Consider the following 288,358-nt stretch of genomic DNA (forward strand, 5'->3'; position numbering starts at 1 on the left):
AATTTTACTGTGAAATGGCGCTCCTTCTCTTCTGAGCCCCGCCGTACGCCCAAACAATTGATTTCCACCACATATGAGGTATCGTCGTACTCAGGAGAAATTGCACAATACATTTTATGGTGCATTTTTTCCTGATACCCTTGTGATAAAAAAAGCTACCTGGTTGAAGCAACAGTTTTGTGGTAAAAAAAAAATTTTTTCTTTTCACGGCTCAACGTTATAAACTTCTGTGAAGCCCCCAGGGGTTCAAAGTGCACATAAAACATCTAGAAAAAATATTTGAGGGCTCTAGTTTCCAAAATGGGGTAACTTATGGGGGAGCTCCATTGTTTAGGCACCTCGGGGAGTCTTCAAACCCGACATGGCGTCCGCTAATGAGTGCAGCTAATTTTGCACTCAAAAATTCAAATGGCGCTCCTTGCCTTCCGAGTCCTGCCGTGTGCCCAAACATTTGATTTCCACCACATATGGGGTATCTGCGTACTCAGGAGAAAATGCACAATACATTTTATGGTGCATTTTTTCCTGATACCCTTGTGATAAAAAAAGCTACCTGGTTGAAGCAACAGTTTTGTGGTAAAAAAAAATTTTTTTCTTTTCACGGCTCAACGTTATAAATTTCTGTGAAGCCACCAGGGGTTCAAAGTGCACATCAAACATCTAGAAAAAATATTTGAGGGCTCTAGTTTCCAAAATGGGGTCACTTATGGGGGAGCTCCATTGTTTAGGCACCTCGGGGAGTCTTCAAACCCGACATGGCGTCCGCTAATGAGTGCAGCTAATTTTGCACTCAAAAATTCAAATGGCGCTCCTTGCCTTCCGAGTCCTGCTGTGTGCCCAAACATTTGATTTCCACCACATATGGGGTATCTGCGTACTCAGGAGAAAATGCACGATACATTTTATGATGCATTTTTCCTGATACCCTTGTGAAAATACTAATTTTTATGGCTAAAGTAACATTTTTGTGTTAAAAAAGTAAAATTTTCATTTTTTTGTCTACATTGCTTTGGTTGCTGTGAAGCTCCTAAAGGGTTAATAAACTTCTTGGATGTGGTTTTGAGCAGAGTGAGGGGTGCAGATTTTAGAATTGGGTCACTTTTGGGTATTTTCTGTCGCCTAGGTTTCTCAAATCACTCCAAATGTGATGTGGTACCTAAAAAATTTTTTTTTGTAAATTTTGTTGGAAAAATGAGAAATTGGTGATGAACTTTGAACCCTTCTAACTTCCTAACGGAATTTTTTTTTTTTTCAAAAATTGCGCTGGTGTAAAGTAGACATGTGGGAAATGTTATTTAGTAACTTTTTTGTGTGACATATCTCTCAGATTTATGGGCATAAAATTTCAAATTTTGAAAATTGCAAAATTTTCAAAATTTTCGCCAAATTTCCGAAATTTTCACAAATAAACGCAAAACATATCGGCCTAAATTTACCACTGACATGAAGTACAATATGTCACGAAAAAACAATCTCAGAATCGCCAGGATCCGTTGAAGTGTTCCAGAGTTATAACCTGTCAAAGTGACACTGGTCAAAATTGCAAAAAATGGCCGGGTCTTTAAGGTGAAAACAGGCTGGGGGCTGAAGGGGTTAAAAAAAAAAAAAAAAAAAATTGTCAGCATCAGTTATCATCTGATAACAAGAGACTCCATCGGTTATCTGACACCCTATTCACTTCCTATGAGGTTGGACATATCTATGACCATCCCCCTCTAAACCTAAATACATCTAGAGGACTTCTAGTTTATCATGACCATCTTTCTTGTGTGTAGCTATAAACATGTGGCTAACCAGGGTGATGTAAGGAAGAGCCACCGTTGAACGGGGAGACCAGAATAGCATTAACGTCATCTCCGCTGATAGGCAGGACTTCTGATCGAAGAAAGCAGAGAAAGGAAGAAAAATGGATGAACATTGGTATATACTGATAATCTGTAATATTGTAAATCAGATACCCTTTATATATTTCACTTGGGTGTATATGTTTTATATTAACTATTAAAGGTTACATCTTATGTTTGGAGTATAAGGCCTAAGACACACAGCATGAAAATCGGACCGAGTAGAATGCGATAAAACATCGCATTCCACTCAGACCAATATTAGCCTATGTGTCAGCACCCACGAGCGATTATTTTCTCAGCCCTAATCGGACCGAGAAAACAATTGCAGCATGCTGCAGGTGCAACGCGATCCTGTTTTCTCTATCACCCATTCAAGTCTATGGGGCGAGAGAAAAAAAAAAAAAAAAAAAAAAAATCGCACTGCACTCGCAGTACACCGGTGTACCGTGAGTGCAGGGCGAGAATGGCAATAGCCGTCAACAGAGGAAAGAGGGAGATAAATCCCTCCCGCCCCTCCTCAGTGCCGGCCCGCCCCCCGCAGCTGAGGTCCGATCGCATGATAGGACCTCAGTCGCAAGGACACTCGCATAACACTCGGCTCTGCTCTCAGCATGAGCCGAGTGTCATGCGAGGATGGCAGTAGTCTGCCGTGTGGTCCCGGCCTAACGCTTAGGTATCCATGGTATTGCTTTTTCATTTTAAGAGGGCAAACATGGAAAATGAGAAGGGGTTGTCCAAGTAATGGACAAGCCCTTTAACATTTCATTCCCATTATTACTCAGCACATTAATCTCTATATAGAAATGTTCTTCCCCTTCATCTTCAGAATTACAAAGTGGCATTAAAAGCACTCAAGATAATGACCTATCAGTGGGTATACAGTCAGAGCCCCGGGGACTGTATCATGTATCACCATCCATGCTTTAGTCAAACGCAACAATAACTGAAATGAGCATCTGATTAAAAAAAAAAAAAAGTGACTCATGGGTTTTGTATTAATGAAGGATAATCATATAGTAAATTAAAACTTTATTTTTATAAGCAGGTTTTTGAATCAAGTCCTTCTCACAACAATGCTATACATGTATGTATGTGTACATATATCACAGCTGGGATGTCTGGTATGGCTCTTGTAGACAACACACGTCAGGAGTAATTACAATCATCCAGTGTAACATGTAAGACACTTGGGTCTGCCGCGGGCTCCTCTTCCATGACAATTTGTGCATGCTACACTTTGGTGCAGGGGATTAAATTAACCCTGAGGATTTTTCATTCATTGGGAATGGGATTTAGTCGCTGCTGGAGGAAGATGAAGATGAATATCCCTGGAGAAAAGACAGAAAGCAAAGTGTCAGCATTAGGCTACGTGACAGCCGCATTGAAAAACGGGCTAGTAGCACCAGCTAATTGTGAATGGGACAGGTTGCCGGAGCTGCCTTTACTTTGTCCATAACCCAGAACATAATCACGGATCCTGCTCTTTTACTTGATCCTTGTGCACCCGATCTTAAGATATGCTCATCTGAATAAGCTCTAATACAGAGGATAAAACAATATTTCTTAACTTTACACCATCTGTGGGTGTTTGGACTTATATTTCTACAAGGGGGGGAGGGGGGGGGCACACCCAGTCTCTTGACATTCCCTGCAGTTGGACCCCTTAATATTCTATACTGTACACAAATAAGACACATTTATAGAAACATGGTGGCTGAACGGCTGTAGTTGTGTTATTTACTCTGGGGTCATCTTCCTTTGTGCCCACCAAGGTTTCCCTCAGATGCCAAATTTTGCTTCCTATGAAAATGACTAGTATGTGTGTAATGGCTGCCATCTCCTTTTGACATTTTTGAAAAATTGTAAAATGTTATTTATTACCAATGACCTGGCTTCACTGAAATTTCATTCATTCAGTGCTTTTACACCTTATATTCCATAAATAGACAGAGACGCTGATTCCAGTGATATATCACAGTTTACTAGGCGCAGCAGTTTTGATATACTCATAGTTTTCTCTGCTGCAGATCTGGCAGAGCTAGGAATGCTGAGCTGTGTATAACCCACCCACACCACTTACTAGCAGCTTTCTGTGTACACTGTATATTGACATAAAGCTGCTAATCAGTGGTGGGGGCTGGGTTGGACCAGGAGGCACCTAGTCCTCTAGTAACAATTCCTGTTTATAACACACTGATTTTATTGAAATAGCAAAGCCCAGTAAGTGACATCACTGAAATTAGGGTCTCTGCCCCTACATCATGCTGCTCTCATATTTACATAGCAAAAACCTGCTAACAAGATTCCCTTTAAAAGCAATTTCTGACTACCACACAAACCACAGGAGCCAACATTACTTGAAGAAATATATCTATGAAAGTTGGTCATTTTTGAGGACATATTCTTTTAAAATCCATGTTACATTCTATGAGGATTTCACACTATTTAGTAGGCGGTTAGGCAAGTACCACTTTAAGCTGGGGGCTATTGTCAAAGTAATGAAGAGTAACTATTGGGAGACTATATGAGTAACAAAGACCTGTGATGATACGTCCTCATCTTAGTGCTTATCGCACTTGTTGCTTCAAACATGTAATATGTCTAATTCTCAATACCGGTATGGTGTAAGCTTCTAGATGTGCCATCACTGGCTACCAACTCCTCGAGTCGGCCAGTTGTGCTAGATTGGGCTAAAGGCTGCTTTACACCAGACAATCTATCATGCGATAGATCGTCGGGGTCACGGTTTTTGTGACGCACATCTGGCATCGCTGGCGATGCCGGCCTGTGTGACACCTCCTAGCGACGCAGTATCGCTCACAAATCGTGAGTCGTGTACTGCTCGCTAGGTTCCATAATATCGTTTAATTTAGTTGTTCATTGTTTCCGTGGTAGCACACGCCGCTCCGTGTGACACCCCGGGAACGATGAACAGCAGCTCACCTGCCTCCCGCGGCTCTCGCCGGGTATGTGAAGGAAGGAAGTGGGCGGGATGTTTACGTCCCGCTCATCTCCGCCCCTCCGATTCCATTGGCCGGCGGCCGTGTGACGTCACTGTGACGCCGAACGTCCCTCCCACTCCAGGAAGTGGACGTTCGCCGCCCACAGCGAGGTCGCACGAGAGGTAAGTATGTGTGACGGGGGTTACAGACTTTGTGCGCCACGGGCAGCGATTTGCCCGTGACGCAAAAAGGACGGGGGCGGGTACGATCGATTGTGAAATTGCACAATCGGTCGTACCGTGTAAAGCCCCTTTTAGAGTCGGATCAGAAAACATTGCATGACTCGACTCTGGACGGTGACCTGATGCACCAAGTCCACATCTTTGCACTAGTTTTATCTGAAAAAGGCTTGAAAAGTAAATCAGCCGGTGCCTAACCAAGTCTGGAAACCCAGCCCAAGAAGAAATATATGCATGACAATTATATGTATCCAATACTCACCCTCCCATGCTTGTGTGCCTTCTTCATCTTTTTTCTCATCTTTTTATCCATACGATACCCAAGCATGCCTGGTAGGAAAGGTCCAGGAGGTGGGTAACCAGGTTGCCCAGGATTACATGGGTGTCCTATAGGATTTCCAGGCAGAGCAGGAGGATACGCAGGCTGACCTGGGGGGTATACTGGTTGTCCTGATGGATAATCAGGCTGCAGGTAAATTAAACACTTACTGACAAGTTTTCCCATAGATTACGGAGGAACGTTTGGACCTAGCGGGGTGAGGGGGACATTTTGTGATCTGCTACAGCAACAGACCCTTAACAAGAACATAGCGTCAGGTTTTATAGTAAATACCATAGAACAGACAACCACCAGTGTGAACAAAGCCTAAAACAAGTAGAATTTGTTATTCACCACAGGACTACACCACAACCCAAATAAAATGTAGTATACAGAACAGTGCAAAATATATCCGATACTCACCCTCCCGTGCCCATGCTTGTGTGCTTTGTGTGCCTTCTTCAACTTCTTTCTCATCTTTTTATCCATGGGATAACCAGGCATCATGGGGTTCACTGGATACCCAGGCACACCTGGTGGGTAAGGTCCAGTATGTGGAGGGGGGTAACCAGGTTGCCCAGGATAAGCTGGGTGTCCTGCAGGATATCCGGGCCCACCAGGAGGGTACGCGGGCTGACCTGGGGGATAGACCGGTTGTCCTGGTGGATAACCAGGCTGTAGGGGTGGAACTGGAGGGTGTATTGGATTAGTGTTTGGTGGATATGCTGGATTTGGTGGGTAAGCAGGCTGCCCTGTTTAGGAATTAAAAAAAACAAACAAATAAATAAATTAGACAAAAATGTTTTGCAAATACATGATAGCCTAGATGGGTATTAACCTCTTGCTATAGAGTACGTGGCTGAATCTGTTAGTGCTGCCATCACTCAGCTCCTTTAAAAAGAGCAAAAATCAGGGTTACATGTTCCTAAGTCAGTTGTAATTGATTCATTAAGCTTCCCATTTAGATGTATTGGTCACAGAGCAATTATAGGAGAATGTTCCCTTGAAAAAAAGAGGTCTTTTCCACTCAAGAAAGCAGCAACACACCTCTAATATCACAAAGACACGAGAGACATCTGCCCTACATATCGCTTTTTTGTCCCTTTTCGTTGAATGCAGTTTTCTCCTGACTAGTTAAACTATCTCATCCAGAGGCTCATGCCAATACAGACACACAAAGAACTTCATGGAGGAAGGTTGAACTAGATGATGGACCTAGGTCTTTCTTCAACCTATGTAACAGGTGTTATCTCTGGGACCCGGATATGGGGACTGGGGGGGGCGGAGATCCTGCTTTGTACTGCTGACGGGGCAAAGAACACACGTATAGAAAATTGAGTGTCTGGCTTGGCTTCTTATCCCAAGTCATCTGGCAAGTCTTGTTAAAGGGTCGATATTGATTTTTAGGATTGATTTTCCGAATTGGTGGCATTAGAGTTGAAGTCTGAAGAGGTTATTTGCATATTAGATCCTGCATGCACAATCATTTTATGGGGCTGTCACTTGGGCAAAGTATCATAGGGCTTCTAGAAAAAAAGGGGGGAAAAAAAAAAAAAAGGACAGGTGGTAGCTGGGTATTGATTATTTTTAATTAATATGAAAGAGAAAAAAAAAAGTATATTTTGACAATTACTACAATGATTGCTACAGTGTAGATACCCAAATCTCACTGAACCTGCAAAACATGGGAGCTTTTATACTGTAGAGACATCCAGGGGTGTAACGACCGTGGTCACATAGGTTGCCACTGTGACCAGACCCGGGGGTGCAGGTTGCCCGCCTGCCCCTGACTCAGATTGATGTGTGTCCAAGAGCATGCATCCAACTGAAATACAATCGCAGTACAGAGACCTGTCGGGTCCCTGCACTTTGATGTGCCGGCCGCCAATGCATATTCATTGCTACCCACGCACACAGTCCTGGGCCTGGGGAACAGTGAATATGCTGACAGCTGCTGGTGCTGTAAGTGGCCGCGCATGACACTGACAATGTGCTGAGCCACTTACACGCTAGTTAGTTGCCGGTATGCCAGCGTCGCAGGAGCACGCCATGGGAGCGCAGGGTGAGTACAATTGTTTATTTATTTTTTTTTTTTTACTATGTGGCATGGTGGGGAGCTATATAAAAGGATGGGCGGGCTATATACCAGGATGAGGGTGCTATATACCCTGATGAGGAGGCTATATATCATAATGGTGGCTATATACCAGAATGAGAGGCTATATAGCATTGTGGGGGCTATATACCAGGATGTAGGGGGCTATATACCAGGATGAAGGGGGCTATATAGAATGATGGGGGTGCTACATAACAGGATGAGGGTACTATATAGCATGAAGAGAGCTATATACCAAGATGAGGGTGCTATATACTGTAGCATGATGGGGGCTATATAGGATGATGGGGGTGCTATAGAGCATGATGGGGGCTATATGCCAGGATGAGGGGACTATATAGCATGATGGGCACTATATTCAAGTTTGAGGGGGCTATATAGCATAATGGGGGCTATATACCAGGATGGAGGGGGCTATATACCAGGATGGAGGACACATTTATAGGGAAGTGGCCCAGGATGAGGGAGATTAGTACAGGATGGAGGACATTACTACAAAAGGGGGGGAAGGGGGGGGGCAGTTTGTATGTCTTTATAGGACTTAGGGTGCTTTCACATCAGCGATATTTCGCCTCTCTGCCGGATCTGTCACAACTCCAGTACAGTACAATACAATACTGTTCAATGGCATCCCAGCAAGCTCCGGTCACATGACAGCATGTGACCGGAGCTTGCCGCGATGCTATTGAACTGTACTGCACTATACTGGAGTGTGACGGATCCGGCAGAGCGGCGAAATACCACTGATGTGAAAGCACCCTTAGAATGCTACAATGGCCCATACATCTGACGAACATATGGGGGGGCCCAGGCTCAAACTTTGCACCGGGCCCCATCAGACTCTAGTTACGCCACTGGAGACACTTACACCATCATTGATTTTTAATTTCTGAAAAGACCTTTCCTTTTAAGTGGGTTTTCAGTTAATACATTTTAATCCTAGTGGCCTTCTCTACAAAAAGAATAACAACATTTTCTATATTCATGGATCAAAGCTCCATCGCTGCCCAGGTCTTTGTTGACCAGTTACAGTGGCGACGTCATGATTACTGCGCATGTGACTGATAGAGGTAGAGGGAGCTGATGGAGTGAAAACATGTATTAATGTTAAATCACTTTGTCATGGCTCATCCTTAGGCTATGGTCAGACAACAGTATTAAAAAATAAATAAATAATAAAATTAAAAAAAAATAATGAGTAAATAATAATAATTGATCCAATTTTCATCCAGTAAAAGTGCGGTGATTTTTCTTGTCATCCATATGTAATCCATTTTTTACAGTTGCAGTTATTAATCATTTACAGGACCATTTACAGTTTCCCGGTTACATAATTGTAATGTATTCGTAAAAATCAGATGATCTACTGTGGCATCCAATTTTTTTCTCGCACCCGCAGACGGGAATGGCTGAGTCTCATCCAATTTCAGAGTAGCGTGCTGCGATTGTTTCACAAACAGATTGTCAGTGAAAAAAAAACAAAAATAGTCATCTGCACTGCCTCATTGAATAACATGGGGCAGTTGGGTATCCGATATTAAAAACAACAACAAACAACAGGCACTTGGGTAAGCCATCAATATAATTGGTTCATGTCTTGATCAGGGTAATATAACAGTTATATTGATGGCTTACCCCAAAGATAGGCCATGACAACCCCTTAAAAGGTGTTTCCACATATAACTTTTTGACCACATCAGCTTGCTCTACCATAAAAAAATAATTAAAAAAAAAAAAAATATATATAAATCAGCTATAATCCTCAACCTCTGTTCCAGCGCCAATTTTCAACTCTTACAGCATTAACCTCAAAAATACCGCACACGAGACTGCTGCAGCAAATGACTGGCTTCAGTGCTGAGGCCAATGTTGATGGCTGCAGTGTTGATGTAGTCATTGTAGCCGGTCAACAAAGACCAAGGGCAGCGGTAGAGATCCAGCGCTGAGTAGGGGTCCAAGAGTATAGCAGATTTTATTCATTTTATGTAAAGAAAGCCAACAGGTTTACGAAAAATAAATTCATGCGAAAACACTTTTAAAAAGGGGTGGTGAAGACCTATCATTAAAAGGGGTATTCCAATCGCCAAGATCCTATCCCAATATGTAGTACGCATAATAATAAAAATATTAGCAAATACCTCCAATTAGAAATGTAGTATAGTTCTCCTGATTCGCAATGTCACTTACCTTATGTGCAGGGCATTGCAGGACCTTATCTGGCCATTGTTATGACCACTCATATTGAAAGTTAGATAGCTGCTCATGGTCGTAACTATGGTTACCTAAGCTACTGCAATGCCTTGCATATGAGGTAAGCGACATGGCTAGCATGGAGAACTATGCTACATTTTTAATTGGAGTTATTTACTACTAATAATATTATTACACCTACTAGGCATGTGGATAGGATGTTGGAGACGGGAATACCCCTTTTTTGAGGAGATCAATAGATTGCTATATTGTGGAAAGTCAAAACACAAAGCAATCAGCTGAAAGGGTAGTGGCTCTTCAGAAAGTGCGGCATCCACTTTACCAGGCACAGCTTTGTATTATTGGTAGTGACTGTGGCAGGTATTCCAGATCAATTCCATTCAATCAATGGGACCGAACTGAAGTACTAGGGACAACCACTACCAAAAGTAAAGAGCTGTGCCTGACAAGGATGCAGTGCTGGGTGGAACGGTACAGCCCGTTCAGCAATCGGATCAGCATAGGTGATGCAAATCCAACAACCAGTTACAGGCTATTCATTTTCAATCCCGGACAACCCCAAAGTATTAAATTAGTGAATGTTATTCAACCTCCACTTGCCTAAACAAGAGTTCACAGTGCTATAAACGCTGTCCTAGGAAAGTTTCTAGTTTCTAAAGTTGCTGTTAGCATCGTTTATGGAGACAAGCCGACGGGAAATTAGATTATATGGGCCAGAAGGGAGAGACGTTTCCCCTGGATTGTTTTGTGCACACAATAAAGTGATGCTATAAAAGTTAGGCTAAGTTCACATTTCCGTTGATTTGTATCAGTCACATGCGTCGCTTGACGCATGTGACTGATGCGCTGTTCAACGCTGTACAACGGATGACAAAGAACAGAATTCTTTGTCGGATTCCGTTGTGTGCGGGGGGCGGAGTTCGGGGGCAGAGCCGAGCGGGGGGCGGGGCCAGGCGCTGAGGATGTCAGTGGAAGTGCTGCGGTCTGCATGGCTGGGGACAGGTGAGTGTATGTGTGAGTGAGTGAGTGTGTGTATGTGCATGTATGTATGTATGTATGTATGTATGTGTGTGCACATGCAAAGTGCGGGAGGGGGCGGAGCCGAGCGGGGGGCGGGGCCAGGCGCTGAGGATGTCAGTGGAAGTGCTGCGGTCTGCATGGCTGGGGACAGGTGAGTGTATGTGTGAGTGAGTGAGTGTATGTGCATGTATGTATGTATGTATGTATGTATGTGTGTGCACATGCAAAGTGCGGGAGGGGGCGGAGCCGAGCGGGGGGCGGGGCAAGGCGCTGAGGATGTCAGTAGAAGTGCTGCGGTCTGCATGGCTGGGGACAGGTGAGTGTATGTGTGAGTGAGTGAGTGTGTGTATGTGCATGTATGTATGTATGTATGTATGTATGTGTGTGCACATGCAAAGTGCGGGAGGGGGCGGAGCCGAGCGGGGGGCGGGGCCAGGCGCTGAGGATGTCAGTAGAAGTGCTGCGGTCTGCATGGCTGGGGACAGGTGAGTGTATGTGTGAGTGAGTGTGTGTATGTGCATGTATGTATGTATGTATGTATGTATGTGTGTGTGTGTGCACATGCAAAGTGCGGGAGGGGGCGGAGCCGAGCAGGGGGCGGGGCCAGACGAGGGTGTCAGTGCTTGTCTGCATGGCTGAGGACAGGTGTGTGTGTGTGTGTGTACATACATGTGCGGAGTGCGGGAGGGGGCGGGGCTGAGCGGGGAAGTGTCGGCCTCCCTGCACACGTAACCAGCCTAAATATCGGGTAACAGCAAAGCACCCGATGTTTACCTTGGTTACCCGATATTTACCTTGGTTACGGGCCTACCGCTGGCTCCTTGCACCGTAACCAGGGTAAATATCGGGTAACCAACCAAAGCTGGTGACGTGTGCAGGGAGCCAGAGAGCATGCGCAGCGAAATCCGACGGATCTCGCTGCTCAAAAAACGTTACATGCTGCGTTCCCCCCGCCCGGCGGTCAGTCGTTCCACGACTGATCAGTTGGGCGGAGGGTGCAACGCAGCATCATCAGTCACAATCCGCTGCTCATACAAGTCTATGGGAGCAGCGGAATCCGCTAAACGGATTCCGCTGTTTACAAGAGCAGCGGATTGTGACTGATAGATTTTAGCGGAAATGTGAACTTAGCCTTATGGGGGAAGATCATGTATTATATTATACATCTAATCAAGAAAACCAAACAAACCTGTAACCAAAAGATCTGTGATATTACACATAGAAATAGAGAGGACAGGCTACGTACCCGGAGAGTTAGGATTCCACATGGTTTTTCTTTCAGATGATTCTTACTAGACAAAGCCAAAAAAATATAAAACTTGCAAATTAGATTATTACAGTAGAAGTAATATTTATTTCTAGCATTAAGTTGTATCTATCACTGCAAGTATGCATCAGGTTACAACAGCCATGATTAGGGTGTCATCAGGATATCCTAGGTCTCAACAATTAATGCAAAAGCTTTATAAAAAAAAAAAAAAAAAAAAAGGATCAAGGTCTTTAAGATGATAATAAATAAAGTCTGAATATGTACAAATTACTGAGATAGGAGACGGCCAGGGTCTAAAGGGAAGGGGGGCCCGAACAACTGGCGAAATGTCTTAGGCTGCTTTCACACCTCCGGTATTAGCAGAGCCGGCCAATCCAGCTCTAAAACCTATGCAACGGATGCGGCGACAGAACCGCATCCTTTGCATAAGTTTTTTACATGAGGCCCGTCCGTTTTTTACCGCTTGCGGTAGGCTACTGAGCATGCGCAGTGGAAAAAAACGCATGCGGCGACTGGATGCGGTGTTTGCCCCAGGACGCCGCATGTGGCGTCCATCATAGGCATGCATTGCAAATCGCGCCACATCGACCGAATGCGGCGAGATGCGTTTTTTTTTTGCCGGACAAAAAAGCGTGCCAGGCAACGTTCCATCCGGTCGCCGCATCGGCTAAATCTGCAGCATGCGACAAAAAACAGACGGAACGCAAGCCCATACGGCACAATACGGCACTAATGTAAGTCTATGCAAAAAACCCGCAACCGGAGGCAAAAAAAACGGTTGCGGTTTTTCTGCAAAGCGCCGGATTGTGCCGCACAGGAAAAACCGGATCTGTGAAAGCAGCCTTACCGGTATCCATCATAAATCCAGTGGCAACAGCAACACTAAGAGGAGAGGGATGGGGCCGTACTGGAATCATCTGCACTCTACCAAAAATGCTGGAAGGGGCCTTGTTCCGCCCCTCTAGTGTTGATGCTGCCACTGACTCTATGATGCAGGTAACAGCACTGTAGGGAGGGAGTCACGCACACTGAGCCTGCTATGTGCCCATGGGACATTGTACCTCCGGATATATCCGCAGGTACGTCCGCAGGTTTCCCGCAGAAGCTCCCCGGAATCCGCAGCTATCCATAGCTTCGGGATTCCAGCGAAATATCTGCAGAAAACCTGTGGACATTCATGCAACTTACCTGCGGAAGCCCCGGCCTCTATCTCCATAGTGGAGGCCAGGAATTCCGCAGATATTTCCACAGGAATAATTGACATGCAGTTACGTGCAGTTGCGGGACGTCCGCAGCAGCACATATCCGCAGCATAGACACAGCACTCCCCACGCCCCATAAAATGGGGAGTGTCTGTACTTGCTAAAACCTGCGGCTTTATCTAGAAAATCCAGATAAATCCGCAGGTTTTCCGCGGCAAAATCCGCGGGTACAATGTCCCGTGGGCACAGTACAGGGGGAGGAAGGAGGGTGTTCTGTCCCCGAGAGACGCTTTCACGCTCCTCATCTGGATCCGCAGAACAGGAGTCTGAGTGACACAGCACACTTCCTCCTCCCCTACAGGCCGTGCAGGAGGAGCAGAGGTAATCATGAGGCAGGAGGAGAGAACTGGGCTTTGTCTCCTCACGGCCTCTGTCAGGAGCCCCTTATACAGTAAGACACTGCACACAATGGGGTCTCATCCCTTGTCAGCCAATCACAGACTGGAGCTAATGAGCACATCTATAAGAGGCTGACGGGGGATGTAGAAGAAGTGTTCTCTTTGCCTTGGAGTCACATCTTGGGGCAGGAAACTGCAGAAAAGGACCAGAGACAAGTCTCATTGCAAGAGTCAGTCATGTCCGCCAATTACAGACGTGATAGCCTCGGTGTACATAGCAAAGGAGCGGCTGCCTGCTAATGACCTGTACTAGCCATCATGTGCCTGGTAACATGTTACATGCCACTATCAATCTCTGGCTTGCACGACGGCGTGTCATTCCACTTCCCATCAGCATGCATGTGAAGTTATCATGGGGCACCGATGGGGTGCCATGACAGTCGGGGTCTGCTGATGACACCGGCTTAATAAGATTGTGACTAATGAGATCCTATGATGATGGGAGGAGCTATATAAAGAGGGAGGAGCTTAAGAAAGAGCTCTTCCCCCCCATCATCATAGAATCTCATCAGCACCAACTGCCATCTCCTATCTCAGTAATGGGAAAGTCTTCACCTCAGAATTTTGATAATGACTGATCAATCCTGGCAGATTTATGCACTAAAAATTAAAATGACGGTTACGCTTTAGGCTGCATTTCTATTCAAACATTATTGTGAACAACCATTCATAGGAACGCTCATTTCATGATAACCTTGTGGTGTAAACAGGCTGCCGATCACCCAATGAATGAGGAAAAAAGCTCATTATTCTGGAAAAGGGATTGTTTTTTTGTTGCTCAAAAGATCATCGTTTGTGGCAGAACATCGTCCTGTATTATCAAGACATGCACGGCCAGGACCAATGGCAGCCTATGTGCACTGAGATGTATTACATTGTTTAGTGTGGTCTGCCTGTGTAAACAGGATATTAAACAGCTGTCCATTGGTAAGTATTTACCACTTAGTTGTTTAGTGCCAAAAAACACCTTCACTTATATAACAGATCTATGTACATTTAGCCAGTGATAGAATTTGGTTTTATAGCTTCAGATTCATCAACATCGGCATTAGTTCCTTCTTGATGAGGGGCGGGCTGGAGTCAGACGTTCCCGATTCATGAAGAAGTGAACACCTCTTTATTAATCAGAGCGTCTGGCGAGTGGCGTGCGCTTCCCTGCGCTCTGCCACAAATCTCACTCTAGTCAGGTACTGGAGTGAGATATCTGGCACAGGGGGGGGTTGGGGGGGGGGACACCACAGCACATCAATTACTGGCCGTAGCTGGTATATAGCATAAGATGCCTGTGCGGTCAGGTGGGGTATACGGGATGTCATCACTGCGGCCACATGAACACAGGACCGGACAGACACCATACAGCAGTGCGGGGGGAGTAAATCAGCAAGTCCAGCTTTCTTTGGAAATTTTATTATTACATTCTATGTGCACATTTTTTTTCCTACATCTTGGAAATCCCCTTTAAATTGGAACAGCGATGACCACATGGGAACAAAAAATGTATCTGTCACTACCACAGAAGAAAAGTAGCTAGAAATGTATCACTTCTCAAGGATGTCTGACTGGACACATTTATGATACAGAGGCAGGATTGTGGACGTGGGATGTTCTCTGTGCAAAGTACAGAGACAGATCATCAAATATGTAAGAAGAAAAAAAAGGGCTGGACAGACAGACAGACAGACAGACAGACAGACAGACAGACAGACAGACAGACAGACAGACAGACAGACAGACAGACAGACAGACAGACAGACAGACAGACAGACAGACAGAGTCTTATCGAGCTCCTCTATAGTGAATGTCTAGTTTCGACTCTTTGAGCAAAACTCTTGTCTTGCAGCGCTGGAGGTCAGGGTTCAAATCCAATCAAAGGTCTATATGGGGTTTGTATCTCCCTGTGTCTGGGTTTCCTCCCACAATCCAAATACATAAGAGCACTTCACAAGCTGCGATATCGCTAGCGAGCGTACCCGCCCGCGTCGGTTGTGCGTCACGGGCAAATCGCTGCCCGTGGCCACAACATCACTTACACCCGTCACACGGACTTACCTTCCCTGCGACGTCGCTCTGGCCGGTGATCCGCCTCCTTTCTAAGGGGGCGGTTCGTGCGGCGTCACAGCGACGTCACACGGTAGCCGTCCAATAGAAGCGGAGGGGCGGAGATGAGCGGGCGGAACATGCCGCCCACCCACTTCCTTCCCTATTGCCAGTGGACGCAGGTAAGGAGATGTTCGTCGTTCCTGCGGTGTCACACATAGCGATGTGTGATGCCGCAGGAACGACAAACAACCAGCGGCATGCACCACCAACGATATTATGAAAAGGAGCGACGTGTCAACGATTTTTGACGTTTTTCCGATCGTTGATCGTCGCTCCTTGGTGTCACACGCTGCGATGTCGCTAACTGTGCCAGATGTGCATCACTAACACCGTGACCCCGACGATATATCGTTAGCGATGTCGCAGGGTGTAAAGCCCCCTTTACATGGGGGAATTGGATTGTGAAAGAGGCTGATGTGAATGGTGACAGTCTCTGTACATCTCCATGGAATGTAATGGCGATTATAAGGAGCCAGAAATAAATCAAGTCTATAATATCAAGAGTTTTCTAATGTGTGTTATTTCCTCACAGCCTTTAGGCTATGTTCACACACTGCATCTTTTACTCCGTTTTTGATGTCACAAAGATGCACCTAAATGCATGTATTTCTTTCTCCCAGCAAAGTCTATGAGATTTCTATTTTGCTGTCTACACAGTGCATCTTTTTTTGGCTGCGTTTTTGAAGACGCAGCCAAGGTGCAACATGTCAGTTCTTTTTGCGTCTTGTCCCTGCGTTTCAGAGGACTTGCAGATCAATCCCCTGCTGACTCTGAGTTGGTGGGGGATTGATCCCTGATACCTGGCTAGATGCCAGTTCCCATAAAAATGAATGGGAACCAGAATCTCGCGCAAAGCGATAGGAGCAAGCGCTTCATACTTACCGAATCATTGTCACGGCTGTCACACTGCTCCCGCGGCCAGTCATTTACTTCCCGGGCCGCTCATTACCTTCATTCAATATGCACTGCTTCCCCCGCTCACCGGTTGCTGTTATAGATTGCAGTCAGAGGAGCCCCCACCTTGAGTGACAGTATGTCTGACTGCAACCAATCACTGACGCCGGTGGGCGGGTCTATAATTGCACAGTAAAATAAATTTAAAAAAAAAAAAATTGCGTAGGATCCCCCATATTTTGATGCCAGCACAGATAAAGCCCAACAGCTAGGAGCTGGTATTCTCAGGTTGGGGACACCCATGTTTATTGGGCACCGCCCAGCCTAAAAATATGTGTCAGCAGCTGCCCGGAATTGTCGCATCCATTAGATGCAACAGTCCTGGCACTTTACCCGACTCTTCCCGCATTGCCCTGGTGCTTTGGCAAATCGGGATAATAAGGAGTTAATAGCAGCCCACAGCTGTCACTTAGTTCTAGATTAGTAATGGCAGGCATCTATCCGAGACACCCCCCATCACTAATATATAAGTAAAATGAAATAAACACAAACACAGAAATAATGCTTTATTTGGAATAAAACACAAAAAAGAACCCTCTTTCACCACTTTATTAACATCAACACAACCCTCTAGGTCCGACGTAATCCACTCGAGGTTCCAATACGCTTCCAGCACTGCTACACTGCACTGCTCTGAAGCTCACATCGAGCGCCATAGAACAGGACTGCCCGCTGTGAAGTTTAGGCCACAACTGAAGTGAGCCGTACACTCAGCAGTGACATCACTCAGGTTAGCTGTGGCCACAGCATGGCCACAGCCTCCACTTGTGACAGCAAATCACCTGAGTGATGTCCCGCTGATCGCACAGCTCACTTCAATTGCAGCCTGATTTGCGGTCACAGGTGGAGAACTCCAGCTGTTGCCACGGGTAACCTGAGTGATGTCACCGCTTATCGCAAGGCTCACTTCAGTTGCTGTGTGGAGCTCATAGCGGGCAGTCTTGTTGTATGGCGCTCACTGTGAGCTTCAGATATGTAGCAGTACAGGAAGCATCATGGGACCTCATGTGGATTACGTTGGATCTGGAGGGGTGTTTTGGGGAGGTTAATAAAGTGGTGAAAAAGGGTGCTTTTTTGTTTTTTATTTCAAATAAAGGATTTTTTTGGGTGTTTGTGTTTATTTACCATCACTTACAGATTAGTGATGGGGAGGGATCTTATAGACGCCTGCCATCACTAAGCTAGAGCTTAGTAGCAGCTGTGGGCTGTTATTAACCCCTTATTACCTCGATTGCCACTGCACCAGGAAGAGCCAGGCCCAGTGCCAGAATTGGCGCATCATATGGATGCGCCACTTCTGGGGCGGCTGTGGGCTGCTATTGTTAGGCTGGAAAGGGCCAAATAACGATGGCCCTTCCCACCCTAATAATATCAGGCCCAGTTGTCTGCTGCACCTTTACTGGTTTCAGAAAAATGGGGGGGACCCCACGTCATTTTTTTAAATAAATCAAAATAATTAAAAAAAAAAAAAAAAAGTGTGGGATCCCCTCTATTTTTCATAACTAGCCAAGGGACAGCAGATAGCTGAGGGTTGCAGCCTGCAGCTGCTGCTGTTCCTGTGCTGGATATAAAATAATGGAGGGTACTCCACATCATTTTTTAAGCAAAAAAAAATAAAAAAAAACACTTGGCCAAGCTAGCTATCCCTCTATCAAGCTATTCTGTTATTTTTTTCTATTCTTTCTTATCTATTCTATATGTTTTATCTATTATCTATCTTTTCTAGCAATTATCCTATCGTTGTTTCTCCTTTAAAAAACGCATTAAAAAAGGGGCAAAAACGTCATGTGTTTTTTTGGGCCACAAACTGCATTTTCTGAGACCACAGGAAAAAGATGCAGTCATGCACTCAAAAAAAAAGATGCAATGTGTGAATATAGAGAATCTCCGCTTGCTGTAAGCAAATGGTAACATTCTAGCCTACGGCCAGAGAGTGAAAATCTGTCCTGGATGTGTGATCACCACAAAAGGCATACATTGAGATCAGAGCTTTCAAGGATAGATGATAACTAATGATGGGTGAAAGCGCTCCCACTGCTCTTTACTCGAATGAGCATTCGAATTTGAAAATGCTTGAAATTCCCACTGACTTCCAATACTCGGTACTCGAGTCATGTCGGACTCAATGAGTCACGTCAACTCTATGCTCACTCGAGTAACGAGCAGTGTGAGCACGTTCGCTTGTCACTAATGATTACTTATAGGTCAGTGGGGGGTGGGTGGGACACAATTGGGACCCGCGCTGATCGGCAGATTGAGAAATTTTTATCCTCATTACAAAATGACATGGCAGGTTGGACGCCCAACAGCTCCGCCATTCATTCCCCTTTGGGCTGCCAGAAAAAGGCAAGTGCAGCGCTCGGTATCCACATAGGGAATAAACAGAGCAGCAGTTGAATATGTGCACTGCTGCACCTTTCTTCCAGGGATAAAATTATACCATTCTGCGCAAAACTGTGAGGGTCACAGATGTCGGACCTCCTCCAAACATCAAGTTATCACTAGTGACAATTGAGCACTACCATGCTTGGGTGCTCAAAACGAGCAATCAGACGTTTGTATGGTCTCTACTTGAGTATCAAGCGTAATGGAAGTCAAAGGGGAACTCAAGCATTTTTTCAGAAGATCTTCTGGAGAAATGCTTGAGTTTCCCATTGATTTCTATTACACTCAGCACTCGAATAGAGCTCATCCAAGCATCCGATTGCTTGTTTTGAGCATTCAAGCATGGTAGTGCTTGCTCATCACGAGAGATGAGCGGTTCTTTGGAGCTTCGATGGCAACAAACGAGCCTAGCCTCCACAGGCTCGATCCGGACTCAAACCCAGGAGCAAGTCACTGATTGGCAGTTTGTGACTTCGCCCACATACAGCCAGCCAGGCAGCAGCAGATCACTTCCAGGGGAGGATGGGCAAAGTTTTTTGGAGTTGCAGACTACATGTAATCGAGCTGTTACCCCCAGTGTTACATAGTTTCTTAGGTTGAAAAAAGACCTAGGTCCATCTAGTTCAACCTTCCTTCACCAATTCTACATTTTGTCCCTTAAGCGGGCTTTACACACTGCGACATCGCTAGCCGATGCTAGCGATGTCGAGCGCGATAGCACCCGCCCCCATCGTATGGCCGATATGTGGTGATCGCTGCCGTAGCGAACATTATCGCTACGGCAGCGTCACACGCACATACCTGCTCTGCGACATCGCTATGACCGGCGAACCTCCTCCTTTCTAAGGGGGCGGTTCATTCAGCGTCACAGCGACGTCACTAAGCGGCCGCCCAATCAAAGCGGAGGGGCGGAGATGAGCGGGACGAACCTCCCACCCACCTTCTTCCTTCCTCTTTTCCGGTGGACGCAGGTAAGGAGAGGTTCCTCGTTCCTGCGGTGTCACACATAGCGATGTTTGCTGCCGCAGGAGTGACGAACTACATCGCTACTGCAGCAGCAACGATAATTGGGAATAGGGCGGCATGTCACTGATTAGCGAATTTGAACGTTTTTGCGACGATTCAAAATAGCTAATAGGTGTCACACACAACGACATCGCTAACGCGGCCGGATGTGCGTCACAAATTCCGTGACCCCAACAACATCACTTTAGCGATCTCGTAGCGTGTAAAGCCACCTTAAGTCACTTATAACTAACAATGTTGTGTGTAGTGAGGAAATCATCCAGCCCTTTATAAAAAGCTGTTATAGTATCTGCCTTTACTACCTCTTGTGGTCGGTATTCCACAGTCTGACTGCTCTAACTGTAAAGAACCCTTTCCTATTTAGCTGCCGAAATCGCTTTTGAACATTGCGTGCGCACAGGGTTCAGCACCAAGCGTACCTGAGCACAGCGATGCTTGCACGAGTTTTGTTCACACGTACAACATCCGATCCCCAAACCTTCATTTTTTTAATTTGTTTTTTTTTTGTTCAAAAACCGAACCTCAGGTTCACTCATCTCCAGTTATCACCTATCCTCACTTGACCCCTTTAAGGATTTGTCCAGGATTAATAAAAGGGGTCTTCTCTCTTTGAATTAACAGCACCCCTATTGACTACTGCTGTGTCAGATATTGTAGCTTATCCAAGCTAATACAGTTAAACCCAGATGGCACTGGGACCAACAAAAAAAAACACAACTTTTTTTTTTTAACCCTGGACAGCCCGGGTCCCTTGTTTGAGGATCCCATAAGTTGTGGCATTACGCAGGTGAGGATGGCGTGGGACCTGCATTACCTAAACTGCCCTCTGACTGACTGAACATATTTTGCATAATGCATTAAAATCAGCAATAAAAATAACCTGCACCTGCTTTTAGAGGACAGGAAGAGGACAAGGGCGCACCGCTGGCAATGACAGACTGTGGTCAGGGTTCTATCTATTATTATAGTATAATACATCAGTCTCCAGACACGGTCATGTGATGTAAAGGGACACACAGTGAGCATACATACAGTATATGCACAGCTGTCCGATATGCACCTGGTAACCAAACAGGCACTACTTCTGTATATCAACCCCCGACCCACAAACAAGCTATGAAATGAGATGGGTATTCTACTGTCATCCCCAAACCATATGATAGGTTGTGGCTGTGACTATGAGCTGCCACTCTATTCAATCTCTATGGGACCGTTAGTAGAGCACAGCCAAATGTATCCATAGGGCCCCGATCGCATTTGCATACAGCGTGGGAGCTATTCACAATATGTTTGGGGGGAAAACGGCATAATATAGCACTTTTTAGAATGCAGAATAGGTCCTAAGGAAGGTGGTGGTATTAGATCATACACTAAAAAACTGGTGACAGGTTCCCTTTAAATCTAAATCCCCTGTTCCTGGTATTATACTGACTCTGACATCTTCACCTTTTTTCAGCATCGCTCCAATCCCATTATGCCAACTTGTGCCTGTGATTTCTGACTGTCCAGAAGTTAGAAGTTATGTCATAAGCTTTCAATACAAGTCTGTTAGTGCCAGAACGAGGCTCTCATAGACTTATGTTGAATTGTGGCCTCCGCAGCGCCCCATGAAACAGTAGAGCAGCCAGCAGGTGACAAACTGCAAAAGACCGACCGGACGGGACGTGATAACAGATGAAGGCGGCAGAGGGCGAGAATAAGACAGGGGCAGGGGTCGGGACATAAGATTTAAAGCACCACTCCAGCAGAGATAGAAGAAAGAAAAAAAATGCTCTAGTGACACTTTAAGCAAATCTGAACCTCAGCAGATCCGCTCTTCACTAGTGCTGACATATTGTTAGATGAAGCTGATGGTGCAGATACTGCCATTATGTTGAAAGTATCAACAGCAGAAGGAGGATGGTTGTGATTAATATCTGCTCCCTGCTACAACTGCCCAGATCAGAAAAACATCAGATCTAGGCAGATCCTAATGTGATCACCATTGTCAACGACATCACTGAGATCAGTGTCACGATGCGGATAGCACGAGACCCAAATAAAGGGTTGATATAAACTTTTAGGGCCTACTAGAGGCATATAGTATGAACAATCACAACAGACTTGTATACACAGATAAGGACCTTTATAGGATAAAACAAGAAAAAGAAAAAAAAGTTAAAAAAGGAACCTGACAGCAGGATCCACACCTAATTACAAGGATTACAGACCCCATTATGTGATACAATTCTACGGTATATTATGATACATATTTTGTTACATATTCAAATATGCAGACTAAAATCAGACAGGCGGGCACTACCCGCTGACCAGTCCGGGCCCAGACTGCAGGCGGGCACTACACGCCGACCAGTCGTGGCCCAGACTGCAGGCGGGCACTACACGCCGACCAGTCGTGGCCCAGACTGCAGGCGGGCACTACACGCCGACCAGTCCGGGCCCAGACTGCAGGCGGGCACTACACGCTGACCAGTCTGGGCCCAGACTGCCGATGCATGCCCACTGCGGTGACAGATCCCACAGACGTCCTTACAGTTTCCTCCTGGAACTTTCCAGGGATCTCAGTCTGGTCCACGACAGGTCAGCGTGTAGTGCCCGCCTGCAGTCTGGTCCACGACAGGTCAGCGTGTAGTGCCCGCCTGCAGTCTGGTCCACGACAGGTCAGCGTGTAGTGCCCGCCTGCAGTCTGGTCCACGACTGGTCAGCGTGTAGTGCCCGCCTGCAGTCTGGTCCACGACTGGTCAGCGTGTAGTGCCCGCCTGCAGTCTGGGCCACGACAGGTCAGCGTGTAGTGCCCGCCTGCAGTCTGGGCCACGACAGGTCAGCGTGTAGTGCCCGCCTGCAGTCTGGGCCACGACAGGTCAGCGTGTAGTGCCCGCCTGCAGTCTGGGCCACGACAGGTCAGCGTGTAGTGCCCGCCTGCAGTCTGGGCCACGACTGGTCAGCGTGTAGTGCCCGCCTGCAGTCTGGGCCACGACTGGTCAGCGTGTAGTGCCCGCCTGCAGTCTGGGCCACGACTGGTCAGCGTGTAGTGGCCCGCCTGCAGTCTGGGCCACGACAGGTCAGCGTGTAGTGCCCGCCTGCAGTCTGGGCCACGACTGGTCAGCGTGTAGTGCCCGCCTGCAGTCTGGTCCACGACAGGTCAGCGTGTAGTGCCCGCCTGCAGTCTGGGCCACGACTGGTCAGCGTGTAGTGTCCGCCTGCAGTCTGGGCCACGACTGGTCAGCGTGTAGTGCCCGCCTGTCTGACTAGTCTGCACATTTGAATATACATCAAAAAAGGTTTCATAAATTGTATCATTATATACAGTAAACTTGTCCTATACAATAGGTTTGTCTATAATCAACTTTTAAAGACAAATGCAGCCGTGTAATTAGATTAAAAGGTGTTGATACTTTAAAGAGACCCTTTCAGGTAATATATGCAGCCCCAGCCCCGGACAACATAAGGCTATGTTCACACTGGGCATCTTTTGCTGCATTTTTGAGGTCACAAAGATGAATGCATTTCCTTCTTCCAGCAAAGTCTATGAGATTTCTATGTTGCTGTCCACACTGGGCATCTTTTGTTGGCTGCATCTTGGCTGCGTTTTTGAAGATGCAGCATGTCAATTCTTTTTGCATTTTTACTGCGTGTTTGAGCCCTTCCAGTCAACAAATTTGACTTAAAAAAACGCATTGGGCAAAATGCGGTAAAAAATGCGGTAACACGCTGCAAAAACGCGTTTTTGCTGCATTTTTTTTAGTTACAAAACATGCCCTGTGTGAACTTAGCCTAAATCAGAGACCGGCTCCATCATTACAGAGATCTGCGTTTCACTACTAAATACTGCAGTCATTCAGAGAACACACTTTGGACAGGACACTGAGCCAACTAGTCATGGTGGCTACCCCAGGGACGTCTCCCCGCCTGTCTGCTGCCCCCACACGCTCTCCTTATACACATATTGGCCCTGACCCATCAGAATTCTTGTGTAAAACCGTTTGAAGAGTTACAAAACTTTTGCTCCTTTGTCTTTCTTATGCCAGTCCCTGCCAGATCTGGATTCTTATTAAAGAGGGTAGAAATTCATAGAAGGGTAGGCTTAGTCGAGCGTGACCAGGGAATTTAACATCATTTTTTTGCACAAAAATGGCGTCAATACTACATAAATGTAAGGCAGTCCTTGACTTGGTGGCCCATGACTGCAATAAGGAGCCAAATTCATTAAAGTGAACCTGTCAGGAGGTGCAATATGCCCCCAGAATCACGAGCAGTTCTGGGTGCATATTGCTAATCCCTGCTTAACCGTCCCTGTATACACTAGCATCAATAAACAGATTTTTAGAAAAAAATATTTCTAAAGATGTTTTATCGTATGCTAATGAGGCCAGGGACTAGTCACAAGGGCGTTACTTCCCCCGACTAGTCCGTCCTCTTAGCATGTTAGTGTATGCTCACAGGGGTGTACTAACATGCTATTCAATGCAGCATCACCAGCTGTGACGCGTGTATCTGAGTCTGCGTGAACGCTGAGCTGAATGCCGGGCACTTCCGGTCATGCGCAGTATGAAGCCGGGTGTACGCGTTCCGGCTTCAGACAGTTCTAGTGCACATGACACATGGTTACCTCAGGGAGATCAACATCCAACACCGCGGAGACACCATCATGTGTTTCTCAACGCAGTGACACTAGAACAAGGCCCTCTGGGAAAATATGCAAAACAAGAATGCCGCGGAGACACCATCACATGTTTTGCAACGCTGGCAGGAAGCTAGCCAGGTCTTTCACCGGGAAGGAACAACCACAGGAAGGGCAGTCTCCAGTCAAGGAAACCGCCTATGTCAAACATGGTATCCATCCACAGACAGCTGTTTCGGGGTATTTGCCCCTCATCAGTGTGGAGTAGGAAACTGGCTAGTGGGAGCAATGCCCATAGAAGACTACATAGGTAAAGATGGTTAACCTAGGGGAGATCAACATCCAACACCGCGGAGACACCATCACGTGTTTCTCAACGCAGTGACACTAGAAGGTTCCATTTAAGAGGCACACAGTGTTTTTTCCCCTTTACTTTTTATGGAAAAGAACAGTAGGGTGGACCCCCGAAAAATCATCTCCACCTATGGGCCCTAGGCACCGCAGTCAGATACTGCTGTGGCAGTCATCAGTACCACTACTGAAGCAATTTAAGGCCTCCATATACAGTAGATAAAAGTCAATGTGATTGGCCTACCAGCTATTGCGTTTGAGGGTCTCTCAGACCGACAGATGATGTCTGGGGAGAGAAGGATCCTATCAATGGATCATTTTGTTCAGTAAAGAGATGAGCGGCTCCCAGAATCTCCCAGAGAACACAGGAGCCATTGGCTGAGCGTACCTTTGTGTATGGGGGAGTCCAGGAACATAGCTGTTTAGAGTTTAGTCCTTTGACCACCTCACAGGACGGTTTGTTCTTTAATCTCGTACAAGATGGCATCACAAAATATTACAAAGTGATATGATGTCCTGGGGGTCCAGTCTTCACAGATTCTTGTGGAAACCTTGCAGATCATGTGTACCTAAGGCCTCTGCCACACTCACGTGAAATTCACGCACGTGCCGAGAGACACGTATTTTCCCTGCGTGTTGCGTGCAGGTAAGTACGTGTCTCTGGTACGTGCGTGACACATGTGTTCTACGTGTGCTATCCGCGATAGCACACGTAGAACCGGTAATTATTATACTCACCTGGTCCTTCCTGATGTCCGCGCTGCTGTCCGTGGTGCTGATCCTCGGTCTCCAGCCCTCCCGTCTCCCCGCTGCTGCTGCTGCCAGGCAGTGAAGTGAATATTCTATGAGATTAATGAGCGGCGGTCGGCAGCAAGAGGCAGCAGCGGCAGAGACAGGAGGGCTGGAGAAGGTGAGTTAATGTTTTGTTTTTTTTTCAATGACATGTGTGTTTTCTCCGGCGCGTGTCACACGGGACCGCATCCACACTACACCCGTGTGGTGCGGGTGCGGGCCGTGTGACACCTGTGCTGCCGGTGAAAAAACGGACATGTCAGCGCTTTCAAAAACGCACACACGTACAAACGCACACGGACACACGTTCCGTGTGGTTTTACGTGTGTGTGCCTGCTACAATAGGGTAGCATTGGTTAAAGTGTCTCCGTACCGCCGGTACGTGTAAAAAATGACAAACACGTGCCGGAGGCACGGATGTGTGGCGCAGGCCTAAGGCTGCTTTCACACTACGTTTTTTTAACATCCGTCATGAACATTTTTTTTAAAGCAAAAACGGATCCAGTGGAAACGCGTTTTCATTTCAATGCATTTGCAATGGACTCGCGTCAACATGCGTTCACCTGCGTTTGCGTGCGTTATAGTGAGGATCCAGCGACTTGCAGGTTTTTTTAACATTTTTCAAAAACGCTACCTGTAGCGTTTTTGAGCTGCGTCCAAATACTGCAAATTGCTGGATCCTGACTAAACTGCACGCAAACGCATGTGAATGCTGGCATGCTGATAGGATCCTGCTTGCTCTACTGAGCATGCACAGAAACCAGCCTTGCGTGATCAGTCTCCCTCTCTCTCCACCTCCCTCCCCCTCTCTCTCCACTCTCCCCCGCCTGAGAGCGGAGGACGCTCGTAACCAAGGTAAACATCGGGTAACCGCAGTCTTAGTTACCTGATGTTTACCTTGGTTACGTGTGCAGGGAGCAGGCAGCCGGCTCCTAGCAGCTGCAGACGCTTGTAAACAATGTAAATATTGGGTATCCAAGCAAGTTACCTGATGTTTACCTTGGTTACGAGCCTCCACAGCTGTTAGATGTCGGCTCCCAGTCTTTCACGTTCAGTTCCCCTCACTCCTGATCCCATGACTCCAATGCCCGCCCATAAACTTAAAGTGACAGGATCCTGCAAAATAACATGCGTTTGCAGGATCCCCTTTTGCAGCAAAAAAAACGTTCATGATGCATGTTAAAAAAACGTAGTGTGAAAGCATCCTAAGCTGCTCCCTAAGTATCGGCCGTATGGTCAGCAGAAGTGTAGGGTGGCGTTCCTAACAATGCCGGTAGAAGACTAATTATACTATGTACATAGTACATTAACCCGAGCCTCGGTAGCCCAAGATACGACTATGAGTCACTTTGTAATGTGTAACCTTAAACCTTCGGAAGGAAAGATCTTACAACTGTTGTAGGAGATTAGGAAAAAAGATCTGCATTTTCTTATATCCAGCAAAACTCGTCTATGGGCTGTCCTGGTATTACAGCTCAGTCACATTCCTGTGAATTCACCCACAAGCAAAAGTGGGATATCTGGGAAGAAAGACCCGCCTTATAATGTCATCCAAAGTCGAAGACTTAGACAAAAATAAAAGGGGGCAATTATGTAGGTCCCTGCACCACAATTGTGGTATTAAAGGGGTGGTTCATCCATATTTTTTATTGTCTAGTGCGATATTATATTGAGAAACAATGTGTCTCTCAAATACCTTGTGTTGGCAATAGTGCCTGTGAGAGGCGCTATTGCAGACCGCTGTTCCCCGTCCAGTGACGTCACCGTTAAGTGCCGCACACGTCACATCCGTGCAGCCGGCTGCATTCTTCCAGACTCACTGAGCGGTGTTTCACCGCTGTCACAGCCCATCTGCTCCCCCCTCCCTCACAGCAGAGCGCTGCAAGCAAAAGACGCGACGCTCTGTGCTTTGAGGGAGGGGGGAGCAGATGGGCTGTGACAGCGGTGAAACACCGCTCACAGCTCAGTGAGCCTGGAAGACTGCAGCCGACTGCAAGGATGCGACGTGTGCGGCACTTGACGGAGACGTCACTGGAGCGGTAACAGCGGTCTGCAATAGCGCCTCTCACAGGCACTACTGCCAACACAAGGTATTTGAGAGAAACATTGTTTCTCAATATAATATCGAGCTAGACAAAAAAAAAAAAAAAAGAGTGAACCACCCTGTTAACAGTCATAACCAAAGCCAACAAAAAAAATGGGTGAACCACCCTGTTAACAGTCATAACCAAAGCCAACAAAAAAAATGGGTGAACCACCCTGTTAACAGTCATAACCAAAGCCAAATTAGGGCAAAACTTGCAACTTTTTACCCTGTTTTTGAGACCCTCACCACTTTTCTTTTTTTTATCAGGATAGGAGGAGACAGAACAGCTGCCAATCTGATGGATTTACTACTTATGCCATAAACTGATGTCAATTATACAGTTATCCATTCACTTCTATGGGAGAGGGTTGGCAATTTCTGTGTCTCCAATACGAATGGGAGACATTCAAATGTGGGCTCTGGAGTCCTGCTCTAGATATCTCCATTGGGAATGTTCAGAAGAAATCTTCTAAAATGGTGAAACTCTTTATACTTTTACGATCCCAGGTCAGGAGCCAGTCTACTGGGACCACCAGTGATTCCAAGCTTGGCTGATCACACACCTCCAATGATCACACATATGGCGTATAGCTTCTGTGTTGTCACTTCCTCTAATTAGTAGAATATTCAAGCCCTTCCGATCCAATTTTTATATTGTCCATGGTCTATCAGTGGTGAACCCTAGGCCAATTCCATGCTCGTGTCATACAGGAGTAAACTAAGCCTTGGCCTAATGTCCACAATTGATGGCATAATCGGGATATATGATCCTAATAGTAGGAGCCACTAGACGTAAGGTCAGGCTGGGATTTGCACTGACTATTACAGAAGGGGGGTGTAGCTACATACATTTATGACATAACTGAATACCATATGAATAACTCTTTCAAGGGGTCCTACCAATGAGACCCCACTGATCACTAAAACTAAGAACTGTTACATTACTAAATCATAGATCACACCACCATTACTCTCAATGAGACCAGTCTATGCATCTCCAGTGAGGAGCAATAGGACTGGGGTGCTCAGATGAGCAGTCGCTTCATTTTAGCAATTGTAACCCTGTTAAAGGGAACCAAGTCTGACCCTTTAAACCTCTGCCACCACTTGTGACCTGTACAGAGCTCTCTACAGCTCCATCCATTAGTTGGTGTTAGCACTCTGTACCTTATAGCGAAGTCCTGCCCCAAACACAGGTGGAGGTGTCCGCTGCTGGTCGTATCCAAACTGTTTAAATGTCCTGGTCGATCTTTGCCAAGTCTTGCCCTGGTCTGTTAATCTAGGGGCCAGAAGAGGCCCCAGTGCAAGAACAGTATATGGGCCCTTTGCACTCTAATAGTTTGTTTATGGCAGAAGCTCTTTGCTTCTTTGGCAGTAGATGTGGCCCCCCTTACCTTTTGGGCCCCTGTGTATCTGCACTAACTGTATGTGTGGTGATTGGTGCTGATGAGGATGACTACATCATCAATTGTAGGCGTGTGGAAACCAGCGTCTGCACAGCCCCTGTGTGAGCGTGGCAATAACCTCTGCTCTGTGCTGGTTCTGATTGGCTGTAACTGCGCTCAGGATCTGCGCATGCACAGGCCACAGGATGGATCACTGTAGATGCACCAGACTGTAATGCTATGACCTGAACACTTAGAAAGGACACACCTGGGTGAGGGGGGGTCACAAAACACCCGGGGGTGGGACACACACCACACCCAGGAGGGGGAGGGTGACACGACGCACCCAGGAGGAGGAGGAGGAGGGGGGGAGGGGGACACGACGCACCCAGGAGGAGCAGGAGGGGGGGGGACACGACGCACCCAGGAGGAGGAGGAGGGGACACGACGCACCCATGAGGAGGAGGAGGGGAGTGGGGGGTGACACGACGTACCCAGGAGGAGAAGGAGGAGGGGTGACACGACGCACCCAGGAGGAGAAGGAGGAGGGGTGACACGACGCACCCAGGAGGAGGAGGAACACGACGCACCCAGGAGGAGGAGGAGGGGTGACACGACGCACCCAGGAGGAGGAGGAGGGGAGTGGGGGTGACACGACGCACCCAAGAGGAGGATGAGGGGAGTGGGGGTGACACGACGCACCCAGGAGGAGAAGGAGGAGGGGTGACACGACGCACCCAGGAGGAGGAGGAGGAGGGGTGACACGACGCACCCAGGAGGAGGAGGAGGAGGGGTGACACGACGCACCCAGGAGGAGGAGGAGGAGGGGTGACACGACTCACCCAGGAGGAGGAGGGGGTGACACGACTCACCCAGGAGGAGGAGGGGGTGACACGACTCACCCAGGAGGAGGAGGGGGTGACACGACTCACCCAGGAGGAGGAGGGGGTGACACGACTCACCCAGGAGGAGGAGGGGGTGACACGACGCACCCAGGAGGAGGAGGGGGTGACACGACGCACCCAGGAGGAGGAGGGGGTGACACGACGCACCCAGGAGGAGGAGGGGGTGACACGACGCACCCAGGAGGAGGAGGGGGTGACACGACGCACCCAGGAGGAGGAGGGGGTGACACGACGCACCCAAGAGGAGGATGAGGGGAGTGGGGGTGACACGACGCACCCAGGAGGAGGAGGAGGGGAGTGGGGGTGACACGACGCACCCAGGAGGAGAAGGAGGAGGGGTGACACGACGCACCCAGGAGGAGGGGTGACACGACGCACCCAGGAGGAGGAGGGGGTGACACGACGCACCCAGGAGGAGGGGGTGACACGACGCACCCAGGAGGAGGAGGAGGGGAGTGGGGGTGACACGACGCACCCAAGAGGAGGATGAGGGGAGTGGGGGTGACACGACGCACCCAAGAGGAGGATGAGGGGAGTGGGGGTGACACGACGCACCCAGGAGGAGAAGGAGGAGGGGTGACACGACGCACCCAGGAGGAGAAGGAGGAGGGGTGACACGACGCACCCAGGAGGAGGAGGAGGAGGGGTGACACGACGCACCCAGGAGGAGGAGGAGGAGGGGTGAACCGACGCACCCAGGAGGAGGAGGAGGAGGGGTGACACGACGCACCCAGGAGGAGGAGGAGGAGGGGTGACACGACGCACCCAGGAGGAGGGGTGACACGACGCACCCAGGAAGAGGAGGAGGAGGGGTGACACGACGCACCCAGGAGGAGGAGGAGTGACACGACGCACCCAGGAGGAGGAGGGGGTGACACGACGCACCCAGGAGGAGGAGGGGGTGACACGACGCACCCAGGAGGAGGAGGGGGTGACACGACGCACCCAGGAGGAGGAGGGGGTGACACGACGCACCCAGGAGGAGGAGGGGGTGACACGACGCACCCAGGAGGAGGAGGGGGGTGACACGACGCACCCAGGAGGAGGAGGGGGTGACACGACGCACCCAGGAGGAGGAAGGGAGGAGGGGTGACACGACGCACCCAGGAGGAGGAAGGGAGGAGGGGTGACACGACGCACCCAGGAGGAGGAAGGGAGGAGGGGTGACACGACGCACCCAGGAGGAGGAAGGGAGGAGGGGTGACACGACGCACCCAGGAGGAGGAGGAGGGGGGGTGACACAACGCACCAAGGAGGGGGAGGGGGGGGGGGGACACTTCGCCCCTCTCTGATATAAGCGTGGGGGGGTGGGGGCGGAAAGTCCTGCTGATGAGACATTTTAAAGAGAAGCAATAATTTACAAAGCACAGATTTATCCACCATTACTAATGCATCTTTATCTGGAAGAAAAGAACACCGTCCTGACTATTGTGTCCTGCAGCATCATGTGAGGGGAGCAGATAATGCAGAGTACCAGGCTGTACTCCGCAGTATGGCCCAGCCGACACCGCGATGCGCAAACGGGAGCGGAGTACCGGGCATCTATACGTGCTGCGGTATACAGCAGTCATGTGACCCGCAGTATATACAGGGCACGGGCAGCGCAGGGATACGCACCTGTCAGGAGCCTTCTCTCACTTGTCCCTTATTTCCTCTTCTTCCGGGAGACTTTGGACTATTTTTTATTTACCGACACGCCCACTCGGCAGCTCTTTTCTCTGATTGGGTGATTGTCTCGTCACTCCCTGTGAAGCCCCGCCCTAACAGTTGTTTCCGCCCAGCCGTGCCCGGGACGCGCCCTGGTTATCAGTACCGCAGTGTGAGGAGCATTAACCCCTTCCTTTCCCAGGAGCGCGTTATATTTGTCACCCGGGAGTGTTTCCGTGACTCATGTGACCGGGCTGTGGGCTTCTGACACAGCGGAAACGACGCCTCATTTTACCGACTGTGTAATTTCACTTGTAAATAGGTTTGTTTTTTTAATGGAGTTTTTACCTATTTTTCCACTTTGGTCAGAGTCCATGTTATGTATTTTGGTGCAGATTTATCCCTGAAGATTGGCTAAAATTAAGATACCCCAAATAATGGCTCTTGATGGGCTGCCGCCTGTGATTAGCTGCAGAGGTCACATATCTACAGTCTATGTTCTCTTCGGAGGCTGAGCATGCTCATTCTTAAAGGGGTTGTCCACTACTCGGACAACTCATTCCCCCAGGCGGGGAGAGAGCAGTACACGTGTGACGTCACAACCTCACATGAGCGACGGCACCGCTGGAGCGGGAGGGTAGTGTGGGCTTTATTACTTTAATGGGGGCAAACATGGAGAATGAGAAGTGGACAACCCCTTTAAATAATAGACAAAAGAGCCCCAAGCCTCCGCCACAAACCCACGGATGTGCCAGCGTCTTACAGACAGGCGTCTCTCCAGATTCAGCGGGTGCACCAGTGTCTTACAGACAGGCGTCTCTCCAGATTCAGCGGATGCACCAGTGTCTTACAGACAGGCGTCTCTCCAGATTCAGAGGTTGCGCCAGCGTCTTACAGACAGGCGTCTCTCCAGATTCAGCGTGTGCTCCAGCGTTTTACAGACAGATGTCTCTCCAGATTCAGCGGATGCACCAGCGTCTTACAGACAGGCGTCTCTCCAGATTCAGCGGGTGCGCCAGCGTCTTACAGACAGGCATCTCTCTAGATTTACCGGGTGCGCCAGCGTTTTACAGACAGGCATCTCTCCAGATTCAGCGGGTGCTCCAGCGTCTTACAGACAGGCGTCTCTCCAGATTCAGTGGGTGCTCTAGCGTCTTACAGACAGGCGTCTCTCCAGATTCAGCGGATGCACCAGCGTCTTACAGACAGGCGTCTCTCCATATTCAGCGGTTGCGCCAGCGTCTTACAGACAGGCGTCTCTTCAGATTCAGCGGATGCACCAGCGTCTTACAGACAGGCGTCTCTCCAGATTCAGTGGGTGCTCCAGCGTCTTACAGACAGGTGTCTCTCCAGATTCAGCGGATGCACCAGCGTCTTACAGACAGGCGTCTCTCCAGATTCAGCGGTTGCGCCAGCGTCTTACAGACAGGCGTCTCTTCAGATTCAGCGGATGCACCAGCGTCTTACAGACAGGCGTCTCTCCAGATTCAGTGGGTGCTCCAGCGTCTTACAGACAGGCGTCTCTCCAGATTCAGTGGTTGCGCCAGCGTCTTACAGACAGGCGTCTCTCCAGATTCAGCGGATGCACCAGCGTCTTACAGACAGGCGTCTCTCCAGATTCAGTGGGTGCTCCAGCGTCTTACAGACAGGCGTCTCTCCAGATTCAGTGGTTGCGCCAGCGTCTTACAGACAGGCGTCTCTCCAGATTCAGCGGTTGCGCCAGCGTCTTACAGACAGGCGTCTCTCCAGATTCAGTGGGTGCTCCAGCGTCTTACAGACAGGCGTCTTTCCAGATTCAGCGGATGCGCCAGCGTCTTACAGACAGGCGTCTCTCCAGATTCAGCGGATGCGCCAGCGTCTTACAGACAGGCGTCTCTCCAGATTCAGCGGGTGCTCCAGCGTCTTACAGACAGGCATCTCTCCAGATTCAGCGGGTGCGCCAGCGTCTTACAGACAGGCGTCTCTCCAGATTCAGCGGGTACGCCAGCGTCTTACAGACAGGCATCTCTCCAGATTCAGCGGGTGCGACAGCGTCTTACAGACAGGCGTCTCTCTAGATGTACCGGGTGCGCCAGCGTCTTACAGACAGGCATCTCCAGATTCAGCGGATGCGCCAGCGCCTTACAGACAGGCGTCTCTCCAGATTCAGCGGATGCTCCAGCGTCTTACAGACAGGCATCTCTCCAGATTCAGCGGGTGCTCCAGCGCCTTACAGACAGGCGTCTCTCCAGATTCAGCGGGTGCTCCAGCGTCTTACAGACAGGCGTCTCTCCAGATTCAGTGGGTGCTCCAGCGTCTTACAGACAGGCGTCTCTCCAGATTCAGCGGGTGCTCCAGCGTCTTACAGACAGGCGTCTCTCCAGATTCAGCGGGTGCTCCGGCGTCTTACAGACAGGCGTCTCTCCAAATTCAGCGGGTGCTCCAGCGTCTTACAGACAGGCGTCTCTCCAGATTCAGCGGGTGCGCCAGCGTCTTACAGACAGGCGTCTCTCCAGATTCAGCGGGTACGCCAGCGTCTTACAGACAGGCATCTCTCCAGATTCAGCGGGTGCGACAGCGTCTTACAGACAGGCGTCTCTCTAGATGTACCGGGTGCGCCAGCGTCTTACAGACAGGCATCTCCAGATTCAGCGGATGCGCCAGCGCCTTACAGACAGGCGTCTCTCCAGATTCAGCGGCTGCTCCAGCGTCTTACAGACAGGCGTCTCTCCAGATTCAGCGGATGCGCCAGCGTCTTACAGACAGGTGTCTCTCCAGATTCAGTGGGTGCTCCAGCGTTTTATAGACAGGCATCTCTCCAAATTCAGCAGGTGCGCCAGCGTCTTACAGACAGACGTCTCTCTAGATTCAGTGAGTGCGCCAGCGTTTTACAGACAGGCATCTCTCCAGATTCAGCGGATGCTCCAGCGTCTTACAGACAGGCGTCTCTCCAGATTCAGCGGATGCTCCAGCGTCTTACAGACAGGCATCTCTCCAGATTCAGCGGGTGCTCCAGCGCCTTACAGACAGGCGTCTCTCCAGATTCAGCGGGTGCTCCAGCGTCTTACAGACAGGCGTCTCTCCAGATTCAGCGGGTGCTCCAGCGTCTTACAGACAGGCGTCTCTCAAGATTCAGCGGGTGCTCCAGCGTCTTACAGACAGGCGTCTCTCCAGATTCAGTGGATGCTCCAGCGTCTTACAGACAGGCGTCTCTCCAGATTCAGCGGGTGCTCCAGCGTCTTACAGACAGGCGTCTCAAGATTCAGCGGGTGCTCCGGCGTCTTACAGACAGGCGTCTCTCCAGATTCAGCGGGTGCTCCGGCGTCTTACAGACAGGCGTCTCTCCAGATTCAGTGGGTGCTCCAGCGTCTTACAGACAGGCGTCTCTCCAGATTCAGCGGGTGCTCCGCCGTCTTACAGACAGGCGTCTCTCCAGATTCAGCGGGTGCTCCAGCGTCTTACAGACAGGCGTCTCTCCAGATTCAGCGGGTGCTCCGGCGTCTTACAGACAGGCGTCTCTCCAGATTCAGCGGGTGCTCCAGCGTCTTACAGACAGGCGTCTCTCCAGATTCAGTGGGTGCTCCAGCGTTTTATAGACAGGCATCTCTCCAAATTCAGCAGGTGCGCCAGCGTCTTACAGACAGACGTCTCTCTAGATTCAGTGAGTGCGCCAGCGTCTTACAGACAGGCGTCTCTCCAGATTCAGCGGATGCTCCAGCGTCTTACAGACAGGCATCTCTTCAGATTCAGCGGGTGCTCCAGCGCCTTACAGACAGGCGTCTCTCCAGATTCAGCGGGTGCTCCAGCGTCTTACAGACAGGCGTCTCTCCAGATTCAGTGGGTGCTCCAGCGTCTTACAGACAGGCGTCTCTCCAGATTCAGCGGGTGCTCCGGCGTCTTACAGACAGGCGTCTCTCCAGATTCAGCGGGTGCTCCAGCGTCTTACAGACAGGCGTCTCTCCAGATTCAGCGGGTGCTCCGGCGTCTTACAGACAGGCGTCTCTCCAGATTCAGCGGGTGCTCCAGCGTCTTACAGACAGGCGTCTCTCCAGATTCAGCGGGTGCGCCAGCGTCTTACAGACAGGCGTCTCTCCAGATTCAGCGGGTACGCCAGCGTCTTACAGACAGGCATCTCTCCAGATTCAGCGGGTGCGACAGCGTCTTACAGACAGGCGTCTCTCTAGATGTACCGGGTGAGCCAGCGTCTTACAGACAGGCATCTCCAGATTCAGCGGATGCGCCAGCGCCTTACAGACAGGCGTCTCTCCAGATTCAGCGGATGCTCCAGCGTCTTACAGACAGGCGTCTCTCCAGATTCAGCGGGTGCGCCAGCGTCTTACAGACAGGCGTCTCTCCAGATTCAGCGGGTACGCCAGCGTCTTACAGACAGGCATCTCTCCAGATTCAGCGGGTGCGACAGCGTCTTACAGACAGGCGTCTCTCTAGATGTACCGGGTGCGCCAGCGTCTTACAGACAGGCATCTCCAGATTCAGCGGATGCGCCAGCGCCTTACAGACAGGCGTCTCTCCAGATTCAGCGGCTGCTCCAGCGTCTTACAGACAGGCATCTCTCCAGATTCAGCGGATGTGCCAGCGTCTTACAGACAGGTGTCTCTCCAGATTCAGTGGGTGCTCCAGCGTTTTATAGACAGGCATCTCTCCAAATTCAGCAGGTGCACCAGCGTCTTACAGACAGACGTCTCTCCAGATTCAGCGGATGCTCCAGCGTCTTACAGACAGGCATCTCTCCAGATTCAGCGGGTGCTCCAGCGCCTTACAGACAGGCGTCTCTCCAGATTCAGCGGGTGCTCCAGCGTCTTACAGACAGGCGTCTCTCCAGATTCAGCGGGTGCTCCAGCGTCTTACAGACAGGCGTCTCTCAAGATTCAGCGGGTGCTCCAGCGTCTTACAGACAGGCGTCTCTCCAGATTCTGCGGGTGCTCCGGCGTCTTACAGACAGGCGTCTCTCCAGATTCAGTGGATGCTCCAGCGTCTTACAGACAGGCGTCTCTCCAGATTCAGCGGGTGCTCCAGCGTCTTACAGACAGGCGTCTCTCCAGATTCAGCGGGTGCTCCGGCGTCTTACAGACAGGCGTCTCTCCGTATTATGGATATGCTTATTTACTTTACATGACAATACTTGAAAAAAATAAATATCCTTCCTGCATGTTGGAAAAGAAATAACTCATATTCACCTTTCTGATCCTCCGGTAGAGAGCGATTGTAAATCTCCTGTCCCAGTTATGTGACCGCTGCAGACAATTATTGACAGAATAGGACATTCAGCAACTGATGGGCTCCAGGGAGCAGTAAGGTCTATTCACACTGCGCAGTGTGTGTTAAACGTCTGCCGACTAGCAACATGTGTGACTGTCAGCCGTCATTAATAACCCAACACAGGCTGCCCGCATTTCAGATGAACGATGTGAGACTAATAATTTCGTACACCCAGGCTGCACTTGTTCTCAGCAGAGCCAGTACTGGTTACACAGGACGATGTGCTGTCTGAACAATCATCTTCCAAAGGACATCTGCCACTGAGTTCAATTTGAAAGCAGTGTGATGTAGGGGCAGAGACCCTGACTCCAGCGTTGTGTCACTTACTGGGCTGCGTGTTTTAGTTTTGATGAAAGTTTTATTATCAGGAGATTATCACTGTAGAACTAGTAAACGTTCAGCCATGTAGTCTTCATATTCGTAAAGGGAACCTGTCACCAGTAGAGATTAGTGGACCAGTGGACGTTCGGTACAGCCGGACTTTAGATAAAATTCAATTTTGGTCCTGGACTTTACCTGAACACTGAACGCCGGGTTCACTCATCTCTAGGCACCAGATTTGTCCTATATAAACTGTAGCCACCACCAGTAAGCCCTTATACACTGCACTCTAGAATACTGTATATAAGTACCTAAGCCAATCTGTATAACATAGAAAAGGCCTTTTATTGTTCTCACCTGCGGGGCGGTCCAGTGCAATGGGAATCGCTGGTCTCGGTCCATTACCTCCTCTTTGCTTGCAATAGCCGTCCTTGCTTTGTGCAGATGACGCATCCTAAACCACCCACACAGTGTCCTCCATTACGCTTCGGCACAAGCGCACTTTTCTTTGTTCTGATGGCAGAGCACAGTATTGTAGTGTGCGGGCGATCTCTGATCTCTCCCCGTATCTGCGCATTACACTACTTTGCTCTGTCCTCAGCAAGGCAGAGAGAAGTGGACAGGAGGGCAATGGAGGACACTGTGTGGATGACATAGGACACATCATCCACACAGCTGGGAAGGAGGAGGCGCCGGATCAAGACCAGACCATCGGACCAGATCGCCTCGCAGGTGAATATAACAAAGCGGTGTTTTTTATGTTATACAGATCGGCTTAGGCACTTATATACAGTATTCCAGAATGCTGTATATAAGGGCTCAGTGATGGTGTCAGCAGTTTATATGGGTCAAATTTGGTGACAGGTTCCTTTTAAACTCTGTATAACTTCACCCCAATACTGAACGGCATCTTTCTGCCTATGCATAGTGTACACAGAGAGCTGTCAATCAGTGGTGTCGGCGGAGTTACACAGAGCTCGGCATTCAGAGAACTGCTAGATCTGCAGCAGATAAAACAGGGTTTTTATTAAAACTGCCACAAACAGCCCAGTAAGTGACACATCCCTGGAATCAGGGTGTCTGCCCCTACATCATGGTGCTCTCAAATAGGGGACAAAACCTGGTGACAGATTCTTTTTAAACCAGCTAAAAAAAACACCCAAGTAAGTGTGTTGCTCGTTTGTCAGGTGATTGACAGTATGTTTTATTGGGATAATTCTACAGTGTAAATCAGGGGTCTCAAACTCGGCTGGATGTTTGGGCCGCACAGAGGGAAAAAATAATTTGGGGGGGGGGCGTATTCTTTGCAGGACAAAGTGACATTTTTATTGGCATCATATATATATTTTTTACACACCTTGGGATCACTGATTTTGAACATTTTTCACTTGTTTATTAAAACAAATGTGCACATTCTTTGTTTAAATATAAAAAAAATAATTTTGATGGTAAAAAAAAAAGTCATGCCTTATTTTGAGTGGGGTTTTTTTTTACATTTTATCCCTTTCTTGTAACTAATAGTGTTACAATTATCACTATATAGAAATTTTGGCCAACATCTTTTAGTAATGTTCCCCATCTTGTTGTAATGTGCCCATCCTTGTCCCCTGTCACAAACCACCGGGGGGGTCACTCAGAAATCCCCCGCGCTGGCTACCAGTACGTCACAATCGGGGGGTAACAAGTGGGGGTCACCCCTCCTTTATACCTCCCGACCGACAGACAGAGCACGTGACGCGCTCTCTAGCGCCCCTCTTATAGTCAGGCCAATTATGGAATTGCCCGACCATAAGCAAGGAGGCCGCTATACTACTTATGCCGATTATTGAAGGGTCCCCGGTGAGAGTAAGGTATATATTCCCCCGACCTCCGCGGGCGGAATATATAAAATCTCCCCGAATCTCACTGGCCTCCCCACAATAATCCTTGGCACAATTCGCTGCCACCAACCGATTTACGGTAACTATTAGCCGAACACACAGACGTGGGATTCAAGATCGAGATAACAGAACAGCCCAAGATTAATTATATAATTTAATCAGCCTAAAGCACACTAGAAACTACAATATATACAATAGGGAATCTACAGAATATACATATGTCAGAGTACAGTTACAATCAAAGCATGGGTTACAAACAGGCATACACAGTTCCAGCAGTTACCTTGTTGCGTCTGGCCACAGGGGGGCGCTGTAGACCAGGTTTCTAGGATCCTTCCCACAGATGTTTCCTACACGTGCCCCCAGCGAAAGAACACTGGAAAATGGCCGAAGTAGGGTTATCAACCTGGCCAAATCCAGGTCCCCTCCTACCTTTGTGACCTCACAGGGAGCACTGCTCCACCCCTGGCTTGAGTTATGGACAATATCCCAACATGGAATATGGGCCATAACGTTGCCTGGGAGCGTCGTAGGCGGACGCCAATGCTCTCATTGTGACAGTTATGAATTTAGCTACAGAACGAGGGGACTCATGACCTGTCTGCCAGTTCCCCATTGGCTGATATCACGCCTGGGGCATTTCCCAATGTCCTGCTCCCATTAAAAGGGTGTGCCGGCATCGTCCGCATGCGGAGACACCATTTTTATGGTTGCCATATTTATCGGAAATATGGCTTGCGAGATATGAACCATTTTTTACTGGAGTCGTTCTGTCTGCTAGTTCCATAGCCTTGCTAATGAGATACAACTCTTGTTACAGGGTGACGGCAGGGGGTCATCCTGTGTCCATTGTTCCCACACCACCTCATTTCCATATCACAGGACATGGCCATGGAGGTGTAAGTGGAACACTGAGAACAAGAAGGGAGGGGGCACTGCCAGGGAGTGATGAGGGATTATGACTGGAGTCATAATTCATCTTCATATCCCGGGATTTGCCTCACACCTCCCCCCTTTTGAGGGCGCTAGGGGGCAGCACACTCCGGTGTTCCCCCGTGCGCCCGTCCGCGACCTCTCCTTGTCGGGACAGCCCGTCTGCGTTACCGTGGTCACGGCCCCTTTTGTGGCGAATGGTGAAGTTGTATTGCTGGAGCGCAAGGCTCCATCGCAACAATCGCCCATTCGTCCCAGAGACGGTGTGCAACCAGCTGAGGGGATTGTGGTCCGTCTCCACGATGAAGTGGCGCCCGTATAGATAGGGTTGCAGACGCTGCAGGGCACTCCTTCTCCATCGTGGAATAGGCAACTTCCCTTGGTAACAGCTTCCTGCTCAGGTACAAGACTGGGTGCTCTTGGCTCGCAGAGTCCACCTGGCTGAGCACCGCACCGAGGCCGAAGTCACTGGCGTCGGTCTGTACTACAAACGGCCGCGTGAAGTCGGCTGCCTGTAGCACGGGCGGGCTGGACAGGGCGTCCTTTAGGGCCCGGAAGGCTGTCTCGCAGTCCATTGTCCAATCGACTGCAGAGGGCAGCTTCTTCTTGGTGAGGTCCGTCAAGGGCTTTGCCAGGCTACTATAGCATGGAACAAACCTCCTATAGTACCCAGCGGTCCCCAAGAAGGACATCACCTGCTTCTTGGTCCTGGGGGTGGGCCAGGATGCGATGGCCTCCACTTTCTCAGGCTCGGGCTTCAGTGTTCTCCCGCCTACCCGGTGACCGAGGTACTGGACCTCGCTCATGGCCAGCTGACACTTTCCCGGCTTGATGGTCAAACCTGCCCGGTGGATCCGCCTGAGCACCTGTGCTAGATGCTCTAGGTGGTCCTCCCAGGTGGGACTGAAGACGGCAATGTCATCTAGGTACGCGGCCGCGTACCCTTCAAGTCCCTTGAGCAGGGTGTTGACCATCCGCTGGAAAGTGGCAGGGGCCTTCCTCATCCCGAATGGCATCACCGTGGACTCGTATAGTCCAAATGGGGTAATAAAGGCAGAGCGTTCCCTGGCCTTGCGAGTCAGGGGGATCTGCCAATATCCCCGGCTCAGATCCATGATGGTCAGGTACTGAGCCCCGGCCAACTGATCGAGCAGGTCATCGATGCGTGGCATTGGGTACGCATCGGCGACCGTGACAGCATTGAGCCCCCTGTAGTCCACGCAGAACCGAGTGGTTCGGTCCTTCTTAGGGACGAGGACTACAGGCGAGGCCCAAGCGCTGTTGGATGCCTGGATCACCCCCAGCTTCAGCATCTCGTCAATCTCCTGGCGCATGTGTTGCTGCACCTCCAGGGAGACCCGATATGCTGAACGCCGGATCGGGGGATGATCCCCAGTGTCCACGTGATGGACAGCCAAGTCAGTCCTTCCGGGCTGGTTGGTAAACAACCCCCGGAAGGGGAGGAGGGTGGCCCACAGCTGGGACCGTTGGTCTTCCAAGAGCTGGTGGCCAACCTCCACATCCTCAATGGATCCGCCTGCCCTAACCTGGGCTAGCATATCCAAGAGGGTTTCCGCTTCTCCCTCCTCGGGCAGGTTGCACACGGGGAGCGCACATGCCTCCCGCTCATGATGTGCCTTCATCATGTTCACATGGAAGGGCTTCCGCCTTCCACGGGCAGGGTCCAGGGTGACCAGGTACGTCACAGGGTTGAGCTGCTGGTACACGAGGTATGGGCCTTCCCAGGCTGCCTGAAGCTTGTCCTGTGGTACGGGGACCAGTACCCACACCTTTTGACCCACTTGGTAGGTCCTCTCACAAGCGTTCTGGTCGTACCAACGCTTCTGATCGGCCTGGGCTTGAGCCATATTGTCGTGTACCAGTTGCGTCAAGGCCTGCATTTTGTCCCGGAAGCGCATGACATACTCGATAACCGACACTCCAGGGGTGGCCAAATCCCCTTCCCAAGCCTCTTTCACCAGAGCCAGGGGGCCCCGCACACGTCGCCCGTACAGGAGCTCAAACGGTGAGAATCCTGTTGAGGCCTGTGGAACCTCCCGGTAAGCAAATAACAGGTGTGGGAGATACCGCTCCCAGTCACGCCCATGGGAGTCGACCAACATCTTAAGCATCTGCTTTAAGGTGCCATTGAACCGCTCGCACAGGCCATTAGTCTGTGGATGGTACGGGCTGGCCACCAGATGTCGCACCTGGACTTGCTTACAGAGGGCCTCCATCAGCTGGGACATGAATTGGGTCCCCCGGTCAGTGAGCATTTCCTGGGGAAAACCCACTCGGGAGAAAATCTCCAGCAATGCGGTGGCCACCTTGTCAGCCCGAATGGACGACAAGGCCACTGCTTCTGGGTACCGGGTGGCATAGTCCACTACCGTCAGTAGGAAGCGTTTCCCGGAGCTGCTGGGGATGGCCAGCGGGCCGACCAGATCCACAGCCACCCTCCTGAAAGGCTCATCGATGATTGGCAGAGATACTAGTGGGGCTTTGGGGCGTGGCCCCGCCTTCCCCACTCTCTGACAGGTTTCACACGAACGGCAGTAGGCAGCCACATCGGCCCCCATTTTTGGCCAGTAGAAATGCTGGTTTAACCTGGCCTTGGTCTTAGCGATCCCTAGGTGTCCGGCCATCGGAATCTCATGTGCGATCCGCAACAACTCCGTCAGGAACGGATAGGGTACCACCAACTGTCGGTCCCTGGGCCACGCCTCCGGTGAACCCTGCTGGACCGTGGCCCGGTACAGCCGTCCTTGGTCCCAGACCACTCGCTCCGGGTCCGAGTCCGAGGGAGGCTGTGCCGCCTGCTCCTTAAGAGCTTTCAGGCTGTCGTCAGCTTCTAACGCTGCCTGAAACCCCTGACTAGATGTGGCCAGAATCGACGAGACTGTCACATCTTCAGTCAGTACCCCGGGACCTGTGTCCTGGCCTCCACCTGACTCGGCTGCCGCTTGGTCAGAAGGGGAAGAGCTATCGGACCTCCGGGAGGCCCCTTGGCTTCCAGCACTCCCACTGCGGGTGACAGCGGCCACAGCCGCTGCGACCGTGGGTCGTGCCTGCTCCTCCTCCGTTCCTGACCAAGTCGCCAGTTCAGGCAGACCTACCTGGCTTCCTGACACCCCGGTTGTGGGGGAACCCTGCACCGAGATCTTACCTGGGAGCACTTCCGCTCCGGGACCGGCCCCAATCTCACCTGCCTGTTCCCCCCCTGCAGCAACAGAACCCCGCTGTGAAATCTCTGGGGACCCCACATTTGCTGTGGTAGCCCCCACCCCACACACTGGTCCTCCCCCTGCAGCACCCTGCTCTCTGCTTATCCCTGCAGAGGGCAACAGATCCCAGCTCACAGGCTGGTTACTTGTAGAGGCATTGTCACACCTTTCTCTGACCCCCTCCCCTGTCACAGCTGCAGCTGTGTGTGTGTCTATGGTGTCTATGCAAGCAGAAATATCAGAGTTCACTCCCTCCTCCCTTACATCATTCATAGATAACACATTAACATTGTCCGGAGGCATGTCAGTACTGGCTGAAGGTTCAGCCCTTGGTTGGGGCCCAAACTGGGAGGTTATCTGCCCCAAATCTGTCCCAAGTAGCACGTTTGCGGGGATCCGATCAGTTACCCCCACCTCCCTCACCCCTCGCCCTGCGCCCCAGTCCACATAAATGTCAGCAACAGGCAGCGCCGGGTCAATGCCTCCAATCCCGGAGACAGCGAGGGTTTTTCCAGGGATCAAGTCTTGGGGGGACACCATCTCAGGCCGCACCAGAGTCACCTCCGAGGCGCTGTCTCGCAGTCCTATGGTCACAGACCGGCCGACGGTGACAGGTTGGAAGCTGTCCAGGGACCTACCACCACCCCCACCCACACAATACACCTTGGGCGGCCCTTGGGACGGGGACGGAGCCGGGGCCTTGGGACGCTGAGGGCACATGGCCTTGAAGTGTCCAGGTAGGTTGCACTGGTGGCACCGTCTTGGTTCCGCCACGGGCCTGGAGAGGGGAGTTGAGGGGGACACCCCCTGCAGTCTAGGGGCAGGTGGGGCAGTCGCCGAATTCATCTTACCCCCTCTCCAGGTGCTGCTGGTGGCCGCTCTCCTGGCCTCAGGGGCCCGGTTGTTGGTGTAGTCATCGGCAAGGGCAGCTGTAGCCGTGGACCCCTTTGGCTTCTGGTCTCGGATGAACTGGCGGAGATCCTCAGGGCAGTTCCACAAGAGTTGCTCCGTGATGAACAAGTCCAGGATCTCCGGTCCGGTGGAAAGCTGCAGGCCTTGGGTCCAGTGGTCGGCAGCTCGGGCAAGTGCCCGCCGGTGGTCAGCCCAGGAGTCCTTTGGTCCCTTCTGTAGGCTCCGGAACTTCTTGCGGTAGGACTCTGGAGTGAGGTTGTACTGTTGGATCAGGGCCCGCTTGATGGTGTCGTAGCCCTGATCTGCCTCAGCAGGCAAGTCACCAAGGATATCCAGGGCCTTACCCCTTAAACGGGGGGTCAGGTATTTGGCCCACTGGTCCTTGTCCAGATGGTGCTGCAAGCAAGTCCGTTCAAAAGCAGTCAAGAAAGAGTCCAAGTCTCCATCCTTCTCCAGCACTGGGAAGTCCTCAACACGGACCTTTGGAAGTTTGGTGTCTCGAAGGTCACATGTGGCTGATGAGGGCCGGAGCTGAGCTATCTGCAGCTGGTAGTCACGCTCTGCCTGGCGCTCTTCACGCGCTGCCTGCCGCTCCGCAGCCTCAGCCTCACGCGCTGCTTGCCGCTCTGCCCTGCGCTCTGCCAGGAGTCCCTTGTAGCCCTCCTGGTCTCCAGCCTGGAGAAGGGCCATAGCCATTTGAAGAAGGCTATCCGAGCCTCCCAGGCTCGGTGGAATGGCACGTGGTGATCTGCGGCCCGCTGCGGAGCCTGGTGATTCACTGTCCCTTGCAGAGCGGAGGGCTGGCATCTGGCTCGTTGAGGACCCTTGGGTGAGCTGCTCCTCATCTTGTCCATAATTGCCAGCTTGTGCGCTGTCCTCTGCAGAACGGTTTTCTGGCGTCGAGCTCCTGGAGGACTCGTGGGCAACCTCCTCATTACTGTCCACAGCACCGTCCTCCCTCTCTTCGGCTCCTGCCTTAGCATTGGCCAGTTGCATAGCTCTGCTCCTGGTGCCATCAGCCATTCTTGCAGACTTTTGGTCACTGACACAGAACTGACACCTGATGCCTCCACACACCTTACAGTATCTGCACTCTGACACTCTAGTGTTGAGCTAGTCTGAAGACCCCAGCAGCCACAGCTGCTGCAGGCAGTCTTTAGTGTCTGGGAGTATGGGTCTCACACTCACACACACTATTATCTCGATCCCACCGCTATGCCACCAATATGTCACAAACCACCGGGGGGGTCACTCAGAAATCCCCCGCGCTGGCTACCAGTACGTCACAATCGGGGGGTAACAAGTGGGGGTCACCCCTCCTTTATACCTCCCGACCGACAGACAGAGCACGTGACGCGCTCTCTAGCGCCCCTCTTATAGTCAGGCCAATTATGGAATTGCCCGACCATAAGCAAGGAGGCCGCTATACTACTTATGCCGATTATTGAAGGGTCCCCGGTGAGAGTAAGGTATATATTCCCCCGACCTCCGCGGGCGGAATATATAAAATCTCCCCGAATCTCACTGGCCTCCCCACAATAATCCTTGGCACAATTCGCTGCCACCAACCGATTTACGGTAACTATTAGCCGAACACACAGACGTGGGATTCAAGATCGAGATAACAGAACAGCCCAAGATTAATTATATAATTTAATCAGCCTAAAGCACACTAGAAACTACAATATATACAATAGGGAATCTACAGAATATACATATGTCAGAGTACAGTTACAATCAAAGCATGGGTTACAAACAGGCATACACAGTTCCAGCAGTTACCTTGTTGCGTCTGGCCACAGGGGGGCGCTGTAGACCAGGTTTCTAGGATCCTTCCCACAGATGTTTCCTACACGTGCCCCCAGCGAAAGAACACTGGAAAATGGCCGAAGTAGGGTTATCAACCTGGCCAAATCCAGGTCCCCTCCTACCTTCGTGACCTCACAGGGAGCACTGCTCCACCCCTGGCTTGAGTTATGGACAATATCCCAACATGGAATATGGGCCATAACTTTGCCTGGGAGCGTCGTAGGCGGACGCCAATGCTCTCATTGTGACAGTTATGAATTTAGCTACAGAACGAGGGGACTCATGACCTGTCTGCCAGTTCCCCATTGGCTGATATCACGCCTGGGGCATTTCCCAATGTCCTGCTCCCATTAAAAGGGTGTGCCGGCATCGTCCGCATGCGGAGACACCATTTTTATGGTTGCCATATTTATCGGAAATATGGCTTGCGAGATATGAACCATTTTTTACTGGAGTCGTTCTGTCTGCTAGTTCCATAGCCTTGCTAATGAGATACAACTCTTGTTACAGGGTGACGGCAGGGGGTCATCCTGTGTCCATTGTTCCCACACCACCTCATTTCCATATCACAGGACATGGCCATGGAGGTGTAAGTGGAACACTGAGAACAAGAAGGGAGGGGGCACTGCCAGGGAGTGATGAGGGATTATGACTGGAGTCATAATTCATCTTCATATCCCGGGATTTGCCTCACATCCCCATTCTACAATAATGTGCTCATCCTTGTCCCCATCCTATAGTAATGTGCCCCATCCTTGTCCCCATCTTGTAGTAATGTATCATCCTTGTCCCCATCTTATTGTAATGTGCACATCCTGTAGTAATGTGTCCAGCCTTGTCCCCATCTTATACAGTTAGGTCCAGAAATATTTGGACAGTGACACAATTTTCGCGAGTTGGGCTCTGCATGCCACCACATTGGATTTGAAATGAAACCTCAACAACAGAATTCAAGTGCAGATTGTAACATTTAATTTGAAGGTTTGAACAAAAATATCTGATAGAAATTGTAGGAATTGTACACATTTCTTTACAAACACTCCACATTTTAGAAGGTCAAAAGTAATTGGACAAATAAACCAAACCCAAACAAAATATTTTTATTTTCAATATTTTGTTGTGAATCCTTTGGAGGCAATCACTGCCTTAAGTCTGGAACACATGGACATCACCAAACGCTGGGTTTCCTCCTTCTTAATGCTTTGCCAGGCCTTTACAGCCGCAGCCTTCAGGTCTTGCTTGTTTGTGGGTCTTTCCGTCTTAAGTCTGGATTTGAGCAAGTGAAATGCATGCTCAATTGGGTTAAGATCTGGTGATTGACTTGGCCATTGCAGAATGTTCCACTTTTTTGCACTCATGAACTCCTGGGTAGCTTTGGCTGTATGCTTGGGGTCATTGTCCATCTGTAAAATGAAGCGCCGTCCGATCAACTTTGCGGCATTTGGCTGAATCTGGGCTGAAAGTATATCCCGGTACACTTCAGAATTCATCCGGCTACTCTTGTCTGCTGTTATGTCATCAATAAACACAAGTGACCCAGTGCCATTGAAAGCCATGCATGCCCATGCCATCACGTTGCCTCCACCATGTTTTACAGAGGATGTGGTGTGCCTTGGATCATGTGCCGTTCCCTTTCTTCTCCAAACTTTTTTCTTCCCATCATTCTGGTACAGGTTGATCTTTGTCTCATCTGTCCATAGAATACTTTTCCAGAACTGAGCTGGCTTCATGAGGTGTTTTTCAGCAAATTTAACTCTGGCCTGTCTATTTTTGGAATTGATGAATGGTTTGCATCTAGATGTGAACCCTTTGTATTTACTTTCATGGAGTCTTCTCTTTACTGTTGACTTAGAGACAGATACACCTACTTCACTGAGAGTGTTCTGGACTTCAGTTGATGTTGTGAACGGGTTCTTCTTCACCAAAGAAAGTATGCGGCGATCATCCACCACTGTTGTCATCCGTGGACGCCCAGGCCTTTTTGAGTTCCCAAGCTCACCAGTCAATTCCTTTTTTCTCAGAATGTACCCCACTGTTGATTTTGCTACTCCAAGCATGTCTGCTATCTCTCTGATGGATTTTTTCTTTTTTTTCAGCCCAGGATGTTCTCCTTCACCTCAATTGAGAGTTCCTTAGACCGCATGTTGTCTGGTCACAGCAACAGCTTCCAAATGCAAAACCACACACCTGTAATCAACCCCAGACCTTTTAACTACTTCATTGATTACAGGTTAACAAGGTAGACGCCTTCAGAGTTAATTGCAGCCCTTAGAGTTCCTTGTCCAATTACTTTTGGTCCCTTGAAAAAGAGGAGGCTATGCATTACAGAGCTATGATTCCTAAACCCTTTCTCCGATTTGGATGTGAAAACTCTCATATTGCAGCTGGGAGTGTGCACTTTCAGCCCATATTATATATATAATTGTATTTCTGAACATGTTTTTGTAAACAGCTAAAATAACAAAACTTGTGTCACTGTCCAAATATTTCTGGACCTAACTGTAGTAATGTTTTCCCATCCTTTTTCCCCTTGTAGTGATCTCCCTATCCTGTAGTACTGTCCCCATCATATAGTTGTCCTATTCTGTAGTAATGTGCCCATCCTACAGTAATGTTCCCATCCTACTGTAATGGCCACATCCTATATAGTAATGTCCCCATGATATTGTAATGTCTCTATCCTATAATAATATCCCCAGCCTTACCCCCATCCTATAGCAAAGTTTCCCATCCTTGTCCCCTTGTAGTACTGTTCCCATCATATAGTATTGTGCTTATCCTTGTAATGTTCCCAGCCTTTAGTAATGTCCCCATCCTGTAGTAATGGGGGGGGGCAGTGGCTATAACTCACCGACCGCTCCCCTCACCTTCCACAGACTCCGGAGTGAAGCTGAGGGGAGTGGTCTCCGGCCCCAGATCCACAGTGATTGGAGAGATCGGTCACAAGGCCGATCTCTCCAATCAGAGCTGGGGGCGGGTGAAACTGAGGTCACCCAGCTCCAGCCAATGATCGGCTGCTATAGCGCTATCGCCGCTCAGCCAATCACAGCCTCTGTAGGTCCGGGGAGGAGACACCACCCCTGATGAGGTCAGGCAGAGGTCCCCTCCTCCCCGAATCATAGGCGGGCTTTGCACGTTGCGACATCGCAAGCCGATGCTGCGATGTCGCACGCGATAGTCCCCGCCCCCGTCGCAGGTACGATATCGTGGAATAGCTGGCATAGCTAAAATTATCGCTACGCCAGCTTCACATGCACTCACCTGCCCTGCGACCATCGCTCTGGCCGGCGACCCGCCTCCTTCCTAAGGGGGCGGGTCATGCGGCATCATAGCAACGTCACACGGCAGGCGGCCAATAGCGGCGGAGGGGCGGAGATGAGCAGGATGTAAACATCCCGCCGACCTCCGTCCTTCCGCATAGCCGCCGGCGGCAGGCAAGGCAATGTTCCTCGCTCCTGCGGCTTCATACACAGTAATGTGTGCTGCCGCAGGAACGAGGAACAACATCGTACCTGTCGCGGCACCGGCATTATGGAAATGTCGGTGAATGCAACGATGATACGATAACGACGTTTTTGCGCTCGGTCATCGAATCATCTAGCATTTACACAGTACGATGTCGAAAGTGACGCTGGATGTGCGTCACTTTCGATTTGACCCCACCGACATCGCACGTGCGATGTCGCAACGTGCAAAGCCGCCCTAAGGTATTTGCAGCGATCACAGCCACCGGGGCTGCAATTTCGTCTTGACGTACTGGGTACGTCATGTGTCCTTAAGTACCAGGGAGCCATAACGTACCCAGTACGTCATAGGTCGCTATGTGCTGTCCTTCACATACACACACACAAAAAAAAAACATTCTTCTCACCTGTCCCGCGTTCGCTCGGCTGCCTCACCTCTGCTTCTTGCTGTCTGCAGACCGTGCCCCCGGTGACTATCGCTGCCGGTGCAGGGGCAGTAACCACTGTCAGCGATTTATGTTATGGACTCTGAGCGCAGCGCCGGCCGCGATAGTGAACAGGGGCACGGGCCTGCGGGCCGCGTGTTTGAGACCTCTGGTGTAAATGGACCTTTAGAAGAGGAGCCGTGGGCTTTCTCTTATTTTACAGTACACACTGCAGCAGTTTCGGGGTCGTTATGTTGCAGCTTTGTCCTGTAGTTATTGTCAGATATGAACATGGCCTCCTTCTGAGTCACATATCTCTTGGTTTATTTTTACCCATTGCAGGAAGACAAGAAGAATAAATTGTTCCAATAGTGAAATAGCAAAGGAAAACGCAATAGTCGCCACTATAGCACCCCATAGCCCGAGGCTACAGGTAAAGTACAACTTGTGCTGAAATACTCTGGCCGCGTGATACCGGTATATGTGCCAGCCTAGTCATGTAGTTTTGCTTAAAAAAAAAAAATACGGCGTCTGTACCATCCAACTAATGTATATTAGGCTAGTTTCACACTTGCGTTTTTTCCCTTGAGTCGCAATCCGCCATTTTGGAAAACAGCGGAATCCGTTAACGGATTCCGCTGTTTCCCATAGACTTGTATGGATGACGGATTGCGACAGATAGACCTGCGTTGCTTCCGCTGGCCGACGCTGCATTGCTTCCGCTGGGCGGAAGGAACGCAGCATGTAATGTTAATCGCTTGCGTTCAGATGACGCCGAGCGGCGGATTCCGTTACATCCATCAATAGTTATAATGGGTCCCTATGGTGGCGGATTCCGTTGCAAAGTGCTTTACAACGGAATCCGCCGCTGGATTCCACTAATTTCTAATGAGCATGCCCAGAATGAAAAAAAATGAAAAAAAACCCACAAAAACAGAGCCGACACGTTCCGTTAGATGGACACCTAACGGACGCCAAACAAATGCAACGGATGCTACGGGTCTGTTATTTCACAGGAATCAGCTAACGGATTCCTGTGAAATAACTGACCCGTTGCATCCGTTGACAACACAAAAATAACGGATGCATCAAAACGACGCAGCAATGGACCCAGCGGATTCAACCCAACGCAAGTGTGAAACTAGCCTTAGGAGGGCTTTGCACGTTGCGACATCGCAAGCCGATGCTGCGATGTCGCACGCGATAGTCCCCGCCCCCGTCGCAGGTACAATATCTTGTGAAAGCTGGCGTAGTGAAAATTATCGCTACGCCGGCTTCACATGCACTCACCTGCCCTGCGACCGTCGCTCCGGCCGGCGACCCGCCTCCTTATTGAGGGGGCGGGTCGTGCGGCGTCACTGCGACGTCACACAGCAGGCGGCCAATAGGAGCGGAGGGGCGGAGATGAGCAGGATGTAAACATCCCATCCACCTCCTTCCTTCCGCATAACCTACGGAAGCCGCGGTGACGCAGGTAGGAGATGTTCCTCGCTCCTGCGACTTCACACACAGCGATGTGTGCTGCCGCAGGAGCGAGGAACAACATCGGACCATCGCGTCAGCGTAATTATGGATTACGCCGACGCTGCACCGATGATACGATTACGACGCTTTTGCGCTCGTTAATCGTATCATCGAACCTTTACACACTACGACGTCGCATGCGATGCCGGAAGTACGTCATTTTCAATTTGACCCCACCGACATCGCACCTGCGATGTCGTAGTGTGCATAGCCCGCCTTAGGCGTATCTCCATGCTGTTCTCCTGATGTCTGCCATCACAGTCTTCGGGACACTCTAAGGGGCACTTTGCACACTACGACATCGCAAGCCGATGCTGTGATGCCTCGCGCGATAGTCCCCACCCGCGTCGCAACTGCGATATCCTTGTGATAGCTGCCGTAGCGAACATTATTGCTACGGCAGCTTCACATGGACTCACCTGTCCTGCGACCGTCGCTCTGGCCGGCGACCCGCCTCCTTATTAAGGGGGCGGGTCGTATGGCGTCACTGCGACGTCACACGGCAGGCGGCCAATAGGAGCGGAGGGGCGGAGATGACCGGGATGTAAACATCCCGCCCACTCCTTCCTTCCGCATATCCTACGGAAGCAGCAGTGACGCCGGTAGGAGATGTTCCTCGCTCCTGCGGCTTCACACTAAGCGCTTTGCTTAGTAACCCGATGTGTACCCTAGCTCCGTATACAGGGAACCAGTGCTAAGCGGTGTACGCTGGTAACCAGGGTAAATATCGGGTAACCAAGCAAAGCGCTTTGCTTAGTTACCCGATATTTACCCTGGTTACCAAGCACAGCATCTTTACACGAGTCGCTGCTGGCTGGTTGCTGGTGAGATCTGCCTGATTGACAGCTCACCAGCGACCCTGTTGCGACGCACCAGCTATCCTGACCAGGTCGTATCGTGGTTGGAATCGCTGGTACGTCATGTAGTAAGATGGTACCCTAACTGCAGAGACAATGTTGTAAGGAAGGGAGAGCTCAATATTCTACTGAGTATTGCAATTTTTACACCTTGTACAAATACTGTAATCAGTAAAAGTGTAGATATGTAGTGATATGAATGGGGCAGCAGTGAACAAGAATCTTCACTATCTCTGGAGAAACACAAGATTCACCGCTTTCCTTCCCACCACTCCTTGTTCTTCTTGTTGCACATCATTCCATTTCTCCCACTGTCACCTTTCCTTTTTGCTGCTGACATTAGTCTTGGCTCTTTCGCAGTAATGCCAGAGCCAGCATACTTGATCACCAGTCATGCGATCACCATGATTAATCTTTTTCAATGTTGATCAGAGTGCTAATGAATAAATAGGGTTGTATTTGTTACTTGCCCGCCCTCCCCATCATTAGGGTTACCCATTCTGATTATTTTAAATGGACAGCCTGGGGGCTAACAAAGCTTATCAGGGCTGTTCAGCGATCCTGTATGTTAGTTATGCTCTATATGCACAAGCAGTGATGTAATGTCTTATACATTTACAATTTGGAATCCTATCTGTGAAAAAAAAGATTATTTTGATGTAAAATTCTTGTTGGATTAAAAATAATGCAACATAATTAGTAGTTTATGCTAAAAATATTGAAGCAAAAGAAAAAAAATGAACAATAGATTTTATTATTACATTTTTATTAAATAAAAATTAAATGGAATCAGTCAAAAAGGAGAAAACACCTTTAAACTTCTGTAATAAGTGAATAGGTAACAAGGAATCTATCACCAGGTTTTCGCTATGTAATCTGGCAGCATCATGATGTAGGGACAGAGAACTTGATTCCAGCAATGTATTACTTAGTTTACTGGGTGCAGTAGTTATGATGGAATCACAGTTTTCTCTGTTGCAGATGTAGCAGAGCTTAGCATGTTGTAACCCCTCCCACACCATAGCGCTCTGTGTACAATGTATACTGACCGGAAGCTGCTAATCAGTGGTGGGAGCGAGGTTGGACCAGAAGGCACCAGATTGCTTGACCTCCTATAGTGATAATCTCCGGGTGATAAAACCATGATTGTCTTGAAACAGCAAAACACAGCCATGTAAATCACACATCACTGTAATCTGGCTGTCTACCCCTTTATCATAGTCCTCTCAGATTACATAGCAAAAATCTGCTGACATATTCCCTTTAAAAGACACATCCTGAAAATGAAATTTTTGTGCTCTGTATATAAATGGAGAAAATTTTTGGCAATCTGCATCTTTGAAGCTCTTCAGTAATTTAGGGTTGTTTTCCATGGCATTCTCTTAAAAAAAATAATCAAAAGCATACACATGTTTGGTATCTGCATATTCCTAACAATCCTTTCAATTAATGTATCTGATCAATTACAGTAAACAGCATTTAAAAAAAACAACACAAAAAAATCATAATATATTTTCATACATTTTGTCATAATATAAAAAAAGTACTACATATAAAACACAAACTTATATGCACCTTAAAATTGGCTAAAATAAAGTCTCCCGCTCCTTCCACAAAATAACAAGGACTCAAATAGCACAGCAGTAAAAGTAAAAATAAACAATTATAGTTACTGAAAAATTGGGGGCCCAAAAAATTGTGTTCCTTAAAAAAAAAAAAATTCTAATTCGTCAAAATTACTCTTTGGCACTATCAGAAGAGTATGTGCTGTGGTCCCAATATATAGGCTAAGGCTATGTGTCCACGGGAGAATGTAGCTGCGGATTTTTCTGCATCAAAATCCGTAGCTTTCCCGCAAAATCCGCACTTTTTCAAAGGTGCGGATTTGCCGCGGATTTGATGCGGATTTTTTTTTTTCTTTTCCCAATTTTAAAATCTGGATGAAAATCCGCAACAATAATTGACATGTTGCAGATTTTTCCGGATCAAAATCCGCACGAAATCCGCTGCGGAAAAATCCGCAGCGTGGGCACAGCATTTCCAAAATGCCATAGAAATGCCTGGGAAGTGCCTGAGCTGCAGATTTTCGGGAAATCCGCGGCTTTTCCGCAAGAAATCCGCGGCAAAATCCGCGCATTTTCCGCAGCGTGGGCACATAGCCTAAAGTTGTCTGAACCCACCTATATCAGCGGGATCAAGTCTAATGAGTATGGAGGAGCCTCCCGACTCTCTACCTGTGGAATTTCAATGGCCGATCCTTTTGTTCATGACAAAAAGAGAAGTTCTTGGCTGAGTATTTCTCTGTATGGGGGCGTCTGAGATAGCACTCAGCTAGACAATCCTTTGGTCAACAGCTATCAAAAGCGTAAAAAAAAATTAAGCCTAAAGTACCAAAATAACCTATAAAGAGGTGCCACACACCACATACTACACACTAAACAAGCAAAAAAGGTGATGAATGCACTCAATAAGAAGAATGCACCACAGAGAAAAGTAATTTTTGTCAACCATATGCAGTACACACCAAAAGTTTGGACACACCTTCTCATTCAAAGAGTTTTCTTTATTTTCATGACTCTGAAAATTGTAGATTCACATTGAAGGCATCAAAACTATGAATTAAGGCTATGTCCACACTTTGCGTCGAGGTAGTTGCAGTTCTAAACGCATCCTCTGGCAGAAATGTTTTTTGCCAAAGTTGGTTTTGATCATAAAAACGAGATAAATACACATGCGTTTTTACCACGTTTTAGCCACGTTTTTAGCACAATTTTCATGCTTTTTCATTGCTTAAACTCAGATGTGTTTTGAACATAAAGACACTGCTAAATAAAGTTTATACATACAAACAATTTGAAAAAAGGAAAAAAAAAGAAACAAATATAATTATTTATATCAAAACGAAAATATTTATATTTAATATAATTATAGCGGTTTTATACTATTTATGGCTAAAATAACATTAAATTAATATTTTTCATTAATTTAATTGTCGGACTATGTGTGTGTGTAAAGGGACATATCATTCCATTATTTTGATGTCATTAACGCATGTTTTCTGCAGCTAAAAAGCAGGTAAAACGCTGGAATTTTGAAGTTTCTTGCTTTTTGCTACTTCTCATTGACTTCAATGTTAGCAAAATGCAGCCCAAATGGCAAAAACAATTGACATGCTGTTTCTTTGAACGCTGAGCTTTTGCCCAAAATTTTGCAAATTAAACGCAGAGTTTTGAACAGCAAAGTGCGCACAAGAAATTTCCATTTCTCATAGACTTTGCTTGGAAATCAAAACGCATGCATTTTGGCATTAAAAAGGTGCAGTTGAAAACGCTGCTGAAAAGTATGTAAAAACGCATCGTAGACACATAGCCTTACACATGTGGAATGAAATGCTTAACAAAAAAGTGTAAAACAACTGAAAATATGTTGGAAAACCATTTCCGGTGACTACCTCTTGAAGCTCATCAAGAGAATGCCAAGAGTGTGCAAAGCAGTAATCACAGCAAAAGGTGGCTACTTTGAAGAACCTAGAATATAAGATATATTTTCAGTTGTTTCACACTTTTTTGTTAAGTATTTCATTCCACATGTGTTAATTCATAGTTTTTTATTTTGGCTCTCCATTACCGAGATTAGGGATCAAAATATTTGGCTCCTAAACAGATTTTTTTTCTTTTAAATGGGTTGTCCACTACTTTGACATTGACATTGAGGGCCTATCCTTAGGCTGGCTTTGCACACTACGACATCGCAGGTGCGATGTCGGTGGGGTCAAATTAAAAATGACGCACTTCCGGCATCGCATGCGACATCGTAGTGTGTAAAGGCTCGATGATACGATTAACGAGCGCAAAAGCGTCGTAATCGTATCATCGGTGCAGCGGCGGCGTAATCCATGATTACGCTGACGCGACAGTCCGATGTTGTTCCTCGCTCCTGCGGCAGCACACATCGCTGTGTGTGAAGCCGCAGGAGCGAGGAACATCTCCTACCGGCGTCACTGCGGCTTCAGTAGGATATGCGGAAGGAAGGAGGTGGGCGGGATGTTTACGTCCCGCTCATCTCCGCCCCTCCGCTCCTATTGGCCACCTGCCATGTGACGTCGCAGTGACGCCGCACGACCCGCCCCCTTAATAAGGAGGCGGGTCGCTGGCCAGAGCGACGGTCGCAGGACAGGTGAGTCCATGTGAAGCTGGCGTAGCGATAATGTTCGCTACGGCAGCTATCACAAGAATATCTCAGTTGCGACGGGGGCGGGCACTATCGCGCTCGGCATCGCAGCATCGGCCTGCGATGTCGCAGCGTGCAAAGTGCCCCTTAGAATAGGTCATCAATGTGTGATCAACCAGGGTCTTACACTCCGCACCTCCACCAATCAGCTGCTCTTGGTCCCGGTGGCAGCAGCATGCAGCCGGAAATGCTCAGCTCCAGCGCTGTTCCATTTTCTGATAGTGACCGTGGTCGGGTACTGCACATCCGCCTCCCATTCTTATGACTTGGAGGCGGATATGCAGTACTCGGCTGCAGCCACTATCAGAAGGCAGAGCAGCTCTGGAACTGAGCATTTCCGGCTGCATGCTGCCGCCGCCGGAACCGAGAGCAGTTGATCGGTGGAGGTGCGGCGTGTAGGACCCCGGTGGATCAGACAATGATGGCCTATCCTAAGGATAGGCCATCAATGTCAAAGTAGTGGACAACTCTTTTAAGTCAAATCTAAGTGAGCGTTACCAGTGAGATTTCTGAGCTAACCAATCACAAGCAGGGAGCAGCACACTGGCCTAGAACAGGCTCAATGTAGGACATTGACAAACAGTCCGCTCTCCTCACTGCAGAGTGATGATATGTGCTGGAGCACAGCAGACCTGAGTGTGATTTACAGACAGCTGCTCTGGGGTTAATCTGGAAATTATCAGTGTTTTAAACCTGCCCGGTGCTCGCAATTAGAACACTGCTGCTGGGAGGAAATGTACTTTATTCCTCCCAGCAGCATTCGGCTTCCAGTCATAGAGGTGGAGCTCAGTCACTGCTCAGTGTATAGTGAGTGGCGGCTATAACCACATCTCCTGCACTGACTGACAACCAACAAGACATTAAACTCGGCTATCAGTCAATGAGGAGAGCGCGGTCCATCCGCTGATCACTATTTACTGGGCGGTTACTGAACCCGTGCTGGCACCACCCCTATGACTGGAAGCCAAAAACAGCCAAGAGGTACAAAGTTAATTTCCTCCCGGCAGCAGACACCAGGCACGCGGATACGTTCATAACACTATTAACCCCATACATGCAGGTTAATCTTGCATCCTCCCATTTGTTAGACTTCTTTGGGAGGGACAAGCCCTGCGTTCTGGAGTTCCATTCTTATAACCCTTATATCACACTCTCATATCTATTTGGGATCAAGTAATCCATAAGTATAATATCTCTTCTATACTTAGCCATATGTCTCTGCTCATACAAGATATGCAGGACGCCTATACTTTTATATTCCTGGGATCAGTTGAAAATCCAATCTCCCAGATGATACGTTACCTCAGCACTAGGTTTTCAGCCTATTGAGAACCTAATATCGCCTGGTCGCTCTGGCCGGGCCACATGGAAACTAATGCGATCCTCGGATGACACTCGGCTCATGCTGGCCTCACAGCAGGAGCCGAGTGTCATGCGAGTGTCACTGTGACTGAGGTCCGATCATGCGATTGGACCTCAGCTGCAAGGGACGGGACGGCACTGAGGAGGAGAGCGCCGGTGCTGAGGAGGGGGGGACGGCACGGAGGAGGAGAGGGAGGGATTTATCTCCCTCTCTCCTCCGAAGCTGGCTATTGTCATTCTCGCACTGCACTAGCGGTACACCGGTGTACTGTGAGTGCAGTGCGATCTTTCTCTCGCCCCATAGACTTGAATGGGTGCGAGAGAAAGAGTCTCACATTACAATTGCAGCATGCTGTGATTGTTTTCTCGGTCCGATGGGGGCTGAGAAAATAATCGCGAATGGGTGCTGGGACATAGGTTAATATTGGCCCAAGTAGAATGCAATGTTTTATCGCACTCCACTCAGTCCGATTTTCATGCCATGTGGCTTAGGCCTTATAGTCAGACATGGATGGTGTCAGGTCGCATATCTTGTCTCTTCCATTCAATCCCATGTCAAGAGGTTTGGCTGAGACTTAACAAAGTTTGAAAAACTTTGTATCAAAGAGGAAGTTCCTTCCCATTGTGTTTCTCTGATGTGTGGGTTGTTGAGAGAGGTAGAAAGCTTAAATACTCTGACTCCATTAAGATGAGTGGGATAAGATATATATTCAAGATCTCCATATCTCATCATATCCCAGAGAAAAACTATAAGATCTTGTCTCAAAGTGGTATAGGACCCCAGAGTGCATTCATCACATGTTTCTTGATACCAATGATAAGTGTTGGAGATGTGACTCAGCGGTGGGTAATATGACTCATATTTGGTGAGTCTGTCCAGGTATTAATAAATCTTGGGCTCAGTTTTTCCTCTTTAACACTAGAAGTCCCAGAGAGGGGTCATTTAACATTTCTACCATTGGAACCATATGGAGCTCAAAATTTCTGGGACTTCTAGTGTTAATAAACTCTTTTGTAGAACACTAAGGGAATCTCCAGAAGCAGCGTTACTTTCGGTACTTCCAATGTCAATTTTGTCCATCAAGAAAGGACTCTTCTGAATATTTTTTACAGCAAAGCGACAAGTAATCCCTAGACACTGACGTTCATCTCTACCCCCTCTAAGCTAGAGTGGATTAAATCTGTGGACTTGTTACTACGGATGGAAGATCTCATAATTTCAGATGATTGACTCCGTTTATGAATATATGAGGGTTTGATTACCCTGGCTTTCCTCTAGAAGCTCTCCTGACTTATCCATGCTAAATCTAGTAATGATATAAGCCTTTGTGCTCTCCTTCTCCTACTGTTACCTAATGTGTTTTCCTATTTTATATGCTCTTCACGACCTCCTGATCCCTTTTGCTTTTTGTTCTGTCTCTGCATTTCCATTTAATATATTTTATCATAATGTAATTTTTCTCATATTTTCTAGATGATTTTAAAAGGTATTTGTTAATTATTGAATAATTAAATTAAAACTTATTGAATGTTAATTTAATAAAATATTTTTCTAAGTAGTACAGTAGTCCACGTCTTATGTTTTTGTTGGAGGAATTTATAAAACCTCCTTTTGCGCTTGTTTCGTGTGTAATGTAAAAACAATTGGTGACAATATACGGTACTGGAAAAAATAAAGGCCATACACTTTTTGGCCGACGTCCATTTCTCCTTACTCCTTTATCATCTATCAGGGGAGAGTCGGGGAGCCTGTATACACATTAGACTTTAAGGCCATGTGTCCACTCTGCGGAAAATGCGCGGATTTTGCCACGGATTTCTCGCGAAAAAGCCGCGGATTTTCCGAAAATCTGCAGCAGCGGCACTTCCAAGCCATTTCAATGGCATTTTGGAAATGCTGTGTCCATGCTGCGAATTTTTCCGCAGCGGATTTGCCGCGGATTTTGATCCGGAAAAATCTGCAGCATGTCAATTATTGTTGCGGATTTTGATCCGGATTTTAGCTATAGAATGGGGAAAAAAAAAATAAAAAATCCGCATCAAAATCCGCGGCAATTCCGCTGTAAATCCGCGGCAAAAAAAAGTGCGGATTTGCCGCGAAAGTCGCGGATTTTCATGCAGAAAAATCCGCAGCAACATTCTACCATGGACACATAGCCTTAGGCGGGCTTTGCACGCTGCGACATCGGTAACAATGTGTTACCGATGCTGCAGCGATAGTCCCGCCCCCGTCGCACGTGCAATATCTAGTGAAAGCTGCCGTAGCGATTATTATCGCTACGGCAGTTTCACACGCACATACCTGCCGTGCAACGTCCCTCTGGCCGGCGACCCGCCTCCTTCCTAAGGGGGCGGGTCGTGCGGCGTCACAGCGACGTCACACGGCAGGCGGCCAATTGAAGTGGAGTGGCGGAGATGAGCACGATGTAAACATCCCGCCCACCTCCGTCCTTCTCATTGCAGCCGGCGGCAGGTAAGGTGAAGTTCCTCGCTCCTGCGGCTTCACACACAGCGATGTGCGCTGCCGCAGGAGCGAGGAACAACATCGTACCTGTCGCTGCACCGGCATTATGGAAATGTCGGAGGCTGCAGCGATGATACGATAACGACGCTTTTGCGCTTGTTCATCGTATCATCTAGGATTTACACACTACGACATCGCAAGTGACGCCGGATGTGCGTCACTTTCGATTTGACCCCACCGACATCGCACCTGCGATGTCGTAGTGTGCAAAGCCGCCCTTAGGCTTTTCATAGCAATATTGGCAGGTTCAGCTGACTTTAGCCAATGTATATAGGGAACTTTTTTGCATAATTACCATACTGATTTCTTGATGTTCCTTTTATAACCTCCGTTCTGTTCCCCCCCAATGTCCCTGTTTACCCAATGTAATGTCACACAAACACATAAATGGGGGAACAGTAAAGAAATACTGTAGTATGGAATTGGTCAAGTATGCAGGTTATAACCCCTCTGCATTACACCTATTCATTCTAGATAATGTGTGATCAGAAAATGACTTATTGATTTTATGTTAAACATTATTTTTTATTTTACAATTTTTAACAATTTTTTTTTTGTCCATGACACTATCTATATCAAGAAAATATCTGAAATCTTGTCATTTTCACAGAGGCCATTGAGCCTGTTATTACTGATCTCAGTAGTCATCTTATTATCGTCACAGACAGGATTACAATAAAAGATAACACAAATGGATAGCACAGGATTCACCATTTACAGTAGTTAATGATAACAGCTCACCTTCTCTGCACAGTGATCTCTGCACAAATCACAGGGCATGCCTAGAAAACCCTCCCATAGAAGTCAATGAACATTTCCTGTTTATTGTTTCCTACGGTCCATATGGCTTCTGTAAGACCTGCAGATTTTTCTGTGGATTTTACATAAAACTACGATATGTGCTCATTCACCATTACTGGTAGTTTATCAGCAGTGTAAACAATGGAGGTGACAAAATAGCAGTCAATGCAAAAAAAATACGTCGTTTGTGGGTTTCAATTAGGCTCCGTGCCCACGATCGGTGTTTGCAGCATTTTGGATGTAGCGTATTTTCGCTGTGTCCAAAACACTGCCTTGTACAATACAAGCACAGTTGATGGGATTTATAGAAATCCTGTGCCCACTGTCCTTGTTTTTCCCGCAGCAAAAACTGACCTGCGGTGCGGCTTTCCGAGCTGCAGCATGTCAATTGTTTGCGGCGGATACGCGAGAGTTTTCCGTAGGCAGAACACAGCAAGAGACAATAACTGCCCGAGCCCGGATCGTGGGCACAAGCCGCTGCGATCTCCTGCATTCTCCTGCAGAGGAGACTCTCGGCCCCGCAGGTCAGGACCCGCTGCATCCAGGACGCAGCAGGTCCTGATCATGGGTACGAACCCTTACAGTTATGCACACCATGATAAGAATATTCTGAGTAACATAGGAAGCTGGGTGAGTACTTATTCATTTACACATAAAAAAATGAGAGTGTAACAGTTGATCAGGTAAACCATGTCCCAACAAAGGAACCAAATTGTACAATTTAGCAATTTTTTCTTGATCTTGAAATGCCAAGATTTAGACATTCCCCTGCTTTAAATGCCATTCCCTGGCACCAAGCTCATGGGTGCAGAGAGAAGGTTACGCAGTCTCTGCTCAGCGCATTGTGCGGTCAGACGAGCCTCAGAGTCGGGGTCCCAGCAATCTTCTAGTGTCTCCCACAATGTCTCGAAGAGCTGAATAAAATGGACAATATGCTGTAGTCAGATGTGGGGCTCCATGGATTTTTTACAGACTTTGCAGCATTTACAATACATTATGACAAATACTGTATTATGTTTCTTTTGGTAACAGAACTGTTTCTAAAAGTTACGACATTATAGAAATATCAAAAATTTTGATGGGGGGGAATAGGAGTCTCAACCGATTTCTGAAACTAAGACGCTGAAGCGCTGAACTGAGCTGCTGTCCTCCGAGACCCAGGATGGATTTAATACAAAGTCTATGGATTGGAGCCGTACACGGCTGAGTGATTTTGTCTTAGTTCTAGTGTACTCTGGGGATCTCAACACCTAGACATCAATCAATGAAAACCTATAACTTGTTTCTATGACATAGAGCGGAAAAAAGAAGTTTTCTTCTTTGGTTAAATATCTATCAATATAATTAAACATACAACGTTTCGACCCCATAATGGGTCTTTGTCAAGCATAAGCAAAAGCTTAACAAAGCCCGATTATGGGGGTTAAAATTTTGCTGTGTATTTCTCTGATGGATTTTTTTTAATAAGGAAGAAACCTCTTTTATGGTATCTTATATTACATTCCTGTTTGGATTTTTACATGAACTTATGGCTGATGGATATGTTGCCTATTTGATGTTGCAGTCCCCCTAAATGCTGTTATAGCAAGTAGAGATGAGCGAACCCATGGAAGTTCCGTTTGGTAACTGTAGTTGAACCGTGCCGCCACTGCTATGACCTTGGCCCAAACCCCAATGGAAGTCACTGATTGGCAGTTTGAGTCTATGCCCACATGTAGCCAGCTATAGGCAGATCACTTTCGCGGGTGGGCGGGAGTTATCTATTTTTTGGGGGGTTGCATACTACATCTGATCACGCTGTTGTTACCCCCAGTGAGAGCTGTTCAAATACTGCAAGCGGCTCATACTGGGCTGAGCACCGAGCGTACCCGAGCACAGCGATGCTCGCACGAGTGGTCAGTACACAAAGCATCCGAACTCCGAACTCGGCCCAAAAACCAAACATTGGGTTCACTCATCTCTAATGGCAAGCAGATAATACATAGACTAATGTGTGAGTGATGGTCTACTTTTCTTTTACATTTTTTCTTGTCTTTTTGACAGGTCAAAAGTTTTCTGAAATTGTAGATACACTTTACTTTCCTCTATGTTATAATGGCACATAAGATTAATAAATATACAGTACATAGATGAACAGTAATGTCTACAAATAAAAAAATAACTTCAGTATGAAACATTTTTCTATTTTGCAGTATTCTTCTTCTCAACATTGTGAACAATAGATTTTTTTCATGCGAGTTGCCATGGCCACATCCAGTGCCATAGAAGAGGTATATATAGTATGTACATATGTGTGTGTTTTGTAATTGTGTTTCTTCAGCAGTAATTTTACCTGTAGATTCTTTCTCCAGTTTCTCGGTATTGGTCGTTGCTTGTTCTCTACCACCAAAGATTGTAACTCGTTTAAGGTGGGGTTTGGTCCCAACTCATCCGAAAAGGCCACACGAAATTCAGGACACTGGTGATCTAATAATAATAATAATCTTTATTTCTATAGCACCAACATATTCAGCAGCACTTTACAATTCAGAGGTTCATATACAAGCAATAGTTATAGAAAATACAATAATTAAAGCGACGAAGACCCCCCTGCTCGTGAGAGTTTACAATCTACAATAAGGTGGGGGTGATGACAGAGTACAGGTGTTTATTTACAATGACAGTCCAGCCATCTCAAAGAAAGAAATGGGGGGTAGATAAAGGCTGCATGAGCCAGTCAGCCAATCTTTGAGTTGCTTTTGGGTGCGGTGGAACTTGACAGAGAGTTATGTTGTGAGAAGTCGTGGAGAGGGGCTATTTGGACTTAAGTCGATTAGGGCGTGTGATAGGCCAGCCTAAAAAGATGTGTTTTTAGGGAGCGATTGAAGCTGAGTAAGTTGTGGTTTGTCCTAGTTTCTTTGGGTAGAGCATTCCAGAGGATTGGTGCAGCTTGGGAGAAGTCTTGGATCCTGGAATGGGAGGTTCGGATTCATGTGGATGTTAGTTGAAAGTCGTTTGCAGAGCGTAGAGAACGGGTAGGGTGATAGACAGAGAGGAGGGTGGAGATGTAGGGGGTGCCGCACTGTAGAGAGCTTTCTGGGTGAGAACAAGCAATTTGAATTGGATCCTGTGATATATGGGCAGCCAGTGCAAGGACTGACGCAGAGAGTCAATTATCCCCTGTAGGTGCAGTGCAAAAAAGAATCTCTGCGTCCGTAACATAACTAACTCAAGACAGATTGGAGAAAGATCTTTAGAGTTTATTAAGGGCACTCATATATGTGGGTGATACCAAAGGGGTGATTCCAGGGGCAGATTAACAACAGACAGGCTCCTAGGCAGTTTAGAAGGCGAGGGATACCCCCCCAGCACCCCAGCCTAATGTATCATGTGACATGTCACACCATCCTTTTGAATAGATCATGTGATAGGTGTACATCTGCAGACATAAAATGAGAAAGACAGCGGCTTGTGTAATTTTTTTCCCTTATGTATGGCACTATAAACAACATGGCAATATGCATAATAGAGCAGGAATGGGAAATTAATTTTCCCGTGGGGCCACATGAGAGGCCATGACTGTTGGTAAGGGATGAACCAAAGGGCTAAAATTAATTCTGTTCAATATTAATATTAACGTGTTAATTATAATTACTATTTTATAATAATATTAATTGTATCACTTAATATTGCATAGAATTAAAGGGATATTCCAATCTCCAATATCCTATCCAAATATGTAGTAGATATGATATGTACCGTAATAATAAATAACTCCAATTAGAAATGTAGTATAGTTCTTCTGATTCACTGTCGCTTACCTCATGTTCAGGGCATTACAGAACCTTATATATCCATGGTTATAACCACTAGCAACTTACTGGCTGTGACTATATGCGTGGTCGTAACTATGGATACCTAAGGTCCTGCAATTCCTTGAACATGAAGTAATGACATAGTGAATGAGAAGAGCTATACTACTATGCTACTTATTATTATAATTACACCTACTACATATTAGGATAGGCTCTTGGAGATGGGAATACCCCTTTAGGTCTGCTGACAACCCCCTATATACAGTATGAGCCCCCATATAGACTCCTATTTACTATATGAGCCCCCCACATAGCTTCCTGTATACAAAATGAGCCCCATATAGCCCCTATATACAGCATGAGCCCCATATAGCCCCTTATATTCAGAATGAGCCACCACATAGCCTCCCTATATACAGTATGAGCACTCACATATTTCCCTATTAGACTTGAGCGGATTGCTAATAATCCGGGTTTGGCGGATCAGTGACGGGTTGATAAGGAAGTCCGAGATCCGATCCAGAATCCGGGCCAATATGTGTCGAGAGAGAGAGAGAGAGAGAGAGACTGTGTGCCAACGTGTGTGCATTGACACATACTTGGTGTTGATCAGGTCCATAGAAGTCATCTGTCTGTATAGTTCTAGCTTGTCTCATGTTTGTTAAAGGGGTTGTTCAGCACCTCACTCTCATGGTGTCTGAAAATTCCTGCTACATTGGGGATGGTTGGACGTCCAATAGGTTTACACCTTTCCTATTGATTAAAATAGGATATGTGCACAATGCACAGTGTGTGCACAGTGTTCACGCTCCCTCCCAAGTGTCTAATGGTCACCGTGCCTCAATGCAGATGTTAGAGGGACTAGACAATCCCTTTAATGCTGAAATCACACATGCAGTATTTGCTCCCATTTTTACAGCCAGAAATGTACAAATGTTAGCCCTATGGCCAGTGCAGAAATAATACTTATATAAATTTAGTTTTAGTGAGTTAAATATAATGACTGCCAGTTACCTGCATACAAATCATTACAGCGGCTGAATATTTCCCACATCAAGAGGCCAAGTGAATATACATCAGCCTGGGTCAAGGCTTTTTTCCAGGACTTAAGGTTCAGGGAGCCATCCAACATCTCTGGGGACATGTAGCGTAGTGTTCCTGTCTGTTGATGAAAGAAATGCAGCGGTATTGTACTGTTACCAAATTTACCACTCAAAGATCAAAATATTGCCGACATGTGTCTCACTATACATGTTATAGAGTAGTACCATTAATATACTGAATGTCAACCAAACCTGCTAAATTTGGTGGCACTAGTCAACCATCAAATGTGTATGGGGGTGTTCTGATGTCCCCGTATAGCAAATATTGGTGGGTCATGTATGGGCTATTGAATTTTTACATTTCCGATCCTTTTGTTCTCAGGAGATATAAGTAGCTTCTAAAAGGAGACTGGCAGGCGTTTATACCCTTTCCCCATTTAGAAGCATGCATGCTCGGCAAGTTAAACATGCTTATGTATGGGGAAGGTGGAGGAATCGGAAGATATAGCTGCCAGAACTATGGCACCTCATATCTTCACTGCACTGTACCCCTAGGTCACAGAGGTAGAGTGAGCTTTTGGTGGGTTCTCCCTTTATCAGACCTGCTGAGTCTCTTTGGGGTGAGTGGAGTCACTGCTGTGTCTGAGATCCTCAGACTGGATACAGTGGACTTTGAACCAATCACAACAGTATTTGAATAGAGAAAAGACTTGAAGATATCCCATGTCTGGTGCTGTCATTCCATAAAGAAATTGTGGAGTCACTAATATTACAATCAATTTACTTTTATTAAATAAACAAATACTATTTAATAAAAAATTGATATAATATTAATGAGATCAGAAGATATTCTGATCTGATGACTGTAGTAGATAGGAAGAAGGAACTACATACCAAAGGTCACTTAAAGATGCTTTAAATAGGATTTATTATGCGTATCTTATATCCACTGATCACGCCACAGTGGCACAGAAATAAGTGGCACAACGTTTTCGGTATAACATCCTTCATCAGGCATTTAAGCAAGAGTAAAGGTGGCTTTACACGCAACAACATCGCTAACGAGATGTTGTTGGGGTCACGGAAATTGTGACGCACATCCGGCCTCGTTAGCGATGTCGTTGCGTGTGAAACGTACGAGCGACCACTAACGATCAAAATTACTCACCTAATCGTTGATCGTTGACACGTCGTTCATTTCCCAAATGTCGTTGCTGGTGCAGGACGCAGGTTGTTGGTCGTTCCTGAGGCAGCACACATCGCTACGTGTGACACCCCAGGAACGACGAACAACACCGTACCTGCGTCCTCCGGCAACGAGGTGGGCGTGACTTTCATGCGCCTGCTCTCCGCCCCTCCGCTTCTATTGGACGCCTGCCGTGTGACGCCGCTGTGCCACCCTACAAACCGCCCCCTTAGAAAAGAGGCTGTTCGCCGGCTACAGCGACGTCGCTAGGAAGGTAAGTCCGTGTGATGGGGCCTAGCGATATTGTGCGCCACGGGCAGTGATTTGCCCGTGATGCACAAACGACAGGGGCGGGTACAATCGGCAGCAACATCGCTAGCGATATCGCTGCGTGTAAAATGGCCTTAACTGCCCATAAGTTAGAGAAATCCAGGGTACAGAGTAAACTTCTCCAAAAAGCAAACCAGGACACAATCTTATATCCCATTTTTGGTGCATGCCAATTATTTCAGCTTATACTGTGTGGTCAGTGGATTTGTGAGACTTATTATAAATCCTATTTAAAGCATCTCTATGTGCCATTTAGTGTGCAGTTCCAATCACATCTGCCACAGTCTTATAGGAGATCAGTGCTTCGCTTCAAAGGAACTTGCACCCTTTACAATTAATACTATTTCCTAAGGGGGTGCCGCCTATCCTATTAATGATCTTCTGATCTGGTGAAGGGGTTTTTCCGCTGTCAACTTTTAATTGAAGACCAGTTTTGCATTCTTTAATTTCCATTTTATTTTATTTATTTTTATTTATTATATACAGTATATTCCTTAACCATACATTAAAAAGGTGATTTGAAAACAAATTTGAATTTCATCCTAAATGTTAGATTCTGTTTAAAGGGATTCTGTCAGCAGGTTTCTGAAATATAATCTGAAGACAGCATGCTGCAAGAGTTACAACAAAGAATTCAGCCCTGCGTGTCTTATCTCACTGTCTGCATTTGTTTACCTTAATGTTAATTTAAGCTCTTACTTTTATCATTAGTGGGTCTCAGCAGCTTGTGAGTTGAAGTTCGACTCCGCCCCTTCTGTGATAAGCAGCTTTTGCCTATGTAAAGTGAAAACCTGGTCTGGGTGGGAGCAGCTCTCCCAGCTCTGTTACATGAAAAATCTAAAATCTTTCACTATGTCAGAACACAAAATGGATGAGGAAAACGGGTTTGATGCTGCGCTAAAAACCACAACTCTAGGAGGTTTGATGAAATCCTTTTCTTTATTTGCACGGGTCAACGCGTTTCGAAGGCATAGCCGCCCTCTTCATCAGGACAAAACAAAGCAAAAAAGAACAGCATAACCCTTTTTGGATGAACATATAGATATATTATATATTTTTATGTGTTCACTGTACACTTTTCACATATTTTTTATAAATTCATTTAAATTTATAAAAAAAATTGTTTAAAAGAACAGAGAGTCCTCAGTGGTTGATACCTTTTAATGGCTAACTGAAAATTTATATAAATTCATATCCTTGCAGTTCTATATACGTGTATGTTTATTTGCAGATGTACATATATGTGTATATATATATTTTCACAATTTGTTTTAGGATCATTTTTTATTAATCCAATATTATCATAGTTACATAGTTAGTTACTTAGGTTGAAAAAAGACCTAGGTCCATCTAGTTCAACCTTCCTCCACCAGGTCAATTTTGCTTATACTTTTCCAGCACCTTTGAAACCAAAACTGGTTACACCCTCTTCTCCCCTCTCCCCTTTTTTTCTCTCTTTTTTTCTTTTCTTCATTTCACAGCTACACCTCCTTTTTTTTCTCCGCTCTGAGAACTCCACGTGGCGATTAGTCACTGGTCTTCTGACATCATTCCTGCCGGCCTGGCTACCTCTCTTGTTCAATACTATATATCTCACTGTGTGCAGCAACATGTGTTATGCTGTTCTTTTTTGCTTTGTTTTGTCCTGATGAAGAGGGCGGCTATGCCTTCGAAACGCGTTGACCCGTGCAAATAAAGAAAAGGATTTCATCAAACCTCCTGGAGTTGTGGTTTTTAGCGCAGCATCAAACCCGTTTTCCTCATCCATTTTGTGATCTACTTTCTTATCGGGGCTGCGGCTGACCACTATATGCACTTTCTGCTTAAATGCTCGCAGAGGAGTTGTGCCTGTCACAACTGAAACAGGTGAGTACCTGCCTCCTCACATTTGTCCTCTTGTCTACCAGATAAGACCCTATTTTGCGCTTTTTTCCTCCACAGTTTTTTCCTACTATGTCAGAACGGCTGCAGCCAATAATCTAAGTGCTACATTATTTAACTTGGGGCCTCTTTGCCTACATCATGCTGCTCTCAGTAGCAAAAACCTGCTGACAGATTCCCTTTAACTTATACTGTAATAACATTTCTAAAACAGTTTAGTTAAAAATTCCTTACTGTTGCTGTCTACTCCAGCTTCCTGTTTTTTTTTTCCTTAACATCCGTTTCGATGACATTTTGTTTGAGAATGAATTCCCAGTGCATGCCGGGACACTCAAATGGGACGTCTCTTTCGAGGGTTGGGCAGCTCTCTACTCTCCCTACGATCTGTCCTTTTCAATACAAACCAACAGTGTACTCTTTTGCCAGCTTGTCACTTCTCATTAGACCTGGCAAGGAAGTGTACTATTATTGCACTTTCAAAGGAATATAGCGTTGTGAGTAGTGAGCCTATATTGAACAGACATCAAGATTAACTATTGCACCCTCAGTAGAGCAAGAACTGGCCCAGTCCCTGAAACAGGTGACACTTTATTTTAGTGTGTGGAGAGCAGCTGTGGCAGTTACCGCAGCCCTGGCCCCCTGATGACTTCTCACTTTGGATGAAATTGAAATTTGGTTTCAGACCACCCCTTTAACTGAAATATTGGATCCCAGAAATTTCTTTACAGGGTGAGAGTGCTTTCACAAGACATATCTTCAAGTTTTTTCTTTATTTAAATACTTTTAAAATACGGTATATGGCCAGTTTTTCTTTGGATTAAGAAGCTATAAAAGCATTGGGCACATATATATAGACTATAAAAGTAATATATGCACATTTTCATGCAAGGGAAGGGAAAATATTCTTGCACATCACATTCTAAGTGTTCTTCACACAGATCAGTAACACATATAACACTTTAATTTACACAGCCCTAATACTACTTTCTAGCTCAGCTGTAAACAGAAAATTAATGAATCATTTCAGAGAAATGGTAGGAGATAAACAACAGTCTATTAAAATGATGTGGGGTTGTTAAATACAGGGAGGTGATGTGAAGGCTAAAAAACCATGGGCTACTGATTAACCCCCCACTCACTTCCAAAGAGTTCTTTATCAACCAGAGTTAAAATTCTTCTTTTTCTACATGTGTTCTCCGCTACGAACCCATATCTATCCTTTCAATAGCCTTTTAGGGATATCCCGCCCTTCATTGACATACAGTATTGAAACACTGTTTGAAATTGAATTTCGTGTGCTGCCATACATGCTATTATTGAGTCACCCTTAAAGCTAAAGCTAGAGATTCTGATAATAATTAATAAATAATTAAAAGTGTACCAGATTTTCAATATTTTCAATACAGGAGTTTGTAGATAAAGCTTAACAGGTCTTCTATTTTCGGTCAATATGAGAAATCAGAATGTCAAGGAAGCAGCTGAGGTATCACGCAGATATACCACCAATTTGTCCCAACAGCACTATTAGGCTGTTTATTGGGGAACTCAGCTCATTGGATGTATTGTATATATGCGATCGATTCCAGCTCGTGGAATATATACAGTATATACCTTGATACAGTCACTGCTAAGCCCTACAATAACCTGAGAAAGATTATTAGATGCCAACGCCAATCGCGTATCAGGCCAACTGGACATGTGTTACAAATAGCATAAGACTTCCGGGTTGCTCTTTATAGAGCAAGAGGAACAAAGCTATTAAATTTTATATATTATATTTAAAAATATGCAAAATGTGTTACAAAGGGGAACAAAACTATTCAATATAGACAATTGCATAAAATAAAAAGGAAAAACAAAAGAAATTACTAAATCTGTGTCACAACATCAGTGCTTAGAGGAAGGAAGTTATCCTAATAGAAAATATGGATCAGTCCAACACCGGAGTGCACCCTCCAACATCAAACAATGATCATAATTTGGCATTTTCTTTTATTAACACTAGTTACACTCACATACCTCCCCTCTGGTGACTCATAACAGGGCAGGTCATGGGATTTGGCGTCAATATCCAGAAAATTATGAGATCCCCAACTTCCAGTATATCTTTGCCCCTGGAGGACCCAGGCGGAAGATATGGTCATGTTTCTTATCATGATTTCATCCTTCTATAGATCTGAAATATGGTATGGCTAGCATCATCCAGTTGCCTGATATGAATTTGAAGTTCATAGGCATGTCTGACAGTCATGAAAAAAATGCATGTTGTTCCTCTGGGAATCCCGAATTTAAAAATGTCTGATCACCACAATCCCCAATATTCATAATTTTCCACCGGTGCTCAAGTGTCTAAAAAAAATTTTGGAACTAAACATGGTGATTACTGTGCAACGCTACTTCTCTGCCCTTAAATATACAAAATCAATTCCTCATGTCTATCTCCCAACAGATGTCTAGCTTCAATGGACATGCCCTATCTCTCTTTACTTCCTCAGTAATAATTATTTTTTTATCCCTACCTATATTTAATCACATATGTTCATTGCGAGAAGGGAGGGATTTGTCTTCTTTAGAGAGACAGAGATGTCTTATGGATTTTACAATTTCTTTATGACACAGACGTTCTGCATAATGTTCAAAATGAAAGTCACTTTGCCCTGGTCCTCAAGCCCTCTCCAGTGTATCCAAAATGGCTACATATCTACAAATCTCATTTTTCCCTTTGCACAGTTCATTCATATCCAATATTGGCAGTAATCCCTCACATGTAGAAGGTTTTGTGATACTACTATTTGGTGTATCCCACACATACCATGTTTAATGTTACCGGGTCCCGTGGATTCTTTTTCATTTGGCAGTTCTCCAGAACCACAGATAAACCGAAGTCTGTTATCACACAAGAAGAATCTGCAGTCACTAAGATATTGTCACTGCTCAAATCTCGGTGAGCGATTGCAGGTTTGCATACATCTGTCAGTAGAAAGAACATGTATAATTGAGTGTATAGACATTTTTATCACCTCATTAAACAATGGTAACAGCATACAGTACATAACAGCTAAATCAATAGAATAGGTGCCATATTGAAATTTGTAAGGGTTTTTTTGTCAAAGATTGGGACTAAATAGTTTTACAGCTTCTGAAGAACAGTCATCAAAACACTTAAAGCAGATAATTTACCAAAATGTTCATGTTGAAATGGACACACAATGTAATAGTGGATGAACAGGGGAATAAAAAGTTGTCTTTTTTTTCTTTTTATTTTATCATCTCACTGTTGCAGAGATATTAGCAATAAAAGTATCTGGCACCTAATTAGTTAAGTCCAATGAATGTGAGGGTCATTCACTTATTCTCCCTGTATGATTCTGACCAATCATAAGCAGTCTGCAACATAGTAGAGAAAGAAGACCACACCCCACAACAGCTTAGAGCAGATTTCTCAGCATGTGAGATGTAATGATACAGCTTTGGCACTACGGTCCAGTGTTTTCACTGCAGTAATCATGCATATCGGCTTCTGTGATAATCCTTAGTGTTAAACAGGTGGTGCTCATTGTAATAAACAGTCCATATGCATAAAAATCTGAAAAAAGGAGTGGCACTCACCTTATTACAAAAAAAGAAACAAAAAAACCCAAAACAAATACACTTTATTTCATAGTCTTTAAAAATGGGTCAGCGGTCGGATGCAAGCCTCACAAGGACGACGTCTCGCTACTGTACTATACTACTATACTGTACTATTTCTGCATTATGCCAATTTTCTACTTTGTTTATCTAAAAAAAACTATTGTATAAAAATGTGGACTAATGGAGAACAATACATTGGTTATTAAAGGGTTAATTCAAAGTTAAGAGTTGAACAAAATCCTTGCCATACAAAAATGGACTTAGGCTGGTTTCACACTACGTTTATTTAACATCCGTACTTAACGTTATTTTAGCGGAAATACGGATCCTGCTTTTACAGCAAATAATGTATGCAAACGCATCTGTTATTTTGCAGGATCCTGCACTGGATGTTTAGGGGCGGGCATTGGAGTCATGTGATCGGGAGTGAGGGGAACTAGACTGGGAGCCGGCTTCTGACAGCTGCAGACGCTGGTAACCAAGGTAAACATCGGCCTTGGATACCCGATATTTATCTTGGTTACGAGTGTCTGCAGCTGCTAGGAGCAGGGCTGCCTGCACACGTAACCAACGTAAACATCGGGTAACTAAGAGAAGTGGTTACGCGATATTTACCTTGGTTACGAGTGTCCGCAGCTCTCAGGTGGGAGAGAGAGGAAGGGGAGGAAGGGGGAAAGACAGGAGAGGGAGGAGAGAGAGGGTGAGGGAGGGAGGAGGAGAGAGAGACAGATCACGCGAGACTGGTTCTGGGCATGCTCAGTACTTTCTGGGCATGCTCAGTACAAAAGCAGGATCCTGCCTATCAGCACGCCAGCGTTCACATGCGTTTGCGTGCTGTTTAGTCAGGATCCGGTGACTTGCAGTATTTGGACGCAGCTCAAAAACGCTACAAGTAGCGTTTTTGAAACATGTTAAAAAACTGCAAGTCACCGGATCCGCACTATAACGCACGCAAACGCAGGTGAACGGATGTTAACGCGAGTCCATTGCAAATGCATTGAAATGAAAACGCATTTGCACTGGATCCGCTTTTCCGCTAAAAAAACGTTATGGACGGATGTTAAATAAACGTAGTGTGAAACCAGCCTTATCGTACATTTACTGTGGAATTTATATCCACAGCTTGCTCTGCATTTTCACAGTTAGACACGTGATAAAGCCTGGCCTTGGAGGAAAGTAATGTATCTTTAGCTCCAAGCATTATTTTTATTGTCTCGAAAAGTAACATGAGGCAATAAGAAGGGTGAAAATAATAAAGCAGAATACAATTCTGCAGTTCTGCTAAATGAGCCAAACATGAAATATTTTACTAAAGATCAACTGTACTTTCTGTAGATATATGTTGTTATCCTTTGGGATTTTTTTTACTCAAGATGCATTCAGGACTTATTTTTTCCATCCACCTTGTCCCCCTCACTTTTTGCAGCACATCCGTGCATGTGTCCTGATTTTTTTTTTATGCCACGGGGGGTCTAGTTTCCAAAATAGGGTCACGTGGGGGAGCTCCACTGTTTCTATCTGCTGTGTGCCCAAACAGTGGTTTTCTGCCACATATGAGGTATCGGCGTACTCAGGACAAATTGCCCAACAAATTTTGCGGTCTATGTTATCCTATTACCCCTGTAAATATTGAGCCTAAAATAACATTATTGTGGAAAAAAGTACTTTTTTGTTTTTATGGCTCAATGTATGAAGCACGTGAGGGTTCAAATTGCTCATTACCCATCTAGATTTATGCCACGGGGGGTCTAGTTTCCAAAATAGGGTCACGTGGGGGAGCTCCACTGTTTCTATCTGCTGTGTGCCCAAACAGTGGTTTTCTGCCACATATGAGGTATCGGCGTACTCAGGACAAATTGCCCAACAAATTTTGCGGTCTATGTTATCCTATTACCCCTGTAAATATTGAGCCTAAAATAACATTATTGTGGAAAAAAGTACTTTTTTGTTTTTATGGCTCAATGTATGAAGCACGTGAGGGTTCAAATTACTCATTACCCATCTAGATTTATGCCATGGGGGTCTAGTTTCCAAAATGGGGTCACATGTGGGGGAGCTCCACTGTTTCGGCACATCAGTGGCTCTCCAAACGCAACATGGTGCTGCTAACGATTCCAGCTAATTTTCTGTTCAAAAAGTCAAATGACGCTCCTTCCCTTCCGAGTCTTGCCGTGCACCCAAACAGTGGTTTTTCCGACACATATGAGGTATCTGCATGCTCAGAAGAAATTGCCAAACAAACTTTGAGGTCCATTTAATGCTGCTACCTTTGTGAAAATGCAATATTTGAGGCTAAATTAACATTTTTGTTACAAAAGGTAAAATGTTAATTTTTTCCTTCCACATTGCTTTAGTTCCTGTGAAGCACCTGAAGGGTTAATAACTTTCTTGAATGTGGTGTTGAGTAGCCTGAGGGGTGCCGTTTTTGGAATGGTGTCACTTTTGGGTGTTTTGTGTCATGTAGACCTCACAAAATCACTTCAAATGTGATGTGGTCCCTAAAAAAAGTGGCTTTGTAAATTGTGTTGTAAAAATGAGAAATTGCTCATAAACTTTGAACCCCTATAACTTCCTTATATTTTTTTTTCCCCAAAATTGTGCTGATGTAAAATAAACATGTTGGAAATATTATTTATTAATTATTTTGTGTCGTATGTCTCGCTGGTTTAAGAGCATAAAAATTCAAACTTTGAAAATTGCGTAATTTTCAACATTTTCACCAAATTTCCAATTTTTTCACAAATAAACACAAAAAATATTGTCCTAAATTTACCACTAACATGATGCCCAATATGTCACGAAAAAATCAGCCTGAATCAGTGGGATCCGTTGAAGCGTTCCAGAGTTATAACCTCATAAAGTGCCACTGGTCAAAATTGCAAAAAATGGCCCGGTCATGAAGATGAAAACAGGCTGGAGGCTGAAGGGGTTAAATATATACACTGACAAGTAAAAGGGAAACAATTAGAGATGAGCGAACCCTTGGAAGTTCGGTTCACCGGGTTCAGCTGGACATTAGATACAGTTCGGTTTGGGTCCCAGAATTGACCTGAACCCCAATGGAAGTTACTGATAGGGCAGTTCGGGTCTACGCTCACATGAAGCCAGCCATAAACAGATCACTTCCGGGGAGGGTGGGGTACATTTTTCCAATTTTTTATTTCGTGCACACTACATTCGATCATGCTGTTGTTACCCACACTGTGAGCCGTTCAAACACTGCAAGCGGCTCGCACTGGGCTAAGCAATGAGCGAGTGTACATGAGCAGAATCGATGCTTGCACAAGTGGTCAGCATATGTTAGGCACCTGAACTCCGAACCCAAACTATGTTGTTTTTTTGTAACGCCTGTGTTTGGTACGGACACTGAACACCGAACCTCGGGTTTGCTCATCTCTAGTAACAATGTTTGAATTTTTAATATTTATCATATGATTATTTATGCAGACTCCTGTCATGTCACTGCATGGTTACTGTTTTGCGCCTACAAATCTAAATTTAAATTTATATTATTTTGTTAGCATTTTGTAAACATGCATGGGCATGTTCCCGATCAGATTCAAGCATGTCTCGACCGAATTCTGATCCCAGGTTTCTTCTACACGGTCCAAATGTTGGTGCATGCTGGTCAACACACTTGGGTATGTATATAGCTTTGTCTTCACCTCCACCCACAAGTGTTCGATTGGGTTGTGGTTTGGGAACTGTGGGGGCCAATCCATGACCTCTACTTCATTGTCATTAGCCATTTTTTTTGCCAATCTCAATTTGGGTCGTTGTCCTGCTGGAACACTATGCCGCCCTTTTCATACTGATAGTACTTGAGTGTACAAAGTAACTCGTCTTGTAGGATACTCACATACAGCTCAGCATTGAGATCACCATCGATTCTGATCAAGCATCAAATGCCTTTGGCATAGAAACAACCGCAGGCTTCCTCCACCGAACTTGACAATTTCTTCAATCTCTTGATCTGTAAGCTCCTTTTTTCCTTGGTTCTTCAATACTCATTTGCACCCATCAGAGCGTAGTCTATTGACTTTTGTCTCTTATCCCCAATTCACCTGTTTCCAATCTTCTACTGTACACTTTTTACTCTGCTTATGATTCGGTGTCCCTGCACTGTCCTGCTCCTCTTCCCCGGCAGGGACTCCAGCACACTCATCCTCCTAGCCACTTAGCTCCATTCCCGGTCCCTGCCGCCGACTCCTGGGGCCTGCACCACACAGGCCTCCTAGGAGCACTCTTAGGGGTACTTTGCACACTACGACATCGCAGCTGCGATCTCGGTGGGGTCAAATTGAAAATGATGCACATCCGGCGTCGTTGTCGACATCGGAGTATGTAAATCGTTTTTGCTACGATTAACGAGCGCAAAAGCATCGAAATTTTATGATCGGTGTAGTGTCGGTCATTTCCATAATGTCGCGGCAGCGACAGGTACGATGTTCCTTGTTTCTGCGGCAGCACACATCGCTGTTTGTGAAGCCGCAGGAGCGAGGAACATCTCCTACCTGCGTCCCGCGGCTCATGCCGGCTATGCGGAGGGAAGAAGGTGGGCGGGATGTTTACGTCCCGCTCATCTCCGCCCCTCCGCTTCTATTGGCCGCCTACCGTGTGACGTCGCTGTAATGCCGCACGACCCGCCCCCTTAGGAAGGAGGCGGTTCGCCGGTCAGAGCGACGTCGCAGGGCAGGTAAGTGCATGTGAAGCTGCCGTAGTGATAATTTTCGCTACAACAGCTATCACAAGATATCGTATGGCCGACGGGGGCGGGGACTATCGCGCTCGGCATCGCTACAATCGGCTTGCGATGTCGTAGTGTGCAAAGTACCCCTTAGAGTGCGCACATCTTTTCTTAAAGGTTGAACGCGCCCTAACCTAGCTCTAGGATGAAAGGCACCAGGTATTTCAGGAGCCCTCCCTGGACTTAATTTCGAATTTTTCCAATTGTCATGGCCTCACATGATGCATGGCAATTTTCTAGGTCAAGAGACTGTAATCGCTGAGCTGGATGATGCTGTTTCTCTTTTCTTGGGAAATCTTCTTCATGACTGCTCCTCGATTTAAACTAGTCACCTTCCACTTGGGAACCATCCTCATGACACAGTGAGCCATTAGAGAATGTGAGAACAGGTTGTAATTTTTAATATACAATATAAAAAAATGTAAACACCAGCAGCAAAACAGTAACTATGCAGTGACATGAGAAGAATCTGCATAACTAATCATATGCTATAGTTGGAAGTCAAATTTATGTATGAGATAGCCAAGATGATTGTCTATAAAATTAAGGTAGGAAATCATTCTGCTGTGAATGTTATATTTTATGTTGTTAAAAAATTCAATAAAACATTTTGGAAACAAAAATGATGGTAGGCTCCCTCAAACATGTAGTGGATGGTGAGATATGGAGCCTAAAAGTCAAAAGTTGAAAACATTATTACCCTTTTGCTCCTCAGTGTACATACACTACAGTTCAAAAGTTTGGGGTCACCCCGAAAATTTTGTCTTTTCCATGAAAAATCATACTTTTATTTATAAAATGTGTTGCATAATAAATACAAAAAATATAGTCCAGACATTGACGAGGTTAGAAATAATGATTTTTACTTGAAATAAAAATGTTCTCCTTCAAACTTTGCTTTCGTTAAAGAATGCTCCTTTGCAACAATTACAGCTTTGCAGACCTTTGGCATTCTAGCTGTTAATTTGGTGAGAATCTGAAGATATTTCACCCCATGCTTCCCCCTCCCACAAGTTGGATTGGCTTGATGGGCATTTTTTGCATACCATACGGTCAAGCTGCTCCTACAACAGCTCAATAGGGTTGAGATCCGGTGACTGGACTGGCCACTCCATTACAGATAAAATACCAGCTGCCTGCTTCTTCCCTAAATAGTTCATGCATAATTTGGAGGTGTGCTTTGGGTCATTGTCCTGTTGTAGGATGAAATTGGCTCCAATCAAGCGCTGTCCACAGGGTATGGCATGGTGTTGCAAAATGGAGTGATAGCCTTCCTTATTCAAAATCCTTTTTACCTTGTACAGATCTATAAATCTCCCACTTTACCAGAACCAAAGCAACCCCAGACCATCACATTTCTTCCACCATGCTAGACAGATGGCGTCAGGCACTCTTCCAGCATCTTTTCAGTTGTTCTGCGTTTCACAAATGTTCTACCGTGTGATCGAAACACCTCAAACTTTGATTCGCCCGTCCATAACACTGTTTTCCAATCTTCCTCTGTCCAATGTCTGTGTTCTTTTGCCCATATTAATCTTTTCCTTTCATTAGCCACTCTCAGATATGGCTTTTTCTTTGTCACTGTGCCCTGAAGGCCACATCCCAGAGTCGCCTCTTCACTGTAGACGTTGACACTGGCGTTTTGCAGGTACTATTTAATGAAACTGCCAGTTGAGGACTTATGAGGCGTCGATTTCTCGAACTAGAGACTCTAATGCACTTGTCTTGTTGCTCAGTTGTGCAGCGGGGCCTCCCACTTCTCTTTCTACTCTGGTTAGGGCCTGTTTGTGGTCTCCTCTGAAGGGAGTAGTACACACCGTTGTAGGAAATCTTCAGTTTCTTGGAAATTTATTGCATGAAATATCCTTCATTTCGAAGAACAAGAATAGACTTTCGAGTTTCACATGAAAGTTCTCTTTTTCTGGCCATTTTGAGAGTTTAATGGAACCAACAAATGTAATGCTCTAGATTCTCAACTAGCTCAAAGGAAGGTCAGTTTTATAGCTTCTCTAATCAGCAAAACTGTTTTCAGCTGTGCTAACAAGCTTGCACAAGGGTTTTGAAGGGATTTCTAAACATCCATTAGCCTTCTAACACAGTTAGCAAACACAATGTACCATTAGAACACTGGAATGGTGGTTGTTGGAAGTTGAGCCTCTATACACTATGTAGATATTGCATTAAAAACTAGACGTTTGAAGCTAGAATAGTCATTTACCACATTTACAATGTATAGAGGTATTTCTGTTTAATTTAATGTTAGCTTCATTGAAAAAAAAATGTGCTTTCCTTTCAAAAATAAGGAAATATCTAAGAATCCTAAACTTTTGAACTGTAGTGTAAACTAGTGAGCGAATGGTTAGGTCACTTTTTTATGCAGTTTTACGGCTTTCAAAGCCTTAAACAGTTAAAAGAAATGCAAAAAAAGTGAACATCTGCACAGCAAATAATTTTGACATTGCAGTGCATATGTTAATTCTTTTCAGCATTTGTTAAGTGGGATTTTATGTGATTTTATGTGAAAATACACTATGTGGACATACCCTTTTAGTGCTTTGGATAAACTTATGCAGTGTCACAAATAGGTATTTTGAACATTTCATTGTATTATTGGAACATATACAGCTATCCTGGAAAGTTTGTAAAGCCTGTTGATTTTTTTTTTTTATAAAATTTCCTTACACTTTAAACTACAAGTGTGTTTCAGGCATAAAAAAATCATTACTCAAACCCAGTAATGCAAAAAATGTTTAATATAGTTTTTTTTACTGCATATTGCAATGTGAGCTAATAAAATACTAACCTCCATTCCACAAGTCACTATGGAGGAAAGCCAAACCTCTGGCTAAGGAAATGGCCATGCGACAAGCTGTGTCCCAGTCAATCGTTTGGTCAGTCAAGTAGCTCCTCAAAGAGCCCTGATGGTAAAACAGAGAGACTGCAAATGTTAAAATTAATATTATATATAAAAAATTGTTTAAAAGAAGTGAAGTCCTCAGTGGTTGATACCTTTTAATGGCTAACTGAAAAGATGGTAATAATTGCAAGCTTTTGAGACTACTCAGGTCTCTTCATCAGACATGGTATAACACAAAATCTGAAAAGTCACATATTTATACACAACAGGACATAGAATAGTGCAGTAAAAAAAACAACAAAACACTGCACTATTCTATGTCCTGTTGTGTATAAATATGTGACTCTTCAGATTTTGTGTTATACCATGCCTGATGAAGAGACCTGAGTAGTCCGAAAGCTTGCTATTATTACCATCTTTTCAGTTAGCCATTAAAAGGTATCAACCACTGAGGACTCTCAGTTCTTTTAAACATTTTTTTATCTCTACTGGCTAACACGGTACAAGGATATATTTTACCTGTATTATATATAATATACACACACACACATATATAATATACATGTACACAAACACACGTATTAGTACTGAGCAAGTGTTTTAGTCAGGAGTGGAGAAAAGCTGCAAACTATAAATGCTTTAAAAAAAAGGAAGTGTTTATTTTAAGTTACGGAATGAAGAATGAATGAAAAAAAGAGAAATCTAAATCAAATGAATATTTGGTGTGACTGTTCTTTGTCTTCAAAACAGCATCACAGAATCAATTTTCTATATACACTTGCACACAGTTTTTGAAGGAACTTGAGAGGGAAGTTGTTCCAAACATCTTGGAGAACTAACCACAGGAAATATGTGGATGTAAACTTGTGCCAAGTCTCACCATGTGATCCCAAACAGTCTTGAGGAATATACAGACAGATTCCTATCCTTTATCCAGGACCATCAGGGAAGCATCTGATTGGCTTAAAATTTCTTCTGCAGCAGTCCAAACGTATAGCTAATGTGATTAAGAACCGTCTTAAGCTCAAAACCTAAATGCCCCTTTACACACTGAGACTTTCTAGCAATCCCAACCTGGCCGGGATCGCTACAAAGTCTCTGGTGAGTCGCTGGTAAGCTGTCAAACAGGCAGACCTGGCCAACGACGCAGCAGCGATACGGACCTGCAGAACGACCTAGCAGGTCATTGGGGACGTGTCAAAGCAGCTATTTGAAAGGGAAGTCGCTAACGAAGTCGTTGTAACGGTGTCAAACACACAGATGCATGCTGCGCAGCGGGAAACAAAAGACCAAAAAATGGTCCTGAAAGATTTGTAGCGATCAGCGACCTCACAGCAGGGGCCAGGTCGCTGATGCGTGTCACACACTGCAATGTCGCTGGGGAGGTCGCTATTACGTCACAAATCCGGTGACGTTACAGTGATGTCGTTAGCGATGTTGCAGTGTGTAAAGGGGCCTTTAAGAAGGAGTTCTAAAAATTATGATATGGTCCCACAGAGACTTTATCTCAACATCATCGAGTCTTTCTGGGATGACATAGAGACAGAAAGATTTGATCAAGCTTACATACACAGAAGAGCTGTGGTTCCCCAAGATGTTTAGATCAACCTCCATGGAGAGTTCCTCAAAAACCTGTGAGAATTTATGTTGTTTGTTCATTCATTTTCCATTTTATGTCATAAATAAAACTAGCACTTCTATTTTTAAAACCATTCTTGGTTTGCAGCATTTTCCCACACCCGTCTATACCTTTTTTACAATACACACATACTATATATATATATATATATATATATATATATATATATATATATATATATATAATTTTCAATATATAACTATATAAATTATGGACATCTTATTGGATGTCAACATGCATTTCCCAAATCATCTAAGACAAAGTAAGATATTTGTATAAGCCATAGTACTCCAGGGTGCACTCTAATATTCTCCTAGTGTTCTTTACCGTTTATAGCAGATTACGGTTGCAAAGATGCACTGTTTTTTTCTGTTAAAATATTTGCTGTTTTATAGTTTTATATATATATATATATATATATATATATATAGCAGAAGTAAGAAGTCCCGGTGCACCGCCTACTCCACGTGTTGCCGTATATTCCGCAATTCAAACCCCGATAAACCATGGAAGGGATCCTGGTGCAGACTCAGAGTGCAAGCCACAAATAATCCAAAGGAGAAAGAGAGTCGCCTCCTTTGGATTATATATATATATATATTTTTTTTTTTTTAAAATGGGATACCCAATTTAAGGACTATTTCAAAGATCTGATATTTCATATCCACTTCGCTTGCTCTGTAAAATCTGAGTGCGTTATATTCAGATTTTGCTCCTGGTGTGGATCTCACCCCCTATATATCGCAGGAGTAAAATCAATAGTGAAAATTTACTGAATGAGCATGGTGTTGAAAATTTGCAGTAAATTAACTTAGACATCAGTTTTTCACATACGAGTTCTATCCAAGTTTTTCATGGATATAAGTCGTACCTTTTATAGTTTATAGGATTATTCACATTCCCTCATTTTTTTTGCAGACTCAGTGGTCCCCACTGAACCTTTAGGCCCTGTGCGCACTTACCGTTTTTTTCCCGCGGATTTCCTGCGGTTTTGCTGCATGTTTCGCTGCAGAAAATGTTCATAACATCTCTGCAGTGATTCACCAGCAAAACCTATGGAAAAAAAAATGCTGTGCGCACTATGCGGAATTTGACAGCTGCATGTTTTGCTGCGGGATTCCCGCAGCAAAAACAATTGCATGTCACTTCTTTTCCGCACGTCGCTGCAGGATTTCACTCCATTGACTGCAATGTAATCGTGAAATCCCGCAGGGAATAATGCAGGCAGCAAATTCTGTGCGGTACATTGCGTTTTCCTGCGTTATCCCCTCCGGTATTTCGCAGTTTACCTGCGGTAATGTACATCGCTGCCTGCGGTTTGCAGGGAAGTGATGTCTTTATGACAGGAAGAGGAAGCGGAGCAGAGAGTAAACACACACACATCACACAGACACAGACATCACAGACATAGAACACAGACATAGACATATAGAATACACATAGAAAGCAAACGGAAATATAGAAAAAAAACCACGTGGGCTCCGCTGTATTTTTACCTTCCAGCCAAGGTAAGCACACAGCGGCGGCCCGGTATTCTCAGGCTGGGGAGGGTGAGGGGCAGGGTTAATGTCCCCCGCCTCCCTCCCACCTCCCGCAGCCGAGAATATCAGCCAAAACTGCCCCGGGACTGTCGCATCCATTATGCGGCAGTACCGGAGTGTCCCCAGCTCTTCTAGATGCCGTGATGCGGTGGTCGATCCAGGTGATAAGGAGTTAATGGCAGCGGATCGCCGCCACTAAGTCCAGGCTTGATCATGGCAGCGTCTATGAGAAAGCTGACATGATCAACCCGTAAGTAAAGTGAAAAAACACACACACCGAAAAATCCTTTATTTTAAATAAAACACAAAAAAGCTCCTGGTTCACCCGTTTATTAACCCCCCAGAAACACACCGCTCCGGCGTAATCCACGTCCTGCGATGCTTGCATCTAGCCGCGACTGACACAGCGCTGAATGCAGCCTCGCAACGAGACAGCAGAGGTAACCAAAGGGCATTTCCCACGGCCGGTAATTTGAACTCACTGCGGACCGTGAGAAATGCAGCGTGTGTTCACAGGGACTCTATCTCTCTATCCCTCTATCTAGCCATCTCTGTATCTACTCTTCTATCTATCTATTTATCTATCTGCTATCTAAGCAATTTTTTTTTTATTTTTTTTTCAATGTGCTTTATTGCATTGAATGCATTAAAGCACATGTACCAACCCGCACGCGGCAAGACCGCGGCAATACCGCAAACAATACCGCGGTAAAGCCGCGGCAAACCGCATACGGTTTTTGGGTGCGGTTTGCCGCGTTTTTTTACCGCGTGTGTGGTAATCTTTCAGTGCTTGCGGAATTTTCTTGAGAAAATTCAATTTTCCAGTGCGCACATAGCCTAACACTTGTCCAACATGCTGCAAAATCAACTCTATGGGTCAAAAAAAAAAAATCAGGTAGCACTCATATGCCATCCATCTGCTATCCGTTTTTCACTGACTGTTTGAGAAACCGACATCCTAGTGGCCTTAAAGCACGTGTCTTATGCGTGACTCTAATATTATTATTATTAATATTTATAGAGCACCATTGATTCCATGGTGCTGTACATGAGAAGGGGGTTACATACAGGATACATATACAAGTTACAATAGACAGACTGGTAGAGAGGGAAGAGGACCCTGCCCTTGCGGGCTTACATTCTATAGGATTTTGGGGAGGAGACAGTAGGTGGGGTGTTGGTCGGGCGGCAGTTCCGGCACGGTGGTGAGGCTTTACTAAAGCTGGTGTCACACATAACGACGACGACAACGACGTCGCTGCTACGTCACCATTTTCTGTGACGTTGCAGCGACGTCCCGTCGCTGTCGCTGTGTGTGACATCCAGCAACGACCTGGCCCCTGCTGTGAGGTCGCCGGTCGTTGCTGAATGTCCAGCTTCATTTTTTGGTCGTCACTCTCCCGCTGTGACACACACATCGCTGTGTGTGACAGCGAGAGAGCGACGAAATGAAGCGATCAGGAGCCGGCACTGGCAGCTGCGGTAAGCTGTAACCAGCGTAAACATCGGGTAACCAAGGGAAGACCTTTCCCTAGTTACCCGATGTTTACGCTGGTTACCAGCCTCCGCTCTTGCTGCCAGCGCCGGCTCCTGCACTGTGACATGTGGCTGCAGTATGCATCGGGTAATTAACCCGATGTGTACTGTAGCAAGGAGAGCAAGGAGCCAGCGCTAAGCAGTGCGCGCGGCTCCCTGCTCTCTGCACTGACATGTAGCTGCAGCACACATCGGGTTAATTAACCCGATGTGTGCTGCAGGAGAGCAAGGAGCCAGCGCTAAGCGCGGCTCCCTGCTCTCTGAACTGTGACATGTAGCTGCAGCACACATCGGGTTAATTAACCCGATGTGTGCTGCAGGAGAGCAAGGAGCCAGCGCTAAGCGCGGCTCCCTGCTCTCTGAACATGTAGCACAGCGACCTTATGATCGCTGCTTCTGCTGTGTTTGACAGCTAAGCAGCGATCATAACAGCGACTTACAAGGTCGCTGTTACGTCACCGAAAATGGTGACGTAACAGCGACGTCGTTGTCGCTGTCGTTTAGTGTGACACCAGCTTAAGACTTGAACACTTACTTGAGGATAATGTTGAAAGACTAGAAGCCGATGATGCTCTAATAACCCTTCATTACCAGACCCAGCTGCTAGGAGGCAAACAATGTTCTCATGCTGTAGAGGGGTCAGAAGGTTCAGTATTCTCCATTCTTGGCTGTAAAGCTTCTTCTTTGGTGGTGGGAAACATTTTATGATAACACCCTTACCATACAGATTACCAAGCCACAGATTTGCGGCCAAACTATCTTCTCGAAGCACCTGGAACATAGATAGCAGTATTTAAAATTGATATCAGCATTAATAAAATATATTTATCTGATTTTAGGATCTTTTGATACTATTGCCTAATAAGTATACAGTATAGAAATATGAGCTCATATTGTTGGACCCAATAAAGAGGCTTTAAGGCATTTTTTCAAAGCATACATTGATGAACTCTCAATATCAGATTGGTGATGGTCCAATACCACCGACAAGCTCATCTGCATAGTAGCCATCATGAATGGCTACTAAACAGTGTACAGAGATTATATGCTCCAGCAAATTGGGTTTTTTTTGTAAGATGATTGAGTTGCAGAACATTACCCCATGTAAACAGGGGATTCGCTGCCAATAACATCATACTGTAAGGTACAGCACTATCATATTAAAAATTGTTGTTTCCCACCACTTGTAAACACGGTTGGTAAATGAGCATCAAAAAACCTGTATATCAGGGGTCCTCACCCTGTGGCTCAAGAGGCATATATGGCTCGTGGGTCTTTAATGTGTGGTTTGCGACTGTCTGCCTAGCTTTGTGCATAAGTATCAGGTCTATCAAACAGCTATGAAGAGCAGGTCTCGATATGGTGACTTTTGCGAGTAGCCCCACATAGAAGGGCAGATCTGAACGGGAATTAGGTAGGAACCCCTGGATCTTGATTGCTGCCTGATTTTTGTGTAAAACCTTTGGCTGTCAATATACCAGTAATGGGGGCTCTGGGTGTCACTACTGTGAGGAGGGCTGGAGCTGGATGTGGCTTGTGACCCTCTGTCAGAGCTGAATGTGGCTTTCAAGGTTAGAACCGTTGGGGATCACCGCTGTATATAGATCAGCGTTTATTAATGGTTCATTGATGGTCCAAAATTTGCATGTTTAAATGCATCATTACTCTGCTCTATGCTGAGCACTGTGTTGGGGTGTCCATTTCCAGAGTGGAGGTAAGATAGAGTACCCCGGGCGGTATCGTGGCTCAGTGGTTAGCACTGCAGCCTTGCAGCGCTGGGGTCCTGGGTTCAAATCCCACCAAGGACACCATCTGCAAGGAGTTTGTATGTTCTCCCCGGGTTTGCGTGGGTTTCCTCCGGGTTCTCCGGTTTCCTCCCACACTTCAAAGACATATAGATAGGGACTTTAGATTGTGAGCACCAATGGGGACAGTGTTCCTGATATATGTAAAGCACTGCGGAATATGTTAGCGCTATATAAAAATAAAGATTTGATTTTTTGGGTTTTTTTGAGTACCAAGTGGCTGCATCTGCTCCTTACAGTGAATGGCAACATTAGTGGTTTTGTCTGATTCCCATTTTTGCGGTCTCAGGGGAAAAATTTTCTCCTTGCGGAGACTGACAAACCAATCTGGCTGTCAGTGATGAGGAGTTTAAGGGGCACTTTGCACACTACGACATCGCAGGTGCGATGTCGGTGGGGTTCAATTTGAAAGTGACGCACATCCGGCGTCGCAGGCGATATCATAGTGTGTAAAGCATTTTTGATACGATTAACGAGCGCAAAATCGTCGTAATCGTATCATCGGTGTAGCGTCGATCATTTCCATAATTTGGAAATGACTGATGTTACGATGTTGTTCCTCGTTCCAGCAGCAGCAGCACACATCGCTGTGTGTGAAGATTCAGGAGCGAGGAACATCTCCTACCTGCGTCCTGCGGCTCACGCCAGCTATGCGGAAGGAAGGAGGTGGACGGGATGTTTACGTCCCGCTCATCTCCGCCCCTCTGCTTCTATTGGCCGCCTGCCGTGTGACGTCGCTATGACGCCGCACGACCCGCCCCCTTAATAAGGAGGCGGGTCGCCGACCAGAGCGACGTCGCAGGGCAGGTGAGTGCATGTGAAGCTGGCGTAGCGATAATGTTCGCTACGCCAGCTATCACCATGATATCGCAGCTGCGACGGGGGCGGGGACTATCGCGCTCGGCATCACAAGCATTGGCTTGCGATGTCGAAGTGTGCAAAGTGCCCCTAAGGGTATGTGCACACGGGAGCTCGCACCTGCGGATATATCCGCAGGTACGTCCGCAGGTTTCCCGCAGCAGATCCTCAGAATCCGCAGCTATTAATTGCTGTAACTTTACTTGCCTGTATTTAAAAAAATATACTTCGAATCTGACAACTAAAGGTATGTATAGACTCAGCATGATAGCGCCAGTATAGCACTGGCTTTAAGGCCATGGAAAATTGATCTGTTAAATAACCATCTGTTTTTTTCTTTCATTTGACAAGGATCCATTTTTTGCTTACTGGATCCGCGTCAAATGGAAGAAAACATATGGCTATTTAAAGGGAATCTGTCAGTAGGTTTTTGCTATGTAATCTGAGGGCAGCATGAGATAGGGTTTAAGACACAGAATTCAACATAGCCTACGTTGGGTCAGATTGAGTAAATCAAGGGCATGAAAGTGCAGTTTAAAATGTATACATGGACTCCCAACTATTTTTCTAGGATGGAAAAAAAAGAGACCATGTATGCACTTTTTAATAAATCCCTGATGTTTCACAATGATAACAACTTGCTTAATTGTGCCTGAATCGGAGGCTATGTGCCATACTGGACTAAGCGAGTGTCACTGCCATGTCAACAAACAGCAAACCTGCAGTAGCGCGAGTCCCTCCACTGGCCGTGTTGGAGGGCAGCTACTCTCTTGTAGAAGTATCTCCTGGTCTTCCAGCAAGCTCTCCCCTCTGTCCAGGAGACAGTGATGTGTTTTCCTCACTACAGAGAAGAAATTAATTACAATAAATGAAGAAAAAAATAATTTCTCAATATACTGACATTGTGTCTATCGATACTTTTCGCAACAAAAGATTATTAATTCTTCTTACCTATGATGAAACCCAAAATGCTCAATAGCAAAAAGATGGTTACGATAGCCACCAGTACAGCCACATGGTTCCCTGAAAACCACACATGGTTCATTAGTATAAAATTACACTTATGCATTAGAAGTTCCTTACAGGTAAAAATCAGTAAGTAGCAGCTTTCAGTATTGGGTTGTGGTTACAGCCGCCGCTCACTGTATATTGAGCTGTGACTGAAGCTGCTCCGGCCATGCCTTTATGAATAAAGGCCTGAGGCTGCCGTGGTGAATAAAGTTAATTTCTTCCCGATAGCCGAGCTTTGAATGTGGAGGCTTCACATCTTAGAACGCTATTAACCTGCAGATTAACTCTTCATTTGCAAGTTAATAGCATTTAAGGACCTGACAAGTTCCCTTTAAAGTAAGGAAAGCCCACAATAGTTACGAAAATAACTTGAAACTGTCAAAAGTAAATTTAAAATGTACTGAATATATATTATATATATTTAAATAGACTAATGAAAATGTCTTGGACAATTATGAGGTTATTCTTTTTGGCAAATTCCACTCTCACTTTTTTATCATTTGCTTTCAACAGTGGTTTCTTCTCTGTCGTCTTCCACAAAGTCCAGTGATGAATAGTGTGATCTGACACTGATGTACCTTGACCTTGGAGTTCGCCTTTAATCTCTTTGGGAGTTGTTCTGGACTCTTTAGTTACCATTCATATTATCTGTCTTTTCAGTTTGTTATCAGTTTTCCTCTTGCAGCCACGGTCAGAGAGGTTGGCTACAGTCCCATAGACCTTAAACTGCTGAATAGTATGTGCAACCGTCGTAACATGTCAAGCTGCTTGGAGATGGACTTATAGCCTGTACCTTTAATATATCTGTATTTCATTTTCTTTCTAATCTCCTGAAACTATTCTCTCCATAGCTTTATTTGGTCCATGTTCAGTTTAGTAGACACCAAGATACCAAACAGCACAGTGACTACTTTTCACCTTTCAAATATGCAGAATGACCAATTACAGGTTTCTACAGTAGATACCTGTGATGCCGATAACAGAACACACCTTAGTTTAGCATGTCCCTAAGGTCAAATTATTTTCAATATTTTTTGTCCAGGTAATTTTCATTATGTTTTTTTTCTGTTGAACACAATTTAAAAGCAATGTCTGATTTCATATTTTGACATTCAGTAAATTTAAATAGAAAATTATGTTTGTTTTTTTTTCAAGTTACTTCAATGATTGTTGCAGATTTTTCTTAGTTTAATAGTAGGGTATAAATCATTTTGTTCACATCTATCTATCCATCTATCTATCTATCTATCTAATCTATTCCATCCATGGCAATTTTCGTTTTTTGCGTTTTCGTTTTTTACTCCCCTTCTTCCAAGAGCCAGAACGTTTTTATTTTTCTGGCAATGAGGGCTTGTGTTTTGTGGGACGAGTTGTACTTTTGAATTTTTACCTTACAGTATACTGGACAACATAAAACAATCCAAGTGCAGTGAAATTGAAAAGAAATGCAATTCAACGATTGCTTTTCTTTTTTTAATTTACCATTATTTTATTTTCAATGGAGCAAAAGGGGAGTGATTTCAACTTTTGTGTTTTTTGTTTTTTTTTCATTTTTAAAAAAAAAAATAATATTTTTTCACTTTGTATTGTATTTACTAGTCCCACATGAAACTGCAATTATCCAATCGCTTGTACTGTACAAAGCAGTGCATTAGCGCTGCTCTGTACAGCAAAAATGATGACTTCCTATGAATGCTGGCTCGCTGCCAGCATTCACAGGATGTTCGTCATGACAGACATAGGGATCATCAGCTGACCCCCTCTGTCATGACAACCCATCGGTGCCCCACAATCATGTCACGGAGCCGCCGATGGGAGTGGGAAAGGACGCGCTCCATGCTGGCACCTGTTATATCTCGCTGTCAAAGGTTGACAGCAGGATTTAATTGGTTAACAGCTGTGGGTGGATCGGAGAGTTAAAGGCACATGTTGTTGACTGATCACATCAGCTCACATGTGGAAAGAAAGATGAGGGCTCGACGTGTGAGCCCACTTCAAAGCAAGGGACATCATCATGACCTATGACATAAATATATCAGAGGTTGTAAAGGGGTTAAAAAAAGAAAGAGAAATGTTTTACCTCACAGAAAAAATCAGCTGTGATTCCTATACTCCATTACTTCCTTCCTTGGCCAGTAGATGTGGTATGTGCAAACCTTGCTGCTGCATAGTCAAACACGGCCATTACACAGTACATAGCAGGGGCACATTTATAAGATTATCTCAGCACAGGAATATTTTTTTACACATCCAATTGTGGAAATTATTATTATTCCAAGATCTATTGATTAAAATGTACTTTGTTTATGGGACAATACATATTTTATACCTGCTGCTCCCTTGAGTATTCCACTTTTTTCTTCTTTCTTTTTTTTTATTTGTAATACGCTTTTTCTGATATGGGTCTGTTTATTCGGTGCTAATATGGTCTTTACAAAGGGGCGTTGCTCACAGGATTCTTTTGGGCGTGTTCTTAGGCTGCTCTGCATTATTAGCCAGTAAGCAACGCCCCTTTGCAAAGGCCATAAAAATTTGCACCAAACCAAAAGAGGTCCGTCCTCTCTGGAATCGTATGGCAGATTTTGTAAAAAAAACCAAACAAACACAAAAACAGAATACTCAGGTGAGCATCGGTATAAAATAAGAACAAAAACTGGCCACTTTTGACCTGGTGATAGGTGCTCTTTAAATTCTTGATGACCAGTGTAAATTGAAAATATCATAACTTGAAACCATAACTTTGTGGAAAACTTTTGGTTGCAAAGCTCCTAAAACCTTTTCCCAACAGTAGTAAAAATAAAGATTAAAAGGATTGCTAGTATAAAAAATGGAGTCACAGCTGAAAATGTCTATGTGCACACGTGGCGTATTTGCATGCAGTTATGCTTCGTTCTGCACTGCAGCATAACTGCATGCGTCCTGCGTCCCCAGCACAATCTATGAAGATTGTGCATAATCCATGCGCACGTTGCTTTTTAGAACGCAGCGATTTCCATGCTGCCAAATCGCTGCGTTCTAAAAAGCAACATGTCACTTCTTTCGTGCGCTTTGGATGCAGCCCCCGCTCTGTCTATGGTGGGGCTGCATCCAGAGCGCATGAAATCGGCTTTTTCACTGCATTCATTACGCAGTGTTTCTGCAGCGATTTGAAGCGCACATGTGCTGTTCAAATCGCTGCAGAAATTTCTTCAGGGACAGAACGCAACGTGGGCACATAGCCTTAAAATAATCAAATAAACACCACCCTCCAAGTGTACTGCAGTGATGACACAGGGAGTCATTGACTTGTGCAGTCACAGTTAGTCCGGTTTCAGACATCCATGTTTAATCAGGTACCAGTCACACGTATGGTTATGGTCACACGTGTGTCATATTTGCGTCATACATGTGTCACGCATGTGTCACATGTGTGACATCCGTGTTTGCATACATGTGACACGTATCAGGTAAAACACTTGTCTCTGCAATAAAAATAGGTCCTATATTTACCTGTATCCAGCGGTGATGTCTTCTGCTCTGCTGCCTCCCGCTCCTGACCCCTGCTCATTATTTTCATTGATTATTCACTGCCCGAGGATTTGGAAGCCGATGAATCGCGGGGACAGCGCCGGACAGCACCGCCGGGGACATCGCCGGTGACAGTTGAGTATACAACAGTTTGTGCAGTGACATCCAGGGGGTCATCAGAAGTTCCCAATGAACTCTCATGAACCCCTGGAAGTCACCATCGTGACACTCGCTGTAGCGCAGTTGTCGCAGGGGTGTCATCAGGAGGTTATCAGAGTTCATTGAGAAATCCGATGACGTCCCTGCACAGACTGCTGGCAGGATACTCACCTGTCACTAGCGATGTCCTCAGCGATGCTGTCCTCGGCGGTGCTGTCTCCAGCGCTGTTACCGCAATGCCCTGCTCCCAGCTGCTCACTGCAGTGAATTATCAATGAAAATAATGAGTGGGGGTCAGGAGCGGGAGGCAGCATCGCTGGATACAGGTGAATATGGAAAATCTTTTTATTTAAAACCCCGTGTTTTCTCCGGTCCGTGTCACTGATGTCACACAGATCACATCAGTGTGCGGTCCTTGTGACACCCGTGCTGCCGGAGAAAAAACGGACACGTCTCCGTGTGAAATAGTGAGGCCACACGGTCTGTGTGAGTACACAATAGTGTAACATGGGTATGTGTGACATCCGTGTTAAAAAGGGATGTCACATGTACCTAAAACACAGACGTCTGAAACCGGCCTTACATGTAAACCGTGAAGCCAGTGCTTGACTACAGGAGTTACATGAAAGATGGTAAACTCATCATCACTGAATAACCGTTGGGCTCCACCTCTGTGGCAGAATGTGAGCAGTGGGGAATGTAATGTTTATTTTATTGTTTTAATTAAGGTACTATTTTGAAAAAAAAAATAAAAAAGCACCATCGAAATGATTTAATTCTTCATCAAATGTTGAAATTTTGCTAAAATCAAATATTTTTGACCAATCTAAAAATTCAATGTCCCAAAATGTTGGAGGCTTGTTCTATTTTTTTACTTTGTATTCAAAACAGAATGGAAAACCATTTCCTTTTCACAACTTTAGTACAAAGCTACCGTATTTTTCAGATTATAAGACGCAGTTTTCCTTCCCAAAAATTGGGAGGAAAATGAGGGGTGCGTCTCATAATCCAAATGCATCATACCGGGAGGTGGTGGATGGGGTTGCAGGAGGCAGGCACCACGCTGGAGCCTGCGGTGGACTGTGCTGGGGCCTGTGCGGTGGGCTGTGCTAGGGCCTGTGCGGGGGGTTGTGCTGGGGCCTGTGCGGGGGGCTGTGCTGGGGCCTGTGTGGGGGGCTGTGCTGGGGCCTGTGCTGGGGCCTGTGCTGGGGCCTGTGCGGGGGGCTGTGCTGGGGCCTGTGCGGGGGGCTGTGCTGGGGCCTGTGCAGGGGGCTGTGCTGGGGCCTGTGCGGGGGGCTGTGCTGAGGCCTGTGCTGGGGCCTGTGCAGTGGGCGATGAGGCAGGGGCATCCTGAAAAAGTTGGCAGTGTGGACTTCAAATAATGCACCCGGAGATGGTGCGTGCACAGATGGAGCTCTCGGCCCAAGTTCTCATCTGTGCATGCGCCGCCTCCAGCTCATTGATCTCCCAGCAGCGGACTTAAGGAAAATGGCACCCGGAGGTGGCGCGTGTGCAAATGAGATCTCAGCTTGTTATTGAGCAGACAGCTCAATCTGCGCAAGCGCCAACTCCAGGAGCCATTTCTTTGAAGCCAACACCTCTAGCAGTTTCTGAAAGTTGGCTTCCTCACAGCATCTGTAATATCTGCCACCCACACCGCTCGCAGCATCGATCTGCTCCACCACTGCTCCTGTTTCCTGTGACCCCTCTCCAGCACCGCTGCCATTAACCCCCCGGTAAGAAACCACCGGCTTGTAAGACGGACCCCTTTATTTTTTTTTACCTTTCTTTTTCCTTTAAATTTGGGGTGTATCTTATAATCTGGTGCGTCTTATTAACCGAAAAATACAGTAACTAGTACAGTATAAGTAAGGCACTATCTGTTTTACACTGGTAAAGAAGACAGGATGATGGGAATTTTATGTAGAGGGTGGACAACATGCTGGAAAATTAAAGACAGAAAGATAGTTGAGCTGCAAACCCTGCAAAAATAGGTTTGTGTCCAGGCGGGGGTATCATGGGGGTCTGGTCCGGATGGAAAAAACAGGGAAAGTGAACGACTTTACAAGAGAAGATTTCATCTGTGTTTGAATGGATTTATTTGTACTGTATTTATTAATGTGCATGCACAACATGATTACACTGCAGACTGCCAGAGTAATAGAAGTATGTGACCACTATGGGATGATATTTTATTGGTTGTATTAGTGTTTGCGGTACTTAGGATCTGTGATATTATTTGGCCTTTGTATAGTGGCATTTGTGTGACTGAATAACTCAGAACTATAGTAACAAGTATATATTATTATTATTATATATTATTTTTTGTAACCCTCAGCCTTGTGTAGCAGTACGCCACAGCAGTGGTAAAGCCAGTCATCAAAATTTGAAGAGGAAAAAAGCAAGCCAGCGCAGACCAAGGGGCAGAGGAACAAAGAGGCTGCTAAGCGTAAGTACCCGTGAGTCATGACTCGGTTTGGGCGTTCAATCCAGTGTTGATCTTTCACTGCACTTCCCTGCTGACTATATCTTTAAGTGGACTTGTGTTTAGGAGTTCCAGCCCTTCAGCTTAGGGGTTTATCCAATTGGCTATATACCAATTTAAAGGGAACCAATCACCAGGATTTTCGTATATAACCTAAAGCCAGTGCTATACTGGCACTATCAGGCTGATCTATACATACCTGTAGTGGTCAGCTCAGATATATAGGTTTTGAAATCCAAAAAAGTAAAGTTTATAAAATGAGCTGCTTGTTGAGTGACAGCAGCTGAGGAGCAGATAATATATTCATAGTTATCCCCTCCCTCTGTTAGAATTAGCATAAGTATTATACAAACAATTTACTTTGTCTCTTGCAGGACCTGTGTGAGGTCATACCCATGTCACCTGGTATCCAGCTTTATTGGCTAAGGTTATATAGGAAAATCCTGGTGATTGGTTCCCTTTAATTCAGGCAGTAAATTGGTTTGTTTTCCTCCCAGCAACTTTTCTACCCTATATGAACGTTTTTTTACTTTTCTAACTTCCTTCACACATTCCTCTCTAATTGTTGGCATTTGTTGTGGCTTCCCCTCTGGTCCATCATGAGGTTTGAGAAACTGCCCGACTGCTTTTTAGGGAGTCAGGTCCGAAGTGATGTTTTGAGTTTTCCGGCTAGAGTCCTTTTATTCTATATAGGGACCAGTTGGGTACTGGTACGGCATCTCCCTGTAGCAGGCCTTCACTTTTTCCATTACTCGTGTGTGAAATTGTTTACATTCAGAACATTATAGCAAGCCCATAGAGCGTTCTGGTGCATCAGCATGCACCCAGTGGACTTAGGCTACATTCACACTTCCGTTGTTTTAAATCCGTCAGGTCCGTCTTTGTGATGCAATACGCATCCTTAGTTTTTTAGATGTCAACTGACGCAATGGATGTGTTATTTCAATGGATTCCGTTCACAGGAATCCTGTGAAAAAACTGATCCGTCGCGTCCGTTACATCCATTGTGCGTACGTTTTTTGACGGATCCGTCGTGATCCATTTGTGTTTAGGACAGCCCAATGGGTGTGCCAAACATGCTGGGCATGCTTAGTAGAGCATGACGGAATCCAGAACTGGATTCTGTTGGGTTGACGGATTATGGCGGAATTAAGCACCAAAGACATCCATAACAGCTCTTGATGGATTGCGAAGGAAATCTGCGGAGTGCGTTTTTTTGCCGCTCCAAAAAACGTTACATTCAGCATTGCTCCCGCATGACTGTCAGTCAGTAAATGACTAATTCTTTACGCAGCAGATGCAATGCAAGGCTGTCAGTCACAAACCGTCGCTATTAGAAGTTTATGGGGATAAACGTATTCCTGCAAAATATTTTGCAGGATACCGTAATTCCTCAAGGCGACGGATTGTGACTGATGCAAAACAACAGAAGTGTGAATGTATCCTAATTGGCCACACTATTCTAAAGGCTGCTTTACACGCTGCAACATCGCTAGCGTTTGCTAGGGATGTCGAACGCGATAGCACCCACCCCCGTCGTCCGTGCGATATTTGGTGATCGCTGCCGTAGCGAACATTATCGCTATGGCAGCGTCACACGCACATACCTTCTCAGCAACGTCGCTGTGACCGCCGAACAATCCCTCCCTCAAGGGGCAGGTGCGTTCGGCGTCATAACGACGTCACTGCGGCTTCCCTAAGCGACCGCCCAATAGAAGCGGAGGGGCGGAGATGAGAGGGACATAACATCCCTCCCACCGCCTTCCTTCCTCATTGCTGGTAAACGCAGGTAAGGAGATGTTCGTCGTTCCTGCGGTATCACACATAGCTATGTGTGGTGCCGCAGGAACGATGAACAACATCGCTACTCACCAGACAACGATATTTGGTGTTTGGATGACCTCTCCAACACCAACGATTTCTACCACTTTTGCGATCTTTGTAGGTCACTCGTACGTGTCACACGCTGCGATGTCGCTAACGATGCCGGATGTGCGTCACAAACACCGTGACCTCAACGATAAATCGTTAGCGATGTTGCAGCGTGTAAAGAACTTTTTAGGCCTGCCATGGTTAATTAAGCACAATTCTGTAATTAATTGGGAGAGTCAAGAGATAAGCTCATGGGGTGACTCTTGCTTTTCTGGATGTCAGTAGAGATATTTGGTTTCCGTGAGGACTCGCCTTTCAAAATTAATTCAGGACTTCTGTGATGTTTTTTCTGATACTGATTGTGATGTTATTTCGCTGCATAGGTCATATGATTGAGCAATCGACTTCATACCAGGAGTTAAAATGCCTAAAACTTGGAGTAAAGACAAAATCCCTTTCGGCGCTTCCGGAGGATAAATGGATTATCAGTGCAAGTTTGCAACAACTTCAAGAACAAGAGTTTATTAAGGGTTCAATAAAAAACGGACAATTACGGACAACGCGTTTCAGCTAACAAAAGCCTTCATCAGGTGTAGTTTACATTGCTGGTATTAAGAAAATCTAATTTATAGACTGATCTGTCTATGTGTATGATGTAGGCGGGTATGAGGAACATGGGTGTGTACTTCCAATTAGATTAGCACTCAACCTCGAAGAGGTAAATGGTGGTTCTTGTGCTGAAATCCTTATATGGATCATGTGTAAGGGCAAGCAAATATTGCTGCTATGCATGAATGATACAATTTATGAATGAAAAAGAATAAAAATTCTAATTGTTAATAAGGAAAATTTTGGTGTTTAAAATATGCGGTGATATAAAACACATAATAAATTATTCAGATTAAAAACACAATTTTTCTTTTTTTCCTTCATCTCCTCCTTCCCTTCTCTTTCCTCTCTCTCCCTTTCCCCTTTTGCTCTCTCCCTTTCCTTCCTTTTTCCTTTAGAGAATAGTTTAAAATTCATGCACTTATATAAAAATCACTTCCAGATATATTGCATTTATAAATAAGAGACAAAGAAAAAAAAAAAAAAAAAAAAAAAAAATACATATACATTTAGACATTCTCTATCACATCGTTCAAACCATCTGGGTATAAGGTTTTCAGCTTAAAAATCCAATAGGACTCCTTCCTATTTAATTTTTTAAAACTGTCACTATCGTCCTCTGCAATTCTTTCTACAGGGGTCACTTTTATATCAAAATTTTTTTGATGTTTGATTAACAGGTGTCTGGAGAGACTATGTTTAAGAAAACCTTTTTTCGCATTGTGCCTGTGGCCATTCATGCGTGACCGCACCGTTTGTGTGGTGCGGCCAACGTACTGAAGACCACAGTCGCAGCTGACCACATAGACTACATGGTCACTGTCACATGTTAGATGTTGATTAATATTAATTGTCTCTCCTGTACTATTTGATGTGATACTATTCTGTTTGTGACTAATAATACCACAACAGAAGCATTTTTTTGATCCACATTTGAAAACGCCCGGAGGTTTTTGTGTGGAGAATCTTGCTGCACTAAAAACTGACAAAGGTTTTTTTAAAACAGTCGGTGCAATAATATTCTTCACCGTTATCCCCCTTTTAAACGTAATACCTGGAACCTCTGGTAACCATTTATTTAAAAAAGGATCCATTTTTTTAAATAAATGGTTACCAGAGGTTCCAGGTATTACGTTTAAAAGGGGGATAACGGTGAAGAATATTATTGCACCGACTGTTTTAAAAAAACCTTTGTCAGTTTTTAGTGCAGCAAGATTCTCCACACAAAAACCTCCGGGCGTTTTCAAATGTGGATCAAAAAAATGCTTCTGTTGTGGTATTATTAGTCACAAACAGAATAGTATCACATCAAATAGTACAGGAGAGACAATTAATATTAATCAACATCTAACATGTGACAGTGACCATGTAGTCTATGTGGTCAGCTGCGACTGTGGTCTTCAGTACGTTGGCCGCACCACACAAACGGTGCGGTCACGCATGAATGGCCACAGGCACAATGCGAAAAAAGGTTTTCTTAAACATAGTCTCTCCAGACACCTGTTAATCAAACATCAAAAAAATTTTGATATAAAAGTGACCCCTGTAGAAAGAATTGCAGAGGACGATAGTGACAGTTTTAAAAAATTAAATAGGAAGGAGTCCTATTGGATTTTTAAGCTGAAAACCTTATACCCAGATGGTTTGAACGATGTGATAGAGAATGTCTAAATGTATATGTATTTTTTTTTTTTTTTTTTTTTTTTTTTTCTTTGTCTCTTATTTATAAATGCAATATATCTGGAAGTGATTTTTATATAAGTGCATGAATTTTAAACTATTCTCTAAAGGAAAAAGGAAGGAAAGGGAGAGAGCAAAAGGGGAAAGGGAGAGAGAGGAAAGAGAAGGGAAGGAGGAGATGAAGGAAAAAAAGAAAAAAAAAAAAAAAAAAAAAAATTGTGTTTTTAATCTGAATAATTTATTATGTGTTTTATATCACCGCATATTTTAAACACCAAAATTTTCCTTATTAACAATTAGAATTTTTATTCTTTTTCATTCATAAATTGTATCATTCATGCATAGCAGCAATATTTGCTTGCCCTTACACATGATCCATATAAGGATTTCAGCACAAGAACCACCATTTACCTCTTCGAGGTTGAGTGCTAATCTAATTGGAAGTACACACCCATGTTCCTCATACCCGCCTACATCATACACATAGACAGATCAGTCTATAAATTAGATTTTCTTAATACCAGCAATGTAAACTACACCTGATGAAGGCTTTTGTTAGCTGAAACGCGTTGTCCGTAATTGTCCGTTTTTTATTGAACCCTTAATAAACTCTTGTTCTTGAAGTTGTTGCAAACTTGCACTGATAATCCATTTATCCTCCGGAAGCGCCGAAAGGGATTTTGTCTTTACTCCATTACCCACGTGGGAGCACCCGTTCAGGACTCTCATTGTTTTTCCCGAGGATTCGTGCTGCATACTGGAGGATTAATAAGAGAGTTGATCCACTACACGGATCATACTAGCGAAAACAGAAGAAATCTGCACGGTGAGTGTAAAATTCGTATGATCATACAATCTGTGTTTCCATACATCTACACTTAGATTTGGCGCCCCGTTGTTCTCTTCTTTTTTTCTTTCCTTTATTCTGTAATGCCTAAAACTTGTTTGTTTAACCTTTCTCTTCCAGAGAGGGAGGACTTGAAAGAGGGCTAAGGGGCATACAGGGCAATCCAGTCACCATGGTTTTTATTTTTTCTTAAAAAGAAAGATGGAAGATTGCCTCTATGCTTGAATTTCAGAGAGATTAATAAAATCACGATTTGCAATCCTTACCGTTTGCCCCTTATACCTGACCTGTTTAATCAATTATCTAGAGCTAAATGGTTTTCCAAACATGACTTGAGAGGGGCATATAACCTTATCTGCTTTGTCAGGGTGACGAATGGAAGACCACATTCAATACGCCTCAAGATCATTTTGATAATTTGGTGATACCGTTCGGGTCAACCAATGCTCTGGCAGTCTTTCAAAATGTCATGTGACATTTTTCACTCTCTGGTGGGTAGATTTGTGGTAATTTACCTGGATAACATTGATTTAATTGCACATTCAGGAGGAGCATCGTGAGCATGTGACAGGTTCCACAGGTCTTATGTGACAACCATTTTTTTTGCTATATTAGAGAAGTGTCAATTTCAATTTGCAGGTCCAGTTCTTAGGACATTTGGTTTCTTCATTATGGTTTTCGGATGGAGCCTAAGGTGTAAACAGTCCTTAATTGGGTTCAACCAAGTAACATGAAAGCATTGCAGAGATTTCTTGGCTTCACAAATTTCTATCGGAAGTTCATTAAGACCTTTTCGGTCATAGCTAAGCCTTTAACTGACATGGCTAAGAAGGGAACAGAAAGATTGTTCTTCTTGGTCAGCCTAGGCAGTAAATGCTTTTTTCTGCACTGTTCTCTAAAGCGGGCTTTACACACTGTGACATCGCTACCGATATATCGTCGGGGTCACGTCGGTAGTGACGCACATCCGGCGCCGGTAGCGACATTGCAGCGTGTGACGCAAATGAGCGACGATCAACGAGTGCAAATACGTGCGATATCGTAACTTGTTGTCACGTCGCTCATTTCCATAATATCGCTGCAGCGACGGTACGATGTTGTTTGTCGCTCCAGAGGCATCACACATCGCTGTGTGTGACGCCGCTGGAATGACAAACATCTCCTTACCTTCGTCCACTGGAAAAGGAGGAAGGAAGGAGGTGGCCGGGAGGTATCGGCCGCTCATCTCCGCCACTCCTTTTCTATTGGGCGGCGGTTCAGTAACGCTGCTGTGACGTCGCTGTGAGGCTGAACGAACCGCCCCCTTAGAAAGGAGGCGGATCGCCGGTCACAGCGACGTCGCAGGGCAGGTAAGTGCGTGTGACGCTGCCGTAGCGATAATGTTCGCTACCGCAGCGATCAACACATATCGGCCATACGACGGGGGCGGGTGCTATCACGCTCGGCATCGCTAGCATCGGCTAGCGCTGTCGCAGTGTGTAAAACCTGCTTAAGGCTCCTGTTCTCAGTCAACCTGAGGTCGATTTGCCTTTCTTTGATGAGGTAGACGCTTCTTCTATTGGGATGGGAGCTGTTCTCCCGCCCCCCAAAAAAAAGGTGGATATCCACATCCTTGTGCTTATGATATAGGCGACTGCTGGTTAAGAGAGCCTTTGAGGAATGGAGACATTGGTTTGAGAGGGAAAGACATAAGATGACTGTCTTTACTGGCCATAAAAATTTGTTGTACATTGACGCTTCTAAGTGCTTAAAGACCAGACAGGCTCGGTACACGGTTTAGTTTTGCTCGGTTTGAACTTGTCGTTACTTATCTCCCTGGATCTCAGCATGTGAAAGCTGACGTTTTGTCCCATAGCTTTGTTCCAGATTTGAGGGATGAAAATCCAGTCAAGATTCTTAGTGAAGGGGTGGTGGTTGATGCTCTGGGGTTAGATCTCAGGCAGCGCATTCAGGATTCTCAAGATAGTGCGCCGGAAGGTTTATCTATGAACAAACTTAAAGTACTGCCATCCTTAAGCATAGATCATCTTAATGAAGTGCATGATTCTGTTTTAGCTGGCCATTTGTCTTCTTATGCTACTTAGAGATTTCTCTCCAGGTCCTCTTTGTGGCAGAATGCTCGTAGGGACATTGAGGATTATATCCATAGATGCAGAGTCTGTGCCTCATGAAGCTCCAGCAGATTATCTCTTGCCTAACGATATTCTGTCACAGCCCTGGCCAGACTTGTTCATAGACTTTGTCACCAACTTGCCTAACTCTGGTGGTGATACGTTTGTGTGGGTGGTGTTGGAACATTTTAGCAAAATGGTTCATTTGGTCCCACTTCAAAAGCTGCCAACTGAAGAGATAAGCAACTTTGTTAATTTCTCATATTGTTAAATTCTATAGTGTTCCCAAAAACATTATTTCTGATAGAGGGGCTCAATTTCTGGTTAGCTTTTGGTTTAGTATTTGCTCCAGATTGGGTGTCAAGTTGTGTTTTTCCTCAGGTTATCATTTCGAAACTAATGGGCAAACAGAAAGGGTGAACCAAAAGGTAGAACAATATTTGTGATGTTTTCATTCCTGAAATTAGGAATTAGGGTGGAGTTTCTGAATTTGCTAAGGTTGCTCTAAAAAACTGTAAGGCTATCAGGATCTCACTTTTTTTGCTGCCGGTGTTTCCATCCAGTTTTTGAGAACTTTTCAGGGTTACAGTCCTCCATGCCAGAGGAGGAGAGATTATCATCTCGATTAATTAGTGTCTGGAAGGAGGTCGAAAAGGGTGGAAAGGTTATGGTCTTGAAGATAACTCCTGGGTTTATTTGGAGGATCTTCATGTGGATCGCCTGGTAAGGGAGTTCTGTCAGTGGCATCAGACTGTAGGGGCTTCTAAGGGTTCCGATGGACCCTTGTAGGAAGGGGGTACTGTCATAGGTCGATTTGGGGATTCGATCTGGTGATCTGTTTGTGCATGATTGGTTGCTCTGTCTGCTCAGCTGGTTCCAATTGTCTTTGTTCTCCCTTCTTAGTTCGCTCCTCTCCAGGTTTTTGTTGTTTTGGTCTGCCCTATCACATTCTGGGTTTGGTTTTATATTTTCACTGTACTTCCTTGCTGGCTGTACATCTAGGTGGACTTGTGTTAGGAGTTCCAGCTCTTCAGCTAAGGGGTTTACCTTATTGGCTAAACACCAGTTTCATCTCTGCAGTGAGTCAGTTTGATTTCCTTCACAGAACTTTTTATTTTCACCTTTTTTAGGTTTCCAAGAGGTTTTACTGGATCATCTTATTTGTTGCTCTCTTTAGCTTTTTTTTCCTACCTTATATGAACATGTTTTAGTTTTCTCCACCTAGATTTTAGTATCGTCCTGCACACATTCCTCGCCCCTTGTCGGCAGTGTGTTGTGGCATTCCCTCTGGTCCTTCAGAAGATACGAGAAACTCCTTGACGGCCTTTTAAAATGTTAAATGTTTGAGGTGGTGTTTTGAATTGTGCAGCTAGGGTCTTTCTAGTCTGTACAGGGACCAGTTGTGTGTGGGAGCGGCGTCTCCCTGTAGTAGGTCTTCCCTTTTTCCATTACCCATGTGAAAGAGTGTTTACGTTCATCTTACCATGTCTCTCCAATTTAGCATCCACATGTTGTGAAATAAGAGGAGATGGATGGGCCATGACTATTATCACTTGCTGGTAAGTCGAATACAGGTGAATGAGGAATCTACCTAGTGTTGGAAGAGGGCAGCATCAGCAGGAAGCTCGGGGGCCCAACAAAGTTTTGCAGGCTAGCATACATTTTTGGCAAGCAATATAGCATGCAGAATATTAACAGTGCGTGTAACATACACACTGTTAACATTCTGCTTTTGTTAACCAGTTTGAGTGGTCATCATGTGATAAATATGCAAATCACATTTGCAGTCATGTGGCGACTAATATTTTTTCATGTTTCACTCAATAAACAGGAAACTTTTGTTATCGCTGACGTAAGGAAGATGTTGCTAGTTACAAGGTTGGCAATGTTCTGATGTCTTAGAACATAATGTGAGGAACTATAGCGAGAGCATTTAAACTTGGAAAAGCAATTGGTAAGGGAAGAGGTGGGCAGACAGGTGAGGGGGCTTAGAGGCAGCTCAGGTGTAGGAGTTTCGGCTATCTGGAAGCAAGCCAGTGGAATCAGAGCCAAGGACATACATGCCACAGTTCAAGGGTTGTTGTTTTGGATCATTCAGTTTTCTACACTGTCCTTGACATTTCTCAAGTGCACAATGATACAATGATCTAGGTGTGGCATTTTTTTTTTACATTTTTTCCATAGATTTCTGTATGAGAAAGAAAAAGAAAGTGGAAAAGGAAAAGCATAAAAAATGCTTCTGAATAGAAGTATGACCACCTATAATCATGTGAAGGATGGATGAAATTCATGAATGCTATTCTTCACAAAAATAAGGATGAAAAAAGCCTAATATAAGGAGTGATGTACAGTTAGGTCCAGAAATATTTGGACAGTGACACAATTTTTGCGAGTTGGGCTCTGCATGCCACCACATTGGATTTGAAATGAAACCTCTACAACAGAATTCAAGTGCAGATTGTAACGTTTAATTTGAAGGTTTGAACAAAAATATCTGATAGAAATTGTAGGAATTGTACACATTTCTTTACAAACACTCCACATTTTAGGAGGTCAAAAGTAATTGGACAAATAAACCAAACCCAAACAAAATATTTTTATTTTCAATATTTTGTTGCGAATCCTTTGGAGGCAATCACTGCCTTAAGTCTGGAACCCATGGACATCACCAAACGCTGGGTTTCCTCCTTCTTAATGCTTTGCCAGGCCTTTACAGCCGCAGCCTTCAGGTCTTGCTTGTTTGTGGGTCTTTCCGTCTTAAGTCTGGATTTGAGCAAGTGAAATGCATGCTCAATTGGGTTAAGATCTGGTGATTGACTTGGCCATTGCAGAATGTTCCACTCTTTTGCACTCATGAACTCCTGGGTAGCTTTGGCTGTATGCTTGGGGTCATTGTCCATCTGTACTATGAAGCGCCGTCCGATCAACTTTGCGGCATTTGGCTGAATCTGGGCTGAAAGTATATCCCTGTACACTTCAGAATTCATCCGGCTACTCTTGTCTGCTGTTATGTCATCAATAAACACAAGTGACCCAGTGCCATTGAAAGCCATGCATGCCCATGCCATCACGTTGCCTCCACCATGTTTTACAGAGGATGTGGTGTGCCTTGGATCATGTGCCGTTCCCTTTCTTCTCCAAACTTTTTTCTTCCCATCATTCTGGTACAGGTTGATCTTGGTCTCATCTGTCCATAGAATACTTTTCCAGAACTCAGCTGGCTTCATGAGGTGTTTTTCAGCAAATGTAACTCTGGCCTGTCTATTTTTGGAATTGATGAATGGTTTGCATCTAGATGTGAACCCTTTGTATTTACTTTCATGGAGTCTTCTCTTTACTGTTGACTTAGAGACAGATACACCTACTTCACTGAGAGTGTTCTGGACTTCAGTTGATGTTGTGAACGGGTTCTTCTTCACCAAAGAAAGTATGCGGCGATCATCCACCACTGTTGTCATCCGTGGACGCCCAGGCCTTTTTGAGTTCCCAAGCTCACCAGTCAATTCCTTTTTTCTCAGAATGTACCCAACTGTGGATTTTGCTACTCCAAGCATGTCTGCTATCTCTCTGATGGATTTTTTCTTTTTTTTCAGCCTCAGGATGTTCTGCTTCACCTCAATTGAGAGTTCCTTAGACCGCATGTTGTCTGGTCACAGCAACAGCTTCCAAATGCAAAACCACACACCTGTAATCAACCCCAGACCTTTTAACTACTTAATTGATTACAGGTTAATGAGGGAGGCGCCTTCAGAGTTAATTGCAGCCCTTAGAGTCCCTTGTCCAATTACTTTTGGTCCCTTGAAAAAGAGGAGGCTATGCATTACTGAGCTATGATTCCTAAACCCTTTCTCCGATTTGGATGTGAAAACTCTCATATTGCAGCTGGGAGTGTGCACTTTCAGCCCATATTATATAATAATTGTATTTCTGAACATGTTTTTGTAAACAGCTAAAATAATAAAACTTGTGTCACTGTCCAAATATTTCTGGACCTAACTGTATGTTAGAAATTACATATACTCCTCAACACAGAAATTGCAATACCAAGAAGGAAAAGTCATGGAATTATGGATCTCACAGGATGAATTGACATGTTAATAATATGCAAATGATGAAAAAATACTAACAATTTTTAAAACATTTTGATTTATTAATTATCGAGTATGATATAAGAAATCCCCGCACTTATACATCTTAGCTGCTATCACTGAGGTAATGAATAGTTGTCTATGGAATGTTCTCCTGTGCTGAATGCACTTGGCCACATCATCAAGATCCGCTGCTGGCAGCTCTTAGGGGTACTTTGCACAATGTGACATCGCTAGCCGATGCTAGCGATGCAGAGAGCGATAGTACCCGCCCCCGTCGCACATGCGATATCTTGTGATAGCTGCCGTAGCGAACATTATCGCTACGGCAGCTTCACACGCACTTACCTGCCCTGCGATGTCGCTCTGGCCGGCGACCCGCCTCCTTCCTAACGGGGCGGGTCGTGTGGCGTCACAGCGACGTCACGGCAGGCGGCCAATAGAAGCGGAGGGGCGGAGATGAGCGGGACGTAAACATCCCGCCCACCTCCTTCCTTCCGCATAGCCGGTGGAGGCAGGTAACGAGATGTTCCTCGCTCCTGCGGCTTCACACACAGCGATGTGTGTTGCCGCAGGAGCGAGGAACAACATCGTATCTCCTATTGGTGCGACATTATGAAAATGTCCGACGCTACACAGATCGCCGATTTTCGACGCTTTTGCGATCGTTTATTGGCGCATCTAGCCTTTACACGTTGCGACGTCGTTACCGGCGCCATATGTGCGTCACTTTCGATTTTACCCCTGACGATATCGCAGTAGCGATGTCGCAACGTGCAAAATACCCCTTAGTGCAGCTGCCAATCAATGAGGTCCCAGATGTGCTTAATGGGAGATAAATCTGGAGATGTTGTAGACCATGGTAGCACTTTTAGGCCACACAGGCTGCTCACAGTAACACGAGCAACATGCGGCCTGGCATTGTTGTGTTGAGAAATGGCTTTATAGCTGGTTCCATAACTCAATCAACGTAGCGCCGAGCTGTTAATGTATTATGAATGAAGACCAGAGGGGTCCAGCTACTGTGGATTATGGAACCCAAGACCATAATCCAGGGAGTAAAGGCCCCGTCACACTAAGCAACATCGCTAGCAACATCGCTGCTAACGAACAACTTTTGTGACGTTGCTAGCGATGTTGCTGTGTGTGACATCCAGCAACAACCTGGCCCCTGCTGTGAGGTCGTTGGTTGTTGCTGAATGTCCTGGGCCATTTTTTAGTTGTTGCTGTTCTGCTGTGAAGCGCAGATCGCTGTGTGTGACAGCGAGACAGCAACAACTAAATGTGCAGGCAGCAGGAGCCGGCTTCTGCGGAGGCTGGTAACCAATGTAAACATCGGGTAACCAAGAAGCCCTGTCCTTGGTTACCCGATATTTACCTTCGATACCAGCCTCCCCCGCTCTCACTGCCTGTGCTGCCGGCTCCTGCTCTGTGCACATGTAGCTAGCTGCAGGACACATCGGGTTAATTAACCTGATGTGTGCTGTAAGTAGGAGAGCAGGGAGCCAGTGCTAAGCATTGTGCGCTGCTCCCTGCTCTGTGCACATGTAGCTGCAGCACACATCAGGTAATTAACCCCATGTGTGCTGTAACTAGGAGAGCAGGGAGCCAGCGCTAAGCATTGTGCGCTGCTCCCTGCTCTGTGCACATTTAGCTGCAGCACACATCGGGTTAATTAACCCGATGTGTGCTGTAACTAGGAGAGCAGGGAGCCAGCGCTCAGTGTGCGCTGCTCCCTGCTCTCTGCACGTGTAGCTGCGTGCGCTGGTAACCAAGGTAAATATCGGGTTGGTTACCCGATATTTACCTTAGTTACCAAGCGCAGCATCTTCCACGCGGCGCTGGGGGCTGGTCACTGGTTGCTGGTGAGCTCACCAGCAACTTGTGTAGCCACGCTCCAGCGATCCCTGCCAGGTCAGGTTGCTGGTGGGATCGCTGGAGCGTCGCAGTGTGACAGCTCACCAGCAACCTCCTAGCAACTTACCAGCGATCCCTATCGTTGTTGGGATCGCTGGTAAGTTGCTTAGTGTGACGGTACCTTAAGAGCAGTGTGGCATGCGCTTGTGAAGGCCTCTTTATGGTGTTATCTATGTGGTCTCCACAACAATCTCTGGCTATCATTGCATTCAAGACAAAAGTGGGACCCATCACTGAAGAGAATAGACCTCCATTATGGTGTCTATTGCTCCTTTCCAACCTCCAGGCCTTAATCTGGAGACCACATTGGCAGTGCTATGAAGAGGCATTCAACATGGCAGAATATTCTTCAGACGACTATAAATAACCATGTTGTTAGCTCGCCAAGGTGTGCGAGTGCTTGTATTTCGCTCACACTCGATACTGAATACATTTAAATATTTAGAAGAAATGTTGCTTCACTTTTTTCGAGCATTTACATTTCCTTGCCATGACTTTGGATATTTCCATGTCTTCTCCATCTTGATGTTTATTGTTAAGGAGGGCAGTTACATAGGTTGAAAAAACAAACAAACAGATTTATAAGGTTCAACCTTAGGGTATGTGCACACAGCTACGTTTTCTAGCGGATTTCCCCTGGAATCTACCTGAAAATGCACCAAAAAGGCGCCTCATAATATTAACAAAATGCACAGCAATATCAAAATGAAAATGCTGTGCTCATGTTCCGTCTTATGTCACGTCTTTTAATAACTTTACAATTCAAAAATCCTGAAGCAGTTAAAAGATGTTACGTGAACAGTATAGATATAGAGTAAGAGCCACTGGCAGTGGAGCCGCTGCCAGAGCCGCAGTAAGCCCACTTACAAAGCCGATCCAAGAAAACGTCGGCTGTCGCTTTCAAGAAGTAGTTTCTCCTGGGAAAACTCAGTGACTGCGTTGGCATCTAAAAGATGCTTTGTATATAAAGTCTTAAAAGGGATCTTTTACCAGTATTAGTATGTTAAACAGGCCACACCATGGAATAGTGTCTGGAGGGCTGAATAGAACATATATTATCTTTCTCATCTCTGTTGCAGAGATATTAGCTTGTAAAGTTTAGGGTATAATTTATAATAAGCCAACTGTGCATGACCAGAGATTTGTCTCTGGGGGCATATAGTTTTCCCCCTATAAAAAGCTGTCCAATCATAAGTAGAAAGCATCATACAGGAAGGAAAAAAAGAACACACCCACAGAGGTTCCAAACACAATGCTTTCTCTTGTTAGAATCAGCACACATGGCGAGTAATACTTAAAATCGCATTAAAAATCGCATTCCGGGTCAGTTTACTGATATGTCACTGACGGCACTTAATAATAAGATTGAGGACTATGTCCAGCGGACTGCCTTGCCTAGGTTAGCGCAATCATAAATTGAGACGCTGGAGTCAGATTTTACCGAAGAGGAGATATCTTCGGTTATCAGAGATACCCCAGAAGGTAAGAGCCCGGAACCGGATGGTTTTACAACTAAATTATTTAGAATTTTTAGGGAACAAATTGTCCCCTTTTTGACACGGGTCTTTAACTCGGTGCCTGCTGGAGCATCTTTTGTTCCTCAGTCTCTAGAGGCGCATATATGTGTAATTCCGAAGCCAGGGAAGGACCCGGTTAATGTCTCCAATTACCGTCCCATATCATTGATTAATATAGATGTCAAATTCTTTTCAAAAGCTCTCGCCAATAGACTGGCACCTTTGCTTCCAAAAGTGATACACACGGACCAGGTGGGTTTTGTGGGGGGCCAGAGGCAAGAGACAACACGAATAAGACGTTTCTTCTGCTGGCTCGGGCGAAGGCAAAGGCACTACCTATGTGTTTACTTTCCATAGATGCGGAGAAAGCCTTCGACCGGGTCAGCTGGAGTTTCATCTTGGCAGCGTTGAGACAGGTGGGGATAGGTGACAGGTTACTTAGAGGAGTAACCTCCCTTTATAGTACACCGACTGCCAGAATAAAGGTAAATGGGTCCTTGTCCGCGCCAATTAGCATAAAAAATGGTACCAGACAGGGTTGTCCCTTATCCCCCCTCCTATTTGTTCTCATAATGGAGCATTTGGCTTTGGCCATTAGACAGAACCCAGATATAAAAGGGATAGAGGTGGGAGAGCATCATTGTAAAGCGGCCTTATATGCAGATGACCTCCTCCTATACATTACACAGCCCCACATATCCTTTCCCTCCTTGGTTAAGGAAATTGAGAACTTCGGACATATAAGCAACTTTAAAGTTAACTATAATAAATCAGAAGCCTTGAATTTTACTCTGCCGGGGAGGGAAGTAGATCATATTGCATCCAACTTTCCTTTTAGATGGCAGACATCGGCCCTGACTTATCTGGGGGTGGCGGTACCACGGGACAGTACCAAGATTTTTCACCTCAATTACCTCCCTTTGTTGGAACGCACTATGAGAGATCTTAAACACATTGATAGATGGATGTTCTCCCTCGTTTTCTATATATCTTTCAAACGGCCCCTATAGCACTACCATCGTTTTTCTTTACCAGAATACAGTCAATTATTAACAAATTTGTGTGGGGAGGGAGGAGTTCTCGGGTGGGGAGGAGAGTGTTGAATAGAGGTAAGGGAGAGGGGGGGCAGGGTTGCCAGACTTTAAAAAGTACCACAAGGCGTCTCTTCTGCTGAGACTAATGGATTGGCAATTTAATAGGAGCACTAAACAATGGGTGAGTCTGGAGCAGGTTTGCTCCGAAACGCCCCTGCGGTTCCTCCCGTGGATCACACCGCTGCGGAGGGAACGGATAGATGGAGAGGCGGAGTTTCTCAGGGCATCCCTGAGGGTCTGGGACGTTGAGTGCAGGCGGGGATCTCTCTCAAGGGGTCCTGGTCCACTCTCACCGCTTTTCTCTAACCCGGAGTTCCCCCCAGGGATGGGAGTCGAGCGTTTCTTAGGTTGGAGGAGGGGTGAGAACACACGGATAGCCCAGACTTTGCACGGTTTGGAAGTACCCCCCTTTTCGGCCCTTTTGCTCCCAGAGGGTCGGCATCCAACGGCTTGGCCGGAATACCTTCAACTTAGGTCCTTCTTGATGGTTGACAACAGACTTGGGCTTTTTGCGGATCAGCCCACAAAATTTGAACAATTGTTTTTGCGGGAGGATTCTCCCGGACATCTCTTGTCTCTGGTTTACTCCTTCCTGATTACAGAGGCGGACATGGGAGACCTTAAATATATCGAGAAGTGGAATAGAGATTTGGGTACTTTCATTCCTGAGGAGGACTGGAAAAAGTCCTTTATCCTCACTCATAAATTTTCCATCGCCTGTGCAGCACAGGAAAAAAATTATAAGATTCTGACCCGTTGGTACAGGTGCCCGGATACTCTACACGCAATATTTCCCGGGATCTCAGATAGCTGCTGGAGGTGCGGAAGGGGAAGGGGGACAATGCTGCATATCTGGTGGGACTGCCCATTGATACAACCTTTCTGGAGGTCCGTGTTCAAAGCATACGCTGTGATTTGCGGAGAGCAGTTGGTGGGTTCCCCTCAGATGGCGCTGCTTTCAATTCTCCCGGGATCGCTTAAATCACAGAAAGCGGGCCTTCTGAGATACTGTCTTACGGCGGCACGCATGGTGATCCCGAGATACTGGAAATCGACTGGGGTGCCATCTGTGAGGGAGTGGTTTGCGGAGATGGCCATCATCCACAGGATGGAGTCCCTAACGGCAGAAACCAATGACTCAGTGGATAAATTTCTTAGGATCTGGACCCCCTGGACCCTGGCTCTTGATTCTCTACCATTTCAGAACCTTATTGGTAACGCATGACGCGTGTTACGTTAGTCCAATGTAGCGGCCCGAGTACTGGGGAGGTAATCCCTGCCATGCCTTCCCTCCCTCTCTTTCTGTTGCTCTTCTCTCCCCCTTTCCCTTCTCTTCTTTTCCTTATCTTTCCCCCTTGCTACTTTCCTTTCTCTCTAGTTCTCGTTAAATCTTCAAATTTTTTCCTTTTCTTTTTTGTTTTCGGCAGTAGCCTCACTTTGTTTGAAGGCCCCCTTCACACGTCCGTGAAAAACACGCACGTGTGTTACGGGCCGTTTTTCGGGTCCGTGTCCCGTTTTTGTGTCCGTTTTTATGGTCCGTGTGGCACCTGTGTGAATTGCGTATGCTAGTCGTGTTTGTGTGCAGAACGTCCGTGTGTGCGTGTGGAATTAACGTGTATGTGTACGTGTAATGTCCGTGTGTAATGTCCGTGTGTGTGATGCACAATGTCGTTTATAAATGTCGGCTGACAGCAGAGTTGCGCGATGAGAATGAACTCGGGTGAACTTCACCCGACTTCATCCTCATACCGCGGCTCTGTCTGTGTCGAGTACTGATTAGCGGTCACCTGTGAAGGATTCACCGGTGACCGCTAATCCCCCGAGTGACTGAAGTTTCCCCCCCTCTCTCATACTCACCGTTCCTCGATCCCCGGCGCGGCCCTGCACGGCATTCACACTGCTGCGGCGGCTTTTACTATTTTGAAAAAGCCGGCTGCTCATTAAACAATCTCCTATTCCCTGCTTTCCCCGCCCACCGGCGCCTATGATTGGTTGCAGTGAGACACGCCCCCACACTGAGTGACAGGTGTCACACTGCACCCAATCACAGCAGCCGGTGGGCGTGTCTATACTGTGCAGTAAAATAAATAAATAAATAATTAAAAAAAAACGGCGTGCGGTTCCCCCCAATTTTAATGCCAGCCAGATAAAGCCATACGGCTGAAGGCTGGTATTCTCAGGATGGGGAGCTCCACGTTATGGGGAGCCCCCCACCCTAACAATATCAGTCAGCAGCCGCCCAGAATTGCCGCATACATTATATGCGACAGTTCTGGGGCTGTACCCGGCTCTTCCCGATTTGCCCTGGTGCTTTGGCAAATCGGGGTAATAAGGAGTTATTGGCAGCCCATAGCTGCCAATAAGTCCTAGATTAATCATGTCAGGCGTCTATGAGACACCCTCCATGATTAATCTGTAAATTACAGTAAATAAACACACACACCCGAAAAATCCTTTATTAGAAATAAAAAACACACACATATACCCTGGTTCACCACTTTAATCAGCCCCAAAAAGCCCTCCATGTCCGGCGTACTCCAGGATGGTCCAGCATCGCATCCAGCGCTGCTGCATGGAGGTGACAGGAGCTGCAGAAGACACCGCCGCTCCGGTCACCTCCACGCAGCTAATGAAGACAGCCGTGCGATCAGCTGAGCTGTCACTGAGGTTACCCGCTGCAGTGACAGCGGGTAACCTCAGTGACAGCTCAGCTGATCGCACGGCTGTCTTCATTAGCTGCGTGGAGGTGACCGGAGCGGCGGTGTCTTCTGCAGCTCCTGTCACCTCCATGCAGCAGCGCTGGATGCGATGCTGGACCATCCTGGAGTACGCCGGACATGGAGGGCTTTTTGGGGCTGATTAAAGTGGTGAACCAGGGTATATGTGTGTGTTTTTTATTTCTAATAAAGGATTTTTTCTGGTGTGTGTGTGTTTATTTACTGTAATTTACAGATTAATCATGGAAGGTGTCTCATAGACGCCTGACATGATTAATCTAGGACTTATTGGCAGCTATGGGCTGCCAATAACTCCTTATTACCCCGATTTGCCAAAGCACCAGGGCAAATCGGGAAGAGCCGGTGTGAGGTAAATCCGGAGAGATGACGATAAATCATGATATTCAAGTATGTCAGGAAGCCCTCTCCTGGTGTCAACCCCCCTTTCCCCCACACAACTGGTTTAGCAACAAACTCCATGGCCATGTCCTGTGATATGGAAATTAGGTGGCTTTGGGACAATGGACACAGGATGACTCCCTGCTGTCACCCTGTAGTAGGAGCTGCTATCTAATTAGCAAGGCTATGGAAATAGCCAGACAGAACGACTCCAGTAAAAAATGGTTCATATCTCGCAAGCCATATCTCCGATAAATATGGCAACCATAAAAAGGGTGTGCCGTAATATGTCACAAACCACCGGGGGGGTCACTCAGAAATCCCCCGCGCTGGCTACCAGTACGTCACAATCGGGGGGTAACAAGCAGGAGTCAACCCTCCTTTATACCTCCCGACCGACAGACAGAGCACGTGACGCACTCTCTAGCGCCCCTCTTATAGTCAGGCCAATTATGGAATTGCCCGACAATAAGCAAGGAGGCCGCTATACTACTTATGCCGATTATTGAAGGGTCCCCGGTGAGAGTAAGGTATATATTCCCCCGACCTCCGCGGGCGGAATATATAATATCTTCCCGAATCTCACTGGCCTCCCCACAATAATCCTTGGCACAACTCGCTGCCACCAACCGCTTCACGGTAACTATTAGCCGAACACACAGACGTGGGATTCAAGATCGAGATAACAGAACAGCCCAAGATTAATTATATAATTTAATCGCCTAAAGCACACTAGAAACTACAATATATACAATAGGGAATCTACAGAATATACATATGTCAGAGTACAGTTACAGATAAAGCATGGTTTACAACAGGTATGCAATTCAATCAGTTACCTTGTGCGTCTGGCCACAGGGGGGCGCTGTAGACCAGGTTTCCAGGAACTCTCTCACAGGTCTGTCCCAACCAGGCCCCCGAGCAGAAGAACCCTGGAAAATGGCCGAAGTAGGGTTATCAACCTGGGCAGATCCAGGTCCCCTCCTACCTTAGTGACCTCACAGGGAAGCACTGCCACTCCCCCTGCATGGATCAGAATTATCCAGCAAAGGGGATTTTGGCTATAACTTTGCCTGGGAGCGTCGTAGGCAGACGCCAATGCTCTCATTGTGACAGTTATGAATTTAGCTGCAGAACGAGGGGACTCATGACCTGTCTACGAGTTCCCATATGGCTGATATCACGTTTGGTGTGTTTCCCAATGTCCTACTTCCATAAAAAGGGTGTGCCAGCATCGTCCACATGCGGAGACACCATTGTTATGGTTGCCATATTTATCGGAGATATGGCTTGCGAGATATGAACCATTTTTTACTGGAGTCGTTCTGTCTGGCTATTTCCATAGCCTTGCTAATTAGATAGCAGCTCCTACTACAGGGTGACAGCAGGGAGTCATCCTGTGTCCATTGTCCCAAAGCCACCTAATTTCCATATCACAGGACATGGCCATGGAGTTTGTTGCTAAACCAGTTGTGTGGGGGAAAGGGGGGTTGACACCAGGAGAGGGCTTCCTGACATACTTGAATATCATGATTTATCGTCATCTCTCCGGATTTACCTCACACCTCCCCCCTTTTGAGGGCGCTAGGGGGCAGCACACTCCGGTGTTCCCCCGTGCGCCCGTCCGCGACCTCTCCTTGTCGGGACAGCCCGTCTGCGTTACCGTGGTCACGGCCCCTTTTGTGGCGAATGGTGAAGTTGTATTGCTGGAGCGCAAGGCTCCATCGCAACAATCGCCCATTCGTCCCAGAGACGGTGTGCAACCAGCTGAGGGGATTGTGGTCCGTCTCCACGATGAAGTGGCGCCCGTATAGATAGGGTTGCAGACGCTGCAGGGCCCACACTATGGCCAGGCACTCCTTCTCCATTGTAGAATAGGCCACTTCCCTTGGTAACAGCTTCCTGCTCAGGTACAAGACTGGGTGCTCTTGGCTCGCAGAGTCCACCTGGCTGAGCACCGCACCGAGGCCGAAGTCACTGGCGTCGGTCTGTACTACAAACGGCCGCGTGAAGTCGGCTGCCTGTAGCACGGGCGGGCTGGACAGGGCGTCCTTTAGGGCCCGGAAGGCTGTCTCGCAGTCCATTGTCCAATCGACTGCAGAGGGCAGCTTCTTCTTGGTGAGGTCCGTCAAGGGCTTTGCCAGGCTACTATAGCATGGAACAAACCTCCTATAGTACCCAGCGGTCCCCAAGAAGGACATCACCTGCTTCTTGGTCCTGGGGGTGGGCCAGGATGCGATGGCTTCCACCTTCTCAGGCTCGGGCTTCAGGGTTCTCCCACCTACCCGGTGACCGAGGTACTGGACCTCGCTCATGGCCAGCTGCTGGTACACGAGGTATGGGCCTTCCCAGGCTGCCTGAAGCTTGTCCTGTGGTACGGGGACCAGTACCCACACCTCTTGACCCACTTGGTAGGTCCTCTCACAAGCGTTCTGGTCGTACCAACGCTTCTGACCGGCCTGGGCTTGAGCCATATTGTCGTGTACCAGTTGCGTCAAGGCCTGCATTTTGTCCCGGAAGCGCATGACATACTCGATAACCGACACTCCAGGGGTGGCCAAATCCCCTTCCCAAGCCTCTTTCACCAGAGCCAGGGGGCCCCGCACACGTCGCCCGTACAGGAGCTCAAACGGTGAGAATCCTGTTGAGGCCTGTGGAACCTCCCGGTAAGCAAATAACAGGTGTGGGAGATACCGCTCCCAGTCACGCCCATGGGAGTCGACCAACATCTTAAGCATCTGCTTTAAGGTGCCATTGAACCGCTCGCACAGGCCATTAGTCTGTGGATGGTACGGGCTGGCCACCAGATGTCGCACCTGGACTTGCTTACAGAGGGTCTCCATCAGCTGGGACATGAATTGGGTCCCCCGGTCGGTGAGCATTTCCTGGGGAAAACCCACTCGGGAGAAAATCTCCAGCAATGCGGTGGCCACCTTGTCAGCCCGAATGGACGACAAGGCCACTGCTTCTGGGTACCGGGTGGCATAGTCCACTACCGTCAGTATGAAGCGTTTCCCGGAGCTGCTGGGGATGGCCAGCGGGCCGACCAGATCCACAGCCACCCTCCTGAAAGGCTCATCGATGATTGGCAGAGATACCAGTGGGGCTTTGGGGCGTGGCCCCGCCTTCCCCACTCTCTGACAGGTTTCACACGAACGGCAGTAGGCAGCCACATCGGCCCCCATTTTTGGCCAGTAGAAATGCTGGTTTAACCTGGCCTTGGTCTTAGCGATCCCTAGGTGTCCGGCCATCGGAATCTCATGTGCGATCCGCAACAACTCCGTCCGGAACGGATAGGGTACCACCAACTGTCGGTCCCTGGGCCACGCCTCCGGTGAACCCTGCTGGACCGTGGCCCGGTACAGCCGTCCTTGGTCCCAGACCACTCGCTCCGGGTCCGAGTCCGAGGGAGGCTGTGCCGCCTGCTCCTTTAGAGCTTCCAGGCTGTCGTCAGCTTCTAACGCTGCCTGAAACCCCCGACCAGATGTGGCCAGAATCGACGAGACTGTCACATCTTCGGTCAGTACCCCGGGACCTGTGTCCTGGCCTCCACCCGACTCGGCTGCCACTTGGTCAGAAGGGGAAGAGCTATCGGACCTCCGGGAGGCCCCTTGGCTTCCAGCACTCCCACTGCGGGTGACAGCGGCCACAGCCGCTGCGACCGTGGGTCGTGCCTGCTCCTCCTCCGTTCCTGACCAAGTCGCCGGTTCAGGCAGACCTACCTGGCTTCCTGACACCCCGGTTGTGGGGGAACCATGCACCGAGATCTTACCTGGGAGCACTTCCGCTCCTGGACCGGCCCCAATCTCACCTGCCTGTTCCCCTCCTGCAGCAACAGAACCCCGCTGTGAAATCTCTGGGGACCCCACATTTGCTGTGGTAGCCCCCACCCCACACACTGGTCCTCCCCCTGCAGCACCCTGCTCTCTGCTTATCCCTGCAGAGGGCAACAGATCCCAGCTCACAGGCTGGTTACTTGTAGAGGCATTGTCACACCTTTCTCTGACCCCCTCCCCTGTCACAGCTGCAGCTGCGTGTGTGTCTATGGTGTCTGTGCAAGCAGAAATATCAGAGTTCACTCCCTCCTCCCTTACATCATTCATAGATAACACATTAACATTGTCCGGAGGCACGTCAGCACTGGCTGAAGGTTCAGCCTTTGGGGCGGGGCCAAACTGGGAGGTTATTTGCCCCAAATCTGTCCCAAGTAGCACGTTTGCAGGGATCCGATCAGTTACCCCCACCTCCCTCACCCCTCGCCCTGCGCCCCAGTCCACATAAATGTCAGCAACAGGCAGCGCCGGGTCAATGCCTCCAATCCCGGAGACAGCGAGGGTTTTTCCAGGGATCAAGTCTTGGGGGGACACCATCTCAGGCCGCACCAGAGTCACCTCCGAGGCGCTGTCTCGCAGTCCTATGGTCACAGACTGGCCGACGGTGACAGGTTGGAAGCTGTCCAGGGACCTACCACCACCCCCACCCACACAATACACCTTGGGCGGCCCTTGGGACGGGGACGGAGCCGGGGCCTTGGGACGCTGAGGGCACATGGCCTTGAAGTGTCCAGGTAGGTTGCACTGGTGGCACCGTCTTGGCTCTGCCACGGGCCTGGAGAGGGGAGTTGAGGGGGACACCCCCTGCAGTCTAGGGGCAGGTGGGGCAGTCGCAGAGTTCATCTTACCCCCTCTCCAGGTGCTGCTGGTGGCTGCTCTCCTGGCTTCAGGAGCCCGATTGTTGGTGTAGTCATCTGCCAGGGCAGCTGTAGCCGTGGATCCCTTTGGCTTCTGGTCTCGGATGAACTGGCGGAGATCCTCAGGGCAGTTCCACAAGAGTTGCTCCGTGATGAACAAGTCCAGGATCTCCGGTCCGGTGGAAAGCTGCAGGCCTTGGGTCCAGTGGTCGGCAGCTCGGGCAAGTGCCCGCCGGTGGTCAGCCCAGGAGTCCTTTGGTCCCTTCTGTAGGCTCCGGAACTTCTTGCGGTAGGACTCCGGGGTGAGGTTGTACTGTTGGATCAGGGCCCGCTTGATGGTGTCGTAGCCCTGATCTGCCTCAGCAGGCAAGTCCCCAAGGATATCCAGGGCCTTACCCCTTAAACGGGGGGTCAGGTATTTGGCCCACTGGTCCTTGTTCAGATGGTGCTGCAAGCAAGTCCGCTCAAAAGCAGTCAAGAAAGAGTCCAAGTCTCCATCCTTCTCCAGCACTGGGAAGTCCTCAACACGGACCTTTGGAAGTTTGGTGTCTTGAAGGTCACGTGTGGCTGATGAGGGCCGGAGCTGAGCTAGCTGCAGCTGGTAGTCACGCTCTGCCTGGCGCTCTTCACGCGCTGCCTGCCGCTCCGCAGCCTCAGCCTCACACGCTGCCCTGCGCTCTGCCAGGAGTGCCTGGTAGCCCTCCCGGTCTCCAGCCTGGAGTAGGGCCATAGCCATTTGAAGAAGGCTATCCGAGCCTCCCAGGCTCGGTGGAATGGCACGTGGTGATCTGCGGCCCGCTGCGGAGCCTGGTGCTTCACTGTCCATTGCAGAGCGGAGGGCTGGCATCTGGCTCGTTGAGGAACCTTGGGCGGGCTCCTCCTCATCTTGTCCAGCAGTGCAAGGTTGTGCGATGTCCTCTGCAGAGCTGTTCTCTGGCGTCGGGCTCCTGGAGGACTCGTGGACAACCTCCTCATCGTCTCTGGCCTGAGCATCGGCCATTCCTTTGGCTTTGCTCCTGGTGCTCTCAGCCATTCTTGCAGACTTTTGGTCACTGACACAGAACTGACACCTGATGCCTCCACACACCTTACAGTATCTGCACTCTGACACTCTAGTGTTGAGCTAGTCTGAAGACCCCAGCAGCCACAGCTGCTGCAGGCAGTCTTTAGTGTCTGGGAGTATGGGTCTCACACTCACACACACTATTATCTCGATCCCACCGCTATGCCACCAATATGTCACAAACCACCGGGGGGGTCACTCAGAAATCCCCCGCGCTGGCTACCAGTACGTCACAATCGGGGGGTAACAAGCAGGAGTCAACCCTCCTTTATACCTCCCGACCGACAGACAGAGCACGTGACGCACTCTCTAGCGCCCCTCTTATAGTCAGGCCAATTATGGAATTGCCCGACAATAAGCAAGGAGGCCGCTATACTACTTATGCCGATTATTGAAGGGTCCCCGGTGAGAGTAAGGTATATATTCCCCCGACCTCCGCGGGCGGAATATATAATATCTTCCCGAATCTCACTGGCCTCCCCACAATAATCCTTGGCACAACTCGCTGCCACCAACCGCTTCACGGTAACTATTAGCCGAACACACAGACGTGGGATTCAAGATCGAGATAACAGAACAGCCCAAGATTAATTATATAATTTAATCGCCTAAAGCACACTAGAAACTACAATATATACAATAGGGAATCTACAGAATATACATATGTCAGAGTACAGTTACAGATAAAGCATGGTTTACAACAGGTATGCAATTCAATCAGTTACCTTGTGCGTCTGGCCACAGGGGGGCGCTGTAGACCAGGTTTCCAGGAACTCTCTCACAGGTCTGTCCCAACCAGGCCCCCGAGCAGAAGAACCCTGGAAAATGGCCGAAGTAGGGTTATCAACCTGGGCAGATCCAGGTCCCCTCCTACCTTAGTGACCTCACAGGGAAGCACTGCCACTCCCCCTGCATGGATCAGAATTATCCAGCAAAGGGGATTTTGGCTATAACTTTGCCTGGGAGCGTCGTAGGCAGACGCCAATGCTCTCATTGTGACAGTTATGAATTTAGCTGCAGAACGAGGGGACTCATGACCTGTCTACGAGTTCCCATATGGCTGATATCACGTTTGGTGTGTTTCCCAATGTCCTACTTCCATAAAAAGGGTGTGCCAGCATCGTCCACATGCGGAGACACCATTGTTATGGTTGCCATATTTATCGGAGATATGGCTTGCGAGATATGAACCATTTTTTACTGGAGTCGTTCTGTCTGGCTATTTCCATAGCCTTGCTAATTAGATAGCAGCTCCTACTACAGGGTGACAGCAGGGAGTCATCCTGTGTCCATTGTCCCAAAGCCACCTAATTTCCATATCACAGGACATGGCCATGGAGTTTGTTGCTAAACCAGTTGTGTGGGGGAAAGGGGGGTTGACACCAGGAGAGGGCTTCCTGACATACTTGAATATCATGATTTATCGTCATCTCTCCGGATTTACCTCACAGCCGGGTACAGCCCCAGAACTGTCGCATATAATGTATGCGGCAATTCTGGGCGGCTGCTGACTGATATTGTTAGGGTGGGGGGCTCCCCATAACGTGGAGCTCCCCATCCTGAGAATACCAGCCTTCAGCCGTATGGCTTTATCTGGCTGGCATTAAAATTGGGGGGAACCGCACGCCGTTTTTTTTTAATTATTTATTTATTTATTTTACTGCACAGTATAGACACGCCCACCGGCTGCTGTGATTGGGTGCAGTGTGACACCTGTCACTCAGTGTGGGGGCGTGTCTCACTGCAACCAATCATAGGCGCCGGTGGGCGGGGAAAGCAGGGAATAGGAGATTGTTTAATGAGCGGCCGGCTTTTTCAAAATAGTAAAAGCCGCCGCAGCAGTGTGAATGCCGTGCAGCGCTGCGCCGGAGATCGGAGAACGGTAAGTATGAGACAGGGGGGGAAACTGACCGACAGACTGTGAGAGAGGGACAGACAGACAGAGAGACCGACAGAGAGACAGAGAGACCGACCGACGGACTCAGGGTATGTGCGCATGTTGCTTTTTACCTGCTTTTTACCTGCTTTTTTGCTGCTTTTTCTTCTGCGCTGTTTAATGCCAAAATGGATGTGTTCTTCTATTCAAGCAAAGTCTATGGGAATTTGGGTTTCTTGTTCACACTATGTTGTTCAAAATGCTGCCTTTTTGTGGCAGAACTTTGGTCAAAAACTCAGCTTTGCAGTGCAAAACCCAAATGGCAAAAACAATTGACATGTTGCTTCTTTGAAAAGCTGAGTTTTTGACCAAAGTTCTGCCTCAAAAAGGCAGCATTTTGAACAACATAGTGTGAACAAGAAACCCAAATTCCCATAGACTTTGCTTGAATAGAAGAACACATCCTTTTTGGCATTAAACAGCGCAGAAGAAAAAGCAGCAAAAAAGCAGGTAAAAAGCAGGTAAAAAGCAACGTGCGCACATACCCTCAGGGAGATTGACCGACATACACAGAAATAGAAAGAATAGCCGACATCACTAGAAATAAAAACACCAAACGGACACGGACTATAGGTAGATGCATACGTGTTTACTAACGTGTGTGCACATACCCATAGACTTTCATTGTGTCCACGTGTGCGTGCTCCGTGCAGATAACGGACATGCATCCGTGCAAAACGCAAACACATACGGATCACGGACACGCACACACGGACATAATGAAATAACGGACGTGTGACCACAATCATAGATTAACATTGGTGCACGTTTGGCCGTGTCTCCGGTATATACGGAAACGGACCAAACACGCACGTGTTTCACGGACGTGTGAAGGGGGCCTGAGGTGTAGTTCTCAATTGGAAGGAGATTGTATTATAAAAGGTGGTTACATGTCATATGCGTGCCTTATGATAGTAAGAGAAGAGGTGTTAGTTAGGATGTGGCTTATACTCTTCTCTGTAAGTTGACATGAAGTAATCACGTATTTGAATCTTCTTTTTTTTTCTTCCTGTAAATTCTCTTGTTTACTTTAATAAAGAAAGATTAAACATAAAAATCGCATTCCACTCGGACCAATGTTACTTTATGGGGCAGCTCCCATAAGCAATTATTTTCTCAGCCCTAATCGGACCGAGAAAACAATTCCAGCATGCTGCGTGTGGAATGCGATCCTGTTTCACTCGCACCCATTCAAGTCTATGGGGGCGAGAGAAACATCGCATTGTACTCGCGTTACACCGGTGTAATGCGAGTGCAGTGCGATTCTCGCATCAGCCGGCAACAAAGGAGATGGGGAGATAAATCCCTCCTTCTCCTCTGCTGCGCCGGCCCTCCCCTTCACAGCTGTAGTCTGATTGCACGATCGGACCACGGTCGCATGACAATCGCATGACACTCGGCTATTGCTGCGCTGCGAGCGTGAGCCGAATGTCATGTGAGGACTCGCAGTAATCCCAATGTGGCCTCAACCTTAGACATCATGATAGACCATATATAAAATGATCCAGCACTCAAATGTTTGCTGGTGAAATTCTTTAATAGTGGTATACGTGAACTGTGTAGTAGTAACGTTTTAGTCTTTCGACCTTCATCATCAAACATACACATGAATGTAGCCTGGGATGCCTGGACACGTGGGAAAGACAGGTGCTCATAGGTAACACGACAAGATTGCTCCAGAGCAGTATGGGAAGGGGGTGTACAGCAGAGCTGAGTGTGATTACAAACACTTCTGCATCTATGTTCCTCACAACTCTGTCAGCTCTGCTATATCCCCTCCCATTCATTATGACTGCTGAGAGTGGAACGCTGTGGATATTTATAATCACACTCATTTCTCCTGTATTCAACCTGCCCGAACACTGACTGCCATGATGAAAGCTGAAAGTGTAATCACACTGAGCTCTGCTGTACTCTACATAATAGAGCTGCAGCGATCAGGGCTCTGAGCGGAGCTGTCATTACCTCTCCTATGAGAAGCCATGTTCTTTTGACTTTCTGGGGGCATGTTCTTTTTTTCCCCTGCATGACACCTCTTGTTTATGATTGACAGATACAATGCACACCCTACGAAGAATCTTCGGTAAGGTCTCCTTAGGTTTTTATCAAAAATTATAATCTAAACATTAGAAGCTAATATCGCCGCAATGGAGATGAGAAATTACAAAATAATAAAAAAAAAAATTAATCAGCTCTGCAGCCAGTATTTCATGGTAAAAGGTGCCATAAAATGTTTGTTTCCATGTCGAGCAGTTTCAGTGCTCATTATGTAGATTCAAGGTTTATCATGTGCACAACCCGTACAGAAGGGTAACTAGTGATTAGAGCCGAGGTTCATTGTTCGTACCGAACACAGACTTTACCAAAAAAACAGAGTTCGGGTGCTTTATGTATCCAAACCACTCTGTTCAGGTACACTCGGTGCTCAGCCCAGTGCAAGCTGCTTACAGTGTTTTAACGGCTCGCACTGGGGGTAACAAAAGCATGATCAGATGTAGTATGCACCAAAAAAAATAAAAGCTACCCACCCTCCCCTGGAAGTGATCTGTTTATGGCTGGCTGCATGTGGACGGAGACCTGAACTGCCCAATTAGTGACTTTCATTGGGGTTCAGCTCAAGTCCATGTCCCAAACTGAACTTTATCTAAAGTCCGGCTGCACCCGCCGTACTGAACTTCCACAGGTTCGTTCATCAGTACTAGTGATGACTAAGCATGCTCGGCACTGCTCATTACTCAATCAAGCATCAGGCTGCTCGGGCACACTCATTACTTGATCGAGTATCGCCATACTTGAGTCCCCACCCCACGTGTTTCACGGCTGTTAGACAGCCAATCTACATGCCGGAATTGCCTGCAATACACAATAAAGCGGTAGCCTTTTGGCTACTGGCATTACTGTGATGTGCCAGCCGCATCGCTTCATAGGGTCTTAACCTCTTTATGGCCTAGAAAGTACCTATACGTCCTAAGTTGTCTCCTTCCCTTTAATGCGGGACATTAGACTTGTGCAGCTAACCTCCAGGGAAATAGTTTGGAGGTTTTTTTTTTTCAAATAAACTAGTTTTGTGTCTTTTTTTTCTTTTCACTTATTGGGTTAGTAATGGGAGTGTCTGATTGACACCTCTCCATTACTAACTCTTGGGCTTGATGCCAGCTGACATTACACAGCTGACATCAACCTCCAAATTATTACCCCGATTGCCACAGCACCTTGACAATTGGAAGAGTTATGCAAAGCTCCAGAGTTGCCACATCCAATGTGATGCGTCAATTCTGAGGTGGCTGCGGGCTGGTATTTTTAGGGTGGGAAGGGGCCAATATCCATGGACTTTCCCAGCCTGATAATACCAGGCCCCAGCTGTCTGCTTTACCCTGGCAGGTTATCAAAAATGGGAGGGACCCCATGTCATTTTTTTTTTAATTATTTATTTCCCATCAGCGACTTGTGAGTCTTCACGTCTTCCATATGCTGTTTGCTTTGAACGCAGCAATTTTCCTGCCTTCCCAGCCCTCCTACTAGGGTCGTCTAGAAAAATGCTTGAGTTCCCCATTTAGTTCTGTTATACTCATTACTCAAATCAAGCCCGTCGGAGCGTCCGAACTGCTCGATTTGAATAACGAGTACGCAAACATTTTAGTGCTTGTTCATCTCCAAGAGTAGTCATTCAGAATTCAATAAGTATACCAAACGTTATGTCTACTGTTCAGTAGGAAAATTACAGCTTGTTTTGTGCTTTTGATGATAGATTTTGATTTTAACCCCTGCCACTGAATCCACTTCTTAAGGCTGCTTTCACACATCAGTTTTTTGGCATCAGGCACAATCCGGCAAAAACCTGAAAAAACGGATCCGGCGTCTGTTGCCACCGGATGTTTTTTCCCCCATAGACTTCTATTAGCACCGGATTGTTCCAGATGGCCTTGCGTTCCATTCGGCTTTCTCCGGATCCAGCACAATTTGCTTATCCAGCGGCCGGATGGGACACTGAGGGGAACATTTACTGTCTCCGGCGAAAAACCGTATTGTGCCGCATCGCATGTTTTATATTGGAAGCCTATGGACGCCAGATCCGGCGTATTGTGGCAAAAAATGGATATGGCTGCCGGATCCGTTTTTTTTAACTGACCATGCTTATTAAAGCCTGCTTAACATGTTATAATTCTGCATCCGATATCGTATGCGATCGTAACCGCCCCCATCGTATGTGCGGCACGTTCAATTTTGTTGAATGTGCCGCACAAACGATTAACCCCCGTCACACGTACTTACCCGTCCATACGACCTCGATGTGGGAGGGACGTTCGGCGTCACATCGACGTCACGCGGCAGCCGGCCAATAGAAGCGGAGAGGCGGAGATGAGCGGGACGTAAACATCCCACCCACCTCCTTCTTTCCGCATTGCTGGCCGGGAGCCGCAGGACGCAGGTAAGCTCCGTTCATCGTTCCTGGGGTGTCACACAAAGCGATGTGTGCTACCCCTGGTACGATGAACAACCTGACGTTTAATTCATGAGGAATGAACGACGTGCGTGCGATGAACGTTTTACCGTTCAATCGCACGTACCTGTCACACACTGCAATGTAACTTACGATGCCGGATGTGCGTCACTTACGACGTGACATCGCCGACACATCGTAAGATATATTGTAGTGTATAAAGCGGGCTTTATACAACGGATCCGTCAAAAAACTGAAGGAACTGATGGAAAAAACTGGTGCAACTGATCCGTTTTTTCGCCGGCTCCGTCGCATCAGTTTTTTCGCCGGATCGTGCCTGGTGCCAAAAAACTGATGTGTGAAAGCAGCCTAAGTTAGCAATTTCCAAAATAGATGTAGATTGGGAGGTTGACGATATTTAGATTTATTAACCTAGGGTAAACCTGTATGTTATCACATCTTTCTGGAAAATGAAAGGATATTAGTTGATATATATTGATTAAGATTCCCAGAATTTGAAAAGTATATATATAGTTGGTATCTATGTATGGTTGCCTTTGATCAATGTGACATGAAACTGCAAGGTAGGACATGATGTCAGCCTTCTGAGTCACACTTTATGCCACCCATCGTTAGCAAACACCCCCCTTGTCACATTTTCCTATTAAAAACTCATCAAAGTCTGTGGTCATTCTCTTACTGGAACGGTTTGCATTCCAAGGTTGCTCCCTCGTAGCGTTCATCCAGTCACAGGAGGCGTTCCAGTGTGCACATCGCTCTAGTTCAGCTGATAAGAAATACAGTCAGAGAAACATATGTCCTCCCCCAACAGCACCTGTGTTCCCCAGTGATAAGCTTCCCAGTCTGTGTGATCATACCAACAGCAAAAGAAAACATCATTCATTCCGAAACTGTGTGGACAGCAAACAATGATGTATATGTACATTAACACCTTCAGCGTGCAATCATATGGTAAAGACTGACGATCTAATGTACCGTACCTCTATCAAACCTGTCCATGACCCCAGCGTCCAGGCATTGTACTCAATATTATACTTTATAGAATTTATTTTTAGATTTATTTTGCCTTTATCTCATTTTCCCAATGGAAAACTATACATCTTTTCTCCACTAAGGTTTTCCAGAATAGTTGCAGGGCGGTCACACCAAGGGACATAACTACAAAGGTTACTCTCATACTTCAGCCTAAAGTCAGCCATATACAGTAGATGACGGTCGGCTGAACGATCGTTTTACACGATCTCCCATAAACAAAAGTCCTCGTTCGACAGAGCCCTCCACTGTTCTCCACGAGAAAACTGTCACCAGATCCTGATCTCCGGGAGAACAAAGTGGTTGGTAATCCAAAATCAGACATGCCCGATCAATATTTCCCCGACGATCAGTTTTCCAGGCCTCCATACACATTAGACTGTTGTCTGAACCTATCGATATCGGTGGGCTCGGACGACATTAGTCTATTGAGTATGGGAGCATTATGGGGTGGTTTGTTGTCTATGTGCCAAATGGACTTCATGTGGACCAATACACGTGAATGGGGTAGTCCAGTTGAATGTTTTTACATAAGCACTGATTAGAGTTCTTCAGCTCTAAGGCCCTGTGCCCATGGGAGATCGTACCTGCGGACGTTTCTGCAGGTATTTCCGCATGTTCACACAGCAGCTCACGGAATCCATTGCTGTGGTATATCTGTGGAGTTGTTGCAGTAAACCTGCGGAAATAGTGAAGATTTCGTGCGGATTTCCTGCCCTGTATCTCCATAGATCCATAGAGGAGCGGAAATTCCGCAGATACTTCCGCATGAATAATGGACATGCAGTTAAATCCGAAGCATTTTCCGCAACCGCAAATACCGCAGCATTGATACAGCGCTCCCTAAATCCCATAGGATAACATGGGGAGTGTCTGTACTTGCGTAAACCTGTGGATTTATCTGGAAAATCTAGAAAATCCGCTGCAAAATCCACGGTTACTTTCTCCTGTGCGCACATAGCCTTAAGGTGGTGTCACACATAGCGACGCAGCAGTGATCACGACCAGCGATCTGACCTTATCAGGATCACTGCTGCGTCGTTAAATGGTCGCTGGTGAGCTGTCAAACAGGCAGATCTCACCAGCGACCAGTGACCAGCCCCCAGCCAGCAGCGACGCGTGGAAGCGTAACTAAGGTAAATATCGGGTAACCAAGGAAAGCACTTCTCTTGGTTACCCGATATTTACCTTAGTTACTAGCGTCCACTGCTCTCACGCTGCCAGTGCCGGCTCCCTGCTCCCTGCACTCCTAGCTAGTTAATTACCCGATGTGTACTCCAGCTACGTGTGCAGGGAGCCGGCACTGGCAGCGGGAGAGCGGCGGACGCTAGTAACTAAGGTAAATATCGGGTAACCAGGGAAAGGGCTTCTTGGTTACCTGATGTTTACCGTGGTTACAGCTTATCGCAGGCTGCCAGACGCCGGATCCCTGCTCCCTGCTCGCTTCAATTCGTCGCTCTCTCGCTGTCACACACGGCGATGTGTGCTTCACAGCGGGAGAGCAACGTCCAAAAAATGAAGCAGGACATTCAGCAACGACCGGCGACCTCACAGCAGGGGCAGCTCGTTGCTGGATGTCACACACAGCGACAGCGACGGGACGTCGCTGCTACGTCACAGAAAATGGTGACCTAGCAGCGACGTCGTTGTCGTCGTTGCTATGTGTGACCCCACCTTAAGAGTCCAGCTGACGGAGGAGCCCCTGCTGGGAAATCTCCAGCTTCAGTGGCTGCTCTGATCAGTGAATGAAGTTACTTTCCCTGTAACCCGAGCACTGGAGCACCACGGGATGCTCGGCACTGACCGTTACTCAATCAAACACCCTAATGTTCAATCGAGTAACAAGCAGTGCCGAGCACGCTCGCTTGTCACTGATTACAAGCCATTCTGCTCATGAAAAAAACATAATTGGCATACATGGTTAATACATGCACTCTATAGTTGTGTTACCCTGTAATTAATGATGACAATGCCTGGGCAATATTTCATATGGCCAAATTGCGTTTGTTGGCAGGATTTACGCGGATTCCCCTATAATGCGTCATTGCTGTCGGGGCTCGGAGTCTGCTACGTTTCATTTCCTTTTCAATTTGATAACAAAAAAGATCAAAGTCCAAATTCTTTATTGGTTGTGTTAATCAAACATTCACATATTCTGCTGGTAAAGTAGCATAATATTGAATACAAAGTTGCTGAACCATAGAACTTGTTACCAGGTTTATGCTATGTTATCCAAAAGCAGATGTGAGGGCTGACCCCCTGATTCCGGTGATGTGTCACTTGCTGGGCTCCATGCTCAGTTTGATACCATCTCTTTTTTCTCTACTTCAGATCTAGCAGTGCTCAGAATGCTGAGGTGTGTATAACCCTGCCCACACCACTGATTGTCAGTTTTCTGTGTACACTGTGCATAGACAAAGAGCTGCTAATCAGTGGTGGGGGTGGTCTACACTGACCAGTTGATTAGGAGGCACAAGATATATAGTATTGTAGTGATAATCTCCTGCTGATAAAACAGTTGTTTTTATTAAAACAGTATTATATGGAGAGAAGGTATGCACACCAGTGACTATGTAAGGGGAATACATTTAATAGCAGAAACTGCTGTGTGAATACTGGCCTGAAAAATACAATAACTACAGTCATATGAAAAAGTTTGGGCACCCCTATTAATGTTAACCATTTTTCTTTATAACAAATTGGGTTTTTGCAACAGCTATTTCAGTTTCATATATCTAATAACTGATGGACTGAGTAATATTTCTGGATTGAAATGAGGTTTATTGTACTAACAGAAAATGTGCAATCCGCATTTAAACAAAATTTGACCGGTGCAAAAGTATGGGCACCCTTATCAATTTCTTGATTTGAACACTCCTAACTACTTTTTACTGACTTACTAAAGCACTAAATTGGTTTTGTAACCTCATTGAGCTTTGAACTTCATAGGCAGGTGTATCCAATCATGAGAAAAGGTATTTAAGGTGGCGACTTGCAAGTTGTTCTCCTATTTGAATCTCCTATGAAGAGTGGCATCATGGGCTCCTCAAAACAACTCTCAAATGATCTGAAAACAAAAATTATTCAACATAGTTGTTCAGGGGAAGGATACAAAAAGTTGTCTCAGAGATTTAACCTGTCAGTTTCCACTGTGAGGAACATAGAAAGGAAATGGAAGAACACAGGTACAGTTCTTGTTAAGCCCAGAAGTGGCAGGCCAAGAAAAATATCAGAAAGGCAGAGAAGAAGAATGGTGAGAACAGTCAAGGACAATCCACAGACCACCTCCAAAGACCTGCAGCATCATCTTGCTGCAGATGGTGTTAATGTGCATCGGTCAACAATATAGCGCACGTTGCACAAGGAGAAGCTGTATGGGAGAGTGATGCGAAAGAAGCCGTTTCTGCAAGCACGCCACAAACAGAGTCACCTGCGGTATGCAAAAGCACATTTGGACAAGCCAGTTACATTTTGGAAGAGGGTCCTGTGGACTGATGAAACAAAGATTGAGTTGTTTGGTCATACAAAAAGACGTTATGCATGGAGGCAAAAAAACACAGCATTCCAAGAAAAGCACTTGCTACCCACAGTAAAATTTGGTGGAGGTTCCATCATGCTTTGGGGCTGTGTGGCCAATGCTGGCACCGGGAATCTTGTTAAAGTTGAGGGTCGCATGGATTCAACTCTGTATCAGCAGATTCTTGACAATAATGTGCAAGAATCAGTGACGAAGTTGAAGTTACGCAGGGGATGGATATTTCAGCAAGACAATGATCCAAAACACCGCTCCAAATCTACTCAGGCATTCATGCAGAGGAACAATTACAATGTTCTGGAATGGTCATCCCAGTCCCCAGACCTGAATATCATTGAACATCTGTGGGATGATTTGAAGCATGCTGTCCATGCTCGGCGACCATGAAACTTAACTGAACTGGAATTGTTTTGTAAACAGGAATGGTCAAATATACCTTCATCCAGGATCCAGGAACTCATTAAAAGCTACAGGAAGCGACTGGAGGCTGTTATTTTTGCAAAAGGAGGATCTACAAAATATTAGGCTATGTACGCACTAGAAATGTCCTTTTTTTTCAAGAAACTTTCTTGAGAGACATTCTGGGAGTTGAAAATTCCCGCACCTGCGGGAAAAAAAACGCCCCAAATCCGCGGTAAAAACGCATGCGCTTTTACCGCGGATTAGCTGTGATTTTACCGCGATTTCACCGCGGATTTTCCGCAGGTTGTTCCTGACACATGCAAGTATAGAAATTCCGGGGGTATTCCGCAGGTAATAATGGACATGCTCGTTTTCTCAAGAAAGTTTCTTGCGAAAATTTTCTCAAGAAATTTTCTTGAGAAAAATCCGCAGCGTGTGCACAGCTATTTTTTTTACACATAGGTTTTGCTGGGAAATGTCTGCAGAAAGATTTCTATTCTTTCTCAAGAAATTTCCGCGGCAAATCCACGGGTAAATCCGCGGGTAAAAAGGTCTAGTGCGCACATAGCCTAAATGTCACTTTTATGTTGAGGTGCCCATACTTTTGCACCGGTCTAATTTTGTTTAAATGCGGATTGCACATTTTCTGTTAGTGCAATAAACCTCATTTCAATCCAGAAATATTACTCAGTCCATCAGTTATTAGATATATGAAACTGAAATAGCTGTTGCAAAAACACAAATTGTTATAAAGAAAAAAGGTTAACATTAATAGGGGTGCCCAAACTTTTTCATATGACTGTACATGCAAAAATGAAAACATGAGAGTGGAATCTGTATTACTGCCATGAAATATGGATAAAGAGAAATGTAGCTATTGAATTGATCAATGCAACAGAGCCCCAAAACCTCTTCACGGTATTCTCTTATTTTTGGGGTTCCTAGCTAATGTGTGTCCTCTCATGCAGTTAAAAAACTTAAGTGCGCTTTACGCACTACTATATATCTTACGATGTGTCAGCGGGGTCACGTCGTAAGTGACGCACATCAGGCATCGTAAGTTACATTGTAGCAGGTGACAGGTACGTGCGATTGCGATTGAACGGTAAAACCTTCATCGCATGCACGTCGTTCAATTCCTTAAAAATTGAACGTCAGGTTGTTCAATGTTCCCGAGGCAGCACATATCGCAGTGTGTGACACCCCGGGAACGATGAACAGATCTTACCTACGTCCTGCGGCTCCCGGCCCACAATGCGGAAGGAAGGAGGTTTGCGGGATGTTTACGTCCCGCTCATCTCCGCCCCTTCACTTCTATTGGCCAGCTGCCACGTGACGTCGCTGTGACGCTGAATGTCCCTCCCACTCCAGGAAGTGGATGTTCGCCGCCCACATCGAGATCGTATGGACAGACAAGTACGTGTGACGGGGGGTTATTCGTTTGTGCGACACGGGCAACAAATTGAACATGCCGCACATCCGATGGGGGCGGGTACGATCACATACAATATCGTATGCTGGATCGTATGGTGTAAAGCAGGCTTTACCAAGTATGGGAAGCTGAGACCCAGGCACAAGACATCTAGTCCTGTAGTGATAATCTCCTGCTGATAAAACAGTTGTTTTATTAAAACAGTATTATATGGAGATAAGGTATGCACACCAGTGACTATGCAAGGAAAAAACATGTAATAGCAGAAACTGCTGTGTGAATACTGACCTGAAAAATACAATAAATGTATTCCCCTTGCATAGTCACTGGTGTGCATACCTTCTCTCCATATAGTGATTTTTTTTTAGGTTTTTGCACCCAGTTCAGACTTAGCATGGTGTTCCAAACGTTATTTCATTATTTATTAGTAGTCTTTCGTTTGTGAACCCGACCCCACCCATACCTTGCCGGTCCACATTATACATATATAGCCTGGGTTTCAGCTTCCCATACTTTGTAAGTTTTTTTAACTGCATGAGAGGACACACATTAGCTAGGGACCCCAAAAATAAGAGAATACCGTGAAGAGGTTTTGGGGCTCTGTTGCATTGATCAATTCAATAGCTACATTTCTCTTTATCCATATTTCATAGCAGTAATGCAGATTCCACACTAATTTTTTCATTTTTGCATGTAACTATTGTATTTTTCATGTCAGTATTCACACAGCAGTTTCTGCTATTACATGTATTCCCCTTCCATAGTCACTGGTGTGCATACCTTATCTCCATATAGTAATGTTTTTTTAGTTTGTGCACCCAGTTCAGACTTAGAATGGTGTTCCAAATGTTATTTCTTTATTTGTTTTATTAAAACAGGACAGCTAAGGCGAGTAAGTGACATATCACTAGAATCAGGGTCTCAGCCCCTACGTCATGCTGCTCTCAAGTTGCATATCAAAAACCAGCTGACAGATTCCGGTTAACGACATAGAGTGAAGTAATTTAGGTATTATTGGTTTAGGGCCATCACATCTTACTATCATCTAACATGAGGGCTGTAGGGTCTTCTTACCTACTCTAGAAGAAACAATATCAGAAACCAAAGACATGATTTTCCCCTTGTCTGCAGAAGACTTAATTTATTAAAACAGTTGTTATTAACATTTCCTTTCCTTTCTGAAAATCCACATGTAAATAAGCAACACAGACTGACTCAGACCCTGTGCTTTCTATGGAGGCATCTTCACATAAGGTGAGCAGGGGCAGGAGCAGGGTCAGCTGTCACATCACCTATTTTACTGGTGGATCCTGTGTTATCAGCTGTGTGCACAAGTGTTATCTGTCATTGTAATCCTGCCTAAGATGATAATGACACATCTGAAAAGTCTTCTGTAAGGAACAAGAAGTACAAGTCTAAAATAGCTGTAAATAGCGGTAAAAAATTGCAAGATTTCTATTTTTTAATTCAAAATTTATTATGAGTAAGGGTGCATTATGACTGGTCGATTATCAGGAACGCTTGTTTTATGATAATCTGCCTGTCTAAACAAGATATGTGCTGTTGAGTACAATGATATTCTATGGCACAGAACGATTATGTTAACAGTCACTCTTTACTGCTGTGAGTGCGGTAAGCGTTTCTAAACAAGTGTCATGGGTGACAGACAGTCATGTGGTTTCAGGCAATAGAAGGTCACAGCGTTTGGCTGCACTGAATGCTCCCTGACTTTTTATTGCTCCTGCCGTCAGTATTCATTGGTATAGGTAGCTTTCCTGCTGGATTTTCATCTCTCCCCCTTTTGACCCAGCAGGAGCTCGCCTTCCACCCAGCTGCTGATCATCAGTATTCTCTTGGTGCTTAAATACTCCCTTCTTCCCTGGACTGGTGCTGGTGATATTATTCAATTAATTCTAGCTCTGGTTGCAAGCAGGTGGCTTGCTCTCTTCTTTAGTAACGTTGCTGAAGCTTTGCTGAACTCCTGCCTGTGTCATCTGTGGATAAGTAGTTCATCCTTTTTCCCTTGTTTGTCCTCCTTGTGTCTTCCTTTAGCCTTTAGTGGGGATAACAAAGACCTCATCCCATCCAGTCCCTATTTAAAGCCCAGGACTAGGGATACCTAGGGTCAGGTATCCAGCTCGATGAATAGGTGCGGAATCTATCTAGGGTGGTGAGGGACCCCAGGAACCAGCAGTAGTGTTGGTCAGGGGTCACCATATCCCCTTTCCCTAGACACAGGGGTCCCCTTCCCTTCCCTTTCGCCGCTTGCTTTGTACTTCCCCGTACCTACCGTGACAATCAGCTAATAAATTACCCCCAATTGGCTTGCATGTAGCCGATCAGTGGTCGTCTGACAGCTGCAATCAAACTGCTACATACAAGCTGGCATTCACTTAATAGGCAGTTTGCACGGTTCTGCTATACTTTCATGCACACAGAGCTATTGCTAACACAGTTGCTCTGTGCTCATAGATTTCCATTGTTCTCGGCAGCACAATCTTGTTTACACAGGACAATGTGCTGCCAAGAGCAAAAGTGAGCTTAAAAATAATTTCTCTCGACAATCGAGTAATTTGTTCTGTCATTGAGTGATTGGCAGCCTGTTTGCTTTGGCCAATTATCGGGAAACAAGTGATTCTGATAATCGTCAATTCTAAATGTATGTTAATATACAGTATAGGCATGTTTCTGTTTCCACCATTTTTTGTATTTATCATCCATGTCTAGATTTTGGGGTTTTTTTTACACTTTGCAGTGCAATTATTTTTCGAGTTAAGCGGGCTTCACACGCTACAATATTGTTAATGAATTATCGTCGGGGTCACGTTGTTTGTGACGCACATCCGGCGTCATTAACGATATCGCAGCGTGTGACACTTATGAGCGACCTTAAACGATCGCAAAAGCGGCCAAAATCGTTTGCCGCGGAGAGGTTGTCCTGAAACAAAAAATCGTTTTCCTCTCATTAGCGATGTTGTTCGTCGTTCCTGCGGCAGCACACATCGCTGTGTGTGACACCGCAGGAACGACGAACATCTCCTTACCTGCGTCCACCGCAATGCTGAAGGAAGGAGGTGGGCGGGATGTTACGTCCCGCTCATCTCCGCCCCTCCGCTTCTATTGGACGCCTGCCGTGTGACGACGCTGTGACGCCACACGACCCGCCCCCTTAGAAAGGAGGCGGGTCACCGGCCAGAGCGACGTCACAGGGCAGGTAAGTGCGTGCGACGGGGTTAAGTGAGGTTGTGCGCGACAGGCAGCGATTTGCCAGTGTCGCACAACCGACGGGGGCGTGTACGATCATTTGCGATCTCGCTAGCGAGATCGCAGCGTGTAAAGCCCACTTTACCCGTAAAACATAACTCTGGTGGAAAGACCATACAAACAATCCCCTATGTCTCAGCTTGTTGGACCCTACTGAGTGTGACCAGAACATATTGTTGGGGTGTTTGGGGTGGCGCTATTCTTCAAAGTAAAGAAGAAAAACATAATACAGAACAAGAAAAGATAATGCCAACAGACGTCACACTCTCACAATACATACATTTACTCACAAGAAATGTGCTGATGAGACAAGCTGATGTTGGCATTACACATGTCTGAAGAACACAGACACTGGTACCTGCCTTTCTGGTAGACGGGAACACAGATTTCAGATCTGCACACGGCATTTAAAGGGAAACAGCCTGCAATATAAGACAAAGACAAGTTGGTGCCAAAACCTCAGTATCCAAGACAACTGACAAAAGCAGCAAACCGTGTAGTTTTAACAATTATTTTCTTCCATTCGTTTTTCTTAATGCAGTAGGACATTTCCCGGTTACATGCGGCAATATGCTCCTAACAATGATGATTTTAGGGCCTGCCTATATTAGCAAACCAAGGAGCGCGGTTGTCAATCAGTGGTATACTTACCCAGGCCAACTAGCAGAAATGAGTGTTCTAATGAATACCTGTGCAAAAACACCAAAGCCATCTTCTATGTTCACGAGTCCGAGGGTTGTGGGGGGCTGTGTGATGTTGAAGATTGACAGTTCATACTAACAGCATGGTTATGTTGCGGGTCCACAACAGTGTCCTCTCCCCTTCTGCTGACAGAGCTAGCTTTGCATCTGCAGCATTGGAGGAGGACAAGGTCAATGACGCTGGCCAAATCCAGTTAGCTTCAGAGCACCAGTTGCAAGCTTTGTGTGTGCGCCTAGGAAACCGGCCACCTCTGATAGACTACAGAGGAGGACAGTAACCTTGGCAACAAGCTGTACACTATAGAATTAAAAATCCCTCCGTTTTTGAGAATGACCTGGATATTTAATATAAGGTGAATACTAAAGTTGCTTCTATTTACAAGCACTTTGCAGTTGTATTTAACAGGATAAGACAACCCCTTTAAGTACATTTTTTTATTAGAAAAACTCTGGGAAACTTAGTGGCAATGATTGGGTAAGAATATAAATAAGTAGTTACCGGATCATGAGTATTATAAAATATTTAGACAGTTTTAGGGGTTGTTCACAACTGGTGACATGTTGTTGTGTCAGGTGCCGGCTGCTCGTCAGCTGAAGCCTTTACAACTTTATCACAGCCCATGTTCACAGTGAAGAGATAGGCTATGTGCGCACATTGCGTAAATACATGCAGTTACGCTGCGCTTTGTAGCGCAGCGTAACTGCATGCGTCCTGCGTCCCCTGCATAATCTATGGAGATTGTGCAGGGGCCGTGCGCACGTGGCGTCTTAGAGTGCAGCGCTTCGGCTGCTGCCCGAAGCGCTGCGTTCTAAGAAGTGACATGTCACTTCTTCCGTGCGCTTTGCCGGCAGCCCCTGCTCTGTCTATGGCAGGAGCTGCAGGCAGAGCGCATGGAATTGGCTTTTTTTTTTTTCTCTACGGACATTTTCTGCAGCGATTTGAAGCGCACGTGTGCTCTTCAGATCGCTGCAGAAATTTCTGCAGGGCTAGTACGCAACGTGCGATATTGATAAGCTGCAGCCAAAAAAGAGTGGCCGCTGACTGGCTCCAGCAGGCACATGACACATTAATCTCACATATCGGCACTGCAGCAGTAGGCAAGTATACACAGGTTCTGAATTGATTAAGCTGGGGTCATCCAGGAGCTGTCTTCCCTACAGTGCCATAGTTTTTCCAAGGATGGACACAATAAGGACGAAGTTCCACTTGCGTATGACTCGTGTGAGTCTCGCAACGGTATCACCCGGCACGGCCTAAGGCGGGCTTTACACGTTGCGACATCGCTACCGATATATCGTCGGGGTCACGTCGTTAGTGACGCACATCCGGCGCCGGTAGCGACATCGCAACGTGTAAATCCTAGGTGCGACTATGAACGAGCGCAAAAGCGTAAAAAATCGCTGATCTGTGTCACGTCGTTCATTTCCATAATGTCGTTACTACTGCAGATACGATGTTGTTTGTCGTTCCTGCGGCAGCACACATCGCTGTGTGTGAAACCGCAGGAACGACAAACATCTCCTTACCTGCGTCCACCGACAATGCGGAAGGGAGAAGGTGGGCGGGATGTTATGTCCCGCTCATCTCCGCCCCTCCGTTTCTATTGGCCGGCCGCTTAGTGACATCGCGGTGACGTCGCTGTGACGTCGAACACACTTCCCTCTTGAAGAAGGGATTGTTCGGCGGTCACAGCGACGTCGCCGACCAGGTATGTGCGTGTGACGCTGCCGTAGCGATAATGTTTGCTACGGCAGCAAGCACCAGATATCGCATGTACGACGGGGGCGGGTGCTATCGCGCTCGACATCGCTAGCAATTGCTAGCGATGTCGCAGTGTGTAAAGCCCACCTAACACTCTCCGGAGGCGAGCGTCTCAACTCCATGGAAATACATGCAGCCGACCTGCTCCTGTCAGGAGAGTGCGGGGCCGTGCCGGGTGATACCGATGCGAGACTCACGCGAGTCATACGCAAGTGGAACCGTACCCTAAAGCTAACACTGCAGCAGTGCTTTATCTTCACTGGGCCATCATAATGGACCAGATCTGTTGACCAAACACTGAACATATCAGGGTCTGCAGGGCATGTGCAGCACATAACAATGGGTCACAAGACAGAGGGTATAAAATAAGCATAAAAATAACAAATGGTTAAGGTGACAAAGAAACCAATGCAAAAATATACCATTGTTTATTATGGTTTATCTCCACCCAAAATATGCGAAAAAAGATTTGTTTTTAGAAAAACTATAGCTAATAAAACCAGAATTATCCAATTATTGTAATAACAATATAAAGTTCAAAACGGTTGAAAGATTACATATGATAGTAACAACACCATAGTATAAGAAAGTTACAGGGACATCGTCATCCCTGGGGAGAACAGTATTAGTTTGGGCATAAGACAATTTTTTGAGATACTGACATATTCACTAATTTATGCTTTTCTCTGCACTAGTGTTGTATATTGTTACCACATGTGGGACAATTTTTATAATGTGAAATTATGTTGTGACGCCCCTGGACTATCAGGTCGTCACAGGGTATTGCACAATCTGCCCTCCCGTGCAATATCCACCTCCTTCTTGGTTGTGGGTCCCCAACTACATGGTGTTGCCTACATCAGCTAATTAAATCCTAGGTACACTCTGCACCACACCCACCAGACACACCAGTGGACGGCCTAAGTGGAATAGGGTCGCCCACCTAGGGGGTTGGCAAGGGGACGTCAGGAGTGTCAGGAGTAGAAAGAAGTGTGTTGGAAGTGAAGGAGAGAGGAGGTCAGGAGCAGGGCTCCTAGGAAGCCATCTAGGTGGCAGACGGTGGTCTGGGCTTAGAGGAGCTGGACCCCCGGTCGCAGGGGATCATGGCATGGGGCAGAGAACTGTCGAGGAGGACAACCGGCGGCCTTGCACCATCACTGGGCTGGGACCAGGGCACGACGGGGTACGTGGACCCTAGGTCACGGAGTATCTTCAGGCAACCTGACAATTTACCCGACGAGAACGGAGCCTTCAAGATTCGCTCTCCACCCTCTCCAAAATTGGGGTACTAACGCAACGAGGGGGATAGGACTTTCCACTAAAATGGTCCAGAAAATCTCAAGCGTGAGCCCTGAGAGCAAGCTCCCACACTTAGCCATAGTGGGGAGTGGGACCCGGCAAGTTCCATACTACCGGGACCAACAGAGAAGTAAACTTAGTGCCAGGAGGCAGGTCACGGATCACCAGGCAGCACCATTGGGGACGGGACCCGAACTACACCCCCTCAGCGGCAGCGGTACCCAGAACTTTGGTTTATCCAGTTGTCGGTGTCAGCTTTATGGACTGAGTGTGTACGCAAGTGACCCCCTTCACACCCGACGGCACTCCCCTTGAATCAACGAGTCCCGGGGTATTCCCCCTACCCGTGGAGGGTTCTAACACCTGGCTGCCCCATTCCATCACCCCCGGGTACTCCTAACTGCAGCGGTGGTACTCCAAATTACCACATACCATGGGTGGCGTCACTAACTCTAACACAATTCCCTGTAAATACCCCCTTCATTTGAGTGGCCGCACGACCCCCGGGTCCGGAGACCCCTCGAGCCACCGCGGATCCGGATCCGAGCAGCTCGGCTACTGACACGGGGACGGCACAATGTCAAATGAGCTGGTTATTTACGGTAAAATTAGCCGTACGATTCAGGGAGTTCCTCTATTTTTTTTTGTAGAACTTAATTTTAGCCTAATAACAATATATCACAAAAGTTAGTACACCCCTCACATTTTTGTAAATATTTTCAATGGGTCCATGAAAAACACGTAAAGCACATGGATGACATCTGTGGGCTGTACGTGTATAACATTGCAAAATATAGGACAAGCTATGTAATGTTATTCTTCCTTTAACCATACCAGAAAAACACTGATGGCACACATGTACACACAGATGAACAAAACGGACCATGAAACATTTGCATTTTTTGTGCGGACGTGTGAAGAGGGCCTGACGGAAAGGTTGTAATTCTCTCAGTTGTTGATGATCACATGAGAGATCAGCTCTCCATTGATGTGATTTGTGGGATAAAATGGTATGCTCATAAAAAACGATTGTGGGTCCGTGTGATGCCTTGTGTAGAAAAAGAACACATGGACCCAATGTTAATCCATGTGAAGTAACGTGCAAGCTACTTTTCAATGGATCTCAGGTTCATGCGGTATAAAAATCACAGCCTATGCTAGTCTGGCCTGATTTGTAGACCAGACTAGTGCATAGGCAGCTCCTGCACTGGTCCTCTGTGTGAGGACAGAGACACAGAATTGCACTTGGAGCTCATCAGGTTGACAATTTTTTGGGACTTGACTACCGAGTTTTACAACTGGCCTATGAACTTAACCAAGGGCTACATTCAGACAGCCATTGTAAAACTTAGGCCAGCCACATCAACAAATGGCTCCACAAGCAGCTCTATATGTCCATCTGCAAAGTGGATGAGCGCTGGAGCTGCCTGCTATTTATATGCATTAGTCTGATCCATAAATCAGGCCACAATAGAGCATGCTGCAATTTTTTTCACATTAACCTGAGGTCTGTTTAAAAAAAAATAGTCCATGTGAACGACCATATAGGCTAAAGCCAGCTTTACACGTTGCAATTAGTTGTACAATCGCATTTGCGATGTGACACGCCCAGGTTGCATACGGGATCTTATGAGATTGCACGTAGGTCGTTCATTTGCTGTCACACGAGCGTTAGTAGTCTATGTTAAATTGATCAATTTTGTGTGCGATCCTTTAGATCATGTGTTCTGTGACATATGCATTGGGCACCCTTTTTTTTTTTATTTATTGACTTGCCAAGCGTGTGTAATGTGTAGGGATGCGTTTTTACTATGTCATCTGCCATTCAGCTCTGCTACATGGCCGCTAACAGCAGACACAGAGAGCCATGTAGCAGAGCTGAATGGCAGATGACAGCAGACACAGAAAGAGCCGCACGATCAGAATGAACTCGGGTTAACTTCACCCGACTTCATTGTCATGCTGCGGCTCTGTCTGTGTCGCGTCCTGATTAGCGGTCACCTGTGTAGGGCTCACCGGTGACCGCTAAACTCCTGAGTAACTGAATTGAGCAGTCCTCTCTCATATACTCACCGATCCCCGATCACCGGCGCGGCGCTGCACAGCATTCACACTGCTCCGGCGGCTTTTACTATTTTGAAAAAGCCGACCGCTCATTAAACAATCTCGTATTCCCTGCTTTCCCCGCCCACCGGCGCCTATGATTGGTTGCAGTGAGACACGCCCCCACGCTGAGTGACAGGTGTCTCACTGTACCCAATCACAGCAGCCGGTGGGCGTGTCTATACTGTGCAGTGAAATAAATAATTAGCCCCCCCGGTTTTAAAATTGGGGGGGACCGCACGCCGGTTTATTTCACTATTTTCATAAATTATTTATTTCACTGCACAGTAGAGACATGGCTACCGGCTGCTGTGATTGGGTGCAGTGAGACAGCTGTCACTCAGTGTGGGGGGCGTGTCTGACTGCAACCAATCATAGGCGCCGGTGGGCGTGGAAAGCAGGGAATACGAGATTGTTTAATGAGCGGCCGGCTTTTTCAAAATAGTAAAAGCCGCTGGAACAGTGTGACAGCCGTGCAGCGCCGCGCCGGTGATCGGGATCGGTGAGTATGAGAGAGGGGGTAAGAGGGATAGACTGACATGGACAGAAAGAGAGGGACAGAGATAGTGACCGACTGACAGAGATTAGTGAATGACAGACATTGTGAGGCGCTTCAGAACGCAGCTTTTCAGCTGCGCTCTGAAGCGGACCTTTTTTAAGCTGCGGTGCAGAGCGCACACCTGTGCACATAGCCTCAGACATCACAATCGTATGAGGGATGTCACACGTTTCAATTGACTAGGTTCATACAACAAAACGTCCAATGTATGAGGAATAAACGACGTGTATGCGATCACCGTATTTTCGTTCAATCTTGATTGCACGTAGGTGTCACACGCAAATACGTCACGAACGATGCAGGATGTGCGTCACTTACAACTTGACCCTGACGACGGATTGAAAGATTTATTGAAGCGTGTAAAGCGGGCATAACACTGTGTACACCCATTGTATATCCTCAATATGGACAGTACACGGACTCTAAATACGTCTGTCTGAACACTCCCAAAGACAGAGGTAGGAACTCCCCGTCATAAGCTGACTGACAGATCCTTAGGCCGGTTTCAGACGTCCGTGTTTAATCAGGTACAAGCCACACACATGGGTATGGTCATACATGTGTCACGCGTGTGACATCTGTGTTTGCATACGTGAGACATCAGTGTGACATGTACCATGTGCCTAAAAAGATACAGGCTGCCTGTTGTACCGACCTCAGAGCAGTGACAGTCCACCCTGCCAGCAATTCAGCTGCTCCAAGTCAACAAAGCAGCTCTTGCCACAATGACTATGGGGTAACTGGGAACAGGGGCTCCTGAGCTGTCCCTCAAGCTAGGGGACCCTATCCTATCCTTAATTTCAGGGATACTCCTGATGGTGGAGAGGCCTGAGTCTCCTTCCAGGCCCTGCTCCTGACCAATCCTGATCTGATTCCCCCCTCCCCCTAGGGAGGGATAGGACAAAAGTGTAATGAAACTCACAGATTTAGACAGACAAGGGAAAACCAAAACTCTGTCACTCAGCGCTCACACACACAAAGGTAAAGACAATAAGAGGTTCAGGAGGAAGAACAAGGAATCTACAAAACAACAGGGTAAAATTCCACAACCACAAGCAAATAGCACAACTTTCACCAGAGACCCTAGAGCACCACACAGACTAACATAGGATAAGCTATAGCTGGCATGGGCAGACAAATTCAACCAGTATAAATAGGAAGGGAGCAGATGTAATAGGCTTCCCTACATGTGATCAAAGGAGCAAGCAGACCAGCAGAGATTAACTCTTGCTAGCCTGCCTATGAGTCAGCATACAGCAGGTCGATGCTCGAGTCAGCCTGTGTTGATCCCAGACACCAGAGAAACCATTGGGCGGCATGTCAGAATATGCAATCTGAACAGAGTCCAATGGTAACATGACAGTCCCTGAAGTTGGTACAAAACTCTGTGTGACAGCTGTTCTTTTTCTGGACTGCTCTGTTGATGGGGCGTCACTGCCATCGTCATGCTGATTGACAACCGGCTACCTGCAGTTATGCAGCAGAGAGCCGGCTGTTAGGCTGAGTTCACATGTCTTATAGTCAGCTGCTGGAAAGGATCCGTCAGAGATCTGTTGGCAAAAAAGTTGTACAAACAAAACTTTTTGTCTGTTGTTAAATCACTAATGTCTGCCAGATCCGTTTTTTAAGATGGGATTTTATGGAAGACAGATTTGTTGATGGCTTGCTATTTAGCCATCCATTGTACCTCCATCTGCAACGGATCCGTTATTTTCTTACATGATCCGTTATAATTGAAAGATAAATAGCAATCCGTTAACAGATCCATTCTCCATAGACTTCAATGTTAAAAAAACGGATCCAACAGAGATCAGTTTCCCAGCGGATCTCTGAAGGATCCATTCTAACGAATGATTACAGGACATGGGAACTTAACCTTAGCAAGACCTTGGCAGTGACACCCCATCAACGAAGCAGAGCAGAAGAGAAGCCATTACTCTGATGATGTGACGTCAGCGGACGCTGCAGACTCGCCGGCAGGAGCCATAACCACTCTGTAATGGCAAAGATCGGCGCTAGGCAGATACTTAGCAACTACCTGTCTGTTATTTCTTGGGTGCATAGTGGAAAAAAAATTATATAGTCCTTGATGACCCCTTTAAAAACTAAACAGTGCATTTTTTTAATATAGTCTTATGACAAAAATATTATTAGCCCCCAAATACATGCATTTAATTAATATATATATATATATATATATATATATATATATATATATATATATATATATGTATATATATATATGTATATATATATATATATATATATATATATATATATATATAAAAATGCCTGAATGTGTCCATGTCTTAATATATGGATAAATGTATTTGTGTATACAGAATACCCTGCAGAATCTTTCAGTTTTTGATCACAATGATAACATATTTCAAGATGGTGATATATTATATAACATCACAAGTATCAAATTGTTCTATGACATAATTAGAAGAAATTACATTGGAAATAAATGATTTGACCCATGCCCACTAAAAGCAATGATATTCCAAAATCTTGCTTCATAAACTTACCTAACACGGCATCCTGAATCTTGCCATTGCTGATCACCCACGTCCCCATACAACATTTGCTTTCATTGCAGTGTATCTTTCCTGGTTCTGTTACATCTCCAAATTGAGCCATGGGAAACCCAACAGAATAAGATGCATTATCAAGTAAGGCACAAGATATCCCTCCAAGATGGACATCTAGGGAAATGTAAGTCACAAGATTAGAGGGCTGGCATACATTATCACTTTATGCCCAATAATTATCCTTACCTGGCATGAAAGCTAAAAGGAGGATCAAGTAAATGATAGTGTTCAATCCGGTGTGAGCCATTCCTATCACCAGCAGAGGTAATGTAGGTTCTAATTCCAGATCATTGGTGGTCCCTGTTTTTCTTCAGATCCCTATACTTTTATTCCTTGTTCTAATAATTCAGATCTAACCTTCATATATCTTGTTTCTAAACCTGAGCCAGCAGGTCTGGGATAGAAGGACAGAGATACCAAACAAGGGGCGTATCTTGGCCATTGCGATATGCTGGGGGAGTTGTTGTTCTGGGAACATTGTGAAGGAGGTAATGACCCTACGTCAGTGGGCACAAGAATACAGACAAATGATGATTATAATAAGGCTATAAGAGAAAAACTTTGTTAATATTGTCTGTATGTACACTGAGGCCCGAAAATTGCATAAAATGCCAAAATACTGTATTAACACAATATAGAAACAAATAGTATATAATGCGAATAAGCTGTAGGGATAAAGGGTCTAGAAAATATATCAGCCAAATTGCAGACCATCTGGAAATGTCACACAATCTTTCCCTGTAAGGGCGGCGTTACACGGTATGATATATCGGGCGATATGTCGTTGGGGTCACGGAATTCGTGACGCACATCCGGCATCGTTAGAGATGTCGTTGCGTGTGACACTTCCGAACGACTGTTAACGAGCAAAAATACTCACCTTATCGTTGCTCGTTGACACGTCGTTCATTTCCATAATGTCGTTCCTCCTTCTGCGCGCCGGTTGATCATCGTTCCCGTAGCAGCACACATCGCTACGTGTGACACCCCGGGAACGATGAACAATAACTTACCTGCGTCCCGCCGGCAATGAAAAAGGAAAGGGTGGGCGGGATGTTACGTCCCGCTCATCTCCGCCCCTCCACTTCTATTGGGCGGCCGCTGTGTGACGTCGCTGTGACACCGCACGTCTCTCCCCCTTCAGGAAGAGGATGTTCGTCACCCACAGTGACGTCGTTAGGGAGGTAAGTACGTGTGACGGGGATTTAACGACTTTGTGCGCCACGGGCAATGAATTGCTCGTGACGCACAAACGACAGGGGCGGGTGCAATCGCTCATGCGATCGCATGATAAATCGTTGCGTGTAACGCCGCCCTAAGGCTCTGTTCATACAGGGCTTTTTGGTAAGTTTTTGGTGCGTTTTTTTAGCTGCAGATTTGCCTTGGTTTTATGCAAATCAATGCTAATAAAAAGCTGCTTTTTACAGTCCCAGCAAAGTCTATGAGATTTCTGAAATTTCATATATACACACACACACAAGCACCTACAGATTTTTTCCTGACTATTTTCTCAAATACCTGCGTTTTTGCTGCAGATTTAAAAAAATGAGCATGTCAATTCTTTGCAGCGTTTTTGCAACGTTTTCATTTATACGACCCATTTTGTAGAAAAAACACACCAAAAACGCAGATGACTCAAATGAGATTTCCTGCCACAAGATCAGATTTTGGTCAGGAAAAAAACTTACCAAAATAGCCCTGTGTGAACATAGCCTAAAGCGGGCTATACACGCTACGACATCGTTCAAGCGATCTCGTTGGGGTCACGGAATTTGTGACGCACATCCGGTCACTTTAGCGATGCCGTTGCATGTGACACCTATGAGCAATTTTGCATCGTCGCAAAAAACGTGCAAAATCGCTCATCGGGGACATGGGGGTCCATTCTCAAATATCATTACTGCAGCAGTAACGAAGTTGTTCCTCGTTCCTGCGGCAGCACACATCGCTCCGTGTGACACCGCAGGAACGAGGAACCTCTCCTTACCTGCCTCCCGGCCGCTATGCGGAAGGAAGAAGGTGGGCGGGATGTTCGTCCCGCTCATCTTCGCCCCTCCGCTTCTATTGGGCGGCGGTTCAGTGACGCTGCTGTGACGTCGCTGTGACGCTGAACGAACCGCCCCCTTAAAAAGGAGGCGTTTCGCCGGTTACAGCAACGTCGCAGGGCAGGTAAGTAGTGTGACGGGTCCGGGCGATGTTGTGCGACACGGGCAGCGATTTGCCCGTGTCGCACAACCGATGGGGGCGGGTACGCACGCTGGCGATATCGGTACCGATATCGCAGTGTGTAAAGTACCTTTTAGGCTTTGTTCTCACAATGAGCTTTTGGTGAGTTTTTGATTCTGCGTATTATCGCTGCTTCAAAAACTCAGCATTTTACAGTTTCAGCAAAATGGATGGGATTTCTAGAAACCTCCGGCCCACTGAGATTCTTTTTTAATCCGTAGTACGTGTTTCAAATCCGCAGCATGTCAATTTCTCTTGGTGGTTTTCTGAGTTTTCTGTCAAATTTACCCCATAGACTTGTATTAGATGCAGAAAAAATGAAGGGAAAAATGCAAATGCATTTTTAGCGTGTTTCCACAGTGTAAACGCATAAAAACCTCAGGTAGACCACACCTAAGTATATTAATAACGTTTTATCAAAGCCAAATATTAAGAAGCATAAAAAACCAAGCAGCTTTATTGAACGCATGACACGCAAACAAGAGACAAAAAACACAGCACCAAAATCGCAAGTGATCTGTTTCGCCCGGGGACCAGGGGTACTCAGATCCGGGCCACAGAGTCACTTCTGTGGGTATCACGATGGCTTGACCCGGTCTGTGATCCCAGGCTCCACAGAAAAAGGGGATTTGGTAAGGGGAATTGTTATAGTTCGTGACGCCACCCACGGTTGTGGTGATTTCACCACCGCTGCTCAATACGGGGATCCCGGGGATGGTGAAGTGGAGCAGCTAGATGTTGTGTTGCCCCTCCGTGGGTAGGGGTTGGTTGTCCCGGGGCCCGGTGATGGGGTAAGCAGGGGGCAGGGCGCAGTGCTGCAGTGCGGTGCCCGAGGGCACGGGTGTACTCACAAGAAAGTCACACGGAGTCACTGGTGAACTAAGAATTGCCGGTGTCCGCGGCCTCCGGTACGGGGGTGTTAGAGTCCCACACACGGTGCAGCAGCCCTTGTTGTTTCCTTCCCTGCAGCAAAGTGCCTTTTTCTCCTCTCTCTTCCTCTTTCTCCTCAGCCGGGAACGGGGAATCTACTCCCCTGTAGTGATCCGGGTACCCAGGTACCGAGGGGCCACCGCCCGGCTCCGGCTACCTGTTCTGGCCCCTTCCTCACTACGGCCTGCCCCGGCCCTTTTGGAGAACACTTCACTCCCAGCCTGGGAGCTAACTCCAGACCTCTGTCCTGTCTGCCTCCACACACTCTCTGCTCCAGCCCCTCCCCTCTCCTCTGCTTTTCCTTACACTGGGGGCTGTGCTTTGTCATGCTGCACCGGTGTGAGATCAGATTACGAAGGAGGATTAACTCTTTCTGTGACAACCTGGCTGTGCCAGGGCATCACACACCCCCTTGGTAAAACACGGCCCGTCCTCGGGCCGGCTAGGCACCGACATTTTATTAAACTGGAAAAGAATAAAACATTTTAAACATTTTCAATCTTCCCACAGCAGGATGCACATTGCTTCAACGTTGCAACAACAAAAAACACTTTTAATAATGTTAACGTAACGGGTCCTTTAGTCACCCACCCAAACAACCTAGCCTTGGTGCTGCCCCTAAAACCCAGGCAGCACCCCTTGACCCCAGTCCAGGAACAGCCCCAAATTGGTCAACGGGACCGGTACTTCGCTTCCGTTGCGGCCGGGCGGACTGCCAGAGCCGTCGTCATCTCCGTCGCGGCCGGGCGGACTGCCGGGGCCGGTGGCATGGTGGTGACAAAGGTGAGGCCTGGGGACCCCAGGTCTGGGTCCTCCCCCACAGGTGCTGCGGGCTCCGCTACCGGTAACAGGGGTAACGGGTCGGTGCATCGCTGCGGCGGCCTCTCCAGGAACCAAGTGCTGGCAGAGTCCTGGTGTCCCTGCCTGTACAGTCCTTGTCACATAAGCTGCGGTTCCTTCTTTCTGCTCCCCCTTGGTACTCGGGAGCAGTCCTTCCAGCAGCTTTTAAAGTTTCTCTTTTCGCTTCCGGTCCTCCGGAGCTTCACTTCCGCCCGCGTTCTCAGGGGGCGGAGCCTCTTTTTCGCGCCCACCGCTCGGAGAAGAAGGCGCCAAGTTGTTGTTTTTGGCGCCTAAAATGGCGGCTAAAATGGCGGATTTCAAGATTTTTGCAGCGGATCACCGCTGACAGTCCAGAATAAGGCGCACTTCCTCCAGGTAACTGGATGGGTTCGATCCTGTTCGTGACGCCAAATGTTTCGCCCGGGGACCAGGGGTACTCAGATCCGGGCCACAGAATCACTTCTGTGGGTATCACGATGGCGTGACCCGGTCTGTGATCCCAGGCTCCACAGAAAAAGGGGATTTGGTAAGGGGAATTGTTATAGTTCGTGACGCCACCCACGGTTGTGGTGATTTCACCACCGCTGCTCAATACGGGGATCCCGGGGATGGTGAAGTGGAGCAGCTAGATGTTGTGTTGCCCCTCCGTGGGTAGGGGTTGGTTGTCCCGGGGCCCGGTGATGGGGTAAGCAGGGGGCAGGGCGCAGTGCTGCAGTGCGGTGCCCGAGGACACGGGTGTACTCACAAGAAAGTCACACGGAGTCACTGGTGAACTAAGAATTGCCGGTGTCCGCGGCCTCCGGTACGGGGGTGTTAGAGTCCCACACACGGTGCAGCAGCCCTTGTTGTTTCCTTCCCTGCAGCAAAGTGCCTTTTTCTCCTCTCTCTTCCTCTTTCTCCTCAGCCGGGAACGGGGAATCTACTCCCCTGTAGTGATCCGGGTACCCAGGTACCGAGGGGCCACCGCCCGGCTCCGGCTACCTGTTCTGGCCCCTTCCTCACTACGGCCTGCCCCGGCCCTTTTGGAGAACACTTCACTCCCAGCCTGGGAGCTAACTCCAGACCTCTGTCCTGTCTGCCTCCACACACTCTCTGCTCCAGCCCCTCCCCTCTCCTCTGCTTTTCCTTACACTGGGGGCTGTGCTTTGTCATGCTGCACCGGTGTGAGATCAGATTACCAAGGAGGATTAACTCTTTCTGTGACAACCTGGCTGTGCCAGGGCGTCACAGATCTAATTTAAATAATAGGTGTAGAAATGCTGCACAAATTCTGAAAAATCACCAAAAGCTCATCGTGAGAACGTAGCCCCAGGGTATGTGCACACGGTGTCTTTTTTAGTTCAGAGTCACATTGGTGTATGGCTGGCTTTGCACACTATGACATCGCAGGTGCGATGTCGGTGGGGTCAAATCGAAAGTGACGCACATCCGGCGTCACTTGCGATGTCGTAGCGTGTAAAACCTTTTTGATACGATGAACGAGCGTAAAAGCGTCGTTATCGTATCATCGGTGTAGTCTCTGACATTTCCATAATGCCGGTGCAGCGACAGGTACGATGTTGTTCCTTGTTCCTGCGGCAGCACACATCGCTGTGTGTAAAGCTGCAGGAGCGCGGAACATCACCTTACCTGCGTCCCGGCTGCTATGAGAAGGAAGGAGGTGGGCGGGATGGGCCGGCCAGAGCGACGTCGCAGGAGAGGTGAGTGCATGTGAAGCTGTCGTAGCGATAATGTTCGCTACGGCAGCTATCACAAGATATCGCACGTACGACGGGGGCAGGGACTATCGCACTCGACATCGCAGCATCGGCATGCGATGTCGTAATGTGCAAAGCCCGCCTATGACTTCCACAAGTGCAGTGAGAAAATTTGCATTTCATTCAGCCCCATGGCTGGACTCACACAAACGTATTAAAAAACGGTCCCATTCTCGTTTGCGAGAGTCGGATGAATTTTTCTCACTTGTGATCAGTGTGCTCTCAGTGTGCTGTCAGTATGCTGTCCGTGTGCACTCCGTTTTTTACTCAGCAGCTATTAGTCATTTACAGTCAATTACAGGAACATTTACAGTGTTCTATGCTACATGATAGAATTGTATCCATAAAAACGGATGTCACTAGGATGGTCCGTGTGCCATCTGTTTTTTTCTCGCACCCATAGACTTGTATTGGCGATTCTCGGCCGTTTTACGCATGAATACGCAGCATGCTGCTGGTTTTCTCGCATCCAGATTCTGGATGCGAGAAAAGCTGACCAACAGCTCGCACTCATAGAATAACATTGGTCCAAGTGTAATGCGAGAATTTCTCGCATTGCTCTCGTCCGTATTTGTCGCTCGTGTGAGCGTACCCTGAGGAAAAAAATCGCAGCATGATGTAATTGTCTGTGAGTCTCGGATCACTTGCAATCATACAAGTCTATGGGTGTGAGTGATATATCGCACTGCACTCGGATGACATCCAAGTGCAGTCCGATATACACACAGGGTGACAATGGAGGAGATGGGGGGATTAATCCCGCCCTCTCCTCCGCAGCTGTCATCCTATCTCAGGATCAAATCACAGTATAATGACACTTGACTCACACTCACAGCAGAGCGGAAGCTGAGGGTCATTGGCATATTGCACCCGATGCTCTTGCATCGGATGCCTTATGCTATTCTGACTCTGTCCTTAGGTGGATTCCAATAGGAAATGACCTGAAAAAGCATGCAATAAATGTTACAAATAAGAGCTCGGTTTCATTTGCTATTAACACATCGGCTTGCACTGGCACCAGTGTTAATCAGTCAGGCAGTTTCCATCTGCGAATCTTTTCTCATGCCATATTGGCAGTGGAAAAGAATCGCAGCATGCTTTGTTTGGCAGCAAGTCTTGGCTCACCCACACCCATACAAGTCTATGGGTGCATGTGAAACATTGTACTGCAGTCGTATGTCATCTGAATGCAGCGCAATATACACAGAGACAGGCCGCGAGGAAGAGGTAGAAAGTGCTCTCTCCTTCACTGCAGCTGGGATCCGATTGCAAGATCAAATCACAGTCGCATGACCCTTGGCGCATGCTTGCAGCAGAGCCTGAGCCGAGGGGTCATTAGTGCAAGTGGAACCGAGGCCTAATGAACATAATGCACGACAATGTCAGTACAACCTATTGTGCATATGTTGCATATTTCTGTTTCAAAAATTCTGCTTCCACGCCGAGGTCTAAAAGATGTCATGTGCACGTATCCTAAGGCCTGTTTCAGACGTCAGTGATTCTGGTACGTATGTGCTAGTTTTTATACGTACCAGAAGCACTAACATACGTAGAATCAATGGGTCTGCACACACATCAGTGATTTTTCATTGACCATGTCTCCCTGCGGCATACACGCGTGTCCGTGAATGCCGCACAGAGACATGTCCGTTTTTTTCTGGCATCACTGATGTCCCATGGATCACTCTATGGCAGTCATGGCGAACCTTTTACAGGCCGAGTGCCCAAACTGTAGCCCTAAACCCAATTTTTTTTTCCGAAGTGCCAACCAATCCTATTATGTAAATAATTAATTGTAACCTTACCTTTGCCGTCTTCTCTTCTCTTCAGCAGGGGCATCACGCTCATGTTTACCACACATTGAAGCTGAGCCCCTGCCCTTTCCAGACACAGCAGTTGGATTGATCTTTCTGGAAAACATTGCAGCATATTAGACAGAGATTTTAGCCTGGAATGCAATCAGATGTCACCCTGTAATCCACATCTACATTTCAAAGTCTGAACATCTTGAAATCCCATAAAGACGTACGAGTGGCTCCCCTCCCCATCATTGTGTAGTTTTGTCCCCTTCCTCGGCCACTTCCTGGTAAACATGTCCCCCATCCTGATATATATTTCCTACATTCTGGTATATTTGTCCCTATCACGGCCCCATCCTGGTAAATGTCCTCCATCCTGGTAAATGTTACCCATTCTGGCATGTTCCCCCATGCTGGTAAATGTACCCCATCCTGACATATTGCCCATCCTTGTAAATGTTCCCCCATCATGGCATGTACCCCAATCCTGGTTAATTTACCCCCATCCAGGTAAATGTACCCCTTCCTGGTAAATGTACCCTATCGTGGCATGTTTCCTCCATCCTGGCATGCATGTTTCCTCCATCCTGCCATGCATGTTTCCTCCATCCTGGCATGTATGTTTCCCCATCCTGCCATGCATGTTTCCTTCATCCTGCCATGCATGTTTCCTCCATCCTGGCATGCATGTTTCCCCATCCTGCCATGCATGTTTCCTCCATCCTGGCATGCATGTTTCCTCCATCCTGGCATGCATGTTTCCTCCATCCTGGCATGCATGTTTCCTCCATTCTAGCACACATGTTTCCCCATCCTGACATGCATGTTTCCTCCATCCTGACATGCATGTTTCCTCCATCCTGACAGGCATGTTTCCTCCATCCTGACATGCATGTTTCCTCCATCCTAGCACGCATGTTTCCTCCATCCTGGCACGCATGTTTCCTCCATCCTAGCATGCATGTTTTCCCCATCCTGGCATGCATGTTTCCTCCATCCTAGCATGCATGTTTCCTCCATCCTGGCATGTATGTTTCCTCCATCCTGGCATGCATGTTTCCTCCATCCTGGCATGCATGTTTCCTCCATCCTAGTACGCATGTTTCCTCCATCCTGGCATGCATGTTTCCTCCATCCTAGTACGCATGTTTCCTCCATCTTGGCATGCATGTTTCCTCCATCCTAGTACGCATGTTTCCTCCATCTTGGCATGCATGTTTCCTCCATCCTAGCATGCATGTTTCCTCCATCCTGGCATGCATGTTTTCCCCATCCTGGCATGCATGTTTCCTCCATCCTGGCATGCATGTTTCCTCCATCCTGGCATGCATGTTTCCTCCATCCTGGCATGCATGTTTCCTCCATCCTGGCATGCATGTTTCCTCCATCCTGCCATGCATGTTTCCTCCATCCTGCCATGCATGTTTCCCCCATCCTGCCATGCATGTTTCCTCCATCCTGGCATGCATGTTTCCTCCATCCTGGCATGTATGTTTTCTCCATCCTGGCATGCATGTTTCCTCCATCCTGGCATGCATGTTTTCCCCATCCTGGCATGCATGTTTCCTCCATCCTGCCATGCATGTTTCCCCCATCCTGCCATGCATGTTTCCTCCATCCTGGCATGCATGTTTCCTCCATCCTGGCATGTATGTTTTCTCCATCCTGGCATGCATGTTTCCTCCATCCTGGCATGCATGTTTTCCCCATCCTGGCATGTATGTTTTCCCCATCCTGGCATGTATATTTTCCCCATCCTGGCATGTATGTTTCCTCCATCCTGGCATGCATGTTTCCTCCATCCTAGCATGCATGTTTCCTCCATCCTGGCATGCATGTTTCCTCCATCCTGGCATGCATGTTTCCTCCATCCTGGCATGCATGTTTCCTCCATCCTAGCATGCATGTTTCCTCCATCCTGGCATGCATGTTTTCCCCATCCTGGCATGCATGTTTCCTCCATCCTGGTATGCATGTTTCCTCCATCCTCACATGCATTGTTTCCTCCATCCTAGCATGCATGTTTCCTCCATCCTGCCATGCATGTTTCCCCCATCCTGCCATGCATGTTTCCTCCATCCTGGCATGCATGTTTCCTCCATCCTGGCATGTATGTTTTCTCCATCCTGGCATGCATGTTTCCTCCATCCTGGCATGCATGTTTTCCCCATCCTGGCATGTATGTTTTCCCCATCCTGGCATGTATATTTTCCCCATCCTGGCATGTATGTTTCCTCCATCCTGGCATGCATGTTTCCTCCATCCTAGCATGCATGTTTCCTCCATCCTGGCATGCATGTTTCCTCCATCCTGGCATGCATGTTTCCTCCATCCTGGCATGTATGTTTCCTCCATCCTGGCATGCATGTTTCCTCCATCCTAGCATGCATGTTTCCTCCATCCTGGCATGCATGTTTTCTCCATCCTGGCATGCATGTTTTTCCCATCCTGGCATGCATGTTTCCTCCATCCTCACATGCATGTTTCCTCCATCCTCACATGCATTGTTTCCTCCATCCTGGCATGCATTCCCCCCCCCCCCCGCCATGCTGGCAAGCATGTTTCCCCCCCATCCTGGCATGCATGTCCCCACCCCATGCTGGCATGTGCGTTCCCCCTCCCCCACCCCATGCTGGCATGTGCGTTCCCCCTTCCCATTCTGGCATGTGCGTTCCCCCACCCCATGCTGGCATGTGCATTCCCCCTCCCCCACCCCCACCCCAAGCTGGCATGTGCGTTCCCCCTCCACCACCCCAAGCTGGCATGTGCATTCCCCCTCCCCCACCCCATGCTGGCATGTGCGTTCCCCCTCCCCCACCCCATGCTGGCATGTGCGTTCCCCCACCCCAAGCTAGCATGTGCGTTCCCCCTCCCCCACCCCATGCTGGCATGTGCGTTCCCCCTCCCCCACCCCATGCTGGCATGTGCGTTCCCCCTCCCCCACCCCATGCTGGCATGTGCGTTCCCCCACCCCAAGCTGGCATGTGCGTTCCCCCTCCCCCACCCCATGCTGGCATGTGCGTTCCCCCACCCCAAGCTGGCATGTGCGTTCCCCCTCCCCCACCCCATGCTGGCATGTGCGTTCCCCATCCCCCACCCCATGCTGGCATGTGCGTTCCCCCTCCCCCACCCCAAGCTGGCATGTGTGTTCCCCCACCGCCACCCCACACTGCCAAGTGCGTTCCCCCCCACCCCACGCTGCCATGTGCGTTCACCCCCACCCCACGCTGCCATGTGCGTTCCCCCACCCCATGCTGGTGCTGCCCCGCCATCCCCACCTTGGCACAGCCGCACACGAGTTATAAAAAAAAAAGAAGCGCAACACACAACTTACCTGCTCACCTTACCCCCGCTGCGCGCTGCTGGGTCCTCAGTTCCCACGCGGCCAGCAGACGGCGCCGGCGCCGCTCCTCCGTCTCCTAGGCAACACACCTGCAGCCTGGGAGAAGAGGAGTGTCAGAGCGGAGGAGAAATGTCTCCTCCGCTCCAACACAGATTTGATCTGCCGGCGCGACTGCACTAGCAGATCAAAACTGCAGAATCGGGCGACAGCACGCGTGCCACCAGAATGGGCTCAGCGTGCCCCTGGTGGCACGCTTGCCATAGGTTCGCCATCACTGCTCTATGGTGTGGTCCGTGTAACACGCACCAGAAAAAAACTGACATTGAAAATAAAAAGCATTTTCAACTCACCCTTCTCCAGTGACACTGTGTTTGACAGCTGCTCTCTGCTGCTTCCTGGCCGTCTCATTATGGCATGCATATTCAGTTATGCAGCCAGAGCAGACCCAGAAGTAGCTGCAGAGCCGGAGACTCCAGCACCATGGACAGCAGTAGTGGGGACAAGTGAGTATATCTCCATGTGCAATCACGGAGTACAGATCACGGATTGTACATGGACAACCTTCGTGTGCCGTGAATCACGGAGGGACATAGGCGTTTTTAACACATCAGTGAAAAAAGTCTGTGTTTTTCACTGACGTGTGAAACAGGCTTAAGATTGAATCATTTTATGAAGGGTTCTCTCACGCGGGTGTATAAAATGGGTGATTGCAATATGATAAACAATCGAAGCATTCTGCGATTGCACTCATCTATCGGACACAACTCCTCAATGCAATTCAGTGGGTGCGAGAAAAAAAACGGACAGCACACAGACTATCCATACGCCATCCGTTTTTTTCTGTAGCATAGAATACTGTAATCAGAGGTCCCCAACCATTCTGACCATGAGAGCCACAGTCAACTCCAAAAGAGGGTTGCAAACCACAGTCAGCTCTGAGAGAGGGTCGTACGCCACATCCATCTGCCGCCCCCTCACAGTACTGACACTCGGAGCTCCCATTACCAATATAATGACAGCCAAAGTTTTTCCACAGAAATCACACCGAGGCAGTATACCAAGAGCCAGGGGTTCCCACAATACCCCATTCAGATCTGCTCATCTGTGCGGACTACTCACAAAAGTCACAGTCTGGAGACCGTCTCTTGATAGCTGTTTGTTAGACCTGGTGCTAATGCACCAAGCTTGAAGACAGCCACGAGCCACACATCACAGGCCTGCGAGCCATATGTGGCTTCCGAGCTATAGGTTGGGGACCCCTGCTGTAAATGGCCCCGTAAATGCTTGTAGAATAAAAGTTGCTGAGGAAAAAAATGCATGTCATATGGGTGGTATATTGATGCGAGGAAATCAAATAACGCACTCACATGATAAAAGGATACCCATATAGATTTCCCTCATCCAACTTTTCAGGATTGGAATCGGACCAGATTTTTACACCCCAGTGTGAGAGTACCCGAAAAGCTAGACATTTTTGGACTGAGGGAGGATACCCAGGGAAAGAAGACAAGGCTGCTCTCACACTGGCGTGTAAAAATTTGGTCCGATTTGTCTCCTGAAAAGTTGGACGAGTGGAATCTGTATGGGTGATGTTTTGTCATGCGAGCGCTCTGCCAGTGTGCGAGTTTTTTTTTTCTTGCCTAACAGCCATATGCGATAGTATGACATGCTTTTTTTTTCTCAGCAACTTTTATTCTACAATCATTTACTGGACGATTTACAGCCATAAACGTGTGTGAGCTTTGCAGTCACACAGGACACATCACCTAGTGGTACTGAAGTGGATGCCATTGACTTTGATAACCTGAGCACTGAAAGCAAACTTACGCTGCCCTAGACACTGAGATGGAACTTGCACCCTTTACGACATGTATTTGTTGCAAATTTCAGGTGTAAATTGTGCATTGAAAATCTGCAACAAATTTACAGTACATCGATACTGAACTGGATTTTACCAAAGCCGATTAAGGCCTGCGCCACACATCCGTGTCTCCGGTACGTTTTTGGCATTTTTTACACGTACCGGAGACACGTGCTGATGTTGACACAGTATTTTTAATATAAAAAGCCTCACGTCAGTGTTTGCGCACGGAGCGTGTGTCCGTTCCGTGCGTACGTTTGAGCGTGCCGAAAAAGCGCTGACATGTCCGTTTTCCACCGGCATAACGTCCTCACGGATCCATTAAATCCTATGGGTCCGTGTTTACACGTACGTGATACGGATGGCCTCCGTATGCTATCCGTGTGGTCCGTGTCCGTGTTTTAATTAGAAAGGTTGTTACAATCTCAAATACTTTCAGGTGGCGTAGCTAACATATTTTTTTTGCACAAAACTAACTATGCATTTGCAGAAGGAGTGAGCAAGCAAGCAGTTGTAGTTCTGTGTATTGTAAGATATATTTTGAGCAAAATTTCGGCTTCGAAATATAATAATGGCACCACGGGTGGACACGGAGAAACTGATAACAGCTGTCGAGACTCACCCACCATTATGGGATACACGTGTTGATGGTTACCATGACCGACTGACAGTTGACCGCCATTGGAATCAAGTAGCTGAGGAAGTGTACCCCAATAATGCATGGGCTAGATGTTCGCCTGCAAAGCGTGCTAAATATGGTAAGTTGTTGTATGTTTTTATATTTATTTATTTAATATATATATTAGGATTTTTCAAATAATTACAAACTGTGAATGTTTTGTTATAGTTATGTTGTCTTTTAGTTAAAAAATCTTTGTGAAGAATTGGTATATGTACTACTCTATATATTGAGTTCATGTTAAATTTTTTAAAAGTTAACCAAACATTTCATAACTTACAAAAATCAAAGTATACTTATTTTTGTAATCTGACTTTAAATTCTTCATGAAGTTAATTAATTAACTGATTAAACTGTCATGTGTTTTTAAATTCCCTGTTTTATTAGTCTAATTTTAGTATCACAATTTCAATTCATGTTTTTTTATTTTTAATATTTTTTTTTAATTTAGTTAAATAACATTTCAATATCATGACCTACATTAATTAAATAATATTTCTATTAATTTATTGCCAAATGATATTGCTAAAAAAAAAAGGAAAATTTAAATATATATGACAATTACTTCAAAGATAATTTATCAGAAATATTATTTTGTTATGTGTGAATGTCTAAAAATGCTTTTGAATGAAGAATATATAAAAAAATGTTTTTTCCTCAAAAGTATTTGGCCAACATTATTTTGTTAAATTGTATATTACATTTAGCAAACATTATTTTAATTAATGTGTGCAGATTTATGGTGAATGTTGCAAGTGACATATTTATTAAAATTACACAGTTGACTTGGTCAAAAGGCGTTGGCGTTCAGCACGTGATCAGTACCGAAGGGAGTACAACCCTATACCATCCTCATCCAGCCAAGGCCGCAAACGCAGATATGTTTATTATGAACAAATAAGCTTCCTAGCACCCATCTTAGAAGTAACACAGTAAGTTTTTTTTTTTTTTTAGAAGAAAAAAAAAAAAATGCTACATTCATTTACTTCATGAAGATAATTGTACACATATAAATGTTAAGATTGTAATATGTTGTCTCATTTCTTATAGAACGGAGGATAATCTAGACGATTCAGATGATCAACCAACAGCAGGTCCCTCTGCTACAGCCACCTCAGCATCAGAACAAGAACCTGGCAGAGAAGACAGTGAAAATCCAGAGATTCAACAAGATGCAGCAACTGAATCACATGAGGGTGGGACAGAGAGTGCACAAACCAACACCCAAGGCTCATCCACACAACAAACAACCACACCAGCTACACAATCAACACAAACAAATGTACTTCCACGTTTTGCACCACAACCTCTACGTGCAAGAAGAATCCGCAGACCTGAGGAAATGAGATCCTTACCGGAAATAATTGACACACGCATTATTCACATAATGAACACTCTAATTCCAGAAACAGATGCCGAGCGCTTTTGTCGGTCTTTATCTTCTAGCTTAACCAAAATTCCATCCGATAGGCAGGAACGTGTACGTGCTGCTATGCTGACCCTACTTTCAGCTAGTCAGGCAGAACAGGAACCAGTGAGAGTATATGAGGCCATAGAAAATTGGCGTACCATTATGCAACAACATACAGTCCCAAACACAACAGACAATCAAAATACAATTTCAACACAAACAACAATGGCAACTGTAATAGTCAATAATCCAGTATTACAACAATCTGGTCAACCTTCAATTGCTTCAAGTACGTTATTCCCAACACCAATTAGACAAGGGTATGTTGCAACCAATACTGGTGCCTTAAGCACTGTACAAAGTGCTACCTCACAGCAACCCATAAACTATATGAATTTACAACCCACTCCAAGTACTAGTTACTTTACTCAACCCACAAATATTGGTGGTTTACCTAACTTGTTTCCTGGTTCAACATACCCACAATCATTCATGATGCCTCATTATCCAATCTCAACTATGTTACCTACACCACACTTACAAACATCAGTCAACTATCCTCAAGGTCAACAACATACACACACACAATACCCAATTACCCATGTAGATCCACAGGTGTACTCAACAACAGGCAATGTGTTGGGACAAACAAGCATGCAACAGACTGTTCCACACACTACTGTAGTTAGTAATAGGAATGTTGTTCAGCAAACAACTGCTTCCATTCCTGAAAATACCATTTCTGAGGCCACACAAAACAACATACTCAGCAACACTCAGGTAACTTCACTAGAAGATCTTGTTGACTTATGATACACATTTTTGGTAATCTTTACATTCAAACAACAAATATGATGAATGTGTCAAAATTTAAAAAAAGAGGGATTTCCAAAAATGTGTAAACTCTGAGTTTAAAAAAAAAAAAAAACATGTGTGATTATATTTAGTGACGGATCACATATATGTTTGATGGCATGGTTTTTTTTTTAATTTTAGGAACACATTTGTACCCAACCAATTTGATGGTTAGATTACTTCTTATATTCTCAAAACACAGTTTACATTTATTATGTCTATGTCAATGTCCAACATGAGACCAACTTAATTGGTCGACAATTTTACAACATTGTAAGCAATGCACACATTTTTGAAAATGTACTCTTGTAAGTAAAGTATATTTTTAATTTTAGAAAGAATACCATAAAAATTTACATTTTGTAAAATTTTACAGAAGATGAACAATATGTTCATTTTTTATTTTGATGTGAAAAAATAACATCATTACTTTATGGATTAATATGCTTATTATTAATAAAAAAATATGTTTGTGAAAAAAACTATCATGTTTATTATTTAAATTTATAAATAATATTGCATTTTTTCAATAGACGTTTAACATTATTAATGTTGTAAGTTTAAAATAAAAAAAAAAACATGATAGTAACACAGAAATTTACAAAAACATACATACAACATTCAGAAATCCATGTTGTTAACAGAAATGTCAGTTGATGATTAACGCATTTTCACTTTAATACAAGTAAGATTTAAGCTCTTATATGTGTAGAAAAAATTACACATTTTCGTATAAGAAAAAATAAAAAATTTTTATCGAAATAAATCCATGCCAATCTTAACAAACATCACTATTATTATTATCATCAAAAAAATTAAAGTAATCAGTAAATAAATTTCTAATTTGTAAACCAGATGTCACGGAATTATGAGACATAGGTTCACCTGTTGGATTAACAACATGGTTTATCTGAAATTCATCATCCACATAAGTTCCTCCTTCATGTATCCGACAGAAATTGTGAAGCACTATGGTAGCCTTGATGACAGATGTGACAAAGTTTGGCTGCAACTGAATAGTTGTCTGATAAATGCGCCATTTGTTAGCTAAAATACCAAATGCACACTCCACATAACGTCTTGCTTTAGTTAGCCGATTATTAAAGTACTGTTTCCTGTCATCAATGGATCTCCTTGGATATGGTCGCATAACATGTTTGGATAATGCAAATCCTGCATCTGCTACCATCACATATGGTGCCAACGGTCCAGATGTACCAGGTAGGGCAACTGGTGGGGGGATCAATAATGCATTTTCTTGCAGGCGTTGGGCTAATCTTGATGAACGGAAAATACGGGCATCTGAGGCACTACCATAGGCCCCAATGTCTGCATAAATAAAACGGTATTCTGTGTCAACCAATGCCAAAATAACAACGGAAAAAAACTTATGAAAATTGAAATAACGTGACCCAGAGTTTGGTGGCTTTTTAACTCTGAAATGCTTGCCATCCAAAGCTCCTATGCAGTTAGGAAAGTCAACAGAGTCCTTGAAGCCCTTAGAGATTTTCAACCAATCTTCTCTGTTTGGCTGAGGCATCATTTGTTCTTTTAAATGTTGCCATATCATGTCGCATGTGTGACGTACTATAACGGCAATGGTTGATCTCCCCAACAAAAAATCAAAATGTAAAGCACTAAAAGATTGACCAGTCGCCAAGAATCTATGAAAACAAGACAAACAATGATTTACAATTAACAATATGTTATTTTAAATTAAAGCAATCAAAAGAAAACACAAACATTGATTCAAAACAGATATTACATCAATAAAGATCAATTACACATTTCAATGTGAAAAATAACACATTTACAAAAAATTATAAAAAAAAAAAATACCTCAGAGTCACCATAAATCTCTCCTCTGGGGAAATGGAAAGCCGCATCCAAGTGTCCTGATGTTGCAAATGAGGTCGTAAAATATTTAGTAAGTAATCAAAACTCTCAACTGACAAACGGCAGTATGAAAAAAACTTATCTGGGAAATTCCGTAACTCAAAAAATAAAGTATGGAAATGACCATGCATAGGCCGCATCATCATTAGTGGATGCACCCACAATCTGGTTCTTCTTACATTATCATATTGCAACATGTGCCGTCTAACGCCAAAACGACGAGATATAATCCAACATAAAAACACTAAGGCCTCCGTGGATAATGGCATTGCGAAAATTTTGTCACAACACATAGGTGCTCCAAGGCAAAATACAAGCAGGAAACAGTTTATAGTTAACTTATATTTATGTCCTAATCACATACACCTATGTGTCATTTAATTCCAAGTAGTCACCATTATCTCAATGTGTGAAACATGTTAAACACGCACAAAAAACGGACTGCACACGGAACACACACTGACGTATTTCACGCACAGGAAAACGCACACACGTACACACGTATGACACACGATATGCATACGGACACTACACGGAGGGGAAAAACGGACTGCAAATACGGAACACGGACACAAAAAACGGACTACTGCAAACGTACGTTTTTTACACGTGAGTGTGGCAGAGGCCTAACACAATGAGGTTTCATGTGGGTATTTTGGCACGGTGTGCCTTCGGATGGGCACATGAATTTTTTTCCATGAATAAGTGCCGAATAGGACAGCTTGGACGCTACAATCACACATCATGTTGCCCATTAAAGGGAATTTGTCACCAGGTTTTTGTCACCCAATCTGAGAGCAGCATAACGTAGGGGCAGAGACCCTGATTCCAGTGATGTGTCACTTACTAGGCTGCTTAGTGTAGTTTTGAAAAAATCACTGTTTAATCAGCAGTAGATTATCATTACAGGACTACTTGGCATGCTGCCAGGTAGTCCAGCATATTCATGAGCTCTCTATAACTGCAGATCTGCAGCAAAAAAAATATTGATTTTATCAAAATGACAGCAAACAGCTCAGTAAGTGACACATCGTTGGAATCAGGGTCTCTGCCCCTACATTATGCTGCTCTCAGATGGGGCAGCAGAAACCTGGTGACAGATTCCCCTTAAGCCACATATGATATACCTGCGTAGGGGTTTTATAAAATCCCATTCACTAAATTCGGATCCAAATTTGTTGTAGAATTAGAATATATTATTACTGTTTTTTTTTTTTTTCCAAAACGTTTTTTATTGATTTTTCAAATTTGTAAAAACATGACAAGTATCATTGCAAAAGAAGAACATTCGTCTGACAAAATGTGACATAGAGGTGGGTGATACCCCAATTTGGAGTTCCATGTTGCTGTTCGATTTAAGATAGTATACAGTAACATTAAACCAAAACATAGGTAATGAAATATAATATAACATATGCAATACAATTCGTTAAATCTCTGTGTCGTCCCTGAATGATTTCAATTTTGCTAGCGTGTCTTGGTATTCCCAACCGTCTCGTCTCCCCCTCCCGCCAGAGCCCCCTCCTAGGTGATTCTCAGTTTACCCAGGCTGTCCTGAATATCGCTCAGGATATACCACTCTGAGTGAACAAAAGGTGCCATCAGGTTAATTATTTCTCCCTGTGTGAATTGGCTTTCAATAAAATGTCTCCATCTCACAAAAAACTTGGCTGTCAACCCATCTTTATCCCTCTCCACTTCTAGTTTTTCCCACCTCAGAAGGTTGTGTAGTTCGCCCACAACCTCCTTTATGGATGGGCCCTCCCTTTGAATCCAGTGTTTTAAGATGCAACGCTTAGCTATCATGGCTATGTCATGCATTATTGCGTATTTCCTCTTTTCCGGCGTGTTCGGTCCTCCTCCTACTCCTCCCTCAAAGGAGTGGAAAATCCACACCATTAAGTCTAGTTTGCTGAAAATTCCCCATGTTGACTGGGCAAATAGTCTGACTTGGTTCCAGAACCTAGCGATTGTCTCACATTCCCATAGCCCATGTAGCATATCCGTTTTTTCTTTTTGACACTTAGGACACCACCTATCCCTACCTGGTATGTTGAAACCTATAATGGCCCTATGTAGAATTCTGAATTGAGTGTCTCTCCATCTCTCATTGGTAATATGTTTCCGCACTTGTACCCATCCTCTCAGTATATCATCCACCACTTCTTCCCTTCCCAATTGTTTCCCCCACGCTTTTAAAGTCCGACTATCCTCCCGTGAGATAAGCACCCCCCTTAGCGATCGATAAATTTTAGAGACATTTATACTTGTTACATCACATTCCAGTAACTCATCAATCGAACTTCTGTTCAGCTCTCTTCCAACCACACCCAGGTCTCCTATTATTCCATGTTTCAATTGTTCATACTGGATGACATGTGAGCTATTAAGGTTGTACTTATCCAACACTTCCCGACCTGTCATCCACCTCCTGTCCTCCACATTCATAACATCTATCATTCTCCTGACTCCCCTCTCTTTCCATCTAGTAAATAGCTTGTTTTCTCGTCCCAGGGGAAAATTTGGGAATGCCCAGGGGTTCAAGTACTTGGACACTTTCCATGAGAGCCCCAGTTTTTTCCTTACCGACTTCCATGTTAGCATGGTGTCTCGGAATATAATTGAGTTCCTTATGTGCCCTTCAACCCTGGATAGTGGGGAGTGTAGAATGGACGTCAGATCCCACGGTGACGCATATTTAGTTTCCATCGCATGATCTGAGTGCCTACTCGTTCCTCTCACCCAATCAATTACATGCCTCATGATACATACAAGATTATACCCTTGGACATCTGGAAAGTTTAGACCTCCCTCCTCTGCTGACTTCATCAGCGTACGCAGCTTTATTCTGGGTTTCCTTCCCCTCCACAGAAATTCTGTATACGCGGAGTTGAGCTTATTCACATCCTTTAGTTTTAGCAATAGCGGGATTGTCTGGAAGGGATACAGCAGCCTAGGAAAGCTCATCATTTTTATCAGGTGGCATCTTGCCAGTAATGGAAGTGGCAGACCTTTCCATCCCTTTAATTGAACTGTAATTTTCCTGATTAGCGGTCCATAATTCAAGTTATAGATTGTTTCCACCGATCTTCCTATATGCACTCCCAGGTATTTAATTGAAGATTGTGCTATAGGAATTCCACATAGACAGCCATCCCTTATTTGTCCCCCCATTGTCCCATGATGCCCCTTTAGGAACATGATCTCGCATTTTTTTTTGTTCAGTTTGAAACCGGAGAATGAGCCAAATTTTTCAATCAAGGCAAGAGTCTGTGGCAAATCCGCACCGGGGTCCCCCATATAAAGTATGATGTCATCAGCAAAAAGCGCTGTCTTTACTTCTGAACCCCTTATCTTGATTCCTTTAAAGCTATTTTGTCCCTGTAGTATTCTTGACAACGGCTCGATTGCCAGGTTGAATAAAAGAGGAGATAATGGGCAGACCTGTCTTGTTCCCTTCATCAAAGGGAACACGTCTGATAGAAAGCCCGGAGTGTGTACCCTAGCTCCCGAGTTGGCATAAAGGTTTCTAATGTAAAGTCTCATCTTGCCTACAATCCCTATGGCCTCCATTACCCTGTCTAACCACCCCCAATTTACATTATCAAACGCTTTTTCTGCGTCAAGTGTAACTAGGGCAGGTCTCGCCCCTCCCTCAGTGAGACCCAGTCTAACCGCGTCTACCACTAGAATTGTCTTTCGGATATTGGTAACGGCATTTCTCCCCTTAATAAACACCACCTGGTGATTCGTAATGATCCTAGGTAAGATCTCGGCCAGTCTATTAGCCATGATCTTGGACATAATTTTTAAATCCTGATTTATGAGCGATATAGGTCTATAACTAGAGGGATCATCCAGGTCCTTGGTTCCCTTGGGGAGTAATTTAATATATGCTATGTTGGAATTTTTGGGTATTTCCGCCCCTCCCAGGAAAGCATTAAAGACTGAGGTTAGATCCGGCGAGATCAGATCCTTCAGAGCCTTATAGAATTCACTATTGAAACCGTCAGGTCCCGGTGCCTTGTTGGTGTTAAGCTCCCCAATTGTTCTCGTCACCTCCTCTACTGTGATATCTGCGTTTAAGGCACTCAAATCTTCCTCCGTCAAGCTAGGCATTTGGGCTTGTCTTAGCCACTCTGCCTCATCAGTCATGTCGTTATTCCCTGACCCATATAGTTTTCTATAGTAATCGCCCAACAGTTTATTAATGTCCTTAGGATCCGTAGTCACCTCTCCCCCCTTTGTTTTCAGTTTAGAGATCACTGTCATCTTTCTGCTGCCCCTTGCCAGATTGGCCAACATCCTTCCCGCCTTGTTGCCAAACCTATGTAAGTCAACCTCCTTGTGCGACCAGAATAGTTGTTCCTTTTTTTTGGCCCATTCGTCAAATCCCTCTTTTGCCTCCAACCATCTGCCTTTTGTCATGGGAGATCTATTTGTCACATAATTTGTATATGCTACCCGTACTGCTTCACTATGGAAATTATAATTCTCATTGGTTTTCCGTTTGATCATGGCTGCGTACCCCACCAGACGGCCCCTTAGGACCGCTTTTGCCGTTTCCCAAAATATCACTGGGGACTCTCTATGTTCCTTATTGTCCTCTGCGAATTCTCCCCACCACTCCTGTAGCACCTTATGGAAATTATCTTGCCTGAGAAGGAACGATGGGAATCTCCATATGATATCTGTACCTCTCCTGAATTTCTCTCTAATGCCCAATCTCACCGGACTATGATCAGAGATCACCATATTCTCTATCACACAATCTTGCGTTCCACTCAGTAAGTCTTGCGAGATCCAGAACTGATCAATACGTGACCAGCTATCATGAGGGTGAGAGAAGTGTGTATACTCTCTGTCATGTGGGTGAGTTAGTCTCCAGATGTCTTTCAGTCCTACGTCTTCTAATGTTACATCCCTATTGTCTAAACTCCTGCCCACATTAGCTGTCCCCTCCTCGCCCCTCCTCCTATCTTCAGCTGAGTCTGGGACAGTGTTAAAATCGCCTCCCACTATAATGTTAGCCTCCCCATCTGCTAATATGGTGGCCTTTATGTCATCATGAAATGTGATTTGTTGTGAATTTGGGCCATAGACATTATAAATACTGAGTTTACCCGCTGGACTAACGATTGTTAAGTGCTGCCACCTTCCATGGTCGTCTGCCTCATGTGCCACTACCTCATGACTGAATTGTTTATTTATTAGAATCATAGTGCCCGCTTTTCTACCTTGTGCCGCTGCCCCGTAAACGGTGCCCACCCAATGTTTCTTCATGCGGAAAAAGTCCTCCCCCCCCAAGTGGGTTTCCTGTAATAAGGCAATGTCTGTCTTTAGTCTTTTCAGATGTCTCAATATCATTGCTCGTTTGTTAGGTGATCTCAGCCCTTTAACATTCCACGTAGTTATCTGTATCATGTTTACCTGGGTATTCTGCTTTTACTACTCCCTCCCCTATGGGCCCCTGCATCAAGGAAGACGAGATGTTCGACACTAGAATCACAGTTGGTACCACAAAATCGACACTCCCTTTCCCCACCTTGCAAATATAACAAATACAACAAAAAGCATGTAACTGTAAAACATAATTTCCCTTCCGAGAAATCCACGGCGCTTCCCGCCACGTTGGTGAGCTCCCCTATTCCTAGCCAAAATATGTAGCTCCCTAATCACCCCCCAAAAAATATATGTTCTATCCCCGGACTAACTTGAATAAGCCTTTGAAAATTATGCAAAAATTAGCACAGTATGTCAAAACCTCAGCAAGATTCTCCAGTCCTACTTATCTCTGACTCCAGGTAGCCATCAGTCCGCCCAGAACAGGCCCACTTCATTTGAATTTGGATGATGTTCCTGGACAAAGGAGAAAAAGAAAAAAAGAAAAAAAAGACCAAGGGGAGAGAAGATGGAGAAAGAAAGGAGAAGAACAAAAAAAAAAAAAAAAAAAAAAAAAGAGAGGGGGGGGGGAAGAGGACCCAGACTTTGGGATGTTTTCCTCTCTTTTTTCCCTTCCCCCTCCTCCTCTCACCTCCCCAACCCTCTCTCCGTAATGCATCCTCCTCAACGCCTCTCCCTGTTTGGGAAGAGAAAAAAAAAAAAAAAAAAACAGGCAAAAAAAGGAAAAACAATGAGCGAGTTCCAGTTCAGGTATCATGGTTTCTCTCCAAGGGTTGGTTCCTGTGTTCCAGGCGAGAATTATGCTGTCGACCCGGGCTTGGCCTCCTTTCCTCCCTGGTCTCGACTTGCTTTTGTCCCCCAAGACGTCCCACATCTCTTCCTGAGCTTGTGGGGGATCCTCTTCTATTATTCCCTTCTCCACTAGCTCCTTTTTCTTGCCTTTCTGACCTAGTCTTGTTGAGCTCTGCCATGAGAATGTTTTCTGCTTCTTTGTAGTCCTTGTAGTATACAAACGAGCCATTGGGGTTTCTAACTTTCAGTGTAGCAGGGTATAATAGCTGGCACTTTACTTTTTTGTTGTACAGAAATGAGCAAATTTTGGTAAATTCTTTTCTCCTTCTGGATACTTCCGCTGAATAATCCCCAAAAATTAGCAGTCTGTTGCCTTGATATTGTAGTGGACGCTTTCGTTCTCTAAAGGCCCTCAATATTTCCTCCTTATGCTTATAATCAAGGTACTTGACAATCACCTGCCTGGCTCTTATCGGGGTATTCTTGTTTGAGTTTTGGCCCTCTCCCTTATTAGCCTCCTGGTGTCTCAGTGGACCCACTCTGTGGGCTCTTTCAACTCTGAATTTCGCCTTTATGCCCAGGGCCTGCGGTAGCTCCAACTCGCATATATTATCCAACTGTCCAATCGACACAGACTCTGGCAACCCGACTATACGTAGGTTGTTTCGTCTCGATCTGTTTTCCAAATCGTCCGCTTTATCCTTCAAGTATTCATTAGATTTTGCTAGAGCTGCTATTTGTGCTTGCATAGCCAGTATTGTCTCCTCGGAGTCAGATATTCTCTGCTCTGATTCTGCCAGTCTAGATGCATGGGCATTTATCTGTTTTTGCATATTAGCTAATGATGTTTGTATGGCTGCCTCAATAGCCACTTTAATCTCTTTTGACAAGTGTGATGTCACTTCTTCAGCCAGTTTTTTATAGTCCACATTAAGCTTTTGTGTGTACTTGTCTTGGCCTGCAGGTGGTGCTGTTTTCTTAGTTCTCTTTGTCTGGACTGGGCCACCACCTCCATCCCCCAATAGCTTGCAGGCTTGTGATGTTGGTGTAGTAAGCTGCTTTTTGTTTCCTTTGGAAGGGGTATTATTAATTCTTGCATTTGACTTCCTGTGAGTCTGAGTGGGATTAATCTCCCTGTACTGTTTGTCAGTTTCATCCTCCAACACTGCTGTGTCTCTGAGGTGCCCTGCTTTGCCTGCATCTTCTCTCCCCTCTGCCTCCATATCTCCTTCATCCTCCCATTGGGATCCACCGTCATCAGTCCCCTGCATCACCTCTCTCCTGCTGTGTCCTCCTGTGACTCCTCGCTCATATCTTCCTTATCTCCTGTCTCCTCGCTCATATCTCCCTTATCTCTCCCCTTCCAGCTCTGTGTTTGCTTTTCTGTGTCTCTCACCATGCGTTCAGGCTCCTCTCCCATCAGGCTCGGCGCCATTATCTTATCTTCTCCTCTGTCCATATCAAAGCTTCTCCAGGCTGACTCACCACTCCCAGAGCTTCTCAGGAGGTACCGTTCCATAGCTGGCTGCTTTAGGTAACCTCCTGTGCTGCTCTCTGTTTGGTGGCTCGTCCGGGGGGGTCTGTTTTTAGTCGGTTTCTGTGAGGGGTGGCAGGAGCTCTCCTCTAAGCTTCCACCTCAGCCAGGACAGGAACAGGAAGTCATATTATTACTGTTTTAATTAGAGATATAGAAATGTTCTTCATCCCTGTGTCTAAAATTACTAATCAAATATGAATGCGGATAGTGTTTAAATAACTTGATAGTATTGCACTTTTCTTTATGTTTTGTGTCCTGAGTTGTTACTTTTTTATGTGTAAGGATTTACTATTGTTTTTGTGAACTTTTGGAAATACGGTTGATAAAATCTAAACAAATAAAGAATGATGGAAATGAGAAGCATTTATAAATTCAACCTATTGATGACTAAAGTGTAATGATCCGTAATAATGAACCACAACATTAGGCCCTCTTCACACGTCAGTGAAAAACACACGTTTTTCACTGACGTGATAAAGGTGCTTATGTCCCTCCGTGTGCCGTGATTTTGGCACACATGCGATCTCCGTGTACTATCCCTGATAGCACACGGAGATCAAGCACTTTCAGGCTGTGTGCGCACATGTGCTTTTTTTCATGCTTTTACGCTGCATAAAAGCATGCGTCCAGCGTCCCCAGCACAATCTATGAGGATTGTGCAAATTCCATCCGCACGTTGCGTTTTAGAACGCAGCGTTTTGGCTGCTGAAATCTTTTGCCAAAACGCTGTGTTCTAAAAGGCAACATGTCACTTCTTTTGTGCGTTCCAGATGCTTTCCCCACTCTGTCTATGGCAGAGCAAGCATCTAGAATGCATGAATTCTGCATGCACAATGCTTTCAAAACGCAGCTTTTCGGCTGCGTTTTGAAACGCACATGCAGTAACTTAAACGCTGCGGAATAGAACGCAGACGTGGGCGCATACCCATACTCACCTGTGCCCGGCACTGCTCTCCGTAGTGCTGATATCTCTCGCGATACTGTGTCCGGATGCCGCTGTCTCCCCTCTGCTGTTATTCCGGGTTGGCTGTGCAGTGAATATGTATGAGCATAATTAGCTGGCCTGGAATCAGAGACAGCAGCGGCTGGAGACAGCATCGCTGGATATAGGTGAGTTTAAAAAGCTTTTTAATTTAAATGTACGTGATTTTTTTGGTACGTATTTCATGGATCACACCACTGTGTGGTCCGTGGGACATCAGTGATGCCAGAAAAAAACAGAATTGTCTCCATGTGCAACACAAGGACACGCGTGTATGCTGCACGAAAACATGTCAGAGAGAAATAACTGATGTGTGCACAAACTCATTGATTTTAATGGGTCTGTGTATGTCTGTGATTCTGGTACGTATAAAAACTGCAACATACATACTGGAATCACTGATGTGTGAAGGGGGCCTAAATGTGTAATGAAACAGCATGGATCAGTATTTAATCAGTGTTTCGTCATTTTTTCCACTGTAACTTCACTTATTGCTGTTTACTTTCTATTGGGCAACAACAGTTCCATTTATACAAAAAAAAAGAATAATAGCAATAAATGAAAATATATATCTGCAGTTTAAGAGCTCCGCATAGATTTCAATGGGCATATTCGGTCTATGAAATAAAAATAGCACATAGTGCTTTTTTCGTGACAGGACTTGAAACCTCCAATCCCCCGCCAAAAAAACCTTCCGTGGGAATATTCTATGGATTTATATTGTCGCACTCTCAATTCTTATACAACGGATGAAATATGGATGAATAATATACTTGTGTGAAAGACACCAAAATAGGAATGTGAACAATACAAGTCAAATTGGCTGTTATTTCAGTGAATGATTGCCAATAATCAAGTGTGAATAAGCGCTAAGTGCAGGGCTGTAGTTTGCCTTCGTGCTGCCCTAGGCACTTTAAGTGGTCGCGCCCCTTAGTGACAACGTAAAACTGAGTTTTCGCACACAACATCTGTTTAAGGCAGATCTACTCTATAAAACACTTTAAAAAGTATCAATGAGAAACGAAGGGCACTAACCCCCCCAATGGGGATCACCACAGGCACATCAAAACATAGCATGAGTATAAAATATTCCCACCACACCGTCCCCACTTATATACTGTGACTGTCACACTGCCCCTAATAAACTAAAACACCACACTGCCCTCCTATACCCACCACACCTTCCTTGATTATGAAATATGATCTGTACATTGTGAGGAGGGATAATAACATACTGGAGGACAGGAGTAAAGTGCAAAATTCAAATACTTTATTGGGACAAACACAACAAAGAGGAATCACAATTAAAAATGGTGCACTAGGACTTCCGGGAGGCGGAGCTTTGGAATGGCTGCTTCTTAAAGGGAACCTGTCAGCAGAAATTTCCCCTAAAACCTAACAGATTCCCCCTCTGCAGCTCGTGGGCTGCATTCTAGAAAGGTCCCTGTTAGTATTGTGCCCCCTTTCTGACCAAAAAAAAGAGTTTATAAAGAGGTACCTTTTTGGCTTCGGATTCTATAAATGTGACACGGGGGCGGGCTGCCTGATGGCCGTTATTCTGCCCCCTGGTCCTGTATGCCGCCCCCATCGCTGATTTCCATACTTTTGGACGCCGCCCACTGCTCCAGCCATCCCCGCGCATGCCCAGTGCCAGTCTCACGGGACTGAGCACTGTGACTGCTGGTGACGTGTGCGCAGGCAAGTGATTATGGGCGGGACTGTGACTGTTATCAGCAAGTACCCGCCCATAATCTCGTGAGCGCGCAAACCTCTCCAGCGTCACACTGTGCTCAGTGTAGATGCTAGACTGTATGGGCTGCTTCCAGGGATGACGTCCCTTTGTCACGTGATAGGGGCGTGTTCAAAATACTATCACGTGACAAAGGGATGTCATACCTGGAAGCAGCCCATACAGTCTAGCATCTACACTGAGCACAGTGTGACGCTGGAGAGGTTTGCGCGCTCACGAGATTATGGGCGGGTACTTGCTGATAACAGTCACAGTCCCGCCCATAATCACTTGCCTGCGCACACGTCACCAGCAGTCACAGTGCTCAGTCCCGTGAGACTGGCACTGGGCATGCGCGGGGATGGCTGGAGCAGTGGGCGGCGTCCAAAAGTATGGAAATCAGCGATGGGGGCGGCATACAGGACCAGGGGGCAGAATAACGGCCATCAGGCAGCCCGCCCCCGTGTCAGATTTATAGAATCCGAAGCCAAAAAGGTACCTCTGTATAAACTCTTTTTTTTGGTCAGAAAGGGGGCACAATACTAACAGGGACCTTTCTAGAATGCAGCCCACGAGCTGCAGAGGGGGAATCTGTGAGGTTTTAGGGGAAATTTCTGCTGACAGGTTCCCTTTAAGAGAGCTCCCTGTTACAGCCTGAGAAAAGCCCAAATAGAAATCAGCAGAGGGCTTACCGAAAACCAGGCAGTGGGGATAAGGCCAGGACAAGGGCAGTGCAGCGTTAGCCCGGCTCTCCTGTGTCCCCGGGGGTCCTAGAAGCTCGTCACACCGAGCAGCAGCAAGCTCAGCAAACAGGACTGCACACTGTGTTTACCTGTCACACAGAGCTCCGTGGACAGGCCCACCGTCTGAGATACTGTGAGTGAGGAGGGAGCTGAGAGCCCCTGGAGACATTCGGCTGTGAGAGCAGGTCAGGAGATAAACAGGGGGCTGTGAAGGGGGCAGATACATCCCTGCAGGTCTCATCTTAAATGGCTGCTGCACAAGGCCTGTAATCTGCAACAGTAAACAGAGGCAGATAAGCCTGAAGTGCATCACAGCTCAACTTGATTAACCCCTACTTCACCACTTCACCAGCACTGACAGTATAGAAGAGGGTGAAAAACAAAAAGAAGTGGGATCAGTCATCTGGCCTGCCTCCTGCCCTTCTGACTGGTCATTTTCAAGTAACATCTATACACTCTCATGCACAGCGTGGAAATAATTGTGAAACAGCCAAGTTTACCACACAGATGTAATTAAGCTTATGTTATTGTGACGTCACCACAGTCTCTAAAGAAGCTCCATATTTACAGTTCTTACTATGGATAAATTTGAGGGTAAGACCAACGCCACACAACCAAGTAAAGGAATTAGACCGCAAAGACGAAACCAAAATGCACCCCCATCACCAGGGGCTTCCCCTGAGGCAACTACAGACCCACCCCAGGACACTGCTAAGGCCATCACGGATCTCTTGATGCCGGTGATTGATGGGCGGCTGGCAGCCTTCCAGTCTTCATTAGACGTTATAGTCACCCAAGTTAATGCCCAGGGTTCAAGGCTAACAGATGTGGAGCAGAGGGTCTCTGACATGGAGGACTCTGTAAAGGAAATTTCAGAGATGCTGGAGAGCAGGAATAAGGACATTGCTGTATTGCTGGACAAGGTAGATGATCTTGAGAACAGGTCCAGACGCAATAATTTAAGGTTGGTGGGCGTCCCTGAATCAGTTCGGCAAGCTGATCTACTGAAACTCACTTCAGAATGGCTACCAGGAGCTTTGAAATTGGATCTAAAGTCGGGGCCAATTGCTATTGAAAGGGCCCACAGAGTGGGCCCACCTCGAAATGATGGAGTGGTCAGACTCAGACAAGTAATTTTTAAGGTCCTGGACTTCCAAGACAAGATCAGATTGCTGACTGCATTTAGAAAAAATCGCTCACTTACCTACAATAACTCTAAACTGCTTTTGTTCCAAGATTACTCAGCAGCCTTGACAACAAGACGCAAAGCCTTCAATCCAGTATGCAAACTATTGGCGGAAAAAAATATTCGCTTCAGTCTACTGTATCCTGCTGTTCTACGCTTCACTACAGGGGGAAAGAATTGGACTTTTGAAGATCCTAAGTTGGCTTTAAATTACCTTCTTCAGGACAATGGAGCTTCGCCAGCAGTCAACACAGACACTTAAATCGGAGACGTCACTGTGCTACAGTTCTGATGTTCATTCTGTTTTTCCTTTTTTTTTTCAGTGTCAGGACTGCCAGAGAGGCAGGTGACATTGCCATTAGATTAAGGTTTTTGTTTAGATGGGAAGGGGTTAGGGGGCTCTGCGTGTGTACCTTTAGTTTAGCTCTCATATGGGTTGTCGCGTTTACTCGCTGGGATGGACGTGGGAACCCAAATAGGTTGTTTATAATTTTACAATTAATTCCTCCTTCTGGAATAGGATAAATGACTAACGCAGAGAGCAAAAATGTGTCCACAATTAAATCGCTGTATTGGTGCTCCTGGAATGTTAACGGGTTAAACTTTCCTATTAAGAGGAAAAAAGTTTTAAATTATCTACATCGTTTAAATTGCCATATTGTCTTCTTACAGGAAACACACTGGATGAAGGGCAATCACCCATTTCTTCACAGCAGAAAATATGCTGTATGCGCAGAAGCGTCATTTACGAGAAAACAAAGAGGGGTAGCTATATTGATCAATAAGCATATTAGTCATGAAGTTCTGGAGGTTTCAGAGGACCCTATGGGGAGATTATTATTGGTGAAAGTGAAGATAGAGGGCACTATCTACAACTTAGCAAAGATATATGCACCAAATATTCCTGATCCACAGTTCAGAGCCAGATTGATCGAAAGTATCACAGGTTGGGATATGACTAATTTAATTGTAGGTGGAGATTTCAATGAGGCTCATGATGGAATTTTAGACAGGTCAAGTCCCCAGCCATCTCCTCTATTGGCGCTCCATAGTGGTTTGCAATATCTCGTCAATCAATTGGGACTAATAGACACATGGCGCATGCAGCACCCAATAGATAAAGACTATACATTTTATTCACATGTCCATGACTTACATACACGGATTGACTATTGGCTACTAAGCCCAGCACTGACGCCACATTTACTTTCCTCCAACATCCTAGACATCTGTATTTCAGATCATGCACCGGTTACTTTTAATTTGTTATTATCTACCACAATACTACGGGAAAGAAGGTGGAGGTTTCCTTCATATTTTTATCAATCTGAGGATTTCAAAGCTTCTTTACAAAACTACTGGAGCTTTTGTGAGAATGATAATCACGAGCATAGTGGGGACGCTGGTTTGTATTGGGCTGCCTCCAAGGCAGTAGTAAGAGGTCAGATAATATCATATGTCAGCCATAAGAGAAAAAAGCTCCTGGAACAAACTATATCAGCACAAAAACTTCTCACGCAGGCATATAAAGATTTTAAAAATAACAACACGGATACGACAAAACAACATTTCTTGGAGGCCAAGGAGGCGGCGGACACCTTGGCCCATGAGATGGCACTTAGTAACCTGGACTATCAGAAACATAAATACTTTAAATGGGGCAACAAACCTGGGAAATTACTAGCTTCTTTAACCAAACCCTTTAGAAGCACCACTAGAATCCACAAAATTAAAAAGAAAGATGGTACCATGGTAACAAAAGATGAGGAAATAGTGGAGGAGTTCAGGGCATTCTTTGGCTCGCTGTATGAGGTGGAACCGAGGGAGTTTGATGGGGAAGCTGATTTTATCCATGGTACCGTAGCGCCCATCTTGACAGAGGAACAAAGAGTAGTACTAAACGCCCCTATAAATATTTCAGAAATAGTAAAAACTATTGGCACTCTTAAACTAGCCAAAAGCCCAGGGCCCGACGGATTTAGTAACGAATATTATAAGATCTTGGGAGCCTCTATCGGTCCTCATCTATGTGCAGTGTATAATAAGATAGTCACAGATAGAATAATTCCCGACAGGTTCAATGAGGCAAACATTATAGTATTACCTAAGCCAGGAAAAGACCCACTACAGGTGGAGGGATACAGACCCATCTCATTACTCAACTCTGATTTTAAAATCTTTACTAAAATACTAGCTGGTAGATTACAACAAGTGATTCCAGATCTTATTCTGCCCTTCCAAACGGGATTCGTGCACGGGAAATCCATCACCTATAACATCAGGACGGCTATTGGGGCTATCTCTTATAGCAGGAAGCATAGATGTACCAAACATATAGTAGTTAGCCTTGATGCGGACAAGGCCTTTGACAGGGTCTCTTGGGCCTATTTACATAATCTTTTGGCATGTCGCCAGGTGGGATCCTGGTTTTGCGAAGCAGTCAAGATGATATACACAGAACCCAAATCCAGACTATCTATAAATAATACATTCTCTGAGCCATTTGAGGTACAGAGGGGAACGAGGCAGGGGTGTCCCTTGTCACCTTTATTGTTTAATTTGGCTCTGGACCCAATGTTGAGGACCCTACATAATTTAGCAATATTTCAGGGCATGAGAGTCGGTGGGACAACAATTAAACTTTTGGCTTTTGCCGATGATATTTTATTGTTTATTGCCAATCCCTCTCAAGCGATTCCAGAGATAATGAACACATTGAATAATTTTGGAAAGGCCTCAGGCTTCAGGGTAAATTACAAAAAAACTGAGGCATTGGCAATGTACAAATCGGGTAAAATTGATAACAACTTATTTCCCTTCCAGTGGTGTACCAGGTCCATTAAATATTTGGGGATTCAGCTCCCAGCAAACCCCTTGTTACTATATCAAATTAATTATAAGCCTCTTATAAATTCATTAATACATCTACTCCAATCTTGGAAACATCTGAAAATATCGTTTTCGGGCCGATGTCACTTAAGTAAAATGGTAGCATTCCCCAAAATAATGTTCTTATTTCAGACTCTCCCGTTGCTTCTACGCAAATCAGATATTAAGCTACTAAATTCATCCTTTGGAAAATTCATTTGGGGGCACAAGGGGCGAACTAGGATCAGCTTAATCAAGCTTCAATTACCAAAAGGGGCAGGGGGCATAAATCTTCCAGATCTGGGCAGATATAATCTAGCAGCAAATTTTAGATATGTGGTGGACTGGGTGCGAGGAGTATCTCACTTTGCCAATGTACAATTGGAACAACAGCTATGTTCACAAGTCTCGTTAACAGCATTGCTGCATTTAGGGAACGAGGAAATACCGAGTGAGGTTAGGGATCATCCAACACTATGGCATACTATACAAACGTGGAGGAAGGTGAGGAAACTTGGTAAAATTAACACTTCAAGTTCCCCATTTCAACCCTTTATTGGAAACCCGAGATTCCTCCAGGGTCGCCCTCCGAGGATTTATGAAACATTGTCAATGCAGAATTGTGCTTATGCTGCAGATCTAATGGAGCCTGATTGGTCGTTGCTTTCTTACGAGAAGTCGGCACACCGATTTCCAGCTTTTGTGGGTCAGCCTTTTCTTTTTCTTCAGGTGCGTAGCTTGGCACAAAAATATCTTGTTGACAAGCCAAAGGGAGATCTTGGAGGAAGTGTGGATAGCAAGAAACCAGGCGTCCTCGACTAGTCAGGTTTCTTCAATGTTGCGTACAGTTTGGACATGGGAGGGGAAAACAACAGGTCCAGCAAAATGGAAGGTAGACATGCCAGAGTTCGAGGTAAAGGATTTTTTACAAGCCACGCTGTTGCAACGTAAATTTCTGTCGTCCAGTAGCTACACAGATATGGCCTTGATGATTCTACATAGAGCATATATTACTCCAAAAATTCAATCAAAAATGGACACAAATGCCTTATACTCTTGTTCTAAGTGTGGCATAAGAGACACTGACCTGTTTCACCACTTATGGGACTGTGTTCAGATACAGGGAGTATGGAGAAGCGTTCACTCAGTCTTACAAAACACATACAATATTCAGTTTGCTCTGACACCACAGTGGGCGATTTTTAACATGTTGGAGGAGGCTCAACAAAGTCTTCCGAGAGGTACCAGGGCAATGTTAACTATTTGGGCCTCGGCCACTAGGAAAAGTATCCTACATCTCTGGGTAAATCCTGAAGCACCCTCTCTAGCGTTTATCCAAACAAAACTAATGTTCATATTCAAAATGGACTGGCTGGATGCACTGTCGAATAAGGAGAAGTTGACTAAGCGTTTCTTTGAAACATGGTCTTTATTTATACCTAACTTGGCTACAGTGCTTAAGGATAGACTTAAATCTCAGTTTGGACAGACCTCTTGGTACCTTCTTGAACTGCTCAATGGACACATACCAATTACATAAGTTACCATTTTAAGCTGCTTCTGGTCGCACGCAGAGCGGGGGGAGGGGTGGGCGGGACTGTTTTGATTATAATGTCATCAATGAAATGCTCTTTGTATAAGAGCAGATTGTAAAAGAAATTCGGTTAAAATTCAATAAAAAGATGTTTAAAAAAAAAAAAAATGGTGCACTACCATATCAAATAGGGAAGAATAGACACCAGTCAAGGTACAATGAAATAATGTCAGCCCACAAATATGAATCAAAACTATGCGTATTTGTGCAAGTAGTGGCTGACAAAAGGTAAGTATAAGACTGGATGCAAGTGTTACAATTTAAAAGGTAGGGACTAAGTTCCCACCTTGAGAAAGCTAATATTCCCCGCGAAACGCGCGTCGGATGGAAACCTCGGCGTTCTGTAGGGACTTACTCTGACTTGGGACTTTTTCCGGGGCTGCCTGGACCAGGAGCACACTTTGGAACTCATACACTGCACTTGCACTTTAGGTAAGAATGTGAGATACTGTTGTGTGCTCCCTAACTGGTTGGTTTTTACTACATACTTTTATATATATTCTATGTGATTTTCCAGCCACAGCTGCTCATACTTTGTCACCACCGTCTCTCCCCACCACCGGTCGGAGAGTCAGTGATGAATTGATGACATTGCACCCCCACCACAGTCCCTACCTTTTAAATTGTAACACTTGCATCCAGTCTTACACTTACCTTTTGTCAGCCACTACTTGCACAAATACGCATAGTTTTGATTCATATTTGTGGGCTGACATTATTTCATTGTACCTTGACTATTCTTCCCTATTTGATATGGTAGTGCACCATTTTTAATTGTGATTCCTCTTTGTTGTGTTTGTCCCAATAAAGTATTTGAATTTTGCACTTTACTCCTGTGCTCCAGTATGTTATTATTGCTATGAGTAGTGCCGACACCTTCTCTGCCCCACACCAGCCGATTTGGTGTTCATATTGATCGCTCTTACTATGAGAAATGTGTTGCTAATTGTGAGGAGGGAGCAGCATGATGTGAGGACAATGTCCCATGCATGCTGCCCCCTCCTCACAATGTCCCATGCATGCTGCCCCCTCCTCACAATGTCCCATGCATACTGCCTCCTCCTCACAGTGTCCCATGCATGCTGCTCCCTCCTCACAATGTCCCATGCATGCTGCTCCCTCCTCACAATGTCCCATGCATGCTGCTCCCTCCTCACAATGTCTCATGCATGCTGCCCCCTCCTCACAATGTCCCATGCATACTGCCCCCTCCTCACAATGTCCCATGCATGCTGCTCCCTCCTCACAATGTCCCATGCATGCTGCCCCCTCCTCACAATGTCCCATGCATACTGCCCCCTCCTCAGAGTGTCCCATGCATACTGCCCCCTACTCACAATGTCCCATGCATACTGCCCCCTCCTCACAATGTCCCATGCATGCTGCTCCCTCCTCACAATGTCCCATGCATGCTGCTCCCTTCTCACAATGTCCCATGCATGCTTCCCCCTCCTCACAATGTCCCATGCATACTGCCCCCTCCTCACAATGTTCCATGCATGCTGCTCCTTCCTCACAATGTCCCATGCATGCTGCCCCCTCCTCACAATGTCCCATGCATGCTGCTCCCTCCTCACAATGTCTCATGCATGCTGCCCCCTCCTCACAATGTCCCATGCATGCTGCTCCCTCCTCACAATGTCCCATGCATGCTACCCCCTCCTCACAATGTCCCACACACACACACTACCCCACTCTTGATATTGACTCCCCTACATTGCTCCACTCCATACTGAGTCCAGACATTCTGCCCCTTCTCGATAATGAGCTCCCAATGCTGCCACCCTCTCATTCTGAGTCCTTACACTCCCCCCCAATCGATTTTGTCATTGCACTATCCCTCAACCCTTGTCCCCTGTCTCTAGCATTAGCCCCTATCTCCCACTCCCCCAGCAGCAGCCTCACTCCCCCCGCCTCCAGCAGCAGCCTCTCCCCCAGCATCAGCCTTTCTCCCACCAACCTCTCCCAGCATCAGCCTCTCTCCCACCAGCCTCCCCCACCCCCAGCATCAGCCTCTCTCCTACCAGCCTCCCCCAGCCTCAGCCTCTCTTCCCTCAGCATCAGCCTCTCTCCCCCAGCATTAGCCTCTCTCCCCCCAGCCTCCCCCAGAATCAGCCTCACTCCCCAGTCTCCGCCAGCATCAGCCTCACTCCCCAGTCTCCGCCAGCATCAGCCTCTCCCCCTATCCTCCGCCAGCATCAGCCTCTCTCAGCCAGCCTCCGCCAGCATCAGCCTCTCTCCAGCCAGCCTCCGCCAGCATCAGCTGCTCCCTCCTCACAATGTCCCATGCATGCTGCCCCCTCCTCACAATGTCCCATGCATGCTGCCCCCTCCTCACAATGTCCCATGCATGCTGCCCCCTCCTCACAGTGTCCCATGGATGCTGCTCCCTCCTCACAGTGTCCCATGAATGCTGCACTCTCCTCAGTGTCCCATGCATGCTGCACTCTCCTCAGTGTCCCATGCATGCTGCGCCCTCCTCACAGTGTCCCATGCATGCTGCCCCCTCCTCACAGTGTCCCATGCATGCTGCCCCCTCCTCACAATGTCCCATGCATGCTGCCCCCTCCTCACAATGTCCCATGCATGCTGCCCCCTCCTCAGTGTCCCATGCATGCTGCTCCCTCCTCACAATGTCCCATGCATGCTGCCCCCTCCTCACAATGTCCCATGCATGCTGCCCCCTCCTCACAGTGTCCCATGCATGCTGCCCCCTCCTCACAGTGTCCCATGCATGCTGCCCCCTCCTCACAGTGTCCCATGCATACTGCCCCCTCCTCAGTGTCCCATGCATGCTGCCCCCTCCTCACAGTGTCCCATGCATGCTGCCGCCTCCTCACAGTGTCCCATGCATGCTGCCCCCTCCTCACAGTGTCCCATGCATGCTGCCCCCTCCTCACAGTGTCCCATGCATGCTGCCCCCTCCTTACAGTGTCCCATGCATGCTGCCCCCTCCTCACAGTGTCCCATTCATGCTGCCCCCTCCTCACAATGTCCCATGCATGCTGCCCCTCCTCACAGTGTCCCATGCATGCTGCCCCCTCCTCACAGTGTCCCATGCATGCTGCCCCCTCCTCACAGTGTCTCATGCATGCTGCCCCCTCCTTACAGTGTCCCATGCATGCTGCCCCCTCCTCACAGTGTCCCAATCATGCCGCCCCCTCCTCACAATGTCCCATGCATGCTGCCCCTCTCCATGAGCTCCTAATGCTGCCTTCCTGTTTTCTATAATGACACCTCCATGTTGCCCCACTCATGCTAAGACCACCACACTAACGCTTATGCTGAGACTCCCCCCACACACACACACACTACCCCACTCTTGATATTGACTCCCCTACATTGCTCCACTCCATACTGAGTCCACACATTCTGCCCCTTCTCCATAATGAGCTCCCAATGCTGCCCCCTCCTCACAGTGTCCCATGGATGCTGCTCCCTCCTCACAGTGTCCCATGCATGCTGCACTCTCCTCAGTGTCCCATGCATGCTGCACTCTCCTCAGTGTCCCATGCATGCTGCGCCCTCCTCACAGTGTCCCATGCATGCTGCCCCCTCCTCACAGTGTCCCATGCATGCTGCCCCCTCCTCACAATGTCCCATGCATGCTGCCCCCTCCTCACAGTGTCCCATGCATGCTGCCCCCTCCTCACAGTGTCCCATGCATGCTGCCCCCTCCTCACAGTGTCCCATGCATACTGCCCCCCCCTCAGTGTCCCATGCATGCTGCCCCCTCCTCACAGTGTCCCATGCATGCTGCCGCCTCCTCACAGTGTCCCATGCATGCTGCCCCCTCCTCACAGTGTCCCATGCATGCTGCCCCCTCCTCACAGTGTCCCATGCATGCTGCCCCCTCCTTACAGTGTCCCATGCATGCTGCCCCCTCCTCACAGTGTCCCATTCATGCTGCCCCCTCCTCACAATGTCCCATGCATGCTGCCCCTCCTCACAGTGTCCCATGCATGCTGCCCCCTCCTCACAGTGTCCCATGCATGCTGCCCCCTCCTCACAGTGTCTCATGCATGCTGCCCCCTCCTTACAGTGTCCCATGCATGCTGCCCCCTCCTCACAGTGTCCCAATCATGCTGCCCCCTCCTCACAATGTCCCATGCATGCTGCCCCTCTCCATGAGCTCCTAATGCTGCCTTCCTGTTTTCTATAATGACACCTCCATGTTGCCCCACTCATGCTAAGACCACCACACTAACGCTTATGCTGAGACTCCCCCCACACACACACACACTACCCCACTCTTGATATTGACTCCCCTACATTGCTCCACTCCATACTGAGTCCACACATTCTGCCCCTTCTCCATAATGAGCTCCCAATGCTGCCACCCTCTCATTCTGAGTCCTTACACTCCCCCCCAATCGATTTTGTCATTGCACTATCCCTCAACCCTTGTCCCCTGTTTCTAGCATTAGCCCCTATCTCCCACTCCCCCAGCAGCAGCCTCACTCCCCCCCGCCTCCAGCAGCAGCCTCTCCCCCAGCATCAGCCTTTCTCCCACCAACCTCTCCCAGCATCAGCCTCTCTCCCACCAGCCTCCCCCAGCATCAGCCTCTCTCCTACCAGTCTCCGCCAGCATCAGCCTCTCCCCCCATCCTCCGCCAGCATCAGCCTCTCTCAGCCAGCCTCCGCCAGCATCAGCCTCTCTCCAGCCAGCCTCCGCCAGCATCAGCCTCTCTCCAGCCAGCCTCCGCCAGCATCAGCCTCTCTCCAGCAGCCTCCGCCAGCATCAGCCTCTCTCCAGCCAGCCTCCGCCAGCATAAGCCTCTCTCCCCCAGCATCAGCCTCTATCTTCCCTCAGCATCAGCATCTCCCTCCAAGCCTCAGCCTCTCTCCCCCAGCCTCCCCAAGCATCAGCCTCTATCTTCCCTTAGCATCAGCCTCTCTCCCCCAGTCTCTGCCTCCCCCCAGCCTCAGCCTGCCCCAGTCTCCGCCTCTGCCTCCCCCCAGTCTCAGCCTCTGCCTCCCTCCAGCCTCCCCCTAGTCTCAGCCTCTGCCTCCCCCTAGTCTCAGCCTCTGCCTCCCTCCAGCCTCTCCCTAGTCTCAGCCTCGGCCTCCCTCCAGCCTCCCCCCAGTCTCAGCCTCGGCCTCCCTCCAGCCTCTCCCTAGTCTCAGCCTCTGCCTCCCTCCAGCCTCCCCCCAATCTCAGCCTCTGCCTTCCTCCAGCCTCCCCCCCAGTCTCAGCCTTTGCCTCCCTCCAGCCTCCCCCCAATCTCAGCCTCTGCCTCCTTCCAGCCTCCCCCCAATCTCAGCCTCTGCCTCCCTCCAGCCTCCCCCCAGTCTCAGCCTCTGCCTCCCTCCAGCCTCCCCCTAGTCTCAGCCTCTGCCTCCCTCCAGCCTCCCCCTAATCTCAGCCTCTGCCTCCCTCCAGCCTCCCCCTAGTCTCAGCTTCTGCCTCCCTTCAGCCTCCCCCTAGTCTCAACCTCTGCCTCCCTCCAGCCTCCCCCCAGTCTTAGCCACTGCCTCCCTCCAGTCTCAGCCTCTGCCTCCCTCCAGCCTCCCCCCAATCTCAGCCTCTGCCTCCCTCCAGCCTCCTCCCAATCTCAGCCTCTGCCTCCCTCCAGCCTCCCCCCAGTCTCAGCCTCTGCCTCCCTCCAGCCTCCCCCCAGTCTCAGCCTCTGCCTCCCTCTAGCCTCCCCCCAGTCTCAGCCTCCCTCCAGCCTCCCTCCAGTCTCAGCCTCCCTCCAGTCTCAGCCTCTGCCTCCCCCAGTCTCAGCCTCTGCCTCCCTCCAGCCTCCCCCAAGTCTTAGCCTCTGCCTCCCCTCCCCGCATGCGCAGATTTCTGGTCTGCATTAGAGACACCCCCACGCTCTTTATGAATCTTCAGCTCTGCGATCACTTACCTGCTCCAGTGCGCGCCGCCATCTTCCCGGCTCACCTGAGTGTCCTCTTCTGACACCGGCGTCCTCCGCAGCGTCCTGCTGTGAGCTCTGCATGTGATGTCCACACTGCAGTGGATGCAGCACAGAGGAAGGTTCTGATTGGCGCACGCCTGTGACCCCGGAAGTACAGGCGCCGGAAGTTCCGAGGTCAATCAGCTTCCTGTGCCCGGCAGCCGCAGTTTGTTTGCATTCGCGTCCGAATTGACGCGGACACAAATAAATGGAGGTGTGCCTCCCCCCCCTCCCCCCTCTGAAAACACAGCGGATTTAATCGACTGTCTAATGAAGGGGGAGAGGATCTGTAAAAAAAAAAATATATTTTTTTTTTGCTGCCAGAAGGTGCCGCCCCCTGCAACCTGCCGCCCCAGGCACTGGACCATGGGTGCCTAATGGTAAATACAGCCCTGGCTAAGTGTCACAAAGGACTGCACACCAACACTTATAGGCCTGGTGCACACGTTGAGTATTTGGTGATGCTATGTATGTGAAACCTCACCAAATGGCCTTGTGCAGACGACCGTATTTTCAGTCTGAGTGTAATCTCACCAAACATCAGATCGCACTCGGACCATTATTATTCAGTGAGGCTGTGTACGTCTGTTTTTTTCCACGGACTGTGACCCGAGGAAAACAATTGCAACAATTTGCCTCTGAGAATTAGACCGCACTTGGGCATTCACGTCTGTGGGTGTGAGAAAAAAATTAGAATGCACTCGAATGACATCCAAGTGCGGTCCGAGTTTTACGGACTGACAGAATGGAGAAGATGGACACATTTTTTTTTATTATTAGGCCGGTGACACACTTGCGATTGACGCGCACGATTGCAATGTGAGAAAATTCCGCATTGCCCTCAGACCAATGTTAAGCAATGAGGCAGCTCCTATCTGCTTTTTTTTTTCTCAGTCCAAATCGGACTGAGAAAAAAATCGCAGCATGCTGCGATTTCTAGAGTTTCTCATGCGAGACTCTCCAATGCAAGTTTATGGGTGCGAGAAAAGACTGGATGTCACACGGACGGCACACGGACCATCCTAGTGACATGCGTTTTTCTAAATACAATTCTATCATGTAGCAGAGAACACTGTAAATGCTCCTGCACATGACTGTAATGACTAATAGCTGCTGAGAAAAAAACGGATCACATACGGATTGAATACGGATTGCTCACGGACTACTATCATGAGAAAAATCACAGGCTTGCATTGCAATTGCATTGCACATGGATCAACACTCGGACAGAGCTCGTCCTACTCTCAGGCATGAGAATCGGAACGATTTTACAATCACAAGTTGACGCCGGCCTTATTCTCTACATCCAAGAAAAACGGATCCCACTCTGATCACAGGCTGTTGACTCTCGGATCAGAGTCTGATTAGTATAATCAGACCATTTTTCTCGGATGGGGAAGATACTGTCGTGTGACCTCTCCCTGCACGAGAATATGATGAGGTTTCTTGCAATAGTTGCAGTCACGTGAGCTCATCCTGCAGTTTATCATGCTGGTGGCCGCTCTGTTGAGCTCCATATACAGTATACAGGGGAATAGTAGGGAATGCTGCCATCTAGTGTTTTGTGTGGAGAATACAAGCCTGGATAGATGCTAATTAGTGACCCAGCTGTTGCCAATACCTGGGAATTCTCATTACTGGGTCGGCAGCACTTGTTGTGTGGTTTTAAAGCCATTGTGGCTGCATAACAAAGGAGAAGCGATAATCGGAAGAGAGTAAAAGTATGTACCGCTTTCATTTTTTGCTGTTTGTGCAATAACCGCTATAGACCATGTAATTTAGGAATTAGTTTAAAGGTGCTGATGATTGTGAAATCAGAGGACGACTCCAAAGTGTTGGAATGTGGCAGATTTTCTTATGAATCCTATATGGCTCATTGTGCAAGGCTTTACCATACAGTAAGTGTGTGGTGCAGAGGGTGACATAGATGATGGAAATCTACATGCTCTGGATTATTAGTATTATATCTAGTGGCTTATGCTAATATATGAAGACACAACATATATTGTGGAGGGGTGTTTTGTTACAGCTCATATACGCAAATATATACTGTATGTGTGATAACAGTATCAAACTCTGAAAACTTCTACACCCACTTTTACTGTCAATTCTGGGGGGGAAAAAAATGCTTCAATATCTATAATATAAACCTCTCATGGTCACACGTACAGTGATCATCTGTTAGCAAGCATCCAGCAGCAAAACGTTGTGCAGACATACATTTTTTTTTTTTTATTTTGTAATTGATTTCAGCTTTATCTGAAGTTTATGGAAAAAGGATTCAATAACTAGCCATCCGTCTCTTCATGTTCAAAGGATCCTGTGTCTTTTTAGTTTTTTTGTATACTGGATCATCAGTTTCACATGGAAGATTTAAAAAAAAAAAAAAAAAAAAAAAAAATCTCCCACATCCAGGTGGAATCTATGGATTACTGCTGGATCTGTCGTAATAGATTACGATCCATGTGAACTTAGCCTTACCTTGTCAGCTGGAGACCAATGTAATACCACAGAACACTAACGCAATGTACGGATAATGTGATTTGCACGCCTGTGTAACCATAATTGCCACCAAAAATTGACCAAATAGTGTTAATGTTTGTTTATGAACAAACTGTGTAGATTGCATGGCTGGATTTATGTCCATCTGTGTAGAATTCCTTAATCAACCCAGTTCTATCATGTTTCATCTATGAAATATATAAAGCACAGACCATTAGTTAATTGAGGGTTGTGTTTTGTATCTCCCCCTGTTTTTCTTCCTCACCACCACTGGATAAATACATGCTAAGTAAATATATAAATTCACACCCATCTGGATGAGTGGGCACACTGAATTTAACTGCTCTTGACTTTGGATCAGGAGTGTTGGCCAAGTGGTATACGCCTCGCCACTGATCCTACTCCAGCCCCAGTTGGAGTAAGAAAATGTGATGTTGCAAACGCTGCCATGCTCTTGTCCAGTCCACACACGCTGTTAAAGCTAGGCAAAAACATTGTGAATGCCATAAACTGCAGGATTAGCATAACCTTGTGTTGCAATATAAATTATATCTGGTACCGTTGCAATATAAATTATATCTGGTACCTTTTTAAAGAGACCTTTTTATAATTAACCTGATTTCTGCAATAACTGCATGTTTTTTTACTTCATCTAAACTGCACTGTGGCCTTACCCAGAATGGAAACCTGGTATCAATTTTGGCATCCTTAAATGGCTATATAGGAGTAGAAGTAAACGTTGGTGCATAAGTAAACGTTGGTGCATATCTATGCAACAGTGAGGGAAATATATTATACATACATACATACATACATACATACATACATACATACATACATACATACATACATACATACATACATACATACATACATACATACATACATACATACATACATACATCTATCTATCTTTTGTAAGGGTAACTTCACGCATAGTAGACGGGTTGTAACCAAAACTGGCCAGAATGACTTGGGTTTTCAGATTGATAATGCCATACTAGTTTCTTGGAAAAAAAAACTGTTCTCTGTGCGCACTAGAAAAGTGATTTTTCTCAAGAAAATTTCTTGAGAAACTTCTGGGAGTTGAAGATTTCCGCACCTGCGGGAAAAACGCATGCGGATTTGCCGCAGGTTGGTCCCTGCGGTTTTGCAATAAATAATATAGATCGATAGATAATGGATAGAGTGAAAGATGGATAGATTGATAGAAAGATTGATAGATAGATGAGAAAGACCTATATAATGTCCCACCTCCCTGCATTTTCTAAGCTGGCACCCTTTAGTGACTTTCATGTGGCACTAAAGGGTGCTTAGCCTTGTATTTAGACATAAAATAAATAATTAAAAAAAAGACGTGAGGTCCCCCCATCTTTTGTAGCCAGCTAGGGTAAAGCAGACGGCTGCAGCCTGCAAACCACAGCTGGCAGCTTCACCTTGGCTGGTAATCCAAAATAGAGGGCACCCCACGCTGTTATTTTACTTTAAATAATTTAAAACAAAAAACGTGGGGTCCCCCCCCAAATTGGATCACCAGCCAAGGTAAAGCGGACAGCTGTGGTCTGATATTCTCAGACCAGGGAGGTCCACTGTTATTAGACACTCCCCAGCCTAAAAATAGCAGGCCGCAGCCGCCCCAGAAGTGGCGCATCCATTAGACGTGCCAATCCTGGCGCTTCGCCCCAACTCATCCCGTTGCCCTGGTGCGTTGGCAAACGAGATAATATATGGGGTTGATGCCAGATGTGTAATGTCACCTGGCATCAAGCCCTGGGGTTGGTGAAGTCAGGCGTCTATCAGATACCCGACATCACCAACCCAGTCAGTAAGAAATAAAAAATAGACAACAAAAAAAGTTTTATTTGAAAAAACTCCCCACATTCCCTCTTTAACCAGTTTATTGAAAAGAACAATCAATTCCATGTCCGACATAATCCAATAGGGAGGGGGGGGGGGGGGTTACGGCGATCCATACCATAGTCGCTGTCCCACTCAATGAAGAACAGAATGTTCCCCATTGGCTCGGAGCGCAATGCAGTGACCTGAGCTAACATCAATAGCCCAGGTCACTGCAGGGCATGCCGAGCGCTGCCATCAGGAGCATAGATGAAATCCTTACCTGCTGTGATCATCTCCTGTACTGCTGACGTCAGCGCTGTCACTGACTTCTATGCCCGCCGCGTTGTCAGAAGTATCGCGAGAGCCCGTGACATCACCGCTAGTGACAGTCTCGGGCCGCCCCCGAGACGGGCATAGACAGCAGTGACAGCGGTGACGTCAGGAGGCAGGAGATCGTCACAGCAGGTAATAACCTCATCTCACCTCCTGACAGCAGCGCTCTGCATCCCCGTGGCTGCACGCACTGCAGGGTGTCAGTGTCTGCCTGCGCTGCCGCGTGACAAGCTGCTGATACTGCGGGCAGACACTGACACCCTGCAGTGCAGTGTCAGTGTCTGCCTGTGTCAGTGTCTGCCTGCGCTGCAGCGTGACAAGCTGCCGATACTGCGGGCACACACTGACACTGCAGGGTGACAAGCTGCTGACACTGCGGGCAGACACTGACACACAGCAGTGCAGGCAGCCGCGAGGCTGGAGCGGGACACAGACTGCACGGGCACCTGGAGGTCGCACGGAAGTGCTTCTGTGCGGCGTCCAGGGAGTGTGACGTCTGTGTTTACTCTGCTCCGCTTCCTCTTCCTGGCATAATGACATCGCTTCCTGCAAAACCGCAGGCAGCGATGAGCATTACCGCAGGTAAATCGCGGCTATACCGGGGGTATACCGCACATCATTTGCTACCTGCGGTATACCCCCGGAATTTCGCGATTACATTAGTGAATGGAGTGAAATTCCGGGGGGTATTCCGCAGGTACCAGCGGAAAATAATGGACATGGTCATTTTCTCAAAGTTTCTCGAGAAAATTTTCTAAGGAAATTTCTTGAGAAAAATCTGCAGTGTGCGCACAGCTATTTTTTTATTCTCATAGGATTTGCTGGGAAATGTCTGCACAAAGATTGCAGACATTTCTCAAATTTCCGCAGCAAATCCGCGGGTAAATCCGCGGGCAAAACGGCCTAGTGCGCACAGAGCCTTAGATGCGAAACCATGAAAACCGAGTTAAGTAGCTTTAAAAACTGGCAGCTAACATAGTTTAATTTAACGACCTACTGACCCAAGCTACATGAACAATAAGATGAGCCACATTTACTCCAGCCATTGGCATTGATTACTTATTTTTAGGACACCATGCCTGGAAAGTCATCTGTAGCAGCCGTTCCTCAAAGAAGCCCCAGGTACCCGATCAGAGTGGCAATGAAGAAGCCAAACTACCTCTTTGAAACCAGCGAGTCTGAAGAATCCAAAAGCCGCTCCTCTTCAGACTCAGAAAAGGTGACGCCGCCATTGGTGTCATCAAGTGATTCAGAGGAAGAGGCACCAAATGAATTCCTGAAAAGGAGAGCCAAGAACATCAAAGACAATAAGGCCATGGTTGGTCCCAGCGTAATGTATTTATTAATATTGTGGTTATATAATGGTATTCTGAAAGTAATCATGGTGGAAGGGAAATGGGAGTTTCTTACGTTGCATCCTCACTTAGTGTCTGTCTGCTGTCTACATGCACACCTCTAATCTCCTCCTACACATTTAATGGATTAATTTAAGAATAAATGAAAAGGATATCTATCTGTAGTTTTGCTTGCATTCTATACTTGGCTTTTTGCAGCTCGCCAAACTTGTGGCAGAATTGGATAAGCTCCCAGGAAATCTGCAGTCAGCATCTACCTCGCAGAATAGCACTACCCAGGTAAGACTACCCGCCAACTGAGCTATTGTATCTGGAATAGAATGCTGGGCATTAATGTAACAATATTGGATGATTACGCTCTAGACATTGTTTTTTATTTTTGCTGTATACTGGACTTACTATCAATCCTTTGCCCTATGCAACCACCATATTCTAGCAATCATTTCTGCTCAGGCAAGACCTTACATACTGATAATTAAAGGGATAAGTTGTGGGGTCCCCCCCCCCTCCTATAAAATACTATAAATGAACACTTAATGTTCATACACAGACCAACCTGCAAAATAAAGATTCTTTTGTTGTTTTAGTAGCAGAAATCTAGATCTCCTAGCTTCACCTTGCTGGTCAGTGCTTCAGATCCCTCTCCCACTGCCTCGCCTTTTTGAGTTGACTACTATATTTCTGTTCTGGGCACTGACAACAGAACAATGTGTAAAATAACAGGCTGTGTTCTGTTGCCTCTAGCACAAATATTTGGCACATCATTAGCTAATCTACATTTTACACAATTTTTCTGTGCAATGTATGGTCTTGTACTTGGCAGAGCTGGAAGGAGATCTTGTAATCAACAACTGCATGTCTGGTTTTTATGTGCCAGCAGCCGGCGCTGCTCGGATCCGGGCCTTCTGTGGGTGGCTCGAGAGTCTCCGGACCCGGGGGTCTTGCGGTCACTTTAACTAGAAGGGGTTGTGGATTGGGGACGTATATGTACGTTATAAGTTCATGACGCCACCCACGGTGTGTGGTGAAGTGGGACACCACTGCTGCTGTTGCGGGACACCCTGGGAAGATGTTGTGCAGCAAGCTGTTAACCCCTCCGTGGGCAGGGATGGTGGCCCTGGGACCCGATGGCTTGGATGCAGGGAGAGTGACGGCCGTAGGGGGGATGTCGGTGTACTCACTTTTGGTAAATAACACACGAGTCTCTGGTAAACAAAGGTGGTGGCCGGTGCCACACCCAGATGTACTCGGGTCCCACACCCGGCTGGTGGTCTCTATCCTTCTCCTGCACGGTTTTCTGTGTATATGACTTCCCCGTGTGTAACGTAGGAGTCCGCTCCCGGCTGGATGTGGCCTAAGGAGCCGTGCCCGCAGACGCTGGCCCGTGGAATCTAGGGGATAAGCGGTCACCGCCAAGACCCATATCGGTGGGCTGTTGTCTTCTATGAGGGACTTTGGGTGGGACAGAACCTCTAGTCCTGGCCTCAATCGGTTAATTAACCAGCTCCAGTCGGTTCTGGCTTCAGGGTCTGAGTACCCCCAATTTGTGCTACGGTTTCTGGGTCTGTTCCCCATCTCGGTACTGGCGGGCTACAACCCTGGCCCGGCACGTCTCTGTTCCACCGAGCCGCCTTCCCATCTCCTGCTGACTGAGACCACCGTCTGCCTCCTAGCCAAGGCACCAGGGCTCCAACTCTGGTACCTGTCAGTTTACTTCAGGCCTGACACACAGGCCTGACCTCCACTCTCGTTAAACTCTAAAATTGCACAGCTCAACTGTTACTTTCCCGCCCTGGGCTGTCTAAACCCCTGGGTGGGCGTGCACCAACCACCTGGCCACACCCACTGTTGTCTCTGTCCCTAAGGGGGTGACTAGGGTTTAAATGGTTGGCTGGTGTCCTTAAATGTGGGAGTGATGTTATGCAGGGGCCTAATTGTGACTACTTGGATACTCCAGGGCGTCGCGCTCCCCCGTGGTTGAATACAGACTGTCCGCGGGCTGTCCGACCATCACCGGTTTATTTTGCTTTAATGCTGGAAAATAGAAAAATTGGTAAAACATTTTACAAGTATAATAAACTTTTTACATATTTATTTTTCTTTCCTTACGGGAGGCAGGTTGCTTAAACGTTGCAAAACTTTATTGAACGGGACCGGGTCCTTCTTGCCTTTTCTACCCAAACAAACCTAGCCTTGATGCCACCTCTAAAACACAGGTTGGCACCCCTTGCCCAAGTCCAGGTGAAGTCCAGGTGTTGTCCAAACGGGCCGGGTAAAAAGTTCCTTAGCCGGCAGTCCTTTCAGGAGTCCCACGACCAGGGCACCCCTGACCCGGAGGATAGTCACCGGTCCCACTGGTGACTGGGCCTTGGCCTACTCTACCGCAGGCCCATCCTCCAATCAGCCTCTCCAGAGACTGCTAAAGTGAAGGGGGTCCAGGGGCTATTTACAAGGCCCATTAGTTTATGGGTTGGCCTGCAAGTTCTCAGCCATTGTCTTTGTAACTTTTAAAACTGGAACATCAACAAGGTCCCAACTGGGACTGGCAGAAAGGTAGCTGAGAACCGCTGCTACTTAACATTCTTAATCATCACATTCGGGGCGGAGAGAGGTGGACATGCAGCTGGGCTCCCATTCCCACCTGCCGTCTGACATCAAGGGCAAACCACTGCCTCTCTCCGCAGTGCCGGGTGTACGTCACCAGCTCTCCGGCTCCAGATCCCAGTCGGGATGGCCAATGGGTAAATGCGGGTACACGTCCCTCCTGGACACAAAAATCTCGGCCTCCATGCCCGGCTCGAAGATGAAACCCCATCCTCTTCGGGGGTCAAAGTGCCAGACTTGGCCTTCATGTGTCGGGCCCCTCACCCAGTAGGTGGCATTCCTCAGATTTGTCCTTTTTTCCTGTATGGTTCTGGATAGGACTTCCGTGTTTCTTTTTTCACGGGCCGCGATTTCTCGGCCCAGCTGGCGCTGATGCGGCTCCCAATACGAAGCGTCTGCGGCCTGCTCCATAGTGACCTGCGCAGGGGCCGAGCCCAGTCGGAGCATCTCCGTGCCGACTACGATCGGCACCTTTTGGCAGTGGAGGGCCCCGCTGTACCAAAGCCGAGGTCGGGAGTCTGGGAGCGGCCAGCGTTCCTTGTTGCGCCGGCTTCTGGTCGGGGACTGCCTCTGCCTTGGCCGGGCGGACTGCCAGGAGCGGTGGCGGGTCCAGAGCAAGACGGGTCACCTTCCGGATGCTGATGGTACGTGGAGCAGGGGTCGGTGCCGGGGCAGTGACGAGCTGGCTGTTGGCGGCTTCCTCGAGCTGGTCCTTGCGGGCCGGTGGGATGGACTCCACTGCCGGTGTTGGTGGCAGCAGACAAAGCGGGATGGGGGGGGGGGGGCGCAGCAACCAGTATGGACGGTGAGGGAGGTAATATAGAGGGCAGGGGTAGACCGGGTCCCTCAGCCTGATTGGCCGGTCCCTCGGGGACATAGGGGCATGGGTCACTCACCCGCTCCTCTAAGGTTGCCTCCACTTCGCGTGCCCGCACGGCCGCAACAAGCTCCTCCGTCTCGGCCACCCACCGCTCCAGCATAAAGCGCGCCTGGATCCAGCGACACATCCGTGTGGTCTGGGCTTCTACCCATGCCGCGGTCCCGGGCACAGGCTCCTTCACTCCAGGCTTGCCAGTCGGGTCGGCCATGTTGCTCGGCTGGCGTCCAGGAACATTAAGGGTGGCAGGTTCCTGGAGTCCCTGCCCTTTATCAGTTCGGTCACATGCTCCAGAATCTTTAGCCGCCCCCTCCTTGGTTTTCTGCTGGCACTTCTTCTTTTTGCCTGTTTTTGTTTTGCGACTTCCGGACTCTCTTTTTGGCCGTGTTCCCAGGGGGCGAGGCTTCGTATTTCGCGCTCTTTTCGCAGGGAAGAAGACGCTGGGCTGGCATTTTTCGAGCCAAGATGGCGACTTCTGAAAATTTTGTAACGGATCATCGCTGACTGTCCCAATGCAAGGCGCACTTCCACAAGGTAAGTGGATGGGTAAGTATCCTGCTCGTGACTCCAGAAATTGAGGTGTACTAGCAGCTGCTCGGATCCGGGCCTTCTGTGGGTGGCTCGAGGGTCTCCGGACCCGAGGTCTTGCGGTTACTTCAACTAAAAGGGGTTGTGGCTTGGGGACTTATATGTACGTTTATAAGTTTGTGACGCCACCCACGGTGTGTGGTGAAGTGGGACACCACCGCTGCTGTTGCGGGACACCCGGGGGAGATGTTGTGCTGTTAACCCATCCGTGGGCAGGGATGGTGGCCCCAGGACCCGATTGCTTGGATGCAGGGAGAGTGACGGCCGCAGGGGGATGTCTGTGTACTCACTTTTGGTAAATAACACACGAGTCTCTGGTAAACCAAGGTGGTGGTGGTGGCAGATGCCGCAGCCGGATGTACTCGGGTCCCACACCCGGCTGGTGGTCTATATCCTTCTCCTGCACGGTTTTCTGTGTATATGACTTCCCCGTGTGTAACGTAGGAGTCCGCTCCCGGCTGGATGTGGCCTAAGGAGCTGTGCCCGCCGACGCTGGCCCGTGGGATCTATGGGCCTTGGCGGTGACCGCTTATCCCCTATTGGTGGGCTGTTGTCTTCTGAGGGACTTTGGGTGGGACAGAACCTCTAGTCCTGTCCTCAATCTGTTAATTAACCAGCTCCAGTCGGTTCTGGCTTCAGGGTCCGAGTACACCCCCCCCCCCCACCACCACCACCTTTTTGTGCTACTGTTTCCGGGTCGGTTCCCCGTCTCGGTACCGGTGGGCTACAACCCTGGCCCGGCACGTCTCTGTTCCACCGAGCCGTCTTCCCGTCTCCTGCTGACGGAGACCACCGTCTGCCTCCTAGCCAAAGCACCAGGGCTCCAACTCTGGTACCTGTCAGTTTACTTCAGGCCTGACACACAGGCCTGACCTCCACTCTCCTTGAACTCTGAAACTGCGCAGCTCAACTGTTACTTTTCCCGCCCTGGGCTGTCTAAACCCCTGGGTGGGTGTGCACCAACCACCTGGCCACACCCACTGGTGTCTCTGTCCCTAAGGGGGTGACTAGGGTTTAAATGGTTGGCTGGTGTTCCTAAATGTGGGAGTGATGTTATGCAGGGGCCTAATTGTGACTACCTGGATTCTCCAGGGCGTCACACTTGCATCATAGACTTGTTAGCTGGTTTTCAGCATAGCACAACTGTCCTCCACCCCATTATGGAGCTTGACATTAGGCCAAACTGTTTGCCTGCTGTAGATAATACTCTGAATCATTAATCTGTCTGCAGCAAGTATCAAACACTGCTCAGCTCTGCAAGTGAAGTGCAGGACAGTTGCACTCTGCTTTAAAGTAGCTAAAAGGTCAATATTGTGGGGGGGAGGGGAACACGCCCATGCAGTTATATTAATGTTGATGGCAGAAAAGATCCTTCCAGCAAAGTTGTATACATGATCATGAGATGCACAGAATAGTGTGTGTGTGTATATATTATATTATATTTTTTATATTTTCTTTGCAGATATGATGGAATAATGCTGAAAGCCAGTTCATATTCCACTGCATATGCTTGACCAGAATTGATGGAATTGGAGCAGGACTGATCCAATGGCAACTATAAGGCTGTGCCCACGGGACAACTTACACGTGGATTTTGCCACAGAAAACCCGCGGATTATCTGGTTTTTCCAGATCATTCCGCAGGTGTACGCAAGTACAGAAACTCCCCATGTTATCCTATCGTATTTGGGGAGTGCTGTATCAATGCCGCAGTATGTGCAGCTGCGGATTTCCCGCAGCCTCACGTAACTGCATGTCAATTATTCATGCAGAAATATCTGCGGACGTCCAGCCTTTCCACTATGGAGATGGAGGGCGGGACATCCGCAGGTATTTCCGCACTTGTTCCGCAGGTTTCCGCAACAATTTTGCTTGAATCCCGCAGCAATGCATAGCTGCGGATTCGGGGGAGCAGCTGTGTGAAACCTGCGGCAAAATCTGCGGGTACGTTGTCCCATGAGCACATAGCTTAAGGGTATACAGAGGGGAGGTGATCTATTTAAAATGGGGCAGACTTATATTATTGGTTAACGTTAATATGTTCAAAATAAGATCACATTGGGAGTAACCCTCTTTAAGTTCTTGCCCAATGCACGCCTCAACTCCCTGGTGTAAAAATATTAATTTTCAGTAGTTCTCAACCATCTTGTGTACTGGCTCTGTTGTATGGTAACATATGTTCTTCATTTAGAAGTACAAAAGGCGTTCTTGTGACTCTCTACCGAAAATCGAACCTAGAAGGAATCCAGAAAGAGCCGCTCGACGGGTGACCCGCTCTATGGGAATGGTGCTGGCTCAGACTCCAGAAAAAGAGGGAAAGCAGCAGAGTCTTGAGGGTGATTTACTGGAAAAAGTAAGAAACTAACTTGGGGCATGGAAATGTCATTGCTAATCACCTTAACTAAAGGAGGGTGGGGGGGGGTCGATCGCCCATAGGGAGATATTGTAGAAGCGTGGGGCTAATATACAAGCAGGTAGAAGATTCCCCTTTGCACACGATGGATAATGGAACGGCTCAAACAGAGATCTGTAGTTTTGTATTTGAAAAAACGTCTATTTGAACTAGAAGCGCATGATAACACTACTTCCATCAACCATGAAGCATCTTCTTTCCTGCAGCATTGTGGTGATCTTCAAATGCCTATCCACCCCCCCCCCCTTTCCTGCTAGATCAGACCTCATACTTTGCACTGATGAGGGACAATCATCCCAAAACGCCGTGCCTGGAAATTGAGGTTCTGATCTGGCATAACTCATAGGTCATATGAAAAGGCTCGCTGGAGAGTCATTTTTGACTTAGGATTGCTACTTCCAATAGGTGGTGCTAGAGTTTGTCTCCTTTCTCCCTGAAGAGACAATTTGAATATAACCCAGAGGAGCATTGCACTTATACGGCTGTGTGTCCACAGGACAACGTACCCGTGGATTTTGCTGCAGAAAACCCGTGGATTTATCTGGATTTTCCAGATAAATCCGCAGGTTTACGCAAGTACAGACACTCCCCATGTTATCCTATTGGGTTTGGGGAATGCTGTATCAATGCTGCGGTATGTGCGGCTGCGGAAGATGCTGCGGATTTCCCGCAGCCGCACATAACTGCATGGCAATTATTTATGCGGAAATATCTGTGAATGTCCAACCTTTCCACTATGGACATAGAGGGCGGGACTTCCGCAGGTATTTCCGCACTTGTACCGCAGGTTTACCACAACAAAAATGCTCGAATTCCACAGCAATGGATAGCTGCGGATTCCGGGGAGCAGCTGCGGTAAACCTGCGGCAAAATCCGTGGGAACGTTGTCCTGTGGACACATAGCCTAAGACTCCTCACCACCGACAGCCAGATTGGTTTGTCAGTCTCTTCAAGGAGAAAAATTTTCCCCGGAGACTACAATCCATATGCTTGAAGGCTTATCTTGTGGATCAGTTGCCACCTTTTTAATATACCACAAATTGTAAGAAAAATCTATAGTGTGTGTGTGTGTACACTATAGTGTGGTGCATAATTGTTTTTTTTTTTTGTTTGTTTTTTTGGGTTAAACACCCACATCCCTTCAAACTAATTGTGAAACTCCTTAATTGTGTTCAACTTTGTTTCTCTCTTTTTGAAGAGAAAAGAAATCACAAGACGGCGAGCTACTCGATCCAGCATTGTCATTCCCCATGTTGTGCGACCAGTGGAGGAGATCACAGAAGATGAATTGAATAATATTGCTGATAATGTGAAGGAGAAGATTTACAACACTGTGACGGTGAGAAGCACTCGTTAGATGCTGAAGGTTTTTCTTCAAGTTTTGTGCGTTTTTTGGTTTTTTATTTTTTTTGTGGTTTTTAGCTATCTGTAAATCTTTAAACCATAGACTCCTCCTCTGGTCAATACTTTTATGTAAATGAGTGTTCAGTTGCTACAAAGTTACCTTTGATCTTACTTGTATGGGGCTTAGTTCTTTCTTCATGAGCACATGCCTCCTGGCTTCCTGCTTGCCTCCTGATTGACACTTAAGACCCACAGCATTGTTGCACCACTAGCCCAATCTTCGTAATCTGATGTTTCAAGCAAAAGCATGTTTGCCTTTAAAGAATCGGAGTAAGGGTACCGTCTCACTAAACGACGTACCAGCAATTCTGACCACGATACGACCTGGTCAGGATCGCTGGTGCGTCGCTACATGGTCGCTGTTGAGCTGTCAATCAGGCAGATCTGACCAGCGACTCCTGTAACGATGCCAGCGCTTGGTAAACGGGGTAAATATCGGGTAACTAAGCAAAGCTCTTTGCTTGGTTACCTGATATTTACCTTGGTTACCAGCGTACACCGCTTAGCGCTGGCTCTCGGCACACGTAGCCAGGGTAAATATCGGGTAACTAAGCAAAGCGCTTTGCTTAGTAACCCGATGTGTACCCTGGCTGCGTGTGCAGAGAGCCAGCGCTAAGCTTTGTACGCTGGTAACCAAGGTAAATATCGGGTAACCAAGCAAAGAACTTTGCTTAGTTACCCGATATTTACCCTGGTTACCAGCGTACACTGCTTACAAAGTCGGTGCTCACTGGTTTCCCCGCCGTCAAACACGCCGATGTGTGCTGCACAGCGGGAGACCGAGCAAAACATGAACCCCCCCCCCCCCCCCCCCCGACTGTTTTGTCAAACTCAAACTTTTGTATGGGTTTTTTTTTTTTTTTTTTTTTTTTTTAAAATTTGCGTGCTATGGTTTTTTAATCCTAAGTCATTGAGGAACTGCATAAAAAGCTGCAACTGCACCAAAACGCAGAAAATCACTAGGAGACTTCCTGCCACAAGAAGGTTTTGCTGCAGAAAAAAAAGCACCAAAAAATTGTCGTTTGTGAACATGGGCTAAAGGGGCACTAAAGCTTGCCAGACTAGGCAATCATCTGCCTCTGACCAAGTTACTGGCAGTCTATGAGCAGTCAACTACAGAATTAAAGATCCCACAATCTCGAATGAAGGGGGATAGATATCTCTTTTGAATATATTGCTTGCACATATGCAATTTGGACCTTTTTAGAGGTAAATTTTCCAGTATCCCATTCTGACTTGTCTACACACCTTTACATTCTTGGAAGAATTTTAAATCCTGCCCTTCATAGTATTTTAATGTAGGTAAATATACCAAACCTGGTAAGCCTAAAAGATTGATCATTTCTAGTACCCAGCACTGTTATAAATGCAGCTTGAGGATGACGTGTAGACCTGTTACTCTTTTTAAGTCAACTTTTTGTTCTGAATGTATGACTTTTTGACCTCTTATAGGGGTCCACGTGTCATCAGTGCAGACAGAAAACCATAGACACAAAGACAAACTGCCGCAATACAGAGTGTCATGGGATCCAAGGACAGTTCTGTGGACCTTGTCTCCGGAACAGATATGGAGAGGATGTGCGCGAGGCTCTTCTAGATCCCGTAAGGGAAGGGAGGGGGAGGTTTCAAAGTGACATGCAACATGTTTTTCTCCCCACACTCTCCAAAAAAAAAAAACATTAAGTGAACATTGTAAGCGTACATGTAGTGACCCTTCGGGTTTCTCTCATTTGAAAAGTTTATTTTTAATCACTAGATATTGGAATAATTTGCTGTACCTGACCGTACAGACCATAGGTCTTTTTGTGAGGTAAACCTTTCTCCCTGTGTGGGTTTTGGTTACGTTTGTTCTGTGGGTTTTTGTGGTGTAGTGTGTTTGTTGTGTGTGTGTGGTTTTTTTGTTTTTTTTTTTTTTGTCCCCCGCCCCCTTCCAAGATCTATTAAATTTAACTTTTGTTTGTGGGGAAAACTAGTGTAATTACTGTAGTAATTTGATATGCATATGGTACATTTTGTATAAATACAGTAAATATTTTTGGGTTGTGGAACAAATTTGTCTGCGTTTCAATTATTTCCTATGGGAAAATTTGCTTTGATATAAGACTAACTTGGTTTAAAAGCACACTCCCGAAGCATATTATGCTCGTAATCCAAGGTTCCACTGTATGGGTAATGTGTAAATCGCACAAGGTGTAACGTAATTTGAGAATCGGACATCGAACCGCACATTAAAAAGATAAAATCAGTTGAGTCTAATACCGCTAGGCAAAAATGTTATATATCTGAAAGTGAGGTTCTTGGTTTAACATTTTGATCAGATTGTATGAAGCCCACTGCCACGTTACGGGGAACCTCTGAGTGGGGTCCCTAACTTATCTGAAGCCTTAAAGGTGCAGTGCTGCATGCCAACCACCGATGCACCTGCCCTGCTGGTGCATTGTCGCTGAGGCGGTGGTTGGCACGCACGCTGCGCATATATATATATATATATATATATATATATATATATATATATATATATATATATATATATATATATATATATATATATATATATATATATATATATATATATATATATATATATATATATATATATATATATATATATATATATATATATATATATATATATATATATATATATATTATATATTATATATTATATATTATATATTATATATTATATATTATATATTATATATTATATATTATATATTATATATTATATATTATATATATATTATATATATATATATATATATATATATATATATATATATATATATATATATATATATTATATATATATATATATTATATATATTATATATATATATAATATATTATATTATATATATATATTATATTATATATATATATTATATTATATATATATATTATATTATATATATATATTATATTATATTATATATATATATATATATATTATATATATATATATATATATATATATATATATATATATATATATATATATATTTTTTTTTTTCCCCCGCTTTAGGACTGCCAACTGTATATAAACGTCTGCTTCTGCTGGGCTTTGTGCAGATCTGACATTATCAATGGTCGGCGGTCAGGAGGGGGTCGCGATCTCCCCCCCCCCCCCCCCCCCCCCATGCTGCCATCGCTGGGTTTCTGGTGCAGAACGGCAGTTCTGCCCGATCACATCACCAGGACCTCATTGGATCGGGTCCTGGTGATGACCCTTTTGCGATCGTCTATGTGCTGTGATCAATAGTTATCACAGCACATAAGTTTCAGAGGTACAGCGAGCTGCTTTTACCTCTCCCGTGTTGTCATGGCAACAGGAGGTCACATGATGACCTCCTGGTCTACCATGTATGGTGGCCTGTCAGACTCCGCCTGCAGCAGGGTCTGATAGGTGATCTGCAGCCCGACACTGACAGTATATTGCATTGCTATGCTCCTACTGCATGGGAATGCATTATACCAGCGAACAGACTAGGAAAAGTTAGTCCCATATAGGGACCAGATAAAAAGTTAACAAAAGTAAAAAAAAAAACCAAAAATACATTTATATAAAAAAAACAAAAAAACAAAAAAAGTGCATGCATTTGGTATTGCTGCATTTGGCCCGACCTGATCTATAAAACTGTCACGCTATTTAACCCCTTCAGGGAACAGTTTTAAAAATGCATAAATTGTTTTTTTTTTTGTTTTTTTTTTATCATACTGCAGAAAAAAGTGGAACATAAACAAACACATGGTATTACTAAAACTACATTGTCCCGCAAACAAGCACACAGCTCCATCAGAGGAAAAATAAGTAATAGCTCTGAGAATACCACAATGCAAAAAAATGTTGTTTTCTAAAAAAATTGTGTAAAAGCGTCAAAACATAAGATATAAATGTATTGCTGTAATCGTACTGACCCGAAGAATAAACCAGTATACTTTTACCAAACAGTGAACAGCATTAAAAAAAAAAAAGAAAAATGGCAAAACCCAATCCCTGAATTGCTGTTTCATGTTATCCTTCCTCCCAAAAATGAGAATAAAAAAAGATCCAAAAAGGTTATGTGCTCGTCAACTTGTTTTGCAAAAAACAAGACCTCACGTGGATGGCTCTGTGAACGCCATGTCGCGTTTGGAATCTTACAGACAATTGTGCGCTGTAAAATTCAAATGGTACTCCTTACCTTCTGAGCCCTTTTGTGCACCCAAACAGTAGAATACCACCACATATGAGGCATCAGCGTACTCTGAAGAAATTGCACCAATTTTATGGTCTGTGCTTTGTTTTTTGTCCCCCCCCCCCCCCCCCCCCCCCTCACATTTGCTCTTCTTCCTTTAAAGAACCTAAAGGGTAAGGGTATGTGCGCACGTTGCTTTTTACCTGCTTTTTACCTGCTTTTTTGCTGCTTTTTCTTCCGCGCTGTTTAATGCCAAAATGGATGTGTTCTTCTATTCAAGCAAAGTCTATGGGAATTTGGGTTTCTTGTTCACACTATGTTGTTCAAAATGCTGCCTTTTTGTGGCAGAACTTTGGTCAAAAACTCAGCTTTTCAAAGAAGCAACATGTCAATTGTTTTTGCCATTTGGGTTTTGCACTGCAAAGCTGAGTTTTTGACCAAAGTTCTGCCACAAAAAGGCAGCATTTTGAACAACATAGTGTGAACAAGAAACCCAAATTCCCATAGACTTTGCTTGAATAGAAGAACACATCCATTTTGGCATTAAACAGCGCAGAAGAAAAAGCAGCAAAAAAGCAGGTAAAAAGCAACGTGCGCACATACCCTTAAACTTCTTGGATGTGGTTTTGACCAATGTGAGGGGTGCAGTTTTTAGAATGGTGTCACGTTTGGTTATTTAGTGTTACCGAGGCCTCTCAAAGTCACTTCAAATGTGGTGTGCTCCAAAAAAAAAAAAAATTTTGAAAAGTTTGTTGTAAAAAGGAGAAATTGCTGAACTTTGAACCCTTCTAACTTCCTAACAAAAAGGAGTTGTTTCAAAAATTGTGCTGATGTAACGTAGACATCTGGGAAATGTTATTTAATTTTATGTAACATAATTTTTATGCCCAGGAAGTTAAGTTTCAAAACTTTCGCCAAATTTCCGATAGTCACAAAAATCCGCAAAAGATAGTCTTTCACCTCTATCCTGAAGTACAACATGTTACGAAAAAAACAGTCTCTGAATCCCCAGGATCCGTTGAAGCGTTAGTTATAACCTGTCAAAGTGACACTGGTCAGAAATGAGAAAATTGGCCCAGTTACGAAGGCAAAAAGAGGGTCTGGCATGAAAGGGTTAAGGCTTCAGATAAGTTAGGCTACTTTCACACCCGGTATTTGCTCTGCGGCACAATACGGTGCTCTGCAGAAAAACCGCAACTTTTTTTTTTTTTTTTTTTTTTTTTTTTTTTTTTTTTTTGCCGCTGGTTGCGTTTTTTTTTTTTTTTTTTGCATAGACTTACATTAGTGCCGTATTGTGCCGCATGGGCTTGCGGTCGGTCCGGTTTTTGCCGCATGCGGCAGATTTAGCCGATGCCGCGGCCGGATGAAACGTTGCCTGCAACGGTTTTTGCTCCGGCAAAAATACCGCATCGCGCCGCATCCGGCCGCTGCGGCGCATTTTTCAATGCATGCCTTTGGACGCCGGATGCGGCGCGATGCGGAAAAAAAAATGCATCCGGCCGCCGCATGTGGTTTCTTCCACTGCGCATGCTCAGTAGCATGCCGCAACCGGAAAAAAACGGACGGGCCGCATGTAAAAACTTATGCAAAGGATGCAGTGTTTTCGCCGCATCCGTTGCATAGCTTGCACAGCCGAATTGAGCCGCACAGCTCAAACCGGATGTGTGAAAGTAGCCTTACGGACCCACTCAGAGGTTCCCCGTGACGTGGCAGTGGGCTTCATACAGTCTGATGTGCGGTCTGTCTTCTGATTCTCTAGTTATGTTACACCTTGTGCGACGACACATTACCCATACAGTGGAACCTTGGATTACGAGCATAATTTGTTCCGGGATTGCGCTCTTGTATCAAAGCAAATTTTCCCATAGGAAATAATTGAATTGCAGTTAATTCGTTCCACAACCCAAAAGTATTTACTGTATGTATACAAAGTTATTACAGGAATACAAAAAGTACTGTATGCATATCAAACAATAGTAATACAAAACACTGTACAGTAAAATAAAATATAACAAATTAAACAGCACGTTGGCTTACAATGGAATTGTTGGTGTGCGGGAGGTACTATATACAAAAAATGATGTATGAATATGACAACCTTTTTATTCTAGTACAATACACAAACACCCCAAATCTATTCTGTCCAAAATAAGGGCAGAACTAAGCCAGATGTGGGGTAGGAATACTGCACAGGCAATTAATTACAGTATAAGCAATGTGCTGTACTGGTTATTAGAAAGTACAGTAATTTATCCACAGATGCAAATTGATAGACATGCTGTATAGTATATACTGAACTGTACAATGGTATACTGTATACAGTACATATGTAAAAGTTACCTCTAGAGCGGGTCGACGCATGGTGAAAGGACAGAACTGGAAGCGTGCACGGTGAGTATTTGCTCTTTTTGAAAATCATTACTCTTAAGGGAACCTGTCACCAGAATTTTCGCTATTAAACTAAAAGAATCCCCTTCTGCAGCTCCTGGGCTGCGTTCTGTAAAGGTTCATCTTGCTACTGGCCCCCCTTTTTAGACCTAAATAACAACTTTCTAAAATATTTACCTTTTTGCTATGGTAATGAGGTTTGCTGGCCCTGTGGGCAGGCTGTATTTCGTCTGTTATCCCCCCTCCTGCCGCTGTTCGCCGTTTCCCCCCCCCCCAGTGTTCATTTACATAGATGATGCCGCCGTCCTTATCTTCCGCAGTGCTCCAGAAGTGTGGCGCAGGTGCAAGATTATGGGCGGCGCTGTGAATGTCGTCATCAGCGTCATCCAAGTACCCGCCCATAATCCTTCACCTGCGCAATAACATCACCGGTGCTCGCGATTTGAAAACAGTGCTCAGTCCCGCGATAGTGCCACTGCGCATGCGCGAGTCTTCAGGAGCACTGCGGAACATGACGGTGGCTGCCTCATCTACGTAAATCAGGGGTGGGGAACCTTTTTTCTGCCGGGGGCCATTTTGGAAATTTTTACCAACCTTCGGGGGCCGCACAAAATTATCAACTTGAAAATTACCCTAATATATTTGGTCAAACAATTAACTCACTGTGGCGGCTGGAGCTTCTACTCTTTGGTGCAGCTGTAATATTAGGCGATATTGATCTTTTTGCTTTTCACAACTGCTTTTCCAGGTTTGAGTTGGCTGGGACTGCTGTATATACATCACAGGGGAGGGTTGGGAGGAATATAGATCACTGGGGAGGCTGGGGGCATAGACATCATTGGGGGGTACACACATCACTGGGGGATACATACATCATTGATGGGGAGCACAAACATAGCTGGGGGGGCATAAACATTGCTGGGGAGGGCTGGGAGGAATATACATCACTAGGGAAGCAGCAGGGCATAGACGTCACTGGGGGTACATACATCACTGGGCGGCACATACTTCACTGGGGGTATATACACATCACTGGGTTACACAGACATAGCTGGGGGGCACAAACATTGCTGGGGTTATATAAATAGCTGGGGGCAAAAAGCCCTGGGGGATGCCGGAGGGACACAGAGAGGCCTGGGGGAACAGAGAATGATGGGAAAGGCTGGAGGCACAGACAAATCAGGGGGACGCTGGGGACACAGATGGCACAGAGAAGAATGGGAGAGGCTGAAGGCACAGACAGAACTGGGAGAGGCTCGGGGTACAGAGATTACTGGGGAGACTGGGGGGGGGCACAGATCACTGGAGAGACTAGGGGGGCACAGATCACTGGGGAGACGGGGGCACAGATCACTAGGGGTGCATAGATCACTAGGGAGACTGGGAGGGCCACAGAACACTGGGGGGGCACAGATCACTGGGGAGACTGGGGGGAGGCACAGAACACATTGGGGGGCACAGATCACTGGGGAGACTGGGGGGGCACAGAACACTGGGGGGACACAGATCACTGGGGAGACTGGGGGGCACAGATCACTGGGGAGACTGGGGGGCACAGATCACTGAGAGACTGGGGGGCACAGATCACTGGGGAGACTGGGGAGGTACAGAACAGTGGGGGGGCACAGATCACTGGGGAGACTGGGGGGCACAGAAAACTGGGGGGGGCACAGATCACTGGGGAGACTGGGGGGCACAGAGCACTGGGGAGACTGGAGGGAGGCACAGAACACTGGGGAGACTGGGGGGTACAGATCACTGGGGAGACAGGAGGGAGGCACAGAACACTGGGGGGGACAGATCACTGGGGAGACTGGGGGGGCACAGATCACTGGGGGAGGCACAGAACACTGGGGAGAAAGAGGGGCACAGAGCACTGGAGGTACAGAGCGCTGGGGGCACAGGCAGACTCGGATGAGCTTGGAGGTAGTTAGAGAACTGGGGGAGGCTGGGATCACAGAGCGCTGGAGGTGGTTGCGGGCACGGAGGGCTCTGCCGCCGGGCACAGAGAGGAGCAGCCGCTGCCGCCGGGCACAGAGAGGAGCAGCCGCCTTCGCCGCTGGGCACAGGGAGCCGCCGGGCACGGAGCCACCGGGCACAGGGAGCCGCCGCCGCAACCGCCGGGCACAGGGAGCTGCCGACGCAACCGCCGGGCACAGGGAGCTGCCGACGCAACCGCCGGGCACAGGGAGCTGCCGACGCAACCGCCGGGCACAGGGAGCTGCCGACGCAACCGCCGGGCACAGGGAGCTGCCGCCGCAACCGCCGGGCACAGGGAGCTGCAACCGGGCACAGGGAGCCGCCGCCGCAACCGCCGGGCACAGGGATCCGCCGCTGGGGCCAGCCAGTAAGATGCGGCTGCCGCCCCAGCACTTTGGTCCCCAGGAATCAGCCCGGGGGCCGCAGAAAAAGTCGTCGCGGGCCGCATACGGCCCGCGGGCCGGAGGTTCCCCACCCCTGACGTAAATGAACACTGGGGGACGGCGAACAGTGGCAGGAGGGGAGTAACGGACAAAATACAACCCACCCACGGGGCCAGCAAACCTAATTACCATAACAAAAGGTAATATTATTTTATAAAGTTGTTATTTAGGTCTGAAAGTGGGGCCAGTAGCAAGAGGGATTCTTTTAGTTTAATAGCGAAAATTCTGGTGACAGTTTCCCTTTAAACAAAGTTCCAAATTTTTCAAAAGCTTTGCTTGTCTTTCTAAACGCTCTCAAACCAAGTTACTCTTAATCCAAGGTTCCACTGCATGTAGGACTACTAAATATTCAAGAATAGATGGCCCTTTTTATTTACAAACTCTCATCAGCAGTGTTATTAATTTAACAAGTGTTGTAGGATCTCAAACTCCCAGAACATAGGCTGACATATGGGAATGCTTGCTCCCTTATCTGTCATCTAAAAAATATATATATTTTTATTTATTTATTTTTTTTCACTTAGCTGGTCGGTGGTTGACCGCCACCTTGCCGTGCACGCCCAGTGTGGTTTGCAAATTCCTTCTGTTGCCATCAAAATTTATGTTGGTGCCTGTTCACACACAGCCACCGCCTCCTGTTCCATAGGCATTATTACTTAAGCACCACCTGCCTGGGGCTGTTCCGCCCTTCATCCATGTTTGCTGGTCTGGCACTGTGGGGGCCAGTTCTGACATTGTGCTGGTGAGTGTGGTTCTGCCACACACACTGGCACCTGGACTGCCCTTTTACTCGCAGTTGTCAGCCCTTGCAGCATGGGAGCGGTTCTGACACTTCTCAGGTAGGTGATGTTCTTATATGGTCCTGCGCATTACACGAGACCTTATGGTATGTATATAAATTATAAATATAGTGTAGGGACCCCCCTTATAGAGATTTGCTGTGACGGGGCAGGGGGGCTCAAATCATTGATCAATTATTTGCCAAAAATGTCATTGAATTGTCACAGTAGGAATGAATTTGTGAATATTACACTTTTTACCTTCTCATTGTTGCATGCCACTCACAAGCAGTGCTGGCTCCCCTCCTGTGTGTGTGTGTGTGTGTGTGTGTGTGTGTGTGTGTATATATATATTAATATTATACATATAATATATTTTTCTTCCTACACTCCTCCAAGACATCAGAATAAGGCCCTGATTGCAACAGAACATTAAGAGAAAGGTGTGGGTTGCTTGTCACGGGAGCTGTAATTGGGTACCAAACTGGTTTAGTCAGGTGGTGACAGCAAAGTGTGGTTTCCAAGGTTATCCTCGCATTGTACTTGTGTGATTTACTTATTCTTCTGTCCTCTAGAACTGGACCTGTCCTCCGTGTAGAGAGATCTGCAATTGTAGCTTTTGTCGCCAACGGGATGGCCGCTGTGCTACTGGCATACTGTTTCCTTTGGCTCGTAACCGTGGTTACAACAATGTACACTCCTATCTTACCAGGTAACGTCTGCTGCTGTTCTGCTGACCTGACCCAATGTCTGGCTCTGGCCCTGGGCTGGCTTTCTTCTCACTAGAGGAGGTGCCGGTCCTCAGCCCACAGCAGTGCCTTTTGGCACTGTGGCTTGAGGACTGGGGGAGCGGGTCAGTGAGCGCCCTGGTGTCATTGGCCTACTGTAAAGGCAGGGAGCAGAGGAGGCTGCAACTGCGGTCCTCAGTCACTGCTGCATGGCTCTCATCTTTGGATTTACTGTGAAATAGAGGACCCCCTTCTCCAGTCATTGCTGTGGACCTATAAAGGATACCAAGGTCACTGTACAGTAAGGACCAGAAGTGACAGACATTGTATTGGAGAGCAATTATCAGATGTGAGCAAACACTTAAGAATATATTCTTAATTTCATCTGCATAAAATCCTACACTAACTTGATATAATAACAAATTAGCAGGCTGTTCAGTCAGCGACTTGGGGTACTTCTCACATAGCGAGATCGCTGCTGAGTCACAGGTTTTGTGATGTACCAGTGACTTCATCAGCGATCTCGCTGTGTGTGACACTGCGCAGCAACCTGGCCCCTGCTGTGAATTCGCTGATCATTACACACTGTTCTGGTTCATTTTTTGGTCGTTTGTCTCCCGCAGGGCAGCACGCATCGGCGTGTTTGACTGCAGGAGACAAACGAGCACCGACTCTGTGTAAGCAGCGTATGCTGGTAACCAGGGTAAATATCGGGTAACTAAGCAAAGCGCTTTGCTTGGTTACCCGAAATATACCCTTGTTACCAGCATACACCGCTTACAGGCTGCCAGCGCTAGTTGCCTGCATACGTAGCCAGGATAAATATCGGGTAATCAAGCAAAGCGCTTTGCTTAGTTACCCGATATTTACCCTGGTTACCAAGCACAGCATCGTTACACGAGTGGCTGGTGGTTGGTCGCTGGTGAGATCTGCCTGACAGCTTACCAGCATCGCTACATGTGACGGTACCCTTACTAGTGGAGGAAAGAAATTGTGTTCACAGAACAAATTGCCATGAGGAAGGGGTGCAGAGGTGTGGTGCAGATGTCATTGGGGGGAATAAATGAAAAAATAGCAGCTGAAATGCGGAGGCAAATGCTAAAGCTGGATTTTATAACTGGTCACTAATGTTTTACTGACCACCTCACTGGAGGGTGGTGTGGGGTTTGGGGGGGTGGGGTGCAAGGAGGGTGTTATGCACAGTATTTTGCAGATGACTTCTATGAATAACAGGTTTTTTTTTTTTGTTTTTTTTTTTCAGTTTTGAGGAGAGTGATGAAGATGACTAGTTCAAGTCCTAAGGAAGTTCTGCTTTGTCTTGTTTTTATGAATGTTTACCTTACAGAATAATAAAGCTTAGTATTATAGTTTTGTCTACAGTATTGCTATCTTATGATATAAAATATGAACAGTCTGTGGTAATCATGGAACCACTTCTGGCATAAAACAGAGTCCAAACAAAGCCACTGACTCACAGCTAGCCATGCAAAAGAAATATGTCTCCAATGTAAAGAAAATTCCACTGTAAACTTGCTGAATGTGTTGCATACCATGGACAAAGGAACATCAATATCTCTGAAGATGGACTTATAACCTTGATATTGTTGATATTTTTCAACTGTTGAGGTTTTAACATCTGACACGTGCCTACTCCTCTTTCTGTTCTCCATGCTTAGTGTGGCACTGACACACAAGGCATTGAGTTAACTTCTCCCCTTTTTGTATCTGATTTGAGGTGTGCTTTTCATATTGCTCACACCAATTACTTGACACAGATGAGATTCTTAAATAAGTGTCAAGTAATAGGTTATAAATTGAAATGTGCAAGTTGTGTATGCTCTCCATCATTTATTATTAGGCTGCATTCACACGATCGTATGGCATCCAATGCGAGTGCACTAGATGCGATATGCTAGTGACCCTCGGCTCCCGCTCTGCTGCCAGCTTGAGCTGAGTGTTATGCAACTGATATCGGATCACAGCTGCGGAGGAGAGGGTGGGATTAACCTCCTCCATTGTAAGATGATGCAATTATCGAACTGCACTCGGATGTCATCTGGGTGCAGGCAATGTTTCACTCGCACCCTTAAGCTGGGTTCACACTAAACGACAGCGACAACGACGTCGCTGTTACGTCACCATTTTCCGTGACGTAACAGCGACCTTGTAAGTCGCTGTTATGATCGCTGCTTAGCTGTCAAACACAGCAGAAGCAGCGATCATAACGTCGCTGTGCTACATGTTCAGAGCAGGGAGCCGCGCTTAGCGCTGGCTCCTTGCTCTCCTGCAGCACACATCGGGTTAATTAACCCGATGTGTGCTGCAGCTACATGTCACAGTTCAGAGAGCAGGGAGCCGCGCGCACTGCTTAGCGCTGGCTCCTTGCTCTCTTTGCTACAGTATACATCGGGTTAATTACCTGATGCATACTGCAGCCACATGTCACAGTGCAGGAGCCGGCGCTGGCAGCAAGAGCGGAGGCTGGTAACCAGCGTAAACATCGGGTAACCAGGGAAAGGTCTTCCCTTGGTTACCCGATGTTTACGCTGGTTACAGCTTACCGCAGCTGCCAGTGCCGGCTCCTGCTCGCTTCATTTCGTCGCTCTCTCGCTGTCACACACAGCGATGTGTGTGTCACAGCGGGAGAGTGACCAAAAAATGAAGCTGGACATTCAGCAACGACCGGCGACCTCACAGCAGGGGCCAGGTCGTTGCTGGATGTCACACACAGCGACAGCGACGGGACGTCGCTGCAACGTCACAGAAAATGGTGACGTAGCAGCGACGTCGTTGTCGTTGTCGCTGTGTGTGACACCAGCTTTAGACTTGTATGGGTGCGAGTGACACGTCTCTCGCTGACAACTGCAGCATGCTGCAACTTTTCGCTCATCCAGAATCTGGATGAGAACAAAGCTGACCATCTGCTCTCTCTCATTGAATAACATTAATCCAAGTGCAATGTGAGATTTTCTTGCATTGCACTTGTCAAGAGTCATACGCTCGTGTGAGCGTACCCTTAGGTGGAGGTTGGACAGTGAGTGGTCACCAGCAGTGACTGTCGTCTTGGAGAGATAATGGGAGACTATGGGATATTTGGGGGCATTATAAGCTGGCAAATTCATGGACTTCCACAGGCAGTGGTTCCCAACCTTTCTTACCTTGAGAGCCACCTTCAGTTTTGACATAGTGATGAGAGAGAGAGAGAGAGAGAGAGAGAGAGAGATTTTTTTGCATTTTAAATGTGGTCTAAATATTCCTAGGTCTTTAGGTGAGCTTTTTGTTCTTTCTCATTGTGACGTTTAGTAAGTACTGCCCAGTGCATACCAGCCCTGTTTTGCAGATTATCTGAGACAAAAGATCTAGCCATCATATTGTGGCCCATTGCATTTATAGTTCAGATCCTTATTTGCACATTTTTACTGCTTTTAATAAGAATTTCAAAAGCCAACTGCTCCTGTTGTGAATGTCATCAGAGTGGGTACTAGTGTGGAGCTCCCTCTGGTGGCCAGGAATGGTAATGAAGCTGAGTTGAAATCTGATTCAGACAGGTGATGGAATTACTTGGGAATCCAAGAAATCCTATTGCAGATCAGTCTAGTTTATTTAGGAGAGCATTGTGTGCCTGGCGGTCGCTAGTGATAAATGTTCCTGCCTGCTTCTGAAGATGGCTGGGAGTTTTCCCTTCTGATTTTCCCATTTATTTGGTGCCTGAATCTACTTCAGATAAGTTTACGGTTTCTGTGCTTAATTGCTGGATTTGCACTTAAACGTGTTTCTGCCCATTCCATTTGGTTCTGTGTTTGGTTTCTTGTATTGATGATCTGTCTTTTTGCTTTTGTGAGCAGGGCAGTCCCTCCAGCAAGAAAGGGAGCTTGTTCCCTGGTCACTTTTGGATTATTTGCACTTTAAAACAGATTTAATGGGAAGAAACAATTACAGAACAAGTAATTTTTAAAGTGTCAAGCACAAGATTACCTGATATAGTGGGGGAGAGTCTGTGTGGTCTCAGTATTTTTTATTATCAGGAGATTGGTATTTTTTTCAGGGTTTTTTTGTTGGCCGTAATCAGTTATCTGTCCTGTCCTAGTAAGTCGGGCCTCACCTTTTGCTGATCTATATTTTCTATCTTGTGTATTGTGTTTTATTACATCACCGTTGTTGCATGTTGGAGCTTGCTATTTCTTTGAGGACTGCTCCGAGGCAAGTTAGGATTCCTCATTTCTATCTTTTGAGGTGCAGCAAGTTTCTCAGGCAGTGACGAAGTGTCTAGGTGTGTTAGGAACATCCCACTGCTACTTCTAGTGTTGTCTGATAGGGGATTGTGGTCAACTCAGTTTCCAACTACTCTTGTGGTTTTTGTTTTGTTTTTTTTTCCTTATTAATGTGATTTTTCGTGATCGTTCATGGTTACCAGATCATAACATGCTCCCTTGCTGGCAACTCTATTCCACCCTTTTGATAGGGGCCATCGTAACTAATGTATTTTTCTCTTCACTGGTCTAGCTGGGTCTCACATTGTGTTTGATTTGTCGTGTAAGTCTTTGGTTCAACTGCTTAAAAACCAATTCATAGAAAGGGCACTCGTGTTTCCATGTGGGATTATGCATTACTTATTGCTAACAGCTGTGGTTCTGGCAAAATTGTGCAACTATTAAGAAAGCAGTCGAACTATATTTTTCCATCCCTGTACCCCCATCTGGTAGTGTATCACAGTCTGCATTCCTCGAATATATATTGCACAAACTACCCTAACCTTCAGTCTCTATCTTGATTCAGATTTAACCCTGAAATGTTTTCCTCTAACCTCTGCTATTGAACCCATGATGCATTAGTAGCATATTACATGGGTGGAGTCCAAACTCTCTGGGAGGACACTGATGATTCTTCCTTTCTGTATTCTCCTAAATAATTATGATACAGACAGGAGGCTGAACAGTCATCATCCTCAACATTAGAGCTAGACCATAATCATTCATATCTATAAAGAACTTCAGTGGTGCAATCTATGCAGTTTCTTCATACTAATAATATAATAATAATCTTTATTTCTATAGCGCCAACATATTCCGCAGCGCTTCACATGAGAAAATCTGGTGACTTGGTATAATAACCCTCTTCAAGGAACAAAAAGGCATGTAATTCCCAGGAGTGGGAGTCACTATGATGTCACATGACCTAAAAGAAAAGTATACCAATTATCCATATACCGTAGAAAGCAATAGCTAAATAGGGTGACACCCTTCACCACATCTGCCGTAAATGCATGTCAGATAATTAGATGGTCCACATGTGTAGAGTGGGCTCAAAAGCTGAATGTGTGCCTACTTGTATCAGCAGCAATTGGAGTGAGCTCTGATTACTGCTACTTATATGTCACCATCATTCCTACAGCAGCATTTAAAGTGGAGAATTCAAATTTTTCTGGGATAGGTTTATTGAGGGACTTGGAAGTCTCACAAATAGAAAAGCTATAATGTACTCAAGCTGTCACCCCCCCCCCCCCCCCCATATTTTTATCCAAATATAGGATAAAAATAGCCTGTGAGGCTTCTGTCCCTTAAGACTTAGATTTTCGACGTTCAAAAGGAGAGAAGGCCATAGCCGAAAAAAACAAACTAAACCTGTCACGAACAGCTTGATGGGGATCTCCCAAGATCCACCCACTGTTCACCAATTTGTCATGAACAGACTGCTCTCTAGCGCCCCCTTGTCAGGTCAATTTTGGTACTGCCAGGCAACAAGAAAATGAGGCTGCTGAGCTACTAAAGCCAAATAATGAAGGCATCCCAGCATGAGTAAAGTATATGTCACCGACTCCCGCTAATGGAACACTAATATTAATATATATATATATATATATATATATATATATATATATATACACACACACACACAGTGTGTATGTGTATATACATACACACACCTCGGTACCACTTACTGGTAGCACCCCAATATTTCTACACAACAATAATTTCGCTACCAGCACCGAACCATTACAGGTAGTTTGGACACCTGTTACAGATAGCAAAAGGCTCTTCAGGTTTGGATTTGTATATAGAGCAGGAGGAACGAGCCATTTAAATTTTATATATTTAATCCGAAAATAGGCAATGTTTATAAAATATACAAGATGTTACATAAGGGAACAATACAAATACAGTGTAGACATTTACATAAAAATAAAAGGGACAAACATGAAACTTACTAAACTCGTGCCATACATGTGACGTCCGAATTTATGGAGGGAGGGGCTCCAGTAGAAGATGGTAAACAAACGGGCAGTACCATCACTTAGGTATGCTCCAGTACTGACAAAGTCCAAAAATGAGCTTCTGACTTTTATGACCTCAGATTACCCCCATGTCTGTAACTTCATTTTAAGATATCTTGTGGGCTGCACCAAGCACTTCAGAAAAATTAGGTAATTCTAGTTTCTCACTTATCTTTCTCCTTGGGTCACACAGGTGAGAAATATTAGCGTCATATTTTATATCTCGAGTTTTCATTTGCATAGATGCTAAACACAACACATCTAGCCTGATATTATTGGCCAATATCCATTTGTCAGGATACCAGCGATCCCCTAGCAAAGCCAAAAGGTGCTCTGCGTTCAGCGCTTCACTGGGAGTCCAACAATATGCTTTTTATTTTTCTAGCAGATGGCACCTAAAAACTGTGTTATTAGCTTTTCTACTTAAAAGAACAAAGGAACGTTTTTGTGTGTACAACTTTGCCTCCAGTTGTTCCATCCCCCTGGTCGTACAACCCAAACTCTCTGGCTGATCAGATAGGGTAGTCATGGTTTCCCTCATCTCTGTGCTGGGGTGGTGTAAGGGACCTGAAGAGGTTTAACATGACAAGACCAATTTAGATTCCAGAGTGGTAAGATATTTAAATTCTAGCTCTAATTTTGATAGCTGCCGTCACAAGCCTAATTATCTAGGGTTTACCATTCAATCTGGTGTCAGCGGTAAGGTCTGAAACTTGCACCTTAATGGTACTGGGGTTTAGCCCTAAGGCTATGTGCGCACGTGTGCGTATTACATGCAGTTACGCTGCGATCTGCAGCGCAGCGTAACTGCATGCGTCCTGAGTCCCCTGCACAGTCTATGGAGATTGTGCAGGAGCCGTGCGCACGTGGCGTATTAGAGCGCAGCACTTCGGCTGCTGCCTGAATCGCTGCGTTCTAAGAAGTGACATGTCACTTCTTCCGTGCGGTTTGCATGCTGTTTATAGGTAGAGGCAGCATGCAGAGTGCACGTTCTCTGCCGGCACCAGGCGCTTCAGAACGGAGCTTTTCAGCTGCGCTCTGAAGCACACCTTTTAGGTGCGGTGCAGAGCGCACACGTGCGCACATAGCCTAAAACTAAACTATTCTGAAGGAAATCTTAACAAGTGAAAAACATCTGGCTTGTCCATGTCAAAATCCTGACCAGACCAGGAGATGAACGTCTCTCAAATTTTAAGATAGATCTTGGCAGTAGAGATCGTTCTACTGAAAAGCATTGTAGATATTTATTCTGAAATATTCTTGAGAAAAAATAACTTTTCAATATCTAGGCAAAAAGATGAAGTTGGTCTAAGTTTTAGTGACACTGTGTTACGGGGGGACTGGCGGATTAGGATAAAGGTAGTGAATATCCCAATTGCCAGTCGGAGTCCACTGTGCTCCAAGATGGTAAAAGAGCTGCTGGCAACCCGTAGGTCAGGCAGATAATACAGAGCTGGGTGGCTCAGAAATAATATGAGCCTGCTCCAAGTTAAATGTCACTTGGATCAGGACTATTGTGAACCTTGTTAACACCACAGGGTCCACACACCTAAACCAGGGCCTCCCCTGTTAGCACCACAGGAGTCCTGGGGTACTTTGTCCGTGTGCGTAAGGGGCACACCGGGACAGGCGCAGCACCTGCAGCCCAGTTAACTCCACTGGGCTGCTACAACAGGACTGGAATAATAGGAGGGAAGTGCGATGACTGACCCCAACGTGCAGAGTTACGGATCTTGGCGTGACAGGCACCGGATGCCTACCCCTACCTACCGCTTACAGAACTAGTGGCTGTAGCCGCAATGAGGCTCTATCATGTGCATAGGGGTAATGCATGTAAAGACTGTGCACCTCCATGTGGTCTCCACGCCCTTTATCACCTAGGGTCCACCCCAAACCCAGGGTGAGCCACAATGGCACCTCCAGGAGCCAATAGCGGAGTGCCACATCATCAGTGACAGCACCAACGGCCTATCCGGAACCGCCACGTCACTGTTGACACAAGCACAGCACCACCCCCAAACACCCTACCAGTGATCATCAGATGATCAATGGTGGGGTGCCAGGTCACGGGGGCAGGTCTCCATGAGCCAGTCCGGTGTGGCCACATCATGACACCTGACACTATCCAGCCTATCAGGGCCAGTCACCTCACGGACATGCCCAGTGAAGTCCTTACCGGACATAGCCTCTGATGCACTAAGTGCGTGAGTATGCTCAGTAGGCACAACACAGAACTTGGAAACAGAACGGAGTCCAAGTACCTGAGCAAAGTGGCTTTTCGCACTAAGTGTGGGAGCATGCCCTGTAGCCTGAACTGAGGAGTTAGCCTCAGAAATGGCACTATCAGGCTGAGCATGCTCAACAGGCAAAACACTGGACATAAGCTCTGGCTGGGGCAAATCGGCATGCGCCCTAGCCGCCTCTCCACACTTAAGGCCCTGTCACACATAGATAAATCTGCGGCAGATCTGTGGTTGCAGTGAAATTGTGGACAATCAGTGCCAGGTTTGTGGCTGAGTACAAATGGAACAATATGCCTATGATTTCACTGCAACCACAGATCTGCCAAAGATTTATCTCTGTGTGTGACGGGGCCTTTAAACGTGGAGGAAGAAGCAGCCAGCTGGACGACCCGAGGCACAGCCAAAAATGTCGACCGGCGTCTGGGTGTAGCAGAAACCGTAGCAGGCTGCTTGCGGCTACGGCGCCGCCGATTTCTAACACACTGGACTCTGATAAAGATCTGTAACATTTGGCAGATGGACCACTTTCTCTTGGGACAATATGGAACTATCAGGATTAGGCCAGGGATACATGACCGTAGAATAGTTCAAAAGAACAGAGTTTATTATGCAAATGACACTTTGATCAAACTCTGATCAGCTTAATCCGAGTGTCAGCAGTGTGATCTGGTTCTCTCGAATGAGAGCATCGGAGGCACACAGTGAGATGGAGCACAAAATTACTCCATCATATCCCTATGCAGAAATCGGACTGCACTTAGATGTCATCAGAGTCCAGTCTGATGATTTGTAAGCACTCATCGACCTTAGGTATTAATGGTTACAACCACGAACAACTAACTGTGACTATATGCGTGGTTATAACTATGGATACCTAAGGTCCTGCACTGTCCTGAACAGAAGGTAAGCGACTTAGGAGAACTATACTACATTTCTAATTGGAGGTATTTGCTAATATTATTACACCTACTACATATTGGCATATGATCTTGGAAATGGAATACCCCTTTAGTTTTCCACCCTGTTAGGGACAGGAAACACAAAAACAGAGGTTAAATAGCTCCTTCCAACTACAGAGATTTTTAAAACGACCACACCAGCATGAGTGGTTAAATCTTTTATTTTCAAGAAATAAGAGATTAATACAAAAGAAATTACATAACATAGGGAGGGAAACTGGTGCGGTCGTGGAGGGTTCCTAGGAACCGAATTACCGGTAAGACATTCTATTGTCTCCAGTTTTATGTGCGGGACAATAGCCTGAAGAACTTTTCTACCAAAGGCTAAGTCCTTGTTAGAGGACAGGTCCAATCTATAGTGTTTGATGAACGAACAGTATGGAATGGAGACCATGTGGTGGCTCTGCATATCTGCTTGGTGGAAGCATTTGCCCTTTCAGTCCAGGTGTCAGATACGCATCTGGTGGAGTGGGCTGTAAGTTTCTCTGGTGGCGCCATTTCTTAGTTTTTGTATACTTTGCATATAGCTTTCCTTATCCAGTTTGCAATTTTTTTTTTTGCGGCTTTTTAGCCTCTATGTTGATCTGAAGTTTGGATGAAGAAATTTTGGTCTCTCCTCCAGGAACCTGTCTGCTGGAGATAATTCAGCACTGTTCTTCAGACGTCTAAGGAGTGGAATTCTGTTTCTTTGTCGGTAGATGGATTTTGACAGTAGGAGGAAATTACAATGTCTTGGGACATGTGAAAGTCTCATACTACCTTAGAAAGGAATGATGGATAAAGGTGAAATACGTAATTACTTACCGGTAATGTGTTTTTTCTGAACCCATAACAACACCACGAGAGAGGGGATCCGCCCTTCAAGGACAGGAAACCTCCAGAATAAAAAGGGGCGGCATCACTTGGAAGTCTGAGCACAACAGGACCTCTGAAAAAGGGAATATCATTAAGACATACCCCGCCACCGTAACTGCCCAGTGAAGAGGAGCGAAAAAGAAAATAAAACTATCAACACCTAAGTGCAGGGAGGGAATGTAAGGATGCCATCATGGGTTCAGAATAAACACAATACCGGTCAGTAATTACATATTTTTCCAGCACCCATGACGGCACCACGATAGAATTACATAGAAGACCTAGGGAGGGACAACAGTCTGCAGAACCCGTCTCCCAAAGGTGATGTCGGTAAATGACAAATCAAGGCGATAGTGTTTAAAAAAGGTGGACGGAGAAGACCAGGTTGCCACCTTACAGATCTGCTTGATGGAGACCTCTGATCTCTCCGTCCAGGAAGATGTCATCGCTCGTGTTGAGTGAGCCTTTAGACCAGGAGGCACGTCTTCACCACTAGCCATGTAAGTAATGGAGATGGCATCCCTGATCCACCTGGCTAAGGTGGACTTAGAAGCCCTAAGCCCCTTCCTACAACCCTGGAAGACTACAAACAGACTTGTCCTTCCTCCACTCTGAAGGGACCAACAGATACTGCTGAAGACACCACCTAACATCCAGGCAGTGCCAATCTATCTCCTCCTGAGTAGAAGGGTTGTTATAAAAAGCAGGGAGCACTATCTCTTGCGACCTATGGAAGTGAGAATGTACCTTCGGTAAATAGGCGGGATCTGTTCTTAAAACTACTCTGTTGTCAAAAAACTGAGTATATGGAGATGTTATGGACAGGGCGACCAGGAGAATTGTTTTGAGGGACATATGTCTGAGTGATATGGAATCTATGGGCTCAAACAGGGGCTGTGTTAAGGCCGAGGGAACTAAGTTAAGATCCCATGATGGTAGGGGCATGCTGCGCCGAGGTCTGGATCTAGCACAGGCTCTAAAAAACCTAGACACCCAGCGATCTCCAGCCAGGGCAAGGTTATACAAGGCACTCAAGACTGAAACTTGCACTTTAAGGGTACTAACCGACAGATCCAATTCCCAACCCCTCTGGAGGGATTCTAATATGACGGGGACAGGTGCCGGCTTAGCGGGATCTGCACCCGTGGAGGCTAAGAACTTGTTCCATATCCGCACATAGATCCGTGTAGTGACAGGTTTCCTACACTGCATCAAGGTAGAAACTAGACCTGGAGAAAACCCAACCCCTTGTCCTAACAGTGACCTCTCAAGTTCCATGCCGTCAGATGTAACCTGGTGTTCTGTGGGTGGAATGCTGGGCCCTGAGATAGGGGATCTGGTAATTCCGGAAGAATCTATGGCTCGGTTATGGACAGATTGGTCAGCCAATAAAACCATGGTCTCTTTGGCCAAAAGGGGGCTATGAAAATCACTGCTGCTCGTTCCTCCCGTATCTTCCTTAGTACTGCAGAAATGAGGGTGATCGGAGGGAAGGCATATGCGAGATGGAAGTCCCATCTGAGCAATAGGGCGTCTACTGAGTGAGGATGATCCCTCGGATCCAGGGAACAGAATTTGTGAACCTTCCTGTTGTGTCTGGTCGCAAAGAGGTCTATCTCTGGTACCCCCCACCTCTCCGTTATCCTGTTGAAAACGGACTGTTTGAAAGACCATTGTCCTTGGTGAAACCTGTTGCGACTGAGAAAGTCTGCCATAGTGTTCTCCTTCCCTCTGATGTATACTGCCGATAGGGATTCTAGGTATACCTCTGCCAGAGTCATGATTCTGCTTGCAATGGTCATAAGATATGCATCATTTGTCCAAATTCTATAACCCTCATACTCAGGTTTTACACCAGAAGCACTTTATAGCCACAAGAACCATTAGGGACGGTGTTTAACCTAAAAAGCTAAACTTTATTTATTCATATAAAAAATGTATTAACAATTACATGTATCAAGCAAAAGATCTTAAAATTATCACACTGGACATGTCAACATACCGATATTGTACCAGTGAGCTCTACAGTGCCGTCCAAACATGGTTACATCTTCAGAAACCAGCAGCTATTATTCAGCTTCACCTATGATTACTGCAACAACCCCTGGAGGAAAATACTTTTGTATAGCTAATCTCAAAATAAAACCGCTATTATGGTTCTCACTAGCATCAATATCCTGATTTTCACAATTGCAAAGGTTCTACCTGACCCAATCAGACTGATGCCACCAACAATACGAGTGAGACCTGAATAATTACATTACCAGTGAGGTGACCCCCAGTAAACGAGCGTCCCCACTTCCAACCATTGCTTCCCCTAAAGGGCTGATGCAGCTCACGGTGATGTAGAGATACACTGACCTGTATTAGTAAATGGCGTGACCGTCCGCTGTCCCGACGCGCATTTCCCACTTCTTCAGGGGACGTGAAGAAGTGGGAAACGCGCGTCGGGACAGCGGACGGTCACGCCATTTACTAATACAGGTCAGTGTATCTCTACATCACCGTGAGCTGCATCAGCCCTTTAGGGGAAGCAATGGTTGGAAGTGGGGACGCTCGTTTACTGGGGGTCACCTCACTGGTAATGTAATTATTCAGGTCTCACTTGTATTGTTGGTGGCATCAGTCTGGTTGGGTCAGGTAGAACCTTTGCAATTGTGAAAATCAGGATATTGATGCTAGTGAGAACCATAATAGCGGTTTTATTTTGAGATTAGCTATACAAAAGTATTTTCCTCCAGGGGTTGTTGCAGTAATCATAGGTGAAGCTGAATAATAGCTGCTGGTTTCTGAAGATGTAACCATGTTTGGACGGCACTGTAGAGCTCACTGGTACAATATGGGTATGTTGACATGTCCAGTGTGATAATTTTAAGATCTTTTGCTTGATACATGTAATTGTTAATACATTTTTTATATGAATAAATAAAGTTTAGCTTTTTAGGTTAAACACCGTCCCTAATGGTTCTTGTGGCTATAAAATGGTCATAAGATGCCTGGAGTGAGTACCCCCCTGGTGGTTGAGATATGCTACTGTTGCCTCGTTGTCTGACAGAACTTTGAGTTGGCAACCCATCAGGGATGGTAGGAAGTGACCTAACGCTCTTTCTACCGCCAGCAATTCCCTTGTATTCGAGGAACTTTGAGCTTCTCCTCCAGACCATCTTCCCTGAATTAAATGAGTATCCAAATGTGCTCCCCAACTGTACAAGCTTGTGTTGGTTGTCACCACCACTGCCTCTGGTACTATCCAAGGCACCCCCCTTTTTAAATTAACTGGATTTAACCACCAATAGAGGGACTGCAGCGTGCGAGGGCTGAGAACAATCTGTCTAGGTGATTTCCCCGAGCGTTCTGGTGTTGCAAGACATTCCACTGCAGGACCCTGGTGCGCGAATGAGCCCATCGGACTGCCGGGAAGACCGAAGTCAGGGAGGACCAGAAGGGACATTGCACCCCTGAGAGATATGCGATCGGACCGCAGAATCCGTTCTATCCGGGTCTGGAGAGCTTCCACTTTGGAATTTGGTAGGTGACACATTTGAGTATTTGAGTCCCAAGAGCAGGGCCGGATTATAGGCGGGGCAGACGGGGCTTCAGCCCAGGGGCCCCCACCACAAGAGCTTCTGAGGGGGGCCCCCACCACCATCTGTGTGGCCGCCATTTTATTAATGCCGCAGTGTTCAGGACCGCACTATACCTTTAAAGATTTTCAATCCCGGCCGGCACTGTGCTGCAGACACGCCCACTGCACGCTGTGTGGGCTGCGTCTGCATGGATGACGTCACCGCGCGCCTGCTGCTTCTTCTTCGTGCCGTACAGGAGCTTGTGGGAGGACCGGAGCAGAGGCCTCTGTGGATGACGGTGAGTGTGACGTCATCCATCATGGTGCCGGGCAGGAGGCTTCAGTGAGGAGGGAGCAGGACGGGATTCCATAGTGTCAGCGGCAGCTCTGCCGGCAGGACCAGTGTGAGTTATTGCAGGAGTGTGACCTGCTGCAGATCAGGTCGGGCTGTCAGTGCCGGGTCATCGGCCTCATCCCTCCCCTGCAATAACTCACACTGATCTCCAGCACAGACATCACTACACAGAATCCTGCACTGATCACATCTGAGCCTGCAGCACACATTATACTATATGGCCCATATTACATATAGAATATGTGAGGTGCTGTAGGCCCAGGTGTGATCAGTGCAGGACATTGTATATCTGTGCACATGGTATATCACATCCAGTGTACAGAGCAGTGTGATATACTGTGCACATCATGGTATACCACATCCAGTGTACAGAGCAGTGTGATATACTGTGTACATGGTATACCACATCCAGTGTACAGAGCAGTGTGATATACTGTGTACATGGTATACCACATCCAGTGTACAGAGCAGTGTGATATACTGTGTACATGGTATACCACATCCAGTGTACAGAGCAGTGTGATATACTGTGTACATGGGATACCACATCCAGTGTACAGAGCAGTGTGATATACTGTGTACATGGTATACCACATCCAGTGTACAGAGCAGTGTGATATACTGTGTACATGGTATACCACATCCAGTGTACAGAGCAGTGTGATATACTGTGTACATGGTATACCACATCCAGTGTACAGAGCAGTGTGATATACTGTGTACATGGGATACGACATCCAGTGTACAGAGCAGTGTGATATACTGTGTACATGGTATACCACATCCAGTGTACAGAGCAGTGTGATATACTGTGTACATTATATACCACATCCAGTGTACAGAGCAGTGTGATATACTGTGTACATGGTATATCACATCCAGTGTACAGAGCAGTGTGATATACTATGTTCATTATATACCACATCCAGTGTACAAAGCAGTGTGATATACCGTGTACATTATATACCACATCCAGTGTACAGAGCAGTGTGATATACTGTGTACACACATCAGATGGTATATAATGTGTATATTGTATAACATCTGGTGTCTGTATCACAGTAAACCCGGTACTATGTGAGGATGCCTAACACTATCTGGGTCTGTACTGTGCTATATACTGGCTGTATACTACATGAGGATGTCTAATACTATCTGGCTCTGCACTGTGCTATATAGGGGCTGTGTACTACGTGAAGGTGCTTAATATTATCTGGTCTGCTCTGTGCTGTATAGGGGCTGTATACTATGTGAGGATGCCTAATACTATCTGGCTCTGCACTGTGCTATATAGGGGCTGTGTACTACGTGAAGGTGCTTAATATTATCTGGTCTGCTCTGTGCTGTATAGGGGCTGTGTGCTATGTGAGGATGCCTAATGCTATCTGGGTCTGCACTGTGCTATATAGGGGCTGTGTACTACATACGGATGCCTAATGCTATATGGGCCTGCATTGTGTTATATGGGGGCTGTATAAGACATGAGGGTTCCTACTGCTATATGGGTCTGCATTGTACTATATAGGGGCTGCTTAATGTAATATGGGGGTTGCATAGTGCCATATGGGGGCTGCATAGTGCCATATGGGGGCTGCATAGTGCCATATGGGGGCTGCATAGTGCCATATGGGGGCTGCATAGTGCCATATGGGGGCTGCATAGTGCCATATGGGGGCTGCATAGTGCCATATGGGGGCTGCATAGTGCCATATGGGGGCTGCATAATGCTACATGGAGGCTACATATACTATATGGGGGCTGCATTGTGCCATATGGGGGCTGCATAGTGCCATATGGGGGCTGCATAATGCTACATGGAGGCTACATAATACTATATGGAGGACTATGGGAGCTTCATACAACTATTCCCCCAGAGTTGTATGTCCCCTCCACCCCAGAGCTGTATACCCCCAGAGCTGCATGTCACCCCCCACCTCAGAGCTGTTTGTCCCCCCCACCTCAGAGCCACTGCCCCTCTCTAGAGCTGTATGCCCCCATTGATATATACCCCTTTCCTGAGTAATATGTATGCCCCCCAGTAATGTGTATGTCCCCAGCCTCTCTTGTGATGTATATACAGCAGTGTTAGTGTTCTCTATATGCGGCCATGTCTGTTAGTGACTGCCACCAACCAGCGTGGCACAGACACGTGCCCAGGAGGAGCTGGATGGAGACAAGCGGGGAGGTGAATGAGGCTGTTGCCGGCTTCACAATATTAGAAATATATATAAAAATTTAAAAATGTGTCTGTGTGTGCATGTGTGATGTGTATCTGTGTATGATCTGTGTATGTCATCTATGTATGTCAGTGTATATGACTGTGTCTAGATTTATGTCTGTTTATATGTGTTTTTGTGAATTTCTCTTTAACTATATATGTGTACATATGCCTGTATGTGTATGTATCTGTGCATGTCTATGTGTGGATGGGGCCCACTGAGACTCTTTCACACAGGGCCCACAAAAACCTCAAGCCGGCCCTGCGTGTACCAGTCATGTATTCTCCTGTACACTGTACAGGGGCGAACCTTTGGAAGGCATGTGGCATATCTGTCCCTGCAGAGTAATCAGGGGGGCACCATTGGAAAGTGTGAGGCAGCAGTATGGTGGGAGAAAATTGTAAGTGGACAGTATTGGGAAAGAAAAGTGTGAGGGGCATAGTATAGAGACTGTGTAGTGGGGGCGGATAAGCAGTACAGAGAAGTAGCAGCATGGTGGCCAGTGTGAGGGCACAGTATGGAGGGCACAGTATGCTGAGGCGGGGGAATGTGAGACTGAGGTACAGTATAGTGACTGGATAATGAAGCAGGTAGGCAGTATAGAGAAGGGGCGGCATGGTGGCCAGTGTGAGGGCACAGTATGGAGGGCACAGTATGCTGAGGCGGGGGAATGTGAGACTGAGGTACAGTATAGTGACTGGATAATGAAGCAGGTAGGCAGTATAGAGAAGGGGCGGCATGGTGGCCAGTGTGAGGGCACAGTAGGCTGAGGAGGGGGAATGTGAGACTGAGGTACAGTATAGTGACTGGATAATAAAGCAGGTAGGCAGTATAGAGAAGGGGCGGCATGGTGGCCAGTGTGAGGGCACAGTATGGAGGGCACAGTATGCTGAGAAGGGGGAATGTGAGACTGAGGTACAGTATAGTGACTGGATAATGAAGCAGGTAGGCAGTATAGAGAAGGGGCGGCATTATGGCCAGTGTGAGGGCACAGTATGGAGGGCACAGTATGCTGAGAAGGGGGAATGTGAGACTGAGGTACAGTATAGTGACTGGATAATAAAGCAGGTAGGCAGTATAGAGAAGGGGCGGCATGGTGGCCAGTGTGAGGGCACAGTAGGCTGAGGAGGGGGAATGTGAGACTGAGGTACAGTATAGTGACTGGATAATAAAGCAGGTAGGCAGTATAGAGAAGGGGCGGCATGGTGGCCAGTGTGAGGGCACAGTATGGAGGGCACAGTATGCTGAGAAGGGGGAATGTGAGACTGAGGTACAGTATAGTGACTGGATAATGAAGCAGGTAGGCAGTATAGAGAAGGGGCGGCATTATGGCCAGTGTGAGGGCACAGTATGGAGGGCACAGTATGCTGAGAAGGGGGAATGTGAGACTGAGGTACAGTATAGTGACTGAATAATGAAGCAGGTAGGCAGTATAGAGAAGGGGCGGCATTATGGCCAGTGTGAGGGCACAGTATGGAGGGCACAGTATGCTGAGAAGGGGGAATGTGAGACTGAGGTACAGTATAGTGACTGGATAATGAAGCAGGTAGGCAGTATAGAGAAGGAGCAGCATGGTGGCCAGTGTGAGGGCACAGTATGGAGGGCACAGTGTGCTGAGAAGGGGGAATGTGAGACTGAGGTACAGTATAGTGACTGGATAATGAAGCAGGTAGGCAATATAGAGAGGGGGCGGCATGGTGGCCAATGTGAGGGCACAGTATGCTGAGCAGGGGGAATGTGAGACTGAGGTACAGTATAGTGACTGGATAATGAAGCAGGTAGGCAGTATAGAGAAGGGGCGGCATGGTGGCCAGTGTGAGGGCACAGTATGGAGGGCACAGTAAGCTGAGGAGGGGGAATGTGAGACTGAGGTACAGTATAGTGACTGGATAATGAAGCAGGTAGGCAGTATAGAGAAGGGGCGGCATGGTGGCCAGTGTGCGGGCACAGTATGGAGGGCACAGTATGCTGAGAAGGGGGAATGTGAGACTGAGGTACAGTATAGTGACTGGATAATGAAGCAGGTAGGCAGTATAGAGAAGGGGCGGCATGGTGGCCAGTGTGAGGGCACAGTATGGAGGGCACAGTAAGCTGAGGAGGGGGAATGTGAGACTGAGGTACAGTATAGTGACTGGATAATGAAGCAGGTAGGCAGTATAGAGAAGGGGCAGCATGGTGGCCAGTGTGAGGGCACAGTATGGAGGGCACAGTATGCTGAGAAGGGGGAATGTGAGACTGAGGTACAGTATTTATATCTAAATGCTACAGTTCGTGCTCTACTGTTATGGCTAAAAATGTTAACGTTTATGGGGCCCCCACCAGATTTTCTGCCCAGGGGCCCCCACCAACCTTAATCTGGCCCTGCCCAAGAGAGTCCCAGAAACAGCTGAACCTTGGCTGGGATTAATCTGGACTTCTCCTGGTTGAGCAAACAGCCCAATTCCAGCAGGGAAGCTTGCACCTGCTGTAGAAGGGCTGCGCAATGTTGAACTGAGGTGCCTACGAACAAAAAGTCGTCCAAATAAGGAATAAGAAGGACTTCCCTTTAACGCAGATAAGCAGTCACTTCCGCTATTAGCTTCGTGAAAATCCTTGGGGCTATTGCTAGAACAAAGGGGAGGGCTTTGTATTGAAAATGGCAGACCCGACTGCCCATGTGCAGGGCTACTCTGAGGAAGCTTTGGAATAGAGAGTGGATCGGGACATGATAGTATGCATCGCGCAAGTCTATGACTGCCATGTGACATTGGGGATTCAGATATTTCACTATGGATCTCACTGACTCCATTTTGAAGCTGTCCATCCAAAGGAACTGGTGGAGAGCTTTCAGTTTTATTATCTTTCGATATGAACCGTTTGGCTTCCTCACCAGAAAGAGGGTGGAGCAGAATCCGTCCCCTTGTTCTTGTTTGGGAACCTCCATCAGAACCCCTTTGAAGAGGCGTTGTTGGATCGGTTTCCAAAGCCAGTTGTTCTGTAGAAGATTGTCGTAGAGGAGTAATCAGGAACTGTTGAGGAGGAGGGTGATGGAAGGGTAGCTGGAGGCCTGATCTTATTAGGCCCAGGATCCATGAACTTGACGATATCTTTTCCCAAGCCGGAAGGAACCGAGAGAGCACCCTCCGACCTGGGAAAGCAAGTCACTGGGATGATTTTTTCTGGTCTTTTGAGGGTCCGTTGAACATGAACCCCTTTCCCGGCTTCTATCGGACCAGGTATTCCGATCCCTTTGTGGGGCGTTCCCGCGAACTTGCTTCTTTCGAAAGGACCGTCTTCAAGATGGAAAGGACGGAAAGGGAAAGCCACTTTTCTTATCACTAGCCTTTTCTAGGATGTCATCCAGGACCGGCCCAAACAGATATTCTCCTTGACAAGGGATGTTGCAAAGCTTAGATTTTGTTTGCATATCCCCCGCCTAGCATTTTAACCAAAGCGCTCTTCTAGCTGCATTAGAGTGGGATGCCGACTTTGCTGCCAACTTAGTGGAGTCCGCTAAAACGTCCGCAAGGAAGGCCGCCGCTCCCCGCAATCTGGAAAGGGACAAAGCAATTTCCTCTTTTGGTGCCTTTGATCTAAACTGGTCTTCCAGTTCATCAATCCATATTGTCAGGGATCTAGCCGTACAGGTAGCAGCAATGGCGGGTCTCAGTACTCCGGCAGAAGCCTCCCAGGTATTTTTCAGGAAGTGATCTGCTTTTTTTTTATCTAACGGGTCTTTCAATGAACCCATGTCCTCAAATAGCAAGGTAAACTTTCTAGATGTCTTGGCGACGGCAACATCTAATTTTGGAGCCTTATCCCAGGTGGAGCAGGAGGCGTCCTCAAATGGATACTTCCTCTTAAAAGCGCTTGGAAGGGAACGCTTCTTATCAGGCTTCTTCCATTCTCGGGTAATCAAAGCTTGCACTTTATCTATAACCAGGAAGGAGCACCGTTTTTTCTGCTCCATGCCCCCAAACATCCAATCATGGATAGATTTTATGAGTTTTTCGTCTGGGATGCCCATAGTGGACTGCATAGCCTTAACTAACTTCCTCATATTCTCGATTGGGAAGCACTGGCTGAGTCGCTATCTGAAGAGGAGCGCGAAGTAGAGCCGGAAGAAACACATGCCCTATCAGAGTCCTCGTGGGTAGGCGAAGGGGGATTAGATGTCACAGAGCTTTTAACCTCGGACAGGGATCGGAGGGAATCCCTGACCTCTTCCCTTATGATGGATCTCAGATCAGAGGCAAATCCCGGCTGTTCCTCTGACAGAGTCTGCTGAATGCAGCCCCTGTACAGCCTCTTAGTCCAGGAACTGGATAGTTCCTTACTGCCAAGGCACATTCTTTGTCTGGACTTGGACAAACACTTCTTCGGCCTATTCCGATCCTAGAAAAAACACAGACAAGACGACTGCTGTTTTAAAAAGTGGTGAACTATTAGCCATCACTCACCCACAGATACAAGTGGTTGTACAGGGTCAGTAGGGATGTCATCTGACTTCCCTCCTTTAGAGGGTCTTTTACTGTCAGGGGTGCCAGAATCCACCTTTCGCTGGCTGGATCAAGTCACCGGAGGAGGGTGTGCTGCTCGCAGTCCTGACCCCGTGGGTCTGCTACGGCGGCTCCACAGCACCTCGGCCGACCGCAGCAGGACCTGTGCCTCTGCCAGAGTCGGCCGGCCGGGTGCTGGTATCTTTATCTTCGGCCCATCAGGACCATCCTGAATCCTTGTAGATTCCTAGAGGCTCCCTGTTCAAGGACAGGAAACCAACTGATGCAGGGAGAGGTGCCGCCCCTTTTTATTCTGGAGGTTTCCTATCCTTGAAGGGCGGATCCTCTCTCTCGTGGTGCCATCAGGGGTGCTGGAAAGAAGGGAATTTTGTTTACTTACCGTAAATTCCTTTTCTTCTAGCTCATATTGGGAGACCCAGACAATTGGGTGTATAGCTTCTGCCTCCGGAGGCCACACAAAGTATTACACTTTAAAAAGTGTAACCCCTCCCCTCTGCCTATACACCCTCCGGTGTATCACGGGCTCCTCAGTTTTGGTGCAAAAGCAGGAAGGAGGAAACTTATAAATTGGTCTAAGGTAAATTCAATCCGAAGGATGTTCGGAGAACTGAAAACCATGAACCAAAAGAACAATTCAACATGAACAACATGTGTACACAAGAGAACAAACAGCCCGAAGGGAACAGGGGCGGGTGCTGGGTCTCCCAATAGGAGCTAGAAGAAAAGGAATTTATGGTAAGTAAACAAAATTCCCTTCTTCTTTGTCGCTCCATTGGGAGACCCAGACAATTGGGACGTCCAAAAGCAGTCCCTGGGTGGGTAAAAGAATACCTCGATAAAAAGAGCCGAAAACGACCCCCTCTTACAGGTGGGCAACCGCCGCCTGAAGGACTCGCCTACCTAGACTGGCGTCTGCCGAAGCATAGGTATGCACCTGATAGTGTTTCGTGAAAGTGTGCAGACTAGACCAGGTAGCTGCCTGACACACCTGCTGAGCCGTAGCCCGGTGCCGCAATGCCCAGGACGCACCCACGGCTCTGGTAGAATGGGCTTTCAGCCCCAAAGGAAGCGGAAGCCCAGAAGAACGGTAGGCTTCAAGAATCGGTTCCTTGATCCACCGAGCCAAGGTTGACTTGGAAGCCTGCGAACCCTTATGCTGGCCAGCGACAAGGACAAAGAGCGCATCTGAACGGCGCAGGGGCGCCGTGCGAGACACGTAGAGCCGGAGCGCTCTCACCAGATCTAACGAGTGCAAATCCTTTTCACATTGGTGAACTGGATGAGGGCAAAATGAAGGTAAGGAGATATCCTGATTGAGATGAAAAGGGGATACCACCTTAGGGAAAAATTCCGGGACCGGACGTAGAACCACCTTATCCTGGTGAAAAACCAGGAAGGGGGGTTTGCATGACAGCTCCGATACTCTACGGAGCGATGTAACTGCCACTAGAAATGCCACCTTCTGCGAAAGACGTGATAAAGAGACATCCCGCAGCGGCTCGAAAGGTGGTTTCTGAAGAGCCGTTAGGTGGGACTATGTGGCAAACTCCCTGCAGGAACGTGCGGACCTGCGGAAGCCTGGCTAGACACCTTTGAAAAAATACGGATAGCGCCGATACTTGTCCCTTGAGAGAGCCGAGAGACAAACCCTTGTCCATTCCGGATTGAAGGAATGAAAGAAAAGTGGGTAAGGCAAAGGGCCAGGGAGTAAAACCCTTATCAGAGCACCAGGATAAGAAGATCCTCCAAGACCTGTGATAGATCTTGGCGGACGTTGGTTTCCCGGCCTGTCTCATAGTGGCAATGACATCTTGAGATAACCCTGAGGACGCTAGGAGCCAGGACTCAATGGCCACACAGTCAGGTTGAGGGCCGCAGAATTCAGATGGAAAAACAGCCCTTGAGACAGCAAGTCTGGGCGGTCTGGGAGCACCCACGGTTGACCCACCGTGAGATGCCACAGATCCGGGTACCACGACCGCCTTGGCCAATCTGGGGCGACGAGAATGGCGCGACGACAGTCGGACCTGATTTTGCGCAGCACTCTGGGCAGCATCGCCAGAGGAGGAAATACATAGGGCAGTCGAAACTGCGACCAATCCTGAACTAATGCGTCCGCCGCCAGAGCTCTGTGATCTTGAGACCGGGCCATGAATGCCGGGACTTTGTTGTTGTGCCGTGACGCCATGAGATCGACGTCCGGCGTTCCCCAGCGGCGACAGATCTCTCGAAACACGTCTGGGTGAAGAGACCATTCCCCCGCGTCCATGCCCTGTCGGCTGAGAAAATCTGCTTCCCAGTTTTCTACGCCCGGGATGTGAACTGCGGAGATGGTGGAAGCTGTGGCTTCCACCCACTGCAGAATTCGTCGGACTTCCTGGAAGGCTTGACGACTGCGAGTGCCACCTTGGTGGTTGATGTATGCGACGGCAGTGGCGTTGTCCGACTGGATCCGGATCTGCCTGCCCTCCAGCCACCGATGAAAAGCCAATAGGGCTAGATACACTGCCTTTATCTCCAGAATATTGATCTGAAGGGATGACTCTATCGGAGTCCAGGTTCCCTGAGCCCTGTGGTGGAGAAAAACCGCCCCCCACCCTGACAGGCTCGCGTCCGTCGTGACCACAGCCCAGGTGGGGGGTAGGAAGGATTTTCCCTGCGATAGAGAGTTGGGAAGGAGCCACCACTGAAGAGATGTCTTGGTTGCAAGGGACAGAGAGACGTTCCTGTCGAGTGAAGTCGACCTCCTGTCCCATTTGCGGAGAATGTCCCACTGGAGTGGCCGCAGATGGAATTGCGCGAAGGGCACTGCCTCCATCGCTGCCACCATCTTCCCCAGGAAGTGCATGAGGCGCCTCAAGGGGTGTGACTGACCCCGAAGAAGAGATTGCACCCCTGCCTGCAGCGAAAGCTGCTTGTCCAGCGGTAGCATGACTACTGCTGACTGAGTATGAAACTCCATCCCAAGGTACATCAGTGATTGGGTCGGTGTCAACTTGGATTTTGGGAAGTTGATGATCCACCCGAACTGCTGGAGAGTCGCCAGAGCGACGGAAAGGCTGTTTTGACACGCCATCTGAGAGGGTGCCCTGACCAGAAGATCGTCTAAGTAGGGAATCACCGAGTGGCCCTGAGAGTGTAGGACCGCCACAACAGATGCCATGACCTTGGTGAACACCCGTGGGGCTGTCGCCAGGCCGAAAGACAATGCCACGAACTGAAGGTGTTCGTCCCCGATGGCGAAACGCAAAAAGCGTTGATGTTCGGGTGCGATCGGCACATGGAGATAAGCATCCTTGATGTCGATCGATGCTAGGAAGTCTCCTTGTGACATCGAAGCGATGACAGAGCGGAGAGATTCCATCCGAAACCGTCTGGTGCTCACATGTCTGTTGAGCAGTTTGAGGTCCAGAACGGGACGGAACGAGCCGTCCTTCTTTGGCACCACAAACAAGTTGGAGTAAAAGCCGCGACCATGTTCCTGGAGGGGAACAGGGATCACAACTCCTTCTGTCTTCAGAGCGTTCACCGCCTGAAAAAGTGCATCGGCTCGCTCGGGGGGCGGAGATGTTCTGAAGAAACGAGTCGGGGGACGAGAGCTGAACTCTATCCTGTAACCGTGAGACAGAATGTCTCTCACCCATCGGTCTTGAACATGTGGCCACCAGGCGTCGCAAAAGCGGGAGAGCCTGCCACCGACCGAGGATGCGGTTCGGGGATGCCGAGAGTCATGAGGAGGCCGCCTTGGAAGCAGTGCCTCCTGCGGCCTTTTGGGGGCGTGACTTGGACCGCCACGCATAGGAGTTCCTCTGGCCTTTCTCCGGCCTGCTGGACGAAGAGGATTGGGGCTTGGCGGAGGGACGAAAGGACCGAAACCTCGATTGTATTTTCCGTTGCTGAGGTCTCTTTGGTTTGGACTGGGGTAAGGAGGAGTCCTTTCCCTTGGATTCCTTAATAATCTCATCCAATCGTTCACCAAACAAGCGGTCGCCAGCAAGCGGCAAACCGGTTATGAACCTCTTGGAAGCCGAGTCTGCCTTCCATTCGCGCAGCCACATGGCCCTTCGGACTGCCACAGAGTTAGCGGATGCCACCGCTGTACGGCTAGCAGAGTCTAAAACTGCGTTCATGGCGTAGGAAGAAAAAGCTGACGCCTGAGAAGTCAAAGACGCAACCTGCGGAGCAGAATTACGTGTGACCGCATTAATCTCAGCCAGACAAGCTGAGATAGCTTGTAGTGCCCACACGGCTGCAAAGGCCGGGGCAAAAGACGCGCCCGTGGCTTCATAGATGGATTTTACCAGGAGCTCTATCTGCCTGTCAGTGGCATCCTTTAGCGATGATCCATCTGCAACCGATACCACAGATCTAGCCGCCAATCTAGAGACTGGGGGATCCACCTTGGGACATTGAGCCCAACCCTTAACCACGTCAGAGGGGAAGGGGTAACGTGTGTCAGTAAGGCGCTTAGTAAAGCGCTTGTCCGGAACCGCTCTGGGCTTCTGGACAGCATCTCTGAAGTTAGAGTGATCGAAAAACGCACTCCGTGTACGTTTAGGGAACCGAAACTGGTGTTTCTCCTGCTGAGAAGTCGACTCCTCTACCGGTGGCGGCGGGGGAGAGATATCTAACACCTGGTTGATGGACGAGATAAGGTCATTTACTATGGCGTCCCCTTCAGGTGTATCAAGATTGAGAGCAACGTCAGTGTCAGAGCCCTGAGCTGCGACGTCCGCCTCGTCCTCCAGAGAGTCCTCACGCTGGGAACCCGAGCAGCGTGAAGAAGTCGGGGAAGATTCCCAGCGGGCCCGCTTAGCCGGTCTGGGACTGTGGTCCGGGCCGGAGTCCTCCACGTGAGACCTAGGGCCCCCCCTGGGAACGTGCTGCGGCGCGGACAGAGAGGGGCCTGGAGGTGAAGATCCAACAGGGCCCGGGGCTTGTGTAAGGACCGGTCTGGACTGCAAAGCTTCAAGCAGCTTGGCAGACCATTTGTCCATAGACTGAGCCATGGATTGTGAGAGTGACTCAGAGTTTTTCAGCAAAAACTGTAAACTCTGTCCCTGCCGCCTGGACAGGGGGAGCAAGGGGTTCTACCTGAGCCGAGGGGCCCACTAGTGACCGAGGCTCGGGTTGAGGAAGCAAAACAGGGGTTGAGCATTGCTCACAGTGAGGGTAGGTGGAACCCGCAGGTAACTTAGCCGCACAAGAGGTACAGGTTGCAAAATAACCCTGTGCCTTGGCACCCTTGCTCCTTGTGGACGACATGCTGTTGTCTCCTAGGAGAGTGATCACTGAGGGTATATGGGAAGGGTATACAGCCCGACCGAACAGAAATATATAAATATATATATATATATATATATATATATAGTATCTATTCCGGCACCCTAAGGGGACCAGCACCGGGTGACCGGTGTGGCTTACCGACCGCTAAAAAGCGGAGTGTGTGTCCTCCAGATTCCCTGGCTTAGGTCTCCCAGCGTTGCAGAGCTCTTTCCAGGAAATCCTCCACAGGCAGAATGCCAAAGAAATGGCTGCCAGAGCTCTCAGGGGAGGAGTGGAGCCGTGGGCGGCGTTAGAAAAAAGTGCGGGAATCTGGAGTCCCCACAGTGATCAGTGAGGGGGGAGGAAACATACAGGATGCTCCGGCCCTCACAGCCGACGTCAGGCCGGCCGTCCCGCCCTTACCCCTGATAGACAGGCCCGGGGGCGGGAGTTTTGCTACTAGGCCGCAATTGAAGCCGGGGACTAAATTTAAGACCGCGGCCGACAAACAGGCGCGGTCGTCCGCCGGCCGTCACAAATAAGCAGCTGCTGCAGCGTCCGGGATGAAGGCGCTCCATGCACATCCCCCATGGGGATACAGAGTACCTTAGTGATGCAGGGCCCGGTCCCTGAGGATAAATAAACTCCTGTCCGACAGATTCCCACAGGGGCTGCGGAGGGAGCACGGTCCCAGTGAATGGATGACCGCTCAGGATCCCACTTCTCCCAGAGCCGCTAAGGGATGGTGAAGGAGACGGCATGAGGCTCTGGCCTTTGTACCCGCAATGGGTACCCTCAACCTTAACAGCACCGCTGACTTAGTGGGGTGAGAAGGGAACATGCCGGGGGCCCCGTGGGGGCCCACTTTTCTTCCAACCGATATAACTAATCTGAGAATTCATGAGTGGATGTGTGCCTCCTTCCACACAAAGCATAAAACTGAGGAGCCCGTGATGCACGGGAGGGTGTATAGGCAGAGGGGAGGGGTTACACTTTTTAAAGTGTAATACTTTGTGTGGCCTCCGGAGGCAGAAGCTATACACCCAATTGTCTGGGTCTCCCAATGGAGCGACAAAGAAAAGATTATTCTATCCTCCAGAATTCTCAGTTAGGGTTCTCTGACAGAACTTAAAGTTCGTCTCCTTGCTGTAGTAATTGCGACCAGGAAGGTGGTTTTCCAAAACTACATCTGTATGCCTAAAGACGCTATTGGCTCAAAGAGTGGTTGTATTATCCCTTTAAGAGTACGCTCACACGAGCGTTGAAATCGGACAAGTGCAATGCGAGAAAATCTCGCATTGCACTCTGACCAATGTTAGTCAATGAGGGTGTCACGAACCACCGGGGGGGTCACTCAGAAATCCCCCGCGCTGGCTACCAGTACGTCACAATCGGGGGGTAACAAGTGGGGGTCACCCCTCCTTTATACCTCCCGACCGACAGACAGAGCACGTGATGCGCTCTCTAGCGCCCCTCTTATAGTCAGGCCAATTATGGAATTGCCCGACAATAAGCAAGGAGGCCGCTATACTACTTATGCCGATTATTGAAGGGTCCCCGGTGAGAGTAGGGTATATATTCCCCCGACCTCCGCGGGCGGAATATATAAAACCTCCCCGAATCTCACTGGCCTCCCCACAATAATCCTTGGCACAAACTCGCTGCCACCAACCGCTTCACGGTAACTATTAGCCGAACACACAGACGTGGGATTCAAGATCGAGATAACAGAACAGCCCAAGATTAATTATATAATTTAATCAGCCTAAAGCACACTAGAAACTACAATATATACAATAGGGAATCTACAGAATATACATATGTCAGAGTACAGTTACAGATAAAGCATGGTTTACAAACAGGCATACACAGTTCCAGCAGTTACCTTGTGCGTCTGGCCACAGGGGGGCGCTGTAGACCAGGTTTCTAGGATCCTTCCCACAGATGTTTCCTACACGTGACCCCCAGCGAAAGAACACTGGAAAATGGCCGAAGTAGGGTTATCAACCTGGGCAAATCCAGGTCCCCTCCTACCTTAGTGACCTCAGAGGGAGCACTGCTCCACCCCTGGCTGGAGTTATGGACAATATCCACAACAGGGGATATGGCCATAACTTGGCCTGGGAGCGTCGTAGGCAGACGCCAACGCTCTCCTTGTGACAGTTATGAATTTAGCTACAGAACGAGAGGACTCATGACTTGTCTACTAGTTCCCCATTGGCTGATATCACGCCTGGGGTATTTCCCCAGGTCCTGCTCCCATAAAAAGGGTGTGCCAGCATCGTCCGCATGCGGAGACACCATTTTTATGGTTGCCATATTTATCGGAAATATGGCTTGCGAGATATGAACCATTTTTTACTGGAGTCGTTCTGTCTGGATAGTTCCATAGCCTTATAATGAGATACAACTCTTGTTACAGGGTGACGGCAGGGGGTCATCCTGCGTCCATTGTTCCCAAGTCATCTAATCTCCATATCAGAGGAGATGGCTGTTGGAGGTGTAAGTGGAACACAGACCAGTTCCTTTGACACCTATCTGCTAAACAAACCGTTTATCCCTGTGGTAAATTTTCTGATTGAAGGAGTTGTGTGAAGGAAAGGGGGGGTGACACCAGGAGAGGGCTTCCTGACATAACTTGAATATTATGATTTATCGTCATATCTCCGGATTTACCTCACACCTCCCCCCTTTTGAGGGCGCTAGGGGGCAGCACACTCCGGTGTTCCCCCGTGCGCCCGTCCGCGACCTCTCCTTGTCGGGACAGCCCGTCTGCGTTACCGTGGTCACGGCCCCTTTTGTGTCGAATGGTGAAGTTGTATTGCTGGAGCGCCAGGCTCCATCGCAACAACCTGCCATTCGTCCCGGAGACAGTGTGTAACCAGCTGAGGGGATTGTGGTCCGTCTCCACGATGAAGTGGCGCCCGTATAGATAGGGTTGCAGACGCTGCAGGGCCCACACTATGGCCAGGCACTCCTTTTCCATCGTGGAATAGGCCACTTCCCTTGGTAACAGCTTCCTGCTCAGGTACAAGACTGGGTGCTCTTGGCTCGCAGAGTCCACCTGGCTGAGCACCGCACCGAGGCCGAAGTCACTGGCGTCGGTCTGTACTACAAACGGCCGCGTGAAGTCGGCTGCCTGTAGCACGGGCGGGCTGGACAGGGCGTCCTTTAGGGCCCGGAAGGCTGTCTCGCAGTCCATTGTCCAATCGACTGCAGAGGGCAGCTTCTTCTTGGTGAGGTCCGTCAAGGGCTTTGCCAGGCTACTATAGCATGGAACAAACCTCCTATAGTACCCAGCGGTCCCCAAGAAGGACATCACCTGCTTCTTGGTCCTGGGGGTGGGCCAGGATGCGATGGCCTCCACTTTCTCAGGCTCGGGCTTCAGTGTTCTCCCGCCTACCCGGTGACCGAGGTACTGGACCTCGCTCATGGCCAGCTGACACTTTCCCGGCTTGATGGTCAAACCTGCCTGGTGGATCCGCCTGAGCACCTGTGCTAGATGCTCTAGGTGATCTTCCCAGGTGGGACTGAAGACGGCAATGTCATCCAGGTACGCGGCCGCGTACCCTTCAAGTCCCTTGAGCAGGGTGTTGACCATCCGCTGGAAGGTGGCAGGGGCATTCCTCATCCCGAATGGCATCACCGTGGACTCGTACAGTCCAAATGGGGTAATAAAGGCAGAGCGTTCCCTGGCCTTGCGAGTCAGGGGGATCTGCCAATATCCCCGGCTCAGATCCATGATGGTCAGGTACTGAGCCCCGGCCAACTGATCGAGCAGGTCATCGATGCGTGGCATTGGGTACGCATCGGCGACCGTGACAGCATTGAGCCCCCTGTAGTCCACGCAGAACCGAGTGGTTCGGTCCTTCTTAGGGACGAGGACTACAGGCGAGGCCCAAGCGCTGTTGGATGCCTGGATCACCCCCAGCTTCAGCATCTCGTCAATCTCCTGGCGCATGTGTTGCTGCACCTCCAGGGAGACCCGGTATGCTGAACGCCGGATTGGGGGATGATCCCCAGTGTCCACGTGATGGACAGCCAAGTTAGTCCTTCCGGGCTGGTTGGTAAACAACCCCCGGAAGGGGTGTAGGGTGGCCCACAGCTGGGACCGTTGGTCTTCCAAGAGCTGGTGGCCAACCTCCACATCCTCAATGGATCCGCCTGCCCTAACCTGGGCTAGCATATCCAAGAGGGTTTCCGCTTCTCCCTCCTCGGGCAGGTTGCACACGGGGAGCGCACACGCCTCCCGCTCATGATGTGCCTTCATCATGTTCACATGGAAGGGCTTCCGCCTTCCACGGGCAGGGTCCAGGGTGACCAGGTACGTTACAGGGTTGAGCTGCTGGTACACGAGGTATGGGCCTTCCCAGGCTGCCTGAAGCTTGTCCTGTGGTACGGGGACCAGTACCCACACCTTTTGACCCACTTGGTAGGTCCTCTCACAAGCGTTCTGGTCGTACCAATGCTTCTGATCGGCCTGGGCTTGAGCCATATTGTCGTGTACCAGTTGCGTCAAGGCCTGCATTTTGTCCCGGAAGCGCATGACATACTCGATAACCGACACTCCAGGGGTGGCCAAATCCCCTTCCCAAGCCTCTTTCACCAGAGCCAGGGGGCCCCGCACACGTCGCCCGTACAGGAGCTCAAACGGTGAGAATCCTGTTGAGGCCTGTGGAACCTCCCGGTAAGCAAATAACAGGTGTGGGAGATACCGCTCCCAGTCACGCCCATGGGAGTCGACCAACATCTTAAGCATCTGCTTTAAGGTGCCATTGAACCGCTCGCACAGGCCATTAGTCTGTGGATGGTACGGGCTGGCCACCAGATGTCGCACCTGGACTTGCTTACAGAGGGCCTCCATCAGCTGGGACATGAATTGGGTCCCCCGGTCAGTGAGCATTTCCTGGGGAAAACCCACTCTGGAGAAAATCTCCAGCAATGCGGTGGCCACCTTGTCAGCCCGAATGGACGACAAGGCCACTGCTTCTGGGTACCGGGTGGCATAGTCCACTACCGTCAGTATGAAGCGTTTCCCGGAGCTGCTGGGGATGGCCAGCGGGCCGACCAGATCCACAGCCACCCTCCTGAAAGGCTCATCGATGATTGGCAGAGATACCAGTGGGGCTTTGGGGTGTGGCCCCGCCTTCCCCACTCTCTGACAGGTTTCACACGAACGGCAGTAGGCAGCCACATCGGCCCCCATTTTTGGCCAGTAGAAATGCTGGTTTAACCTGGCCTTGGTCTTAGCGATCCCTAGGTGTCCGGCCATCGGAATCTCATGTGCGATCCGCAACAACTCCGTCCGGAACGGATAGGGTACCACCAACTGTCGGTCCCTGGGCCACGCCTCCGGTGAACCCTGCTGGACCGTGACCCGGTACAGCCGTCCTTGGTCCCAGACCACTCGCTCCGGGTCCGAGTCCGAGGGAGGCTGTGCCGCCTGCTCCTTTAGAGCTTTCAGGCTGTCGTCAGCTTCTAACGCTGCCTGAAACCCCTGACTAGATGTGGCCAGAATCGACGAGACTGTCACATCTTCGGTCAGTACCCCGGGACCTGTGTCCTGGCCTCCACCTGACTCGGCTGCCACTTGGTCAGAAGGGGAAGAGCTATCGGACCTCCGGGAGGCCCCTTGGCTTCCAGCACTCCCACTGCGGGTGACAGCGGCCACAGCCGCTGCGACCGTGGGTCGTGCCTGCTCCTCCTCCGTTCCTGACCAAGTCGCCGGTTCAGGCAGACCTACCTGGCTTCCTGACACCCCGGTTGTGGGGGAACCCTGCACCGAGATCTTACCTGGGAGCACTTCCGCTCCGGGACCGGCCCCAATCTCACCTGCCTGTTCCCCCCCTGCAGCAACAGAACCCCGCTGTGAAATCTCTGGGGACCCCACATTTGCTGTGGTAGCCCCCACCCCACACACTGGTCCTCCCCCTGCAGCACCCTGCTCTCTGCTTATCCCTGCAGAGGGCAACAGATCCCAGCTCACAGGCTGATTACTTGTAGAGGCATTGTCACACCTTTCTCTGACCCCCTCCCCTGTCACAGCTGCAGCTGAGTGTGTGTCTATGGTGTCTATGCAAGCAGAAATATCAGAGTTCACTCCCTCCTCCCTTACATCATTCATAGATAACACATCAACATTGTCCGGAGGCATGTCAGTACTGGCTGAAGGTTCAGCCCTTGGGGGGGGCCCAAACTGGGAGGTTATCTGCCCCAAATCTGTCCCAAGTAGCACGTTTGCAGGGATCCGATCAGTTACCCCTACCTCCCTCACCCCTCGCCCTGCGCCCCAGTCCACATAAATGCCAGCAACAGGCAGCGCCGGGTCAATGCCTCCAATCCCGGAGACAGCGAGGGTTTTTCCAGGTATCAAGTCTTGGGGGGACACCATCTCAGGCCGCACCAGAGTCACCTCCGAGGCGCTGTCTCGCAGTCCTATGGTCACAGACTGGCCGACGGTGACAGGTTGGAAGCTGTCCAGGGACCTACCACCACCCCCACCCACACAATACACCTTGGGCGGCCCTTGGGACGGGGACGGAGCCGGGGCCTTGGGACGCTGAGGGCACATGGCCTTGAAGTGTCCAGGTAAGTTGCACTGGTGGCACCGTCTTGGTTCTGCCACGGGCCTGGAGAGGGGAGGTGAGGGGGACACCCCCTGCAGTCTAGGGGCAGGTGGGGCAGTCGCAGAGTTCATCTTACCCCCTCTCCAGGTGCTGCTGGTGGCTGCTCTCCTGGCCTCAGGAGCCCGATTGTTGGTGTAGTCATCGGCCAGGGCAGCTGTAGCCGTGGACCCCTTTGGCTTCTGGTCTCGGATGAACTGGCGGAGATCCTCAGGGCAGTTCCACAAGAGTTGCTCCGTGATGAACAAGTCCAGGATCTCCGGTCCGGTGGAAAGCTGCAGGCCTTGGGTCCAGTGGTCGGCAGCTCGGGCAAGTGCCCGCCGGTGGTCAGCCCAGGAGTCCTTTGGTCCCTTCTGTAGGCTCCGGAACTTCTTGCGGTAGGACTCTGGAGTGAGGTTGTACTGTTGGATCAGGGCCCGCTTGATGGTGTCGTAGCCCTGATCTGCCTCAGCAGGCAAGTCCCCAAGGATATCCAGGGCCTTACCCCTTAAACGGGGGGTCAGGTATTTGGCCCACTGGTCCTTGTCCAGATGGTGCTGCAGGCAAGTCCGTTCAAAAGCAGTCAAGAAAGAGTCCAAGTCTCCATCCTTCTCCAGCACTGGGAAGTCCTCAACACGGACCTTTGGAAGTTTGGTGTCTTGAAGGTCACGTGTGGCTGATGAGGGCCGGAGCTGAGCTAGCTGCAGCTGGTGGTCACGGTCTGCCTGTTGCCGTCGCTCCGCAGCCTCACGCTCTGCCTGGCGCTCTTCACGCGCTGCCTGCCGCTCTGCCCTGCGCTCTGCCAGGAGTTCCTTGTAGCCCTCCTGGTCTCCAGCCTGGAGAAGGGCCATAGCCATTTGAAGAAGGCTATCCGAGCCTCCCAGGCTCGGTGGAATGGCACGTGGTGATCTGCGACCCGCTGCGGAGCCTGGTGATTCACTGTCCATTGCAGAGCGGAGGGCTGGCATCTGGCTCGTTGAGGACCCTTGGGTGAGCTGCTCCTCATCTTGTCCATAATTGCCAGGTTGTGCGCTGTCCTCTGCAGAACGGTTTTCTGGCGTCGAGCTCCTGGAGGACTCGTGGGCAACTTCCTCATTACTGTCCACAGCACCGTCCTCCCTCTCTTCGGCTCCTGCTTTAGCATTGGCCAGTTGCATAGCTCTGCTCCTGGTGCCATCAGCCATTCTTGCAGACTTTTGGTCACTGACACAGAACTGACACCTGATGCACCCACACACCTTACAGTATCTGCACTCTGACACTCTAGTGTTGAGCTAGTCTGAAGATCCCAGCAGCCACAGCTGCTGCAGGCAGTCTTTAGTGTCTGGGAGTATGGGTCTCACACTCACACACACTATTATCTCGATCCCACCGCTTGCCACCAATATGTCACGAACCACCGGGGGGGTCACTCAGAAATCCCCCGCGCTGGCTACCAGTACGTCACAATCGGGGGGTAACAAGTGGGGGTCACCCCTCCTTTATACCTCCCGACCGACAGACAGAGCACGTGATGCGCTCTCTAGCGCCCCTCTTATAGTCAGGCCAATTATGGAATTGCCCGACAATAAGCAAGGAGGCCGCTATACTACTTATGCCGATTATTGAAGGGTCCCCGGTGAGAGTAGGGTATATATTCCCCCGACCTCCGCGGGCGGAATATATAAAACCTCCCCGAATCTCACTGGCCTCCCCACAATAATCCTTGGCACAAACTCGCTGCCACCAACCGCTTCACGGTAACTATTAGCCGAACACACAGACGTGGGATTCAAGATCGAGATAACAGAACAGCCCAAGATTAATTATATAATTTAATCAGCCTAAAGCACACTAGAAACTACAATATATACAATAGGGAATCTACAGAATATACATATGTCAGAGTACAGTTACAGATAAAGCATGGTTTACAAACAGGCATACACAGTTCCAGCAGTTACCTTGTGCGTCTGGCCACAGGGGGGCGCTGTAGACCAGGTTTCTAGGATCCTTCCCACAGATGTTTCCTACACGTGACCCCCAGCGAAAGAACACTGGAAAATGGCCGAAGTAGGGTTATCAACCTGGGCAAATCCAGGTCCCCTCCTACCTTAGTGACCTCAGAGGGAGCACTGCTCCACCCCTGGCTGGAGTTATGGACAATATCCACAACAGGGGATATGGCCATAACTTGGCCTGGGAGCGTCGTAGGCAGACGCCAACGCTCTCCTTGTGACAGTTATGAATTTAGCTACAGAACGAGAGGACTCATGACTTGTCTACTAGTTCCCCATTGGCTGATATCACGCCTGGGGTATTTCCCCAGGTCCTGCTCCCATAAAGAAGGGAATTTTGTATACTTACCGTAAATTCCTTTTCTTCTAGCTCCAATTGGGAGACCCAGACAATTGGGTGTATAGCTACTGCCTCCGGAGGCCACACAAAGTATTACACTCAAAAGTGTAAGGCCCCTCCCCTTCTGGCTATACACCCCCAGTGGGATCACTGGCTCACCAGTTTAGTGCAAAAGCAAGAAGGAGGAAAGCCAATAACTGGTTTAAAGACCAATTCAATCCGAAGAAACATCGGAGAACTGCAACCATTCACATGAACAACATGTGTACCGAAAAAAAACCCTAAGAAAACAGGGCGGGCGCTGGGTCTCCCAATTGGAGCTAGAAGAAAAGGAATTTACGGTAAGTATACAAAATTCCCTTCTTCTTTGTCGCTCCATTGGGAGACCCAGACAATTGGGATGTCCAAAAGCAATCCCTGGGTGGGTAAAATAATACCTCGTAATAGAGCCGTAAAACGGCCCCTTTCTACAGGTGGGCAACCGCCGCCTGAAGGACTTGTCTACCTAGGCTGGCGTCTGCCGAAGCGTAGGTATGCACCTGATAATGCTTGGTAAAAGTGTGCAGACTCGACCAGGTAGGTGCCTGGCACACCTGCTGAGCCGTAGCCTGGTGCCGTAATGCCCAGGACTCACCCACGGCTCTGGTAGAATGGGCATTCAGCCCTGAGGGAACCGGGAGCCTAGCAGAACGGTAGGTTTCAAGAATTGGTTCCTTGAGCCACCGAGTCAGGGTGGATCTGGAAGCTTGCGACCCCTTACGCTGACCAGCGACAAGGACAAAGAGTGCATCCGGGCGGCACAGGAGCGCCGTGCGGGAATGTAGATCCTGAGTGCTCTCACCAGATCCAACAGATGCAAATCCTTTTCAAATTGATGGACTGGATGAGGACACAAAGAAGGTAAGGTGATATCTTGATTGAGATGAAAGTGGGATACCACCTTAGGGAGAAAGTCCGGAATCGGACGCCGAACCCCCTTGTCCTGGTGAAGACCAGGAATGGAGATTTGCATGACAGCGCTGCTAGCTCGGACACTCTCTGAAGAGACGTGACCGCTACTAGAAAGGCCACTTTCTGTGAAATACGGAAAGGGAAACAACTTTCAAAAGCTCGAAAGGCGGCTTCAAGAGAGTCATTAGAACCTTGTTCAGACTCCAGAGCTCTAATGGCCGCTTGTACGGAGTGATGAGAAGACAAACTCCCTGCAGGAACGTGCATACCTGCGGAAGTCGGCTAGGCGTTTCTGAAAAAATACAGATAGCGCTGAGACTTGTCCTTTAAGGGAGCTGAGCGACCAACTATTTTCCAACCAAGATGGTAGGAAGGAAGGAAAAATAGGCGATGCAAATGGCCAGGGAGAAACTCCTTGAGCAGAGCACCAAGATAAGAATATCTTCCACGATCTGTGGTAGATCTTGGCGGACGTTGGCTTCTTGGCCTGCGTCATGGTGACAACCACTCCTGAGATAATCCTGAAGACGCTAGGATCCAGTACTCAATGGCTACACCGTCATGTTCAGGGCCGCAGAGTTCAGATGGAAAAAAGGGCCCTTGAAACAGCAAGTCTGGTCGGTCTGGTAGTGGCCACGGTTGGCCTACCGTGAGGTACCACAGATCCGGGAACCCCGACCTCCTCGGCCAATCTGCGACCAATGTTGAACTGAGGCGTCTGCCGCCAGAGCTCGATGATCGTGAGACTGTGCTATGAAGCCGGAACAAAGTTGTTGTGCCGTGACGCCATTATGTCGACGTCCGGCATCCCGCAGCGGCGACAGATCTCCTGAAACCCGTCCGGGTGAAGAAACCAGTCCCCTGCGTCCATACCCTGGCGACTGAGGAAGTCTGCTTCCTAGTTTACCACGCCTGGGATGTGAACTGCGGATATGGTGGATGCCGTGTCTTCTACCCACGTTAGAATCCGCCGGACTTCCTGGAAGGCTTGCCGGCTGCGTGTTCTTCCGTGGTGGTTGATGTATGCCACCGCTGTGGAGATATCCGACTGAAATCGGATGTGCTTGCTTTTCAGCCACTGCTGGAAGGCTTGTAGGACAAGATACACTGCTCTGATTTCCAGAACATTGAGCTGAAGGGTGGACTCTTGCTGAATCCACGTACCTTGAGCCCTGTGGCGGAGAAAAAACTGCTCCCCACTCTGATAGACTCGTGCCTGTCGTAACTACCGCCCAGGATGGGGGTAGGAAGGACCTTTTTTCTGACCATGAGGTGGGAAGAAGCCACCACCGTAGAGATTCTTTGGCCGCCTGAGAAGGGGAGACGTCTCTGTCGATGGGCGTCGACTTCCCGTCTCATCGGCGGGGAATGTCCCATTGTAGTGGACGCAGATGAAACTGCGCGAAAGGGACTGCCGCCATTGCTACCATCTTACGTGAGAAGTGCATGAGGCGTTTCAATGTGTGCGACTGATCCTAAGGAGAGATTGCAGCCTTGTCTGTAGTGAACGCTGTTTGTCTAGCGGAAGCTTCACTATCGCTGAGAGAGTATGAAACTCCATGCCTAGATATGTTAGTGATTGGCCCGGGGTCGGATCTGACTTTGAAAAGTTGATGATCCACCCGAAACTCTGGAGAGTCTCCAGCGCAACGTTCGGCTGTGTTGGCATGTTCCTTAAGAGGGTGCCTTGACAAGTAGATCTCCCAAACACGGGATCACAGAGTGACCTTGAGATTGCAGGACTGGTACTACTGCTGGCATGACCTTAGCGAAGACCCGTGGGGCTATCGCCAGCCAGAAGGCAGGGTTACGAACTGAAGGTGTTCGCGTCTTATAACAAAGCGTAGAAACGCTGGAGCTCTGGATCAATCGGCACGTGGGGATAAGCATCCTTGACGTCTATCGATGTTAGGAAATTTCCTTGAAACATTGAGGCGATGACGGAGCGGGGGATTACATCCGGAACCGCCTGGTGTTCACGAGCTGGTTGAGCCGTGTTAGATCCAGAACGGGACGGAAATACTCGTCCTTTCTTGGCATCGCAAATAATTCGGAGTAAAAACCGTGACCTTGTTCCTGAAGAGGAACGGGGGTCACCACTCGTTGTGCCTTTAGAGTGCCCACCGCCTGCAGAAGAGCGTCGGCTCGGTCGGAAGGTGGAGAAGTTCTGAAGAATTGAGTTGGAGGACGAGAACTGAACTCTATCCTGTACCCGTGAGACAGAATGTCTCTCACCCAACGGTCTTTGACCTGAGACAGCTAAATATCGCCAAGGCGGGAGAGCCTGCTACCGACCGAGGATGCGGAGAGAGGAGGCCGCAAGTCATGAGGAAGCCTCTTGGAAGTAGGTTTTCAGGCTGTCTTTTTTGGGCGTGACTGAGCCCGCCAAGAAACTGAGCTCCTCTGATCCTTTTGAGTCCTCTTTGGACGAGGAGAAATGGGACCTGCCCGAGCCTTGAAAAAACCGAAAACCCCGACTGTCCCTTGGCATGTGGGGTTTGTTTTGTCTGGGCTGAGGTAAGGAAGAATCCTTACTCTTGAACTGTTTAATGATTACATCTCACGCACACTAAACAGTCGGTCAGCAGAACAAGGCAAACTGGTTACGCCCTTTTTTGGAAGCAGAATCTGCCTTCCATTCAGTTAACACCCAGGCCGTGCGTAAAACCACGGAGTGAGTGGACGCCACTGCCGTACGGGTCGTAGAGTCCAGGACAGCATTAATCGCCTAAGACGCAAATGCAGACATTTGAGCGGTTAAGGATGACACTTGCGGAACAGATGTACGTGTGACCGTGTCCATCTGTGTAAGACAAGCTGAAGTAGCTTGGGGTGCCTCTACGGCTGCTGGAGCTAACAGCGCGCCGATAGCCTCATAGATGGATTTCGACCAGAGATCCCTCTGTCAGTCAGTGGCATCTTTAAGTGCAGCCCCATCTTCCACTGCAACTATGGATCTAGCTGCAAGCTGGAGATTGGAGGATGCCCCTTGGGACACTGGGTCCAGCCATTGCCCACGTCAGGGGGTAGGGATAACGTGTATCCTCAGCCGTTTGGGGAAGCGCTTAACTGGATAAGCGTGGTGTTCCTGGACTGCCTGTGTAAAGTCAGGGTGGTCAAGGAAAGTATTTAATTTACGCTTGGGATACGTGAATGGAATTTCTCCTGCTATGAAGCTGACTCTTCCACTGGAGGAGCTGGGGGAGAAATAACTAACATTCTATTGATGGACGCTATTAGATTATTGACTATGGCATCACCATCAGGTGTATCCAGATTGAGAGCGGTCTCAGGATTAGATCTTGAGCAGCTATCTCCGCCACATCACACAGAGAGTCCGCTTGCTGGGACCCTGACTAGTGTGATGAAGTCGATGGCCGCTCATAGTGAGCCTCTCAGACTATCTGGGACTGTCGTCCGTGTCAGAGCCGTCACTCTGGGAAGCACATGACCCCTCGGAGCTCAAAGTTGTTCCCACTGAGGGGGACCATGGATAATGTGAACAGTGGCCATGGATTTGAGAGACTTGTCTGGACTGCAAGGCTTCTAGTCTCATAGCCATAGTCTCAGAAAATCTGTCAGTAAATACTGCAGGCACCGTCCCCATGTCCTGGATGGTTAGCAGAGACCCCGTAGTATACAATGGGGGTCTATGTACACTGCCGGCCATATAGCCATACATGCTGTACCGGCTGCATAGAAAACATGTGCTTCTGCACCTCTGTTTTACACAGACAATATGCTGTTATGTCCTCCGCACAATCAAGGAGGGTATATACAAAAATGCAGCTAAACAGTGCAATGCATAGTGAATAAGCATATATGTATATGTGCACTTCAGCACTAGTGGAGTCAGCCCCACAGGTGCTGGTTAACGCCTGGTCACAGCGGTTGTGTGACTATCCGAATCCCTGCCAGGGATTCCTAACTTGTCTCTTCTGTCGCTACAGAAAACACTGACAAGAATGGCTGCCGGCGTCCTGTGCAGAGGAAGAAGCCGTGGGCGTGCCTGAGAAAGTGCGGGAATCCGGCTTCACAGTGTACACAGTGAGAGGGGTGGAGTATGCAAAGCATACTCCAGCTCTCAGCGCTGCCGGATTCACCGTGCATCCAGTGAGAGGGGTGGAGTATGCAAAGCATACTCCAGCTCTCAGCGCTGCCGTGCTGTGCAGCGTCACGCCCCTGCCCTGACTGGCAGGTCTGTGGGCGGAAACGAAGTGAGACTAGGCCGCGCAAGCCGGGGACTCGAGTGATAAGCGCGGCCGGCATATAAGCCTTGGTCGGCGCGGAAGTCCCCGGCGCACCACAAGTCCCAGCCGCGCCCGAAATAAAAATGGCAACGGCGGTTAGCGCGGTAGTCCCCTAATACACTAACACACCCAGCAAGCTGTAGTGTGCGATGGCACTAGTGCGGGCAGCGCCGCCGTCCCTGGCGCACTAACACACCCAGCAATGCTGCCGTGTGTCTGCGCGGTCCCCACAGGGACACAGAGTACCTTAACGTAGCAGGGCCATGTCCCTGAGGATACTCCGCTCCATGTCCAGCAGATTCCCAGGAGCTGTGGATGGAGCCCGGCCTCAGTGCCTGGAGACCGATAAGATCCCACTTCACCCAGAGCCCTAAGGGGATGGGGAAGGAAAACAGCATGTGGGCTCCAGCCTCTGTACCCGCAATGGATACCTCAACCTTAAACACCCGACAAGAGTGGGGTGAGAAGGGAGCATGCTGGGGGCCCTTTAGTATGGGCCCTCTTTTCTTCCATCCGATATAGTCAGCAGCTGCTGCTGACTAAACAGTGGAGCTATGCGTGGATGTCTGACCTCCTTCGCACAAAGCACAAAACTGGTGAGCCAGTGATCCCACTGGGGGTGTATAGCCAGAAGGGGAGGGGCCTTACACTTTTGAGTGTAATACTTTGTGTGGCCTCCGGAGGCAGTAGCTATACACCCAATTGTCTGGGTCTCCCAATGGAGCGACAAAGAAAAGGGTGTGCCAGCATCGTCCGCATGCGGAGACACCATTTTTATGGTTGCCATATTTATCGGAAATATGGCTTGCGAGATATGAACCATTTTTTACTGGAGTCGTTCTGTCTGGATAGTTCCATAGCCTTATAATGAGATACAACTCTTGTTACAGGGTGACGGCAGGGGGTCATCCTGCGTCCATTGTTCCCAAGTCATCTAATCTCCATATCAGAGGAGATGGCTGTTGGAGGTGTAAGGGGTGCTTCACACACAGCGAGCTCGCTGCCGAGATCGCTGCTGAGTCACGCTTTTTGTGACGCAGCAGTGACCTCATTAGCGATCTCGCTGTGTGTGACACTGAGCAGCGATCTGGCCCCTGCTGCGAGATCGCTGCTCGTTACACACAGCCCTGGTTCGTTTTCTTCAAAGCCGCTCTCCTGCTGTGACACACAGATCGCTGTGTGTGACAGCAAGAGAGCGACAAATGAAGCGAGCAGGGAGCAGGAGCCGGCGTCTGACAGCTGAGGTAAGCTGTATCCAAGATAAACATCGGGTAACCAAGGTGGTTACCCGATATTTACCTTAGTTACCAGCCTCTGCAGCTCTCACGCTGCCTGTGCTGCCGGCTCCGGCTCTCTGCACATGTAGCTGCTGTACACATCGGGTTAATTAACACGATGTGTACAGCAGCTAGGAGAGCAAGGAGCCAGCACTAAGCAGTGTGCGCGGCTCCCTGCTCTCTGCACATGTAGCTGCATTACACATCGGGTTAATTAACCCGATGTGTACTGTAGCTAGGAGAGCAAGGAGCCAGCGCTCAGTGTGCGCGGCTCCCTGCTCACACTGGTAACTAATGTAAACATCGGGTAACCATACCCGATGTTTACCTTAGTTACCAGTCTCCGCAGCTTCCAGACGGCGGCTCCGTGCAAGCGCAGCGTCGCTTGCACGTCGCTGCTGGCTGGGGGCTGTTCACTGGTCGCTGGTGAGATCTGCCTGTTTGACAGCTCACCAGCGACCATGTAGCGATGCAGCAGCGATCCTGACCAGGTCAGATCGCTGGTCGGATCGCTGCTGCATCGCTAAGTGTGAAGGTACCCTTAGTGGAACACAGACCAGTTCCTTTGACACCTATCTGCTAAACAAACCGTTTATCCCTGTGGTAAATTTTCTGATTGAAGGAGTTGTGTGAAGGAAAGGGGGGGGGGTGACACCAGGAGAGGGCTTCCTGACATAACTTGAATATCATGATTTATCGTCATATCTCCGGATTTACCTCACAGAGGGAGATTGTGGATGCATGAAAAGTAGCAGCACGCTGGGATTTTCTGCGAGAGCCATATCTCTCGCACCCATTCAAGTTAATGGGTGCGAGAGATACATCGGACTGCACTCGGATGTTATCCCAGTGCAGTGTGATATACGCACAGGCTGACAATGGAAGAGATGGGGGGGGGGGGGAATTAACCCCTCCCTCTCGTACCGGCACCCGCCCTGAGCTTCGCAGCTGTGACCCGATTGCAGGATCGGGTCACAGTTGCATGACACTCGGCTCACGCTCGCAGCAGAGCCTGAGCCGGGGGTCATTAGCATATCGTATTGGATGCCATACGCTCGTGTGAGTCCAGCCTAAGGGCAATCATTAGATCCCGATGTTAAGAACATCTTAATCCAATGATGGTTTGCAAGGTTCTAATAGAACAAGGCTGAAACCTGTACCTAGAGGATGCTAGGTTTGAGGCCCTTTTCTAGTCCATTCTGGAGAAAGTCCAGGATCTGAGTCACATTGGGGTTGACCGGATCCAGAGGGTTGGACTTACACCAGGAAATTAATGTCTTCCATATCTCATTAGGAACAGGAAAACCACTGTCCGGAGGCACCATTTAACCCCTTTATGTTTCCTGTCCCTAATAGGATGGAGAGTGTGCTTGTGGAGGGTGACTGGAGAAAGAAAAAGAAGAGGGCAACCATAAAAAGGAAATACTGGGGGGGGGGGGGGGGGACTGCTTAGCAGGATATGAAAAGAAAGAAGAAATAATTGCACTGCTTCTGTAACAGTAGGGGCATGTGCAGTGCTAGTGAGGGTATGTGAGTTTTTCCTAAGCAAAGTTTGCTTCATGAAAACGCTGGATGACTTTTTCCTAAGTTCAGTTGTTTCTTAGCGGCAGCTCCGTCACTACTGTCTTTTTCCTTTACTTGTCACTATAGTGGTGAGGAAAGAACATGCGGCTTCTTATAACCTCATAGTTTCCAAACACTGAAGTGCTTAAAAGTAGCAAAAAGACTGAACACATGCACCATGTTCGTTATTTTTGTGTACTTTTTTCCAACTGGAATCCGCCTGAAAAAGACATCATGTACACCAGGGGTCTCAAACACGCAGCCCCTCAGGCTGCTTCGTGCGGCCCCCAGGCCCGTGCCCCTGTTCACAATCGCGGCAGGGGCCGCAGCCAGTGTCGGCGCTTTATGTCAGATGAATGTTTTGCTCTGGCGACAGCAACACAATCATCTGACATAAATCACTGACAGTGGTTGCGACCCCTGCCGCTATTGTGAACAGGGGCACGGGCCTGGGGGCCGCCCGAAGCAGAAATGAGGCAGCCGAGGGAACGCGGGACAGGTGAGACAAATGGTGTGTGTGATGGCAAATTAACCCCTTAGCGACCTATGACGTACTGGGTACATTATGGCTCCCTGGTACTTAAGGACCCATGACATACCCAGTACGTCATGGCGAAATCGCAGCTTCGGAGCCCCGCTGGCTGCGATCGCTTTGCAAATACCTTAGATTCGGGGAGGAGGGGACCTCAGGAGAGGTGGTGTCTCCTCCCCAGACCTACGGAGGCTGTGATTGGCTGAGCGGCGTTCGTCAGCCAATCACAGCCACTAATGTTTTAGCCATTGAAAATGGTTGAAACATTGAAATCCAGCCATGGTCAGTGCAGCTATAGTCCTGATCATTGGCTGGAGCTGGGTGACCTCTTTCACCCGCCCCCAGCTCTGATTGGACAGATCGGTCACAAGGCCGGTCTCTCTAATTACTGTGGATCTGGGGCCGGAGACCACTCCCCTCAGCTTCACTCCGGAGTCTGTGGAAGGTGAGGGGAGCGATCGGTGAGTTCTAGCCACTGCCCCCCCCTTCATCCCCCCAATTACTACAGGATGGGGACAAAGTGCACACATTACTATGGGATGGGGATAAGGCTGGGGACAGTACTATAGGATTAAGACATTATTACTATAGGATGAGGACATTCTTACTATAGAATGGAGACAAGGCTGAGGACATTACTATAGGATGGGACTAGGATGGGCACATTATTATAGGATGGGGACTAGGATGGCGACATTACTACAGGATAGGGACATTACTACAAGGGGACAAGGATGGGATACCGTACTATAGAATAGGGATAAGGCTGGGGACATTACTATAGGATAGGGACAAGGTTGGCACATTACTATAGAATGGGGACATTGCTACAAGGGGACAAGGATGGGAAACATTACTATAAGATGGGGACAAGGATGGACACATTACTACTGTATAGATTGGGGACAAGGATGGACACATTACTACTGTATAGATTGGTGACATTACTATAGGATGGGGTCAAGGATGAACACAGTACAGGATGGGCACATTAGGATAAGATGGGGACAAGGCTGGGGACATTACTATAGGATGGGGTACATTTCTACAAGGGGACAAGGATTTGGAACATTACTTTAGTATAGGGACAAGGATGAGCACATTACTGTGGGATGGGGACTAGGATGGGGCACAATGCAACAAGGGGACAAGGATGGGCACGTTACAAGATGGGGAACATTACTAAAAGATGTTGGTCAAAATTTCTATATAGTGCTAATTGTAAGACTATTAGTTACAAGAAAGGAATAAAATGTAAAAAGAAAAAAAATAAAAAAAAAACACAATTTTTTTTATATTTAAAGAATGTGCACATTTGCTTTAATAAACAAGTGAAAATGTTCAAAATCAGTGATCCCAAGGTGTGTGTAAAAAAAAAAAAATTATATTATATATGGTACCAAGAAAAATGTCACTTTGTCCTGCAAAGAATGCGGCCCCCCCAAATTATTTTTTCCTCTGTGCGGCCCAAACACCCAGCCGAGTTTGAGACCCCTGATGTATACATTACCTAAGCCTGCTACATATTGCAACCCAGCCTTAGTGATTTTAATACTATAGCTGATCTTTTAACATCTATGGTAACAGGTCATAAATGTTTAAATGGCTTAACTTTTTCACACTTAAGTAGAAATACAATGAGAGATAACTAAAGGGCACAAAACACCAGATGTGATAGAGCTCTTAAAGAGACTTTATTAAAAACAAAAATTAATTAAGTTTACAAATGAGTTATAAACTACAGTAATTGTCACCTTTGTACAAAATGGTTTTAAAATGCTTCCCATATTACACCAGGATTGAGAAAAAAAAAAATTAGAACATTACAAAGTTTAGCTTTTACTTATTGCCAGGGTTAGAGTTTTAGGCACAGTTTATACATTCCCAGAGGTTTTAGAAACGTTAATGGCTTGAAGAATACTGCGCAAGAATGAAAGTAAGCAGCAGAATAGATTTGATAAATTTAGCATAGTACAAATACAAAACTGACAGAAGAAATCAACACTATGTACATTTACTGTCATCCGCTCATCAGACTGGAGTCCAGGACTCACCAACACTTGTAGCAGAATTGTACCCATACATCCTATAATTGGGCTCGATCATATTGAGTGATGACCCTCAACTTACAAAGGACCAATTTAAACTACAGTACATAAAACGTCACATAATTCTGAAGCCCTGGCAGCCAGATACTCTGAACAAGGAATGCTTTGCTCTTCATCATTGACACTTATGTGGAAGCCCAGTTATGTGCTCAGATCCATTTCATTTTTAGGCAGCAGAACCTACAGATCACTGAACAGACAAGATGTAGCCCTCTATTCTCTGACCTCTCTAAGCTCAGCTTCTGGACAGTTTTCGGAGAACCACAATTACCATTAGGGCTCTTTGCAAGAACGTTTTCTTGTTTCCGAGCTTCTTTAACATTAGGACCTGTTTACGCTGACTAATGGTAGCCTTAAAACAACCGCCGATATGCTGTCAATAGCCTGTAGAGACAGGCCTCTCACGTCCCATGAGCACAGAACGATCGATAATATATCGTTCTGTGCTCAGACTCCTCATTGTTCTCAGCATACTTAAAATAGGTTGAAATGCAGTCTTATTCTTTCCAGTAATATCTACCATCGGTGAAGATGGCTGAATAGGAGTATGACTATATTAAGACGCTATCCAGCCCTCCTATAACTTACAGCTCACTAGGATACCTCAACCTCACTACTTTTCTTTTGGAGGAACCAACTATGGGTCAGTAACAGCCCCTATCACCTACAGGTCCTAACATGTTATCCTGTCCTCCCCTCCAAGGGCTCAGATCACAGTTCAGTCACACTCATATGAAAGGAGCCAAAATGCAAAAAAAAAACAGAAGAGGCGACGAACAGAAGGGTTGTTTTCCTAATCTTCTACTTTAAGAAATCTGTTAATAAATGTCTTTGTTCACGTTTACTGACAAAATTATCCCATCTGAGAGCAGCATCATGTAAGGGTAGAGACCCCAATTCTATTAATTTATCACTTACTGGGCTACTTGCTGCAGTTTTGATATTTACTGTATTCTCGACTGCAGACCTAGCAGTGCGATAAATGCCATGTATAACGCCGCCGCCACCACCACCACCAATTAGTAGCTTTCTGCCTATGCACAGCACACACCAAAAGCTGCCAATCAGTGGTGGGATGAGGCTGGTTTCACATATCCAGCATTTTGCCACTTTGCCGGATCAGTCACACTCCAGTACAGTGCAATACAGTACAATGGCATCGCAACAAGCTCTGGTCACATGCCGTCACATTGTACTGTACTGAAGTATGACGGATCCGGCAAAGCAGCGAAATGTCGGATGTGTGAAACCGGCCTTCTATAGAGCTCAGACATGGCAGCAGGTTTACAAATTATCCAATGATATTATCCTGCTGATGAAACTGCATCAGCCCAGTATGTGACATCAGTGGAATCAGGGTCTCTGTCTCTACTTTTGGCTGTTCCAAGATTATGTGGCAAAAACCTGATGACAGATTCAATTTAAAGGGGTTGTCCTACAATTAACTTATCACCTATCCACAGAAAAGGAAGTGTCTTGACTGCTGGGACTTAAACTGTTCAATAAGGGTACACAGGACCCCCATTCTCATGAAGCAGCAGTCACATTGTGGATTGTCTGTCCATTCTCAGTCAATGGAACTAATAATATAGTCAAGCGCGGTACTCCGCTGTAGATTTTATAGACAACGAATGGAGCAGTAATTCACATACATGATTGCAACTTTATTCAAATTGGTACATAGGATCGCTTTCCCATAGCAATCAGGCACTTACCTTTTCTCAAGGTTAACCATTAATGATATACTAAAGATACGACTAGAAGATGAGCAGTTTGTTTGGCTGCCATTACATTTGTATAAAACAGATCACAGATTTATATGAGCCAAGTGAGAAAATAAATAGGGTGCTGGGTGAAATTTCAGAAAATAGAATAAAACTTTCTGGAGATCCATATGGAAGGTTATGGGTTTTCTGGACTCCCATCTAATTGCAGGGCAAAGTGATAAACCTGGAGCCTCTGACAGATATAGAAAGCAATTTATTTACAAGAAATAGTTATATGGAGGTCACAAGTCATAGGATTAAAATAAAAACAGATATTGATGCCAAGAATCAGGTACAATGTGCAAGACACGACTTTACTGAAGTGGGAGGGGGCATTTTACTCAAGACTTTAAAAAAAAAGTGTGATGTACAATAAGTGACAACGGCTGACAATTATGCATAGCTTGTAAATGATCCAACTTGTCCCCTTATATAATAATCATTCATGGTCTAGCCACGTAATGATAAGATTAAGGCACGGTCATTGAAAAAACAAGAACACACAACATCTCCCACAAGCGCATCCATCCTTATGTCTCATATTAAAGCCGACCTCCACGACGGACTGATTCGTATCATACACCATGGCCTCGAGAGATCCGCAAACATCTACCTTACACATATCTAAGGGAGGAAATACCCCGGGATGGGGTAAAGCACTGTATAAAAATACTTGTGTTTGCATGTAAGCTGTGTGTGTAATTTCATATAAAAATTATGTAGGTGGACGCCGCTAAACAAATTATTTCCAAATTAGTAAAATATAAAATAAAATTATGTACACAAATCAATTTCTTTAACAAACAAAATATAAAAATGATATAAATTTCCTCTACTCCGCCAACGTTTTGCAAAGGTTCCAGAACATGAGCAAACGAGACGTAGACACATGCAGACCGGGTACTATCATTGCGCCATTATAAAACATTCAAGGTCAAGATTTCTCTACATATTCAAAGATATTGCATCCAATTCAGTGATGGCGACAAGGACTGTTCTGTGATCCCCCAGTCAGAGCAAACGGTAAAATAAAAAACCCACTAAAAGTTACATAGTGCAGCACCACCTTTAAAAGAAAGTGAATGGGCCAATGTGTTCATTATTCCGGTGTGCGACTCTCCAGAGGATTTCTATTGCTTCTTGCCAGGACCATGCAAGTGCCAAGAAATCCTAAAATATCAGTTTAGACTCTGTATTTCTATGCGCCATGTATACATTTACTAGATGTTTCATATTTTCATGCAACACGCCAGAGCCATAGAGCAACGGATAGCTCGTACATGACGCAGACAGACTTCATTAGACAGAGTGCTTGTGACCACCATATAGCGGTACTATTTCTCCTGCACATTGGAAATATGACTTTGTGAAAAGAAAACGAGGGGGGGGGGGGGGGAATTGTACAGAATCCCAGTAAAAGACTGAAATGTAATGTAGATGACAATCTGCTTAGAAAAGAATATCTAACAAGATAAGGCTATGCAAAGCGACCAGAGTAAGTTTTGGTCTAAGCACTTGTTATAACATTACATTTTTTTTGGCATTTTTTCTTCTTAAATTCCATATTTCAATATCCTCTATATATATGTGTCTTGTTAAAAATGTATTGCTTTGACAATAATTATAAAGTTTTAACGTTTACAGGATGTACCTTAGTTTTCCTCTGTTTTTGAAAATATAAGAAAATAGAAATATTTTTATATATATATATTTATAATAAAAAAGGAAGATAGATAAGTCCTGGCAAAGCTCGTCACAGCCGTCACCTCGTCAGGGGCGAGCGCTGGTTCTCCTGTCAGGTGGTATTGAGCTCGGCCACAATCAAGGTTTAATAGCTGGAAGTTTTACATTTATACAAATACATGGTTACTTTCCTTCCAAACAGGAAGCCCTGTAGATATCTAATATATTGTTAATTATTGAGAATGGAAAAGGGGAAAAAAAAACAAAACAAGAAACCTGCTACAGAGCACGGAGTCTCCCCAGGAGGGGGCTGGGAAGAGAAGTTGGCACAAACTTCCATGTCACAACAGACACTTGACACTTTCCATGTATATGCGCTTGGACCCATCATTCTTTCATAGCCCAAAACTCCAATCCCCATCCAATACACATTCGCCCAATTATTTACAGTCCTGCCTGAACAAGGCCCCTCAGAAGCCATTGCCGCTGATATTGATAGACTGCAGGTCTGCCACTTGCATGACGTTGATGCCGCTGCTGGCGAGTCGGGCAATGCCTTCAGGAGATATTGCTTCCATGGCTACCATATTGGTGGGTGATGAGGGCCTGTGGGGTGGGAGTGGAGGCAGCACTTCCATCAGAGCCTGCCCCCGTTTCCCATTGTTACTGTTGTCATGGTTATTGGTCCGGACTGCCCCTTCTTATTTTGATGTGTCTTTATATGCTTGGACAAGTGATCGCTTCTCATAAATCGCTTTGGACACTCTGGACACACGAACTTCTTCTCACCTGTTATAGAGTAGATGGAGGAGCAAGATATATTACACGGTCAAAGAAAAGGTTCCAAATTCCTAGCTTATATTACAGCCTGCAGATCGCACTGAGCCTGAGCCAACGCAACGTTAGTTTATAACACTTATTTGTCGGGCATCTGCCGGATGTGATCAGCTGCAGAGTGGAGTTAAGAGCACAGTCCAACTGCATATGGTGGCTGCAGCTGCACAGCTAATACGGGGTGATGTGCAGTACCTGACCATGGCCACTATACTGCGGAGCATCTAAACAACTCGAGCGCATCTGGCCGCCACCACAGCTGATCTGGAGGGGTAGCGGGCACCACACCCCCCTCCAGATATGGATGAGGCCATTAATGTAAACACCCTGGACAACCCCTTTAAATTAGATTTACTTGTTACATTTAAAATAAAAAATGCATTGCATCATAAAACTATCTGTATTAATGCAACGGGTAAGCCTGAGTCTACACTGCAAGACAGTCTCACAATAGCCCGATATCATGGCTACCGACAGTCTCAAAGCTTTCCAATTATTGACTAGTTGTCAAAAATAGGGTGGAGCTCAAGTCTATTTGTTTTAACTTTATTTAAATAATTTTTACAAACAGACATGGGGTCCCCTCTATTTTGATAACCAGCCAAAATATAAGCTGACAGCTGAGGGTTGGCGCCTGCAGCTGTTGCGTTATCAGCGCTGTTATCAAAACTAGAGGGGACCCCAAGTCAGTTTTTATTTATTCCTTATCCACATTTGTTTGCAGGGCAATTGCATCACTTTGCGTTTTTTTTTTTCAGCCCATAGCCGTAAATGCGATACTTTTACAGCTCAGAAGTTCAGGTTCCATTAACCTATATATGATTCGGTGTCAAGTCAGAGTCTCGAACTGAACTTATACCTAAAGTTCGGCCGATCCTGAACTTCCACGGATCTGCTCATCCCTAGTCATGTGTAAACAGGACTCTTGCTACCAAGAACAATGGCAGCCTGTGTGTACTTTCAGAATCCCTTTGTTGTACTGTGACAATAAGCGAGAGCTCAAGATGTGCCAAAAATGATGCACGGACGAGCTCACTGATTCAGTCTGCATCATTATAGTCAATGGCCCTGTGAGTTCATGCACCCGAAGCCTGTTATGCAAGGGTGCTCGAATGCAAGTCCAGATCGCACCAATGTACGTAGGGGCAAATACTATGTGAATCCAGCCTTAATTAAGGCAATGATTTATATAAGTAATACAGCAACCCTGAAATCATGGAAGATTTTATACCGGTTTACACATGACTTAGTAATATCAAGGTTAAGAAAATTCACTATCTATATGTCCTTAAATTTTTCTAACGCATGATTTCAAGATTTGTTACCTACAAACCTAATAATCATTTGAACAAGGAATAAGGACCCTGAACGCTATTTTTTTCCCTCCTCTAGGGTATTGTAAACTGTCTTCTCACATATGGAAGCTTTACATCTTTAGTAAGCTCCACTAGACATTGCAACCATTTTTTTTTGTCTTTTTTGTGCAATAATTATTATCTATAATCAGAATATGGCAGTAATGACTGCACAGGAAAACAATCCTGCATTACTACTACACAACTCACCAGTGTGGGTACGCTTGTGCCTCTGCAATTCGTCACTTCGTGTGAAACGCTTTCCGCAGAACACCCAAGTGCAAACGAAAGGTCTTTCTCCTGTATGCCAACGCAGGTGGGCCCTCAGGTGGGATGTCTTTCCATAAACTTTGCCACAGCCGGGGATATGACATATGTGCTGCTTTTTCTTCCCTGGATCACCTGAACTCCTGAGAAGACAATATAAAAATTAAAACTACTACTATTTCATGACACTCCGCGAGAACCCAATTTATTATAAAAAGTCAGGAGGCCGTATAGACTGAAATCTAACCAAAATTGACGGGCTGGCTGATTTGTCTAATGTGTATGGGAGCCTTTAGATAAAATCCTATTGTAAAACTGGAGACAATCAGCTTTGATCCTCCACTGACAACAGCGATGTCCCTGTACACGGCACCGATATCACAAACCACTAAACAAGTCCATAAGTTGTGTTCTGAGAAAAAACAATGAAAGGGAAAGCTGTACATTCAGCAGACAAACCTATGGGATTCAGTGGGTGACTATTACTGGTTAAAGGGAACCTGTCAGGTCAAAAAAGCGTTCTGACCTACAAGCAGGAGCCTGTGTGAGCTATTAACCCCTTCCTACCAATCCCTGTGTTATATTGTGTAATATGAAAGAAATAAAATAACGTTTTATTACTTTCATATTCCCAATGTAAATGATAGGGTCTCTAGCCCCATGGGGTGTCCAATTCGCCCTGTGGGCGTCTACATGCTTTCCATGGTATCACTCCCTTGTAAATCCATGGCATCACGCCCACATCAGCGACGTTCCCGTCGCTACTTTAGAATCTCGCGTGCGCTTACCATTCTCACCGCCTCCTCATCCTAGCGCTTGCTTCTCTGCTTCTGACGCGCACTGCGCATGACCGGAACGCAGGAGTCTTCTGAGCATGCTCAGTGCACGTCAGAAGCCGACAACAAGCACCAGGATGAGGTGAGCGAGAATGATAAGAGCGCGCATGCGCGAGATTCTAAAGGAGTGACGGTCACGCCGTTGATGTAGATCCATGGCATCACGCCAACAGGGGCGTGATACCATGGAAAGCATGTAGACGCCCACAGGGCAACGAGACGCCCATGGGTTCTAGAGACACTATCATTTACATAGGGAGCATGAAAGTAATTAAACATCATTTTATTACTTTCATATTACACAATATAACACAGGGATTGGTAGGAAGGGGTTAATAGCTCACACAGGCTGCTGCTTGTAGGTCAGAACGCTTTTTTGACCGGACAGGTTCCCTTTAATTTCTCCATCAGTATGTGAACACATCCATGTCAAGATAACAGCATGTTCGGGATTATACAACTCCACTGAAGTTTACATGGTTGGATTATACAACTCCACTGAAGTTTACATGGTGTTCGACAGCACTAAACATTTCCTAGTCACATCACATTGTTCCTGGTAACCTTACCTTCCCTCGCTGTCTTTACAGTAAGGACAAGTACAAGCCTCTCTGCGCATTCTCCGTCCAGGTAGGGGTTGGGGGTCTGGACTGGTTTCACCCTCCTCCATGGCAGAATGATCATCGTGTAACCGTCAGCACCAGCAGCATGAATGCTTAAGTGACTGGTTCCGTCTCCTATTTTGGAAGGGGAAAAAAAAAAAAAAATTGTGTCTTTGAACTTTCTCAGGCACAAGCCAATAAGCAATAGATTACAAAGATGGCTCCAGTTTATGACCCTGCTAGATAAGGAACCAATGCAAGAAGAAAGCCTATCAATATTGTCAATGTAATGGATGGAGGGCAGACAGCAGCGGTGAAGAGTAGAGTAATCTATAAGATTAGATGGAGAGAAAACAAGTTTTCTTTGTCGCTCCATTGGGAGACCCAGACAATTGGGTGTATAGCTATTGCCTCTGGAGGCCACACAAAGTATTACACTTAAAAGTGTAAGGGCCCCTCCCCTTCTGGCTATACACCCCCAGTGGGATCACTGGCTCACCAGTTTTGTGCTTTGTGCGAAGGAGGCAACACATCCACGCATAGCTCCACTTTTTAGTCAGCAGCAGCTGCTGACTATGTCGGATGGAAGAAAAGAGGACACATATAGTGTCCCCAGCATGCTCCCTTCTCACCCCACTGTATGTCGGAGGTGTTTGTAAGGTTGAGGTACCCCATTGCGGGTACGGCGGCAGGAGCCCACATGCTGATTCCTTCCCCATCCCTTTTTACAGGGCTCTGGGTGAAGTGGGATTTACCGGTCTCCAGGCACTGAGACCGTGCTCCATCTACAGCCCCTGGAGAAGATGCTGGATGGAGCGGAGTACATCAGGGACATGGCCCTGCTTCCTCAAGGTACTCTGTGTCCCCGTGCATTTGGCGCTCACACCGCAGCATGCTGGGTGTTGTAGTGCGGCCGGGGGACATCAGCGCTGCGGCGCCCTGTGCCATGGCCTCATTCAGCTTTGCTGAAGCAGGCTCACTTATGGGAATTGGTCGCGCCGGCCGCTGGGACTGCGGCGCGGCTGGCACTTGTAGTGCGCCGGGGACTTCAGCGCGGCCTGCGCTTTTACGGCGGCCGCGCTGATAATAGAGTCCCCGGCTTTTGCGGCCTGCTTCCGTTCGTTCCCGCCCCCAGACCTGCCAGTCAGGAGAGGGGCGGGACGCTGGCCACTTCCAGGAATCGGTCGCGCCGGCCGCTGGCAGCGGCGCGGCTGGGCACTTGTGGTGCGCCGGGGACTTCAGCGCGGCCCGCGCTTTTACGGCGGCCGCGCTGATATCTAGAGTCCCCGGCTTTTGCGGCCTGCTTCCGTTCGTTCCCGCCCCCAGACCTGCCAGTCAGGAGAGGGGCGGGACGCTGGCCACTTCTATGAATCGGTCGCGCCGGCCGCTGGAACTGCGGCGCGGCTGGCACTTGTGGTGCGCCGGGGACTTCAAGCGCGGCCCCGCGCTTTTACGGCGGCCGCGCTGTTAACTCGAGTCCCCGGCTTCTGGGCCTAGTCTCCCTTCGTTACCGCCCACAGCCCTGACAGTCAGGGTAGGGGCGTGACGCTGCATAGAGCAGAGCTGAGAGCTGGAGTATGTTTTGCATACTCCACCCCTCTCACTGTGTGCACTGTGAATCCGGATTCCCGCACTTTCTCAGGCACGCCCACGGCTTCCTTCTCTACAAGGACACCGGCAGCCATTAGTGTCAGTTTCTGTACGATACAGAGACAAGTGTGGAAGACCCTGGCATTCTGATAGTCACACAATCGCTGCAACAGGCGTTAAGCAGCACCTGTGGTGCTAACCCCACTAGTGCAGAAGTGCACTTATAGATATGCTTGTACTATATACATTGCACTGTTTGGTCGCACGTTGTATATACCCTCCTGGATTATGCGGAGGAGTTATCAGCATATTCTCTGTGTAAAACAAAGGTGCAGAACCACATGTTTTTCTATACAGCTGGTACAGCATGTACGGCTATACGGCCGGCAGGTACATAGACTCCCATTGTATGCACTAATGGCCAGGGGATGAGGACGGTGTCTGCAGTATTTACTGACAGTTTTTCTGAGACTATGGCTATGGTACTAGAAGCCTAGCAGTCCGGACATGTCTCTCACGATATGGGCACTGTTGAATCATTGATCCATGGCCCCCCTCAGTGTGAATAACTAACAGCTCCGGGAATGTCACACGCATCCCAGAGTCACGGCTTCTGCACGGACGTCAGTCCCAGACAGCCTAAGTGGGCTCGCTATGAGCGGCCTCGGTTTCATCAGGGTCCTAACAGAAGGACTCGCTGTGTAATGAGGCGGAAGTAGCGGCTCAGGATTCTGATCCTGAGTCCGCTCTCAATCTGGATACACCTGATTGTGACGCCATAGTAAATAATCTTATAGCGTCCATCTATAGAATGTGGGTTATTCTCACAGCTCCTCCAGTGGAGGAGTCAGCTTCACGTATTTTTCTGGACCACTCTGCCTTCAGAGAGGCAGTCCAGGAACACCACGCTTATCCAGATATGCGCTTCTCCAAACGGCTTAGGATACACGTTATCCCTGTCCCCTGACTTGGTCAAGGACTGGACCCATGTCCCGAGCGGCATCCTCCAATCTCCAGGCTTGTAACTAGATCCATAGTTGCAGTGGGAGATGGAACTGCAAACTCAAAGATACCACTGACAGACAGATGGATTTCTGGTCGAAAGCCATCTATGAGGCTGTCGGCGCACCGTTGGCTCCGACATTCTCTCCCTTGGGGCACTCCAAGCTATTTCAGCTTGTCTTACACAGATTGACACGGTTACACGTACATCTGTGCCGCAGGTGGCATCCTTAACCTCTCAAATGTCTGCATTTGTTTCTTACGCGATTCAGGTTGTCCTGGACTCTGCGAACCGTGCGGCGGTAGCCTCCGCTACTCCGTGTTTTTAAGCAGAGCCTGGTCTGCTTCCAAAAAAGGTTGCCTAACCAGTTGCCTTTTTCTGCTGACCGACTGTTTGGTGAGCGTTGGATGTAACCATCAAACAGTCCAGGGGTAAGGATTCATCCTTTCCTCAGCTCGGACACAACAAACCCCAACAGAGCAAGAGGCAGTCGGGGTTTTCGGCCTTTTCGAGGCTCGGGCAGGTCCCATTTTTCCTCGTCCAATGTGGACTCAAAAGGATCAGAGGAGCTAAGATTCTTAGCGGGCTCAGTCTCGCCCAAAAAAGCGACAGTCTGAAACCCGCTTCCAAGGCGGCTTCCTCATGACTTGCGGCCTCGGTCGGTAGCAGGCTCTCCCGCCTTGGCGATATTTAGCGGCCATAGGTCAATGACCATTGAGTGTGAGACATTCTGTCTCACGGGTACAGGATAGAGCTCACTTCTCGTCCTCCAACTCGATTCTTCAGAATTTCTCCACCTCCCGGCCGGGCCGCTGCTCTTCTGCAAACAGGGTGCACTCTACAGGCAGAAAGAGTGATGACCCCCCGTTCCTCTTCAGGAACAAGGTCACGGTTTTTACCCCAAATTCTTTGCGGTACCTATAACAACGGCCGTTCCGTCCCGTTCTGGATCTAAAAATGCTCAGCAAGCTCGTGGACACCAGGCGGTTCCGGATGGAATCCCTCCGCCATGTCATCGCCTCAAGGTCCCAAGGATATTTCCTAGCATCATTAGGCATCAAGGATGCTTATCCACACGTGCCGATTGATCCAGAGCACTAGCGTTTCTACGCTTCGTTATAGGAGACGAACACCCTCTGTTCGTAGCTCTACCGTCCGGCTAGCGACAGTCCAACTGGTCTTCGCCAAGGTCAGGGCAGCAGTAGTCACAGTCCTGCACTCTCAGGGTCACTCTGTGGTCCCGTATTTAGACGATCTACTTGTCAAGGCACTCTCTTAGGAAACATGCCAACACTGCCCGAACGTTGCGCTGGAGACTCTCTAGAGTTTTGGGTGGATCATCAACTTTTTAAAGTCAGATCCGACCCCGACCCTATCGATAACATATCTAGGCATAGAGTTTCTTACTCTCTCAGCGATAGTGAAGCTGCCGCTAGACAAACAGCATTCACTACGGGCTGCAAGCTCTTCTTTAAGAACCAGTCGCACACATTGAGACGCCTCATGCACTTCCTACGTAAGATGGTAGCAATGGAGGCAGTTCCTTTCGCGCAGTTTTACTGCGTCCACTACAATGGGACATTCTCCGCCAATGGGACGAGGAGTCGACGTTCCTCAACAGAGTCCGTCGTTCTTTCTCAGGCGGCCAAGGAATCTCTTCGGTGGTGGCTTCTTCTCACCTCTTGGTCAAAAGAAGGTCCTTCCTATCCCCGTCCTGGGCGATAGTTACGACAGAGGCGAGTCTATCAGGGTGGGGAGCAGTTTTTCTCCACTACAGCGCTCAGGGTACGTGGACTCAGCAAGAGTCCACTCTTCAGATCAATGTTCTTGAACACAGAGCAGTGTATCTTGCCCTACAATCCTTCCAACAGCGGCTGGAAAGCAAGCATATCCGACTTCAGTCGGGACAGCTCCACAGCGGTGGCATACATCAACCACCAAGGAAGAACGCGCAACCGGCAAGCCTTCCAGGAAGTCCGGCAGGTTCTGATGTGGGTGGAAGACACGGCATCCACCATATCCACAATTCACATCCCAAGTGTGGAAACTAGGAAGCTGACTTCCTAAGTCGCTGAGGTGTGGCCGAAAGAGTATGGTCTCCTCACCCGGACGGGTTTCAGGAGATCTGGCGCCGCTGACAGAGGCCGGACGTCGATCTAATGGCGTCACGGCACAACAACAATGTGCCAGCTTCATGGCACGGTTTCACAATCATCGAGCTCTGGCGGCAAACGCCTTAGTTCAGCATTGGTCGCAGTTCCAGCTACCTTAGGTGCCACCTCTGGCATTGTTGCCCAGAGTACTGCGCTAGATCAAGACCGACTGCGGCCGCGCCATCCTCGTCGCTACAAATTGGGCCGAGGATGTTGTGGTACTCGGTTCTGTGGTGCCTCACGGTAGGCTAACCGGGGGCACTACCAGACCAATCAGACTGGCTGTCTCAAGGGCCATTCTTCCATTTGAATTCTACGGCCCTCAACCGGATGGTGTGGCATTGAGTCCTGGAACCTACTGTCGTCAGGATTACCTCAGGACGTGGTTGCCACCATGAGACAGGCTAGCATACCAACGTCCGCCAAGATTGACCACAGGACGTGGAAGATGTTCTTATCTCGGTGCTCGGCGCAGGGTGTTTCTCCCTGGCCGGTTGCATCGTCTATGTTTCCTTCCTTCCTGCAATCTAGGTAGGAAAATGGGTTGTCGCTCAGTTCCCTTTAGGGACAAGTCTCAGCGCTATCTGTATTTTTTCAGAAACGACGACTTCCTCAGGTACGCACGTTCCTACGGGGAGTTTGTCTTCTCAGCACTCCGTACAAGCGGCCGTTAGAGCCCTGAGATCTGAACAAGGTTCTAATTGCTCTCCAGATGCCGCCTTTCGAGCCTTTGAAGGATGTCTCCCTTCCCGTTTTTCACGGGAAGTGGCCTTCTAGTAACGGTCTCGTCTCTTAGGAGAGTTTCCGAGCTAGCAACGCTCTCATACAAACTCCCTTCCTGGTCCTTCACCAGGACAGGGTAGTTCTGCGTCCGGTTCCGGAATTTCTCCCTAAGGTGGTATCCCATTTTCATATCAATCAGGATATCACCTCACCTTCTTTGTGTCCTCGTCCAGTCCATCAATTTCAGAAAGATTTGCATCTGTTGGTTCTGGTGAGACCACTCAGGTTCTACTTCCCGCATGGCGCTCCTGCGCCACCCGGATGCACTCTTTGTCCTTGTCGCTGGTCGGCGTAAACAGTCGCAAGCTTCCAGATCCACCCTTGCTCGGGGGCTCGAGGAACCAATTCTTGAAACCTACAGTTCTACTGGGCTTCTGGTTCTCTCAAGGCCGAAGGCCCATTCTACCAGAGCCGTGGGTGCATCCTGGGCATTACGGCACCAGGCTACGGCTCAGCAGGTGTGTCAGGCACCCACCTGGTCGAGTCTACTTACTTTTACCAAGCATTATCAGATGCATACCTACGCTTCGGCAGACGCCAGCCTAGGTAGATAAGTCATTCAGGCGGCGGTTGGCCACCTGTAGGAGAGGGCCGTTTGACGGCCCTATCATGAGGTATTCTTTTACCCACCCAGGGATTGCTTTTGGACATCCCAATTGTCTGGGTCTCCCAATGGAGCGACAAAGAAGAAGGGAATTTTGTTTACTTACCGTAAATTCCTTTTCTTCTAGCTCCAATTGGGAGACCCAGCACCCGCCCTGTTTTCTCGGGGTTTTTCTGTTTTTTCGGGTACACATGTTGTTCATGTGGTATGGTTCAGTTCTCCGATGTTTCCTCGGATTGAATTGGTCTTTAAACCAGTTATTGGCTTTCCTCCTTCTTGCTTTGGCACTAAAACTGGTGAGCCAGTGATCCCACTGGGGGTGTATAGCCAGAAGGGGAGGGGCCTTACACTTTTAAGTGTAATACTTTGTGTGGCCTCCAGAGGCAATAGCTATACACCCAATTGTCTGGGTCTCCCAATTGGAGCTAGAAGAAAAGGAATTTACGGTAAGTAAACAAAATTCCCTTCTTCATACTGGGATGAAAACTCCTTGTGGCACAGCGCTCCCTTGTGGAGGAGATTTTCCCTGACCGTCACAGCAGAGCTGTAGTCAGAGCTGTGCTCCTGCAGAAACCCTCCTTATGTAAAGAAAATCAATCCACTGGGTAAAATCATATTTTTGTGAATTTTTCTGAATCAGAAAAAAACCCAAAACCCTAATCTGCGAGCACTCCTAGGTTTATGGCTGCGCTGTTCATTGAGAAGAAAGCCCAAATACAGCTTCCTACTAAATGAAGTAGCAATGTGTCACAGACTTTCAGCACATTATTTTACATTGTGTTTTGCAGCACAATCCATTATTTAATACCGGTTTTATATTAGTAGTGGTGGTTGTGCATTGTTACCAGCATGAACAAACTGTAACCAGTACTACTGTAGTTACATACATAGGTACGAGAAGACAACGCCGTTACTTTATCAGTCATATACAAAGACTGATACCTGCACGCTCTACGCAACTAAACTAGTAAAACCAGTGCTGCTGCTACAAGAGGTCAGAAACCGAGAACAAGGAAACAAATAGTGTCTGCGTCACCGCAGCCGGGTACAAGTCACCGGAAAGGCTGGGGACACGCACAACCAGAGACCGCAAGTGCTGGAAGCTACTGTAGAATTATTAATTCTTGAAATGAAGGGAATTTTGTTTACTTACTGTAAATTCCTTTTCTTCTAGCTCCTATTGGGAGACCCAGACAATTGGGTGTATAGCTACTGCCTCCTGAAGGACTCGCCTACCTAGACTGGCATCTGCCACAGCATAGGCATGAACCTGATAGTGTTTCGTGAAAATGTGCAGACTCGACCAGGTAGTGCTGACACACCTGCTGAGCCGTAGCCTGGTGACGCAATGCCCAGGATGCCTCTGCGGCTCTGGTAGAATTGGCTTTCAGCTCTAAAGGAATCGGAAGCCCAGAAGAACGGTAGGCTTCAAGGGTCAGTTCCTTGATCCACCGAGCCAAGGTTGACTTACAAGCCTGCGACCCCTTACGCTGGCCAGTGACCAGGACAAAGCGCATCAGAGCGGCGCGGGGGCGCAGTGCGCGAAAGAAGAGCCGGGGTGTTCTCCCGAGATCTAACAAGTGCAATCCTTTTCACAATTGTGAACTGGATGAGATCCAAAAGAAGGTAAGGAGATATCCTGATTGAGAAGAAAAGGAGGATACCACCTTAATTAGGAATTCCGGGACCGGACGCAGAACCACTTCATCCTGGCGAAACACCAGGAAGGGGGCTAGCATGACAGCGCTGCTAGCTCAGACACTCTCCGAAGTGATGTGCCTGCCACTAGGAAGACCACCTTCTGCGAAAGGCGTGATAGAGAAAAACTCTGGGAACGCTAAGAGCCAGAACTCAATGGCCACCCAGTCAGGTTGAAGACCGCAGAATTCAGATGGACAATGGCCCTTGAGACAGCAAGTTTGGTCGGTCCGGGAGTGCCCACGGTCGACCCGCCGTGAGGTGCCACAGATCCAGGTATCACGACCTCCTCGGCCAGTCTGGAGCGACGAGGATGGCGCGGCTGCAGTCGGACCCGATCTTGAGTAACACTCTGGGCAGCAGCGCCAGAGGAGGAAATACATAAGGCAGTCGAAATTGCGACTAGACCTGAACTGATGCGTCCGCCGCCAGCGCTCTGTGCTGGCGGTTGATGTACGCGACCGCCGTGGCGTCGTCCGACTGTATCCGGATCTGCCTGCCGTCCAGCCACCGCTGGAACGACTTTAGGGCTAGCTACACTGGCCTTATCTCCAGGACATTGATCTGAAGGGAGGACTCTGTCAGAGTCCAGGTTCCCTGAGCCCTGTGGTGGAGGAAGACCGCTGTCCACCCTGACAAACTCTTGTCCGTCGTGACCATAGCCCAGGATGGGAGCAGGAAGGACATTTCTTTCGACCAAGAAGTGGGAAGAAGCCACCACTGAGGAGAGGTTTTGTCTGACAGTGAAAGAGAGACGTTCCTGTCTAGGGACGTCGACCTCCTGTCCCATTTGCGGAGAATGTGCCGTTGAGTGGACGCAGATGAAACTGCGCAAGGGGAACTGCCTCCATTGCTGCCACCATCTTCCCTAGGAAGCGCGAGGCGCCTCAAGGGGTGAGACTGGGCCCGAAGGAGAAAGTGCACCCCTGTCCGCAGCGAACGCTGTTTGTCCAGTGGTAGTTTCACTATCTCAGAGAGAGAATGAATTCCATCCCGAGGTAAGTCAGTGATTGGGTCGGTGTCAATTTTTACTTGGGAAATTGATGATCCACCCGAACCTCTGGAGAGTCTCCAAAACAATGTTCAGGCTGTGTTGACGTGGCACCCGGGAGGGTGCCTTGACTTAGGAGATCGTCTAAGTAAGGGATCACCGAGTGTCCCTGAGAGTGTAGGCCCATCGCCACTGATGCCATGACCTTGGTGAAGACCCGTGGGACTGTCGCCAGGCCGAAAGGCAGAGTCACGAGCTGAAAGCGTTCGACCCGGATGGCGACACACCGGGAGCGTTGATGCTCTGGTGTAATCGGCACAGGAGATAAGCATCCCTGATGTCGATTGATGCTAGGAAGACTCCCTGGGACATCGAAACGATGACTGAGCGGAGAGATTCCATCCGGAACCGTCTGGTTCTCACGTGTCTGTTGAGCAGAATGAGGCCCGGAAACGGACCGGAATGATCCGTCCTTTTTTGGTACCTCGAACAAGTTGGAGTAAAAACCGCGACTACGTTCTTGAAGCGGAACGGGGATCACAACTCCATCTGCAGAAACGCGTCGGAGGACGAGAGCTGAGCTCTATCCTGTAACCGTGAGACGGAATGTCTCTCACCCATCGGTTTTTCATCCAATTGCACGCCAAACAAACGGTCGCCAGAAAATGGCAAACCGGTTAAGAACTTCTTGGAAGCAGAGTCTGCCTTCCATTCGCGTAGCCCCATAGCCCTGCGGACTGCCATCGAATTGGCGGATGCTACCGCTGTACGGCTCGCAGAGTCCAGGACGGTGTTCATGGCGTAGGACGAAAAAACCGACGCCTGAGAAGTCAAAGACACAACCTGCGGAGCAGAGGTACGTGCGACCACATTAGTCTCAGACAGACAAGCTGAGATAGCTTGGAGTGCCCGCTCGACTGCCAAGGCCGGAGCAAAGGACGCGCCTATGGCTTCATAGATGGAATTCCTCATGAGCTCTATTTGCCTGTCAGTGGCATCCTTGAGCGATGAACCATCTGCCACTCATACTACGGAACTAGCCGCCAGTCTGGAGACTGGAGGATCCACCTTGGGACACTGAGCCCAACCCTTAACTACGTCAGGGGGGAAAGGGTAACGTGTGTCATTAAGGCGCTGAGTAAAGCGCTTGTCCGGACGTGCTCTGTGCTTCTGGACAGCATCTCTGAAGTTAGAGTGATCGCAAAACGCACTCCGGGTACGTTTGGGAATCTCCTACTGTGAAGCCGACTTCTCTATAGGTGGAGTTGGGGGAAAAGGACTAGCACCTGGTTGATGGACGTTATAAGGTCATTTACTATGGCGTCCCCTTCAGGTGTATCCAGATTGAGAGCAACGTCAGGATCAGAGCCCTGAGCTGCGACCTCCGCTTCATCCTCCAGAGGGTCCTCATGCTGAGACCCCGAACCGCGTGATGCCGCCGGGGAAGGTTCCCAGCAAGCCCGCTTAGCCTGTCTGAGGCTGCGGTCCGTGTCGGAGTTCTCACCGTGGGATCTGGGTGCCACCCCAGGAGCCCTTTACTGTACCGACCGAGAGGGCCTGGGGACGATGAACTCACGGTGCCCTGGCCCTGTGTTACCGGTCTGGACTGCCAAGCTTCTAGTATCTTAGCAGACCATCTGTCCATGGACTGAGCCATGGAATGTGAAGCGACTCAGAGTTTCTCAGTCAAAATTGTAAACTCTGTCCCTTCCATCTGTGCAGTGGAAACCGGCGGTACCTCCTGAGCCGAGGGTCCCACCAGTGCCGGAGACTCCGGCTGAGGGAGCCAAAAGAGTTCCCTGCCAGGGACTCTCAGAGCTGCAGAGCTCCTTCTGAAATCCCCCACCGGCAGAAGTGACTGACTGGCAAGCCCGGGGGCGGGAGTACCTGTACTAGGCCGCAAAAGCCTGGGACTAAAGTTAAAAGCGCGGCCGGCCCACAGGCGCGGTCGGCGCGGTAGTCCCGGCTCACAAAACACACAGCAGCCGCTGCGGCGTCTGTAACACAGGCACTGCATGCACCGTCCCTAAGGGGACACAGAGTACCTCATGGGTGCAGGGCTCTGTCCCTGATGATATCCAGCCTCCTGTCCGTCAGATTCCCCCAGGGGCTGCGGAGGGAGCCCGGTCCCAGTGACCGGTTAGGATCCCACTTTTCCCAGAACTGCGGAGCCCGTTCTGAAATCCCCCACCAGCAGAAATGATTCACAGTGCTCAGTGAGGGGGGAGGAGGATACCAAGCATGCTCCAGCCCTTACTGCCGACGTCCAGTCGGCCGTCCCGCTTTTACCCCTGACTGGCAGGCCCGGGGGCGGGAGTACATTTACTAGGCCGCAAAAGCCGGGGACTAAAGTTAAAAGCGCGGCCGGCCAGCAGGCGCGGTCGGCGCGGTAGTCCAGGCTCACAAACCACAGAGCAGCCGCTGCGGCGTCTGTAACACAGGCGCTGCATGCGCCGTCCCTAAGGGGACACAGAGTACCTGATGGATGCAGGGCCCTGTCCCTGATGGTATCCAGCCTCCTGTCCGTCAGATTCCCCCAGGGGCTGCGGAAGGAGCCCGGTCCCAGTGACCGGTTAGGATCCCACTTCTGTCAGAACTGCGGAGCCCGTTCTGAAATCCCCCACCGGCAGTATTGATTATAACAATGGCTGCCAGCGTTCTGAGGGGAGGATGGAGCCGTGGGCGTGCCTAATAAAGTGCGGGAAACTGGTGCCCCACAGTGCTCAGTGAGGGGGGAGGAGGATACCAAAGTATGCTCCAGCCCTCACTGCCGACGTCCAGTCGGCCGTCCCGCCCTTACCCCTGACTGGCAGGCCCGGGGGCGGGAGTATATGGTACTAGGCCGCAAAAGCCGGGGACTAAAGTTAAAAACGCGGCCGGCAAACAGGCGCGGTCAGCCCGGTAGTCCCGGTCTCACAAACCACACAGGAGCCGCTGCGGCGTCTGTAACACAGGCGCTGCATGTACCGTCCCTAAGGGGACACCGAGTACCTTATGGATGCAGGGCCCTGTCCCTGATGATATCCAGTCTCCTGTCCGTCAGATTCCCCCAGGGGCTGCGGATGGAGCCCGGTCCCAGTGCCTGGATGACCGGTTAGGATCCCACTTCTCCCAGAGCCCCTAAGGGATGGGGAAGGAAAACGGCATGTGGGCTCCAGCCTCTGTACCCGCAATGGGTACCTCAACCTTAACAGCACCGCCAACTCAGTGGGGTGAGAAGGGAGCATGCCGGGGGCCCTGTGGGGGCCCTCTTTTCCTCCATCCGATACAATCAGCAGCTGCTGCTGACTAAAATGTGGAGCTTGTGTGCATGTGTGCCTCCTTCAACACAAAGCATAAAAACTGATGGGCCCGTGATGCACGGGAGGGTGTATAGGCAGAGGGGAGGGGTTACACTTTTTAAAGTGTAATACTTTGTGTGGCCTCCGGAGGCAGTAGCTATACACCCAATTGTCTGGGTCTCCCAATGGAGCGACAAAGAAATATTATATATCTATATTTTTTTTTAATTTACCTGACAAATTTCTCCCATAAACTTTAAGCCAATGAGTAATGCACTTACTCAGTGTTAAAGGGGTATTCCCATCCCCAAGATCCTATTCCAATATGTAATAGGTATAATAATAGCAAATATCTCCAATTAGACATGTAGTATAGTTCTCCTGATTCATTATGTCTCTTACCTCATGTGCAGGGCATCGCAGGACCTTAGGTATTGATTGGTTATGACCACTTGCAACTAACTGACTATATGTGTGGTCATAACCATGGATACCTAAAGTCCTGTAATGCCCTGCACATGAGGTTAGAGACCTAATGACTCAAAATAAGGCTATGTGCCCACGGGAGATTAAACCTGCGGATTTATCTGCAGAAAATTAGCGGATTTTCTGGATATTCTAGATAAATCCGTAGGTTTCAGCATGTACAGACACTTTCCATGTTATCCTATGGGACATGGGAAGTGCCGTGTCCATGCTGCGCATAAGTGCGGCTGCGGAACATGCTGCAGATGTCCCGCAGCCGCACGTAACTGCATGTCAATTATTCCTGCAGAATTAGCTGTGGAAATCCCGGCCCTCCACTATGGAGATAGAGGCCGGAACGTCGCCTGAATACCCACAGGTTTACCGCAGCTATTTTGCTGTACTACCGCAGCTAAAAATAGCTGCGGATTCCGGCGAGCAGCTGCGGGAAACATGCGGATGTACCTGCGGATATATCCGCAGGTACAATCTCCCGTGGGTACATAACTAATTAAAAATATAGAACAGTTAGGCTATTTGCTATTATTACACCTACTACATATTGGGATAGGATCTTCGAGATGGGAATACCCGCTTTAATGCTCGGTCACTTGCAGAGCTGTATGGGCCTCCAGAATATTTTACTGCTGTATAAATAAAAAAGAGAATTTTGTTACTTACCGTAAATTCTTTTTCTTATATTTCCGTATTAGGAGACCCAGACCATGTTTAGACCATGGGTGTTTAGCTTCTGCCTCCGGAGGACACACAAAGTACTACACTTAAAAGTGTAGCTCCTCCCTCTGAGCTTATACACCCCCTGGTAGCCAGTCCTAGCCAGTTTAGTGCAAAATCTGAAGTAGAATAGCCACCCACAAGTAGAACAGAGTAAGAACCGGAACAACCGGAGACTCTGTCCATGACAACAGCCGGTGATAACACACGGAACAAGAAAATTGCCAACAGGCAACAGGGAGGGAGCTGGGTCTCCCAATACGGAACTATAAGAAGAAGGGAATTTTGTTTACTTACCGTAAATTCCTTTTCTTCTAGCTCCAATTGGGAGACCCAGACAAATGGGTGTATAGGCTATGCCTCCGGAGGCCACACAAAGTATTACACTAAAAGTGTAAAGCCCCTCCCCTTCTGCCTATACACCCCCCGTGCTCCCACGGGCTCCTCAGTTTTGGTGCAAAAGCAAGAAGGAGGAAAAAATTATAAACTGGTTTAAAGTAAATTCAATCCGAAGGAATATCGGAGAACTGAAACCATTCAACATGAACAACATGTGTACACAAAAAAAAAAACAGGGGCGGGTGCTGGGTCTCCCAATTGGAGCTAGAAGGAATTTACGGTAAGTAAACAAAATTCCCTTCTTTGTCGCTCCATTGGGAGACCCAGACAAATGGGACGTCCAAAAGCAGTCCCTGGGTGGGTAAATAATACCTCATAATAGAGCCGTAACGGCTCCGTCCTACAGGTGTGCAACCGCCGCCTGAAGGACTCGCCTACCTAGGCTGGCATCTGCCGAAGCATAGGTATGGACCTGATAGTGTTTCGTGAAAGTGTGCAGGCTCGACCAGGTAGCTGCCTGACACACCTGCTGAGCCGTAGCCTGGTACCGCAAGGCCCAGGAGGCTCCCACAGCCCTGGTAGAATGGGCCTTCAGCCCTGAGGGAACCGGAAGCCCCGAGGAACGATAAGCTTCGAGAATTGGTTCCTTGATCCACCTAGCCAGGGTTGATTTGGAAGCTTGTGTCCCTTTACGCTGGCCAGCGACAAGGACAAAGAGTGCATCCGAGCGGCGCAGAGGCGCCGTACGAGAAATGTAGAATCTGAGTGCTCTCACCAGATCTAACAAGTGCAAATCCTTTTCACATTGGTGAACTGGATGAGGACAAAAAGAGGGTAAGGAGATATCCTGATTGAGATGAAAGGGGGATACCACCTTAGGGAGAAATTCCGGAACCGGACGCAGAACCACCTTGTCCTGGTGAAACACCAGGAAAGGGGCTTTGCATGACAACGCTGCTAGCTCAGACACTCTCCGAAGTGAAGTGACTGCTACTAGGAAAACCACTTTCTGCGAAAGGCGTGCGAGAGAGTAATATATCTCATTGGCTCGAACGGTGGTTTCTGAAGAACCATCAGCACCCTGTTCAGATCCCAGGGTTCTAACGGACGCTTGTAAGGAGGGACGATGTGACAAACCCCCTGCAGGAACGTGCGTACCTGGGGAAGTCTGGCCAGGCGCTTCTGAAAAAACACAGAGAGCGCAGAGACTTGCCCCTTAAGGGAGCCGAGTGACAAACCATTTTCCAATCCGGATTGAAGAAAGGACAGAAAAGTGGGCAAGGCAAATGGCCAGGGAGAAATTTCCACGTCCTGTGGTAGATCTTGGCGGACGTTGGTTTCCTAGCCTGTCTCATAGTGGCAATGATCTCTTGAGATAATCCTAAAGACGCTAAGATCCAGGACTCAATGGCCACACAGTCAGGTTGAGGGCCGCAGAATTCAGATGGAAAAACGGCCCTTGAGACAGCAAGTCTGGTCGGTCTGGTAGTGCCCACGGTTGGCCGACCGTGAGATGCCACAGATCCGGGTACCACGACCTCCTCGGCCAGTCTGGAGCGACGAGGATGGCGCGGCGGCAGTCGGCCCTGATCTTGCGTAACACTCTGGGCAACAGTGCCAACGGAGGAAACACATAAGGGAGTTGAAACTGCGACCAATCCTGAACTAAGGCGTCTGCCGCCAGAGCGCTGTGATCGTGAGATCGTGCCATGAATGCCGTGACCTTGTTGTTGTGCCGGGACGCCATTAGGTCGACGTCCGGCATCCCCCAGCAGCAACAGATCTCCTGAAACACGTCCGGGTGAAGGGACCATTCCCCTGCGTCCATGCCCTGGCGACTGAGAAAGTCTGCTTCCCAGTTTTCCACGCCCGGGATGTGAACTGCGGAGATGGTGGAGGCCGTGGCTTCCACCCACATCAAAATCCGCCGGACTTCCTGGAAGGCTTGCCGACTGCGTGTTCCCCCTTGGTGGTTGATGTAAGCCACCGCTGTGGAGTTGTCCGACTGAATTCGGATCTGCTTGCCTTCCAGCCACTGCTGGAACGCTTTTAGGGCAAGATACACTGCCCTGATCTCCAGAACATTGATCTGGAGTGAGGACTCTTGCTGAGTCCACGTACCCTGGGCCCTGTGGTGGAGAAAAACTGCTCCCCACCCTGACAGACTCGCGTCCGTCGTGACCACCGCCCAGGATGGGGGTAGGAAGGATTTCCCCTTCGATAATGAAGTGGGAAGAAGCCACCACCGAAGGGAAGCTTTGATTGCCTGAGAGAGAGAGACGTTCCTGTCGAGGGACGTCGGCTTCCTGTCCCATTTGCGTAGGATGTCCCATTGAAGAGGACGCAGGTGAAACTGCGCAAAAGGAACTGCCTCCATTGCTGCTACCATCTTCCCTAGGAAGTGCATGAGGCGCCTCAGGGGGTGCGACTGGCCTTGAAGGAGAGATTGCACCCCTGTCTGTAGTGAACGCTGTTTGTTCAGCGGAAGCTTCACTATCGCTGAGAGAGTATGAAACTCCATGCCAAGATATGTTAGTGATTGGGCCGGTGTCAGATTTGACTTTGGAAAATTGATGATCCACCCGAAACTCTGGAGAGTCTCCAGAGTAGCGTTGAGGCTGCGTTGGCATGCCTCTTGAGAGGGTGCCTTGACCAGCAGATCGTCTAAGTAAGGGATCACCGAGTGACCCTGAGAGTGGAGGACCGCAACTACTGTAGCCATGACCTTGGTGAAAACCCGTGGGGCTGTCACCAGGCCGAACGGCAGTGCCGCGAACTGAAGGTGTTCGTGTCCTATGGCGAAGCGCAGGAAGCGCTGATGCTCTGGAGCAATCGGTACGTGGAGATAAGCATCTTTGATATCGATCGATGCAAGGAAATCTCCTTGGGACATTGAGGCGATGACGGAGCGGAGGGATTCCATCCGGAACCGCCTGGTCTTTACGTGTTTGTTGAGCAGTTTTAGGTCCAGGACAGGACGGAAAGACCCATCCTTCTTTGGAACCACAAACAGGTTGGAGTAAAAACCGTGACCCTGTTGCTGAAGAGGAACTGGGACCACCACTCCTTCTGCCTTCAGAGTGCCCACCGCCTGCAGAAGAGCATCGGCTCGCTCGGGAGGCGGAGATGTTCTGAAGAATCGAGTCGGAGGACGAGAGCTGAACTCTATCCTGTAACCGTGAGACAGAATGTCTCTCACCCAACGGTCTTTTACCTGTGGCAGCCAGGTGTCGCAAAAGCGGGAGAGCCTGCCACCGACCGAGGATGCGGTGTGAGGAGGCCGTAAGTCATGAGGAAGCCGCCTTGGTAGCGGCACCTCCGGCGGTCTTTTTTGGGCGTGCCTTAGACCGCCATGAATCGGAGTTTCTCTGATCCTTCTGAGGCCTTTTGGACGAGGAGAATTGGGACCTGCCCGCACCCCGAAAGGACCGAAACCTCGACTGTCCCCTCCTCTGTTGGGGTATGTTTGGTTTGGCCTGGGGTAAGGATGTTTCCTTTCCCTTGGATTGTTTGATGATTTCATCCAATCTCTCACCAAACAAACGGTCGCCAGAAAATGGCAAACCGGTTAAGCACTTTTTGGAAGCCGAATCTGCCTTCCATTCCCGTAGCCACAAGGCCCTGCGTATTGCCACCGAATTGTCGGCTGCAACCGCCGTACGGCTCGCAGAGTCCAGGATAGCATTAATAGCGTAGGAAGCAAATGCCGACGTTTGAGAGGTTATGGACGCCACTTGCGGCGCAGACGTACGTGTGAGTGCGTCAATTTGCGCTTGACCCGCTGAGATAGCTTGGAGTGCCCATACGGCTGCGAATGCTGGAGCAAAAGACGCGCCGATAGCTTCATATATGGATTTCAACCAGAGCTCCATCTGTCTGTCAGTGGCATCCTTGAGTGAAGCCCCATCTTCAACTGCAACTATGGATCTAGCCGCCAGTCTGGAGATTGGAGGATCCACCTTGGGACACTGCGTCCAGCCCTTGACCACGTCAGGGGGGGAAGGGATAACGTGTATCCTTAAGGCGCTTGGAAAAACGCTTATCTGGACAAACTCGGTGTTTCTGGACTGCCTCTCTGAAGTCAGAGTGGTCCAGAAACATACTCGTTGTACGCTTGGGAAACCTGAAACGGAATTTCTCCTGCTGAGAAGCTGACTCCTCTACTGGAGGAGCTGAGGGGGAAATATCCAACATTTGATTTATGGACGCGATAAGATCATTCACTATGGCGTCCCCATCAGGAGTATCAAGATTGAGAGCGGCCTCAGGATCAGAATCCTGATCAGCTACCTCCGCTTCATCATACAGAGAGTCCTCCCGCTGAGACCCTGAACAATGTGATGATGTCGAGGGAATTTCCCAGTGACCCCGCTTAGGCGGTCTGGGGCTGCGGTCCGTGTCAGAGACCTCACCCTGGGATCTATGAGACACCCCGGGAGGACATTGTTGTTCCAACTGAGGGGAACCAGGGAGCAATGATTCCACAGTGCCCATGGTCTGAGATACCGGTCTGGACTGCAAAGCTTCTAGTATCTTAGCCATAGTCTCAGAAAGTCTTTCAGTAAAAACTGCAAACTCCGTCCCTGTCACCTGGACAGTGTTAGCAGGTGGTTCCCCCTGGGCCACCCTTAGCAGAGGCTCCGGCTGAATAAGTGCCACAGGGGCCGAGCATTGCACACAATGAGGGTCAGTGGAACCTGCCGGTAGTATAGCCGTACATGCGGCGCAGGCAGCATAGTAAGCCTGTGTTTTGGCACCCTTGCTTCTTGTGGACGCCATGCTGTTGTCTCCTCTGAGCAATCCAGGAGGGTATATAGCCAAAAATCAACTGTGCACCATACAGTGTAAAGTATAGCCTATAATCATATAATCTATAAGTACACTTCTGCACAAGTGGGGCCAGCACCTCAGGTGCTGCTTACCGCCCGCTCAAAGCGGTTGTGTGGTCACCAGAATCCCTGCCTGGGTCTCCCTGAGCCTGTCTCCCCTCTCCAGCGTCAGAAGAGCTGACAGGAATGGCTGCCGGCGTCCTGAGGAGAGGAGGGGGCCGTGGGCGTGCCCTAGAAAGTGCGGGAATCTGGTGCCCCACTGTGCACAGTGAGGGGGGTGGAGTATGCAAAGCATGTTCCAGCCCTCAGTGCTGACTCCTGTACAGCGTCCCGCCCTTCCCCTGACTGGCAGGCCTGGGGGCGGGAAAGAATGAGACTAGGCCGCAAAAGCCGGGGACTAAAGTTATAAGCGCGGCCGGCGTATAAGCTCGGTCGGCGCGGAAGTCCCCGGCGTACTAACAGTCCCAGCCGCGCCGCAGTGTAAAAATGGCAGCGGCGGTCAGCGCGGTAGTCCCCAGTAAACTAACACACCCAGCCACGCTGCAGTGTGTGATGGCACAAGCGCGGTCAGCGCTGCGGTCCCCGGCGCACTAACACACCAAGCAATGCTGGAGTGTTACTGTGCGCGGTCCCCACGGGGACACAGAGTACCTCAAAGTAGCAGGGCCTTGTCCCTGACGATACTCGGCTCCTTATCCAGCAGAGTCCCCGGGAGCTGTGGATGGAGCACGGTCTCAGTGCCTGGAGACCGATTAGGATCCCACTTCACCCAGAACCCTAAAGGGGATGGGGAAGGAAAACAGCATGTGGGCTCCAGCCTCCGTACCCGCAATGGATACCTCAACCTTAACAACACCGCCGACAAGAGTGGGGTGAGAAGGGAGCATGCTGGGGGCCCTGTTATGGGCCCTCTTTTCTTCCATCCGACATAGTCAGCAGCTGCTGCTGACTAAGCTGTGGAGCTATGCGTGCATGTCTGCCTCCTTCGCACAAAGCATAAAAACTGAGGAGCCCGTGGGAGCATGGGGGGGTGTATAGGCAGAAGGGGAGGGGCTTTACACTTTTAGTGTAATACTTTGTGTGGCCTCCGGAGGCATAGCCTATACACCCATTTGTCTGGGTCTCCCAATGGAGCGACAAAGAAAAAGAATTAACGGTAAGTAACAAAATTCTCTTTTTCTTTATCGTTCCTATGGGAGACCCAGACCATGGGACGTTCCAAAGCTGTCCCTGGGTGGGAATAAACAGAAAATACTAAGAAGTAGGCGGAGCCTAACTTCACAAGTGGGCGACAGCCGCCTGAAGGATGCGTCTGGCCAAGCTCGCATCTGCCGAAGCATGAGCATGCACTTGGTAGTGCTTCGAAAAGGTATGCAGGCTAGTCCAAGTGGCAGCCTGACAGACTTGTTGAGCCGTAGCCTGGTGCCTAAAAGCCCAAGAGGCACCGACAGCTCTGGTCGAGTGTGCTTTGATCCCCGGCGGGGGAGGCACCTGAGTACTCTGGTAGGTGTCCGAAATGGTCGATCTAATCCAACGGGCCAAGGTCGGCTTAGAAGCAGAGAGACCCTTGCGCCGCCCTGTGGTTAGCACAAAATGAGAGGTGCACCGCCTAAGCGCAGCGGTGCGAGACACACAAATCCGGAGAACACGCACCAGATCCAGAGTATGCAGCGCTTTCTCAAAGCGATGAACAGGGGCCGGACAGAAGGAAGGCAAGGAAATATCCTGGTTAAGGTGGAAGGGAGAGACCACCTTAGGAAGAAAGTCCGGGGTCGACCGGAGAACTACCTCGTCTTGGTGAAAAACCAAACAAGGTGACTCCGAGGAGAGCGCAGCCAAATCAGAGACTCTCCTGAGAGAAGTTATGGCAACTAGAAAGGCCACCTTTTGAGAAAGACGATACAAAGAAACCTCCCTAAGGGGCTCGAAAGGGGGTTTCTGCAATACCGTGAGGACCAAGTTAAGGTCCCAGGGATCCAAGAGCCGCCGATAAGGCGGAATGATGTGAGACGCGCCTTGCATGAAGGTGCGGACCTGAGCCAGCCGGGCGAGACGCCGCTGGAACAGCACTGATAGAGCTGAGACTTGTCCCTTGAGAGAGTTGAGGGACAGTCCTAGCTGCAGACCGGACTGTAAAAAAGACAGAAGGGTCGGCAACGAGAATGGCCAAGGAGAATGGCCGGAAGAGCGACACAAGGACAGGAAAATTTTCCAAGTCCTGTGATAGATCTTGCGGAGGAAGACTTGCGGGCCCGAGTCATAGTGGAGATGACTTCAGGAGGAATACCAGAAGCCGTCAAAATCCAGGACTCAAGAGCCACGCCGTCAATTTGAGTGCCGCAGAATTCGGGCGGAAAAACGGACCTTGCGAGAGCAGGTCTGGACGGTCCGGAAGATGCCACGGCATCTCCACGGACAGATGGAGCAAGTCTGGATACCAAGCTCGCCTGGGCCAGTCCGGTGCAATGAGGATGACTCGACGGCCCTCCATTCTGATCTTGCGCAGGACTCTGGGCAAGAGAGCTAGAGGGGGAAACACGTAGGACAGACGAAACTGGGACCAGTCTTGAACCAGAGCGTCCGCGGCGAAGGCCTGAGGATCGTGGGAGCGAGCCACGTAAACCGGAACCTTGTTGTTGTGACGGGATGCCATTAGGTCCACGTCCGGAGTGCCCCACTTGCGGCAGATTGACTGAAACACTGCCGGGTGCAGGGACCACTCGCCACCGTCCACGGATTGACGGCTGAGATAATCTGCCTCCCAGTTTTCTACGCCAGGGATGTGGACTGCGGATATGGTGGACTTGGAGTCCTCCGCCCATTGAAGAATGCGTTGGACCTCCAACATTGCCAGGCGGCTGCGTGTCCCGCCTTGGGGATTGATGTAGGCAACCGCTGTCGCGTTGTCTGACTGGACTCGAATGTGCCTGCCCGCCAACAGGTGGTGAAAGGCTAGGAGAGCTAGAAGCACAGCTCTGGTTTCCAGCACATTGATTGAAAGGGCTGACTCGGACGGAGTCCAAGTGCCCTGTGCTCTGTGGTGGAGATGTACCGCTCCCCAGCCGGATAGGCTGGCATCCGTGGTGAGAATCACCCAGGACGGAGTCAGGAAGGAGCGCCCTTGGGACAGGGAGAAGGGTCGAAGCCACCACTGAAGGAAGCTCCTGGTCCGTGGCGACAGAGCCACTAACCTCTGTAAGGAGGAAGGCCGCTTGTCCCAACAGCGGAGAATGTCCAGCTGCAGAGGACGCAGATGGAACTGGGCAAAGGGAACCGCCTCCATGGAGGCCACCATTTGACCCAGCACCTGCATCAGGCGCCTGAGGGAATAACGGCGGGGCCTCAGGAGAGAGCGCACCGCTAGCCGGAGAGACTGCTGTTTGATTAAGGGCAACTTCACAAGTGCCGGCAAAGTCTCGAACTGCATCCCTAGGTACGTGAGACTCTGGGTCGTTGTCAGAGTGGATTTGGGAAGATTGACAATCCACCCGAATTGGGCTAGGGTGGCGAGAGTGAGCGAAACACTCCGCTGACAGTCTGCGCTGGATGGACCCTTGACCAGAAGGTCGTCCAGATAAGGAAGCACTGCTAACCCCTGGAGGTGCAGGACCGCAATCACTGCCGCCATGACCTTGAATACCCGAGGGGCCGTGGCTAACCCGAAGGGGAGAGCCACGAATTGGAAATGATTCTCTCCTATCGCAAAACGTAATGTGACACTGCGATTGGCACATGTAGAAAGGCATCTCTGATGTCGATGGACGCCAGGAACTCCCTTTGGGTCATAGAGGCAATGACTGATCGCAGAGACTCCAATGCGAAAATGCCGCACCCGGACATGCTTGTTTAGAAGCTTGAGATTCAGGATGGGCCGGAAGGTACCGTCCTTTTTTGGAACTAGGAAGAGATTTGAGTAAAAACCTCTGAACCGTTCCTGAGCGGGAACTGGGACAATCACTCAGTTTGCCTGCAAGGACGCCACGGCCTGTGAGAAGGCGGCGGCCTTGGAGCAGGGGGGAGTTGAGAGAAAAAATCTGTTTGGCGGGCTGGAAGAGAATTCTATCCTGTAGCCGTGAGATATGATGTCTCTCACCCACTGATCGGAGACTTGCTTTAACCAAGCGTCGCCAAAGTGGGAGAGCCTGCCACCGACTAAGGACGTGGCTGGAGCGGGCCGAGAGTCATGAGGAAGCTGCCTTAGTGGCAGAACCTCCTGCGGTCTTCTGCGGACGCGCTTTTGGGCGCCAGTTGGATTTCTGATCCTTGGCTGAGTTAGCGGACGAGGCGGAAGGCTTAGAGGATGACCAGTTGGAGGAACGAAACCTCGATTGATTCCTACCCTGGGCGGGTTTCCTGGTCTTGGTTTGTGGCATGGAAGTACTCTTCCCGCCAGTAGCTTCTTTACTGATTTCATCCAGCTGTTCACCAAACAGCCGTGAACCAACAAAAGGGAGCCCAGCAAGAAACTTCTTGGAAGAAGCATCTGCCTTCCACTCTCGAAGCCACAAAATCCTGCGGATAACAAGAGAATTAGCTGAAGCCACCGCAATGCGGTGAGCAGCCTCTAGCATGGCAGACATGGCATAAGATGAAAAAGCTGAAGCCTGAGTTAAGGTAACCATCTCAGGCATAGATTCCTTGGTGAGGGAATGCATCTCCTCTAGAGAAGCAGAGATGGCTTTGAGAGCCCACACTGCTGCAAAAGTCGGGGAAAACGCGGCCCCCGCAGCTTCATACACAGATTTGGCCAGGTCAATCTGACGGTCAGTGGAATCCTTAAGTAAGGTGCCGTCAGCCACCGACACAACGGTCCGGGCTGAGAGCCTAGACACCGGAGGGTCTACCTTTGGGGAGTGAGACCACTCCTTGACCACCTCAGGTGGAAATGGAAACCGGTCATCAGAACCACGCTTTGGAAAGCGTTTGTCAGGGCAGGTCCTGGGTTTGGTCACAGCGGTCTGAAAACTGGAGTGGTTAAAGAACACACTCTTTACTCTTAGGCGAGGTAAACTGATGTTTTTCTGCCAAAGAGAGTTGCTCCTCTGACACTGGCGGATTGAGATCCAGCACAGAATTAATAGAAGCAATCAAATCACTAAGATCTGAGTCACCCTCAGAGAAATCGAAGGGATACATAGCCTCCGAGCCCCCAGTGAGGGCATCCTCCTCATCTTGAGAGTCAGCTCTTGAGACAGAGCCGTGGGACGGGGAGGGGGAGGAAACCCTGCGCCTTCTCTTAGAAGGACGGGGTCTGGGATCAGATGATGAATCCTCCGTGAGATCCGATGGACGGAGGTCAGAGGATAGGAGTCCTCTGTCAAGAGTATTAGAGGCACCCTGTGAGGGGGGCTGATGCATATTCATCAAAGTCCTGGACAAAAGTCCCATGGATTCAGCAAATGACTGGGATATGGACCTAGAAAAGGACTCTACCCAGGCCGGGGGTTCAGTCACAGGTGCAGCAGCGAGACCACTGGGGGTGAGACTCCAGGCTGTGGCACTGCCAAGTTAGAGCAACCATCACAGTGTGGATAAATGCTCGGCTCAGGCAGCAGGAGCTTACATGCAGTGCATGCAGAATAAAGCTTTGGAGCCTTGCTCCTTGTGTGAGACATGCTGCTGGAGTGGGGGCTTTGCAGAGAATGAACCCCAGGGAGAATATACAGAGGTCCACAACCGGAGACCGGCTGTGGCTTGCCAGACCGCTGAGCGCGGTGTTGTGTGCCCTCCAGATCCCGAAGCCCGGTCCCCCAGTCGCAGCACCTCAGCAGAGATGCAGAATGCAGGATGTCCCAGAGCAGAGTGAACTCTGCCTGAGAAACCGGAGCGAAGAGAGGGGGCGGGACTAGGGGGCGTTCCTATAAAAGAGCGGGAACTGGAGGGCTATAGAGACCGGCAGGGAAGGAGGGACGCCCCAGCAGTGGGGAGTGTCCCTCCCCTGTGTAGAACGGCCGCCGGGAGGAGCCGAACCTGTCCCTCTGCATGAGTGACATGCGAGGGCAGGAAAATGAAACTAGGCCTCCGGCGAAGCCGGGGCCTAAATTTAAGCGGCGAGGCCGACAAGCAGGCACCATCGGCGCGGTTCTCAGGCAAAAGCTAGAGAACCCGCCGGAAAAGTTAAAACAATCACATACAGCATACTCTCCCCTTACAATAAAGAACCGGGACCCCCAACATAAACGTCTCAGGTACTTAGCTGCTGAGACGCAGGGCCATGTCCAAAAGTCAAACAAATCAGATGAGAATGCATGTGTGGATGTATGCCTCCTGACACAAAGCAATAAACTGGCTAGGACTGGCTACCAGGGGGTGTATAAGCTCAGAGGGAGGAGCTACACTTAAGTGTAGTACTTTGTGTGTCCTCCGGAGGCAGAAGCTAAACACCCATGGTCTAAACATGGTCTGGGTCTCCCAAAGGAACGATAAAGAAAATGACTATTACTGTGGCCTTTAGGGGTCTGGTCCCTGAGAGGGTCTCCTTTTTATGGCTGTGCAAGTGCTTAGCTGCCCTGTCCATCAATAACATTCCTATATTAGCCAACCACTGAATGTAAAGTCTAGAGCAATGCCTCTCAAGAGAGATTAGGCACTCCGCAGGTAAGTACCGATTTGCGGTTTTCTGGCAGCCATCTTTGTCTGTGCAATATTGTGAGTATTAAAGGGGTTCATGCTGGTATTTGCTTTGTCCTTAAAATTCTAGAGGTGCCATTATTTGTCTCCAATCTAGCATTATCCAGAGTAAAACACCAATAATTAGAGGATGAAAACTATACCACATAAGATTAATAGATATGAAATAAAGTCAATAATATAACATTATCAAAATGTGGGGATATAGGATCAATAGGAC

At 47.6% G+C, this 288,358-nt stretch overlaps 4 protein-coding genes across 10 annotated transcripts in view; 1 reads left to right on the forward strand and 3 right to left on the reverse strand.

Annotated features, from left to right (window-relative positions):
* Positions 1–2,859: 2,859 nt before the first annotated feature.
* Positions 2,860–31,940, reverse strand: PRR13 (proline rich 13). Of its 4 annotated transcripts, none has more exons than XM_075337214.1 (5): positions 31,847–31,940; positions 11,941–11,986; positions 5,771–6,099; positions 5,291–5,494; positions 2,860–3,175 (listed from the first exon to the last, which is right to left on the reverse strand). In XM_075337214.1, the coding sequence occupies exons 2-5, from the start codon at positions 11,960–11,962 to the stop codon at positions 3,140–3,142; spliced, it is 591 nt and encodes a 196-aa protein (XP_075193329.1). In that variant the 5' UTR covers positions 11,963–11,986; positions 31,847–31,940; the 3' UTR covers positions 2,860–3,139. The 4 variants fall into 4 exon arrangements, with proteins under 4 accessions (XP_075193329.1, XP_075193331.1, XP_075193330.1 ...); XM_075337216.1 differs by lacking the exon at positions 31,847–31,940 and adding an exon at positions 26,853–26,875; XM_075337215.1 differs by lacking the exon at positions 31,847–31,940 and adding an exon at positions 13,597–13,609.
* Positions 31,941–32,020: 80 nt separating this feature from the next.
* On the forward strand, positions 32,021–211,192 carry LOC142292100 (cell division cycle-associated protein 7-like). 3 transcript variants are annotated; one of them, XM_075337212.1, is made up of 10 exons: positions 32,021–32,198; positions 63,591–63,668; positions 95,264–95,374; positions 191,176–191,424; positions 191,660–191,740; positions 197,722–197,883; positions 199,142–199,282; positions 200,800–200,949; positions 209,691–209,827; positions 211,105–211,192. In XM_075337212.1, exons 2-10 carry the CDS (start codon positions 63,630–63,632, stop codon positions 211,130–211,132), a joined length of 1,098 nt encoding a protein of 365 aa, XP_075193327.1. In that variant the 5' UTR covers positions 32,021–32,198; positions 63,591–63,629; the 3' UTR covers positions 211,133–211,192. The 3 variants fall into 3 exon arrangements, with proteins under 3 accessions (XP_075193327.1, XP_075193326.1, XP_075193328.1); XM_075337211.1 differs by lacking the exon at positions 32,021–32,198 and adding an exon at positions 50,456–50,533; XM_075337213.1 differs by lacking the exons at positions 32,021–32,198; positions 200,800–200,949 and adding an exon at positions 50,456–50,533.
* On the reverse strand, positions 61,171–145,343 carry AMHR2 (anti-Mullerian hormone receptor type 2). Of its 2 annotated transcripts, XM_075337209.1 has the most exons (11): positions 145,282–145,343; positions 145,033–145,209; positions 136,368–136,499; positions 89,200–89,271; positions 88,968–89,089; positions 86,121–86,357; positions 80,816–80,930; positions 72,445–72,602; positions 66,207–66,354; positions 63,731–63,864; positions 61,171–62,312 (listed from the first exon to the last, which is right to left on the reverse strand). In XM_075337209.1, the coding sequence occupies exons 1-11, from the start codon at positions 145,340–145,342 to the stop codon at positions 62,172–62,174; spliced, it is 1,497 nt and encodes a 498-aa protein (XP_075193324.1). In that variant the 5' UTR covers position 145,343; the 3' UTR covers positions 61,171–62,171. The 2 variants fall into 2 exon arrangements, with proteins under 2 accessions (XP_075193324.1, XP_075193325.1); XM_075337210.1 differs by lacking the exon at positions 86,121–86,357.
* Positions 211,193–255,261: 44,069 nt separating the features above from the next.
* Positions 255,262–288,358, reverse strand: part of SP1 (Sp1 transcription factor) — a 107,839-nt gene continuing 74,742 nt past the window's right edge. The window contains 6 exon segments of the mRNA XM_075333913.1: positions 255,262–259,736; positions 259,738–259,800; positions 259,802–259,932; positions 261,543–261,742; positions 263,005–263,125; positions 263,128–263,172. Coding sequence (XP_075190028.1) covers positions 259,614–259,736; positions 259,738–259,800; positions 259,802–259,932; positions 261,543–261,742; positions 263,005–263,125; positions 263,128–263,172 — 683 coding nt within the window. The 3' untranslated portion in view covers positions 255,262–259,613.

Source organism: Anomaloglossus baeobatrachus, chromosome 2 (genome assembly GCF_048569485.1).
Source record: "Anomaloglossus baeobatrachus isolate aAnoBae1 chromosome 2, aAnoBae1.hap1, whole genome shotgun sequence".
Classification (NCBI taxonomy): Eukaryota; Metazoa; Chordata; class Amphibia; order Anura; family Aromobatidae; genus Anomaloglossus; species Anomaloglossus baeobatrachus.

What these genes read in the sequence shown, in the direction of transcription:
- PRR13 (XM_075337214.1), bottom strand. Translation starts at nt 11,962, where the DNA reads ATGTGGAATCCTAACTCTCCGG. An exon ending in GTGGAATCCTAACTCTCCGG is followed by an intron (nt 6,100 to 11,940) that starts GTACGTAGCCTG and finishes ATTCCTAAACAG; the next exon opens with GGCAGCCTGCTTACCCACCA. An exon ending in ACAAGCATGGGCACGGGAGG is followed by an intron (nt 5,495 to 5,770) that starts GTGAGTATCGGA and finishes ATTTACCTGCAG; the next exon opens with CCTGATTATCCATCAGGACA.
- LOC142292100 (XM_075337212.1), top strand. Translation starts at nt 63,630, where the DNA reads ATGCGAGTTGCCATGGCCACATCCAGTGCCATAGAAGAG. An exon ending in CATCCAGTGCCATAGAAGAG is followed by an intron (nt 63,669 to 95,263) that starts GTATATATAGTA and finishes TGTAACCCTCAG; the next exon opens with CCTTGTGTAGCAGTACGCCA. An exon ending in GTACACTCCTATCTTACCAG is followed by an intron (nt 209,828 to 211,104) that starts GTAACGTCTGCT and finishes TTTTTTTTTCAG; the next exon opens with TTTTGAGGAGAGTGATGAAG.
- AMHR2 (XM_075337209.1), bottom strand. Translation starts at nt 145,342, where the DNA reads ATGGCTCACACCGGATTGAACACTATCATTTACTTGATCCTCCTTTTA. An exon ending in CCTTTTAGCTTTCATGCCAG is followed by an intron (nt 145,210 to 145,281) that starts GTAAGGATAATT and finishes ACATTTCCCTAG; the next exon opens with ATGTCCATCTTGGAGGGATA. An exon ending in GATTCAGGATGCCGTGTTAG is followed by an intron (nt 136,500 to 145,032) that starts GTAAGTTTATGA and finishes CTTATATTGCAG; the next exon opens with GCTGTTTCCCTTTAAATGCC.